Genomic DNA, 288,358 nt, shown 5'->3' with positions numbered 1-288,358 from the left:
CGAAAGTAAGTTTGATTTATAGTAGTTCGAGGGTAAGGTATCAATCTCTCACGGTAAATAATTTTATCAAGTCGACCTCTACGAAGAAATCTGGCACCTCTTAAGGGACGAACGCCTTGATCGTTAGAGCTTCTGTTTGTGATCGTTGGTGCAGACAACGATAACGCTCTTTATTCAAATATGGTTTAATAAGTATTTCCTAGGATTTAGAATGGAGAGCGTCGGCAGCTCTTTAACATGATTCTGACAAACGCACCCTTAAGGCTTCGCAAACAAGATTAAATTTTCACTCTTACATACAGCACCGGATCTAATTTTTTAACTGTAGCAGAAACTTGACACCACCATCTGTTTAATCCATCATTAAATGGCTTACTAATTAAATGAAGAAATAGGAAAACAATATATAGATGGCAATGATTAATTTTTTGTTACTTATAGATAATGATATAGATAAATTATACTTATATAATATTTTTGTTAGACAATATTTCCGTGAAAAGTCAGGAATTAGCATGGAATATTTTGATAATTAATTTTTTTGCGTGATATAATTGAATTAGCCTACAGTGATGGAGCAAAAATATAAATATTTACTTTTCATCACGTTTTTTGGAAAGTACAAATATACGTACAGCGTAACGAGCCTATGGAGTGTAAGCGCATCATCTATCACTCTCAGAAAATACTTTCAATAATATCCCAGGTTTTTTGCTTTTCTCTCAACATAACAGGAATTTCAATAATCATTTTTTTATTCCCATAATATTCCACTAAATAATCTGATATAACTATTCCATAAGTGATATTCGAAGAGATACTTCATCAAATATCATCCAGAGACGATACAAAAAGGTCTAATAATAGAAAAAATGAATTTTCTATTTATATGATCAACGACACACAAATTACGAACTCCATTGGTGGGTTATATTATATTATATGCTTGAATGTATTAGAAATAAATTTAATAAATATTAATTAAAATATCATCAACTTTTGAATCAAAATTCTGTACTGAACTGACACTCAAAAACTTCCTATTCATACATAAAATTTCATCAATTGGATATATTTTTGTAATAGGAGAAAGTAGCCTAATTTGGACCGTAGCCTAGTATGGGCCGCTGTAGTATCCAAAGATTGATAAAGTGGTACACAGAATGAACGCGAGCATGACGCGCTCTAGACGTTCATAAATGTAAAAGATAGTTCAACTTGTTGAGAAACTGTCATAACTCACACAATGATGGCACTTACATGCGCTCTTGATGAAGTTAACCAACTTTCTACTTTTTATGCCCTGATCGTCGCTGAAAGTCTAAACCATAACCTCACTTTTCTCATGTAGTTTGTAGTTATACACTGAAAAATGACTTATCTAAGTGAAAAGCTGTAAGAATTTGTAGGTGCACATGAATGTTTATGTAACGAACGGTCGGCTGGGTAAAGAAAAATGAAATAAAGGCAATCATTTTCACATTTGAAAATGCCATGACAAGAACTGGTGATTAAGTTCCTAATCCAAAAGACAATCAAGTTTTCTTATTGAATCAACAAGTCTCTACTCAATAAGTTGATCATATAAACACCGATTCATTCATTTATGTTAAAAAATTCATCTTGATCTATTTCGTTCATTCTAAAATATGTCTTAGTAAAGTAACTGTAGATATTTTTATTTTGATGGATCTCATCCACTAACGCCGTGTCAATGTCACTCTTTATATATTTCACCACATATTCCATATTTTTTACTATAGATGCACTTTTAAGGTTATGTTTACCATCGAATCAGCGTCATGTTTACGTTCATTCTGCGCACCTTTTAAAATCTGTGCAATTTTAGATAGGCAACTTGTTATACGTAGATGTACACAAGGTTGAGCATTCGTGTTTGTGAAGAAACGTCTCATAGTCCGGTCAAATTAGACCAAAAAATTAGCTACATATATTCCCATCAAGCTGAAAATCGGTAAAATTTTTCAATATACAATTGAAAATAGAATTTGAATGAAAAATTGGTTTCTCGTGATTATCAGCAAAACGGTGAGTTTTATCATAAAAATACTTTCGACAAAAATTATAGACCATAAAATTATTCACAAGAAACGTATGAGTACTTTTTTCCTACGAGCCACCGTTTCTGAGATATCATGATTCAAGTTGTATAAATTATAATGTTTCAGATTTACCGTCGTATTTAATGGCTATGATGATTGCACGAGAAATACCAAATTTGCAAAACATCGTCGAACTTTAGCAACATCTTCGTCAATTGATAATTTATTTGATGAACTTATGACAGTTCCCACCAGTCAGTAGAAATGTCTTACAAATTCTCACAAGTCTCGGTTCAATTCAATGTTGTAAGAAAAATTTACTGCTGGTTTAACCATTAAATCCAACAACTTTTACAAATTTTTGAATCATTATATCTCAGAAACAGTGGCTTGTAGGAAAAAAAGCATTGATCCGTTTTTTGTAGATAATTTTATGATTCACAATATTCGTCTGAGGTATTTTTATGATAAAATCTTTTTGCTGAAAATAGCAAAAAAATCATTTTTTGACCCTTGACCTTGAATAAAATTTTTTCCATAGATGCAAATGATTCACAAACATTCACATTTTATTTTGAACTGTATTTAAAGCAATTTTACTGATTTTCAGCTTGATGGGAATTTATGTAACTTCGAATGTCTAAATTGATCGGACTATCATGGTTACATTGGTTGCATTCAGTTGACAGCGTTTGGTGCCACTACCACCTACCGGCAGCGGTGTTGAACGTTCGCTGGCAAGTAGTTTTTGATTTATGTTTATTGTTAGCTTTTGACAATTGTATCCTTCACATAGAGGCAATAATGGTTGTTTTTTATTTAATATATTCAAACGAAATTATTTTTATTAAACATTTATTAACAAGTGCCCATGACGTGGTGGAACTTCGTCATTTTATTTTTTTTAAATTACAATATGTATCCAGCATTCACTCACTTTTGAATGTATATAAAAACGGCAAGATAATTCAAAACAGGTTTATGGGAATAATTCATGGAGCTTTCATTTTCCTCATCCTCTTGACCGAATTCAATCATTTTCTTCTAAGCAGGCTACAGAACATAATTGATTTAACAAAGTTCTGTTCCTATCCTATCTTAGTTTTGTTCATTTTTCCCACGTTTCAGTTCTGCTACCTGGCACAAATTGAAAGAGCTTGGAAACGTGGCGTCCGCTCAAGAACGTATTGAGTTTGTAGCGTATGCGACAGCGAATGATTCCGCTAGGATTTCACAATAGTTGTACGACGGTTTCGTCCACTGAATGCGACCATTGAGAGAAGTGTTATTTGTTTGACTACGAAGAAAATTTGTTATGTTGATATAAGAGTGTAAGGTGTTAGTACGACCAAATGTTAGTAATTACTGATCTTATTACATCATCATACAGATTACTTATCTATTTATATTTTCAAACTTTTGTGGTGTTATGTTAGTCTGACGGTTTTGTATAATATTAAATATGAAATATTCAAGTTGCTCAGGCTGGGCCGAAAACAGTTGCTGAAATTGAACCGGTCCAATTTCGACAACCACATTTCTTTTATACAAAAAATAAATAAGGAAAAATTTTTTCAGGGCTACAATGTCAAAAAGAAGAAGTTATGGATTGTGGCATGAAAATGATTCATTGATTAATCTTGACGCGTACAAATATGGTGATAATAGTTTAAATGACTGCAGTCGTGTATATGGAGCTCCGAAGGCAACTATCAAGAAAAAAAAAAGAGAGAAAAAATCCGTTCCCAATAATGTTAAAGCACCTTCGGTAGATCGTCGGTATTTTCTAAAGATATGGAAATATGTAATTATTTCAGAGCACATCCTTCACCTTGAAAAATGCTGTTTTGACGTTGAAGAAAAATATTCCGTATCACGAAATCCCAATCTTTCGCTTTGGAAATCGAATGTTAATCGTTTGTTCCATCTTTTAAAACGAATTGTCGATAAGCATAAATTTACAGCCGACACTATATTTAACGTGGATGAATTTGGTTTAATCACAATGCAAAAAAGTCTTCCAAAAATAGTTGCTCGTAGAGAAAAGTACCAGTAGGATATCTTTGAAGTCCTAAAATATTCTTTACAATCTCTTTTGGATATCGTTATAATAAATCAAAAAACAATTTTTTGGTTCTCACCGCAAAGCTCTAAAAGTCATTCACAACATTCTTCTGCTTTTGCACTGCGCTGAGAATTCAAAATACACAGCAGTCATATTTACATGCTCATGTAAGATCCTCAGATCAGGTACCAGTTCCTTACAATAGTTTCATCCACTAATTTAATGTTTTTTGGATTAGTCAACTTCACAGGATCCCCCGCACGTGAATCATCTTCTAATATTAATCGTTCCCAACGAAACAACTTCGACCAGTTTTCAATTGCTGGAAATATTGGACACAAGTCAGCGTAAACAGCCTCCATCTAATAGAGAGAGATTAATTGGGTATATTTTGGGCGTAATGAGGAAATTTCTACTAGATAGAAAGGTTCATTGGAATTGGTCCTGATTTAGTAGTTGCTCCTTTACAGGGCTGGGTTTGTGGTTTTTGTTTTTGATAGTGCTGTTTCAGACTGAACAAAAAGAACGACTAACTGGGTCTGAAGAGATAAGAAAGAAAAGGAAACTCCAGTCTAAAAGTTCTTTTCAGGTTTGCGGATACATTTTGTAATTTTTTCTTTGTTTGTTTTTGATTTTTAAAGCGGATAATTGGGGGGCGGGAGGTTGCAGCTGCATTATTCCCCATTGTTTACCATTATTTGGCTAACAAACCGGAAAAGACGTAGAAAACATGCAACACCGACGATGGTACATTCTTCGATATGCACCGTTATATATAATACTGAAATGCAACTCACTGTCTGCTTTTTGACGTGTGATAGCAGCAATCTTAGACGTTTTTAGTAGTGCAAAAAACGTTGTCATACAACGTTATAGCTGAGACTAGGTCTTGCCACTGAATAAAAAGTATTTGTGCTTGGTACTAAACATAGTTCTGCTTTTTATTGTGTGTTATGTATAGTTTTCTTAGTTTTTAATAAAAGAAATTGTCTTTAAACGTTATTTTACTTTCTTCTACTGATCTACTAAGGAATATCAGTAGCAAATAGTTAAGTTCCTAATCTAGGAGAGGAAATAAAATATGTTCAATTGGCTCAAGCTTATTCGTCACCACTATATTGACTCCTGGAGTATTATATTTTTTTACTGACGCTACCTGGGGCAAGTGGAACATATCACGATGAAAAACTGGCGCCTGAGGCAACCCGAAACTTGAACTTGGCGTCAAACCGACACGTAGTGTCGAAAGAACCTTACAGTTAACTAGTAGAAAGCGAATAAGAAAAGAAAAAATCGAAATACACGCACAGTTGATGACAAAGACATGTATAACTTCATGTATGACAATATTGATGAATGTCGGTGATTCCTTCCAATCCCTTTTTAATAATTATCAAAATTATCAATTATGTATACTAAGAGCGCTAAATACCTTAATACCTATAAAGAAGAAAGACCCAGTCACAATTGTCTGCGTTTGTAATTGAGCTCAGATGACAAAGTAAACGTTAACACATTGTACCTACCATAAGATAATATTAGAACTAATCCTACACCTCATATACTCGTTTCATAAACTACGTTAATTAACTTGAATAATTCAGTTCCTCATTCTTTCCACCAAAAGCTTTTAATAATGAAATTTCGTTATTGCCAGCTGTAAAAGCTTCTTTGTTGTCAGTCTTTCAAACATACCAAATGTTTAATAATGGGTTCATTGTTTTTCTCCCGCTCCATTTTCCTGTTTAATATTTACAAAATAATTAGATCGTTATGAGGCTTAATCCTGTCAAGTTCAGGAGGTATATAGTAACAGGTTATATCACTAACGTTTGAAATTGTGTAAAATATTCATCTTGAATCATCATATGATGTATGTTCTACTGTCAAGTATATACTGGTGCCCAGGATGATATGACATTTGTAATTTAATGAATTATATTCTGTTTAGATAGCTATAAATGCCATTTGTGCTAGGAAGCTTGAGAAGTATGAACATGAAATAAAACGATTCAAATAGGGGTTTATATAAGTATTTATTGTTTTAAGTAATGTTTGAGATTTAATATTTGTTTTAATTACCGCCAATCGGGGTTGATTTGCCGTTTTTAAAAGTTTACAACAAAGTTCCGATATCTGTAGATTTTCCAGAAAAAAAATCATCCCAGTTAAGCGACTATGATCTTAAACTTCTTGTCACCAAAAATTGAAAAGTGGGTGGGCAAAGTCATCGCTATGATAGGGTAACTTTGTCCCCCTTCCCATTTTTCTATGTTTATAGGTTCCAATTTAACACTTCGGCATGTTGGAAGGACCAGGACTGAGCAGAATACAAAATTAAATTTACTTTATTTAGTGTATATAAAGGATGGCTGAATAAACACTTTAATACACACATCAAAAAAATTGAAAGGCTCTTGCACATGATGCTATCTGGTTCCATACGATGGCCAAAGGAAACAGTTACTTTATAGTTTTCTTCATTATGGTCCGTCTCATGTTCTATCGAGGAAAGACTAGAGTCATGCACAAAATATTCGCCCTCGTCCTCACTAGTACTCTCCCTTCCAGTATCACGCTTTCTTTTCTGAGCTTCAGAAACTGCTTGGTGTTGTCAAAGAGTTTGTTCAATTTGTAATGTAGATAGAAAAACGTATAATGATCCTAATAAGACCTCAATACTTTTCATAGGTAGAATTATCATTACAATATTCAAAAATGATAATTTAATGAAGATTATAAAATAAATCTAGGTGGGCAAAGAAGCCCCGTTTTTCTGGTGGAGTGCGAGGTGACTTTACCCATAAGGCTTTTTAATTTTAATTAAACGAATTAAACAAAAACAACAACATAGTCAATCTTCATTATATACCTACAAACCTAGATAGTTGATTCAACTCACCTTTTGTTCTAGGAGACTCCACAAACTAAAGTTCAACACCACTGTAAAACACTTGTTGAATGTTTGTTAGAGAAAACAGCTGTTTGTAGTGATTAGAAATTCCTAGACCGCCAAAAACTCAGTGGTACCAATGATACATCTGCAAAGGTCAATCCAAGTACATTATGCGCGTCTGGTGTCACTTGGATCAACCATTTTTAAGTACCGAACATTTTCTCAAAAACTGGGCAAAAGTACCTCAAGGGCAACGTCACCCAAATTGACGGTGTATCAGAAACTATTTTTGATCTACATATTGGGGGTAGCTCCCATTTTTGTATACGGCCGCGATTTCTTAATATTGTTTTTTATTTTTAGTTGTTTACAGTAATGGTCGTTTCTGTAGAATCAATTTTAGGAAACCGATTTGTTTGTTTACGTTCTATAAACGAATTATCGAAAAATCCGTTGTGTTTGAATATGTGCTTGTTTATCAGCGAGTTAATTAGTAAATTATTAGATGTCATATTGAACGGATTGTAATAGTAAAAAATCAATGATGAATTTTCATTAATTATATAAGTTAGTGAATAGATAATTTGGTAGATAGTAGTTAAGTGTTTAATACATAGTTCAGTATATCTAGTGTAAGTGTATAATTGAAATCATATATATATATATATATATATATATCCCCTTTTATAGCGTTATACGCCTTTGGGTTCCTAATCTCCAGGCCTGTCTATCTTGCCAGTCGTCGACTGCTAGGTTCCTTTCGGACATTGCTCTAGTGATTCCTTGTAGCCATGTTCTAGGTGGTCTTCCCCTCTTTCTTTTTTCTGTGGGGGTCCATTCTAATATTATTCTTGGTAGTCGTTCTCTTCCCATTCTCTTAACGTGTCCGTACCAAATCAACTGTTTCTTTTCTATATCTTCTACTAAAGTTCTTTCTACTTTCAATTGTCTTCTTATTTCCTCGTTTCTTATATGTTCCGTTCTAGATATTCTTGCTGCTCTCCTCCAGAAATCCATTTGATTGAATAATTGAAATCATTCCATCGTTCAAAATGTTTAAATAAATTAGAAAAAAAAACACTACGATATTCTCAATCCATTATCAGGAGCAAAGCAGCGTGTTAGCCCTTCTTGGTCATCGATTGCGTGGTATCTGATTTAGCTATTGATGGACCCCATAAATGCTCAATGGGGTTCAGACATGGAAACTACGCAGGGCGCGCAAAATATTTTCCTGAAAATGTGTTGTAAATTGATTCGCTTTGTCTCACTTCTTGATGTTCGTTCTTATCCTTAAGATCAGCATCTTTTCTCTATTGATTGTCCATGGAGTTGAGTGAATTCTCCTACGTTTTTGTTTTATTTACCAGGTGTATGAAAATCGACATTATTTCATTAGAAGAGTGATTTCTCTACAGTTTTGTTGATGTTTCTTTAATTCCCCATTATTCTGCCATAATTTTATCCCAATTATTATAATCGTATATATACATGGTGTAAATATAATGATTATCCATTATAGTTAAATAAAAAAAATCCTTATTATATAGAGGGTATCTCATAAATTATGTTTCCAATATTCACTTTATATTATATTATATTATATTCACAATAATCATACAGAAATAATATTTGTTCGGCAAGCTCTTTGAGACCTTGATAAAACCATTTTTTGGTCTCAGATACACAAAATTGTCGCATTGCATTTTCATTATCTTCAAAGCTCTTCAATTTTATTTCGCATAAATTTAATATTATTTTGTTATAAGAGAGCCCTCTTCCGGTTAGTTGAATTTGGATATTTCGTCGACAAAACATTCCCATCAGCTTTCCGGTATATACTTAGGCAAATATAGCTCAACCATCTGGAATAATTTTAACGATAAAGTTTCATAATTCAACCAAACACACAATAAGACTTTTCGCTCGAAGCGACCTCAGTATGCGACGGGGTCTGGTGGTTTTCCATTGTTTAACCCATCGCAAAAAGCTGTTAACACACCTCTACGCGACAATTCTCTTAAATCTCGGTTGATGCTTGTGACACCATTTTGTAACCTTTATACGTCTTTAGAAGGTCCTCATATATGTCTCATATTGAACGAATTTCATATTTGTTCTACCCGATAGTATTTAATATAGAAACGTACTGCGTCATCAATAAACAAAGAGATAATGTTTGAAAGAAAGTTAAGCATTGTAGTAAATAATACTATGTGTAATTTCCTCAGTAGCTGCTACTTTTTACATAACACTCAGAGTGATAAATATTTTGATTGAACTCTAACAAACAACAAATAAAATTAGAGAGCATTATACGACACCAACGCTTAGGAATCTTTTATATATTAAGCTGACTAATTTCATATTTATTGCTAGATTAATAAAAATATTCATTTTTATAATTCTACTGAATAGAGTTCACGGTTCTATATTTTCAAGAGCCAATTCTGTTGATTTGATAACAAAATCTCTTAAAAATTTTTTCAAACCATCCGAAAAGAATGATGTAGACTTGTTGTTATATAAACATTATGACTATAATGAGTGACTACTGAAATTCCTACTTAATTAATTATAATGACGTCTCCGGTTTTAGCATGCATAATATTGGTCGAATTCTGCTGTAATTGTAATTAATTTGTAGAATTTCCGCACTAATAACTCAAACTAATGGAGTCATTTCAGATTCCTTATTATGCTTACCTCGGAGACTAAAAATTATTCTCTTTGGTACAGTTTAAGGAACAGAGCAAGCTTGAATTTCGAGGTTTCTCGATAAAATTGTATTTTGAACCTTATACAGGAGAATAATTATGTTTCTATTTCCATTCTTAATAAACCATTGGATTATATAACTGACTTGAATATTTGGAAGTGAATGAAAAATTCTTCAATATTTCGGAAATGTATTATCATTAGTCCATCGGAAGAAAAAGATTATAGAATTGTGTTTACGCTACATATTTTCATAAAAATTTGGAATCGAGTTCAATTTACCCTGTATATAATTTTTAAAAAGATTTTAGCACCTGCTTTAAATTCTAAAGGCGTGAAAACCACTCCTTATGAAAAATAATAGAAAAAAATTTAATAATACTTTGCAAGTATTAAAATCAAACTTTTCTATGTAAAAAAAATATTTAATGGTACATAACAACTAATAATCATTGTAATACTTAGTGATACAAAATTAATTCATTATAACATTTTCACCCTTTATCATGAAATTTAAGGAAAAAAATGTAAAATATTTCTTTTTGTTGTTTACCATATGTCTCAATGATTGGAAGGAAAAATTTAAATAATGTATATAATAAACTCTTATTTTTTATTGAATTGAATCTTTCATCGACTCTTTCAATTTCTTCCTTTTTTTTTCGTTATCTTCATCCGTGATAGGAGGGCAATTTAGACAGCTGTCGCCGGAGCATGTTCTACATGTCGAATTGCAAAATACTCGTAGTTAAAATTTTCGACAACTGCAAGTATAAAATATGTATATTCTCACAGGTATAACGTTAAGCGTAACGTTCCGACTGCCCGAAAGGAGCTAGCATCATGTCATTTTAATATATAATTGTAAATACCACTATTGTATAGACCAAAATGTAATCACGACAACCAAATATAAATATGAGTCATGTCACCTCTCAAGACTTTTTCGGTATTCAATATTGTAAATTTCCCGGAATCGTATATTTTTTTCAAAGTTGTTTCTGTTAGAAAATTACATAATGGGCGATATAATAGCAAATTTTTTTAAATAAATGTCATCAGCCTCTTTCAAGGTTTTATTTGTAGAAGATTAATCAGTTTTCGAAGAATTTTCATTCAGCACTTATCTAGTATCTGCTGTCGGAGTAATCAACTGTAAGAATCATCATCATCAATCATTACAACTAGATATAAAGTCTTGTCACTTCACTAGACAGTGCTATTCAGCTATAATTTTAGGAATTGTCCAAGAGTGTGATATCCCTACCAATAATATAGTTAGCTTTAGGAATTTTAGATAACATATCTGACAACATCGCTTTTTCGTTTTTTTCTCCGTTTTCTTATTAACTATGCACCAATAAATAAATAAATAAACCAATTACTCAATGCCATATACTTCAAAGTAATGATTTTTTAATGTATACATCCCTTTCCTTCCCAATTTATCTAAGCCTCACGCTTTGCAAAAGGGAGCTTAGGACTTTAGGGACCGACTTCATTATCCACACTCCATTATTGTGGCGTAGATTCATTCGACTGACAATAAAAAAACATTTTGAGTAAATTTGAATTAGCCAAAAAATTAGACAGTTTGTTGAAATGAATTTTCGAGATGTTTTCTCAACTGTTATGAATAAAAGCTGTTAGCTTAATTAATTTCATAACAATAATCTGCTCATAATTTGAGACATATAGTCCCTTCAAACATTATGTACATATCACAAACATTTATATGAAGAATCAACGATAGTATGGACAGTGAACTTCGAATTAATTTTCAAAGGTAAATAGTGGAAATCAAATATGTTGTTGTATTTGACACACCTCAAACACCATCGAAATGTAATCTATATTATCAGCAACTACGCTTGATTTCTAACTGACCAGTGGTTCGTACTTGAAAGTCAGGATAGCTCAAGATAAAGTTCGCTGGAAAATGTTTAACTACACAAACTGAACTGCAACGCTCTATTATGTATCCAATTCGGGTCTTTATTTCAAAAGAGAGTTTGTTATACCACTCGGATGAGAGTTATAACGTCGAAACTAGTCAGTAGTTACAACCCTCTCGTTGATATTGAGAAAAAAATCGATGAACATTATGCCCTTCAGAGATGTAATTCAATATTTTTTGAGGCATAAGTCGAGAAAGTAGTTGTTTTCTACTTTGAAGAACGGAAGACTATGTTTTCGAAGAAAATCAAAGACAAATAGGATACATCAAACCAAAACTATTCGACATAAACGAACGTGCGTATTCGAATATCCTTTTAATAGTCGCTAACTTAAAAGGAGAGATACAGAACAGAATACAGAAGCGGAGTAATAAAATCAAGCAATAAATGCATATAAATATACAAAAGACAGCAATAATGAAAATATCGAACAAACCAGCTGAAATAACTGCACCAAAAAAAGAACTGGTTAACAAACTAGAGTATCTAGATACAATTGTAAGATCAGATGGAAAAATTTACCAAGAGATATTCAACAGAGTAGATAAAACAATGTATAGCACCATACAGAGTCTTTTTCAGCAAAAAAGGATAGCAAACCGAGCAAAACGAGAATATATTCAAATCATAGTACTACCAACAAATTGAAATAGAAAAAAACGAGTGAATTAAAGATACTGAAAAAAATAGTGGTGGTAAAGAGACTAGATGAAATAAGGAACGACAGGAATTAAACTTAGTGAGTGCAGTGTAAGAAAAAATTTGACATAGTTGAAGCACATAGTAAGCAGGATAGAGCAGTTAAGAAGAAGGGAAACCGAAACACACAATAAGAAGAGGAGAGATTAGCAAAAACCTGAAAAAAGGACAGAACTAGAAACGAGATAAGCGGGAGCAAAGTGGTAGAAGAGGTTCCAAATAAATAAGTGAAAATTTAAATTCGCCTCGAATCTCCATTGTCATACCATGAACATAGAATCAGCTGATCATTGGTCAAAAAAACGTGCTCGTCAGCATATACTAGACAGGTAGGCTTTAAAAAATTTAATAATATGCATTCGACAGTGTGAAGGTTTCCAAAGTTATAAAATTCTAATATAAATGCAGATCGTTACTTAAGATGTTTTTTGATAACGAGTTTAGTGAATACCGTATGTGACAACAAAGCGCCATGAACGATGACGTTCTTTTACCATGGTACAAAAAACTAGGAGGACTAATGATCATCATATCTATTAAAAACTACCAGAAGTCTTTAATGAAATTACCCTCATTTTTACATGTACAAACTTTACTATTTTAAGTGAAGTAATACTTTTATTCACGAGTAAGATGGTTTTACCGCAATTCCTACGAGTTACTCTACTCACGAGTTCCATACAAAAATTTTTCTACGCTCATAGATAAAAGTTCTATAAATTTTTATTTTGTAATAGTAATATTAGAGGTACAACTGTGAACATCATCAATTTGAAATGAAGACGAATTTACATTACTATTGGTATTTGAATTGGTTAGACTTCGAGTATTTACTCATGTCTACATCGTTATTTACCATTAGGGTGCCTTTCAGGTATGAATAAGTCGACCAAAGTATTGAAGACTTCCGCATTTTGGAAGCGCCCACTATATTGATAGAACAATTTTATGATTGCGTTAGAAAATGAGACGTTACGGTATTTTTTAACGCAAGAACAATCTTTTCGGAAAATCAATTTGTCATAATCAGTTGCGACTGTAATGACGTTTATTAAAATCAATAATAATGACATGATATGATATCATAAAATCAAATTCACTCACGCGAAATATTGTCCACAAGAATCACGTACGAAATGATCCAAGAAACGCGCCGCATTCTGGACAATAATGATCTTGAGACATACACACACGACAGCAGCAGGGTAACCAAAAGAGGGGACAGCATATACAGCACAATATGGAAGACATAATATACGTCAATGCATTGGGAACATCGACCACGGTAGTAATTATGCCGTTTCTACAGTAAGGACATACCATACTTATAGGTTCCGGACCAAAAATTATAAAGGTTGTCATTTTGATAAATGTGTTCACCAGAAATTTTTTCATCTAATCACATGAATATAGTCTATTTGACAATGACGTTAGTTTTAAATGATGAAATGTAGTGAAAATGCCAAGATTTGGAAAGTTGCTGAAATGCAATTCAAGAAATGAATTTGGAAAACTTATATTAATAAATAACACCTAGAATATCATTCAGAATTTGAGTAACCTGAAAGGACATACACACAAATGGTTGTTTCCTACCCATATTATTATGAGCAACTACGAAATATGTTTAAAGAGTTCTGAAAACATCTATTTTCATCCATCATTCAGAATGTGCTATTTTTAAAAAACATTTTTGATAATTCCAATATATGAGAAGATATCCTTTATTTATGTATTATTAAGTTGTCAATACATGCTCATGGGAATTATTTAACAACAAAAACATTTCAAATAACGAATTCCAGATTTTTCGTGAAAGATATAGTGATCAACGTAAGTCATAATCGTCTAGAAGATTGTTGAGGTAAAAAGTTTGATACAAATAAATTCTTGCTTGTACATAGGCCTGTAAATTACTGTTAGTATTAATATTATTCTCTGCTTCCTTGATAGAACAGAAAAATGAATTATGTGAATATAGTAGAAAATAATAATATCCACAAATTGTGGGCAACTGAATTCTAGCATGCCAAACCTTGCAACAACCAGTGATATCATTAAGTAACCAAATTGCCCTGGATGATTGTTAAATAGAGGCTAGAGAGATAGCAAGAGGCTATGGGCATATCAAAACGAATTAATCATATACGGCTAGTATTAGGCACCTGGAAGCTATCGGCGCATTGGATGTCGAATTTTTGAGTCGCTCCAACTATACATGAAACCTAGAGCCACCACTACACTCCTTGAATGAAAAAACTGTTGATGGGTTCCAGAAGGAGAACCTGCTCTAAAAAGACAAAGACTGTTTCACAGGCAAGGAAAAAGATGGTGACCGTTCTTAGGATAGTCATGGGATTGTATTTAAAGGAAAAAGCAGTTCTTCTCCATCATGTAAAAGCACCTTCTTCCACTTTATTGATCGCCAGGTTAAGATTGACGAATTGCAGTTCAAATTGTTGATCATCCACCGTATTCATCAAATCTGACCCTCAGCGACTTTCTCCTGTTTCCTGACTTCAATCATTCACTTGCAGGGGAGATATTATTATCAGAACAGAGGTTAGAGTTTAGAGCAGCAGACAACTCTAGTATGCATATTATGAAATGTCAAATCGTGAATTCAATCTATGGTTAACATAATTAACAAACAATGATCCAAATATCGTTTCATTCCACAAAATTTGGTTTCAAAAAACATATTACAAACAGAATACTATCTGCAACGACATTAGAAAAATACATGAATTTTTAGGTCTCCTCTGATTTAAAGTTAGTTTCTTTTATAATTTTTTAAAGACAGATGAAAATTTGATGTTTTGACTTCTTTCAGTCGCAATAAAAATCAAGAACATATCAAAAGGTCTAAGCAATGAGAAATTTATATAAATTTTTTGTTCGACTTCGCTTTCTCTGAAATCCGATTAGTGCACGAACGGCGCTCTCTTATTTATCTGTATCTGTGCTCTAGGTTTTGTTGAAGTTTCATCGACCCTCGATCTTACCCCTTTAGATTTCTTTCCATTTTGACATGAAAGCCTAAATAAGACAAAAATGACAGAACTTTGTGCTGCAAAATTTTTATGTCAAGTTTGTCACGAGATTGAATCATTTAACGGAATTTCTGGAACCGTTAGCGATATTCATGATTAATATACTTATTACACCACCACTACACCAACACTCATGATTACACTGTCTGACACGCGTTTACAGTTCACCTTCAGAGTCTGAAGACGACAGCTTGGTCATCGAAACGCGCATCGGACAGTGTTATCGTGAGTGTTGGTGTAGTGGTGGTAAACAGTGTATTCAATATGAATCATTAATCCAATGATAAACAATTTGGATATCTACTGTAATGTTTTCTGTTTTCATCAGCGTACGTTTGTTTAATATCAATTATATAAATAGTTATTGGTATCAATAAATTTTACGTTTCTATTCAACAAATAGAAAAACAGTGTTTATTTGAAAAACACTGTATCATAGATTATCCTTTGAATATAAAGTGAATTGAAGGTAAAATTACTTTATTTAGGTGAAAATTATTTTCTGGAAGTTTAATATAAAATTTTAAATTGTCTTGCTGATATTTATTCATTAGAAGACGAATTAGATTTCCGCAACATGACAATGCATATCGTCAAATTCCGGGAAAAAAGTAATAATTGGAATTAGTTGGAACAAGACCGAGCATAATTTGAGAGAATTCCAAGACCAGTGAAATAATCAGGGCGCTATTCAGATGGTTGATGGTAACACGTTAGAGAAGCTTCCAACGCTATTATAATGTTTTATAAAATGCTACTTAGATCGTTCACTTCCAGAACAAGGGCAATGTTGTGTAGGGTTGAAAAGAAAATGACTTTAGCTCAGTATCTTAATTATTTGAATCATTAAGCCATGATGAGTTCAATATAACAAATTATTTCAAACTTTTCAAATTATTGTTTACTCAAATACATTATTATTCATGCTTTTGATAACTTGTCAAATACCTTTAACGTTTCGACTTTGAAGAAAAATTGAGCACATACGAAGAAAAACATACATATCTGAATTTGATAAAGCTGTAGAACCAACTTTACTTCAACGAAATTTGAACTTCTGGATGAAATATATAGATTCATTGTTATACTGGGAGATAGAGCATCCAAAACTATATGAGAATGAACTTAACATGAATATTTCGTACTTGTTCCTCAATATTATCGAACTTGTCATATAATTTTATCCCCCAAAAAATATGAGTGGTGATTAGTTTGGTTGAAGCAACTATCCAACTATTATATTTTTCGTTCATAATCACAACTATTGTACTGTCTCAAGAGAAAATCATTATTCGCAAACACCGATAAATATATTTGTGAGGAAATTAGCGAAATACTATAATCCATTAATAAATAATATATTCTTAATTAAAATATAAACCATGTTTACAAGATCCTTTTCAACATTCATCAAATTAAAGGATAAGTCATGAAGAATAAAATCAGTATTATAATTACGATGCTGTTTATATAGGACAGACATCTCAGTATTTGGAAAATGGAATATACAATCACCAAGATTATAAGTAAATTGATACTGCTTTATAGAATCAGAATTTTTTAAACAGAGGAAAATATAAATGAAAAGAAAATTTTAGGAAAGATCTCGAATACATAAAAATAGAAAATTTTAGGAAAGATCTCGAATACATAAAAATAGAAAATCTAACAATGACAAAATAATTTGGACAGGACATCTAATTTTTCCTGTCGAAATTTCAATATAGCTAGAAATAATTTGTAATTTAATTTTAGTATAATATTAGTTAATGTTTGTAGTGTTAACTTTCATTCTCTTCAGGTGATTTACCTCATCTGACTATCTGAGGTCCGTGATTCTTGTTCTCAATTCCTGCATTCAATTAGAGACTTTTCTGTTCTTGATATCACATCATCAGAGATGGCAAAAATTTAAGTTCGACTTAAAAATTTTCCCACTCGACTAGAATAAATTTTCTTTATGACGTGTTTCGAAAAATAGTTGAAAAGAGTAGTAGACAGTACATCCCATATTGATCCTTAAGTTTCTTGATAGTTCTTTATTTTAACTTTAGCTTCTGTGGTAGACCAGTCATTTCATGTCTTATTATTTTCCAGGTACATTGAATTCACTGAAAATATAGTAGAACTTAATATAAATATAATGCTTGTTTGAAATTCATAATCTGTAGAATTGTATTGTATTGTAATGTTTTTCTTATTTATTTATACTCTATTTCTATCGGTGGAGTGAATTTATAAACACTGTCTACCAACTCATGTAATAATTAATTATTCACTAATACTTATCTAACTAATAATTAAATTATCACTTCTTATGTAATTATGTTACTAATTTATTTGAATTCCATGGCTACTGTTCTATTTCGTTCTGTTCACTATGACTATTTATTATAAACTAACTAACTTCGCTAAAAAGACTCGATATTTGAAGCAAAATTCTAGAGAGTAAACAAACAAAAACAGATAAATAGCTTCCTGGAAATTCGTTGAAAAACGATGTAAACAAATCGCCTGCTATGATAAGAGCATATATAAAAACAAACATCAAACGAATTCCGCTTTATATCAAACGAGCTGCGGGTGCACCAAACTTTAGAATTTAATTACAACCGGATAGGACCTGCTTCACAACCTATGTCCTGGACTTGTTCGTAATGGTATATTTTGTCACCAGATCTAGAACTATGGTTATAAGGCAATATTGAGTTCCGACGCAAGACTCGAAAGCAAGTTCTACAGTTCTACTCGTACGTCATATTTGAAATTTTCAAAATGTTTTTATTCCAATTGTTTTTCTAGATACCTCCATTGTTCAGTTAAAGAACAGTAAGCAAGTCAGAGGCTGCAAATGAGTTTTTCTCTAATTAGAGCTGGATCAATATCAATATTGAATAAAAACTATACACTAATAAATGGAATGTAATCAACTTCATGTAAATAGTTGGATTGCATTTTCAAATATTGACTACGACAAATTTTCAACACTGACTAAGAAACCAACTTCATTATTTTGTTTCCTTCATAATTAACTATCGATCAGTCTACCTAATATGGTAGTTAGGTGCTGGAATTAAATCATTCTGCTATGTCGGTAGCCCTACAAATTGTGTTGAATAGATTATTTGCTCCAGTCGAAATAAAATAAAACCAAATAATAAAGTCAATAATAAATTAGTAACTTCAGCAATCCCACACAGTTAAACACAATAATTAATTTCAAATACTAAATAATAATATCACCAAATTTGTAGAATATTAACAAAACTTTTAGTACATACTGGAATCAAATTATAAAAGTCAAGTTTTTCAATGAATTGAATAAAATTGAGATATGGCAAGGGCTCGATAAGTATACAATTTACTTTGTCTGCTTCTTTCAAAAATTTAGATGGAAAATTTAAATACGATATTTGAAAATACTAGTAATAGAATCATAGAAATATATATGTTTACAATAGGATATTTTTTTGTAGGAATACACGGAATCCAAGTAACGGATTTCACTAGGAGCGCTGATGATGTGAGACCCCGTAGCCACTATCTTCTCTAATATTCGTCCAACCAAGAGCTATGGTGGTACTACTTCTGATTGGGTCTGTCTGAGTATGTAAGATTGTTCTTTTCGTTCGTCAACTTTCTTTGGTTTTAAAATTGTTTCTATATGGGTAGGAACCAGTTTCCACCATTCCACCTTGTGTAACATAACCTGGACGAAATTATTGGATGTTATGCTTCCAACAGTCTTCTCTTGTTCTTCTTTCAAATCGTCACGAAAAACGTGTTGTTGGCTTCATCTGCCTATAATGAAGTTTGGCATGGTAGTTACTTGGTTGTCTAATAGTACACGAAGAAACCATGCCAAGGATACTATCATAGATTAAGAGATGTACATTCCAGAAAGAATGTAAGTAACTTGGTTACTTACTTGCTTATCTTGCTTTAATGGCATTTTTAAAAAATAGTATTTCTAAAGAGCTTAATTATTATTTCTGATAATATATTTAGTTCACTTTTTTTATTTCAAAATAGCATTCTTACTAATAAAGCATTATGAAGTCTTTCAAGTTGTTTGATGTTTTTATATAAATCTGTAAAAGATAGTGACCTACCTGACACATCAAAAACTCTTTAACACGACAACTGATTATAAATGGGATGATAACAGTCAGTTCTTACGTGTTTTTACTTTAAATGATGGATATTAACTACAAAAATTGAAAAGCTTATTACGTCTTTATCGGGCCCCGAAGACCGGTATCGCACCAAGTCTGCGTCAAACCACCGGTCCCAGGGGACCGGTAATACACAGTTGTGGGGTTTATATATTTCAAAAATACAGTCAATCTGTTAACAGATAAAATAATATTCAAGAATAACTTCTCCTATTTGCAGACTATTTGTTTCATGTAGAAAAATTTCTTTGTCTAGAGTAGACATTATAAACCAAGTGTGCTTTTCATATAGATAATATAGTAATAGATTTATTGAAGCTCTTTATGGATATAAAACTGTTATTAATGACAGTAGCCGCATACATCTCAAAAGCAAATGTATAGTTTTCTTTTTGCTCCAATGAATTTTTCTCAGCATCACAGATACTACAATTATCGCTTTTTGAAAACCCAAAGGACAAATTGAATTTTGAACCAAATATGTTTCTGTAGGAAAACATATTTGTTAATCACTTTTTATCGTTTTCAACTATGATATTTATTTCTAGAGTGATGGGACCTTTTTCCACTACATACGCTGTAAAACTATTTCCTACATACCTAAATATCTGAATATGTTATTTATTATAAATATTTCAAGGTAGTATTAGTGAATTTAAGTCGCTCATTGATATGAAACTGGTATAATTTCAATGAATTCTTTTATTTTTAACGCCTGCATCCAATTTATATATTTTCTTGAACCGTTTCATAATTTTGTTAACAAAACATCTTCAAACTTAAGTAGTAACCCTCGTATAATATTTATGTCAAGTGCAAATGGTTTATCTATTCCACTGAAAAATATATATTTTCCAATACTCTGTATATTACTTCATCTCATGAATCATTTCGAATCTACAAATTGAACAGCTGATGATGGCATAAATTTCCCAAAAAGACACGACAAAACTGATGTGTCGCAGGTTGAAAGGGCTTGACTCTATGGAGAACCATTTAAAAGGAGGATTTCCACACGATTAATCTATAATCTGTGATGAATACTGGAAACTGGAAAAAAATTAAAAACACGAATTGAGGAAATTGACTGAATAAATCATAATGTGAATAAAGCAAATATCATGGATCCTCGCTATATCGATATCTACACATTAATGTCAAATTCAATCCGAATTTTGTGATTGATTTCAACGAATGTGTATAGGATATTTGAAGGTAGTCTAGTTGTACAGGATTTATGTAACCACAGGAATATATTCCTGACAAAACACATTGTGAGCCATTGAGAGTTTCGAAAATAGTGGGCAATTTTCAATTACAAAACTAGTTCTGATAGAAATTTCAACATTTCGAGACTAAAAGTGTTTCTCTTCACCTCCAATTTATGATATAACTTCTGCTGTCACTACATCTATATCTATGTTAGTTGAGAAATTAACACATTCAATACTTTCGATTCATAGACACGACTAGTCAAAATAAGATCAGCATTCAGTATAAGAGAGTCGGTACTTCCGGCTTCAGTCTCTAGCGAAATGTCACAAATTTCTTGTTAATTAACTTATTCATATATTAAAAAACTCCTCTACGAATCACAAAAATTGATCAAGATTTTGGAGAAGTCAATTTTTCAAGAAATGAATATTTCAATATATTTATACTGAAAAGCATGTGAGGATTACGAACCAAAGATACACAAAAACAACAGCTGTTCAACGTTAAAAGTATGATGACTTTATAGATGAATGAAAAATCGTCTATTCTGATTTATACAAGGGGTTAATGAAATCGATGTTTATAAAGCAATTTTCAAGTATCCAGATATAACGAAAAAATCTCTGAACTCTACAAACATTAACTTATACAATTTGTCCAAAAACAGTATCAGGTATATAGTGTTGAAACATTTTTTAAAGTTTCAGTTTTAATGGAGCAGTAGCTACAGTAGAACAGGTGCAAACATTAACACTTGATATTAAATTTTTTACTATGTCAATATGTGTATAATGACAATAATATTGACCACTTTTTAGTATATCATGAGAAATAGTTTCAAATAATTGTCACAATTTGATTATTAAAAGAATAAGGAAATTATTTTGGGTTCAGTAGGATGAGTTCCTAGAAGTTTTATACAAATAGAGTAAAGATCTATCTCACATTTTATAGGAAAATTATACTTAATAATGCATGAATTGTAGATTCATAGTCAGATCGAAATTTTAAAACATAGTACTAATACTAGGAAAACCAAAATGATGATATATGCAATTAGTACAAGAATTGAGGGATATAAACCTTGCAAATCGATTAAACTTTGTTATCGAAATGCTTAGGCGATTCAAATACATATAATATCTCTTTGACTGCTCTGTATGTATATGTTTGTGCAAAAAATATGGATATTATTGAAGGTTATTCGTTATTCGTCTGAGAGCGTATTTCAACCAAAATTGACTTAGTCCGACGTATACAAATATTTGCCTTTAGCATTCTCTGAACTACGTATGAAATACTGCTTATGAGTGAACGTTTACCTTATTTGTCTACAATTACAAACAATTTTATTACAATTGAATGTGAATCTGTTCAGTAGTTTTTGAGTTAATTAGGAAAATACTGAATCGCAGAAGCAGAATTGGTCTTTATAGTATAATATGATTTTACTCTCACTAATTTATCGAAAAACTTACACATATTATTCAGTGAAATATTCCTCACGAGTCTCTCTTATCAATGGTGAAAATTGGGTGAAAATTTGTTCAGTAGTTTTTGAGTTCATCGTGAATATACAAAACCACAGAAAAAGCATAAGTCTTTACGAATGTTCTTATTAAAAGAATATTATTCGTAAATTTTCAATTTGAAAATTGATTCTTAACTGCTCTACACGAATAAATACGCAACCACTGAAATTAATGCGCATAGTGAGCACAAATTTTCAAAAAACGTGGTGCCATCAAAGGGCTTTTAAGTAACGAGACAAACTCTGCAGGTTATTGTATGGACTACTGGTCTGGTTATTATTTTCATGAAGATCGACAAAACCGATCGCTCAATATCAACAGTTAAGAAGAAGACGGGACCTCTTTCCATACATCAAAACAAACCATTGAGGCTAACTTTCAACTTATTATTTTCTAATATTTTGTATTGAGATATTGGAACAGCATATCAAGTCAATAAAAGTAATAAGTGTCTGCGTGTTATCACTAATATTAATTCCAAATTTCTTATTTGCAATTAATGAGATTAATGAATGCCAGAAGCGTAATATTCAACATTTGAATAACATTATCTCATTTTCCATTTAATAATTTAGTAAATAACTCATATACTTGTATTTTTCAATAAAGTAACAAATACCCTTTACTTATTAGGAACCTTGTATTTATAATACGATAAAAAAACTTCTTTCATTCAATAATTAACTGTTCGAAACTGTTGTAACTGTGTCCTCTGTCTCCTTTCAATAAACGTAATTAAAACGTTTTCTCTCACAAAGAAACGTTTATTACAGAAAAAACAAAGCTGTCTTATTCTACGCGTTAGCATTGATCCTAAAAAGAAAAAAGAGAGCTTAATACGAAACTTTAGTGGCGGATATCCAGTCTAATGTCGTTTAGAGATTTATCGTATGTTGTGTGTCTTTACGGATGCCTCCGATTTTCAGGAAACACGCTAATGAGCAAAAACTGAAGGATTTACGGTTGAAAAAACCGGTGGATAGATCATCCCATTAGGTATGTAGGAAAGATATACTTTTATACAAATATAATACGATATTAGATTTGGTTGAATCAATATTTTTTTCATATCGTAGTTAATGAATTATTAGAATTTGTGTTGAAATATATTATTTGGCATAGAGAAAATATACTTCTTCCATTACGGCAAGCATGCCCAGAATGTCTCGAATGGAATATCGCTCAATCTATTAGTTCTCAACAAGTTATTTAAAAATTAACCGGAATGCTCAGTTTCAGTTATTTTTTTTTTAGACTGAAGATTTTCATAAATTCTTGGTAAAGAACAGGCTACTTTTTTTATGTCTTTGATCACGTGTTTACAATTTTACTGGTTCTATTACGTTATTTTTAATAGATCTATGCATATTATTGTGATGTGTCGTCAGAGACCGACAACACGCTTTAACACGTCATAGCGCGTGTTTTCAATATCTACGTTGGTCAGATTTTCGTCAGAAGTGTTACAAAGTGTTGTAGGTTATATTCACCACCTATGCCGAGTTTGTTCTGAGCGTGACTGAAAAGTGTGTCCTTAACTAAATTCGTTTCCATAATATATCTATAATTATCTTCAAGTTAATTGAGGTACAATTTATAGAAGAGGTGCGAAAGTATGAGTTTTTGTACAATTTCCGAAATAAGAACTACCGAGACCAACGAAAACGACAATCTCAAACCTATGCTTATTTTTCAGAAAACACTCAAGGAAGTTCCTTTTCCAATACATTAATTAATTTTACTAATTTATGAAATGTTAATCTATTTTTCCAAAAATAATATTATGTCTAGTTTTATAATAATTTTATATTCGGTTGTATTCAAGAAAATATAATATTGTATTTTGTTGTTTTCTACCTTAAAATTATTAAAAGTCGTTCCTCTGGAGATAACGCTTCTCTAAAATTTGTATTTTGCTTCTTTAATTTACTTTCTAGTAAATTATAAACCACGTAGAATTCCTTCTTGGTCATCCTGATATATTTTACACCCGTCATATTCATTGCTAATTACGGGCCACAGAACATGATATTCATCACACTCGTTGGTTTATTGAATGAACCAAGTACTCCCTGGATTCATATTGTAGCACAAGCAATGCTGCAGTAACCGCAACCCTTTCCTCTTCTTCATCCAACCAATCCATCTCTTCTTGTAGGTACTCCATTATATTATAAGCTCCGGACGATTGTGAATGTGTGTTGTGTGAACCTGAAGGTCGAGGATACTACTTAATAGGTTAAAAACATCAAAATATCAGCTGGCACACACGTTTTATAAAACACATATGTGTCCGGCCGATCTGATGTGTCGCATTCTGACATGTCGTGTTGACACGTGTTAACTCGGCACGTGTTAAAAATGTGTCCGTAGTTTAAGTCACGACGCCAACTGATTTATTTGACGTACAGACAAGGAATGAATTACAACGTGGTACAATGCCTAACTGCGCATGCATGTACTGGAAGTAGTATTGAACTAAATTAATATATATTACTATTAAAACTAATGCGGGATATTTTAATATCATTATTTCTATAAAATACTAACAATGTCGTTTACTTCCGGAAAATAAATGTAGAACATTTCTTCAATGAGTATAAATAAAATGTAAAGTATCTGCACAGGTAACGGAAGATGGATATACGCACATAAAGCTGATATTGAAGAGAGAAAAAGGGGTATCTAAGTGGAATTGTACCATTGTAAGAAAGAGAGGATTGCCAGTCCTAGTCTGTCACTACACATAATCAAAAACCAAACTTATTTTCCTCCTTCTCACTACTCTAAACTTTGACGCCTCACCATTCTTATATTTATAAGTTAAAAGAGATAAACAATGGTATACCGTTATTATTTTCCTTTTTTTTAATTCCATTTGTTTTTCAAATTCATTTAAAAGATAACGTTGAAAAGGAATTGAGTCATTCTTAATTATGACGCAAAAATTTACACCGTTGTTAAAACAAATGAAGTTTCAGTCTACCACAAGTACAGTTGATGTGTCAATCACCATACAGTCCTAATTTGGCACTTAAATATGGTCATGTCTTCCAAACTATGCATTTCAAATAACTTAAAATTATAATAAAACGTCGACAACAATGAACAAATACCGAAATTAAGTTTCCACGAGGCCCATTAGTACTCTAAAATGGACAATTCGGGGCAGGAATTTGACTTATCCCTAATAGACTCAGAGCTTTCCATTTTCTAGGCTATCTTTCCACGCACAGCTCGCTGTGCCCAACGTAGCTACGGCAATGCAAAGATATTTATCCTATCAGATAGCAGAGCAGCCCTGCAAGTACTCGACTCATAAAATTGAGTCAATGCTAGTATTACACTGTATCTAATCTTCGAACTCACTGAAAGCAAACAATAAAGTTACGGTACCTGGCCACATCGGAGTACATACCAACGAACATACGAACATCTGGAGTAAAAATGCTGGACAATTCCTTTCATAGGACCACAACATTTCATAGGTTTCTTAAAAAGCCAACAAGTCGTGGCCATGAAGAAGTGGGGGGACGAGAACAAGTCAGAAACATGGAATAAGACCACAGGCTTGAAACAATCGAAAAGATTTCTTTCTTTCTTTCTTTCTTTCTTTCCAACTGATATGAAAAGTTCCTTTAATTATACAAAGACGAGCTAAGGAGAGTAACTGGTATGCTTACTGGACTCTGTTTGGTGAAATACCATCTGAAGAACATCGGAGAAAATCCCGAGAGCTCCAGTCGTGAAGAACCAAAGGAAATCGCCAAACATCTCCGGTGTAGACAATAGATCAATAGGTCAAAGTGTTAGCGAAGCAAATCACGACCTTACGCCCTAGCTCATCTAATCTAATCTAATTCAGCATCCAGGAAAAACGCATAGTTGAGAGTGATATTACTCAAGATCGTGTGAATTTATCCTAATATCGCTCCAAACTCATAGAAAAGTGTTTTGATATTTTGCCAAACACTAAACTTTGATCGTAGATACTTTTCTTTCATCAGGTTAGCGAAACAAATAATAGCAACCCTCGTATGTTCGAGTCGACAATATTAAATACCACAGAATTCATATTGTAAGTTTCGTCTAGCTTTAAGTTACACACAAGTCACCAGAAGCTGACTTAACCAATTTGGGAAAATGTATATGTACGTGCAGAGAGATAGCAATGTGATGTACGGCATTCGGCATAACCAGAACTGTTACCTTAACACGAGAAGCAGCGTCGCCATCACGACATTCATTTTCATTAATCTAATTTAGAGTAGACAGTAATGGCGTAAGTTGCAGTCGTCACTTGTATTCCTACAGGTGCAGAGTTCATTTTAAACAGTTTAGAAGCGTTGGAAAACGACATTTTTAACAGTTAGTTTTTGATTCTTTTGTTTTAGTATGAAAGTTTTTCTTTTGTTTCAACTTAATTAAATTATTAGTTTATCAAACAGTAGTGGAACATGTCAATTTCACGTTTCCACCTTTACATCTTTAAGAGGAAATTGAGCGGTAGCGAAATGGAAAACAAACAAGCTCTATAATATCTGGACTCAAGCGGTTCTAATTTGAAATTTAAAATAGGAATTATATAGCGTGTTGAGTGAAAAGTTGTTGGAAAGAGTGATCTCACCAGTTTTGTAATAAAAGAAATTTTTGTATTGAGTAATTTTAACGAATAAAGAATTCACTTAAACTTCAATTTCATCATATTCATTCTGATTTATATATTTCTTTATAAACCAGTAGAAATAAGTGAGTAAAATTCATTATTATAATGTAAATTGAAGTAGAATAGTAGAATATTTTTTGAATTTATTGTCATTATTTCAATATTCATTCCCCAGAAAATCAGTTTTCTGTTTGGAAAGCCTTCGTAAGATTTTTATTGAATGGAAAATATCGTTTAAGTATCCTATAAATTTGACATAAGGTAATACCAAATTTCGATGGCACAAGACAAAGCCCAAGCAATCATAAAAATAATACTCTTATTACAAATTTTATTAGATAGATGCATAGCTTCATAGCAAATTACATAAAATTAGCAAAATCTGATGCCTACACTGGTCATTGTTTGTTAAGAACTTTAGCTAAACTTCTTGTTAATTCGTGCGGTAAAAGTTTCAAAGCAAAAGGATTATGGAAATCTTCGATCGTAGCCTAAAGATGCATGGTAGATTCTATCATTAATACGAGACGAATATCAAATAAATCTTCAAGCTAAAAATGGATTTCATTTATCTGGTTAAAAGAATATAATGGCTCATATAAAACGTTGAACTTAATGAACTAAATGAGAAAGAAAAAATCTATATTATTGGTATGGAAATTTCACCCCAGCAATGCGCTTTATATATGTAATATGTTCTTTACGTATATTTCTATAATACCTTGTATAATGGGCCCCGTGTTACTCATTATATTAAAAACCTAACCATTTACACAATTTTTATGATTTTAGGAATTATTAGATACTAATATATTTCTTTTTGATTGTACTTGTACTTGTTTGTACTGTGTGGATATCAAGTTTTGCCCCTCCTAGGAATCTCCTTTATTTTGGACAAAGATGAAAAATCATTGAAATCTTTTTTTTAATCGAGATATTTGAACATTCCAAAAATTGTCACCCTTTTTACCCCTTACCTTTAACCGCTTTCCCTTCAGCTTTTTCAAAATAGCAACGGAAATAGTTTGCTATTTAGTTGTAAAGTAAAACTCAAAAATTTTCTGTTTTTAAATTGTGAATGAAACAATTAATTCATGAAAATTTTCAAAAGCAATATGTTACAATTACTCTTTAAAATTGAGACTGGACAAATGATCCTAACGAAAATTCGGTCTTCTAAAAGAGTTGCTCGACTTGTTTTTTATTCATCTCCTGGCAAAAGTATATACTTTCTTTCGTTACCTCTCTTTTTGTAGGTTCTGAAAATCAATCCTATTACATTCTTCCATTATTCTTTGACGGAGTTCAGTAATTGTCTTATTTACTTTGGTTAGGTTATCTCGAGGAGTCAGATTTAGTGGCCATCCATTGAATCCACGACACCCAATCCATCTGCTCATATACAAATTATTCATGACGACAGTGCAATGAGATGGAGCTTCATTCTGTAAAATGATATCCCGAGTAAATTCGTCTGGATTGTTTATACTAAAAAATTAATTGGAGAAACTATTTTCGTTGGAACAAGTTTGATTGATTTCTCCTGTTGAATTTCCATCGATAAAGAAAGAGCCTATAATATGATCTCCAGGTATACCTGCCCAAAAATGTAATTTATTGAGTATAACCCTCTTTAAACAGTGAAAGATTTTCGTCAAATCAATATCTGACATGTTGTAGATGTAAATGACCATTTAAATAGAATGTAGTTTCATCGGAAAAACAAATATGTCTTTGGATTGTAATTTGTATCTTGTGAAATATTATGATTTATAGTTTCACAATATTGCAGTCAGCGATCTGGATCACCATCTGTCGTGTTCCATTTTCACTTTTAATAGATGGAATTTTTCTTCTTTAAAAACCGTTCTGTGACTTACATTGAATATAGCATTTTCACTTGAGCTGGATCGATTTATTACAAATCGAGAAAAAATATTCACTTGTTTTTCGTCAGAATAATGTCACTTCCGTTGTATTATTATTTGGTGTGAATCTTGGTGTGAATCGTACGCCTATAAATCGTTATCAATAAAGAAATATTTGAGACTAAAGGAAAATTTGATACATATTTGAGGTCTATTTCTCAAACCGTTCTCAACGAAGTATTGAGCGATCCACATTGCTGTTCAGTTTGTCTTAAATTGAAATAATAATGATTCCTAAGGGAGTAATACTTAATATTCGCACTGTATTGTTCAATGTCTTCCAGGTATTGTGGTTCTTCTAAAGTTATTTGATAGTTGTTTTCTATACTTTTTTCTGTCTTCTTAGAATTATTGGCAGTCCACGAGAATATGTTCGATGGTGAATCTCCAATCGCACTTGTTATATCTAGGAGGGACTGCTTTGATCTTTATTTGCTCTAGTTGTCGAGGAAAGTCGATCTATGAATTGTGGCTTAAGGTTTTTAAGAATATTTTGTACCTTGTTCCAATCTTTTTGGATCTCTTCCTTGGATCTGCTACTATGTTGCCGCTATCAAATTTATCTGTTGGATCCATTTTATGGCCTTAAGTGAATCAGATCAGATTGTGTATATCAGTTTTGTGTAACTCATTATATAGACTAGAGCCTTTTGGTCTTCTTCTTCTGGTAGTTGGAATTGCTTCAAAAACTGACGAGGTTACTTATATGTTGTTTATGCCAAAATTTGGAAAAACTTTGGACAATAATAATAGTCTTTCTAATTAGCCAAGATAAACAAGGCCTACTGGAGAGCGATTTCTAACAAACTGTCACCATTTCAACACTCTTATTCTTTCTTTAACTTTAATTTGGTACAATTGATATAGTTATCTACATTTTTCTCTTCTATTTTCTAATCTAAAGTGTGATAATTTTTTCCAATAATTCTATCAGAGGTATCTAAAGATAGTATCTAATCATTCATCATTACTGAAAATACTTCAAGAAGAACGAGAATTTTGATCAAAAGTAATTTATTTCAAACTCAAATGAAAAAATGTCGATCTAGAGAGGTTGCACTTCAAATTGTAATACCGATTCGTGCTATATAGAGATTTTCTTGAATAAAAAAGTTATTATAACATAAAAGTGAATCATATTATTTCATAATATACAATATCGCCTGTGTATTTAACCCGTTGAAAAATTGAAGGAATCATCAAATTTGCAGATCTCACAACGGCTATATCCTGGTTACTACTCCAGAAGATTACCAACTAGTTATTAGTCGGTGCTGGATATGATATTATCGTATTAAATTGTCACGGTAGCTGAAAACTCGCATCAGTTGCCGTAGGCTACGTCGCATACTCGATGAAAAATTAAAGGGTAGCGTTAAATGACATTTTCCAATCGATTAACAATGACCAGTCCTGCGTCCATGACACTATTTGTTAATATTTTGGTTTAATTTTCCAAATTTGAGTGATATAATATCTACAATGAATATTTGGTTATGAAAATTGACATTAATTCAATATTCACTCTCATTGTAATTTTTAGAGACATGCAGACATCGAGATGCTTTTTTGCACTCTTCCGTCTAATCGACACTATAAATAATATCAATGATAGAAGAACGAATTGTAACAATAGTAAGGAGTAGATCTTGAGCATAATTAAATAAAAACATCCGAAGATCTAGAGCAAAGTAAAAAATCATTTTCCGGAAAAACATGGTAAAGAAAAGAGAGCGTTTGTACAATTGGTACATCAATTGACGTCCTGTGAATTCTGCTAGACGAATATGAGGAGAAGTTTAATTGGAACATTTCATAAAATAAATAAAAGTTCTTTCAATGAAAACAATCAGGAATTCATCACAATAAATATTTACATACACATACATTTCATTGAAAATTTTGAAAGCTAAAATTGAGCTCTTGCAATTTCATTTTTGTGTGAGATTTCATACTTGTGGTTACGATATATGAGGTCCAGATAAGCGGTCTTTCTTCTCTTCATTGTTGTAAGTAAATCTCTCTCCTTTTTCATACGTTTAAGCACTACATCATTGGGTTTATGTTGATTCCATGATATTTTTAGTAGTCTACGAAAGAAATATGGCTCTAGCTTGTTCTATAAGTGATCTTAGTTAGACGTCAGGGTCTAGATTTATCTTTATCCAGGTGCCAAGATATTTAAATGTTCTGTATTGCGTTGTAATAGATGTTTATGTTCAGTTGTAGCTTTGGAAGTCTTGTCCATTACGTCATGAACAATCTGATCTCCAAGTCCACTTTTCTGTCAATATTTCTTCGCTCAGATTCCAATCTCTAGTTTTCTTTATGCCCTATCGTTTCCCCATTCTTCTAACGTGTCCCTATCATCGTAACTTTTTTGATATGGTCGTTTTAACTAATTCTTCATTTTCTAATGTGTTCTCAATTTGATAGTTCCCAAGTCACAATATTTATTCTTGCTCACTTTGACGGGTCCAGAAATTGTCCTAATTATTCTTCTCTCATTCATTCATATTTAAATGGTTTTATCACAGTCTCGTAGTACCTTATTTTGTTTCCTCGGCTTATTCTACCAACTTACATTATTATTTCATACTACTGTATTATTTATCTTATCTGATTCATTTTGACAAGTACTTTAAAGAGTGAACTACTTTGAAGCTAAGGTCATTTATTATCACTATTTCTATACATATTTTGTCTTATTTATTTTAAATTTTCTTTTTTCTGTCTCCTACAATTATTCCTTAATATGTTGAGTCATCATCTTATGCTATTATTTGTATCAATACTAGAATTTCTATAAATATTACATACAATCATACATTGTAATCCACTGCAATTTAAACAATTTATAAAAATGTGAAAAAAATCTCTTCAGTTTTAAAGCTACTCAAAATAAGATTCCTCAAAACAAACTTTCTATTATGCCGCTTCTCTTTTGTATCAAATGGGGATCCCCGAAGTGTCATTAGAAAGGTCGTAGCTAAATTCAAGTGTAGCTTTCCATATTTTCACATTTATGAGAATTGATTAAGCACCCGAACCATTTCAATTCCGTTATAAGGAACTGATTGCTACGCTGGTTATGACAATTTTCATTTTATTTCTTATTATACTTTCAAATACGAGATTTAAAATTATCAATAATGTATGTTGTTTCTTTGATGTAGAACGCAGCTCAAATAAGGACATTGAAAATGTAGAAAACATCCAGTTTCTCTCATTAATAGTCATTTTTGTTTCATACAGGACGTTTCATCAACATTTGTGAGCCGATAAAACTAGGTCAAACCTCAGATTAGAGTGAATATATATCTTTTATTACTAACAGATTCCAAACATTCGTTGGTGTTAAATTGAATTCGTGCTTGGTACGTGGTGGTGAACTTTACTTATTTCCAGGCGGCACCTTTGTTATGAAAAGTAGACGGTTTATTTTTGTCGTAGAATAGTTTTCAACTGAATTCATTTTTCAATGTAATAAAAAAATGACCTAATGATGAAGTTATAGGAAATGAATATTGCGATATTGAACGAATGATTATAGTTTAAAATCTAACGCGATATCAATAAGTTACTCAACAAAATACGAGGATGGTTCCAGAAGTATTTGGCCTTGCCAAGAGATGGCGGTAGATGTTTGAAAAATAACACTATATTAGACAGTAGGTTAAAGACGCCACGTTGTTTGTTTAGTATTTGTTTGGCAGCCATCAATAGTGAACGTTTACAGTGTAAACATGAAAAAAATTGGTCATCGTTATTTGATAAAATACTTTTATTAGAAAGGCATTAGCCCAACCAATACCAGAGCTGAACTAGATTCTACTCTGGGTGCGACTGCTCCTTCCTTAGCAACAGGTCATATGACCTGCGAAGAACAGCATCGCAGTGGTCAACAAAATAAGGCGACGACTCCAGAAATGTTGAAGAAAATCCACAGACATAGTAGGCATTTTGAAAAGTGCGGTACATCGCATATTAACTGAAAAATTAGACAAGTAAAAGATGTGCACAGGATGGGCTCCGCATTTGCTCACAATGGAACAAAAACAGCGACGGTTCCATCGAGTGCTTGACAATGTTTCACAGAAATAAAGCCGAATTTTTGCATCGTTCCATAATCATGCATAAAACAAAAAAAAAAACAATGAACTGAAAACGGAGAACCGGCAAAGAAGTCAAAGACCGTTCTATCTGCAGATAAGGTTATCGCAACGAATAAGCGAATAAATCAAGCAAAACGGCCCTATTTCGCTAAGAAGAAAGTGTTGTTTAATCAAAACAATGCACCAGCTCATACATACGTTATTGTTATGACCAAAATTAATGAATTGAAGTTCGAATTACTACCTCATGCACCCTATCTGCCAGATTTAGCCCCCTTGGTTTGTTTTCTGTTCCCAGACTTGATAGTCAAATATTTTCTAGCAATGGAGAGATTATGCTGACAGTTGATGTCTATATTGAGAATCTTGACGATTCTTATTACAAAAAGGGTAACTCATTGAGCATCACTGGGAAAAGTGTATGAAGTGTATGGAGCTAACAAGAGAATACTTTGAAAAATAAGTATCTTTTTTTCCTTTATTTTTTTTGTTTTCTTTGTTGGGCCAACTACTTCTGGGACCATATCAACATTTCATTAATTAGATATTATATTAGGCAAAGAAAATCAAGGATTTTAATAGATGGCCATTCTAGTTCCCAAAAGGATATGTAATTGTGTAGTAATCACCACCACCAAGTGTTAAAGAATGAAAGAATTAAAGCAAACTCTTGTTTGATAGTTACTATAATTGAATGCCTAGAGAGCATAGTTTACAAATAAAAATAATTAATAAATCTATTGCTGAATTATTTTGTCATACACGTAATCAAATATTCAAATGTACCAAAGATAAGTGTCAACTTAATATTATATAAAAAAGATTAGATTAAAACAAACGAAAATTGAGCTTCCAAGGAAGGTAGCAGAAGAAGAAGGATGAAAAAGGAAAGAAATGAGAAAAACCTATATCGGTTTGGAAATAAAAAAAAGACAGATATTATTATAAATAAAGACAGATATTATTACTAACAAAATAATGGAAGTTAAATATTCCATTTAAAAGAACAAGTAGAAGATACAGCTCAGTACCAAATGAGAAGAAATTCTGAGAAAATAATATTACGTTGAACGAAATAATGAATGAAAAGGTCTGGGAAAATTGATAAAAAAACTGGAACCATATTACGAATCTTATATTTGGATCGACAAAATAATACAATGAAAGGAAAGAAAGAAGGTGGAAGGAGGTAATAAAACCGCTCAAATCAATGAGCAAGTTGATTGAAATGTCCAATCAGAGCAAGCTGGAAGAAGTAGTTGAGAATGTTTCTTTTAAAAAATATTAAGCATAATTCTGGTGACTATTGGAATACTCATACCAGTTGAACAATCACACAGTACCCGAAAAAGACATTTCAAGCTTATAAAAGCTGGATCTCAAATCACTATAAACAGCTACCAACAACTTCTTAATGTTGGAAGGTTGCGTCTAATTTATTTTATTTATTTATTTACGTGGTTTTCAAACAAGCAATAGATTTCATTCTCTTAAATATGACTTTAATGAAGAATTTGGAAAGTATAGTTGTAAATCGTGCAACGTTGCGTGTTTCAAGTGGAAAAAAGTACGCTAGATTCATCAATTATTATTGTAAGCGTGATTGCCAAGTGTAAACATTGGAGTTCCAGACGAGAATTATCGATTTTTATTAAATAAAGGCAACTGATTAATTTAAATGAAAAACAAAGATATCAAATCAAGGTTATAGTAAGACGTTGTTGCCAATTTAAAACATCATGAGTTTCATCTCATATGTCTTTGTTATCCTCTAACATTATATGAAAAAATATTGGTAAGTGGTGTTTGTAAATAGCAAACAGCTGTTTTTAATTTCTTTCATAATCTAATTCTTTTTTTGGAAAGATACTACTTCTTCCACTATGATTTGATAAGAATTGAAACCCAGAGTGGGTCCTATTCTAATGAGGCTTGCTATGTATTGATAATATGGTTCCATTGACACGTATTTTTTGTTGAAGCTTGAAGATTGAAATATAAATTATGAAAACAGTGGTGGCACGAAGGAATATTGGGAAGGCGAAATCTGATTGGCTAATAGAAACTTATATTTCATTGGTTGGGATGATAAAGTAATATGAAGATAAGATGGTTATCCAGATACACAGAGAGGTTTCATCACATTTGGCACTTTGTTTATGAAATGGCAGAAGTAGTGAATGTGATAAATAGTAACCAGGACTGAATTTAAATATCACACCAATCGCGCCACTACCGTCAGCCATTTACTAAAATATGGAGTTGAAGAACAACAAGCCTTGAAAATTTCTATTTGAAAATAGGTGAAAAAAGTTTGACCTGCAAATATAGAAATTATTGGACACTCAAAGGATACAAGGAGTCCGAACGGTACACGATACACATACACCGGTATGCTGAATTATCGGCTCAAATTTGACAGGCCTTGCGCATTATGTCACGCCGGGTTTTTGTGTGTTTTGTGCTTAGCGGGCATTGCTGAGTGAACCTAACTGTTATTATTTTCTTTTAAAAGATTCTACTTTCTATTATGAAATCATAATGCTGTCGCTACATGCAAAAACACTAATGGAAATACCAAAGAAATAGATATTAAATACTTTGGATATCCAATAAATGACTAAGCGAAGCAGTGGACAGGAGCTTATCGTATAGAGGATTAAATGGATTTGAAATATGGTGGAAAAATGTTGAAAATTGAAAAATAATTCTCGGATTTTTAAGGTAAGATCATACAATTCCTATTTTTTTTCCAACAATTAGAACTATTTTATGTTGTCTATCCACTTGTAGAATAATAAACAAAAACGGTTTCTGTCTAGTTGGAAATTTACCTGCATATTTGTTAATTACTCGTTCCGATGTGTTTTGGAATTTATAAATACAATACACTCATACCATAGTATAAAGAATATATTCTTTATACAATGCTTATACTTTCTGTCCGTTCCATTAATTTCGAATAGTATTGTTCAATATAATACAAAGTTTTGTAATGTTTTTCTAATTTATTCATACGATTACTATTCCTGGGGTGAATTAATAAAAACTGTTTCTTACGTTCTTAATTTATCTAAACACTTCACTTAACTGATTAATATAATTCACTTTTCAATATCACTTAACTAACTTATTTCAATTCCTTGATTATTTCTATTGCGGTTTGTTCACTACGACTATTTATCATAAACTTAATAATCTGCGATAGAGCAACTCCTTATATATCCCTAAAGAACTTCTAGAAAATACAGAAACAGAACAAATTAATAAATAGACCTTCCTAGAAATTATTCGGAAAAAACACAATGTGAATAAACCACCTGCTATAATGCTAAAATAAACTTATATGAAACAAACATAAAACGGTTTCCGCAGTTTATAAGTAAGTCAAAGACGCTGTGCGCACCTTTGACTAGAATACATCTAAGCAGGACAGGCTCCAGGCGAAGACACGTTGATAACAGTATTTAGGACTAAAATATTGACCTATATATGATTCGCTCAAATAAATAAATTAGATATACCTATAAAATAGCAGAAAGAAGATTATTGAATTGAATAGTTTCAGTCATCTTTTGAAGATTCTCTTATTCTAGAGAACAGGCAGGAAATTATATTCTTTGTAAACAGCACAGCTTCAAGAATGTAGAATTTATCCGGTAAATTCAATAACTATATATTTAATTCATATATCAAATATAACTTTTAGAATCAAAATTAAACTTCATAGAGGGTTTACAGTATAAATTAAGCTTCACATTTTGATTCCAGCGTGACGTTACATTGTGCGAGAGAGATGGCGCGTGCCTGCGTATTGGCATACCGATATATGTGTATCGTGGAACGGTATAGGGTTTTTCACTCAATGTAGTAATAAACCCAGATCAGAGTTCTCTTATTGTCACTCTCTGCGCAAATATAGAGGAGAAATACCGATTATTTGTTCGTGAATACGGACTGAATAAATCAAATTTAATATATTATTGGAGTTAGCATAAATTCTGTGTTAAAAGCAATGAAACTTGCGTAAGTATTGAAACGAGTATTTCTTGTAAAGTAGCGCGCCCTATCGGTGAAATATCTTACCCCTGAATTAATACAGTTCTTATACCTCGTGAGATTTATCATGAAATATTCTATTTTTGAGAAATTCTGAATTTGGAACCGCATGTGCTTTATAATAGTATCTAACTATAAATCAATCACTTTCTATAGATAGCCAACTCGAGTTCCCATTTCAACGCCATCTCTTGGTTCATTATCACTACTAAAGTTACTGTTTCTTTTCTGCGTTTGGCGGCATATTTCAAATTCAAATTCTAAATAGAAATCTTCCGTCAATCAAAAGGATCAGGGTTCAACCACAAAATATACAGTATGTTGAGAAATAGATAATGGAAAGTTGAAAGAGACGGAAGAAAACTATTTACAAAAGTCATGAAAAATTAGTGCGACAAATAGGTGAAACTTCAACGATACTAGAACAGACTGTCGAGTGGGGTCTTAAAGTAGAATATATCAATTTCCTACGTGGCTGAAAATATATGTTCTTGCACAGTAGTACATAAAGAAAGGTAAAAAAGTATGGGTACGTTTCTATGGTAGCGGGTAGTTCTTCTTTGCCATCCCTCTCATCTTCTTCATCCTTCTTCATCCAGTTCAATCCATTTTTGACTTGAGTATGTTAAAACCAGATGCTTGGTATACTTCTATGATAGAAAAGGTCTCACATAAGGTTGACAATAATATTTTGTATAATCAAATTATCTCGTCTGATCCAATTTCCAGTTACTAATCTAAGTCGAAGATTTTTGCCCCCACCCCTAACAGAAATGACATTTCAAAGTTATTCCACGACAATAAATTAGGTGCTCATTTAAACATATCTAAAACTTGGACATATTTTTAAATTTCTTGTTATATTACCCATAAAACAGACAGTCCTTAATTGGGCATCAGAAGGAAGAGCAAAACTAAAATAAGTACAACATAATCAATCAACGCTATTGGTGAGTATCCGACCCAGATCAACTACGTATCACTATATGTCAATGCTCATTTTCCCCTCCCGCATCAGCGAGTTTCCATACCCAGAGAGTAACTTTTGTGTCAAAGGTACATTACAATCACTGAATATTTATGGATGATGTAAATCGATATGACGTTCAGATATTATTATAGAATAAATGCGATTTGAGGGAAGGCAGAGGGTAATCAATTACAAATTATGTAGAAATTGAGGAACTTTGGCATGTTATGAATAAATACCTAGTTAGATCTATCGGTTGTAGTTTCACGTTCCAAATACAACTACTAACGAAATCACGACAAATATTTGATAGAATATATTATTAGTTTTTAGTGAATATACACTGAATATGGAAAATAGTATCAATCATTCATAGATATAATTACAACGAATACCAAACACGCAAAGTGAAATAATTATTGTAATACAAGCCTCATTACTCGCCCATTTCCTAGAAATATTAGCCGAACTACGTAAATACATATCGTGACTAAGAATAATTATCAATTATTTAATTCACTTTTATGGTGGTGAAATCTAATAATAGTACGTTAAACTATGAAATAACGTCTTTATTTGTCGCTAACAAGTTTGTTAGTGTTATAAGAAACATCCCTCATGGTGCGCAAAGAAAACAACAACTGATAATTACATGAAATCATGCTTGGCAATAATATGACTTATGTGAGAATCGTATAAAAAATAGGTAATGAATAGTATTGAAAAAAAATTGTGAATAAATTAATTACGAAATACTGTGATAAAAAGTTATGATAGAAGAGTATAAAAAATATTCATAAATATAGAAAAGAATTTATTTAGAATCCTGTAATACATAACCAGTTGAATGTGACAAATTTTCAATTATTAAGAGAGAGAGATAAAAAAGCTTGATTGTCAAAAAATTGTCACAATTTGTAGACAAAGGCTTGTGAGAACAAAGAAACAAACATAAAAATAGCTAAATAAAGATAAAACAAATAGATTATAATATACAGAAGAAAACCACAATGAGTAACAAAATTATAGTTGATAGTAATAGATAATAATTAGTAGCAAAATTGAACCAGCATGCCAGGAATTGAATATTATTATTAGAATAAAAATCTTTTACAGAATAGAAGGCACTTTCCAGAAAATATGCCCTCAAATTATTGCGAAATGCGATGCCTGCTGTTTAGTCCGAGTAAATATCTAACATCTCTCTTTTGTAGTTTGAAAATTCGCTCGAATTGAGTCGCACCACACGTACCCCAGAAGGGAAGGGCACATCGAAGATGTTCTTTGGAAACTGATCTCAACGCAAAACAGGAGAAATTTTTTAGATAGCGCGAAAATATGTGACTCCCATTTCAAGAAAGTGTCTACAACAGGCCCTAAGAATTTTACAAATTCAACGACCTCAATGGTGATGTTATTCAATAAAAAACGCTGCAATGTATTTTTATATAATAAAAATTCAGTTTTAGAAACGTGAGACACAGAAGATTAGAATCGCACCGTGATTCAAAGGTGATTAGGTCACTAGATACGGTTCTATGAAGTGCCGTGAAATGAGGCTTGCTCCAAGAAAAACTAGTATCGTCTGCAAATAGACATATTTCATCGGTGATGTCTAAATAAGAGATGTCGTTTATAAATAGGAGAAAGAAAATAGGGCCTAGTGCTGAGCCTCGGGGTACTCCACATTCTATTGCCATTCTGAAATGAACAGTTATTTGATGTGATAATGTGATTTATTGTGCAATCGGGCATTTTTGATGTAATTGATTGTACTTCAAAGCTCTGCTAAAACTACGGGCATAAAGAAGAAACTGTGTAAGTTAGAATTAGCATCAGGGAGATATGAAAGCGGATCACGAGAAGAAGTTGAATTTTATAAATTTTTGGTTACATTCAGGAAGTAATTAATGAGGTTAATAGGTGAATTAGAGATTACGCTCGATGAAGAAGCCTTATTTCTTAGATCATTCACAATGATCCATGTTTCCGAGACTCCTATTATAATAAATATCTTTGACAGCTTTTATTACATTATGATAACTTTTCCTGTATAGTTTAACGTAAATAAAAAAGAAGACACTATCCGAGAATTTTCTTAAGTGATATTCTCCACTGAAGTACTGAAGTACTATGAAATGAGTAAATAACTAACAATAATAGAAGACTAATTATTCTTCAACGCAACAACAACAGCAAAAATTCGGGTATGAAATCTAGTACGTATGACGCTCGGAAAGTCTCCGGTTAGAATCAGTCCTAAGGCGCAACAACGCGACAAATGCAACAAATTCGGAACCACACAAATTGTTGAAATGATTTTAAGAGTCTGTTATTTTAAGTTCCTCAGTGAAGTGAGTCTTATGTCTATAAAAATTGAGTAAGTTCTTTGTCAAAATTTGCATGGTGCATTAATGTATTTGGAATAAATGATGCCCAACATTATCTTATATAGCAACAATTTTTTTAGTGATTCATCGTTCCATGTGTGACAAGAGTCGACAACCGACACAACTATGGAAATTCATTGATCACTTTTCGAGTTAAAAATATATTTAGTGTATTCAGTATATGGAATTTTACGATCACGTAGAAAATATTATTCAATTCTTTATTTTAAATAATTGGAATACTAAATTTTACAGATGTAAAAAATTGGTTACATTCGAATAATGAAAACTTATTGAGACAACTTTCATTAAATTTGTATGAGTACATCGTATAGCAAATGTCAAAAGGTATTATTTATAGGAAGTGGTCTTTTTTTCACATCATAGAAATTATTCAAGACAAATTTATATTTTTATTGCTTCCTACATACACACAAAAAAAGTTAATCCTTTTTTCCTTCATATGCAGTATCACTATGTTTTTTAACCAAACTTTTGGTACAATTAACTGTATACATAGTCTATAATTGTTTTTAACGTATGTACATAACCTAAATTTTTAGGTTATGGTTAAATATTTACGTACACACATTCAGAACTTCCTCAAATTCTGTGGAGTAGTTACGTAATTATTCTTATTTCATTTCAATGGAAATCACGTTTCAATGAAATTAAAAAAAGTTATTTTAGTTACTCTCCAATTATATTTTCTGATGACATGGAAAAACTTTTTAATCCTGAGTCATAGCGCATTAGCCAAATCTTTTTCCTAAATCCTTTTTTGTGCCCCCAAAAGCAATCGATACTTGAAATGGAATTGTTTGTTTTCAGATGCTGTGAAAGGAGTTTCCGGAAGTTTTTCGGGATATTTATCTTTTATTCTAAAGTTTTTTAATGAATTCATTGTTAAGTTTCTCAAATAATGAAACAATTATCCTTCGGAGTTAAATAAAATTTTTATTACTAAAGCATATTTGAGCTGTTCTTATAAACATATTTTAAGTAATTATTGAAAATACATTATGCTTTTTCCACAAAACATAAGAAAAATGAATGATGATGATAATATCGGCAACAAAGAAATAACGGTATGGTATATAATGAAATTATTAGCTGGAGGTAAAAATATAAAGAAAAAATTTCTCAACAATACAAAATACAAGTTTTTTTTGTTTAACGTGAGTTAAGTTTAGAAAATATTGTTCTTGCTAGAGTATTGTAATTGGTTTTCATAATATAAAGTAGAATATGAATGTGAATCAATACTTTCTCTAAATTAAATTTTTTACTCGGTTACGTCATATTCGAACAAAACATTAATCTATGTAATATATTATTCTCAATTTGGGCCCATGGAACTTTTTCACAATTAGTTAATTAATTATTAAAATAAAAATACAAAAAAATTCAAGGTCCAACACGGAAACAGAGGACTGTAAGCTACTAATCTCTAATATTAGAAAGTATCACCAGGGCGTTTTAATACAATTTTCCCCAGTAATTCATTACTGACTCTGACATCGCATCTTCTATTTTAATTATTCTTGATTGGCAGCTTGACGAAAAAGCTATTTTTTCCCTTTAGATTAACGCGAAGGACATAATTTTTCAACAAACTCGTACGTGATAGAGATGAGACATAAAAGAAACAAAAATTAATAATGCCCACAGTAAACTAATAATTCCACCTTACTTTGTGATCTACGGTTTCCTTGGAACTAATCGTAAAAATTACCGTTTGTTTCGAAAATCTTGTTTCAAATTATGATTTTTCGTTTTAGTTGAAAATAACAGCAAATTCATTGAATATTATAACAATTCCACCTCTGGGGTTGAGCTGGATCATAATAATTATCTTCTCTCGAGAGAGGAAAATGTAATCGCGACCAGCCAAGGGCTCTATGTTAGTAAATAGGCGGTTTCTCGGGCCTTCGCATGCCTATACACCTGGTTTAACCACCATTTACCAGTAACGTAGACTACAAACATTTTGAATAATATCATATCACTTTTTTTAAACGAAATGCAATATAATCTCTGTAAACAATAAAAAATATAATAACTTTGGTTTATATCTACATATTGAAATAAATCTTCTCTCTTTTTACCTTACATTGAAATGCCTTTTGGTACATGAATCATTTGTCTAGTTTAACTAATTACCATCTTTATATACGGAAATTGAAAAGCGCTATTGCTTGCCAAAGGGTCCGATTTAAAACTATGAATCACAATAACCTTATGACAAATACATCTTCAGACCCTTTGATAAGCTCTGCTGTTTAGTTCGAGTGAATATCTAACAGCTCTCTTTTGTAGTTTGAAGATTTCCCAGAAGAGAAAGGCATATCGGAGATACGACTCAATAAAGTTAGGGTATAATAAACTGTTAAGGAGGTAGATAAGTTTCCTTGGAAACTAATCTTAGCGCAAAACAGGCAACATGTGACTCCCATTTCAAGGAATTGCTTACAACAAGCCATAAAAATTTCACAGATTCAACGACGTGTTTTTTAATAAAAAATGCTGCAATGTATTTTTATATGATGAAACTTTAGTTTTAGAAACGTTGAGACACAGAAGATTAGAGTCACACCATGAATTAATGATTAGGACACTTGATATGGTCCTATGAAGTGCCGTGAGGTCGGGGTTGCTCCAAGAGGAGCTAGGGTCATATGCAGATAAACATATTGTATTGGCTTGCAAGAAGACATCGTTGTATTAACTCTTACAAGCTTTCACATCCCAAAAATAGTTCACATTGTAATAGCCAGACGTAGTACCAAGGGCAATTTAAGTTGTTTATCGAGTCGTTCAAACCGACATTGCACGCATTTGCCAGTTTGGCTTATATCACTTGGAGAAATGAAAACTATCAGAATTGCTGACTATCTGTAAAGAGATATTGTGAAAAATAAAGTTGGTGATTTATGTTTGATGAAACGTTGATCTAACAATCAACTGCTGATGAAACTTCCCTTTTTTATCACATTATACTGATCTTGTTGGCCCATTATCTCTTTCTACGTACTTCTCTTGCTCCAGAACACTCCAACCAAACAGCGGAGTGAATTTATACATACTGTACATCTATTTACTTTTATACAAACTATTGACTAACCGTTCGGTTTATTTTTCACTATCCCGATGTGTTCAGTGTTGTTATATGCATCATTATCATATTCTAGAATTTTTGATTGCCTGGAAATCTCTAATTTGCCGTGATTGAACAAAAAGTCCTTCTTGGAAAATGTCTCTATAAAAATGGTTACTATATCATGTAAACAGGTAGAAAATAAGTGAAGTAAACAGTAAATAAATACAAAAAGTACCTAGTGCACCCGCCAAACTTTAGCTAAGATTTTTCTATATCATTGAGAACACTATACATTCCGACATATCTATTGTCGCACATAGAATAAGTTATGTTGATTTCGATGTAATTTGAATCATAAATTCTTAGATTCCAAAAAATAGGCAAAATATTTAATATCTTATTATATTAAAAGAACATGGAGCAAGGATTAGATGGCATTAGAACTATAAAAATTTTAATGTTTCAGCAGTGATGTTCAAAAAATTAGGATAAAAATTATTTTAGTCTATGAATATAACTATTTTGATAACAATAATAAGATTCAAGATCGCCTCTGATTATTTGAAGGGAGAATATCAGCAACAAGAAAATGGTTGTAAAAGAGTAATAACTAATTTTCCCTCTCAAAATATAACAGTTTGTGCTGAGAAAATTTCCTGAGGGATGAAGATTAATTTGCGACGAATATAAATTAAAACACCAACAACAGATTCATCACCATCTCTCATAAGAAACCAGCTTTATTTTCTTTGATAAAATTTTTTACACGGAACAATTTTTTAATATTAGGTTGTGAAACATCATTTTTGTCATGTAAAAATAAACATTTCGAGTAAATAAGGGAGAGAAATGAGAGAATAAAATGTGCGGTAAGTTATCACAATATTCATTACGAATTGAAGAGCAGTCTCAAAGCAAAGCTGTCCAGCAACGCCACTGGAAAATGGCTCTCCTTCAGGCTCATAAGGAAGCTGATATTTTGACAGTTAAAAGGTGTAGTTGGGGTGTTGTGGTGTGAAAGGTCTACATTTTAAGGTGTCTGGCAAGTGCCTATATATTACCACAAAAGCTCTCGAATTTCTCACTAATTATCCTCTACAGATACATAACCTACATGGCTTAGAATATTTAATCAAAACATAAAAGTATTGATCCATATGGGACAAGTGGAGTATATGTACAATTCTCTCATTAGTTTTTTAGTATACTTTTCAGTATGCATAAAAATATCATTCGTTATAAACTACTCATTGTGATATTTCCTATAGATATTGTTTCTACTGCTCTTTCGACCTGAGTAGTATGAAGCAATTTCAGTTCTTGTGTGTGAAGTGTACAATCATTTTTTTAACAATAGATGTGCAAAATATTCAAATTAGGAGCTCTGTCTGGAAACTCAGATCGGTTTTCATATAATAGCACTAGGTAAAATATGTTATGTCTAAAATTTGGAAAGGTAGACACAAAGAATGCTTCGATGATCAAATCAGCTTACTTCTGCCGTTTCAAATCGGCAATTGCTTCAGTGACATAAGACTGAGAACAGTTTATCGACGAGGACGTCCATCCACGATCACTACAACCGAAAATTTGATGCTAATTATGAAACTTTTGAACTTAGATTGACACATCCCTCCAGATATCACAGACGACTATAGGTTGTACTACAATACTTTAAAACTCACCTCTTTTTTCGTCTCTACCCACTGGTTACAGTAAGGGTGTTGACAATTGCCTAGCTTCGTGATGCTCTAACATAGCTCCTCTCTGACTTCTTTAGAATCGAAAGAACTTATCTGTCACGTTGAAGGACGTTCTAGAGTATGCCCAAGTCGATGCATTCCATGTAGTTGAAACTGGAAATAATTTTTCAACGCAGGATTATTATTTTTACTTCATTGGATGAATTGTAATTCACTAATCGATTCTATATCTAAGACATACCCAAGATATTCACTCATCTCATTATGTTATACCAAAATGTTTTTGTCTGTTTGATATTTCAGTCATTTATTGTTTATATATTACTACTATATTATTTATTCCTCATTATTATCATCGTATCCACTTTTATTCTCAATGACATACTCTAGACAACACAGATATTTGTTCCAGGCTTTGAATTAATCTTTATAGTGTGGTAAAATAAAAAAAATGTATGTGATTAGTTTTAAAATTGGCCGGTTTTCTTGCATTTACCACTTATCAAATTTAACGTAAAAGTAAAAATATCTTCACTAACTCAACGGTATCCAGAGAAAATCGAATGAAAATTCTCATATTCAGAAACTTAATATCATCCATTTAATTCACAACGAGAAATATAGTGATATTTTAAAAATTATGAAGCAAACAAATAACTACGTTTTTCTTTAATACACAACCTTCTGTATCGGGATATAACATTTATAACGAGACGTACATTCTGGCTGCAAATTTCTATTTGTACTGGTTACGAAACCCAATCAAAGTTTTGTAATGAACTAAGGACGATCTGTCCGTTCGCAGTTCACAAACGTGTAGAATAGTTGAATAATTCCAGTACGTCCAATTCATGCTTGATGTATAATTGGACAACAACTGATATCAACTTCAATGTATTCACAAATTTTCGGTTTACTAATTGAAATTTACTGTCCTTGAAATAATATAACACTTATAACTTATATAAGGGTTTTGGAAATTAATTAAGTGATAATTCAATAAATATAATTGGTGTCAAATTATTTCTTTTACGTGGAGATAGAAAACATACCATAAGAATATAATCAGTATTTGAGGGAATTAGTTGTTGATAATCTTGGAGAAATAGAAAACAATTTGTCCGGAATCGGAGAGTTTCGCAAAGGTGGCACATTGTTTCGCCTAAAAAGTAAATAAATGGACTGTTTATACGAGAAAAACGTGGCGCTGATCATCGTACTGCTATGTAGAGTATAGCAGTGGAATCAATTTTTCTCTTTAGATCGTATGTGTTGTAGAAATTGGATGAAGAAAAGGTACTGTACAGAGATACATGGAATAAATGTTTATTATTCATGTTACGAGTGTGGAGCCTCATGGGCTCATTATTTTTCTTGATTGTTTCTAGATTTTTCTTTATTTTTATTGTTGTTTTATTCTTGTTGTTTCCGTTGCGCAGTTGTTGTTTTACATTGTCAGAATCTGTGTATCTCTGCATAGATACAGTTAATAACTTTAGCTAGTGAATATTTTTTACCTCTTAATTTACTCACTCCGTTCGCACAGTGGGGCTGAATAGCCACATAGCGGAAAAAATGCGATATAACCAGAACATAAAAACCTGGGGCTGGTCTCATTTCATTCAGAGCAAATTTCACGTTTTTTGTTTTGGATTATAATGAATAATGCTTACAATTAAAAATTCGATGGAGCTTAAGAACTAGAAAGAATTGTAATTGATAAAACTAGGAATTCAAAGTCCAAAGTTTTTTAATTTGAAGGGAAATGTTGTCAAAATCAAGAAAATTGGATTAACAGGTCCTTAGCTGCATCACAGATATCCACTTGTTTTTTTGGTTCGTAAAAAAAATCCGATGTCTCCGGTAACTTGTGGAACACGTCTTTGTTGGTAGATATACGAGACATTTTCCGCGAGTTGCTGAGCCTGAGAGTGTTATAATCCTTATTCCTACTTCCTTCAGCCTCTTCGGACAATATTCTTAGTTGGAGAATCGATTTTTTGACTATTTCAGCACTATGTATTTATGCACCGTGGATGGCATGGATATTTCTCAATACTTATCTCTGCTGTTTCCCTGGAAATTTTACTGGATCGATCATTGCATTGCTATTCATAACTTTCGCTATAGTAGAAATGTACTATTGAAGTCAATTGGGTGAACAAGATATTGCAACAAACAAAGGTTTTCCTAGACTTTTATATTTAACAATAATTCCTCGAAAATTCAATGCAGAAATAGATGTAGTTCTGATATTTCAGTATACCTATGAAACTCCATTATCGATGAGTACGACTCATTTCACTTCACTAGTTGCTCGCTATTGGAAGTGGGGATGGTACCAAAGAGCGTCTTGAGAAGAGTGGTTATCTTCCTCAACCAAATAGCAGCTCTGATGGTATGGTCAACGGAATTTCTTCTATCTACTTCATATGCTATGGAGAAAATATAATTGAATATTCGATTATATTAATATGAAAGTGAATGTATACAAATTCAACGATGAAAGTATATGAACTAAGAAATATACTTTATAGATTCATTGTATTCTTTAATGACAATTAAGCTTTTGCGTCTACGAGAAAATAAGTGTTACATTTCTCATAAAAGTTGAATTAATTCATTTTATCGAGAAATAATTGTTTAAAAAATGTATTTTTCTATTTTGTTTGGTCGATTTAGCTCTCGGTTCGTACTCACCTTGGCATTAGGACATCTATCTAATCAATCAGACATAATCCACATTCATAACGACCGGAAAAAACTTTTGTTCTCAAATTTGTTGGAGTTGAATATTCACGCCAACCAAGATACTTGTCAAGACGAGTCAAACGAGCCCAAACTCGATGGGGTTACGTCGATTAATTACTTAGCCACTTTTCAGCTCCAACATTAGATTAGCTCTATGTCATAATATGAAACTAAATAAAAGTTTGTAAAAGAGAAAAAATATGGAATCAAGCTCGTCCAATATCTCATTTTCATTAGATTCAACAATATTTGAAAAAGATCCTGAATGTTTCTGAACACAAACTGAAAAATTACAAAGTCTGTTTTATAATACTCTGCAATACATTATGTAGAATATTAAATAAATTCAAAAGTTTGATGTAAGATAATTTTTTTCTTCTAATAGTGAATAATATCCATTTCAGTAAGTATCATTACACGTGAGCACTTTCTTACACTTATGACCCCATCCATCTTCGTTAGGTTTCGATGCTACCTATCCTCCAAAAAATTACTAGAAATCTTTTCCGTCGTTTTTTGTCTCCCGGTGAAAAATGACGCGGTTGTCAGGTTATTGTTACAAAAAAAACGCCAGGCAGGAAAGTAACGTGACGACGTTATGCAAATGAAGGAGAGATGATTCCACGTGCGAGATTAAATAGAACTCCCGTATAAAAACCTTAGAGTGTTATTAATGAACCCATTAAATTTCCAAAATGGCTTTATCAAATACAAAGGGTAACAGGGCTGAGAAACAGGGCTGGATTTGATATATGTCATTATATGGAATATGCAACGTACTTATACGAAATAAAAAATAGAGAAATTAACTTATAAATCACTCGGATAACTCTACCTAAAAAAATTTAATATCAAACAGGGTGTTCAACGTTTTCTGGAGTAAAAAACTGCTTTCGTATTCTAATATATTATTAACTCACGAAATCCACAATGACAAAACACATACCCAAAGTAAAATCACACAGTTGAGTCCAAGCCTGCAAATATGTCGTTCTCCGATACAAGAGTTGGTATTTTTTTCGATGTGGTTTTTAATTTTAAATATAAGCGCGGGAGTTTTGATTTATCGTCGTACTATTCAATACGCTTTATGGTAGAAGGGTCCGGTATAACCAAACCCGAACAATAATAGCACACTCGCTTTTAATAACCAGCCCATACAGGTTTGTTTTCCATTAGAGTTGTTTATACCTCCATCCTTGGTATTCATGTAAGTTCCATTAATCGTGGCACTGCGCCATAGGTCGTTGACACTGATAAATGCCTCGGATTCGGGAGCTTTGTCAGATGGAATAGCGGAACCGCAGTTTCCAAATGTGGAAAACGCATTCGGAGAGTCGAAGTGTACTTGTCCACAAACTAATAATACTATTATTTCATGTGGTTTACCACTACTAGTGTTAAGTCATCGTCCAAATCGTTGACAAACTCTAATTATGAGATTTATATGCATAAATATTCAGTTTTCTAGATAAATGGAACAGAAGATAAGTACAAATATAGAGGGAAAGCGTTAGTTCCAAAAATAGCACTAAGGATATTGTAAAGTAAATAAATAGATGAAAACTAAGTGTAGTTAATATTTGTGTATTTATTCACGTAAATAATGTCTTGTTATAATTTCTAAAATAAATGATATTTTTAGACATAGACTCGTCATAAGAATACTGAAATTCGGCTTTATCAGAACATTTAGGCTGTCAAAAAGACATCTCAAATTATGAATTTTCTCACAAGACAATGATCTCAAATAAACAAACAATCAATAGTCTTAAGATATATTTTTATATATAACGTTTATTTCTCGTAAATTCAACGACAGGTTTGGCATAGAAAAAAGGTTCAAAGAATACGTTAAATGCAATTTGACATCATGCGAGACAACTTGCAAGAAATTGCACGCAATTGTACGTCGTCTGATATTACTAATGATATTACTAAATGATTTTTCTGATTATTCATTTCTCAAATTCATCCACTGATACCTTGAAGAGTGGTTTTCCTGGATGTCTTCATAGTAGTAGTAGGTAGATTGTACAAGTTTCATGAATTATATTTTTCACATTACTTATATTAACTCCTCAAACTTCAGCTAATCTCCCTTGCAGATTGCTCAAATGAATTGTTAAATTCTCGTTCATTTCCTCTGGTTGCATCAACATTTAGAATTATTTTTTCTCACTGTACATTACTATTCAATAACTGCTTTAGTCCAAATTCAAGAAATCAAAATCAATAATCTGACTAAATTACTCACCTTGTAGATAAAAACTTCATGTACTGACGTAAACTTTAAAGTGTAGTAAATCGCTAAATGAATTCTAGCTAACAATAAAGATAATGATAAAAAATTCAATAAGCTGAATTTTAGCTCGAGCATTTTTTGATTGTAATAAAACTCTTATCCGTATAGATTTAGATCTTCAGCTCAAGCTCTTACATATCGATGATGTTAAGTTTGAGACGATCAAGATATAAACTTGTACTCTGCTCCTGTAGAATGATATCAGATATCACCTATCAGTATATATGCTATATAGAAATGTTTCCATCTACAAATATCAAACGATATAGATTCTGTCGATTTCCCGCATCTCCCTCGACTCCAAAATCTTATTAAAGTCAGACCAATATAAATTGGTTACTCTAATTATACGGAAACTTCCTTTTATACCATACCGGATAAGATCCTCACACGTGTCTTATAAGCCATCACACGTTTCCAATCAGTAATCTACCATATTAGCCGGTATTTCATTCAATAGTTAATTTTCTCCAACAAACTACTAATTATATAGCTACGTTTTCAAGGTATTGCAAATTGTTTTGAACTCTCTATTATTTTACAGAATATTCTATAGGGAACTGTGTAAATTTGATCAGGCGAATAATGGTTTTCATGGGCGTGGATGTGAATCTCTCAAATTAGCCGGTTGTTTATACAAGAAAATTACTCAGTGCAACAAAAATTGTTCATGAAAACTTTTTCCTATTTTATAAGCTAATCTCCAAATATTTTTGTGAACTCGATTCAAATCTATCGTTTTGTATCAATATTAATTTTAAGTGATTTACTCTGCAATATATATTCTTATACTTAGGTGGAGTGAATTAGATGGTATATTACTTAATAATCTTGAATATGGAAGAAGTGAGCTTCAACATTATTATAAAGATTTCCTTGTCAACTTGAATTAGCTTACGTTTACAGTGAATCTCTTGCTGAACTTCTAGATAGAGTATAGCTGTAGTTGTAGCCATAATTGCTTTGATAAAAACACTCACCTCGCATACGTATCCTAACATATTCTGGGACTCAGAAACTTTATCATGACCTTGAATGATCCCGGATACCCAATCAGTTTAGCTCGTGAATTCTCAGTAACACATTCAAATTTTGCATTATCTTGTTCATATAACTCTGATTGTACTTCAGAAAATACTTATGTCAGAAAATAACAGCGACTTTAAATACTTTTTGTCATTATTTGTCCATTTTTTTCCTCAGCATACGGCGGTACCTAGTAAATCCTATTCAGAGCATGCCATACGAGTGCTAATTGAGTTGTTTACAGATACTTAAAACATTCATCTTGATCAAAAATGGAATTCAATCATTTTCGTAAAAAGATTTTCTACGATTTTCGATATGAATTGAACCAACAGCTGTGTGCCGATTAACTCATTTCGATTTTTGGTAATGAAGCTTCATCTCGAGCCAACATATTTCGCTGGTTATCTGAATCCAAACTCGATGGTACTTTCGTGAAAGTCATCGGCTGCTGTACCATAAAAAATAAACTGATATTGCAAGTTTGTCATGTGACACCGTGAGATTGAGAATATGAAGAATGCTTCAACAAATGGTTCCAAAGCATGCAAAATTGTATCCGACTTAATGTATAATATTTTGAAAAGCTATAAAAACATTTCCAATTATCAATATTTGTTTTAATTTGTGTATTTCTAATCTGAAGTAGTAACCCTCGTACCACAAATGTAAAAAATATTGTTTTTACAGCCTCAGGTAGACATTATACTGGAAATATGAAAGTGAGGTTATATTCTTAAGAAACAAAACATCTTTCTCAAATCAATCTTTCTATGTCAGGAAAATTATCGTCAATGTTAACTTTATCCATTAGATCTAGTTTTACAATCATTTTATCTAGGTACATAACTTTTGGAAAGTTTTCCTTCCACCAAATTCAATACATTTTACCATAAAAGCTATTAAGCATTCTAAGAAACATAATATCAACAAGTTATTTTCAATAGTTCTTTAATCTAATGTTATTTGAGGATCCCAAAGTTCAATAATTTCATTTTTAATGCCGCACCACATTTACAACTGGAAAATAGAAAACATAAAACAAATAACTAGTATAAATAAAGAGAGATCAAGATATAATGACACTACGTCCAAGTTAAATGTTAGTATCTTCTTTAGATAGGAAAGGTTATAGTTGAGACTTCTCTTTTTACAGAAAACAATAATTGTTGGTACCATATAAGTGATTTTAAGCTTCGTTTCTCTATCTCATTTCTCTTGGATCAACAGATTCTCAGATTTGTATATATTTGAGCTACAATTTTTTTAATGAACAAAATGACTTATCATTACAGTACGGAGTTTTTCATTTTATCTAGTATCTTCACCAAGATACTTTTGATCAACTCTCAGACTACGATCTTTAATGCAATATTTGAAAAGATTGAAACAATGGTATGCTTGTTGTATAAATTATTTCAAAACTTTCTATTTACCAATCCTTCAGGGAAAAGCCGACGTCCTTATTTTTTTGAGAAGAAGAAGCTAAATCTTTTTACATTCGAGTAGTTCGAGTGACTGACATCGGTATTTATGAGCCAAGTCTGAATGTCGAGTCTTGCAGATATTGCTCGAGGTAAGATTACTTTGGACAGCTCAGAAGTGCTTTTGCCGTGATAGTATCGGTAAAACAGTATCAGATAGGCGACCTTTATTCTATGCTTCAAACTGTAAACGTTTCTGGTCAACTCTGGATGGCTTATAAGTCGAACTACTCTCTTATGTTGATGCGAGTATCTTCAGGGTATTCTTGGGAGTCGAGCTCTAAATATACGAGCATCATTCTAAAGATAAACGAATCTGGGACTTGTAGAGAATGAGAAATAGGATATAGATCTGTGATTTTAAACAGAGCTTCAAGTTTTTGTTAAGTTGTCTTGGCTGGTCAGCCACATGACAATGCCAGGACATATTGCTCCCAATATGATAGTGATATGTTATGTGGAGACAGGAACACATCCTGAGCTGCAGTGATTAACACAATAATACTAAAGTCAACTTATTTGATACACAAACAATAAATGTCTAGAAAAACATGAAACAATTTATTAAAAGTGTGATGTGAAACGGAAGCTTTATCGGCTATATAAAAAATCGTATAGAATTCATCTCAAATAATCTGGAGATGTGTGCCACTGTTTATCAGTCTTTGATGTAATACAAACCTCTGGCTTCTTGTTTATGTGGTTTTCCGGTTAACTACAGGAATGTATTGCCGTACTGAATGTAAACTATTTTGAGGTATTTGTACATTCATTAGAGTAACTTTCTGGTTGATATCATAATTTAGAAACTCACATCATGAACCATTAAATATTTCAGTAACTATAGAATTGGTTAAAGACTTTAACATCTGAATGCAAAGTGAGGAGAATGGGATTCTGGAACTACATTAACAAAAATTATAATATATAGTATTAAACACGAGTTTTGAGAAGTAAAGATGAAATTTTTTTATTAATTCGCTCATAAACCAGCATATTTTCTCAAACGATATGATCGATACGTAGAATCTATTTGTGAAGGAAAAACTCCGAAAGGATCTTGTGGGAAAATAAAGTCACCTGAAAACAGCATAATTTTGATTCCTCATAATACTCTAGTGAACAAGATGCTAAGAATATGAGTGATAGGTAATTAGATTCGGAATTCCCTCTAGGAAAACGTTTTCGAAGTATTTTGGTGCAGGTAGAAAATTGCAATGGTTATTAACAAAATAAGATGAGAAGAAAATGAGATGTAGTTTTTCGTTAATAACTCGAAAAATATTGATATTAAAGCAATTTTGTAAAAAGTTCGTTAAATAGGAGGAAACTTCCTATAAAAATGTCTGAAATCCAAGAACCCCTTCTATTTATAAATTCAGTTTATGTGCGCGCACCGCCGATTGTTAGTGGAGAAATAGTTTTTCTTTTGGAAATCATAATTTACAGTTCTAAACTATTATAATATATTGTTATAAACAATATATTATAATAATTTTGTTTAATTTCTCATTTCTTAAAAATTTGATATGTTTTATTGCTGTTTTTATAATTTTTTTAAGCTTCAGAATAAAAATATAAAGTGAAAAATTATTTTTTTTGCAAACAAATTACGTAAAAAAATCATAACCTCTGTTTATTATTATTGCTATTATTTAATGTGAAAACAGGCGAAGCTAAATATTAATTGAGAAAAAAATTTCAAATATTCAATATTAATATGTATATGAAAAATCATTTGGATCAATAGACTTTTTTGAACATTTATTGCAGAATCTTATGAAGTATCATTGCATAACTTTTTCAAAAATAGTGACTGAACTTTATTTCCTACGGGCAACGATTTTTTCAAGTGTTGAGAAGATACTAGAATTTTTTATGACATTTTATGTTTAAAAAAAAATTTTTTCCATGAATATCTGCTTCCCCCATTTTCAGCGTTAAATTAGAATTATCAATAATGGATAATTTCGGAGCTGGATACTTCTTCGTTTGAAATTTCTTCCTCTATAAAAAGCTTCTTTCAAATTTGCTCAAATATCAATATTTTTTGAGTTATTGACGTAAAACTTAACAAAAATGCCTTAGCTGCACAAAAATCCCTATAAAACCATTTTCTAGAGGTGATTCTGAATAAAATGAGGTATCGCTAATATTTGTCAGACCTATTTTTTGAAATTGTTGACTAGAGTATAATAATTAATAGTTTCATTGGTTAATCTAGAAAGCACATAATACATAGCTTTGATGCAGCTACCAGCAGAAATAAATGTTACTATTTAGTGTATGATAAATATTTCTCAACTAGTAGAAAGTCTACCTCGTAGTTAAATTAGGGTATGCTTCCAATTGGCATAATACAATGGCAAACCTTCATTGGTAGTACATAAGAACGATAATAGTTAATATTTTGTTAATAATAACCTTATTTGGGATGTTGTTCCTCACTATAAGTTAACATTTATTGATCAAGAGGTACCAACACTCTCCCAAAATATTTCTGGATATAAACTGGACAAAACATTAATAATACGGAACCGAAAAGAGACCAATGTGATCTACGGTTGCCATATCTGATGTTCAAGGCCACAGCGGTGATATGATCTATGTTTTACTCAAAGAAAGGCTTCACTGTAACCTAAAATTATCAGTATCAGCCGGCTACTTGGCCTATCGGACTACTTTACAGAAACGGAATAGTTGACATTTTCACTAAAGCAGGTGTAGGCAATTAGTGTATTAGATAGAAACAATATGAATATCATTGGAAAATAAGGCAGATAGAGGTGAAACCAATTAGAGAGACAACCTGTGGAAGCTGAGACAGGCAAAGACTCTCCTCGGAAACTATAAAGAGAGAAGATCTGATGAATGTATCAGCATAAGTAAGAGCAGCCTACGAATGCTAACAGGAATCCCATCGGGCCAGTTTCGCCTCAACGGACACTTGAAGATGTTATACTACTGTAATGCAACGTTCAGATTCTGTTGCGCAGATGACGAAACCTCTATCTTCATTCGCTCGAAGTGTAAGACACTACTTAACTTCAGAACACCTGGGACCGTATGAAATAGAGACCGTATGATGACGAAGATCTCTGGCAGCAACAGCCCCCCCAAGCTAGGAACTTTCTGAGAGGAGTGATATTAACAGATTAGTAGTAAACACTGGGTGCTGCAGTATCGCAGCAAGACAGGGAGACATAATAGATCATTTGAAACCCTGGTACTGATCATTAAACATTCGTTATTGAATATCGATGAACCTAGTTTAGAGTTTAATGTCGAAGATGATGAAATGAGTTGATTTTTGTTGTGTTGATAGCCATTTAATGTATCGTAACAATTCTGTTTACAAGGCGTATTAAATATTTGTGAGATAAACAGAAGCGACGACGAACGTCCACTTAAAAGCATTACAGACATAATCTTGAGAAATATCTGCAACGGCGGCGAAAACACATAAAACTTGAATGCATTCTGTTGGAACTGCATTTCCTTAAAAAATGAAAAAAACAACAAACTTTTCTACCATAATTTCAAGAAAATACCTAATAGTTGAACTCCTTATAAAACGAAAACATCCACATATATTACTTTTTTATTATTATTAAAATGCTTACAGGATATTTTAAAGTTTTCTTTTCCATTAAAATTTTACTCTATAGAGAAAACTGAATATGTGTTTGCTATCTTGTAACATGTAACTGGAAAACTTTTATTTGTTTTCTGTGCAAACTAAAGTGAACCGAATGGCCGTTTCATATCTGTTTGTTTAAAATTAGGTTTCAAAATTGTTTGTGCTTGAATACTTCCTTGAGCGGGTAGATATACATGTTTCGGGAGACATTATAATGTTTGAATACTCCGCAAACAATAGTACAATAAAAAATCTCATTTCACTTTCCCAATCCCAGCTCATCGATATTTACGTGAAACAATAGCCTTTCAAATCAACTCTATTTTATTAATGTTCTTATTTTTTTCTTTTAGTTTATAGTACCAGTACCTATAAAAACATGCTCACCTTTTTTAAAATAATGTATGTGCTTAAAAGCAATTACGGAAATAATCTTCTCTATCTTCTTTCCATAATAGGCCTACCGCATGTTCCTTCTCCGATATCTTTCCAGATCCTGGCTCTAGGTTGTCGCTACACCTCTTTCGTGGTTGACCTCTCCATTGGAGACTTTTTTTCCACTATTTGACCCACTATATCGCTTGTCGTTTGAGTTATACGTTAATTCCGTTTTTCTTTCGCTGTGATGCCCATTCGTTAATTTTATTCATGTCACTTGTGGTCTGATGTTTTCGCTTCGTTCCCGGTCTGGTAGCTTTTTCATGAGATTTGCGCAAGAGCTTCCATTTCTTTATACGAAGATAATATACAAATGAATTAACTAAATAGAAAAGCATCATGTTCACAACTCAATCTTCAATGAGAGTCTTCTTCTCTTTTTTGTTAGTAGCTAAGTATAATTATACAAATTCTATATACGTTTTGTTAATATTCAATATATATTAGATAAGACAATAACAATTACTTAATACCACATTGTTGTCTTTTTCTTATTCTGAACTAACTATTTTGGATAAAATTCAAAATTATTCCCTGAAATTACTGACCTCACTAACGATCTATTATATATTCATTTATTCTAAACATACAGTCCAACAGAGCTCATTTATAAGTTATTACATTGTTGATTTACTAGCTCCAGAGTTTTAAATCCATTCAAAACGTCTAAAAATAGGCCAGAAAAATGTAAACGTATATTTTTATATAACTGACTGCAATATTTTTATATTCTAACGATAAAACTGGTTAGAAATGTGCAAGAGCATATGTCTAAATCAATTATCCAGTGAATATTTCGAATACATTTGAAGCCAAGCTTTGCATAATTGATATTGAATAAAAGTAAATGAGAATGAATTTATTTCACAATTTCGTTGAATACTTTTTAATGTGAAATGGTAAATATTCGACGATTTGTGAAAAACTGATCAAGAGCATTAAATGATGATGTCCCTCCCTCTGCCTAGATTTATTATTGAGGTTGCCTGATAAACAAGTCATCTGTTTCCATGAACGAGCTTCTGTTTGAATGAAAAGAATTCATCCAAAAGCTGCTACTATTTATATTTGTATAATATTTGTAATTAAACTCATGATTCAATGTTGTCGTATTTTGTCGTATATATAATATTGTAGAATATAGTGAAACTCGAATATTGTTTTCTTTTTTATCCACAGGGCGGAAATATATTTTTTCAATTTTTTGATAAATTCTAGTGGTGCCGCAGAGCCTTTATTATCAATTGTATTCAAGCTCTTTTTATCTATATCTTCGATATAGAAAAATTTTCAATTCACATAGTGCTTACTAAATGATAATAATAATAATTACTTGAAATCACTTGATATTTTGTTTAATAAATCTAATATTGAGAAAGTTATGTTAAATATTATTTGGTACGAACCATGTAACTAGCGCCCTCTATGAGACTGAGACATAAAAACAAATTCATTGGATGTATCAGCTTCCAAAACATATTCGAATAAAATTTCATTATAATGTAACGCCCTCTATCTTGAATACGGATGGCGTTATGAAAATTTTTACTGTGTAAACTCCAAATATTTTTCAGTTTTCTATCCTAGAGACGGTATCACTTTTTTTGAAACATTCTGTACATTTATTAAATTGAAATGATTGTAAATGCATTAAATCTCAAATCTTGTCACGATTGACCTATGAAGAAATAAAAGAGTGGTTTAAACAGGAAATGCCCCAGATTTTCCACGATTTCCACCCACAGAAATTATTTCTAGGCCCTGAAGAGATGTGTCAAAATTCTCATCGAAACAAATTATTCTATTTTGGGAAAACTAAGATCACGAAATATTATACCCAAGTTTGAAACCAAATATATCGCTTATTACAAGGAAATATGAGCTAAGAGCCGCGTTTTTCAAATTCCTGTATTTTTTGGTAAGTTATCAAATATTGACATTTTCGCGGCACCAGAAAACGAATTGCTTTGCTTTGTTCATTCAATATACTTGTATTGACAACAATAATTAACTTTTATCTCACTATTACAAGTCAAAACTTGATTTTTTTTATAAAAAATTTAATCCTGTTGTAGAGCCAATATAATCTTCTCATTACATGCCACCTGTAAGTGAATAAGGGATTTTATCCTCTATTTTAGGTATCTCTCCATCTATCTCTCAATTCTGCTTCCAGTCAAGATAAAGAAAGCTGAAAGCTATAGGTGCTTGCTGTAATACTACAAAAACTCTCTCCGTTATGTCAAACTCATTCATTGAACTGTATTATTGATGCTTACTTTTTGATTGATTGTTTCTTGCGACAGAAATTTTACTTTCTGTTTGCCATTCCAAAGGGTAAAAATTAGTTCAAAGTTCGTTCGCAAGAAATACATCCTTATATTTGGTTGGTCAAGTCTCTATCTGATAAATCTTTTTCTGTTGGCGGATAATGTTTGTTTTTGTTTCTCAGCCTTTCTGCCAAGGTATTTGGCAGTAACTCATCATACTCTTGTTCTTCATTTTCATTGCACTCTTCACATTTACCATCGGTTTTTGTTGGGCTGAAGCGTCTATAATATTCTTGCATGTGATCATGTCATGTCATGAGCTGTGTAGTCTTCCAATTCAGTGCTGGTTGTAATGTTTTGACTTTATTTATTATATTGAATGTTTTTCGACCTTTGTTGATGCTTTCCTATTTAGTTTGCCAAGTCGTGAATCGTCTTTTGTGTTTTCATGTCTTGTTTTGTCGGGTAGTTTATTGTATTATCTGGTTGTGTGTGTGCAAGTTTGGTTAACCTATCTGCTGTTTTTATTTCTATGTTGCTTCTGACCGTTTTGATTATGTCATATAGTATGTTGTGTTGTGTCGGATGGAAGATACAGTCGATTATTGTTTACTTTCGTGTTTATATGCAAAGATCCATAATTCGTTGCATATAACGATCTTAAAGACGTTTGCTCAAAGCAGCGCGATTGAATTTTTTCTTTGCACCAATCGACACGATCTGTTTTTAGAGGAACTTATGCCGAAATATGCCTCGGTCTCGTGGTATGTCACATGACGATATTGCAGTATCAGTTTACGCACAGCATCGATGTTTTCTGGTACAACAACCGATTTTGGACAACCTTCACGACAATTATCCTGCAACGAAGTGCGACCACAATTGAAAACCAGTGAAACACGGTGTCTCCGCGATGGTGCTTTATCATGAATTGTCGAAGCTAATTGCTTGGCATACTGCTGTTAGTTCAATCTACGTCAGAAATCATAGAAAATATCCGCACAAAAATCTTCGCGATTTGATTCCATTTTTCGACTACGATGAATGTTTGAAGCTCAAATAGCACTCGTCTGACAACACGTTCTGAGTACGTTCCCTATTAAAAAATACCAAACTTTGAGATGACAATGTCAGATTTCTTAGTATTGCCATATCTCAAAACTCAAGTAGAAAACCTCGTATACGAATATTTTTTTTTCCAAGACGCACTTAATACAGTCTTCTTTTGATATTTGTCGCAGTCATATAGTTATTCATATTCTCATTATTATATATTGTCTGGTGTGAAACTTTTTAAATAAACAAAACGTCCAACAGCTTTGTTTCGTTCCAGACATTCTAAAATAAATTTTGTTGTTCACGCTTTGTGTCTCCAACTTCTGTAATTTTCGCCACTGTACTTTATTATTTCATTCTCTAGTCTCTAATTATGTCCAAGCTGATATATTTGACGGTACGTTCACAAAGAGGGTGCTCACTGAAATGTTAGTGGATTTGACTGTTTTAAAACCAACTTTTTAATTGAATTTATTCATAAATATAGAGTGTATTAATATTATTTCAAAGCTCGTATCTTCATAGTAGTAATTCAATCAAACTTTTAATAAACATTCAATCAAAAATATTTATGAAGTTTGACTTTAGCTTCATTATACTTAGATTGCAGCTGTGAAGAATCCTCAGAACTTTTATACCTATAATTGTTCTAGACAGATACTGTGAAAAATGAGATATAACCATAAAGAAGAACATCTCACAAGAATCTCATTACACATTGATGGTAACAGGTGAGTTATTCTTAGAAATATGTTACGATCCAACTAAAACTGTTAGTAGTGCAGTTAAAGTTAATCTTCCAATTAAAGATTTTAGACCAGTCAATGAAGTTTCGCTGAAAATAATCCTCTAGTATTCAAATTTTATTTCTAAGAGTCATATAAAACTATAAAAATGGTTAATGGTACAGAGTTGGAAACACAAATAAAATATGTACGATCCAAAAGAAAACCGTAGAAAAAGTTTTTAAAATCATACGAGGAGCATGAGGAACATTTAACCTCAAAAGGCTCTGTACGATACCTATATAGGTAATATAGTAACCAAAACTATACAGTAATTTAACTAGATCAATTTGTGTAACAATAGAGATAAGAAAACTGTTCTATGATTGCAAAAACAAGAAACTGGTTGATGACAAGTTCAGCTCTGTTCATTTATGCTTTAAGAAGAAAGTACTAACATTAAAAAATGAAAATAGTGTTACGAACTCGTCCCTGACATGGACCTTAAAGCCGACCCTGTTCGGTTATAATGAAAGTCTAAAATTCAGCGAAAGCGTAACTCGTTTGATGTTTTTTTATTATATATTCTTCAAGGGTATAAATAAGAATAAATGGGGCTAACTCTGACTATATACGCAATTTGTGTGAAGAATTTTTGCAAAGCAAAAGCCGTATTCGTAGTGAACCTAGATTGCTTTGGCTACAAAGATATAGCAGGAGCAAAGAATCGTTCAAAATAGTGTATATGTGGACGCTGAATTGAATGGCACTGAATATACATTGCTAAATACAGGCTAAAGCAATTATTGAAGCTACTATCGCATGAGCTACAAAGAATGTTCATCGACCTTGATTCAGAGAGTATAATATAATCTTGAAATTGAGAAGTTCCAACAAATGAAGGAAGTAATCAGTGTTCGAATTGTTCGACTTTTCAATATTTAACGTAACTGGTCTCAGAGGAAAACCCTTCATTCCTGAAGAAATCATACGAAACGACTATTTGAAAACGTTTATGGTTCCGAGAAGAGATGAGTAGCAATAGTATTGATTGATGAATGTAAATAAGTAAATAGTTGTTTATAATTAATAGTGTAAAATAAGAATATATAAGAGAATTAGTATTGTGATACATACATATAAAGTAATGAGTGGACGTCAACAATTACCATGTGCGCAGCTTTTGAAATATTTTTTTTTGTTCATCAAAAGTTTGTGGTTTATGCAATTATTAATTGATATTGCTTCGGAAACACAAGCTTATCTATGACAATGAATGACAATGGCACTGTAAGCATGATAAATGATGTTGTTAATGAAATAAGGAAGTTGGTATTGTTTTTCCAGAGCTCAGCTCCTTTTCTTTATTATAGAATTCATTCAAATCACATCACAATTATTGCGTAAAATTAATCTAATTTCTGATGTTTTGTGAACAAATTTTTTTATATTTTTGTTCAGCAAAATTATGATTAATAATGACTTATGTATTATATTCCAAATATATTATTGTATTTAAAAATTTCGTGGTTTTATTCAACTCTTTCACGGCCTGAAACTGGTCTAAACAGAAAATAAACGTATTCAACTGTGAAACTTGGAGGAAAATTGAGTGTGTCCGCATTGCGACGTCCAAGGCAAAAATACACATCACAGATTTAATTTGCCATTGACAATTTCAAGATTCAATTTCTTCATAAAAAAATTCTCTGCAATAATCAAAAAGAGATTATATTTAAGCTTTATTTTCACTACAGAGGAAAACAATCTTTGTTTAAGCTGTTGAAAACATCCTCATAACAACATGAATTGGAAACGCAACTAATAAGTCAAAGTTTCAGAAAAGCCGGAGCAAAGTTAGCTGCAATATATATTGAATAAAAAGTCGAAAAAAGTCTGGAATTTGTCAAAAGAATGGGATATAATTTTCGATCAACATAGATTTTTTTAATGAATTGCTTTTGCTAATAATCCACTCATTCAAGTAGTTTTGAACGTAATTTTAGAAATTCAATTCATTTTTCTATCTCTTGAAATATTTCTATATTTCACTTGTGAAACAGTAAATTTTGAACTCACGGTATCTCCAATTTTGAAAGTATAATTTCTAGACACTGTCAACATCATTGTTGGTCTGAGATTTATTAGGATTAACATGAGCAACCTTTTTATCATTGTTGGCCATTAAATTGCCAGTTTTCTCATCAATATAGTGTGAGACTTTTTTGTAGCAAAATCCCTCAAATTTCTATTTGTTCTATTCTTATCGCAAGTTCTTATATTCTATATTCTTTTCACCACATTTTATCTAACATACTCTATTAGTTTCTGCTTGTTTTGTAATCAACTTTTCACTAACTATTAATCTGTCTATTGACTTGAATTTCGCAGAGAATCCACATTTCAAAAGGGTATCACATTGCTAACATTCATTTTAAGTGAGTGTTTAGATAACAAATCAATAGGTACCTGAATTTTTTAAGCAATCACTTATTTGAGAAATTAGAAGATTTAACGCTAAATGAACAAAAATCTCTATTTATGTACTATGGAGCTTCCCTCTACTTTGATGAAAGGTGCCGTAATTGGTTGAGTAGCCATTTTCAGAAACGATGGATTGGTAAAAGTGCAGAAGCTCCGATTCATTGGCCTCCTCGGTCATGCGATTTTAATCTCTTAGATCACACAGTTTGTTCGTATTTAAAGAAAACGTTCATGCAACAGAGGTGAATTTACCTCAAGAATCGAAAGACAAAATTCAACATTACTTTAATGACCTTATAGCTGACTCCCAACCATTTAAAAAATCAATGGATTCTTTAGAAAAAAATTATACTCGTGTATTTGTGAAAACACCTATTCTAATTGAATGTATGAAGTAATAACCATTCCTATATAACAAAATCACCTTCACATTTTTGAACCTACATCTTCAAAATATTCTTTTCCAGTTTTGCCATAATTAGTATCAATTACTTAAATAATTCTTAAAGATCAATTGTAGTATGATTTACAACTCCAATAATTGTGTTTTTATATGCTTTAGAATGAAATGTGGTTTTTTCAGAAGATGTTCTACTTCATTTTTCTCAATCTTGTAGTGTTCATCAAACATTGACCATTTATGAATAAAAAATAACTCACCGGGTTCTCAGAAGCCAGAAAATAAATTTAACGTGTCATACTAGTTTCAAGTTTATATTTCAAACTCTTCCCTCTTTAAAAAAGTGTCACAAAAGTTATTGGCTGCAGTTTTTCCGGGAATTATCAGGAAAATATTTTATATTTCATTCTCACCCTCAACTCTTTACGGTGAGTAAGCACTGACAAGTTGATTTATACATTTCTTCTTCTCGTAATCGGAGGGTATTTTTATAGAAAATATTTTTAATATGAGAAATACTCAAGCAAATGAAATTTGATGAAATTATTCTATATTCGCTAATGACAAAACGTTGATTTAAGAATTTATAGAAAAACAGATGATGCTGACTCTTCGAAATCAACTTCATGAGAATTTATAAGAGGAAAGTACTTGATATCAAGATCTAGCCTGATCATCTCTTTTGAAAAATTGAAATCTCATGTAACGTCAATGAGCTCAACTGATGGAATTCTTGCGAGATTCATCACAAAAAATGATATTGGCATTTGAAAACTGTGATGATTTTGAGGATTTCAACTCATTATAGTCAATTTCCATTAACTCTCTTCTTCAGAATTCTGCTGGTCCTCTTTGGCATGTTGAAAAACATGTAATTAGGTTCAAAGCGTTTCGAAGGATGAATCAACCATGTAATAACTAGGTGGTTGACATTAGACCCAGTCCTTGAGAAGTGTTTTCAATTTCATCCTGCTCTTGTGTTGCAATTTCTCTCTTTGGGAAATGATTGCCCAAGTGCGTTGAAACAACTGGTGGGATTAAAAGATTCGAACCAATATCAACCAGAAACATTTGAACACTTGAAGCCGCTGTATATTTTCAGTTCCTTGCTAATACACGCCAACATAGAAAAACCAAATAAACTTCTTTAGAAAACTGAAACCAGCGCTACTGAATTCGTTGCAACTATGAAACTTTTTAAAGAAGAACGGTTTTTTGCTTTCCATTTGAGAATGGCTGAGAATCAAGGAGATTTAGACGTTTTTTATAGTGCAGTTTCCAGTTTACAAAAGTTTTATGACAACATTTGCCATTATTTAGGTAAGCATTTTGTTTTCAGTATAAAATAGTATAAAATATCTTATTTAACCATGACAAAGGATATCTCTTTTGAGGGCCTTTTTAGAAGTTGCCACTGCACAGGGCATTGGGAAAAGAATCTCCGTAGATCATGTATTCGACAACTTTGACAGTTTAGGAGTCAGATTTTCGCTAGTACCTAAGAACCGAATTTGAATTGCGTACTGAGTATCCCTTCTTCTAATGCCTATGTCTAGAGGGTACTTTCTCATATGCAGTTCAAATGGATGAAGTCCAGAAATTACTGCAGGGTAGATTTGATATTGACGCGTCAATTAGAATATTGACTTTTGAAATCCATGAACTTTATGTTTTTACAAGAAAGTACAGAATTTAAAACCGGCGAATCCTAAATAATTATTTCTCAGATTATGAATACATAAGTATTCGAAAGCTCGGAATATATTAAAGTAAGTACCCTCTGGTGTTTAATTTTGTCACATTCCCAATACGAAAACGCTCATAATTGTAGATTAAGTCACGCGATGGAAGGTCTCCACCGTTATATATATAAATGCATTTAAATGTTCTTGATTTTAGATCTCTTCTGTAAAATTTTTTTTTTGAGAGTTTTTATGATAAATCTCTAACCGCTGTTTTGGAAATCAGTGTAAGTCTAAACTATAGTGAATATTAAATGTACTCTTAGCATAGAATCATATATATAACCATAATATTGCTAACTTATATTTTTTTGTGAAAAGAAAACCATTTCCATAAAAAAAAAATATTGTTTGTACCAGGAAACAATCCACAGAAGTTTTGTTCATCGCATCATAAGTATTAATTGATTGATCTTGATTGATTAAATCGGCGTCTTAGTAAGAAATACGGTTTCTAGCTGCGAGAAACGTGTCGATTACAGTCAAGTAACAGATGTTTATGGCACCGAATCATTGAATGATAGTAAATTCCGTAAATGAGTCGGGGAATTGGGTGTTCTAATGTCCATGACGAAAAGCATTCAGACCGTCCCTCTGCAGTTGACACAAAAATTCGTAAAAGCTGGGGATTAACGATAGCCCCTCTTCTATTATAATTCCAAACTTCATCTTGGCTGCTTCAGTGATAAGGAATAAGTAAAAACGGTAAACGAGTGTGGACAATTGGCTGTTCAAACAGGTGGAAGAGTTAGGTTTTGGAATTTTAATTCTGAGATATTAGAATTATGTAGAAAATTTGGCAAAAGTATGTATGATCCTGAAACGAAGGTTTTTTTTAAATAAAATCATTATTTTTCGACCGAACTTCACTTTAGAAAGTATCATTATCATTCAATTATATATCGCGTATCAAATAAATTTATCAATTTATTAATGGTTGAGGATAAATGTTATTACTAGTTTCTTTTTTGATGAATCCTCGAAATGCTTCATCTCCAAATATTCAAAAAATTTCCCATCTGGGTGATAACCTAATGCTACAGAATGTTAAAGTATGAAAGAAGTACAATGAATCTAATAGCTAGGTAAACACTAAGACAATTCTCGCACGATCTATCCTTCCGTCCAGATCTGTCATTCCTTTTTACATATCTGATGTGTCCAGGACCAAAACCGTCTGGATTATAAGGAGGATACACAAAGTTTTGCAGTTTTCTTTGTGAGTGGCACAGTCGCGCAAGAGAAAAACATTACAAAATAAAAACTTGGCCACCAAGAAAAAGTTCAACTTCTGGACTTAAAAATGTATCTCAGAAATCTTTGGTGCCAAGTGAGAAAATTTTTCTGTCACCTCTTCACATAAAGTTGGGGCTCATGAAAAACTTTGTGAAAGCTATTAATGAAGATGGTGCAGATTGTCAATATCTAAAAACAAAATTTTCTCAAACCAGTGACGCAAAATTGCAAGAAATGTTTATAGGTCCGCAGATACGTAAGATAATGAAAGTCGAAGCTTTTGATTCGAAGTTGAGCAAAGCAAAAAAAGATCTTGGATGGCTTTTGTAGAAGTTTTTCATAATTTTCTTAGGAATACAAATGAGAACTACCGACAAATCATTCGAGAGCTTCTTTCTGCTTATAAAGGATGCAATATGTCAGTCAAGATTCATTTTTTGCTGATAATCTTGGAGCCGTATCATATGAACATAGTGAAAGGTTTCATCAAGATATAACGCAGATTGGAAAACGCTACAGTGGAAAATGGTCAGCAGCAATGCTTGTTGATTTTCGTTGGTCAATTCGTCGAGAAACTGCAATAGAAACGATGGAAAGGAAAAAAAACCACAAAGTAACTTAAATTTTCTCACCATATAATGTGATAACTGACCGATATTTATTCATTTTGTGATTATAATTTAGAATTTACTGTAGAACGTAATATTTTTTTATTTCGTTGTAATAAATGATATTTAAATAATATTGTTTGTAAATTAAATAAATATTATATTGGAAATCGACGTGTGGTGCTTGATTGTATGTCAGTGTAATTTGAACACACTTTCAGACTACAAGTTATATAATTCTCAATTCGGCTGCAGCTCCAATTGGGCCGCATTTAAATGCGTCTATGAAGAAGTCACGTTTTCTTTGTAGCAGCATGTATAAAAAATGTGATTTAAAGAACTCTCATTCGCAAAATAGTAAAGATAAAATACATATACATATTTTCTGGCCCTTGAAGTGAGTATTATTTCACATGGATAATAAGGTATCAATGGCTTTTTCAATAAATTTAGTAAGCGCTATTTCGCGAGAATTAGTATCCAATTCGACTTCATCCCGAAAATCCCGAAGAACTCTTATGTTAATCTCTGCAATTGTACGCTTGAGACTTTTAATTTAAAAAAAAAACGGTCATAAAAGAATGTCGCGATTCAAAATTGTGTAAGAAAAAGAGCCAAGACCGCGAAAACTTTGTTGACGTTTCACTTCTAATGCCGTTTGCTGGGGATTCTCTTTTTTAATGTTCCACAATGTGCCCTATTTTCTCAGTATATTTGCACTTTTTAAACTAAGATGACATTCAAGTTTAATGCTTAACTTTTAAAAAAGATCCATTTTTGAGATAAATTATAAAGATTTTAGTATGTTGAAATGAAAAATGATATGAGGAATCGAATACATCTATTTGAATCCCTAATATCAAACGAATTTATGTCATACACCAATACAACATAAACATTCGTTTAACTCTACATCGTATTGACTGCTGGGAGCTATAAAATATATATCAATTAAACTATATGCTGAATACGTACGATACATATCCATGAAATTCCCTCTTTACAATTGAACTTCAAATAGTCTATATTCAACATTTAATACACTAAGCCCCATAACCCTCGAACTAAATGAAGTACACCAGATATGTGGTTAGCAGAACAGATAAATAAATCATTTGAATGAGGAACTAATAATTATCTTCTAATCCTATTTTGAATCTGTAAAATGTTTTAAAAACAAGTTATTTTCACTGATACGATATTTGATATATTTCTCCTTTAATGGCTTCATTTTACATACACGTAAATTTATGAAACAAGAGATTAAAATCCGACGACTCAGTTTCTCCCGAAATTATATTATAAAACACATTAAATAAAAATTATCGCATGAATTTTCAATTTCCATAGAAATTTGCATAGTTATTTCCTCGAAAATTGTTTCAATTTACTTTTATATTCTCATGAACGCGCCTTTTGCTATTCATGTTATCAAAAAAATGTGAAAAAATGAAACTGAAATATTACGCAGATTATTCTAGAAGTTTTTGTAATCTTAATAAAATACTTAATGAAGACAAATCATAGAGATAATCATGATAATAATTAATTCGCTCTTCCACAAATATTAACTCCTGTGTATTTATGATTATTCGACAGGATATCGTTTGTGAAAGCGTCTGTAATCAAAGCTATGGTCTAACAATGAAATACTCCACACTATCTTTGGATATTTGGCGAATACAAGATTTTCAATCCATCTTTACAACAAGAACAATTGGTTCAATATCCACATCCACAACAAAATCTAATTATCTATATAGCAAACGCTCCATAACAGAATTTAAAATGTGATATTGTCTGTGCTGTGCCCAAATTTGTTTTATACGGTGATACAGTCGTATTGCTTCAATCAAAGTGTACAATACCTTCTTCGCATTTTATATTTCTGCTTTTCGAAAATATGTTTGGGGTTATAATATTCACTACAATAATAGATTGATTTCCAACACGTTTCACGATGCAGACAAACCACAGTTCGCAGCGAAACCTATTCATGTGCTCGTGATATTTGTCATATTCGCTGTAACTCCCTATATTTTTCTTCTTCTTCACCTACTATAGGGCCCTGTATTCTCTAATTTCTTCAGTCTTGATTTTATGATGTCGAGAACCATCGATAAAAATGCCTTTTTGACTTCGATACACTCTGTATATGAATTTTCCTTTTAAATTCGACAGAATTTTTTTCGATATATCCTGTATGATAAATATGCCACGTGCCTGATGGCGGTGGCGTATCGCGTTATCGCAAGTCTGCGGTTTGGCGTGCTAAGGATCCTTTCCGCAGTCTCTGAAATTTTCTCACGCTCAAATGCCTCTATCCTACTTCGGCCCATCTTATTGGAGATCTGCCTGCTGATCTTCTCGTGGTTGACTTCTCTTTGAATCTTTTTTCACTAGCCGAACCTCCCCCATTCTCGTCGACGTGTACCTTCCACTTTCGTCTTCTCCTCCGTACCCATCTGACTGCATCTGGTCGCAGGCCTGTCTAATGTTAAAACTGCGTTTTCTGATCCATAGAGTTACTCCGACTATTGATCTAAGGGCTTTCATCTCTGTTGTTTGTAGAAGTTGTTTTGTCCTGCTTATGCTACTCTCGGGGAGTGGAGATGAATTTGATGCAGTATACTGGGTTTTTACTTATTGTCATAGACTTTGTCTTGCGGATAGATATAACTATCAGTGAGTATTATGGGAAGTTATTTCAACGTTTGAGCGAAAAAATCAAGCAAAAACGGCCGTATTTGGCCAAAAAGAAAGTGTTGTTTTATCAAGACAATGTAACAGCTCACACTTCGTTATTGCAATGGCCAAGATTAATGAATTAAAGTTTGAATTGCTACCTCATGCAACCTATTCGCCAGGTTTAGCCCCCTCGGATCATTTTTAATGGATATTTCGAGAAACTTGATGATTCTTATTATAAAAAAGTCATGGACATAAAAGGAGATTACCTGAAAAATGATTATATTGTTTTCCAAATTTTTTTTTTCTTTGTTGGGTTAGGTACTTCTAGGACTATCCTCGTATGGTGTCGTCATCAAGTTTATGCTTTTGTCATTTACACACACTTCCAATCTGTTGAAATTGCTTCATCCAACGAATTTAGTACGAAATGCAGCCATATAACTATTGATATACTTATATTCACTCTTTAATAACTTTTTCAATAATCTCTACTTTATAATATTGCATATGACGATTAATTTAAACGTTTAGCGGAGTTTTCAGTTAATTATGAAGTGATAAATCGTATAAGATGGGCTTTCCTTTACATTTCTGTATTCTAGATCACACTTTAATTTGCAATCTTTGTATTAATTCCTTCTCATCTGATAATGTAATCGATTCGTGCAACAAAATAAGCACGCCGCATTATCTACTAGGTCTAGCGTCTTCAGGTGTTTGCTGAGGCGATACTGCTCAGATAGAACTCCTGAGGGTATTTCTAGATTGTTCTTACTTAGGTTGATACATTCAGCATTTCTACTCTGCTTATAGTTTCCCAGGAGCATATTTGCATGTCTCAGGTTGCCCCAATAATTGGTTATGCTCTATCTACCTTCTTTTTCATCATTGTCATTTCGTTATAATAATTATAGTAATTTAAGAAAGTCGAAAAATTCATGTCTGTAAGGAAAAAGGAAAATCAACTAGGAGTTGATTCCTTTAGCAGAACTTCGTAGTAGAATTGATGATATTAGAAATAAATATTCTTCTGGAACTGATGGACTTACATTGAAAATGTTTTCGAGTCTGCCCGATTGCACATCACCTTACCATTTTAATAAACATTTTTCAACGTTGTGTGCACTATAACATTCTTTTGTTAAAAACTATATTATACATCCAGCAAATATATATATTCATAAAATTTTAATACCAAGCAATAACTTTTATACATTTGTTGATTATATCCAATTAAATTTCGATATTAATTTTGTATAAATTATCTATATTCGGATGCCAACAAATTGTTGAAATACAGTCTACTATATAGAATTAAATTATAATCAAAAGTATCAATATCAATCCAAAAATTTCAAATATAATTAATTTGTTGTATAAATTAATTAATTTTATCAATTTTTATAGTATGTGTCATGAAAATAAATGAACAAAATGGTCTGAGTGCATTTCAAACATACAGAATTATAATTGAATGAGAAATATATCGAAATTAATCATTACATCAAAAAGAGCAACTTATTTGATGAGATTTTTACAGAAGTTGAATGTAAAAATATTAATATTTCAATAAACTATTGCATTAACATTAATAAAAAACTTGTCTATTATAGAACGATTTTTCACTGTTTTATATTGAGTATCTCCACACAAGAACAAAACACTTTTAAGTCTGGGCAGGGCATCAAACATATTTCAAGCAGAAATTTATGCAATTGAAAAATGTGTTCGGTTCAATCTAGAGAGTAACTATCGCAAATAGGAGATCATCATTTTTTCCGATAGTCAGGCAGCCATTAGATCTCTAAGCTGCAATATCATAAAATCTAAACTTGTTGTTGGGATTTCCTAGAAAAATACAATGGATTCCGGAACGAAGGGAGATGAAATAGCTAATAAGCTCGCTGAAGTGTGGGCACACAAACCCTTCATGGTACTGAACCCTTCTGTGGTATCAGCTACCGAGCCATGGTGAAAGCACCTGAAAAGAAGGTAGATAGGAGCAAAACCAATCATTTGGACAACTTACAAGGGTTGAGACTCTTCTGGGAAACTATAACCAGAGAAGATATACTGAATAGATCAACCTAAGTGATAACAATCTACGAATATTAACAGGAGTTCTATCGGGGCACTATCGCTTCAATAAACGCCTGAAGACGCTAGGCCTAGCAGATAATATGGCGTGCAGGTTTTGTTACACAGAGTACTAAATCTCTATACACATTCTCTCGAAATGTGAAACACTAAGCAACTCCTGGAACTACACCTGGGAGCGCTCAAAATAGAAGACGAAGATCTCTGTGAAATAACCACATTTCATATATTTTCAAAGGAGTGGGATTATTGGATCATCTGTAAACACAGGGTTCTCCATTATTACAGCAAGAAAGGGGGATATCTATATATCTATTGACTCTTTGGGTCGCAGTTTATACGAATCCATGCATACATCTCTACACAAAAACTACTAATTGCACTCACTATGTTTGTTTCGTATCTAAATTTGTCCTTCCTCATTTGATCTGGTCACTTCACCGGCAGAGAAAATTTTTCCTATATCAGAGGCAATCCCAAAAGTTTCCTCACCTACACCATTCACAAACAGTCTCTCACTATGTCAACTTCATAGTTATTGTCTGCTCCTATCTGTTGGCACCCAGCATCAACAAGTACACCTCCAGTCTTTGTTGTACAAAAATAACAAACCAATGAATTGAGTGGTTTTTTCGCTATACCCTATGGTACCTGTTATCTACTGAACCAATGAATGTTGGAGATGAAACGACACACGTGGTTAGCCCACTGATTGTCTTGATGTCCAATTATAACACAAAAACAAATGAAATAAGACACATAACAAATATATCAAAAGTTGTCAAGGAAAATTGTGCCACTACGTCGCTTATGAATCATTTACTTTAAAATTTAAATGTAAATGAAGTAAGAGAATAAATAACCTATGCCCTAAAATTTGAATGTTTATAAATGAAGGCCAATTTAATAGTCCTTAATAAAATGGATGACCTGCGAACAACGAATCACCCTTTTACTTACTGTTTCAAATATCTCATCCCGTATAACAGAATAAATATAATAGACAAATTTCGAGATAATATGAAAGTTCATGCTGCTCTCGTAACATTTGGGAAAGGAGAAAAAATAGCTTTATTTTACATTTGTCAATGATTAATGGTCAAATATTCATTTATTACTGAGAAAATGACATTAAATGTATATAAAAGAACTTCCAAAAACCAGTCTACGGAAAATTATGACAAATTACGTTGAGAAATACCATATTTTGAATACAAAAGGAATAATTGTGTCCTCGGTATTAACTACTGAGGTTATTCAACATCGTTTGTAAGCTGTTGTAATTATTGATCATGAAATTATTCAATGATATCATAACTTTCAAATTAATCCCTTGCCGTATTAATACTGATTATAGCGATTTTTCCAGACATTGCAACAATTTCTATAAAGCTTTAACTAGAATCTATGCATTCCTTGCACGATGCTTGGGCAGAGAAAGAAGTAGAAGGTTGATGGATATGGCAAGTAGAGTGACTGAGCTAACACTGGAATCTTTATGCAAACTAAGAAAAGCGTCGCAGTCCCAGGATCTATTCTACTTATACGCCATATCTGGACGCACGACATTGATCGTTTTTCGAAATCTGTGATATACTTCGTTCTCATTTTCAACTTACCCATGGAAGCTTTTCCGTCTTGGATTATTTGATGATAACCATTATTGACTACAATCTATGATGTAATCGAGCAACATAAGATTTTTTCTTTGATTTCCCATCTTTTGTGACTAATATTCGACGTTGTCTCTGCTTTTTAAAAGGTTTTTCGAAACCATTTTGGCCCATAACTTCAACTTTATGATAGCTTCAATTGAAATCTGTCTAACGTTTTCGGAGTTGATATCAATCCATCCATAGTTAACAGATGATCTTAGCGGATTGGGGCACTTTTCATACTTCACCGTAAGTTGCAGTCGCTTCTTATTTGGCTTCTCTATTTCCGTGATGTACACTTTTAACATATATAAAACATTTTTGTTTGTTTGATTTATATATATTTATATATATATATATATATATATATATATATATATATATAAATTTGCCAAAAACTGGCTTTTAGGAGATGAGTCAATACATAATTGATTTTTTTGAGCTTTAAGTAGCCAAAAGTTCGCTTAACCCTGAAAACCTCTGTCCGAAAACTATTATGAAACAAAGATTTGTTGAGTGAAATTGTTGTACTTAACTTAAAACTTCCAGAAACGTTGATGTCAATTCTATTACTTGACATTTCGTTAGTATGGAAACTTCTCAGCTTAGAATTATGGTTTCAACTGTATAAATAAGGGAATTGGAATAACATTGAGACAAACAACCAGAGACAGGATGAAGGAGAGGATACATAAACGATATCAAGCCTATGAAGAAACAAAAACCTATTAAAAAACAAAGACATGACTAAAACAAAATAATGCACCAAACCCTAATAAGACCAGTAATCACGTATGCGATGGAAACAACAGTAATGAACAAACGGGAAAAAGAAGAACTTAAAAGAATCGATAGAAAGATAATGAGAACTGTAATAGGTCCAAACATAACACAGGAAGGAGGAAAAGGAACAACGAAATAGAGAAAGAGCTGGGGAAGAAAAATATAGTGACATACATAAAAGTGCAAATATTCAACTGGGCTGGGCATATAATGAGAATAAAATCAACTGAAATGATCAAAAGAATAACGAAATGGACTCCATTGTAGGCGAGAAGAAGAGGCAGGCCGAGAAAGACTTGGAGAAACGACATAGAGGAGGACATAAGAGCACTTAATATGGAGAACTGGAGGGAGAATTCCAAAACTCAAAGTTGTGGAAAATTATGATAAAAGCAGCCAAGACGAACAATAAAATATAGAGAAAACAAAAATAGGAGGAGTAATCCACCTCAAAAAAGGATTTTGAAGCGCTATAAGTGATTGCAATAATCCAAAGGATTGAAACGCTTGATGATGATGACTGTATTAATAACTTTGTTCACGGTTCTCATTTCGAATCAGTTTAGGGACCTATCGCATGCGAACTTCCAAAATTGTGGTCGATGCCTTCTCGCCCCCACGAACGACAATTTGGAAGTGCGCATGCGGTCGATCCCTAAACTGATTCGGAATCAGACCCGCGAATAAACCCCATGTTACATTAATCGGATCTTTCGCATCAATATTCCGATAAAAATTCATTTATTGAATTATAGCGGCTTCAAAAATTTTGATTCAAAATAATTGTTGTAAGCTTTTCTATAAATTAATTTATCGTTCATATATGGTTGCTAATTTCATCTGATTTAAATGGAATTTGTGTTTATGTAGAATTATGGAAATACTGCTGCGAGAAACTGCGAGAAATTACATTGAAAATTTATGATTATTACTCATATTATTCTTAAACTACGATCCTCTTTTATAGGAAATGAACGGCAATTTCCCGTGAATGAAAAGTATGATCAAAGGTAAGAAGAATGCCTATCGGATCCTTGTCTGACAATCCAAGCTACAAAATAACTCTTAAAATATTGTTGAATTATACACATCAAGGAATTGTGACATTGTAGAAATAAATTTCAATTACGATAAAAAGCGTTGGTATAACAAGGAATTCCAAATACGATTTTTCCACGCGCTTCAAATTCAAAATAAATATTTAAAGATCTCATCTCTCTCTTCATCTAATATGTTGTTACGATTTTCCATCCTACATATCGATGTTTACTATCGCAACTCCACCGAAACATGTGACGCCACTTTTTTGTTTTGTTTGCGTTCGGTTATTTTGATTCCAAATAAATATTGTTCGAGAGATAACTTCCAGATATTTTCCCTCTGGTAATATGTACGTCTTTTCATTACAAGGGTAGTACGATTTTGAAGTTTATCAATAAGTTTATGTATTCAACTAACACAAACAAATAATTGACATTCAAACACAAAATCTGTCACTTCTTTAACATTTATATCAGCTGACTAATTTTTTATCGATTTATTCAGGTGACCTGAATTATTTGAATAACTGTTTTTTGTAATAATATACTTTATATATTTTTACTTGGAGGACTGTGAGAACTATCACAGAATTCCAACCGGAATACTTGTAACGGGGCAAGTTTTCAAGCCAATGAAGTGATAAACTACAGTTGCTGTATTTATCAGACTTTGAAGAATCTCCTCTTGTCTCGCAAGTATACTTGAAGAAATACATTGAACAGCAAAAAATACCAGACACTTCATATTTGTCTCATTAAAAGCTAGTATTCAGTAATGTGTTTGTTTTTGTGGGTATTCTAATTATTACAGAGAATATAGGGTCTAAAACCTATGAACTAATCTCTTCAGGATTAGTAAAAAATTAGATAAAAATCAGATTTAATTTATTTGTCTTGAAGTTGATTATTACATTAAATTATCTATTATTATCTATTAGAATACAACTAAGCTATTTTAACGATGGGATACCGCTGAAAACGGTAGAATCCTTTATTAGATCAAATAGTCTCATTTTTTCTATGTATGAATGATAGATACAATCGTTTTGAAGTGGAAGGAAACAGAAAACTCAATATCTCAATATCAGTCTATTTTTTATTTCTTACTATGACTTTATTTTTAAAAAGCTCTCGTACATCTTATAGTAACGAAAATAGGAACGGAAATAACATTTTACAAATCTAATCATTTTATTTACAAAACTATACACGTTCGAATGTTTCTCATGCTTTCATTCCAATTTCTTGATATACCCTTCGCCTTAAACGAATCCCCCGGTAAAACTTTAAGTAAAGAGGATATTTCTTCAAATATTTGTGTTACTTTCAAAGCTACATGTTACCACGATCAATATAAACTAATGTTTACACGACTACATAAATATTTTATAGAATCGTTCACTTGTCATTCATCACAAGAGATGTTGTTGTGCTAGACAAGATTGAAAGAAACTAACGTCGAAATGGATAGAAGTTCACATAACAAATTCCACTTTTGTGTGAACTGCTTGAAATTCCATATAAAATTTCTCAAAGCAATATTGATTAAGAATAATTTACGTCATTTAACTAGTCACCTTTCACCATGTAACATTTATCACCTCAAATTTCATTTCCCCTTTCTTGTGATTAAACATGTTTGCAGAACTTGCAATGCTCTTGGATTCGTTACCATCCATTCATCAAATCTGTAACACTCGGCTGTAAACCAATATTTTGAAAGCGAGCTCTCCATTACGTTTCTATTTATCCAAGTTTCGTAAGTAAACTCAATTAGGATCAACTGGTGCCATCTTGAAACTTCCTTTGTAACCAGTAAAAGTGATATAATACAGTGTGTTCTATATATGCTCTAGTATTCAGGACGAACAATAATTTTTACTATTCTTCCTCTATGGTCTATTTGTTTACGAGAGAGTGATAAATATATAAATAACTGTACCTGAGCTAATACAAGATTTCGGACTTTAATTGGTGTTTTGTGAAGCTGTACAAAATAATAGAAAAAGATTTTGACCTGTCAAAGTCACGAATGCCTCTTCATTTTAATATTTTTAATACTGTCTCGTTTATAAAAATATAACTATAGTTGTTTACTAAACATATTTTATTTAACTTTAATTTTATAAATGTATAAATGTAACCTACAATGAAACATCTGCGTTGGTGATAATAACCCCACCATATATATTGTGTTATAATTGTAGAGTTACTTGGGTCATTGGATTTTTGTAATTCTTTTTCAATTTTCATTTCTCAATGATTTTTCTATGTTAAACCGCATTGCGCATGTAATTATACACTTCTCTATCACAATGCGGCCCTAGCGGTCTTAAAGAAAGATAATTAAACGACCGTGGAATGAACCCATCCCGCTATCCTCGTTACAATACCTGTATATAAGACCGTGACCGAGACAGAATGTAGACGTTACTTTTTTTAAAAAGACTTTTGTATTTTCGGTCACTGTTTTTTTTTTTCAAAAACACACCAATTAACTCAAGTTCGCATACAAACAATACTAACTCTCGCTACAAATAGCTAGTTGTTTTTTGAAAACAAAGTATTCTTTGCGTTCATTGAACAGTGTCATACATATAATGTCCAATAAAAGTGCCCCTTTGGGGCTTTCTTATTTTGAAACCATTGTTTTTTTCGAGGCTGTTTTATTTTATAAAGATCGGCCCTTTTCGGGGCTTTTTTGATACCCAGAAAAAAGAAATCCATATCAGGTGAATATTACCTTTGTCCATTAAAACAAACAGTCAATTAAAGGAGTCAGTAATTCTTTAACAAGGGGAAAAACTCTGTTCGACAGTCAGTCTAGTCCGCTTCGGCTTTCATTGCCCAGCTCGTTAGGTACTAATAGTCCGGCAGCCAGGTGAAAATTTGGTTAATTATTTCGTTTCGAAAGATAATTAATGATATGCACCAGAGAGTAAAGACTAGTGAACTTCAGCACGCACGGCAAAAAAAGAAATTCAGTCATTTCATCCCAGCGGAAAATTTGCTGTGGTATATAAAAAAAACAGCTAGCTGTGAGTCAAGGAAAACCTAGTCAGCTAATGAACTAGATGCAACTGAATATAGTATAGTCAGCCGATTATTTTGTTTTTGTTTGCTCGACATATTGGGATACTTACAGTTTCACAAACTTTTAGTTGTGCGAGAATGACTAAATTTCTTTTTTTCTTTTCAATTTCATCCCACCCACCAAGCCGCATCTGACGTTCACAAGGCTTTATTATGCAACTTTCTAATTCATTCTACTAATCATCTCTTAAAAGGAACTTAAGTCATGTATTTCTGTGGCTGGCTCCCGGACTATAATAAAAACCAATGTAAAAGAATGCAGTCATCGAAAGCTGCTTAGAAAATATACAAAAATGAGCAGAAAAAACTTAAAGCTTTGTCAGATAAGTTACAAAGTGATGAGAAAACTGTTGGCTCCAGTGATTCCGAAGACAAAGACTTTGTACAACACAGTCCACATGAATCTGAGTCTGAGCAAGAAGAAGCAATCACAGGAATGGTAACGTAAAATTATCTTATTGAAAAATGAATTAGAATAAGACTATTAGAATTAGTAAATCGCAAATTATGATTTTTTCACTTGAGGGGTGATTCTAGCCCCATTACATACATTAACCTTGAGCTATGTTATGACTCAAATTTTGGATTATAATATCATGCTGAATAAACCGAAGCTACAATAAGTTGTACTATGTAGAGGAGACTTTGAAACATTTTTTGAAATTTTCACATAGAAAAAATTTAAATAATTATTGTGAAAATTTTAATAGATCATTTTTATATGTGAACATTCATGAAGCAAATTCGCAAATTAAATTTCGATAAAAGTTAAGCAAGAGTGGGTAACACAAACTTTGTATATTACAATCCAAGGTAGATGTGTCTGTGTATCTTGGAACTACCCTCTTGTATATTGAAACGGACAGTAAAGAAATATCAAAATTTAGAAGAGTTTATTAAAAGCTTAAGAAGAAATTGTGAAGAGCTCAAAAACAACACAAAGTTTTTTCTTTTATAAAAATAGAAATCTTCCAAAATTCACACTCATAGGTCTCACAATTTTTGTCATCAATTATGAGCAAAACGACCACACTTAATGCACCACCGTTTTTCAATATCTTTATCAGCACTCATTGAATTTTCGCAAAAGTAGCACTCCCCATCTGTACTATCTTCATCATTGACATATAGGGAACGCATTTTTCACTTTCGGAAGAGGTCTCCACTACCTGGTAGTTTTTTTGCAACTTTTGCCTTAATTTCTTTGAATGGCGATACTTTTGGAGAATTTTTTCCCAAATTTAGCTACTTTGGTCCCCTTATTTGGCTCTTGTTTCTTTTGGTTTCATCCTTCTCTGGGGTGTCAGTTGCTATCATTGTTTTTCCATATTTCTTCCTTTTTTTGTGTGTTTTTGACTAGTGCTTTTGGAAACAGCTGTATTCTTGGGAATTTTACACTTGACGGCCCAAATCTTGGTCCATCTGTTGCTTCTTCTTTATTTAAGGTTAAAGACTGAGACTGTTTGTTAGTAGTAGGAAGGTTGGGCTTTGGTACGTTCTTTTCCTAATTGCGGTCCGTTATAGAGGATATATTCCGGAAGTTCTAAAACCACTTAAAATATTGCCAGGCATGAAAGCTCGAAGAAAAGCAGAACCTCAAAAAATTTTGGTACATTAACTCTATTAAAACTTGTCGATCTGCTTGATCTTTAAATTTTCTTGACTCTCTAAGGAGTCGGTGACGCTAGCTTTGCATTGTGTTTTATTCTAAATCTTTCCTAATTTCTACAATATTTTTAATATATAATTGAGTAATAATAAATGCATGTTTTCTTATGTTTACTGGACCTGCAATTGAATAGATACCTATGGAATATTTATGTTATGATACGAAGTTTATTTCCATAGTTTCCAACCAATTAATAATGAACTGGTGGATGAGTGTTCGGTCCAGTACGTATATAAATATCAATATTAACATAAAAAGTTGCATAATAACTTCGATAAAACTAATACAATTGAAACTAATAGTAAATATTTAGCCTAAACATAGCAATCTGTATCACGTTAAATGAGAAACCAATGAAAATATTTTATTGCCATCACGTTTTGTATAAAATTTTTGAATGTAGAGCAACGTGGGGTAATATTATTTTTAAGGAGATCAATTCAAAAATTGAATCGACACGAGTTTAATCCTTATTCCGTGTCACTTAAAAGCAGTGCTAGATTTCAGTGCCAAACTTAATTAATAGGTATAATCTGGATTGACGAGACCAACTGGGTGTTTGGCATCTTTAAGTGAATTTCCTTGCTGCAGGCAATAGGCACTACTGGAAACTACCGACTTCTCGCTGTAGTAATTCACAGCTTACAGTTGGTGTTAATTTGAAATAAGTCTCTATAAAAAGTTGTAAAAGCTCCGTTTGGCAATAAATATGAAAAATGTGTAGATATAATTAGTAATTACTTGATTTTATTGCTTCAACTTCGAAAAACTCAATTTATTAAATCAAATAAGAAATAAAACCCTTGTCGATGTAATATCGAAGATATTTGGTTTCATTGTTTTTATCGAGTTGAACAGTTTCTTGGCTCCAAAAGTGCGAAGTTCCCTACATCACTTTACTTATCGTTGTCAATCATTTGAATATTCTTTTTTTCTCATTTAATAAAATTTAATCAAATTAAACAAATTAATTTATCATCATTGATGATGCCGGCGAAGTTAGTGGATATATCAAATACGCAGTATGAAAAAATTACAGAGTTGCAAAATGATTAGCAAATTAAAATTGGGGGAAAATACAAAATGAGGGATGGTATGGCTTTGTGAGGGAGGATAAATCGAATGTAAAAAAAGTGCAGTTTCATCTTCATACTTTGCTGAAATATAACACAACGTGAAGACTTGAGACTGAAGCTAACCAAACTTAAACTTAACACAAAATCTCTATGCAGATAATATAATATTGAGAAATTTCTATTGAAATTATTTAGAATTTGACTTCTAGTCTTCTATAATATGTTTTTATAATTCACTTACTACTTACTGTGCTTCTTCAACTATTACCTATTGATTTCTTCCCAAAACCTATTTTAATTTTGATTTTTTTACAAAACAATTAAATTTCTTATGTTTTACACAGAGGGGCATCAGAATTATCAACAGGGTAAAGTGAGGCATAGTACAAAAAAGATTGGGAAACACTGTTATAGAGGTTAGGAGAACCATCTTGAAAGTATCCATCTTACTTACTCACGAAGTCAGAAACACTGTTATAGAGGTTAGGAGAACCATCTTGAAAGTATCCATCTTACTTACTCACGAAGTCAGAAATAATTTCGTAACCATAACCTCCAAAATTCTTCAAAGAACAAGAATAGTGATTTGATGTCAACACTTTTTTTATAAATCTTGATTATTATATTGTTGTAAATTGTTAATATAAATATGAAGAATGCGAGATCAATGGAAAAGTTGTGCTGAGTGACAAGTTGTCCAGTTGGACGAAAATTAAGAAATAAAGGGTTTGAAATGTCCCAACCTCTGTCATATATATTATATTTCATGTATAATTTCGAATGGATTCTATATTAATAAATTTGTTAAAATAGTTTCAAATAAAAATTTAATTTATTATCCCACTCCAATAAATTCTAGCGCTGTTTTCAAAATCTTTCCACTTGCAACTAAAACGCTACTTTAATTTGCTCCCTTTCATCGGATACTTGTTGATACACTGATTTGGTATATATGAAATGAACAATGACTAGCAGCGACATCTAGGTAAGTGTGAATGAAGTATTCAACTTATGGAACTAGAAAATTCTTCCAACCTCAGTGGTTGAAATTAGGAGCTAAAGAAAACTTGGATGTATACTGTGGATAGTGAACTAGAAAAATATTTTTAAGGAGGTTTTCTACATAGTTAGAAAAAAAGTTGCTGGATATTGAACTAAAATATTGATTTCGTTTGACTATTCACGAAAAGATGTCGCATCTACTTTCTAGCAATTCAAAAAATGGTCAATATTATTGCATTAAATGAAATATGAGAAGTTTTCAAATACTGGTTATCTGGTTATAATATTTTTATCTTTTTATTTCAAATATTCCGAAGTAAAATCCTAAATTTTATTAAAAGCATTACATTTAAAGTAGAGCCCATAGATAGTAGTTGACTTGTTCCTGAAAAGATGGCAGTAACAAACCAATTTATTGATTTAATGTTAAGTAGGTCACCAGCAATAGATTTTGAGATTAATTAATTCATATTATAGTACTTGCTGAATATAGTTCTTGTATTTGATACTACATTATTAGAAAATATTGATAGATTCGAGAACACTATAGATACTTTGTTAACAAAAACGATTTTAAAAACAACAATTGTTTTTTATTTAATAATGATCTAATAACACATTGTTTTTGTTGCGTTGTCATGTTTGTTTTTATCTTAGTATAGAAATCTCATACGAATAATTTATAAGATGAAATTTTTATTTTAAAATGATGAGTTTGATTTTATTATTAAACATTTTGATGTAAAAAAAAATAATCTCATTATTTTCTATTAATTCATTGCAAATATTAATCTGCTCCTGTTTTATCTTATTTTTTCTCGATAAACTTTTACTGTTAGTAAATTTGGCTACAGTTGTTTTGGCATGGAAAATGGAGGGGTTATTTTGTGTTATTAGGTCTGTATGACCTATTCTATTAATGCTACTTTTTATCATTACAACTAAACAAATATTTTGTTCATATTACAAATTAAGATATCGTTTGCTGTGTGTTTTTTACCATAGAAAATATTCCAATTAGGATTTACAGATCTATATTAATCATGTTTTATGAACTATTAAAATTTTACCTTCATAAAATGGTAGTTTACTTATTGCAAGAAAATTAGTTATATGATACCCTACTGGAACGAAACCATAAATGAAACGACAAAAGTTTAGTTATCAGCTAGTCCTTACTGTGATTCTATCCCGAAAGTTGTGACAAGAAAGGTGAAGTTTTAGAAATAATACGAGTTGTTAGGATTACTGGGCCGTTGGGAACGTAAAAATAACAAGCGTGAGTAGAAGTTATGGGAAAATATATTTTACTATTAGGTATTTCTGTGTTCCTATATCATTCTTCTGGAAGTATAAATTAATAAACTTTTTCCAACGCACAAATAAATATGAAAAGTTTGGATAACATATTTTTGACTTACACTTTCCACAAATAATTAGTTTAACGCACATGTTAAGGATAATCAATCATAGACTGAATTATAAAATGGAGAAGTATAAAAATATACTTTAAAAGTCATATGTACAGTAATTGATTGGCAACAAAATTTTTGAAATGCCACAATTTTATGCACAGAAAAAAGTAAAGACAATCCATTCAAAAAATTGATTCAGATTAGTTCTAATAAAAATTATCCATAATATATACACTTAAGATATCAAGTCTTTATAGAGTAATATTCTTCACTTTCTGTTTGTTTAATGGGATTAATCTCACGTGTACAAAGTACAAATTACTACATCTTAATAACCTCTGAAATTGAGTATTCTTTGTTAGAATCTCTAGATAATTATGATTTGAATATAATAAACTGTCGTGGTCAAACGTATGATATTGCGAGCAATATGTATATATCCATCATCATCCGATTATGTTCCTTGTAGAATTTGGTTGAATCAATCATGTGCAGTTTTATCGTTAACAGAAGCAGTCAACATCTCTTCTTCTTAGCGTGCCGTATCAAGTTTTCTTTACGTTGGAGATCAGCATGGCAAAACTCTCTGTATCTAAAGCTAGTCTAAATAACTGTCCTGCTTCTCTTATCCCAATCCATTCTCCAATATTCTTCAACAAAGAGGCTTGTTTCCTTCCAATTCCTCTAAAACCTTCAACTTTACCCATCATAATCAACTGGAGGATAAGCTATTTTCCTGCATTTAATGTTATCCACCAACTCACGAACCGCATTTGCTATCTTAAGGACTGGATCGTTTGTTTGCATAGCTGTCCACGGTATCTTGAGCATGCGTCTATATAACCACATTTCAAAAGCCTCTAAGCGCTTAATGGTAGATATTTTTAAAGTCCATGCTTCGACACCATATAAGAGAACTGACCATATGTAACATTTGATCATCTGTTTCCGGAGTTGAAATTTTAAATTATCATTAGAGAAGAGTAATGTCATTTTAAAGAATGTTGTACGAGCTACCTCAATTCTATATTTTATTTCCTGATCGGGATCCAGTGGTTCAGTAATGTAGCAACCAAGATATTTGGAACTGGACACTCTTTGAATCGTTTGTCCGTTTATCTGTAGCTGTGTGTCATGGTACAGCATCTCTACTTTAAAAGAACTATAAAATTTCTTTATTATATCTTCATATAGTTGGGAGATCTTGATGCCGCGTACAAATTTAAGAGTTAAAAGTTTTTCTCGCACTTATTGGTCTGCTCAACGCATTAGAAAAAAAGTGTTCTGCAATTATTGATGCAGTAGAATTTATTACCGGAAACAAAGACGCGACAAACCGGCTACGAAACTCTGATTCATCATCCTTTGTGCAGATTTATAGTCCTCTGGCTTTATTTTTTCAAGACATGAGAAACAGTGAATATGAATATAAAGAAAAAGACATAACACTATCTGAAGTTCATGGTTATTATAGTTATGATAACCATCGCAAAAAAACCAGATAAATTCATCCAGATAACTCAAGAGTGAATGAAAGAACTCCTTTCTCTGGGCAAGAAAATAACCACTCATAAAAGTGCATATGAAAATCTTCACGAAAATTTCAATTTTTTTAATTATCCATCTTAAATAGAAATAACGAGCTAAAAATCTTGCTATCAAACTAGTCAGTGAGCATCCTGACGATATGGAAGAGACGTTAAGCAATGAATGAATGAGTCTGAAATGTTTATCCAATTGTGCACATTGCTCTCCAAATTTTTTAAGAATTTCGGCTACGAATTGTTCAGAAAAAAAATCTTTTTCCCTTCTAAAACAAGTAGAGGCGCAAGCATGGGCCAATATAGATTAGCATTACTGTCTACTCAAACTCAACTAGTCCAAGAAATTATTTGTGATGATTTAATCGACGTTTTAGCGCTGACCAAAGTCAGGAGAAATATTTGATTAATAATAATATTGAAAAAATATTTATTATTTATCTATTTAAGGCTTATTTATCTTTCATGTTCATTAGTTGTGGTAATTAAAAATTAAACAGTAATGAAATTAAAGTATTGAGTAAGAAAATATCGGATCAAAATTAATTATATCCAAGCAAAAAGCGTAGATAATGTTCTTGATCTTAGGTCTATTTTAAAATTAGTTTTTTAATAACTTTTGAAAGACTATTCATTTTAAAACAGAAGAGACCTAAAATTAAAAACATTTAGAACATTAAGCATTAGAAAGGTCGAAGAAATAAGAAATTGATGAAATTTAACAATGAGTTTTGGAATAAGAAATAAATTATTTAAGAAGTATTTAGGAAGTATCTTCCAGGGCTGTATCACTCTAAAAAGTACCTTTGGAATTTTTTCACCACTAGATCTCAGTCATTAAAAGTTACATTTTCACACCAGCTTCTGAAACTGAAAAGTGAGGATTCTGTAAAGAGGAGATTCAACATCCTAACCAACGCATATATTTAATCTTTGGAACAGGAATTCATGTTGTAGATGTGGGACACGGTTTTGGTTTGGGGCACAATAAAACTTAACGCTGCAGTGAAATATTTTTTGTTTTGATAGTGCCAATCATTTAAATTTTAGGTATATAAGAACAATCTAAGTTCAATTAAAAATTTGTATTAGCAATTATTCGTGCACACAAATCTGACAATTGAAAGAAGTAGTGTAAAGTTGTTTTTTCAAATTTTTTCATAAAATTACAAATTTTCAACTGAATAAACATGTAGTTAGGGGAACCTTGCTTTTCGTTCTAGAACATCCAATCTACATATTTGTGATAGTACGAGGTTTGTTCACGAAATTTATATCAAGTCTGAATTAAAAGTAGGGTGTCTGGAAGAGCCTAAATTAAATAAAACAAGATATTATACGACAACTGGTTTTATTATAAAATGTGTATATTTTTGGGGTAACAACATTAGAAAAATTTTGAAAGAAAAAACACGAAAAACTCAGTCATAGGATAAATATATTTTCACATTAGATTCACTTATTTATTAACTATGAACAGTTTGACAACATAGAAAAATATTTATATTCTATAATACAAAATTATCTGCCTTAATTAAGATTTTCCAAGGCACCTTCACACAATACAAAATAAACTAAAATCCACGGTAGCAAAATAAATTTCTATTCATTTTTGTTTTCTCAAATTGTCTTTGAAGGATTCCACATAATATCTAAAGAGAACTAATGTATTTTGGCCACCTGGATTGCCTAATCTAATGGCTAAAAAGCCGTACATCGATACATTTATTAAGTTTATATAATACAATCTCTCAACAGTGGAAATATTAGAATTTGTTAATTTATTACAGCACAGACTTCTTGAAGGTTCAATATTGAAATAATAAATTAAAATATTTATTATTAATCAAAAATGGATACAATGTTATATGCACAAAAGAATTTTCACCAGTAAATGAAGGCAGCATTCAGGTGATAGAAAGAATTGCAAAACATACCTTAGAACTGTTTTCGAACAGTCGATCAACATACGAAAGAATGGGTGAAGAAAAAACTAAAACATATTTTAAAAATAATTTAAAATACACATTTTACACTGTCCTCGTTGCTATCATGTTATATAGGATAATATTAGTGATAAAAGCAGTTTATACTCTCTAATTTCAATGTCGTTGGAGCTTCAGTGTGATATTGGAGATAAATAAAAAAATATATGTTCACACAGAGAAATTTCAATTGTCTAAATATATTGATGTATCGAAAAACATTTCTGGATAAAAATTCTACTTATTTTCTCGAATTTCTTTAATGAAATATTATTTTATTATTCCTTAGACGTTATATACTATACATCGATGTGTTACTGTCGAATTATTTCATAAAAAATAGAATTATTGGAAATTTAATATATTACAACTGTAGGCAGCGGTGATGTTTCCAGAAGCGACCGCAAGAGTTCTCGCCGTAATAGGCAGCCATTCTCTGTCACTACCAGTTGTGAGTGAGATGGCGACTGTGAAGCACAAGATGTTCTGTGTTATTGAGTTCGCAAGAAGTGAGTCGCAAATTGTAGTGCAACGGGCATTTGGTACTGAATTTGGTATTAAACCACCAAATAGAAAAAGCATTACTCGTTGATTTAATCAATTTAAAGAGACTGGAAGTATGTGTAGAGCACAGGCCGACCGCGTGTGTCAAAAGATGATGTCAGACGGATAGAAGACAGTTTTATTCGCAGCTCAAGTATATCTACCACTAGAGCTAGTAAAGAACTTGGAATACCCCAAACAACTGTATGGAAAGTTCGGAGACGGCATTTGCTGTACAAGCCCTACCGTTTAGAGCTCGTGCAGGCTCTCAACCCTTATGACAAAGAGACGCGTCTCGAATTTTGCGTTAATGTGCTAGAAATGATGGAGGAAGACACATTTGTACAGCGTATCACTTTTGGTGATAAAGCAACTTTCCACCTCAGTGGAAATGTCAACAGACACAATGTTCGCATATGGGGTTTGCAAAATCGACATGAAACAATGCAAAACGAAAGAGACTCGCCGAAGATTAACGTGTTCTATGCCTTATCACGTACAAAGGTTTATGGACCATTTTTTTGCGCAAAGAACTGTGACTGGAATAACGTACCTAAACAAGTTGGAACAATAGCTATTGCCCCAAATTATGGAAGATTCTCAAGACTTCATTTTTCAACAGGATGGAGGCTTTTTAAATAACTCCCTTCCTCTGCGTTGGATTGGTCGCAGAAGAAATGAAGACCTGATTCTACATTTCTGGCCACCGAGACCTCTTAATCTCATCCCATGTGACTATTTCTTATGGGGTTATGTTAACCCCATAATTTTTGTCCCGCCTGTACCAACCACTCTGAACGATCTGCGAAACCGTATCACTGCTGCCGTGCACTCAGTAACAGCAGATACACTTGCTCATGTGCGGGATGAGTTTGGCTACCGCGTAGATGTTTGCAGCTGGAGGCCACATTGAACACTTGTAATTCATTTAAAAAACTTCCTCTTTTAATTGGTATAAAAATTATTCATGTAGCAGTAGCATTTGTATTTTAATAAATACGAAGTTTTAAAAATAGGTATTTAGAAATTCCATGACAGTGCTCCAATTTCCTACAATATCCTATTAAGTAAATACTTATCCATAATTTTTCTAGAAAATAGACCAGATGTCTTTTTTTATCTACTTAATAAAATAGAGCAAACAGAACATAACTAATCGAGAAATGAAGACAAGAATGAGTAATAAAATTATGAGTTCAGAAGAAAACAAGTAGTATTTTTGATAGTTAGAAATTATTCGTCGCAAACATACTGAACAGTTATTGATGATTCAATTCATTTTAATAATTTCATAGTTATTTATGTTATAATAAAAAATTATTTAAAAAAATAAAAAGTAACAGAAGTCACTAAGGTAACATTGTAAACAAAGGCATATAAATATTTCAAGTCAAATAAATTAAAGTGTATATTGTACCAAAAAAGGTAAATTTTCACAAAATTTCGTGAGAAAAAAAATGTTTTTTGTATAAGATAAAAATTAAAAAAGAAAAACTTGATTTTTTTAATTTTTCATATATATTTTGAGGTTATGTGATTACAAAAGCTTTTCACTTAAAACTTTGCTGATCGACTTTTTTCCATACAACTTGTAGCTTTGGTAGAAATCAAGATAAACCGTTTTTTACGCTCAAAAACTCATCCCCTTTACATTCCCAACCTCAGATTGCCCGTAAATTATTTTTCATTTTTATTATATTGTCCTCCTTTTCCAATAGGTTTTATCCTACTATTATTTTTTTTTACTTTTTATTATTTTTAAAGGCTTCTTCCGTCTAGGTGTGTTATGGCATATATTACAGAGCAAAATATTTTTACCAAAACTGTAACTTAATGATGAATCTTTTACGAAAAAATTAAGACGCTGAAAATGAACACCAACATCTAAAAAGGTTAAGGCTACACCTGTGATAGGTACTGTTGATCAATTTAGTGAAATTTGAATATAAAATATCTTCAAGATGTCTCTACTGTGGCTTTATACATCAGATTGTTCTGTTACAAAATGTATTCATAATTAAACAGTATTAATAATATTTCAAGCATAGGTATCGGCATAAAATAATTTCTGGTTCTTAAACTATTCGATTTATGGATTATCTCATGGTGAATAACGCCTTAATCACGGGGTAGATTATATAATGGATTGAACTATGAAATGAATCATATAAAATTATAGTTGATTTCCATTTTAATAATCTTCGACTAATTGATAATTCACAACTGTTATGTATGGTGAATACATTATAAATATATTAGTTTTGTGTGTCAACCTAAATCACAAACTTAGCGATCACAAAAATTAGTTGTCAGAACAAAAGTAAGTTCTGGTAATTTCAAGTGAAATAATTCGTAAGAGAATCTTTTCAATAAACACATAGTTACTAATTTCACATAAATCAGTGGATAACTATTTTAAATTAATAAATAAAACTGTGAATACAACTAAATCAACATGTGCGCAATCCATTTTATCCCTTTTTTTGAAATGAAATTAACATTAACAATGTCTCAGTGATCATTGAGGAACATCAAAAAATCTTTTTGTTCGACGTCTAAAGAAACATTGACTTTGCTTTCAGAAGCAAAACTGTTTTCTACTCTCATCATATTGCTTTAATATAATTACATAACACATGCATCATCCATTTTTCAATTAAAGACAATGTCATGAACATTAGGCATCATGAAATCATTTTTATGTGATTTATTCGTGCTTATAGTTGGTTATTAGCCTTTTAATTTGTCCCAAGAAACATTAACTATGCTTTCACAAGCAAAACTGGTAACAAGTCTCGTTATGTATTGCATTGATAGAATCTAAACTGATTCCAAAACCTTAAATTCCTGGATGTCTTCGAAAACTGCGATTCAAAATTTTTTCGAAGAATGTCGTATTTGAACAATTTAAAAAAACAATTAGATATAATGAATTTAACGATTTTTAAATATTATTAAAAATTTTTTAGGTTAGGTTAGGATTCTGTCTCTTCATACTTTCTTTATAACATTGCCAATTTTATAATTACTTATTTGGCGAATAAAAATTTGTTTCTTACTAATCAAAGTGAAAATACGATTGACAATATTTCTCTATTCTTCTTCTATTTCTATTTTTTTATCAATACAAAAATTTTGGAGCCACTATGACCTAAACAACTTAATGCAAACAGAAGATCAGATCAGAAGAAAATGATGGTTTTGACGAGGGAAACGATCGCCACTCCCAAACATCTAGGGTATATAAAAGAAACCATCTCCACTTTCTTAATCAACAGCGAAGAGGAAAATTGATTATAAGCATATGCAAAACGAGACTAGGAGTATTTTGTTGACGATTTTATAGCAGTAAAATTCAAGAAAATTTCTCATTCACAAGATATTTCCGTACTTAATACTTGTTTGAAGGTGACCGCTGACGAAATTGGTTAGTTTTTATACGAAAATATGATGCTGTATAACTTGAGGGAATATGCCTTTTTTGGTCAATAAATAAATTCCACCAGACCAAAATACATGAAAGTAACTTACATCTAACCTATTTTGGGATTTAAATATGTATCTTATAAACTCAAAAGATACATGAAGACTATAATCTGCGAGTCTGGACAGGGGTTATTTCTTTTGTAGTTCGGATTATCATGGCTCTACCAAGAGAAATAATTTGTAATCTTAATAATTTACAGGAAAAATAGTACAATTTATTGTAAATAGGAATGTTTTAGTCTTCAAAAACAACCAAGGATTTTCCTGATTTCAAAATTAGTCGGATGAAGCAGGTATGAAAGGGGAAGGTCATATACAATTCCAATTAACCTAGTGTAACAAGGTTAATTCAGGTATAATTCCAGATACATATTTGGTTAATTAGATTCCAATTTTGAGTATAAATTTGTGATCTGGCATAGAAGGATAATATATGTTCATTAATTAATTTGTGGCTAAAATCAAACAAACGAATGTGAACATGTTTTCAAAAATTTCAAATCAGGACGATACTATATATGTTTGTCCATATTATAGAAATAACGTTGCCATATATCAAGTGAATAATATAATAGATAAATTTAAGTCATTTCCAAATTATTTGGGATATACAATTTTTCATACATTGCATCTAAAGTATACCAAATAATTTGCATATAATAATAAAAAATGTACACAAATGTATCTACGTTTCATCCCCTGATACAAAGTCAAATATTTTATTAATATAATTACTGTACAATTATTATTTTATCATTTTTTTCTCAAACCAGTACAAATTATTAAGGAACTAGTACATTTCAGGCCTTGAAAACAAAGCAGTGCAAATACTAAAAAATAACAATAAAGTACTGGTAAAACGATACCTCAAAATTTGGACTGGAAAAAACGGATAACATTTTGTATTCAGCACATTGAAAACATTTAGTTGTTGGATTTCCTTCACTTATTTTTGTCCAATTTATTAACCTACGGTATTTTCAATGTTTGCCTCTATCAAATTATATAAAATAAAAGTACTAATTGACATTGTTTTGCTCAAACTGAACTTACTTTTGTTATGACTTACAATTATTTATGAATTTATGATATATACATAATTAAAATATATTCACTTCCAATACAATTTGATTCTGAATGACAATTTCACTTAAAATGGTTTCTAGGAAAAGTTGGTATTGATTGAATAACTGAAGTTTACAATTTTTTGAATGAATAAATTTGCTTGGACTTCATATTCATACTTTCAACCCTTTTTATTCTGGTTATCTATGAAGAGTTCGTTACCTATTAAATAGAATATGGAACTACAAATATCTATCGTAATAAGTAATTGTTAATTAGGAAAAAAATTGTCACTTGTTCCATATGAAGCAAATCATTTTTTCAATCGAATAATGTTTCTGTCATTGAATTTTGAATGATATGGATAAGCTTCCCTTTCAGTTACAATTTTTTCCTGTTATATCAATTTGTTCTGCTTATTTCTCTCTTCGAAATTAATATCATTATTATTAGTTATTTGGCACATACATATCAAATACAGGGTATTGACTTTTGTGATGTCATTATGATATATACATATTAATAATTGTTTTTTTTTGAAGTTCTCTTCTAGCAAAGAAATATCTTGGATCATCAGAGTAGTCAGCATAACATTAGGAAAAAAAATAAGAGCAGGGAAATGTTTTGATATCCGAAGATATCAATATAGACAGAGGATTAAGATAAGATGACCACTCTCGACGTCGTTGTTTGACATGATATTAAAAACTATTATGAGGAAAAATATTATATCTACAACTCCTATTTATCTACAGAAACACCAATGTATATATGCTCAACGTTAAGCTAGGTTAGAAGTAAGAATGAGATAACACGGACGTCATATAAATGAACAGAAAAAGAACTATTTATTGATGTAAGGGTATTCACAGAAATCAACAAGCCATTTCTCAATAAAAGTGGACAATGCTAAAAAATACTGTTTTAAAGAGGTAACTCAAATTGATTATCTGGGGTAACAATTACAAACAGAATTACAGAAATTCAAGAGGTGGAAAAAATAAATGGAAAAGGGCGGCAACAGTTATAAAAACAGTGCTGGATTCCAAAACATTATCAAGTTTAGCAGAAACTATAGTTTCTAAAATAGTTAATCGTATAACGGTGCTCAACTACTCTGAACTATGGATATGATTGAAAGAGGCTGAAAATGAACTGAAAATTTTTGTAGGAATGCAATTTGATCAAGTCATATGTACAAGAACTAACAAAGAAATCTTAGCAGTATACGATCAAACAATCAATCACTCAATCAAGGAAACAACGAGTAATTACAGACTAGTTAAGACGATATTAAGAGCGAGGAAAGATGGAAAGAGCAAAAGAAAAAAGGAAGACCAAGACAATAGATAAATTTGCTAAAGAATGTGGAGCTAACAATACAAATAAAAACTCCAAAGCTATGAGCTATTGCAGCTTATATATTTTCGGAAAGGTTTCCGCGGTCGGGATTATGAACAAAAAAACTATGTTCACGGGTTGAACTGCGTTGGAATTTTGAAAATACTCGGCGTAAACAAAAACGAAACGTCAAGCTTTCAATTTACATTTTATTTTAGCCGTTGATCCCTTGGTTGAGGTAGAGATTAATTAATAAACATAATAGTTTAGAGAAATATCAATACTGTAATTTCAATTGAAAATTATTTCTATTTTCAGTTTCTTGTTAGGTTCTCAGTAGTCTCAGTTTTGTAAAAATAATTTATGAGAAGATTTCTTTGGTAGCAAGGAACAAAATTTTTCCTTTCATATTTTTGAAATTGTACCACATTAGGGGCGAAGAAAAGATATTATCAACTGTTCTTAATAATTATTAGTTTCAATCACAATAACTTCTCATTGCGTGAAGTGACATATATAGTATTTTTTATAATTTCAATAACTATCGATGTACCGTGTGTTTAGGCTCATGAACTTGTAATTAAAGATACTTATGTTATTGTATGCTACATTTTTGATCAGTGTTTTCACCAATAAATATTATTGTGTTATTACTTCTTTTTCAAGAATCCTAATAAGTCATTTGGAATAAAATATATGCTCATTCTATTATAAATTGATGTTATCATTATCATTGTGAATCAAATTGTATAACTAACTTAGATACAGAAATCAAAATAATTGTGATTGTGAACATTAAGTCACATTAGGGTATTTCTTTTTAACAAACTATGGTTTTGAAGAGTCGAAATTTTGAATGTAATTTATTTAGGATAAAATATAACTATAAACGATTATTCTGAGTATCACAGAATGAACACTACATCTAATGGCTCGTATAAAAGTTCATAGACACGATTTTTTATTTTTAACTTCAATATCATCAATTTGTTATGAGGATGTACAAATATAATTTAACTGAATTTCTAAACTAGTTGTAATATCGAATCAGAAAAATACATTTATGATCTACGAGGTGTGGCAATTAAGCTCCGGGATTTAGTCTAAACTTAGGAACTGGCAACAATGCTTCACTTCGTCCATATGTGTCTAGCAAAGGGGTTCTTTATTTTAGTTTTTGGTTTGTGTTTTGTGTGTAATTTTTCAAAGAAATAAGTGTCTTACATTACAACAACGTGTCGTGATAATATTTTTGATCAAATCTGTTGAAAAACATGCAAATTGCAGTTGGTGTGTAGTGGTAACGAAGCACATTCATCAGTAGATAAAGAAGTTTCCGTTACTACTCATATCGACGGTATTTCACCAATTATGCTAGAATTTTTAGCAAAAAAATGAATCCTCGCCTACTCCATCATCCTGATATAGCCACTAGTTTAAATCATACCTCAAAGGACTTGGCATTCAGGATGTCAAAGAAGAGTTGAATAAAGACTATTGTGAAGGTTAATAATAAAATATTCTGCTGCTTGTTTTTTATTAATAGTTTCCGGAAGTTAATTACCACACACTGCACTTGTTGAAGACAATCAACCTGGAGAAGTAACTGTGGATGGACAATAATAAATGTTGTTCTGATCAATTTTATAACAAAAATTCTCAGCTTCCAATACATATTAGAAAATATGAATGGAGAATTTCTTCATTTGGTATCAAGTGATGACATATCAAAAAAAGGGTGGAAAGGGTGAGAAGAAATATGCGAAATGTTAGGAAATACATGAATAAGTTGAAACGGGCTGAAAAAATATGGAGAACAGTTAACTGTTCAATCCAATCAAGGGACACGTTAAGCGGCATGGATGTGAAGAAGATATTTAACATCTTGTGTTACTTATAAGTAACTTTTGGTAATGTTTCTTGAGGAATAGTACTTTTAATTTGAACAGAATGGAACTAAGAGTTTTTTTTATTATATTAGGAATATATAATGCGATTTGGGAAGGCCGTAACATGGGACTCTTTTTCCTCGATAAAATATTTATGTATTAGGAGCCAATGTCATAAGAACAAAATGATATTTGATAACTAATGTGAACCATTTAGTGAAATGTTTGAATTCGTGGTAGTCCCGACTTATTCATATTTGAATTGTGAAAAATCCATAATTAATAAATTGACCTTTGATCTATATCAACTTGTTTATAATTGCCCAAACAATTTTACTATATTAACTCGGAAAAAGTTGCATCAATTCACACATTCTCATCATAAACATTTCTATTTTGTAGAAAAATCCAGCCTTAACTCTTTCTCGAATTATTTTCTAAGACATTCCCGAAGAAGGATCATCTTTATCATTACCAACATCATTCCAAACATTATTATGTTCAGTAATTTCCGTGAACCCTTTATCGTTTAGTACATAATCCTCGAAATCATCTGGATTATCCACATTTTTAACAAACATTGGTTCTGTATTAACCACTCTACTACTATATCTCTGTTCTTCAGAATCTCCAGATACCATAGGTTTCGTCTTCTTATCAGTTTCGTCTATACTTTTATTTGACACAACTTTGCTTTTTTCTTTTGGATTATCTTCTGCTTCACCCATGTCGTGCGGATTGAGATGAAGCTTAGTGATCCTGTTTTGGACTATCTGAAGGTGTCTTAATACATAATCTTCTCCTGGTGCTAGTTTGTGGGCCTCTTGAAGACATGATTGAGCTTCTAGAAGTTTTCCTCGCTCTACGTGAACAACACAAAGATTGTGAAGACCTTGAATATTATCGGGTTCCAATTCGAGAATACGTCGGTAGCACTGGAACAAAAATATAATAGAGATATTAGTTCAATATCTAATTATATATCTATAAAGTTACTGGGTGACGCTATATATTTTGACGTACAATATAGGATACATGATTTTTCTTTAGAGTAATCTTCACCTACATCAACGCACTTTTATAACAGAAGCTTAACAACTTGGAAGCTTGAAGGTATACCTTCAACAATTGAAGACTTTAGTGTTCACTTGAAACGACCTTGAAATCAAAGTATATCAAAGCAAGCAGATGTATTGGTCTCTTGAAAATTCTATTTTTAGTAAGCACATCGAATTCCAAATTATTCATTGATAACTAGGATTCAACTACAGTCAAAGCTTACTACTTGAGAATTTTTGAATTGGAAAATGGAGTTTTGCCTGCTTTTACTCCTTTAGTTGAATTAAATCTCAAAATTTTCAGAGTGACCCTCGTATAATAAAATAGTTTGCGAGTTGACTAACATTAATTAAGGTAATTCAATTAATGATTAAATAAAGGAAGCGGTGAATCGAAAATACGAAACGAACCCACTTTTTCAAAGATTCATTTTTCTACTTTCAAAAGCATTGAGTAGTATTTCGTCCTCCACATACTTTTGGAAGTTTTATAAGTTTTCATAATAGATCATAGAATATTGAAAATAATTAATAAAACAGTACATATAATCCCTATCAGTATTTTCTAAAACCTGTTACCGCGTCCGATAATCTAATGGTTTCATTAGATATTCATAGGTACATAATGTGTGGGCAAAATAGGACTTCTCCGCAAATGTCTTTCATTTCGTATGTAAATTAAGGAGAAATACTCCCGACGGCTTGAATTACCAAACACCTTAATTTCTCGAACCTTATTCGATCAATACGTCGCAAGCTGTATCCTGCATTCCTCGGCTTTATATCTTCTTGATACAAAATATACGGAATTTCACGATACAAAGTCAAGGAACCGATAAATAGGAATGAAAAATTCCGTATCTTGGGGGAAATAAATTCGTGTTAGAGAAATACAATATTCTAGGGATTTTTATGTTCAGTAAACTACGAATATGCATCTTTAAAATGTTTACTTATAGTTCATTTTCATTTTATTCTGGAAGACATCAATTTTAGTATCTATGGAATAGTAAATATAAAAACCGTATACCATGCCGATATATGGTTTCTCTAATTGTTAAGAAAGACATCATGTCTCAATATGCTTTTTCTTTCTTCCATGTTCTGTTCCGAAAAACAAATTATCTATAAAAAGAATATGGAGAGAGAAAATGGACCAATCAGTTTTTTCTTTCATTAAAATGACAAATCGTTCGTTACCGAAAATACTCTACGAAGAAGTATTTATCGAAGAAAAATAGTAAACCAAAACATATTCATGCATAGTGCACGTGATCAGTGTTGAAAGGCCGAGCATGTATCAGGACCGCATTTAAGAAATAATTTGCGATTTTATATAGCAGATAAATAATAAATGATAAGTGATTATGCATAATTGTTATTTCAAAAATATACAATATGATTTTTTAAGAGGTCTAGGATTTGATTTTGAAAAAACAAAATAAAATTTGAAAAATTTGATCCCTTTAGTGAAATCGATATAACGAAAGAGTATAATTTAATGACCGGTATTTCACGAATACATGCTTCAGTATTGGCTTCCTGTGCATCAATCGTTGCTGGTTTATTCCTGTAGACATTAATTGGTATTCACATGGCCCTACAAGAAATAGTAAATCACACGATCTAGGCGGCCAATTGACTGGCCCCAAACGTGAGATGAACACTGAAGACGGCTCTCAATTTGGCCATTGTTTCGAGTGCCGTTTGGCATGTGGCACCGTATTGTTGAAACCATATGTCAGGCATGTCCGATTTTTCTATTTTGGGCAAAAAAATCGTTCCGACCATCGTCGCTTTTGATGTAGTACGGCCCGATGATGCCACCGGCCCATAATCCACACCAAACAGTGACTGTTTCGGGATGCATTGGTAGCTCTTGCAATGCTTCTGGCTGATCTTCACTCCATCTGCGGCAATTTTGCTTGTTGACGTATCCATTCAACCAGAAATGAGCTTCGTCGATAAACATAATTTTTCGATAAAAAAAGTGGATCTCCCTCCCCTTTTTTAGCGCCCATTCACCAAATGTTCTGAGTTCGAAATTAAGTCACAAGCTACCGAATAGTTCCCTAAGTAGACCGACCAAACTACACATAAATTGGAAAAAGTACGCGATGCACTCTCTTAACTGAGCATGAATTTCCATTGTAAAATTTAATAATTTGCAAGCGTTGTTTGTTAGTAAGTCGAACATGATTAAATTATAGACCAAACTGAACAAGTTTGACAATGACATATGACACAATTCACGCGTGATCCGTTAAAAACAGTGTTGCCAAAAAGATACCAGCAAAAAAATCACTCTTTACAATGTAAACGTGAAGTTTGGAATAGATATAAAGTGAATATGGACCACATTCATTTAATAATTTGTATATTGAAACATGAGAATTAAATTTTCATTTTCTACCTCAATAAACACATTTTCTCATTCCCTATCAGATGACATTGATCTTCCACCGTTAACATTTATAATAAGTAGCTCAAGTTGAACATCAATGACAATGCCTATATTCCACAATTTGGTTTCAATCTTCAACACATGGAGAAGATGCTGACAACCATAAAACTCACCAAATGGGGGAGCTGTGAAATTTCTCGACTATTTTAATACTGATGGAGATTTTCTAAATTCCATTGTGACAGGTAATGAAATATGGACTCTGTATGACATGTCCTAAATAAAGAGACAATAATAACAATAGATGCACACAAATTTTTCGCCGAGAGCTATTCACAACAAACGAAGAGACAGAAATAACGTCATCAACAGTCTTGTCATAATTTTTATGAATATTCACAATTTGTTTTTCTCTAGCATTGAAATAAAGCTTTTAAGCGGAGTATAGCTAATATCAACAACTTCATCATCTGTCTCCGACAGACATATTTAAGAAAATTACGCATCAGATAAATGTATCTGCAGTACGATAATACGATGCCGTCCCTCTACTACACCTACTACTTCTACTAATTCAAAAACGTCAACGACAATTTTTTTCTTGCCACATTTCAACTTCGGCATTTTAGTTCCGACTACTTTCAATCTTATGAACTAACATCACGGAAGTTCCTCTACTGTTTTTAATAATTTTTATTGTGCACGCAGGAATACCAAAATATAAATGAACTAGCAAACTTATTCATTTTCACTTGTTGATACGTTATTTACATAATACACCATAGAGGAAATTACAGAAATTAGCGGTAATTGAATGAACTAAAGTTTCCATTTATGATAATTCACATAATAAATTGTAACAGAGACGTAAGACAGATAACTTAATGTCATACTATGAAAGTAATAGTGGGTGGCTCCCTCTATATGGTAATCATTGAACTATCGATCTAAATATTTCTGGAGAAGGTTTTTACAATATCCTGGATCATCGCAAATGTCTACTTAAGCTGGAACCATATGAAAAACTTTATATACTGCTTAAAAAATTGATATCTGATGGTTGCATTTTGGACCATGCAGAACTTTTTCTTTCTTTTTCGAGCTTTTTTTCTCAAAATTTTGGGAGGTTACATTTTCGAATCATAACCTTACTGGATATAATAAAACTACCGCTCCCTAATTTCTACAAAGCAGTTGAAATTTTTTAATCAACTTTCAAAGTGTTAAAAAATGCAGTCATGTGATAATTCATTCCACTCACACGTTTCAAAAGATTCTAACAGAATTTATAAAATACATATTTTCAGAAATAGCAAATGGAAATAATTTTTGTGAATGATATAACTATAAAGAAAATTAAAATAGGAAATACTACTGGAATAGGAAATGTTTTTGCTTATGAAATAAAAACCATTGTTCAGTTGGTCTAATTTTCTAACAGAACTAAACATCCGTCGAAGTGTGCATTCTTATTCTTTTTCGTTTTCAACGTTAACTGCTGCTTTTAATCGACTTTGCTACATTTGGGTTTTCGGTTTTTGTATTGAAAGCGATAAATCAGCTTTGCGCTTGGCAGTCACTTCCGAAATAAACGTTAATTCTTCGAGAATTTAGTAGAGAATGAAACATTTTGTAAAATGTGCGGATCAACTATTACGGTAGTTTTCCACATTGAAATAAAAATGTCAAGGAATTTCATTTTATGAGACATTTGTTTCAAGACGAGTTTTTATAATAGAGATGAAATTTTTCACTCACAAGTTTTAGCGAGAGTTCGGAATTTTCGTTGCATGAGATACCGTTTACTACAGTCTACAGTTATTTTATTAAGCAGAAATAGAACAAGAATATGGGTTGCCAATTGTAAATTTTAAGTAAGTTCATTTTCTCAGATATGGGGCAAACCCACGTCTTGTGATTTGGGTTCAACCCAACCGCTTTTATAATGAATGATTGGACACTTTCGTAGCTGTTCTTTCGAAATGTAAAGCACCACAAAGGATCGATTCCCTTAGATATGCTCACGAACCAGTGAAAAAGTCACCTTGGACGCACTAGGGTATGATGGAGCTGCGCTTGATTCACGGCCTGCATCAGAAAACAGGAAAGGTATATGCGGTGAAGTTTGACTGGTTTTTATATTTTTACAGAAAAGAAATGTTATAATTATGCGTTTGTTAAACAGATCCGGGTACATTTCTCACATTCATCGTAACAGCTGCTAATTTGAGACTAACTAGAAAAGTCTGCTGATGCAGTTTCCCTACCTAACGACTCTCAGTTACTAAAGTTCATTTATATTTAATGGACCCTAAACGCCTCGTACCGATTCATTATTATTCAAACGCTCGTTATTTTTCTTCTGTCATTTTTGCTTCTTTGATTATATTCAAAGAATTTGCATTATATCTAATTTGAGTTGGGATAATGGGACATGAAAATTTGTATAATCTGTTTATAACGAATACATGTCGAAGGAGAGAAGAATTTTTGATCTGATTGAATTATGGGAGCAATAAAAACTCTGGAAGAGAGTAGAATTGAACATTATAATACGTTTATTTGAAACGTTGAATTATTTATATGTTTGTATTTCTTCTTATAACTCTGGCAAAACGGTTGAGTTCTCGCAGTAAAATGGTTTTACGGTGATAATTATTCTTATGTTTTTCATCTCATGAAAATTTTATTACTATGATGCTAAAATTCCCTACCATATATTTTTAAAACTTTAATAATTTTTATTTTGTGGGAAACATTGAAAATAGATCAAGCGAATGAACTCAGAGCTTCCAACTACGTGGTTGCTAAAGTTATTAATGAATCATTACGTCGATACTTGAACCTGCAGACAGACCCTAGTAGGTCTGATATCCGTGTAAGACCCTTCCATCTATAAAATAAATTTTTCATAAATTCATCAAAGTAATGAATAGAATCCCGTTTGATTTTTTTTAGTATCTTCCAAAAGTTTTACAAACAAGTTGATTCATAACCAGAAAACTCATATTTTTATAGGTAACATTAAATATAAAAATAAATAAGTAACTTATAATAAATAACCCTGTAGCTTATTTGGATTTTGTTACAACATGAAATTAAATCTGTATGATGTTAGTCTCGTATTGAGTAATTGCTCAATTATTCAGAAGAAGCAAAGGTCTTATATTCAGACGTGGTGACGCCAACGCAGTTTTAACTGACGCCTCCTTTTTTCAATGAAATCGATTAAGATAGAAAGTGCACAGAAACTCTTGAATCAGATTCTGTAAATTCGATAAATTCGTAATTACGTTTATTTTGTATTCTCGTAGCATATACAATAATTTTGAAGTTGTTTCATCGAACATTTCTATTACGTAAGTTTTCTCAAAAAAGAAACATCTATAAATCCCCAACGTTTAACAAATCCCCAACTATAGAAGAAGTCTCATAAATAATGCCGGTTCCCAATGTGCTCTTTTGTTTTTTAAATAATTATTCAAACAGAAAGCTTTGACATTCGTTTTCTATGGTTTCAACCCAACGTTTAGCAATCTCTTCGAATCTCTTGTTGTAAGAGAACTGGCTTTCGGTTGACTAAGCCTGGATATTTCTCCAAAAAAACCTCATACATTCGCATGAGCTGTCGACTATATACCTTGGCATTAATTGCTTCACCATCTGAAATGATTTTGATGTGCACTAAATCTTTTCAATCGAACCAGACATACAACAAGATTAAATCTTTCTTCATCTCAATTAACAATTCGTAATAACATCTTTCGACATGGTAAGGAGCTGTTTACAAACCTCCTTTGCAATTAACTTGAATTTCGGATAATGTAATACTATTCTACAACTTTCATAGATCTTAATGATTTCAAATAACGGAGGTATGGTACGAGTATCTTTAAAAGGTCCAAGGAAGTCTGATAATCGGCGAGTAGTGGTACAATATTGGTTTTGTACTACTTCTCATGAAATCTCAACTCAGTCTCAAATCTCCATTATTAAAACGATTGAACCAATGCTCTACCATTCACTCATCAAGGGTACCTTCTCATATTTTCTCATACTTTGTCGTTAATAATTATATATATTATATATATATTATTTGTGACACACCCCTGTAATACATACTAATTTTATGCCAATTAGGTAATGAATGACTAATATATAAGTTATGATAGCTCGGTATATATATATTGAAAAATGTATATTTAGATATTTCACTGCAACAATCCCACAACAATCACTTTCATTTATAATCATGAATCCGTATGTAATCGCTGAGGGTGTTGAATGTTTGTGTCTTTTAAATCATGCAAAAATTTTGACCAATATTTTCTATTCCTAGCTTCTGCTCATGTTATTCACATGTTATTAACTTCTCATTCAGAATTTCGGCAATAGGGTATTCCAAACTAACTTAAACATTGCTTAAATGGTATAACCACCTTTACTCTTATTATCAGGTTTTCAAAATTTCGGTTAAGCTTACAACTGAAACTCTAATTACCAATATGGCGGTAGAATTTTAAGTAACTGTCACAAAAAGATATGTAAATCTGTACTTTTTTGTTAATCTTTTATTAATCAACTTTTTTTACAGACTGGTGAATAATTGTCAATTGACGGTTCAGTAATAATTTTTTAAACTGAGTACGTGGCCATCTTATTAGACCCATCCGTGTAAGATGACCATAGCAAGTAGTAGAAGATATTTCTTCGTCCTTTTTCCTTTTTCATTCCTCTTGCTATGATTTTCCTCGTCTTTAGACTTGTCCTTTTAATTTTTTCCACATGTCCCTCCAGTATTTTCAAACGGTGTACAATTTTCATGCATCCATTCAAGACAGTAAATACACTGAATCCAATCTTCGACTTTTTTTTCATAGTAATTTCCACCACACCTTACACAATCATATTTGTAGCCTTCTCCAGCTGAATCTTCTCTATCCAAATCTATTTTACATTCTTTTTAAGAAGTTGATTCTGCTTTCTTCCTATAAAAATGAGGCTTGGAATTTTTAATATTTTGTTTCTTCAATATTTTTTGTTTATATATACACGAAACAAAACATTAGTTAACCACAAGAAAATGAAATTATCGATGATAAGCGAAACAACGTAAATGTCTGAAATTGTTTTTTTTTGAGTCAGTTTGTAAATACCCATTTTTCACAGCTATGCATAAGGACTGGTCATTTTTTCCATCGCCCTGTATCTCTCCAGCTAAATTTTTGAAACTTTTTACTTGTTGCAACTGTATTCCTTTCCTCATTACTATTATTTTCGTCTTCTTCATATTGATTGTCACGTTTTATTACTTGAATGCAATGTAATAATGTAAAATCAACGTAGTACCATTTGGACGGATAGAATTAACTCACTGACACTTTTAATCTTCAACAAACAACTGATGAATGTTTGCCTAATTTTTCACATGTATTCCTATTGAAAAAATGACAACTGAAACACGCCTGCAAGTGGTTAATAATTACACTTTTACAACACCATTCCCGTTTAATGGTAGTTGTGGCGTACGCGTTCGCAGGCAATTTCGACGGTATTATGTCATCATGGCGTTGTTGTAAATCACCAGAAACACCAGTAACCTACTAAGAGAAGAGTCGGGGTTGGATTCTCTAATACACTGTTAAAATATTATTTTAGAGGAGCTTTCATAGCCAAACGTAACTTTACGGTTGCTACTGTTTTCTTTACAAATATCAAATTTCATTATCAACAAAATATTGATAAAGAAATTTGGATTTTTGTGTTTATCAACTATAATAACAAAAAAAAATCATATTCGATGTTCTTAGGTGAAATTTATGAAGCAAATTGACAATTTCAAAATCGAAAACAGAAATTTTCGGAGGAAGATACCAAAAATAATGGAATTAATTGTTAGATTTCTGTTTGAAATAAACCAAATAATATTTCGATGTGAGATGAAAGAAGCAACGATTTTTATGGTGGAATCGATGGGATTTATAGAATTGTCGGTATCGAACGTGTTAAATTTTCGTATGAACGATTACCTAGACATCAAAGTTTTATACTCAACGATTGGAGTTATGAAAAGTAGACGGGCATTTTAAATATCTAGAAAACCGTCAATCGAATACTATTGAAGGTTTTTAAGATGGACCATAACCAAAGTTCGTAGTAGAATCATCAAAATTTACATAGAAGATTAAAACTAGAAACGGAAATTGTATAGATTGCAAGTTGCAAGGTGCAGTGTAATTATTTATCTATTTTATTTGACTAAATTTAAATAGTATAATGTTTGACAAAAACTACAACGAAATTTGCAGCTATTCATGAATCACTTCCTATATTAATAACCAACCAATTCATTATCGTAACATTTCACTTGTTATTCTATAAAAATTTAGAAAAAAGTTTAAATACCAAAACCTCAATCCATTAATTAGATTTCAAAATGGTGTCTCCCAAACCAAAAATAATAGTTCGATTGGAACTCGTACATTAATCGCAAGTTTTCATAGTCTAGATAAAAGTAACCGTACCATTCCCGCCAAATTAGAAATACCTCGAAGTACCGTGGACTAGAACATGAGAAAAAATGCATCCACCAGGAGTTTTGGCAATAGAAAATGTACTTGTGTACCTTTGAGTATTTTTACAGTGAAAAACAAATTGAGGGAAGCTGGCCTTTTGGGGAGATTGGCCATGAGGAAATCTCTTTCGAAACAACAAAATAAAATTGAGAGGTTGCAGTGAGCTAAAGAACATAATAATTGGTCGCAAGAGTTTTATAGAGTGATGAGTCAAAGTTTGAGAGGTTGAAGAAGAACGGATCTTCGAGCTATGTGTAATCCCGACTGTGAACACGGCGGAAGCTTGGTGAGTGATGGTTTGGGTATGTTTGGAATGAAGAGCAACTGAAGACTTAGTAAAAATTAAACGGATTTTGAAGAAAGAAGGCTATAAAAAATTTTAAAGGAAAAGAAAATTTATTTTCCCGTGTGAAAACAATGTCTAACATTCCTTGAAGTTGTGCATGAAAGTATATGAAACAATTGGAAAGGAACAATGTACTGAAAGTAATGATTGGGCGGTCTCAGGTTCCCGATCTGAACTAGATTGAGTTGTTGTAGGACAAATTGGACAGAGAAGAATAGATGGCGATTATTTGTCCAAATCGTTACAGATAATGTCAAAGTTGTGCACCGAAATGTAACAATTACAGACTGCAGGTTTGCCACTTTTCGTAGACCTACAAGATTTTGTTGACGATGACGATGAGACACTCCAACAATTTTACGATATGAAAATAAAGTATTGCTAAGAAATTCACATAAAATCGTAGCTATAAAATGTTGAAAAACTAGAATTTACTAAATGAATCCTAAAACTTTTAGTGTGGCATTACAAAACGTTTTAGGATGATACACATAATACTTAAAATATTTATAGCAATGAAATGATTTATTACAGAGCCTATTCCAATTCACAATCAACCGATAAGAAATGAAAATACAAATGATTTATAACAAACAACTAATTGATTCTTCTTTTCACAATTTCAAAGCAAACATTTCCCATCGAATTCCAATTAACTTCAGCTGGAGAAACTTTTAATATATATTTCGTTAAAGACCTCACTGCACTAATTATACCTTTTAATAAACCTAATAAAAACAAGAGACAAAAAAGTGGAAGGATTAAAAAATCTGAAATATTCTCCTCTAGTATCAGAACTAAAAACCGTATCTTTCGATATATAAACCGTTCCTACAATTATTCTATTGCAACACTTCAATCTGGATGAACTGAACTAAACCAAATAAATTGATTCAACTTTCTATGTAACCATCAGAGTTGGATGAATTACATCCAATAGAACATTAAATGTCAATAGTTGACGATATAGATGTGCAGTGTCAACAATTAGTAGACAGGCGAATAAAAGATTTTTATTGTGGTCTAAAATTTCATACTCTATTTAAATAACAATAATTATTCCATTCAAAATATACGAGTGATAGAAAATTTATGAAATATTTGAAAAAGATTCAGTTCAATTCAAATAGAAGTAACAATGGTCGTGAAGAAGGATCATAAATGCAATTCTGCATGTGCCAATTCAAACTTATCATTACTTATCATTAATTACTTATATAATAATTACTTATCATTACTTTTAAAAATATCCAAATGTGAAATTGCTCTTCATATAAATTTCGTTTCAACTTAATTTCTTTTCAGGTGGACTGGAAGAAAGGATAACTGTTGGTTGGAATTTACAACTTTTTTTGTTTTATTAGGTACGTACTTAATTAAACTACATAGAAAAAAATCTACAAAACCATATAATTAAAGGTATACAAGTTAAGTTCGCAATATTCGCTTCACCTAAATAATCTGAATAATCGTCTTCTTTATTAGTTGGTTTCTCAATATAATCAAACGCGAAACAATCAAGATCCTATCAGTATTCACAGACGGAAGTGGGAGAGTATATTGTAACCACTTGCCAACTTCCTACTCTTTGTTTCTAATTTCGTTTCCAAACTTTGAACTTTTTGGAATTACATTTGATGTAGATGAAGGAACAACATTTATCTTCACCAAAGACAACGTTTCCGAGCTCCTTAATTAATTCCACTTGCAAAATTTATAAGGAGTTTTGATAAGTAGAAATGGTAGACATGATAATAATGTATTTCTAACAATAACAAGTCCAATGAGGTTCATCCTAATCAAATAGATAATTTTATATGTATACGGAAATTTTTAACTTATATCCTCTCAGAAAATATAGAATCTATTAAAATATAAACTGGAAGGATCGTTCAAACATGGTATCGTTAAATCGAGCATGTACAACAAAAAATCGTGTATCGTTTTCTCTATTTAGCATACATATGTAAGTTTTTCGCAAATATTATCATTTAAACCAGTTTTTTCAACATTTTTGATAATATTGAACGAGCAGAGATTTCTGAAACCCATATCCAAGCAGTCAATTAACAGAAACTGAAGTAAAATTGTGGGTGTTTGATTTGTCTATTTTTGTCGTTCAATCCAATAAATGTGTCATACAGACTTCCCTTGAAGAGCTTAGTTTTTCTAGAAATCAACCACATGAAGTTAGTGAGAAAGACAAGAAAAAATTATGTACTAGATATAATTTTTATCAAAGATAAAGAAGCAAAGTACATACATATGAAAATAATATAATAATTCAAAGAATGGAAGTAAAAACAGACAGTGATTATAGTAAAAGAGAAAGTCGTGCTATCGAATTTCGCAAATAGTTCAATCAAAATAGTCGAAGTACCTACTAAAAGCCTCAATGAAAGTGTATATAACAAATATCTTGCATAATATTTATACAGTAAAGTGAAGAAAGCTGCAGTATGGAAGAATGACGAAAACTTGATATTAAAAATATCTGATGATCAAGGTAATAATATCTAGTAAGATTTTAGATAATAAATTTTGGAAAAATCAAGTTAAACTAATAGTGGGAATGTAGTGCAAATTGAAAATCAGTAATATGCCAGATAGAGGCGCATGTATGTTTGTTTGGAGTCTAGACACTAAGACTAGTATTTCACGAAAATTTACAATTATAGTTATATACTGTGGAGACGTATAACAAATTAATACCTTCACCAGAACTTATTGGAATCAACAATCTGAGTTGCTTCGATTTTGAATGGGAAACACAGAAGCACAATCAATCTTGTGGTACAAGACCTTACTCGGCGGTAAACTCAGCTGGTGAGCAAAAAAATTGTACTCCTCGTAAGACGTTTTATCATTTCTACTCGCATCTATCACTTATCATCATCATTCTTTTAATAATTAAACGACTTGGTAAGTGGAAAAGCACCACTGCACTAAATAGTTTTATTGAAGATTCTATAACTTAAAAAAATTACAGGTTCTATTGGTAATAATCTTCCGTAGCAAGAATTTTAGAGATTTATTAAAAACATTCATAGATAATATGCGCAAGCCTACAAGCTTAATATTATTGAAAAAAATATGGGAAGAACTAAATTTTTATTAATAATAAATAAGTAAAAAATTTACGAATCAATATTTTAAGTTTAATTATTCTTCTAGTCGATAATATGGTGCTTTATAAGGTGAAAGTAGGAAAACATTTATCATTGAGGAATTCTAGGTATCATTCATTTGTTGTTTAGTGGGAGTCAATACTATAATTAGTAAAAATGAAGGTATGATATCTTCTTCTGAATGTCTTCAAGAACTAACAGTAAATAACTAACGCCAGTTTCGCCTCAATATTTGGAATAAGCTTCTGACATTCATGGGAGAAAAGTCGCACATTTGTTTGGAGTTCTAGTGGCAAACGTTTTCTTAGTTACAATGTGCTGCCATCTAATGATAAGGAGAATAATTATTTTCAAAACAAAAGGTTAGACTTCAAAAGCTCAATATTCTTTGAGCTCTATATAATTTCAAATCACATTTACACAAGATTCTATCAGATCAACAAAACACTTCGGAACTGTTATCATCAAGATTAATTATCATTGGCATTTAAAGTAAGAAACGCCATTTTCGCCTTAGTATTTGGAAAAAGCTCCTGACATTCATAGGAGGAAAGTCACATATGTTTGGCAGACGTTTTCTTCGTTACAATGTGCTGCCATCTAACGATAAGGGGAATAGTTATTTTCAAAACAAAAAGTTGAACTTCAAAAGCTCAATATTCTTTTAATTCTATACAATTGCAAATCAAATTTACACCAGATTCTATGAGATCAACAAAAAACTTCGGAACTGTTATTCTCGAGCTGAGAAGAGGTGAAACATTTCGGTATTCCACTTTTCATTTGTGTTATTAACTAACTGTTATATTTCTACAATATACTGCGATTAAGGACCAATTTTTTGAGGTTTTACACTTTTTCGTGATTTCATATGTCTAGTGAATCAATTTGTAATCAGTTAATGAATATTTTTTCTTCTTCGTAAGACTGCTGATCAGAGCATGCTTGGAATCATGAATTTCATTTAAAAAATCCAAAATTAATCAATATTTGAGCTGGACTGATTAGAAGTGTCAATCAGTTGAGATGGGTTAGAAATGTCTGACGAATTACTTAAATAAATTATGAATTGGTTACCATGAATTCTCTTCAAATAAATTTCTTTTATATCCCACCAATGGTTCCAATATTGCAAATTGGCAAAAAGTAAGTAATTTTCCTAAAATTTTTGAATATATTATCATGAAATAAGATAAGCAGACGACTAACTGGATCAAAAGCTTTTGATTAATGAAGAACTACACGTATAACTGGACCTTACTGGTAGATATATAATTAGGATCAGCCTAACAGGAGTAGGAAAAATAGATTGGTATTAATTTTGAAGGCAGAGAGAAGACAAAGGATCCCATATGCGAGAAAAATGTCCAGCTGTATACAATAAATAACAGTTTCTAGAATGGTGCTGGTGTAGACAAAGGGCATGGTATGAATGTAGCTATTGTAGATGAATTGAAATATGCCGAGTTTAAAAAATTGATATCATAGTTCATTGAAAAAATCTTACGTTATACAAAAGTGTGAAAAGTTGTCCAAAAAGTGGAGAATATTTGTTACTTCTTTTAAAATTTATCTGATGCTAATTTGGCGCCACCTTTAATTAACACATTTTATTGTTCTCGTTACCTCTACATTCCATAAAATCGATATGAAACAGGATAACCTTCACTTTGATTCCACAAATAACTTCTTATCATTGGATCCCATAGGAGTTTATGCCAAATATTTGATTAAATGTATGAAAATGATCTTCACATCACATCAAAATTCAATCCTAACATCAAGAAATGCACTTAATATTCACATCATACTCAGTGCCGTTTTTCTATTTCAGAAAAATTCCTTGCTCTTGCTCTATATTTCTCAGACTGCACTTTTATGTCACTGCTTTGCTTTCTGGAGTTGTTCCGCATGTCAGATACTTGGACTTTTAGTTCGAGTTGCTTTTATTCCTAGGAAACTTACTACAAACTACAGATGAACACGCTGCTTTCCACAAAAAAAAGTAGATGAAAACTTACACAGTTAATCAAGGCGAGATGGGCCAAAATCAGAACGAAATACAAACTTATATTAATCTGCAGCTTCTATAGCCAGATGTGGAGAATAGGTTATAAATCATGTGCAGATATAATTAAAAATACGCTATTCGTTTTTGGCTTTGTATGAACACATACATTCATTAGAAAAAAATGAATTATGATATCTTGAATTTGATCACAGTGTAGTGTTCATTAACCAAATAGAATTGTGTTTTTTCAGTAATTACTAAGATGAAATTTGAAGTATTATTGACAGATGAGTTTGAGTGTGAAATCAAAAATAATATGATGTATTAGGTTTTTTTTTCAGATAGATTACAATTAACTGGAAAAAAAATCATCACATGTCTGAAATAATTCAGAAATATACTAGTGGTAAAAGGAAGATTTTTATTAAGAAAGATATAGAGCAAAAAATTTGGGAAATCTTAGATTCCGTCATTTCAAGTACTAAAATGAAGAATTTGGTTAATATATGTTAAAAAGATGGAAATGGGGAAAAAATCAGGAACAAACACATAAAGAAAACAGTGATTAAAAGAAAAAGCAAACAGTAAATTAGTTACTACGTATAATGAGAATAAGCCAACAACAAATAGCTACGAAAATGATAGAGGTTAAAGAGGAAAAGTAAAGAGAAATATCTGGAAGAAAATTTATCAAATAGACATGTAGAAAAAAACACGAAAATGCTTGTTAGAGACAGAAATATATGGAGAAATAATGATAAAAAAAGATTTATCTTAACACTCAAGTTTCGAGAAAAAAAGGCAAATATATATAATTGGATATGGATTTATTGTTTTCAAAAATATTCTCCATTAAGATCACTTTTGCATGCGTTTGAATTAATTGTTGAAGGATTTGTTAGATTCCGATTGAGGTACCTCCAAAACATGTCAACCGCTTCTTCGGGTGTAAAAAAACGTTTACTTCGTAATTGATTTTTAATCTCGCATTATCATGATGATGGATTGATAGACAAATGTTCATGCAATATTGATGTATGCAAGTGGAATTAATACACAATCTCAAGGTATGTCACATAACGATTTTGCAATATTTACACACAGCATCGATGTTTTCTGTCACAACAGCCGATTTTGGATGACCTCCATGAAATTCATCCTGTAGCGAGCTATGGCCACGAATGAATTCGGAAATCAGAAAAACACGGAGGCTTAAGATGGTAGTTCATCACTAAAACTTGACGAGTTGATTGGCATAATGCTGTTGGTTTAATCTACATCGAAAGTGATAGAAAATAATTGCACGAAAATGTTCGCGACTCAATTCCATTTCTTTTGTCAAAATAAATGTTTCAATTATCCGTATTCAATTCAAATAGCACCCGTATGGTAACGCGTTCAAGTACGTTCACAATTAAAAATATCAAACTCTATGATGTCAATATCATATTCGACATATTCACATCAGTCTTGCCATATCTCTAAATTCAAGTAGCGGCACTAGTACTTGAACCATCTAAAAATAAAAAACAAAAATTTAATTTCAAAAGTGCCCAAAAAAAGTTTTTCACTCATATATATCAACGAAAACCATTTTGTATGATTAGAAATCCAAATTTAAATGCATTATATCAAAAATATTAGCAAATAAAACATATAGAATGTAACAGGAAAACATTTTTGAAGTGTAGTTTCCAACCGGCCACAGTCGATACGAGAGTTTGAGTCACTGGGCAAACTTCCGCATTACCGGAAAAAAAAAGTTGAGATGTCTGTTTCATTGATCTGTTTTCGGAATTCTTTGGCCCTAAAACCTACATTATAGATACACTGGTAAAGAGAAACTGTGCTGTCACGGACAACAAGAATTCCAAGAACTGAAAACTATTAAGAACAACGGCTTTAAAATACAAAAGTGGATGTACTCTCTTGAATCCTATATAAAGTATCACAAGTGTGAAAGATAAATTCTCATTTTTTTATAAACGTGTTGCGAATTCAACATCATGTGAAATAAGACAGAAAACTATTAAGAGGAACAAAGATGGGACTGTTCCAATTACAAATTAATAGTGCTAAATTTTCAAGTAATACTTCTTTGACAACTTTTTTCCAAAATAATTTAAAGGAACGCCAAAAAAGTTTAAATTGATTCGTAGTCGTAACTTAGTTTCACGTGTAAAGATATTTTATTGTGTGTTTTAGCCCACTAATTTCATTGTTTATAATGCTAAAGTTATACTGCTTTGCAAAGTTGAGGAATGCATGGAACCTACTCAAAATTGCTTTAATAACTCCTTGGTTCTCAGAACAATATTCCTATTGTCGGATATGTATAAATTTCTTGTACTTCGTAACTAATACAGATCAGGATACAAATTTTTCACAACGCAAAGTTGACAAAACACACGCAGCATCGAGCGACATGATATCAGAGAAATTTATTGCCAGTTGCAATAAACACTGTAAAAGTGGAACTAGTGCGTGTCGGAAGACAATATGTAGTTTGCTTACAAACCGAGCACCGAGCTTTCTCAAAGAAACCGCCAAAGGCAACCGTAGTACTATTGAGGTATTAATTTATTATTATTGTTCACTTCATCAGGTTCATTCCATTACCAACCAACATTCCATTAGTAAGCTTGAATTATTAGAATTAATGCAGCTAGTATGAAAATTCGATTCTATAATCTGACGAAATCGCAGGACAAGCTACTCTCTTTTAGAGGTACTTAGACTCTAAATTATAGCCTTGGTTTGTGCCTTGTTATTCCACCACCTCCTCTTTCTTTTCCCAGAATTTGCAGCTATAATGATAAACGCAGCACAAGCACCAGAAGCAAATGTCTCCTCCATTTTACCAACACCACTGATCTGACTATAAGTATCCAAATTAAGTTGATGTAACCAACAAAGAAGTTGCCTACATCTACAAAGTGTTGTGATTTCATATCTCGGTCTGGACTAGCATAAGATCCCTATAATTCTAAATCTTCTAAGAAATGACCCAATTCAATTTTGTTGATTTCAATATAGAGAGTAAAGTAATCCTTAGACGCAGCATAAATTAGCTTAACTTTGTTATCACTTTCATTGTTATTTTCTAGTAAATTTGACTCGACTTTCCAGAACAAATTCATATTTAAGCTACCACTTCGTTTATATATCCCATATATTGGAGACAAGCGACGTTAAAAACTTTTCCATAATCATTAGGTTCTCTTTATGAGTCTGGTGAACCACTGGAGTCTATTATTTGTAATAAGAAACCCCAAATAATCTACAACGGGTCAATTTTTATCGAAAATATAATTTCTCTTAAGACGATTAGAACTTTTTTCTATCAGACTTGATGTAAAAACTTGTAATGGGAAAGAAAATAATACGTTAAATGATTATTGCTAAAGTTAAGTAGATAAAAGTTATTGGCCCACAATAATATTTAGAAAATATCGAATAAGTAATATGTTAAGATAAATGTTCAAAACCAAGTGTTAAACATAATAACATCAAGGAAGGAACTATGTTGAAACATATAATAGGAGAAGATTGAGAAAACATTGAAGTATATAAAAAAGACATTTTTGAAACGTTGGAACATTGAGACAAGGTAAGGAACAAATGACATAAAACATATGACCAAAATGGATATAGGGGGCTGGAATGTAGGGATCACTAATATTATCGTTACAACAGAGAATGACAAAATTGAAGAGGCATCGGACTCGCTTGTAAGTGTCAAAAGGCAAGAATTTTTTAGAATGAACGGAAAATTGAACGCACGGATTGGGTTAAATGTATCATTGAAAAATGTGATGAATAGTATAGCAAAACATGGTGAACATAGTTACGGAAAGATGGATCGTGGTTATATCTGTACGGTCCTGAATCCAAAAGGGTCGGCGTTTTTAAGCTTCAAAGAGGAACTTTCTTGAGAAAAATTGTAGCAACGTTGTTTGATTAAATGGAGATAATTGTATTAGAAAATTATAGAATTGTGAATACTGAGTTGTGTATCTGGAATTGACTAGCATGAAAAGAAAGCTCATACCCAGGCTATTGTGAGAATTATCCAATTTTTCATAGAATATGAAGTTAATTTGTTACCCCATCCGTTTTATTATCCAAAACCAAGTTAGAGTAATTTTTTATTTCATTTACCAATGTAGAAAGCCGGATGGTAGATTCATTAACAGCGATCTTAAAGCTTTGACTGTCTACAGACAACAAAATTGGTAAATTTCAAAAGAGTATTATTACTTGTACGAATAACTTGAATGCTTATGTGGAACTATGAAATTTTAAAATCCTTAGATTTTATGAAAAATGTTAGAATAGCTGAAGAATGATCCGCAGTCTTCACAATGGATCAATTTGTGAAATAGAAGAGAGAAGAAAGTGAAAGAATAATCGGGAACAAATCACGAAATATAAACTTGATGAGAGAACTGTATAATATTAGAATTCCAAGACAAATGAAAACTCGTATCGTAGATATAGTGCACAGTTTATTTTGAATAAATTAGTTTTGTGAATATTTGTAAAGTGTAAATAGATTATAGTATTAAGAAACTATTCTGTTCGTTCAAACTCTATCCCACACCATAGAAATAATGAGTAAGGACATAAAATAGAAGTAAAAAATACGTTATAATATAGTTGATAATTTTCTCGGACTAATAGTTGGGACTACGCGGTCACTTTTATTTGTGTCACTTTAGTTATTTCCAACTTCAAAAATTCTTATCACGTTTTAAATCTAATTTCGAAATGGGTCAACAAGGTACATGTGAGTATCCTGTAAATCACGAAACAAGAGAGCCATTTACGGTGCCATCCCGTCCTTTGCAATAAAAGGGATTTAACATAAGAGAGGCTCGGCACATGGGCAACAATTTTTTACATTCAATTCCAATAGAATTCATACCTTTTCCATTTTTAGGGGATCAAAAAAATGAATACGGAACGAACTATTTGCGTGATTTCAATCGTTGGCATTTCTTAAGTATACAATATGTGTAATGTTCTGAATCTAGAGTACTTCCTTTTACCATTAATTGAGAAAGAAGAAAATTATTCAGGTATTGGGATCTAATACTATTTATTTATCATTCCAATGGATGTACTAAATCAGTCCAATTTATTGCATATAAAGAAAGAAAAATTCATCGAAATTGTTTTTTTTTATCATAAAAATATATTTTGAGACTTCGGAAATGGCAACAACGCCTGGAATAATCAGTGGAAACGGTGTACTAATGTGGAATAAATTTTACAGTCTCATATCTTAATTGTCAGACCTCGCACTCTCCTGTTTAAATCTAAACATTTGATTTTAGCACCTAGTTCCGAGTAATCTTATTATTAAAAATTAAGTCGGGTGGAGCTACGGCTGATCTCTTCGCGGACTAGGAGATCGTTGAGCCCCTGCTTTAACATAGTATTAGTAATTTTAGGCTAAATAAAAGTTCATAGTTGATCAGGTGGCTACAAACTCATGATGAACCACTCAGCGAATAACATAAACCGCAGTAAGTATGATTCTCACCTTGTATTTGCTCTTCCTGGAGAGAGGAGTACTGGCGAGTGATTGCCAGAGATTACGCTCCTTTTTGTTTTCAAAGACCCAAGTCTCGTGAGCTATAGTGACATTATCCAAAATTTTGGATCAGGTTAGCACATGTTGAGATTATCTTGGTACGTTAATGATAGCATACTTAACCGTCAGTCTGAGATGAAAAGTTCTCACACTCGCGTGGCATTGTCAGCTACGATGGTCGTTGATGGCCGTCCGTGGTTGTTCTTTTCATCGTCATCTTTCCAGCATATCAATAGGCGAAGTGACTTATATAGAAGCAATTTATTTGATAGGGATTGTCCTCGTTCTCCGACTGCTCCGAGCATACTGAGCAGAAGTGTTTGGTTAACGAGCTCCATTAGCAGTTTTACCGGGTCTTAAGCTTCGAAGTGTAGTCGCGTCGCAATAAAGATACTGAAGTTACGTTGAAGACATACTAATCACTTATCAATACAAATAGAAACGTTTAGGTCAACCTGTGGTGATTGAAAGATCGCTATGCCGTTGTAGGAGGGCGATGGTCTATATCTATCTATATTTGCTGATTCTCATATATATTTATTTACAGAAATATTGATGTTATTATTCATAAGGTGAATGTTATATTATGTTGTTATATTCTAATGGTACGTGTGTTTTGGTTGACTCGAAACGCATGTTTATTAATTTATCGTGGCTTACAGTCGAACTTACCGTTTTTAACAACTTTTTCGTTTATCAATTTGAATTTTAAAAAAAAGTTTTCCCGTGATCTGGAAAATCTTATCGGTTTTTGAATTTTTTAAATCAGTAAATCAGACATTTTTGACTTATTATAATTACGCTTCCCTATATCATTTTGTTCGTATAAGCGTTAGCTATCGATTTTTATAAATTTTGCGATTACAGTGCTTTCGGCCAGCTCCGGATATGATTATTATCTATATTACAAATATACCTTGACCCTATTCAAAACTATAGCAGGGGAATGATTATGGCACATTAAAATGGTTTTATAACAGGGAATTTTGACATTCATGCTGTAATTTTGGAAATACCTCCAATACACATTCGTTAAGTATACTAATAATAAATTGGCCATTTTATTGCTAATAAAACCGACTAACGTGTGAGGTTAAGTTTTTGATAAGTCATAAAACTTTTCAGTCCAGTCGCTCAATGTTATTATTTTCAGCGAGCCTTAACGCAACGTAACCAAGATACCCCACGTATATACGCAGAAAACATAAAAAAACATTCACAAACTAGGAGTCGGCAAGCTTTTGAAGCCAGAAGTTAAAATTTACTAAGTTACAAAGGAGTTGCTAAAATTTTTTATAACAATATTTATTCCAATAGTTTTTCTAATATATATATATATATATATATATATATATATATATATATATACTGAATTATAAAAAGCAGAGAATTTAGATAGTTAAATCAATTAGAGCATTCAATTGAATCTGACTTTTAATTTGTTGTTTCAAAATTTGTATTATTTAGTGACTTCCGGTTTAACTTATTATATTAATACAAGAGATTGGTTGCTCGCACGAATAAGTCAACCCATAGTTCTTTACAACTCCATATATCTACCAACTTCTTCACCTTATTCATAGTGGAAGACTATTCCAAGCACTGAATATGAGGGCCTCTACTGACGAAAATTGATTTACAGCTGTTCACTTATGTTCTCCACCATGTTGATCTCATTTATATTTGAGTTAAATGGATTTACTTTGAGCACGAAAGTACTTATTTTGGAGTGCTCGAATATTCCAGAAAATACACCCTTTGAAGTTTTGCTGAAGCTTCCAATTTCTAAACAAAACTTGAATAGCAATAACAAAAAGATGGAATTAGTTTACGTGCACTTTGACGATCGCACTACCCGAGGATGCATGACTAATAACACATCTTGGTGGGAGGAAATTGGAATGCTGGTTGAAATATCAAAATTGGCACGGAGGCAAGAGAATTCATCAATTGTATCGTCCTTAACATTTACCAAGTCAGCTTAATAAAGGATCATGTTTACACCATTTTTTGTAAAGTTGTCATTGATCTGTCGCTTTCTCTAGAAGGGTTGAAACGAATGCCTTACGATTTTTTTCACAATCAATTTTACCTCAAGAACAAAAAATGAACAATCTGTGGAATCTACTCGTCTTCCCACAACAGAATGCAAATGCAAGACTGCCCAGGACCATCGCGAAATAGTACGACCACAAAGATTTGCTGCCAAAAGTGCAATCGCTTTTCGGTATAGTGTACCGCTGGGAAACAACTTATGAGGATGCAGATTGATTCGATGAAGTTGATGCAAGTGATTTAACAATCCAGAACCTTTTTCAACTGCTATTCGAATGCCAGTGATGAAAGAGTCTAAGTGGTTGGTGAACCTGGGACAGAGGAGCAGTTACACTAATTCTTTTTTTAGAAATCCATTTTAACTAGGTGAAGATGATTATTTTGATAAAGTGAATATGATGATAAATATTATAACAAATATTATTTGATTTATTACTGATTTCATATTATTTTTTTTGTTAAGACAATGTTTTTATATTTGATTTCAATTTCCGTTCCTAATTATATATATTTAGATTAGTAGTACAAGTTTATTAGGACTTTGAGCCCATATTGACATATTTTAAACTTAAACAAATGTTTCCTACATCATTTTTGTGATTGTTTATTTATAATACTTGAATGATACTTGAACGACCCCATATATTTTGTTTTATTTGTCTCATATTAAAGCTATTAGCGCCATACTGAGTTTCTACGTACAGTCGATGAATCCTTAGAGTGAATTGTCGGCAATATTCCATTAAAGTATCTCATAGTCGCCAGTTAAAATAGAAACTTGAAAAAATAACTTACCCTTAGTAATCTATTGTTGGGTCATCCATTCAAATCGATCCTTTACTTCCCCTTTTGAACACAAAAGGCATGCAATAATGCTATTATCGTTATAATAGAATGTATCAATATTTTTAACAGCGCAATTAATATTACAATGGACTTTGATAATAAACTTCAGTCTTAGTATAAAAGAGATACTTATATTTGAATTTTTTTTTTATAAATTGGAGTTAATTATTTCGATATGTAATTAATTATAAACATACAGTTAATCATATGCCTTTCTCCTAGTAAAAATATTTCAGTGGATAAAGCCTATTTTATTCTTTCATATTATGTTTTATCATTCATATAATGTTCCTAAATTTCTCGGGTTTATGTGATTACCTATTGTGTTTACATACAATTCCTGCAATAAATGGAATATAGAGTATTTTCAAACAAAATAGAAACTGTTAGCTATATATTTTTGTTGCCAAGCTAATACTTGTCAGTTCGTGAAATTTGAGGATCTGCAATAAACAAGAGGAAGCCAGGTATAAACATAAATACTTCAAAATCTATCCGGAAGGAAAGTAGGTATTGAATTTGAAAGTAAGTTAATAGTAAGGTAATATTTTGCACTCTTTATCATTTTCCTTTTACTCTCATGATAAAATAAAGTCAATTTTTTATTTAATCTTGAAATGAAAGGAAAAAAATGAAAATTCAACTTGAGTTCGATATACACTCCAAAAAATTTAAAGTTTAGAACATCGTGGTAAATTTTCTAACGCCACCGAGGATGGCTCAATTGAAGAAACAAGTTTTAAAAAGTCTCTTAAAAAGTTACAAGTCACTGTAACCGTTTATTGTAATGTTTTCAACATCAACAGCTGACCTTCAAATTTCAGAGTTCTATTGTATCTGTATTTCTTGTCCGAAATGTTCCTTGTGTATACTTGTAGTGAACCAGAATTCAGTTCGTCCTCTCTACAAAATCTACACTGTAGACCAAACCAAACAGCTAATTTTGGTTGGTCAAGTACAAAGAATGTATAGGGAAAATGTTGGTATCGCAGTGATAGCTTGGCCAGCACGCGGTCTCTACCCTAATTCCAAAGAAAATATGTAGGACAAGCTGGAACAAAGCCTCCAAGGTTATAACTTAGCCCCTACCACGGCTTTGGAACTCAAGATGAAGTGGTAGAGGAATTGAAGATGATTTTTCGCATTTTCCAATAAAAATTGAATTGAAATTGTAAATATAACAGCAGACAAACTATTAAACTGCGCTGATATTTTTGCTCTCAAGTTTGATATCGTTGATTGCGCTGCTTATTCTTTCAATTTTTATCACGAAGGCATGGTCAGATTCTTTCTTATGAAAATCACATTACCAAGTTCAATATTCACCATAATTCTCTATGTTGTTCCCCATGTAACCGTAATTTTTATAGATAATTATGTCTATGTATGTTACAAAATCGTCTACTGATATAGATCGTGAAGTCGGTCCTGTTCGATTATGTTAGTAGAATCTAAATTTTGGCGAATGTGACGGCAATTTTTTTTATATTGTTTTTTATAACTTATTTACAGTATGTTGTGACAGTTATTATAGAATCAATCAGTAGAAAGGCTTTATTGTGCCATTTCGACATATCTTATGATAATATCCAAAACTATAGCAGATGAAGGGGCACATAATACTAATATTCCTTTAATAACTAACAAAGTTTTTAGGATTTTACTTGGAAGTAGATTGTAATTTCATTTGCAAAATGGAAACCATTAAACTTACTTTGAAAATTTGTCTATACAATCGGTCACACCCTGAAAGTAAACTCACGAATGATACAATTTCATCTTTAGTTTTGTACAGAACTTTTATACAAAATTAAATTGTTCGGAATACTCACATTTTCTGCCGCATCCAAGTCTTTGATGTTATTTATGTAGATATCTCCGAGTAGTATCAGTCCTTTGACATGATCTGGATGATATTTGACTAACTGGTTAAGAAAGGGGGCTGCCTCGAGAGGTCGCTGGTCATCAGCAAGTAGTAGAGCCAAATTAAACAATGCGCTTCGAAAATCGGCTTTAAGGTGAACTGCTCGACGAAACCTGAAAGTAATTATTGAAGATGAGTTCACATGTTAGAAGATGAATTTGTATCGATTTATTACTTTCGACAATAAAGATTTTGAAGTGAATACATTTGTGGTGCTTATAAAATCAATTTAAATATGATTAAAACTAATCCAGGTATTATTATTGATCCATGTATTTTTCATGGGAATGAGAATCCCATTGAAGAGAAAATATTGAACAGAAAATGTGCAGGATAACACATAAAAGAAAATCAACTAAGATGGTTCGGAAATATAGAAAAGAATGAATAAGGATTGAATATTCTAGGTTAAAACAATGAAAATCAAAAATTAAGGAAGACTTACAGTTACGAAGAATAGAGGGAAACAACTACATGCGCTACCACAAAGTACCGGAAGAATTGGAGAATTTGGAAGAAAGAACCGACAAAGAAGTGAGAAAGTAAATTTTCAATGTATTTAACCGATTCGTTAGTCTGAATTTTGAACATTCAATTTGATTGCTCTCAACTGCAAGCATTTTGTCTGTTGTTGCGAATTTTGTGGTTGATAATGTTCACTTGTGACTAGTTTTTATCAAATCTACCTTCAAAATTTCTTGAACAGCTCCAGTTACTTCGTTTTTGATTTTTATCATTCGAGCAGAAGGTTTTGAGTCATGAGTAGTTCAAAGAGATGAATGAATGAACATTTCAGATCATTTTTGCTAAATATGTGTGTACAGATTATAGAAAAATTATATCAGTGTTGGTGAAAAATACTTCTTCAGAGTATTCTTGAAGATTTAAATTTTTCTAAACATGTTTCAAAATTGTTGCATCAAGACTGTGAGAGAAAAAAAGGAAACGGTATTACTTTTTGTTCAAATATTAAAAACTTGTTGGTAAAAATGGGCTTGAGATAATAGGAACCTAACTATTAATTGACTGCACAAAATGTATTTCTATGACGTGATAAAAATAAGTACGCAGAAACAGCTATTCCTCACAAAGGAAAAGTAACGGAAGATTATAGTGAAAAAATAAAATGACAATGACTATAAGTGGCTAATTTGTATCAGTTTCTTAAAAATGGTGAACATTTTTATCGGTCAACCAAGTGATTACACTAAGTTGTCCTGTTCTATACATCTTCAAGACAATAGAGCTAAACAAGAGCATTGGGTGAGAAAAAACTGGTCCTTGTTGGAAAATATGGAGCGTAGAAAGAAAATAATAGATATTAAAGCAGGTATTTTTGATGGCCCCCAAACTGGACAATCTACGTAAGATACTCAATTTAAAATGTCACGACGACAGGTTTCGTCTGTGTGAATCAAAAGTTTCTCGGAAATAAAAAATCAGATTACTTGTAGAATACGTTCAGCTACAATTAAAAAGTATTGAGTGCAATAAGAAAATGAAACTCTTCTTCCTTTATAGTCCCCTAGAAAGGTTTCCGGAAAATTTAGGAGATATGAGCGAAAAGCAATTAGATCGTATGCCTTTGGAAGAGCCCAGGGTTTCTGGGATACGAATATGTCTGACTATTGTTGGTATCATTTTCAAAGGTTCACACGTCAAAGATCAGCATTAAGTTGTTTAGAACCCAATTATAATTATTTTAGTAAAATTTTTCTCAGTAAATATATTTTTTTCTGTTTTATACCTATACATGGTATTCCGAGATGCAAAAAATTCGGGAGTGAGTAGATGACGTGAAAATAATGCTGTGACATTTAGAAACTATTACCGAAATATACTTGGAGGGGGCACATTGAGTCTTTCTCTTACCTGTGGCTTTCAGGTACATCAGTGAAGATGACCGATGCAAGTCGTTCAATTTCATTTTACTTTCCTTATGTTTGGCATCGGTGTACGGCGTACTTTTCCTGAGTGTTCTATCAAAATTCTATGACTCAATTTCTTTTATTATGGGCAAAGGAAAACGCGGTAATGTATATTGAAATGCAGGATGATAACAAACAAGTCTTCAACCTAAATCATAGAAATCTAATTTGAAATAAATGAATGGCACTTTGAAAAATATGATAAAAACCATAAAACCGTTTTTAAACCAACTTTGATCGGAAAGGTTATATTTTCAGTACACAATTAGAAAAGTGGCGTCTGAACATTACAATTTTAGTTGTTAGAAAAATAACTACAATTTTGGAAATTTGGCCAAATTTGTGATTTTTAATTAAAACTGATATATTGCTCTTACTGCAAGATGATTATATCAATTTTTTTCACAAAGTAGCATAACCTAAACCATTTCATCAAGTTGAAAAATCGATCAAACAATTCAATTTGCTACCTTTAGATTATACATAATGTCCTGTAAAAGTTATGGATTGATAATCATTGGGCATGAGCCTCCTCTGGCCTTCAGATAGTAGTATAGAATTATTTATTCCGTCAAACATACTACATGGACATATGAAATCATCAATTAAAAGTTCATAATGTTCGAATGTAAAATTTAGAAAATATACTGAAATATGAGTTCTGATTTTCATTTTTGACGGCCTATAACTCAAAAACGAGAGATCGTATGAGAATAATTTTTCATGTCACAGCATTATTTTCACGTTATATACCTGTATTTTTGAAAATAATATATATTTATATGATCAGCAGCAGCTAAAATTTCTCTCAATTTCAATCATTAAAACATTAAAATAATATTGATTGGTTGATTTAACAAATTTGATTAAAAATATTATCGACAAAATTAATTAGTGCTAGCATCTATTATTACATCAATATAAATACAGAAGTTGTTTTTTTTTTCAATTTCGTGTCATTACGTATTGACTTTCAAATCGAAATATATTAATTAAAGACTGTCCTTACCAATTTTCCGCTTCCTCTATGTTTTTATCATCCATAGCTAGCATTCCTAGATTAAAATGTACTCTCTCATTATTAGGATCTTTACCAAGAAGAATTAGTAATCGCTCTCTAGCTATTTTACGTAAATCGGCTCGACCGAATTCTTGTAGTAGTATCGCTGAATTCAATAGGGCTTGTTCGTGTTCCGGATCGAATTCAAGAGCCTTGTCCAGGTAAGCCAAGGCTTGCGAAGCTTTTCCCTGCTCCAAAAATACCACTCCCAACTGAAAAGGTGAAATTTATTTGGAGTTTTAGATTTAAATAAATATCGAACTCCGGAAAGAGGATGAAGTTTAGTTAAGAAGTATGTTATTGAAATAAATAAAAAAATTGATATTAGAGACGTTTATGAAAATTAAATTAATTCAGATTCGAATTCTAAATAATCCTATAAACTCTCAAAGTGTCGTACAGTTATTTGGAAACAACATGATGTTTACTTCGAATTAAAAAGAATCACCTAATTATAATACTTAATGAAATTAAGTGAAAAAACAATTAGTATAAATTCGAAGAAACACACTCTATAACAATTGAATAATGAGATTGATGCTTTGGAAATTATTTATTATAAAATTATTCATTGACAATATGGATCTCTCCAAAATCATTCTTTTTCCTAATTATACACTGATTCCGGCGATTGTCCAGGCTTTATAACCTCACTCACCACAGTTTTTATTTTCAAAATAGAGATAGATCTCGCGAATAAGGTCTCTGAGAATGTTTCTAGGCTTCATGGAATGACTTCAAACTATGCACATAAGCATAGTTTTCACTTTCAATTTGCTCTTGCGGGCTTTTTTTGCTCTTGAATCATTTTATGATACTCTCTATTGAATATGGTAATTCATTCTGGAGTCTTACTGAAAAAACCAACCAATAATGATATCGAGCAGCAAAGGATGTCTTTCTGCTTGTTCCATGTTACAACTGTCATGTGCAATTGCCATTCGATGTAATTTTTGCAGCTGAATATTTGTTTCATTTGCGAACTTATAGCTGAAGAAGAATTAATAATCACATGTAACTGGAAAAAATTTGTGAGGATATAGCAGGGTGACCGCATTTTAAGGGCAAGTCAAAAAGATCAGTTAATTTCCAAAGTTCGAAAAATAGTCTGGTCTTAGCCATGAAGCTCGAGCGAGGTGCCATCAAGCAATGGAAAATGGATCTTTTACTCGAAAAAATTGAAAATTGTGTAAGTTGCCTGAAGTCTAAAAGACATGCCAATTATAAAAGTTGGTGTTGTAAGAATCTTATACAACAAAAAGTATTTGGAATAATTAAAAGAACAATCAAGATTAACGGAAAAGTCTCCAATCTTTGGAGGTTATTATCAATTGAAAAGGTGTTGGAATAACAAATTTCTTTCACTTAACTGCTTCCTTAAATCCTTAAATTCTTTAAATGGGAGGTAACAAAGATATAAGACATTTTTATTGTTCAACACTTATTTCGCCGATTCTCTAGTCTTTTTAACCCTTTCAAGTAATAATTGCCATTATTGTTCTCTAAATAGGTTTTCACGTATGCGCTAATGTCCTCGTTAAGGTTAGGAAACAAAAAAATGTCCCTAGGGCCTGATCTGGTATATACAGTTTGTGGCAAATTGTGAATTGTAGCTATTGGGTTTACCAAAGAGTGAGAAGCTGCGTTATCCTAATGAAAAAGCTATTTTCCTTGCAATTCCTCCCTTTATGGTGTCTAATAGTCTCCTGTTATTTTTTCAACGTTTTCAGTAAAGTAGATGAAGACAATTCCATTGCTATCACAAAATTTGCAATCCACTGTTTTCTTTGTTTTTTGTTTCATTCGAATTATTTTGCTTAAACCGCCCTTTTCTTAGTCAATAAGGACTAGGAACCGTTTATGGAACCCTAATCCGATGGTAATCCGATACCATTTTAAAAACTTTATTAATGATATTGCTGATAAGGCTACGTTTAAATTATCTCAACGTATTTAGTGTATTGATAAGTGATACCTGATATCTTCTGATTAAGTTCGGAAACTTTTGAAATAACCCTCGTCTCTCCTGTTTTCGAAAAAGGAGCCCAATTAACTCAAAATGAAACAATTTAGATCTTCAAGATGCTAATTCAGAATTCTGATTACAATGTTTCATAATAACTGTATTAAGAATTTGATAATTTGATAAATAACTCAAATTTCATTCTAATTCTATTCAATTTCAGTATTTTATTTCAAACTTGCTGAGAAAAATTATGTTACAAATATTCCTATAACAAAATTAAATTGAATTTATATGGAAATAATATTTCTGGAATTCTCTTATTGCCTAACATCGTCCAAGTTGCTCTGGATATTACACTGACTGGAACATTGCGCATCTAGGTCAACCGCTAGATTTTATTCAACAATAATAATTGAAGTTACAATCTGGCATTACTGTTACTGAAAGGCGGAAAGATGAAATCGTCTCGAAATTGCTGTGATTGGAAATCGGTTTTCACGCCGCGAACTAAAGTTTTGTTTTATATTATTCCCTTCTATCTCTCCCAGTAACAAATAACGGCAAGCGATTTCTCTCGATTTAGAATACATTTCAAGGTAATTCCTGGAGAAGAGTGGATTAAGTGAGGGAAACGTAAATGAAACTGAATGCAATAAATCTTAATAAAAGTTCGCTATGCTGGAAAAGAAATTCACCTAGCAAGCTATAAAGAATAACACCTGACTTGTGAATTTTTTTCTTCAATACTTCTCATTCAATTAATTTATTTAGAAAAATATATGCGTTTGAAACATTAAATCGAAAACTATTGATATTTGTTAAGTGACTTATCTAAGTTTACCAATGAGTATAATATATATGAGTTAATATCCCACAGTGTTTTTCTCATTTCCATACGTTATATCCCAAATATTGGAAAATATGTTGGAAAAAATGATTTTGTACGAGTACAAAAAGCAAAATTATTTATTAATGTGCAGCTATTGGCCGACAGTTATCTGAAATAATATCCAAAATTTCTTTGTTTCGACTGCTTTCAATTTTTTGAGGTGTGTTGTTTATGATTTCATTCAGTTCATTCCATAAACAAAACTTCATAGCGGTTGAATCAGGACTTTTAGGCAGCCAGATGATATCCACCTGTTTAGAGACCGCCCAAACAAAAGGTTTGCAGTATGTGAAGTAGCGACAGCATGTTTGAACAAAGTGTTTTTGTTGTTTCAATCAAAATTGTCGAGCTCTATTTCTAGAAAATGTTTCAGCATGTCGTAAATGCAGACTGAAAAGTCCGGAGGCAGTTATATAGCCTATCCCGCATCTTTAAGATATTGTGGTCTTTGGTTTTTCTTGGGGGTTTTTAGAAGACCCGTGAGGGCAGATGTTGTCTTTATATTCAAGGTGATTCTTCAATATCTGCTTAATTTTGCAAAATATGTTCATTTATGTTGTGAAGGTGATGATGGATTCGAATACACATGGGACCTTACTGATAGGAGACTTGCTCTCTTGTAACTGATGTGCAAACGCTCCGATTTTCACTATTTCTATCTCCTAAATAAATGAAAAAACCTACTAGTAACATATCTTCCTTTTATTAAGTTCAAAATTCATTCTTCATTCACTTTTGGTATAGTACAAAATTTGGACCATAAAATCTGTAAGAGCAAAGCACCAGCACATACTACAGCACATTAAAATTTGTTGAAAACAGCTCTGTTATGAGTCCCAATAAACCTAAAGGTACCAGTACTATGTAATCCTTAGGTTATAGCTGTAACCTAACGTAACCTAACCAAATCTGGAGCTATTATTAGGTAAATATAGAAAATTATTTATCATGCCTTATATTAATTCAGTTATAGTGTTCAGTGATTGAAAATGCTCTCGTCATAATTATCTTTTAGACAGTTCATGTGAGGGCAGATTTGAAAGAAGCTCAAATGCGGTATTTTAATTATAATTTAAGTTTGTTTCAAACAACACATGATATGAATGATGTTCCTTATAGTAAAAGTACTGCTGTAGTCTGTACAACTGCAGCTCACTCCATGACGAACAGTATGCTATGTACTATGTACTGAGTTGCTGACTTCACTCTTGAGGTAGCCTCAGAAAAATTATTTGCATCAAGTTAATCCGAAGAGAGCGCATGCTAAATCTGTCGATGTGTTTATAATAGAATGGACTGTTGTACCAATCTGCTGGATACACATTAGTACCAAATTATTCTATTGCAGGTTGGTTCTGGAAATTGTTGTGGCATATTTACATACGAGTGGTATCCCAACTATTACTCTCCTCAAAGAAATAAGCCTTCACTGGACATCAAGCTGACACTTTCTCACTATAAAAAGATTTCTTTTGCTCGTTTACAATTTCAAAAAATTGGACACGCGCCTCGTTACTAAAGAAAACCATCGCTTCATAAGTAAAGTCAATAATGAGAAATTCAAATGCATGTACTCGTGCTTGCCAGTTACGTTTGGTTGAGTCTTAAGGATAATTATCTTGTATGTATAGAAGTGAGGTTATTTGTGGAGAATAGAAAGCCTAGAATGATTGGACAGTTCTAGAGCGGTCGTATGCTTGCTAAGAAACCGCTTAGGAGATTGCAAGGTCGATTTTCTATAACAGTCAATGTGTACTGGAGTCGGAACTATTCTCTGTATGTAGATTATTTCTTGTATTTCACTAAATTTGCTGGAAAAACATTGCGAGGGGGAATGCAATAACGAGATTGGAGCACATTTGTTTTAGAAGAATACATTTCGACTTTGAAAACCTGATTCAACTAAAACATGTCTACAATTTATACTCACAGATAAAAGAAGCTAAGATGTTGCTGCAAAGACTCCAAAATGCTTCGGAAACATTGAGGATTAACATAAACACCAACAAAACGAAATTTATGAACAATCTCCTTATAAGCGAAGGCATATCGTCAAATGCTACCTCATACACAGCATTTCGCTCTGAGCAGGTAGAATCTGATCTTTAGTCCCACGGTAACCGTGCAACGATATAACAAAGAAATTCCTGAGAAGAATAAACCATAACCATAAGAAGACTTATTTTTTCTCGTTGACGATGTTAAGAGGTAAAACACAGAGAGCGTCGTGTCTGCATCTAACCGGAAGGACCGTATTTGTTGAAGGTCATTTTGTTACTTTCGAAAATACTCGGATCTTCTCTTTCTTCTAGTTCCATTTCGGTGAATTTTAACATGTCACTTCCGTACGTACTAAATTCCCCATCTAAGAAGAAATCCATGAAAAATATTTGTCTCATAACGTTTATAAAATTAAGTACAAAAGTCAGTTTGTATGAATATTTAGACCATTAAATCCGCAATGAGATTGGGTTCATAAAGGGGTAAATTTAGGAAACTAAAGCATATTTTTCAATCAGATATACCATTATCCTGGAGAGAGAGGGGTCAATGACTATTCCAGTACTTTCATACAGAGCAGAAAACCTCAAAAAACATTCTTTTTAGAGAAGAAGCAACTGCATCAGGTATAACTGATGCTCTTCCAAGTGAATTCCAGAGTTAAAATAGAACTGAGCTAAGTTTGCGGATGGACGCTTGGTAAAAAATATTTTCGAATGAAGATCTCGTCAGAACGCTCACCAACGTGATTTTAGAAGAATCCAATCGAACTGGATGAATGCCTCTCAGAACTAACTCAGATGGTTTCAATTACTGGAGATTTTCAGATGAGTTGAATGATGTTGAATTAAGACACAGAATTATTCAAGTTTACTCCTACTATTCACAACGCCATCTCAAAAGTTAGGACATTTCCTTGTCCCACACTGGACTATTGAAGTTCAATTTGTATCAATATATTGTTGTTACTCTGATTGTACATAATTTTTTTATAAATTATTAATTTGGTTCACAGAATAATTCAAATTTCATTCGATGTATTGATAAAAGATAGAACTTTTAATAATAGAGTACTCTATGTAACAAATATATATTATTATTATTGGAAATCGAAATAAAACTGCAGCAATCTGTTTACCAAGCAGATTACAAATTTCAGTTTTACATTCTATGATTGTATATTTATTGCATGAAACAAACATAGAACAAAACAATAGCTGTGACAGTTAACCATTATCATTTAAAGTAAAATCTGTTGACATGTTTTGTTTGTTTGCACAAAGGTAATTTGATTATGGGGAAAATACATGATAATTATTTTCGGGTGAATGATCGGAAATCGGAAGATTTTAATATACAATTGAAAATATACCGCTGTCGTTCGAATATATCTGAAATAAATCACACACAATAGATTATTTTTCGAGATGACTTTGAAGGTGCAAAAGATATGGAATTTGCCATACCAACTTTAATATATGAAATGTATTTCAAAGTTTTCGGATTTGAGAGATTTTGCTCCTAGTTCTTGATGATATAAGTTTAAGATTCAGGTCTGTGAGTTGCTCTTAACCCAAGATCAAGGTATTTAATAAATATTCCAATTTAAATAAACATAGGATACTTACCTATAATAATCCGATCCTAAGTGCAAAGCTAGTCATAGTAGATATTCACAAAACAAAAAAGTCAAGGATTGGCAACAACTGTCGCAATTGAAAAAACGAACCAAATAAGAAAGCCAGTATGAGAAATCAAATTGAAACCTATTCGTAACTAAAAAAAGGAACAGTAATGGTAATCTAATTAAAAGTGTAGACGAAGTTGAAAACGATTTTATTCGAATAAAGATATATATGTTATATCAACAAAAGATACATACGTCGTTGTTATTAACAAAAGAAAATTCAAGATTCATGAATGGATTATCATCAGCAGAAATTTTTTGAAAATTGGTTTTGTAATTATTTGCTTTCAAATATAAGGGAAAATACATCCGACAAATGAATGTATGTCGGTGGTATTGCTAATACTGTCGAACATACAGTATTGCAACAACGTGGAAAAGAAATCTCAAATACTTATGAGTCTTTCAACACCAAGGAATGATCTTTAAGAACCACGCAGACTACCTAGTAAACAAGTTGAAGAAGGCAAGAAAATGACTCGGAGGAATTACATCCAAGCTAGATCTGAAGACCAAGCTCCTTATCCTCATTGTACTTTACCTCAACCCTAGCAAAAACTCATATTGGAGCGAGTTGTGAACATCCTTTAGTACATGAGGACACACCAGGTCAACCATGAGGATCAGAAGAAGATACAAGATATGTTGAAGGATACCGACAGTGAAAGTCAGTAATGTCAAGTCAGATATCTAAGGCCTGGAAAACAACTGAATCATGATCGATAGGAAAAAAACTTAAAAAAAAAACAAAAAAATGAAGTGAGACTAATAATTCGTTAATGTAGTAGTGACAGTTTTGACAAGTAGATTTATTCTTTAAGGTTGTTTCTAGTTAATATGTTTGTAAATAATACAAATGTTCTTCTTAGTACAGGTAGAAAGTTATTATTTGATTTTGTATTTATTAAATGAAAATATTTTCAACTAAAGTTGATATTTTTGTTTTTTAGCTGAAAAATGTGGTACTCAATGTTTTTTTTTTAATTAGATCGTAAATCAAAGAGACTTGAAGTTGGTGGTTCAATCATAATGGGCGATTCTTTGTGTCAGTTATGTCAAATTAAACCATGAAGAGGTACGCAATTGTACATCGTATTAAGATTGTTAAAGCCTTTTATACAACTGAAAGTTTGAATTAAACGCCCTCCGTGCAGTTCATAATTTTTTTTTGCCAGCTGAAGGACGTAAATTACAGTAAACCTAGTCGCATTAGTGTGACAGACTCGATGTCATTCTCAACATCTAAAGGACATCATTTATGTGAATTTTGAATGGAAACATTCCACTAGTGATGTTTCCATAGCTGTTGCATCGGCAACATTCAGCCGCCCGCACTTCTTCGAAAATAAAGTCGTCCAAGCATGTTATTGTGAGATCATAACAGACAAGGAAATGATGGTTGTTTGGAATGAGAAATTCAATAATAAAAGAAACGAAAAATTTAAGAGCTCAATGCTCGAATTTTTATCAACAAATTCAGAATTTTAGTATAGAATTGTTTTTACATGTATATATATACGTTTGGAGGAATCGCTATTATTTTCACCCCAATTTGGGGCATGAAATTTGTATTCTCCTGTATTTTCCTAATAAATTTCGCTTAGAAAAAATATTTAACAAAAAGCGTCGGCTGATTTCGTAAGCGTCTCTTGAAACTTCACACACCCACTTAGAATTGGTTTTATCACAAAACACAATATTTTCTCCGCAAGGCAAGCACATTCATCTCGAAACAAGTGATAATGTTACCGAAGCGGAGAGAAAACCGGCATCCTTAATAACAAACATCAGAGATGTTGCGATATAAAGAAGTCTCTTTTATAAAAGCCTTACGTCCCTACGAACCTATTCAGTTTTATCAATACATCTACGCGCTTTTTTGTAATCTTTGTTTACTTTGAAAAAGGGCTCTGACGTCGATATCAACATGGGCTTTATATTCATGAGGTTTGTACCAACAAGGACGGAAACCGCACAATGATCCGTGAACACCAGAAAGCAAATATTGGGATATTGTAATTATATTGGAGCGACAAATGGGTACGAGGGTGCGTATTTTTCAATCTAAACTTTCATTTTAATATTTCATTACGCTCGCTTCTAGTTTTCGATATCAACAACACTGTCAATCGAAGAAATATCAACACAATAATAATGGGAATGGATACAGCAGTACAAAGCTACTAACAGCAAAGTAGAGACCTGAAGATCAGCATTTATCAAATTGAGTTGGGAAATATATCTACGCAACGAGATTTCAGATATTTTAGAGGCTTAGTTTATGTTTGATAATCGTTTAAGTGAGTCGTCATCAAGATTTTTCTGAAAATGGAAAAAATGAGTATCGAAGCGTGATTCAATATTTGTTTTTAAAAGGCAATAGGAGTACGCAAATGAAAGAAGAGTTAGATGATGTGTACGGAGACTCTACACCATCATTTACGACCGTGAAAGTTCAGGCATCTGATTCCAAATGTAGTATTAACTTAACCAAATGGTACTGGAATATCGTCGGACTGAAGACTGATGCATGCGTCAGTTATCTTAGATCTAGTGACTTCATACGAGGCTTTCCAATGATAAAAAAGGGACAGTTTACACTCTGATTTCAAAATTGGTGTACAAAAGAAGATTTACTTCGGCTACTAGTGAACATATTAAAATAAACAATGTAGAGAGGGAATCTAACACGAAAAAACTTATTTAAGGAAATCAAAACTGTTAAAATAGGTTCTGACAGGAAGAATATAGCTGCTTGTAAGTCCCGGGAGGTAAAGAGGTCTGATGTAATTATAGAAATAAAAGCGAAGAGAAATGATTTCCTACATATGAATCCCTCGACTCCAATCGTGCGGCTAGCGGGAGATTCGAATGTAGCAAATAATGGTATGTATTGACAAGGCCGAGGTATCTCACCATCTAAAATTCTCTTAGGGTATTCTTCGTCTATCTCCACGACCAACCATTCAGTGTGTACTTCGAAGGGCACACGAACACAAACATCAAAGGGACTTCCTAACGAAGTGAATTCATTGCGTAAGTTATGCTTCTACAACGTCTAAACTATTAGTTTAGCCGAAGTTGAAGCAGATATTTCCGCCTTCAGGTCTTTCTTTCCAACAAAGAAACTTTTACTGCTTCAAAAAATTAGGGAAAGTCATAGCAAATATTAGTCCAGTGGTTCTCTATGTAAATGTAAACATTTTTAGTTGGAATGACCCGATTAAAAGAGCAAGCACCCTCTGAGAAGACGAACTATAGCATGCTTATTAATATCCAAGCAATAATCCTTGGTGCCGCGTTTGCATTTGTATGAACATTTTCCAGGCCTGAGTAGCTTTTTCGTCGATTCATAACTGTAGATGGAGCTTAGATCTACCACTATGCTCCTGAAGTGCAAACGGGCTTCGAAAATGGCAAAGACCGTCTCATTCGCCGGAAAAGTGATAGCAACAAGTTTTTGGGATAGTCATGGAAACGTGTTCATCGACTTTGAAAAGGTAAAACGAAACCAGAAAAATATTGCCTCTGATTTCTTGATAAGGTAAAAGGAGGAAGTGCTTTTCCATTCAGACTACACACACTCACACAACAAATTAACGAATTCCACTTCGAATTAGTTGACCTTCCCCCTTACTCACCAGTTCTTACCTTACCTCACAGTTTTGCTTGCAGAAAATTGAATGGAGTTAAAAAGCTTAGAGATTAGAGTATCACTGGAAAAAGACTATAGTTTAAGACTTGAAGAAATGTTTTTATTCTATGTCGGGTTGAAAACTTTTCAGATAACACTCAAATAGCTAGTGCAAAAAATGTAATACGGAACAAACCACATATTTCCGAAGTTCTTAACTGAAACACCAAGGGGAGGATATAGAATTTCATATTTAATTAATGAATTCTACCTAAATAAGAGTTTTTGGAAAATATATCGGAAATAATGGTATTCAATGCCTATCACCAGTACAATTTTTCGGTTCTAAATTATTAGATAGATATCTACATATAACACTTACTAAGTAAACGAGGATAATGCTCATGTATACCATTTACAAATATCGTATTTATATTGATTTGTACACTTGACTACTAAACAATAACAAAATACTAAATTACTTACGTTGTAGTAAATATCAGGGTTATTGCTGTCGTACAGAAGAGCCCTTTCGTATACTTCCTGTGCCTCTTTGGTTCTATTCAACTTTATCAATATATCACCCCTATTAATATAAGCTTGAGTATAATCCGCCCTCATACTTATAGCCTGCCTATATAGCATGTCCGCTTCTTCCAGCCTCGTGGAGTTTTTCGATATCAAATTGGCGAGATTCAAGAAGACATTTAAATGATTCGGCGCTATTCTCGCTTGGTAGCTTTCGCCTGGTTTAGCTTTAGGTAGAAGCGACTTCGCCTTCAAGTACGCCTCTTCGGCCTCTTTAAACATCTTGAGATGATTGTACGTTCGACCTACATTTATATGAGCACCTGAAACGATTCAAGAACATATCGATCAAAATGAGTTTAGATAAATTGGAATGTGCTGGGGTGTGTAAGAAAGTACGAAAAATATGAGATAATATAGAAAATTTTATTATATATAACTTAATTTTGATACATTCAAAAATATATATAGTATGAAACCATGTTTTAAATAAAATTGTTTAGATCCTCGTTTTAAAGTTATGAGAAATGCTGGGATGTATTAACTTTTACTTTGAATTACACACACTTCAAACGTTTATTTTCAATGAAATACTTTTTTAAATATTTCAACGATATAATAAGAATAATATGATATATCCAAGTCATATTAGATGTATTCATAGAAAGTGAAGCAGTGAAGTCGGAAATATAAGTATACAAAGAACAGAACATGAAAATTCGTAACCTGACTGGGCTTCAAAGCATTCTAACAAAGTACAAGTTGCCTACCAAATTTTGCTCCACCAAGAGCTATTTACGATAACAAGTCGTTGATATTTTACACTGATAGCTCAAGATTGGAGAATGAACAAGTAAAGACAGGCTTATATATTCCGAGTATCAGTTCCGGTATCTCCATACCGGAGTGTAAAACAATGAACAAGATGATCACCTGGTGAATAAAGTTGGGATAACTCCTTTGTTGGGAGAACAACCTATAATAGGATTCGCAAGTCTTCAAGCTATGATCATAAAAAAGTGGGGAGACAAGAGAGAGAACATTTTATGAGATCCGATATTTCAAATATTTGAAGAGATTTTTCTCTCATTCTACCAACTGTACTTAAAAAGTCTTTTAATTCAGCGAAGAAGAGCTCAAGAGGATGGAAAATGGAAAACATCGAAGAAACTCCCGGCAACTCTTGTCGTTTTTGCCAGGAAATACCTTAGAACCTCCTGTATGAGTGCGAGGCTGTCCATTGACAGATGCTGTAGTCCTTACCTTCGTAGAACCAAAAGAGGTAAGCTACCTCCAGATAGGTAGCTCATTTTGTAAAGTCGTTGTTACTGAACAATAGCCCAAAGTATTCAATAGATCAATAGAACAAAAGTACTAACAAAATATACTTTTTTCTTGAGGTAACCCCCTATCATTATCATCTCTTTGTTCCACCATTTATTTAGGAAGATTTCTTCTAAATAAGTTATTGAAGTATAAGATGTTTGTTCATTCTGCTATAACAATAGATACATGCTCACCTTGAAGGATCAGATCTATTGCTTTGGGATATAGAATGACTAATTTGGGAACAACTTAATCTACAGTTTTGTAGGGTTATATTTCCATTTGGTGAAGGAATATACTTATCACACTTATCCACTGTATTATATAAAACAGGACATAAGCTGGTAAATTTTTTGCTTTATAAGTATCATATATCCAACATATCCAATGATAGCCGAAAATATGTGGGTAATCAAGTCCAAAATGTGATCAATTGATTTAGATGCTGATCATTTTCAGATCCTCAGAGTCCCACTGACAACCATATCTTCGTTCATTTGAAGATATTTCTGTGCTAGAAGTGACAAGACTATGATGTGAAAACAGTAATGCTGGAGATATTTCAAGATAGGTGACAGAATTCTTACAATAATTAACTCAGAAGCTCATTGCACCAGCATTCTGTGGAATTAAGATTATTGAATGTAGATGAAATCATAAGCTTCTATGTGAGAACAAAATTAAAATCATCTTGACGCCAGAATATCATCCCAATCCCAGCTCTACAGAGAAATATTTTCTAAAAATATACTTTATCTCACATGAAATTTCCTCTACTTTCTCAAAAAAATCTCAACGAATTCCCCTTTCTATGTTGAACAAATTTAGTATACGAAATTCACCGTAGGGTAAACTATACAGTCATTGGACACCCATTGGTTATTGGACATATTCTACCATAGATGGCAACATATCCCAAAAATATTCATTCACCCAGCTTTCCCGTCAATTACTTAGTGGTCTTTGTATATAATACATCACTCAATAAGTGTGTGACTGATTCAGTCGGAAAAAGTGATGATGGTGAACGTTCTGGTGGTCCAATTAAGGTAGTTACTCCAGAAAACATTGAAAAAAGTCCACAAGTTGGTTATATGTGTTTACAGCTATGCATGAACATTTGATTAAAAACAACAAAGTGTTGATGATTCTGAGCAGTGCTTGGCCATGTTTACAAAAATAAATTAGATTTTTTGCGTCGTTTTGTGACAATGGATGAAATATGGATCCTTCACTTCACCCCGGAATCAAAACGATCATCATTTGAGTGGACTGCAGCCTGTGAACCACATCAGAAGCGTTCAAAGGGACAACGGTCAGCTGGGAAGGTTATGGTTTCAGTATTTAGTGATGCGCATGGAATATTGTTCATCGACTATCTCCAAAAGGGAGAGACAATCAATAGCGAATACTGTATAGAGTTGTGGGATCATTTTAATGCAAAAATCCTATGTCCAAGGAAAGACAACTGTTTCACTAAGACAATGCACCGAGGCCAACTAGTCGATGGCAACGATGGTTAAATAAAATGGAATAAGCAATTGCAGAAACTGGAGCCTATTTTGAGGTAAAAGACAAATACTTCTAAAGCACGGCATCGAGAAGTTTGAAGAAGCGTTGAAATGATTGTATGGCTCTTGAAGAAGATCACATTCACTAATAAAATGGATTTTTGGCAAAAAAATGTATTTTTCTTAGTTAGTCTCACAACTTAGTGATGTTGAACAAAAAGTTTCTACATATAGTATTGAGCAGATGACTGAAGGTAAGTTAAACTAATGAACTTACGTAAATTAACCTAATTATCTAGGGTATTTTTTGGACAATTCTAGTTATTGGACAGGGATATCCTAGCAGCAAAACGTGCTAACAAGAAAAACAGAGAAACAGAAAACTTGCTGTGAATAAAGATGTAAATAGACAAAGAACAAGGAAGAATAAACAGAAAGAGTTAATAAAGTTAATTAATACTTAAAATAAAGCTACCACAATCTCGTCAAAAACCAAGTTTCCACCTGTCACCAAAATGGTATGCCAAATTTGAGTTAAAATTCTAAAAAAAGATGAGATCACTTGCGATTCTGGTAAGAAGTTATTTTACTAATCCTGTATCCCACCAATTCACAATCAACATATTTCAGAATCTATTAGGAATTAACTTGGAAGAAATGAAGTGCATAGATTAGAAGAAGGATAAGTAGAAATTTCTGTAGATACAGAAAAAGATGTCAAAGAAATAGATGAATTATATGAAATGTATATTCGTGAAGCATGAGCCAATTATTAGTGTATAAGTAAAAGGTTAGATATAGGTCATAGATACCAAGATAGAAGATATACCTACTTACTCATTAATACCGTACAAAAGATTGACAATATATTGTCCGATAACTATAAAAATACTGTATATAATTAGTAAACTTAATAGTTGAATTTTGAAAATCAAAATTTTCTCAAGTGTCCAATAATTGTATGGTTTATCCTATGGAAAATTATCAATATCTAAATTTTAAGCGTTAATATTTTTAAATGAGCTTACATGTTGTTTTCGAAATCAGGTTCGTAGAGAGCTTTCAAAATCATGAAAATATAAGTTTTAATGAAAATATAGACCATTCTCAACTTACATGTATATTCAGACTTTAACGTACTTTTAAATTTAGAAATAGACCTAACTGAGCGTTTTCTGTAATTTTCTTCAATAGATACACAAACAATGTTATTCATACCGTCCATATTTGAACCGTAAGTTCAAATTATTACTTCTAGAAACGCATTCTACGGCTCTAATTGGGAATTATGATATCCAGAGTAAAAACAGATAATGAATCAGTTCCCTCGTTATTTGCAGAGTGGAAAGAAAACAAAAACGGTATTATTACATAAAATCGTTTTAATTTTTCACAAAAAAAGGGCGAATGCAAAATTCTAGTATATGTAATCCATCAACTGAAATGCTAAACCTTTTTATTCGAACAGAAGACTAATTACGAAATCCGTTTGATTTTTGGATAAGTTAGGATCGAATATTTATTAACGGCTATTAAGATTAAAGTATCATGTCATTGATATTCATGGGAATGTCGTTTAATACTGATTTAAATCTGAATTCAAATTTTCAAATTTATTATTAGATGAGAGATATTACGGGACAGATAATTTGGAAAATAAGGAGATATTTTATTAGAATGAAAATTCGATTTAAATGGTTTGATGTTCAATCAAAAATTATTGAAACTGTTGAAAGTGATGAACTATAAAATATACTAATCCAATAAAATTATAGTGCGAAGAAATGGAAAAAGAAGTGAAAATTGAAATAAAACGATGAAGACTATAAGAGATAACTAACCACATTAAAACATATGGTGGTATGAGTGGAAGATGAATATCGGACAGAAGTTAGTCTAGCCATTGAAAAACCATGATTTCAAAAACACTCAGAGAAGGAAAACAATATCAAGACATCGAAACAACAGATGGAAAAATAATAGCTCTCATTTTTATTAATTATCTTATCCGGTGCGAAGGTTGACTATTACCAAGGCTATTCTTATCTTGTTTACTGCGATTCTAAGCAGATCAAGATAAGACTCCGAACGACTGGCGTAGGTTGTGCAACCATGAATGCCGTCTTCTCACTGGTCCCCTCTTACTATCCACTTTGCCTTGGACAATCAACTGCAAAAGCCATGTCTTAGTATAGGGCTAAAATACTCCAGTTTCCGTTTTTTATTTCTGTAGAGACGACTTCCTTTTCTTTCTCTTGCCTCTACATAACTTCCACGTTGGTGATGTGCTCCGTCCAGGATATTTTCAAAGTACGCCGAAATATCCACCTTCCAAAGATTCCAGACTTTGTATTATATTATGAGTGATATTTCATTTGTAAGAAAAGTCGAACAAAACAAAAAAGACAGTCTATAAAACCTTATTTGAACCGTTTTTAACATATGGAATTGAAATGAAATCTGGGTTCTTACAAGAGGGACGAAAATATATTGAGATGAAGTACCTGATAGAGCAGTTTTCCAAATATGTAATAAGAATTGAAAAAACTCAAAATAATGAAATTCCTAAGCGAAAAGCAAAAGTGAGAAATCTCAGGAAATGGCTTAATCGAGTTAAGATTAGAGTACACTTGAAAAATAATCAATAAAAAAACAAGGAGTTGACCTATAACACAGGAGACGATGCAATCGCGGGAATGCTGATTGAACCACCAAAGAATTGAAAAAAGACTGTTCCAAACTACTACTGTCCCCGTGATTGACAAGGTTATGAAGAAAATCGTGGATATCCTGGACTGTACCACCGACGTATTCTTGATGCTATAGAGAAATATTCGGATCCTAGGCAATCGAAGGCCGTTGATAGGGTCTAAAGGACACTCTTTTAAATAAACTGAAGGTATGTTGTCTTCACTTATCGAATGGTGTTCGATAGCTTTCTCAAAGACCGATGCATCTAGGAGGTCATCGATGAATAAACTGGAGAAGAGTTTGGGGTTAACGTTGGTATAACAGCATCGCGTCAGCTAGCCCCATTCCTCTGTAAATCAACCATGTACCCCAATCTGATCAATAACTTCGCCGACTGTAGCACACTTGTGTCGTAGTTTAAATTTGCTACCCCAATGACAATGACAACATCAAATTACTACCATCGACACCGATCTTGAAAACAGTCTGAAATTAAGTAGAACTAATATGATTGAGAACAGAACAGAAACATGGAGTCCCCTCAACCTCTCCGCTGCAGCTTCCAATCCTCTACAAGGCCCAGATTTGTCCATTCTTGGAGTATTGTTCGTACATCAGAAGCTCGGCTCCCAAGCATACTCTGAGGATGGTCGCCTCAATATATGAAAAAGGAATTCAATTAATAGATGATTCAAAGTTGACCAAGAACTTGGACAACTTAGAACGGGCGCTAACCTCGCTCTGTGTTACCAATACTAACACGGCCGAAGCTGATACGATGCATGATTCACCCAGAGCAATATTTGCTACTTGACAGGCAGACGTAGCTCATGAACCCTCCTACAGAAGTGATTTTCATCGACGGTCTGATTAAACCAACTAAAGGAAAGTGAACACTATTCATACTTATATATAAGGGTAATTGATTACTTAATTAATTAACACATCTTCAGTTTTTGGAAAAATATTTGAAAAAACAGCCCACTGTAATACTAGAGATTAATTATAGAAAGTGAATGTCTTGTCGGGTTTACAGTTCTCTTTCTAAACACATTTTTATCCTCTGTTCATTTTCAACTTATCACAATTATCGTATTTCATATTTAAATGGAGCTTTTATCCACTTTATTTGAGTTCGTAAAGAAATGACTCGTATTTACATTTATTTTGCTTTCACTCACAACATTGTATTCTACAATGTTTATCTAAACCATTATTGCCTTATAAAAGTGTATACGTAAATATGCGAAGAGTGACAATTTTTATGAGAATTTTTAGAACTTGGAAAGGTCCGATTTAGCGTCTGGATGATGTACTTTTCATTTTTTTATAAGATTTTTATTGTGGTGATCTTTGTCGCTAGACTATCTGGAAACAGTAATTCATTATTTCGTGGTATATTCGTCTAGACAATTCAGTTCATCAATATCTTGTCGATATTAATTATTGATTTTATCGGATCCCGTTAAGAGATACAGAAGAGCAAAATTTAATATTAAGCCTGTCTGTTGGAATTGTTTCTTGAGTGAATAGCTGATTATTTTCCATAAATTCTATATAAGCAATTGAGGAATGATAATAAAAGACTATATAACTCACCCACGTCGTCTTCCTGTACTTTTACAGCAGTCTTAAAAAATTTAAGAGCCTCTTCAAAATTACCTTGGCTCTCAAGTGCATGGCCGACATTATTGAAAAGTTTGGCATTTCTTTGATTCACCCTCAATCCGCTCATAAAGATAGAATGTTCGTTTTCCCAGTCCCAATTCCTCAGGTAGGTTTTTCCACCGTGAGAAACCAATAACAAGCAGAGAAGCAAATAAGCCGGTTTGGTATACCTTCTCTGGGATAATACGTGGAAACCGTATCCAACTAACATACAAAAACCCATTGAAGGCATATAGAGAACACGTTCTGCTACCACGAACCCGACTGGAAAGAATAGATTTGAAGCTGGTATAAATGGAAATACCATCAGTGAAATTCCCTGTAACAATATAAATATAATTTTAAAAATAATTGAAATTAGTATACACTAACTTAATATAAATAATATAGTGCAATATGTACAAACGGGAATTTGTGAAGGGAGGAAAGATTCTTATTTATATTATATTAGTAAAGTTTCAGTGCGTTAAATTACGGAATCACTAGTTGTGATGAAAAAAACATAATTTCTTAAAACAAATTAAGAAAGAAATGTTAAATTCAAATTGATCTTCTGTCGGCCTTGGCTAGAAAGACATTTATTGCGTTTGCATCGTAACTAAGTTGGAATTCTTGAAACCGTTGGCGATATTCATACTGAACACACTGTTTACATCACCACTACACCAACACTCACAATTAGACTGTCTGAAAGTCAAATGTTTACCTTCAGTCTCTGAAGATGATAACTTTGTTATCGAAACGCGCGACATACAGTTTAATTGTGAGTGTTGTTGTAAGCAGTGTATTCAGTATTCAGTATTCAGCAAATCGATCATGGTATTCTTTGTCTAGAAAGTAACACAAATGCATACGTTGATTCGCATCGTACAGATTGCTCAAATCTACTCATAATACTATGAGAAATTACCCATACAATGATCTTGTAGTCTTTCATTTTATAGATGTTTTCATATCTCCTGTTTCTTCTACTAATACACGAACAGTTATGAATTCTTCTTCTTTTTTTTCTCACTGAAAAGGATCTGATACGAGCATTTTTATGATTAGCTTGAATCTATGATTTGAAACATCTATGGAAATATTACTTCAAAATTTTTTATCTTCTATTCGTTACCCTCTAAGTACATTTCTCATTTTCAGGAAGAGCCAGATGTACCACGGTACATTTTCCAATCTCTTTCTCCACACATCCTTTCGCAAACGTTCATCCACCTTTCGCAGATTTTCATCTGCTTTTTGTTTCTGAAGGAAGTAACTACATTATAACCGTAGGTGCAACAGACAATCATCATCAATCCCTTACTCTATCCACTCGTAGAACCTCAACTAGACCGAGGACTCGTTGACCTTAAAGAGGATTGAAGAGGTCCTATAACCGAATATAACCTTATCACGCAAATAGGAATTTAATACGTAACAAGCCAACCAATTAGCTTATGATTAACAAATAGTACAATCACAATGACGAAATTTTCTATAGATATTTTGGGTACGTTTGAGATCAAATTAAATTTCAAAACATTCGTGGTTGTTAGCAAGTTTGTAGAAATCTTTGATTCCAAATAAACCCAAATAAACTCAAAAAAAGATATGCAATGATATTAGATTGAAAGAAAACACGAGAGAGTGTACCTGCAGAAAATATCTTATGTAGATCATGGGATGTTTCATGCACATTATGGCAAGTATCATATAGCGACAACAAGGACTTGTAACATAAGTAATAGTAGTAATATTTGAGAAATTATATTACCTAAAACCCACCTAAGAGTCAGCTGAGGATGAAATAATTTTACCAGAATACAGTGTGTATTTCAATGTCCCGAATATGCTAATTAGTCCCGAGTTGAATTTTCAATTCATACTCTACTTTATCTGTATCAACTTCAAGTATTTCCTGGCTTTAAGGGCAAGATTCAACGAGTCAAAATGTAATCCAAACATTCATGAAAAGAGCGGGGGACTATAAGACGTACATTTTTTCTATTAAATAATCGAAACGTGTACTTTATAACAAATACTCACTCAGAAAAATCTTTTTCAATTTCATTAAAATATCTTTGATGAGATACCATTTAATATTTATAGATCTTCAGACGCTTGAGAAATTACCGCGAATCCTTTGGTTCGTTCTACCTGCATGGTAAGTTATGGTATAATATTATTAGTAATGGGTGACATGTCAATATTAGTCAACAAAAGCTTTTGACAAAGTAATACGAAATTTAAATTAGGCAATGAGTGGCCCTGAAAACAAATGAATCATACCGAAAGGACTAATTAATGATCATCCGTGACCCTTTCCGAGAACATTCTTTTGGAATTTTGAAAAATCGTTCCAAAGCTGTATCTTCGAAGCTTTATAATTTGATGATGGATACTCATCTCTAAATATTCATTCAAGATTTTCTACCACTACCCTATCAAACGTGGGACGGTGGTCAACAATATCATTTTTGCCACTCTAATCATACCCACATAAATTGATTTGAAAAAGATGGTTAAAAATACAATCAAACAGCTCCTACAAAAATAATCATGAGCCAACCACTAGAATTGACACACACGATGATTGAAAAAGAAGTTAGTTAGCTCGGGAGATATCTAGAAAAGCACAGCGCTATTGAAAATGGTATCTGAAGTTTGCCTCAAAGCAAGCTAATTCGAACATATCTTCAAACAGCGTGATTGTAATTGACAACACAATTTGGTATTGTAGGCAGTTAATCAAACTCCGCAAACAATCCAAATCAATATTTCGTAACAATATGTACAGGGATGTCTATAATAATCGTTTTTATTGCCTATAAAAAAGCGTTATGGCATTTTAGTGGACACAAGGAAATTATTGTTTTTTAATGTGATAACATGTTAAGAAAATGAGCAGTTGGTAACTATAAATCAGAAAAAACAATCGAAAATTTCCTTCTAGATTCATTTATATTAATGATTCTTTTTTTGTGCTTATGACGTGCCCAAGTCTATCCTTTCGATTAGACTTTTTATAATCCAGCCCACAAGACCTCAGCCTGCATAGTGTTTCACGTGTAGGTTTCTCTTTCAGATATATGCTGTGTCCGTTTATTGGAGATGGTACATGAATAAGAAGGGTAGAGGAGCTGAATTTGCTGCTTTGTAAGCGTCTCCAAATTTGGGACTGCATGTCCATCTACTTTTTCATAAATGTCGTATGGCTAGGTTAGGTTAGGTAAGTCGTACCACAAGGTCCTAAAAAGAGCTATTTGGGCTTTTTTAACGCTTTTTTGACAAAAATATTGGTGTCTTTATCTTCAGGTGGATTGGCAACCTGCGATAATTGTGTTGTTCAGCTTATATTTGATCTTCCTCGAGCTTTGATTTGGGAGGGGTAATTCGAAGGAATATATAATTATAAATCTTGACAATCACGTACAAAACTGTCGTCGAAATTCCAAATTAATTTTTCGATTGATGCGTCTTGGTAAATGACTTTTATTGGTTAAACAGAAATTGATTTTTATTGAAATTTCGTGTTATAAATCTTATAAGCAATAATTGTTGTTAATGTTCGGTATTTACTGAATTATTTGGAGTTATTACGAATTATCTTGAGTACGTTCAATTGTTTCTCTATGTTCATTTATATTGTTGCTTAATATGTACAGAGAGTCAGTAATTCGAAATAGATCGTCTTCGAAATGTTTCAATGAAAAATCACACAACAAACATCGTTCTAATGATTCCAAATATTTTTCTTTCGAAAAACTTATCTAACAGGAAAAGGTCTCTTTTGAATGGAAAAGTTTAAAAAAAAGATTTAATAAAATAATTCCAGTATAATCCCAGTAAAATGGCGGTGTTACTTGGTTGTCTCATTATTTAAATTGCTGTTAAGAAGAAAATACCCACGAAGACGTTTATTTATTTCACGATGAGAAATAAAAATATATGTCTTGGTCTTCTTCACATGTTATGACCATTGGCTATCATATTGACTATCATTGTTTTATTTACTATAGCGCGGAATAACTGAGTTGTACAAAGATTCTCCAATCACCATGTTAAGCTCCAATATATGCTTCTCCTACCCATTATTTTGCCTTGCATCACCAAGTGAATATCGTACTTTACAGACTTGCGCATCATATAAGTCAACTATTCTAATTTATGTTTCTTATAGTGACAAGTTTTGTTCATGCGCTTAAGAACCTCTGTGATTGTAATTCTATCTTATCTTTGAGATAAGATGGTGAACTCACTTCTCAATTATGCCATAATATGCAGATGAAGGTTAAGATCACGACTGCAAAGAATTTTTTTGAGTTTTATTGCACTTGCTCTCACTTTGGTTATTTTTGCTTGCTATCTGTACGCAATGGTCCTATTTAAGATTCCCAAGTATGTTTATGTTTCTAGTTGGTGTATTCGTACATTATTATCCGTGATTTCTACTCCTGGTACATTAAAGAATGTTTTTGAAAATTATGTTAACTCGTCACTTACAAGTTCTACATTGATCGCATTTTTTTGCTTTATGCTTTTACGAAAGACCACAAAAGTGGACTTGAACCAATTTGGTACTCTGAGGTACCCAAATGATTTCTATAAGGGATATGATGTACATCTTTGCAAATATGTGGGAATCGTGGTGAGAACACCCAAAGGGTGTCGCATTTCCATCACTTTAAGTACTGCAATCAATTTTCGTGAAGCTGTATGCATGATAACTTGGAGTGACGGGTGATACGATGTATGGCAATTTGTAATCTAAGACGTTGCCCACCGAAACAATGCATTTCATTTGAATAATCAATTTTTTCAAATCACAAATTTTTCTATGCAAAATCAATCAATGCTCGATCTATGAAAGTTAACGATTATGCATTTATTTGAATGCTCTTTTCGTGGATGTTATTTTCAATCGGCAAGTGTATAAAGAGTTAATTTCTGAACTACTATGACTAAATATCTCTCTAAAGATATCCGAGCTGCTTGCTTACTTTCATGATTTTAGGGGTGAATGAATGTCAGACCAAATTTCAAAGCTTAGTTCTTTGAGTAACTAAACATCAAAAAAAAAAAAATGAGACAGCCACGATTGAAACAATGGGTGTTGTGGTAGCTTGAATTTGGAAAATTGTAATGAATTTTTTGATATGACATGATTATATAGTTTCAAGCTTAACCCATTACATTCAAATGGTTTCATGCTTTTTTTCAATAATAAAAGATTTTATTCCACATGTATTTATACATATTTTATAATTGTGGCTCTTGGTATTAGTATATTATTTGAGAAAGCTGGTAAAAGTTGTGTTTTCTGAGCAAATAGATCACGACGTCGCCTTTAGGAAGTGAGAATATCGACATTAGTCCAATTATGGGGGCTGGAATGAGCCCCCTATCGTTATTTTTCGTCAAGACCTTCCCATGCAGTGGGTAATTTGGGCACGAGTTACCTTCCTTGGTAGCAAATTCTCCGGAATCGATTTCCCGTTACCCATTTCAATCAATAATCTGCTATCGACAGTAGATAAGGCAAACATTTGAGAGACGCGTTATTCAGAGATACACCATTTGTGAGACCACCGATTGGTTTGGATCTAATAAAAGCGCCCCAGTCGGAACTCTGTTCGCATGTAAAAGCTCCAAAATTACCTCAGTAAATGTGTAAATTAATAAGTTACTTTCTCTGTCCTTACACCATAGTATTATTCATTGAGTAATATTTCGATTAAGAAGAAGTTGATAGTGCTGTCCATTGGCTATTTGATAATATTCTAAGCACAATCGAAATTAGTTTTGAGTATACTTAGTAATATATGAAAAATTAAAAAACATTTGATTGTATACAAATAAAACTTCTCATAATCTTAAATATTTCAGTAAGTGCCGAAGATGAATAACAAAGAACTATTTAAGAATCTATTTGAATGGATTTGAGAGAACTTCATTTCTATTGTAACATTGGAATTTGAGTTCAAAGCGACGGAAGTCAAAGTGTCCAAATACATTTTAATATAATCAAAAATTATGTCCAATCATAGTAAAAGCTTCCGGAATAACAATAAATACTTGTAAAATACTTGCTAGGAATAATTTATTGCAAAATATTTCTAATTAAACCGCTGAGGATACTACAAAATCTTTATAATAGAATCTGAAGGTACAATATTAAAAAGTTGGGAGCTAGAAAGTTTGATTTTAATTTATTTACAGTTCCTCGGTTTTTAAATGAAATTTGTCAAGTTCTTGATTGCGCGCATAATTGGATGAGTCAGAAATTTGTTGGAGAGGATGATTGACATTGAATGAAGAGTTTTATGCCGCCCACGAATTTTATTCAAATAATTTAAAGACGTAGTTTAAATATTAGAATGATTTTTGCAATATAATAATGGGGTCATAGCATTGTACCAAGAAAATCAGTGATAACCTTATAAATAGGGGAGTAGCTTGTAAAATTACCAACCAATAAAGCTGATACGGCCATTCAGGTGTCGAAAATATTACGGTAGGGGCAGAATCTCCGTACACACGTGTCGTGCGCGTATTACTAGTCAATAGTGACCAATGAGCAATCTTATATATTAAAAAAAATGATGATTTCCATTCCGAGTCCGTTCAGGCATTCTACCCAACCGATTTGCTTAATTTTTTTTTTCAATGAAAGGTATTGATGCACTGATCAGCCATCAACCATCGGATTTTATCTAATTTTCACCATTCTCAAGTTATACTCAAATGCGATTTCCCCCATTATGGGAGTTTTTCACATACACACGTTCTATCCTCAATATCTCAGATTCTATTCAAGATAGAGACTTCGTTTTGGTTTAAGAACACTCGCTAAAATACCTTCTTTCTTTTGAGTTTTTGAACACTTGAATCGGTTGAGTTGGAGAGGAGCTAGGCGCGAACATTCAATGTGGAGTTATGGATTTTTGTTGGTTTTTGGCAATTTTTCTACATTCAAAGATCTATATCTCAGGTTCTAATATAGCTAAAGAGTTCGTTTTGGTTTAAGAACACTCGCTGAAACACCTTCTTTCTTTTGAATTTTTGACCACTTAAATCGGGTCTCTATGGAGGTTACTACTGCGAATAGGACATCTACAATGTTCCTCAGTGATCTGTTTTGAAAGCTTTGGATGGTTTCTAAGTTGCTTGCCTTGGCGCATGTCTATAGTTAGATACCATAAATCCATACAGGCTTGATTATCCACTTATAAAGCATAAACTTATTATGTAGAGACAGAATAGAGTTTCTCCCAATCAGCCACAACTTCTTCTATAATTCAGCCCAAATTCTTCTCTTTTCGTTATAACATAAATTTTCCATCTTAATTTGAAATCTAAATTTTTCCTGTGTTTGAGTGTGGTATCCGGTTTTTATTAATTCTGAGTGGAATATGATCTATATTTTTGCTTGTAAAGATACTAGGAAATGATTTAGTATCAATGAGTTTAAATTTCCATCTCTTCGTTCATTCACAGATACGGTGGACAGCAATTTGTAATTTATTGGTTGATGTCATCGCGAAGATGGTTATGGTATTGTTTTCTAACTCTGGAATATCATATGCGTACAGTGATAATACAGAACACCTTACGGTTCTCTAGTCTTAATTTATTTAGGTCGGAATAGGCTTCTTCTTGCTTGATTCTAAAATATCATTCCGATATGTAAGTATGAAGTATATATGATTATTGTTTTGGAAGGAAGATCTTGACTTATCTTCGAAGCCCCCTAGCGAAACCTCATCAAACGCTTTTGCTACATCATAAACATAGTAGTACAAAAGTTTTCCGTTTTCAACGATTTATCTATTATGTTGGTTCTAAAGGATAATTTATCTTTCTTCGATAATTTGATTATAGTCTTTTGAATAGGAATTTTTCAAATAGTTTCGACATAACAAGTAGCAATAAGATAAATCAGTATGGCGATGCTTTATGTGGTGGTTTCCCTAGCTTGGGTAATAAAATTTCCGCAATTTTCCAAAGTCTGGGTACATACTTCAATCTAAAGGCAGCATTTATTCGGTTAGTTAATTCAACTAGGGCTTTTTTCTAGTTGTAAAATTTCTCCAGTAATTAGGTCAAAACTTGGATCTTTTATTTCGGTAATTACTTTATTAGGAGAGAGAGAGAGAGGTCTTGTTGAAAAATCTGAACAGATATTTACCGATGAAATTTTTGGCCATATTGTGGAAGGAACAAATTGCTAAGGAAAATAAGTTAAAACACAACTACTTCGTGACAATTGACGAAACCAAAATTTTGGTACCTTATTTTCTCAGGTAATCATACACTTCCTAGTGGACGAAATTATTGCTAAAAAAGTAATATAACTTTGTGTATAACATGTTTTCAAAAGTACAATAATAAAAATTATGAATAAAACTAACATTACCATTTTAGCTCAAGATAATTTGCAAATAATAAATGTACAAATTAAATTTAAAAAAAAATATCTATAAATTATTACACATTACATTAGCCCAACTTTCTCAAATGAGGACGGTCCTTTATACGGCTTCTGTAGGACTTTTTTGCAATAAATCGATTATTTTGTATTCAGGGAAGCATTATGAATAAATATATGTATAAACAACAATTTTTATAAGAAAAAAATTTGAGCTTTAATGGGTTAAACTTTCATATCCATTATTATTGATGTATACAAAAATTTGTTTTTATAATGATAACATCTTTTTCATTTTGGAATAACAAAACGTAATTTTTAAACCGGAATGCATGTTCTATTGAATTTTTGAGTTTCTATTGAAGTGATTTTACATTCAACGTTGTGGAATTTGACGGACTATGAACAATTTTACTGAACAAACGACCGCTTTCTCTGTCAGTTTATACAACTGTATAAATCAAAGTAAATTATATCTAACGGCGTGGAAGTGTCAGTCTATTTTAGTAAATATCAATAGACCTTGTTTCACTTCAGACAATGAACAAACGCCCCAGTTATAACAAAACTAGGTGTTATTCAGAAAAATGTATTGCATTTAGAAAACCTCAAATGGTTGGGTTGAGGAATGTTTAAAATATAAAAAAATATATTTTAAATTTTCCACTCCCTCTGATTCATCTTTTTCTTAAAATTTTCAATATATTTCTTGTACATTACATTTTTTTTAATAATAGCTTGTAATAGTTTCCAGGTAAAATTGCACCAACTGCATTGCATTTATTTAACCTCATTTTAAATTCTCTTATAAGGTTAATTGTTGCGGCATTCGACTTCGTACCACAAATATAACATTTATTCATTCTTTGTCTCAGTTTTCAGTTAAGACTATGTTGCAAAATGGTGATTTCTTCTCCTGGAGAGTTACATGGGCCGATTCAATCCTGCATCTAATTTCCTCATACGGATCCAGTTTCTTGGCGATGTAGCATCCTAGGTATGGCTTTCGGCTGAATACCATAAATTTTAACATAGCAACATTTATATTCAATCGTTTTATGTCCCACTGCATTAACAGAAAGAGATTTAGAGGCCCGGAAGATTTTCGCACAAAATAGGGACATAATTAGTTCACACCGTTGACCCCTAATTCTTCCTCATATTAAACTTCTCCAAAGACTTCAGAATATAGTTCAAACAACAGTGGAGAAAGGACACATCTTTGTAGAACGCCTCATTGGATTTGACGTTCATCTGTATGTCTTCCATTGACTCGAATGACTGCTTTCGGCCACTACAGGTTCTTAATTATTAGATTATTTGACCTTTTCATAATCAATGAAGCACGTGAAAACATCCTTACGTATGGTTGAATATTTATAATTTGAGATGAGAGTGTGATCCTTAAGAAAATCTGAAGACGAGAATAAACGATTCATGAGTTTCAGAACACAAAAAAGCTTGAAATCAAAACCAATAATATCAAAGTAATACAATCATCTACTGAACTGTGAGTAAAATCATACAGCAACACTTTTCTTTAAGCTCATGGATCAAAATTTTTAAGGAGAAGATAAGGAATAATTGCCATGCATAAATAATATATTTGTCATGCTTTTATGATTAATTTTTAAAGTATTGTAAAGGCACAAGGACGAATATTTTCGACAGATGTTTGGTGTTTTCAAAGACGCCATATCAACTTGTAACAGTTGAAAGGATTTTTCCAAAAATGTGGAATTCCAAACTTTCTAAATTTCCAAACGTTTCCAATTTCACTTTGAGCTTTAAATTTTAAAATTTTTCTCATTAGCCACGAAAATTGTTAACAACGTTAATAATTTATGAACCTTTTTACTGATGAGATATTCCATATTTTATTTATCTGGTGGTTTTGATTTCCACACCTCCTCTCATCAATTGGTCGGGTTTAGCTTCTTTATTCGTTGCGGCTTTACTATAAAGCATTCCAATGTGGTTAGTCATCTTTTTCTCGTGTCTTCTGGAGTCCTATCTTCATTACCTGTCTCTCATTCATTATCCCGGGATTTTTCTTAGGTACTTTATCTCCGCTGCTTGACTTTTGCTTTCTGCAGTGCGTATACCCATCTTCGCTATTATAAATACCTACGTCCTATTTATTTTTGATGTTGTAGTATACATCAGCTGCACATTGTATTCTTGTTGATTTTCTGGGTAACCTATTTTCACTCCTAGAGTATCCTCGTTCACACTAATGACATCATCACTGGTTTTACCTAGTGCTATTATCCTAGATATATTTCGATTAAATTCCACTTTCTTTTCATCCAATTCTTCATTTTACATTTATATGTTTAGAAAATTTTTTCGACTGCACGACATTGTCAGCATATTCTGAGAGATGGATTGGTTCCAAGTTCCAGTACCCAATGTACAATTATGCCAGAGAAGAATGAATCGGTTTTAGCTAAAGAATATACTATAATATTACGAGGATTACTACCTAAGTTTTGACATTTGGTAACGATGTGAATATGTCAAATCTGACATTGCTATCATAAAGTTTGACATTTTTAACAGTGTAAGTGTTGTTTAAAGAAACTGGAGTAAATGTTTTCTCGAAATAACTGGACATTTCTCCACCAGCAATCAATCGCAGAAGACGAATCATTCTCTAACATGATAATGCAAATTCTCACACATTAGTTAAAAAAAACGTTTTTGAATAGTAAAAACATCGAATTGATGGGTCGTAGTCGTACAGACCTTGTTTGGCAGCCAATGATTTCTTCTTACTCTTGCAGATCAAAGATATATTCCTTCTAAGAATATAATTATAATTATACAATTAGCTTCTAAACAAACATCTTTTATGAAAATTTTCTGTATCTTAAGTATTCACAGCCCATTTACTAGTAAAATGTAAAGTTTGATGGATTGAAAGATAATGAACGGCTTTTATTTTTATGAAATTCTGTTCACAATGTCTGTCGATTTCACCTAAAAATTCAATATTGAAGAAAATTTTCATGTTAGGCTGTTTGATGGAAAGACATAAACTAATTACCAACTTCCACATCAATTAAGTATATTTCTCAAAAAGTATATTATGGATTTTGAGAAATTAATTTCAATAAATGAATTGATTGAATTGAACTCAATTCTTTGAGGTTCAAATACACTGAAACGATACAATAATGTCCAATTTGCAAGTCTATTTTTACGGAGAAATATTTTTTCGCTAACAATTTGGAATATGAATAAAACAAAGTTAAATAGTGAAATTATATCGAGCATACTCACCATTAATAGCACAGTACTCTGTAGCTTATTTTCTGTACTGAAAGCTGTTACAAGTACAGCTATCAAAAATGCGTAGGTAGCAATTGTGCCTAGATTTCTGATATCAAAAAAAGACTCTACCAATGGGATTGTGCCCATAGTCCAGTCGCAACACAAATCACAAGGGAATAACAGTAACCACAAATTAACACTAATTAAATAGTGGTATGTTAATTGCCGCGTAGGTGTCGCCGCAACTGATGCGGGGTTGTCAAATCTAGTAAAAACCGGCAATTGGGATCCCATTATCTGGAGTCTGGCTAAAAGGAGACATAGTGTCGTCGAAGCAAGGACTGCAAGTCTTTTTGTAGCTTTTCCAGACCATGGGTAAGGCGACTTGGAGATGATTGCGGTCTTTAACATATATTTGAGCTCAGGAAGGCGGACCTGAAATCAAAATTGACAATTTAATTCCGTTTTTACAGTAAACTTTGATTTGAATATAGCAAGCTAAACTATATTAAGGGTAGAGTTGAAAATATATAAGAGAAGCTTGAGTAAATCAAACAATTTATCTATCTAACTATGCAGATTGAATTTAATTAATTAATTTTGGTCATTGCAATAAAGGCTGTATGATCTGGTGCATTGTCTTGATGAAATAACACTTTTTTCTCAGCCAAATGCAGTTGCAATAAGTTCGTTTGGTACTCGATGTTGAAGTTTTTCCTTTTCTAAGATAGTCAATGAACATTATCCAACGCGCCTCTAGAATGCCATGCCATGAGGTTCCCTGAAAATTCATTGTTTTGAATGTTCTTTTGTTTTGGATGTGAAGTGATGGACCCACGTTTCATCCATGCTTATATGCGGCATTACTTCTGTGAAACATTGACAAACACTGGGAGTAAACGCGGCACCCATCTTGCGCACAGATTTCTCAAGTTCAAAGTTTCAGTTAATCTCTAGAAGCAGCGTAGCTCTGTTGTGATCTAGGCGTTTGAGATCTGCTCGTTTTACTGAACCGAAGGAATAGAAGGGGATGCCATGAAACAATATAGAAGGTAGGGGATTAACTTAATTGCATTAAGACGAAGTGTTTCCAAAATGGGTACTACATTTAGTTAATTTCATCTAGTAGGTCAGCAAAAAATCAAACAAATGTGTTTTATGATTTATTATCACTCCACCTTTCGACAATTTTTAAAGATCAGACAACATCTTAGTTCAATTCAAGGTAACTTCATCTGTAAAACTCATTTTCCTTACAAAAAAAGATTATCTTCCAGATTTTCTTGATATAAAACTAAAATGTCTCATCCTAATATACAAGTTTCAAGTTTAATCATTTTCGTTTATATTAGTGAAATGTCTCCTTCAAAACATCTTTCGGTGCTTTTTATTTCAACGAATTTTGGGAGTTTCAATATTTTTATCACTTTTGCATACTAATCGTAATAAGGTATTTGCATCCACACTATCGAATGCTCTTCCTAAATTGACAAACTTATTGATGATTTGAGAAATTTCATGATGATCGTTAGTGTTTAATGGCGTCCTAATTCTAATTTACGTTAAATATTATTTGATTTGTACAATCTTATCATTGAGAATAACGATAATGACAAGCATTTTGACCAATTATATAAATAATAAACTTGGATCATTATCTACGGATTTTATTGCCAGCATTATTTCATGTCCTATAATCGTCCTATTTTCATTAGGTACCTTCCGTTTATATTACAATACAAACATAAAACTAAGCACAGAACGATTTGTCAACAATCCATAACTAACCGACTGGATTTATTTATTTTCAAGAAACAAATCAAAATAAAATCGATTTCACTGCAAATAGTACTTACGTATACAATTTTAATGCTCTTATAAAGTGAACGCTTTTCGTTGTTGAGTAAATATGAAGAAAAAAAAACTCGTCAGTTTCATGAAACCACAAAAGTTCCATTTCATCCAGAAACATGCACGGTTTGATCTTATTTCTTCATTTTATCAAAAAGTAAACAGGAACTTGTATGAGAGTCAATGGAGGCCGTTACTGTGCCTTAATTAATGATTTTTTGCTCAAAAATATGGATGACACTTATCCGGATGAAGTGTGGTTTCAACAGTAATGAGGCGATTGCAATCATTCAAGCAAAATATGAACAATTGAACCTGTTAATTGATTTACAAGTCTTTGTATGTTGACCCTTCTAAATTATGTCCTGTGGGGGCGGGTAAAGTCTTCTAGTTCAAATTTTTAGTCTCACTCAATATCATAACAAGTATATATTTTCCAATATGAATTGCAGAAGACAGTTATGTGAGGATCAATCAATATTTCATAAATACGCATAAATTAAGAAATGAAAAATAATATTTACTCCCCGTATGAAATTCGGTAAACATCTAACAAACCGTCAGTCCACGTGGACCACGTACTATACTAGTACAAGCTGGAATCAAAGACGGTTTCGTGCTTCACCTTTACCACTTGCGGCAACTTCCTAAGATACCGAATAGTTGTAGTAACAAAGCTCAAATTTTGGCATTTATGCCTGAAAAAAAAATTTCCTATTCCAATCAGCGATCGTACAAAAGACCCAACCAAAAAAAATTGCTCACTGTTATTAAAGGTATGAGAAAATTCATTATACTGAGAAGCTGTGTAAAGAACAGGGTCATACTCTTCTGAGACTACCTCTTGCATATTTAACACTATAGAGTTGATATAGGCAAACGTAAGATCAGAATTAGGAAAATGTAATCACTCTCCAGAACTGAGTAAAGAGGTTGTGGAACTCGTAAAGAAAGTTCTAGCCCCACACCGCCAAGAGCTTTGGAGAAACTGTGTTGAACATGTTATCAAATAATATGAGTATGTGGTAGATATATGGACGATTCTGACTACCATGATTATTCATAAAGATACTTTGGAATTGAAATGTTTTCCTTACTTTTGTTCTATTTGCAAGCAATTCATTTCCCTTTATGGTTTTTGCTTGGAAATTTCGATTTTTAGAAAAAAAAAACGAATGGGTTACAAAAAGGGCTCAGTTCACGTCTGGTACCTTGTTTAAACCAAACACCCTTACAGGCAAGTGCATTTTACTTGTCTATTTACGTTTTATAATTTAATATTCAGTTGTAGCAAGTTAACGAGTTATAATAATGGTTTTTTTCCAAGTTCCAAGTATTTATAAAGATAATAATTTTTTTATAATCTGGTATTGATATTGGAAGAACTATATTACACTACTTTACCAAAAATTACATCCAAATTAAGAAATCTAGTAGATGAAATAGTAAAGATTTTATGTTGTTTTTACCTACGTTAGAATACTAACCACTTTCTTAGAGAGCATACCACATACGTGTGGTTGTTATAGAGAGAAATTGTTGGAAAATGTTTGTAATAATTTCATGACGGAACTTAAGCTTTTGCTCGACAGTTAATTAGAAAGCCTGACTAATTATTAGTGTGGAATCTGAGGACACAAGATATTATAATTAAATTTGTTTGAAGTTCGAAAAGTAGCTCACGAAAAGTTAAAGGTTGTCTATAGTAATAATGAAGACTTTTTACACATGGGAAGAACTCTTTGAAAGTGGAAATGAGTCCGTTAGAACTTGAAACTGTCCGAACGGCCTTCGACTTTTAAAACAGATAAAAATTTGCAGAGAATGGACAAACTTTGTCGTTCAAATAAGCAATTGAGTATTCAAGAGGTTAGTAGAACTTAAAATCACGTACGGATCCGCGCGAAATATTCATTTGCAAATGAAATCGGCAAGAGCCTAATTTTTTCCAAGACTTTTGGATGATAAACAAAAAAGCAAAAAAGTCGCATTCTCGTGGCTCAATATGAATTTTGAAGGACTCAAACGTCTCAAATTATTTTCAAACTTCTAGCATTTACGTTATATCGATGTATGTTTTGTATCTAATACTTTATATTTAATGAAGAAGCTCATTTTAGCCACAATAATTAATTAGACATAGCACGATAATTTCCACGTGAGAATGATTTTTTTTGCATACATTTCAGGCTTGATATGAGATCTTTCTTATTTGACACCAAATATATATCATATGATTAATTTTACTAAGATACTTATCTTCTTCACTTAATTAATTTTATTATGACTATGAAAACGCAACGAATGTTTATATAGAATACGCACCATAGTTTATGTACTTGCACACGCATATTTCACAATTTGAGAAAGTATCTTTACCGAAATTTATGTAAAATTAGATAAGACGCAAAAGTCGTGAATTTATGGCTTTTCATTCGGAGGGCATTGTGTACTATTATATTATAATTTGTGGCATTTTCCTAAGACAAATTTGAATTTTATAATTTTTTTTTATTTTAAATAAGTATTTCAATAGTATGTGGTTTAAATTGTGGGGTTTGAAATTTTATTATGATGGAACTTTTGAATGTCAATCTTAAATAAACTAAATGATACACAGTATATTAATGTATAAATAGATATATCATATTTTATTCACTACTAGATATTATCTAGTTCAATTTTGCTTGGTATCTAAACTATTCTAAACTATTTATATTTGTGTACATGCATCTATATCTATTTTTTCATGTGTTGAATGCAGTTTCTCCAGTTTTAAAGGGTTACATTTTTGATTTCCGTTTTCATCAATTGAATCACACTACTTTTTAAGGTTTCTTATTGTGAGCACGTACATTAGATTTTAATTTATGATGGCCTTCGTCCTTATTCCTTCGCAATTTTATCACAAACGTATTCCTTTGAAAGATTATAACAGTTTCTAACAATTGTTGAACATAGTAACGTTGACACAAAAAGTTTTGTATTCCAATTTTCGAAACTTACCGCGGTTGCATTGCAGTGATAATCCAGCTGGAATCCGAAATATTTTTGGCTTTTGACAACAAATATTCTGTTATCCAACCTTTTTCTGACCCCGCATGTAAAATAGTTATTCTTTTATCTTTATTAGACGGAGCTTTAGTTTAACATTTTTTTGAACCATCAACCCATCCTTTACTGGATGTATCATGGGTGTCGTGGTCTCATCTAGGTAGATTATTGTCCGGTTTTCCAATCTAGCTGTATTCATTTTTTGGATACATACTGTTCGGAGTTTTAGCAAGCGTTGTGTCCAATCTTCTGAATAAAAGCCCCAAATGACGTAAAGTATGTCCATACTTTACATTTCATAGAGATTTTGGCGAATTAAGTCTTCTTGAAAGAAATCAACGCACTTTGGTACACCTATGTCTTTTCGTATTTTTTTTTTGAACTTCACAATTTCCCAAACTATACGTTCAGGTATGCTCGTTGAAGTTTCTATCGATGAAAAGTATTTTTCGTGGTCTCATTTTACCAACTAAAAAATTTCAATTTCAAAAATATCACTTTTTCCTCAACTGGAAAACATTTGGTAGACATTTCAAAATACACACTGTTTCATTGCTCGAACTGAAGTGACACAGACAAAGACGTTGGATCCATAAATAATCCGACTCTGTTAAGATCAGGTATAAATATAATGGGAGAGTCTATTCTATTGCATCTCATATATTAACTGGGCGCTCTCCACTTTTTTATATTGACAAAAATTCTATAATGTCTAGTAATTTATTTTTGTATGGTGTTGTTTATGAAAAAATTTAGTCCTCAGTTTATTTTATTGTAATGTGAGATCAAAAACGTAAACTACATTACCTGAATTTATAATAAAAAATGACGTTGAAGTTAACTTACCACAACATGGAATTTAAATTATACTTGCAAATCTATTCTATCAAATATTGATTGATGTAATAGACTTGATGCAAATTAAATTAAATTAAAATGCACATGCCAATTTGAAACTGGTGTACCACCTGAAATTGATTTATTTATTAATGACGAAGTTGTACATTTGCGCGATTTAGAACATTCCAAATTCAGTTGATTTATAATCTTGTTAGACTACATTCAATTTCGAGGACGAATATGTGTGACTAGCAATATATTTAGCAAGATTTTATAACTGCACGCAAAAATTTATTCCAATGAGACAGTTAACTTTCCAGTTCTACAGAGGAAACGAAATTGTTTTTGCCTCAGTATTGCCCACTAAATAAGACCAATAAACTTATTGTTATGTTACGGTCCTGTTCTATTATGTTAATAGAATCTTGGCGGATACGACTGGTACATTTCTTAGAAGGTCTTTATACGAAGACAATATCTTTGTATTGTTTTTATGCGGCCGTTCTACTGAAGACAATTTCTAAGAAGGCATCCTAGAATCCGAAATATCTAGAAAGCCGTTGGATATAAATAAGCAATAATGTATCAGCCAAAATTAGTGAGTAATTTTATGTCATAAGGAACGTATTGGAATAGTAAAAACCAAACGGTTTATTCAAATGAATTAGTATGTTGAGGATTAGATAATTGTTCAGTATTAAATGTTAGTGGATAGTTCGAGTGAATAGTGACTAGTTTAGTGTATTTAGTGTAAGTGTACAAATACATTTACCTCACTGTTTAAAAACTGTTTGAATAAATGAGAAGAATATTACACAATTAATATCTTTATGTGCCAATTCTCAATGCGAAGCAAAACCAGTATTTACGGTTATAATCAAAGCTCCAAATAAAATTAATTTTGATGATATTCTTTTCTCCCGATTCAGTAAAGTTGACTGATAATTTTTTTTATTGAATTTATTCTATAAACAACACAATATCGTGAAAAGCCGAGCAAACCTTTAAACAACAGGAATCAACACCACACTGGTTGAAGAGTGGTGCCACTGAGTTGGGGCTATGGCATCATGAACCATACCTTTTCTTATATATTGCGATATTAGAAGCGTTCCGCGTATCTTATTCGAAGAGTACAGACCCATACAGCCTCAAATTTTTTCAATATTATCAACTTGACGATTAGTACTTTACGATTATATCACCACAAGAAAGAAGTCAACACCATAGGTGTTAATGATAAAAAAATTCAAGGTTACATCTTCTGCATATTCTAGAATTAATGTAATAGAAATCTGTCTGTTTCTTATGAATATGTCTAAAATAATTGTTTGGTCATCTCATGTATTGGTTTCACTTATATTTGTATACACAGATATTGTAGAAACATATTTTAGGTCGGGGTATTCTTTTTATTTAAGTAGCTTTGTCCTAATGCAGTCCCATTTGTCAAATTGAATCTTGAGTGGATGCATTATCTAGTGTTGGTGAAGCAAAGTTCTTTGAATAATGTAATTTTTAGATAGATTAAATTGATCTCATGATAATTCCAGTTCCTCGCATAGCAACACGAGAATGTCTACATTAAATTTGAGACTAAAATTGAGAACATCTAGTATATATTTTCGCATCTTGTCATTTATATTGTAACAGCTTATATTTTATTCATCGAAAGGCCTATTTTGTTGTATATGGTACACCACTCTTTATACGACATCCGAAATTTACAAAAAGTAATTACGAGAAACTCACCTTTTGAGCAACGAAAATTTCATATGCTGCACAAACTCCAGCCACCGTAATCCCTTGCTCTTTACAGAGCATCGCCGTCGCCATGGAAACCATTGAAAGCATGAGATATTTCCACCCTGGAAACAAAATGCAACACATGAACTATATATAATACACTCATAATGATCTGTGAAGTTTCAGAATTCAACCGAATATAATTTTACAGCATTAAAGATTCATCAGTAATAGTACGAAAGCTTGGAAATGTAAAAGGGTTTTAACTTTCTTGTTATTCATTATCGTTTTATCTCTGAGATAATTTCAAGTTTATAGAAACAACAATCTATTGGTGAAAATGCATTTCCAATATAATTATATACGCACCATTAAACTCAGCTTCGAAACCATAATCACAATAACTAATCAATCGATTATAGAATAGTGAAAAAAAAGGATGATAAACTCAATCGTAATGAACATTAGAGAATGCCGCAAATAATTTGAACACAATAAAGCAGATGATGGGTTAGGATGAACAAAATTAACGAATTATCAAATGTGACGTAGGATATGTGTATAAGAAAAAATTCTTATGTTGCGGTCCCACTCATATTAATTGGATAAAAAATCTATAAATTTGAAAATAGAATTCAAAGAGCAAACTTGCAACTTCTGCATAAACTTAACCAAAAACATAAATTAAACTTTGGTGAGAATGAATGCAGTCTTTGCAATTGACGCCTAGTACCGGATAGACTTCACTCCAAACCCCTAGCATCGGACAGTTTTAAAACATTTGACAACAATCACATATGTAGGTGTTTGAACGTTCTGGAAAGTCAGCACACGCTTCATAAGCCCACTCACGGCAACTGGAGCATTGTATCCATTTCTCGTCTTTGTCTTCAAAGCATACTACGCAAGTAGTTTTTTCTGATTACTATGACTCAGTTTGTTTTTTCTTAACTTTATTTGGCTTCCACTACTTTGGCTTGCTTTCTCTTTTTTCCAATGGCTTTTCCAATTTTGTTTTCGTCCCCTTCCTCTTCTATTGCAGTTTTAAAGTTTTTTAAAGTTTTTATTTTTTCTTTTCCTCTTTCGCGTTTTTTTTGGACAGGTTGAATAATATCTGTATCACGACTAGTCGATGGCCTGGGAATGCTTTTATTTCATTGATAAAATATTGATGCCTCATGGTCTTGCTAACATTCTGATCAAAGCTCGTCGATGGTGGTTTGGGACTGCTGGTGGGTGTTTAGAGGAGAAGAGAGTCTGTGGATTCTCTTGAGGTCGAATTGCAAGATGAAATGCTGCTTCGGTCATGTCAGCTAGCAATTAATCCAGGTCGGAAAATAAATTCCAATCAAATGGGCAAATGCCTGTGCATTTAAACCCAGATTACGCAATATCCAGTCGAGTAATTTTTGTGAATGCTTTATGAACAAGATCGGCAATATCATAGTCAGTTATCTATGATCCAGCATCTCATAGGCAACTTTGAACGGTTTCAAGAAAGTTCTGTCCAATGGTTGGAGCTTATGCGTGGTATGTGGCGGAGAGCAACTTCAGAATCTACAGTTCGTTGCAAAGTTCAATTGGCCACAGTTAAGGCACATTAGGAACACTCCTGAACTTGCCAATAAACGGAATATTCAACATTGCAAATGCTCCGACAACGTCCTTGGCATAATGAGCAGTTGCTTTATCTGGCCAAAACACAAAATTTCCTTAAGGATGCTTCTCTTTATGAAACTGCATTAATCTAGATCTAATCCACTCTTTGTCATATATTTTTGCGACCACGAGAATATATCGCCAAACATTTTCGAGCTAAACTTCTTGTGTCTTTTGAAATACAATTCTGTATTTACTTTCTCCCTTTTCTGATAATAATAATTCTTATTATTCATCGTTTCACTCCCGTTTAAAAATAAACTATGATTCGTCGTCGATAATGATTTCCAAACATTGAAATGGCAAAAATTATTCAACAACAGAAAAATATGTGGTGAATAAAACTTCACTTTATAATGAGGTATTCTCCAACTCACCAATATCATATCTTAGTTCAGATCATGTAATACAAAAAGAAGTTGATTGCTAACCAAACAATATAGATTAATTAGAGTTTAAACAAATGATGTCGAGCTACATTTTTCGAGTAATTATAAAAACTAGGTCGGAAGGGTTGTATCGATTTTGTATCAAATAACTTTTTTTTCAGATTTTGGAGTAAAATAAAACGTAACTAAACAAAGGTTTCAGTTTCTTCCGAAAAATCGATTCCGTCTACTTTTTAGGGTTTATAGATTCCATATATAATTATATAATCAATCATAATTTAAGGCAAAGAACGCTCTCACTTCGTCGGCGACGATAATGAGGGAAGTTTATTTGATCCTTTATTTGAGGTTATCAATCATATTCGATTTTTTTTCTCCTAATATTCCAGTTTATTGAAGTGTAAACTAGTTCATTGGATATGATACGTTGTGATAGACTGATGTGGTGGATACAAACAAAGCATAGATTCATTTTGATGCATCTACTCGATCACCTCCATGGAGGAATCTTCAAAAGTAATAATATTAATAAGCAAACTTTCACTATAAGAGTATCTACTTACACAACGTTGAAAGGAAATTGTAAGAATCGGACATAACAATGTTGTGGTTGATTATGTTCCATCTTTTCTTTTTGGAGAGTGTCTTGAACCACAAAATTCTACTCACTCATGTTGAGTTTCTTGCTGTAACGTTAATTTTCTGACGAAAGAATTCCTAATCCCGTCACAATGTTTTATGCATTATTTACTTGGTTAATAATTGCAAATTAAACAACAATATATAATCTCTCATATAAAATATCATGTATTGAAAATAATAATCTCATATTTCATCAATATACTACATGTTGTTTACTTTCCCACACACCCTGAAAGCGCTACGGTCTCTATTAATTGAAAATGATAGAATCTCAGTGATATTATGTATGTTTGGTTATAACTTGTATCTATAATAATGTCTTCTAGTTAGTGTTAGTGCCTTGGTTACGATATTTAGCCAATTATGTGGCCTCTTCTCATTTGAGATTGAATTTTTTCTCAGTGTGGTGCGCTTGGCACTTTCTCCGTACACGATTGCCATTCTTCACCGATTTCGGGGATTATAAGAAGCTCCTATGCAGTTTTTCTGGTAACTGGTTTCTCTGACTTAAGCATTCGTAGCTGTAGATTGGATTGTGGAACTGGTATTAATACCTTTTTAAGGGGATCAAACACCAACAAGAGACTGGTGAGTCCGTTTCATTTTGACTCATGTTTTGTACCTATTCGGAAGTAACTTTTATGGGCAGAACTACTCGAATTTTGATAACAAGAATCCCAGTAGTAGATTGAGTAGATATTCGGATCGTTGATAAAGAACAAGAGGACTCTAGGAACTGAGTGATCAACTGATTAATGGGCGATGGTTGCTACGCCGCGCCGTCCCAATGCAAATAAATTTTAGAGATAATTTGTTAAAGTTACTGTATATATTTACTTGACACAGTTTATGTCATTTTTCTATTTGGGTGTTATATGAATTGAGTTACGAGGTTTTTAAAGAAACATGGGCGCCGTTTTTAGCCTGCGAAAAAAGGTTGTAATTAGGGGAAGAGGTAATTGGTTAATGTTGACAAATACTATGAAAATGTGACTGGATTAAATGCAAACATTTGCGGTCTACCCAGGTATGACTGTAGACAAAATAATAATTTTATAGTAAGAGGATTATTTAAAAGTTTCCGACCTCAACTGGAAGATGTCAATGTAAATTCAGAAATATTATTCTTACTAATATTTCAGCTATTTTGGTTGCTCAGTTTCTGACACTCGTGTTTGTGTCATTGTTTCTTTAAGAAACCAAAATAAATATTAACCACTAATGTCGATAAAAGTTGTTTTTGATTAATTACTAATGAATTATATTACAAAAATTTATTTAAAAAATTGTTCCTGATAAACACAGAATGGATATATGAAAAATGAATAATATAATTACAAGATAATAATCTCTTTTGAACAGAAAACGTTTAAACATATAAAAAAAACATAATCACGAGTATTGAGTATCGAGCTGTCATCAATATTTCTTTTTGGAAGGCAATATGCCTGAGCAAATGAAAAAAAAGTTGATACCGTGTACCTAGCCTCTTCACCATGATTCACGACCGTGAAAGTTCAATCAGCTGAATATAAATGTGCCGTATCAGCTTGATTGACAACAACCGTTGGAGATGACCACAACCAGCAATATCATATAGAAATGTGACAAAGTGGTACTGGACGACGGTCGGAGAAAAATATAAGAGCATTTAATCGAACATTTTCCAGGCTTTATTGACGTGCTTTGAACAAAATTAGTCGAACTTTTTCCATCAAACCATGACTGTAGATGAAATCTGGGTACACCGTTATGCCGAAATGGAGAACGGTATATAAATAATGGATTGCAAAGGGAAAACCTATTTGGAAAAGGGCAGTTTCTTTAGATGAACAAATAATGACACCCTTTTTTTGGGATAGTCATGGGATTGTGCTCATCGACTATCTTTAAAAAAGTGAAACAATAATTAGACGCAACAATCCTTGGGGGGAAATTAAAAATAAACGACCGTATCTGAAGACAAAGGAAGTACTTTTCTATTACCTTCTCACATTTCGGTGATCGCTATGACTAAAATTCAAAAAATGCACTTCGAATTAATCAAGTACCCAACATATCCACCAGATTTGGCCCTCGGCGATTTTTCCTATGTCATAATTTCAAAGTTTCACTTCCAACAGAAATGTTTCCTGTCCTGTTTATTTGTTAGGTTAGAAAAATTTCCGACAACCCTCGTGGAATTATCCACATCGTGTCAGTAACGCATTGGTGCTGACAGTAGAGTATTAAATTGAATTTTTAGACATTAATAAGAGGAATATATTTAAAGAAAAAGAAACTTTTGGAACAACTGTTTTATTCGAAGATTCCAAGCAAATAATGATATAACAAGAAAATTTGTCACACATTTAAGCAGCCGATTTGATCTTTGGCTTGATTATGGTGCACATATTGAAATATACCGGATTTAATACCACCGACATATTTGAATCAGAACCATTGATGGACTATATGTATAGAATTGAAAAGAGAATAGAAAAATAATTATTATTATGAAGCTCTTCAGATAACCCTCGTACATGAAAATTGTGTTCAGATGGAAACCGAAGTATGTAAATGAAAATTTCGATGTTGGTAGTGAGTATTTATTCTACATTCAAAAATAAAAACATTATGAATAATTTATATATCTATATGATTCTACTGGAAAATCAAATAAAATCTAATGATTTGAAGAAATGGATGTGTTCTGAGTACTCTGAAGTATATAAGTGCTAAACTAAGAGAAATTTTTCGGTTTAACATTTTTCATACATTTTAGAATGCAGTCAAGCGTTTGATATGAAATTCACACATGGGAAGAATTTATCTCTTATTCTAACAGTTTCGTTTATTTTCCATGTCGAAATCGATAAAACATATCCGTAACTGAATAGATAAGCAGAAGAGAAGACGTTTCATTCTGTTTGCCTCGGATTTTCACCTGGAAACGTCAAGACCTTTCAGATTTTGATATTCCCGGTGACTCCATTAAGTGTAAATCAGACTATTTTGAAACAGGAATCGACCTATTTTTTAATCTTCTCAAATATTCCTCAATTTCCAAAAATTATTATTCTTATTCATATTGAGGCAAACTCTTGACTCAATATTAACTGAAGTTTTCTAGACATTTTAATGTATCACTTCTCATTGGGGCATCAATGAATTATGATTATCAGAAATTCATCTTCGACTCAACCAACCATAGGGATTATGACACAGTAGAAATATTATCGTTGTAAATCACTTGAAAGTAGATCGACTTTCAATACTTTTTCACACGAAAAAAAAATGAGAAAAATTGAGGGGAAATCCTACCTGTATATTTCTTATTTCGCGTCGCTTTGGTATATAGAATGAAAGCTGCCAAGAAGAAGACTGATGAAAGTGTCTCTGCTCTTCCTACAACGCCTGCGACCTGAAAATAAACACGTAAACTGAAATTTTTATAATAAGATAGATTAGCTATACGTAATGCTTTAAGCCTTCAATCATTTTCAACCTCAATACCTAATAACAATAACCATGAAGAAAATGACCATATAAGTACTAACACACTAACAAATACAGCCTGTGAGGTTTTTTCCATATTTTTCTAGAATGTTATATTTCTATTTCTTCTATCTTTTTTCGTTTGTGAGATATTCAGAAGTTTCTTTATTTTTAATTAACCTTGTATATGTGCGTGGATTAATAACCAGGAACGTGTTTATTAGTATGAGATTTTGAAATTTGATCAAATCGAATCAGTCGAGTTCTATTTGTGAGAAACTATGGAAATAGTCAATTTAGTTGGGTAACACACATCAGGAAACTTATCGTTTCCAACTTTCTAGATGATCTCGTAGTTGCTAAACAATTATTTTCTAGCCAATGGAGAAATAATAATTCAATTTTGAATACGAAGCAGTTGTTAAACTTTGAGATAAGTAGCTTGATTTTTAAAGCGAATGAGATAAATTTCTATAAGAATTGACTGGTCTTCCTATTATGTACGAGGTGTGGATATTAAATGAAGAAACTGGTAATATAAACATTTTATTTTGATATTATGTATATTTATATATTGACATCTTCGATATATGCCTCTTCTATATATCTATATCTCTCCATGCAATTCTTCCATTGTTCGAAATAGTACAGGAAATTATTTTCTGCCTTTTCCTTCAGGACGCGCGATGCTTTTTCTTTCACAGCTTCAACAGACTAACTTTGTTCCTTCTAATGCAGATTTTAAAGTTTTTACCACCAGTTCTTTAAACACTTTTCGCATGTCAAATTTTTTATGTAAAATTGCTGCAAATATTTTTGTCAGTAGATTCAGCAATCGCACGACGGTACGTTCGAACAAGATTTCTGACTTTTTCGATATTTCTGTCCAATTTTGACGTGGAATGGCTATTCGAACGTGAATGATTTCGGTCATGTTGACAACGATAAACCACTCGAAAACGTGTGGATGCGACAAACATTGCCACATACCTGTTTCAATAAATTATGAATTTCAGTTGCAGTTTTTCCAAGTTCCATGTGAAATTCCTCATCAATCCGTTGCTCTAATTTTTGGGGCAAAAGAAAAAGAAGCCCTATTCAAACGAAGCGCACCGCTACACTGGTTTGTCAACAAACCCTATAGTGGGTTTCAGATCAAACAGAAGATAATCGCAACATTTGACGCATGCGCACTTCTTCTGTGGCAACACTAGTTTCGTTACTTAATAGGAACACCTCGTATATATATTGTAGTTTTTTTTTCAAGTGAAAACAATTTCAACATTTCAATATTATAATCAATAATTATGATGTGTTGGAGCTAAATTTAAATGATCAAGGATTCACGTCACTTGTACAACACTTCGAAATTTATTATAATTTCTGTGAGAAAAGTAATGTCTGTTTAATTTCGATTATCTATCTCTTGTTGACAAAATTAATGGGCTTATTGAACTTGACATTTTTGAAATATTCGGGTTCTGCCGTTACTCGATTTTTTTTATTCAAATTGAATGGAACAGAAAATAGCCTATTGTTAAATCCTGCAGATCTGAATATTTTCGGCGTGTCTGAAAAGATTTTCAGTCACCGTTAAATCCTACCGTTGGTTGAAAATTTGAAACGATTCCTTTTGTATTCCAGATTTAATTGTTCGTGTTTTGTTTTATGTTACGTTAATATTATGTACTGAATAGGTATCGTTGAAATTAATGATGGGTTACATCAAAATTCACCCAAATCTTTAATAAATATCGTATCGCTTTGTTTATTGTCTTTCTTTCTCATATACAACAATATTTTTGTTAAATATTGTATTACCAAAATTATTGTAACTGGGAAAACAAGCAACACAAAAATGATTCCTAAAGACATGGGGTTGCATAAAAAAATATGCATTATTTCGTACTTTTTGGTGGCGATGAAGTTTGTACAGAAATAGGGGTGGGCGATGTCAAGCACTTAAGTTGGACGATGAAAAGATGAGATGAGTTCAAAAGTCATCTTCATAATTGCATGGGATTTGCGTTATTATGATCAATGATGATGGGTCACACCCATCATGACGTACGGCACGGAAGTCCGCGAGGAAACCAACAAGACGAAACAAATGCTGAGGGTGGCAGAGATGACAACACTAAGATCAATAGTGGGGAAAACAAGAAGAGACAGAGTAAGAAATACAGATGTCAAAGAGCAATGCGGGATACAAGACATTGTGAGATGGGGAAGACAACGTAAGAGGCAGTGGTACAACCATGTAAGACGTATGGACGAGAGCAGACTTCCGAAAATAGTCCTAGAAAACAATCCGCCCGGCTCAAGGACTCCCGGGAGACCACCTAAAAGGTGGAAAGATAGTTGGCAATCCACCTCTCAGGAAAAGATGCAGAGGCAGCTTCAGAATTAACAGATCGACAGATCTCCAAGAAGTAGAAGAAGAAGAAGAAGAAGATGATGATCAATCAATGTTATGGTTGGATTATGCTTATTGGTTGAATATAAAGAGGTATACTCAAACAGAAGAACTGGACATGAACCGACATATGACAGCAAATCTTCGTCTTCCGGAAATGATCGCAGCAATCTAGGTCTAGTAGTCCGTTCAATTTACACATTAGAAGTTATATAAATTCCCATCAAGTTGAAAATCAGTAAAATTATTTAAAAAGTAATTGAAAATAAAATTTGGAAGTTTCCCATCATTTCCGTGTATGGAAAAAATTTTATTTAAAGTCAAAGGTCAAATAAATGAGTTTTTCGTGATTTTCAGCAAGTTTTATCATGAAAATACCTTAGACGAATATTGTAGATCATAAAATTTTCTACAAAAAACGTATCAATAATGATTTCCTCAGTAAGCCTATTCCACGGGTCTTTTGTTCAATTTGAAACGGTTGCAATATAATGGAAATTAGCAGAGATTGTAAAGAGGAAAGCGATTTAAATTAAATACAAGTTGTGACATTTAATAGTCTGAGCACGACCGGCCTTGCAAAACATCAGAACAATCCAACTTTTTTGCAACCACATTTAGCACTGCATCCCTTTTTGCAGTGCTAAATGTGCATGTGCATGTGCTGTTCTTTGCGCAGATGGGACTAAAGTTTGAACGGGTTCTAATGTATTGTCGAATAACTTCCAACCCCAGTCTGTAGGGTCCAAGTGATAACCAAGATGAGGTTGAAGGAAGACAAGTTAATGGAACTTGTCTTTCACTTATCTAAGCAGGTAGTTTTTTAGGAGCTCTGTACATAGAAAAAAGAAAGCGAATGCCTTTGGTAATAACTTCTTGTCAGGTTGAATTATTTTTTTAAAAACTGCAGTATATTGTTTTTCAAACATTTTGAAAACTGTTTTTTACCCCTCCCATAAAATGCAGATGTTGTGTCACAGTGAGTTATTGCGTGTGAAAGTAGTACATGATTTTGACACCTTGCAAAAGTAGATGAACTTTTTGATGAATAGATTTGCGATTGATGTTGAGCTTTTCCTGATTTTTAGAAGAAAATAGTTTTTTCAGTTGAAGTTCGAGCGGTGAGTAGCATGATTGACTGAATAGCTCTATTACTGTTTCAATAATCAATACATCAGCATCATTATTAGCTTGTTTTACCATATATTTTTAGAGACAGATGTTGTCTTAAGGTTACAATGGAGTATAACTGGGTTTTGTTTTATCTGATATTCTTTTAGTCATAACATGTATATTTTATATTTTAAATTAATTTACAATAGCCGATAGAAAAATATTTCAACGTATATTACAACTCTAGTGATGTATATACGAGTACGTATGACGATTAAAACTTTTACAACTTTTTGAATTGTTATATCTCAGAAACGGAGGCTTGTAGAAACAAGTATTGGTTCGTTTTTTGTAATTTAATTATCTACAATTTTTGTCTGAGGTAATTTTATGCTGAAAATCGCGAAAAAACATCTTTTTTCACACACCTGAACTTTAAAATTTCATTTTTTATTATTTTTTAAATAATTTTACTGATTTTCAGCTTGGAAGGAATTTTTGTAGCTTCACTCTTTTTTTTGTCTAATTTGATCGAACTATAGTACCTCCTATGCCTATAAAAGTTACACAGCTACGTGACTTAAGCTAAACTAACTTAGTTCAGTTCTTAGTTGACAACCCGCTTGAATCTATTAGGTAACTTAAGTAATAAATATTCCATTCGGAAAGCACGTGGAATAATTAACTTCAATTGCAACAATGGGGATTAACCTTTTCCAACCAGTTTGAAGCCACTACAATATTCTAAAATTAAGCAATCAATAACCATGCGCGTAGTCAAATTTGGGCATGAAAATAATGATTCAAGAGTATATGATCGTCGACTGAAAGTGTACGAACTCTTTCACATATTAAATGGAAATTTCGACATGAGAAAGCTATGCGCGAGATGGGTGCCGCGTTTATTCACAACGGAACAAAATCTGCATATTTGACAATGTTTTACAGAAATATAGACGAATTTTTGAGCCGTTTTATAACCAATTTGATAAAGCTAAATGAAGAATAAAACAAATTATCGGCAATTTCTCTAATTCACTTAGTTTTGAGTATCATTTTGGTTGAGTACGTGAAAAAGATTAAGTGGTTAGTTTCCAATCTAGATTACCTGCGGTAATTTCATAAGAAAATCGACTAATAATGGTAGGATTCTTTTGAAAAATTGTTGTTTTTATGTTAATCACTTACTATACGAAAAGTTTATAGTGTCTCATTACTTTTATGGGTTGTCAAGCCCTTTGACACAATATGTCTTTAGCATTTGAGTAGTTTAATTTGATATTTTCGGAGTAAATTCATTTTATAATCACCCTTTTCAAAACAGTATTTTGATATGACTCACAATCATCAATCAGTATCTAAGAAGAGTTTGTGTATCTACTAAATTTATTAATCTACTAGATCTAAACCCCATATATGGAATATTCTGTCGAGAACATTAAACTTCGGTATATTATTTCCCCCATGTTTGTTCTTCCTTTTTGACTCGTTGAAGTTGTAGGGAAATGTACTTAACATTTTGTGACATAAAAGGTTCATTAAAGTGTTACATGATGTGGAAAATAATCTTGACGTAACAATATTCAAACTAAATACCGGAGCTTCCTAGTTTTTTTATAACAGCGAACAGGTAGGATCCTGGAATTTGATAGAAAATAAATGAAACCTCTTGCATAAACTACAAAATTAACTATATAGCAGCAACTAACAGTCTTGCGCGTCATATTACATGACTCAGTTTATAAGTTGTACATAAATGTAGATAAGATTACAGACGGTATTTGAGTAGTTTTTGAAAAAAAATTTATTCGCAAAATGGAAAAATAACTAAAATCAATTAAATTGCAACGATAGATAATACTTTACGTGAAGTTATGTAATGATTATTTTCTACTGTAATTAATTCCTTGAACCTATTCAAAGCTATATCTCTTAGTTCACATATAATTTCAGTGCAATTATACAGGGTGTCTCACGACGAGTTAAAACTAACTGCATGTGCCAAAATACTTGTAGTACCTTACCGTTATCTAGATACTGAATGTTTTTTGTAAATTTTTGGAGATGCGGGTGTAGTTTAAATTTTATTTTGACCCGTTGATACAAGCACTAAGAAATAAAAAAGTATTTTTCTTTATCTTCTCAAAGTCTCTAAAAAAATCAAATCAAATTATATTTACTAATCGTATTCCAACTTTTAGTCGTTTCCGAGATATTTGAGGTTTTAAATTATTGTATTTTTAATTTTTTTTATACTTTTAGTAGGATTTGTAATAAATAACACTTATTTAACTTTCATTAGTCAATTGTTGATACTTTCGAAAATCGTTAAAACGCCCGTTCCCAATTTAATAACGAAGATTATTTAAATTTGCTCTTAATACATGGTGAATGTGACAAAGTTGTTACAAGAACATGTACTTCATTTGTTGCAAGATATCCAAACCACGACCAAACTCGTATACTGTTAAAAGACTCCTCAACAATTTGAAGCAAAAGTTAATCGAATCAAACCAATTGTTGACCCACATCTGCATTTCTAAAAATTTACGGAAAACATTTAATATCTGGATAACGGTAAGGTTTAGGTATATGAAAGTGTATATACGTGTATAGTGCATGAATTTTCCTTATTTTTTAGCCATTAATGCATTAAAATGGAAAAAACCGGGTGGTTCTATTTAAAAAAATAAGGAAATTTGATATTTATAAAATTAAACTTTGACCACTTTTTATACACACCCTGTATGAAATGAGAAATTTTTCAGCATAGATTCAAATACGTCTGATTTTGCTAAAAGCAACCGAACAGAAACCATTTTCATATCTTTAAGGGTGTCTTCGTAAAAAAATAATTTATAACGGTCTACAATGGTCAAATTTTTTACAAAAGAATTAATAACTCAAAAGGTATGCATTTTTGGAAAAAATTTTATATAGATTTCAAAAAGTATTTATATACAGGGTGTTCTATTTAAAACAACAGTTACGGTCAACTTCCGGTGGAACCGGAAGTCGACTATCTTTGAAAGTATTTTAGTTAAAAAGATCGTATCCGAAAACCCAAACATACGAATTTTCATGATTTTACTATAAGTATTTTGTCATATACAGATGGTCTTGACTCGTCGTGGGACACCCTGCATATGACATGACGTTGCTTATGTGGAACTTGCGGGAGACTCAGTCCCTGTCTTCTTGTACGGTCAGCTTGTTTACCAGGCCACAGCCATTTATTTCCAGTTTCTTATTGTTTCTAAACCCATCTCCAATCCATCTAACCATCCTGATCACGGCATTTCTCTTCTTCTCCTTATCTCAGCTTCCAGTCCAGATCTATATGAAGATATATCTCAGCTATGTTATTCTTGCTATTATATTACCATCACAGCATACGTTCCCTCCAGCGTATCTTTGACCCATAATAGCATCATCTAGCCCCATTATTAGTTATACTCATGGTATCTGCAGCATAAAATATGATGAGATTGTTTAATATGAAAATTTTTGTTTTACATTTTATTTCTATACTCTATTTGATGCTTATATCTTCTGGTCTATTTGTATCGTTCATTATTATTTTATCAAGATATTTGGATTTCTCCACCACCCGAAAATCACATCTTTCTATTTTAACTCGGACTATTTCCTCTATCTGCTAAATTTCATACATTTCGTCTTGTCTGTCTCAGTTTTTAGACACATTTTTCACCAACCTTCATAAATTCTTCCTACATTTTCTTTTATTATATTTTTTATTACTTGCTTCTTTTTCTATTGATATTGATTGATAGTGTATCACCTTACCTCACCCTTATTAATCATTATTAATTTTCCATAATCATTTCTATCAGTTTTATTAACACGGATCTCATCTATTTAAAAGCTTACCTTAGATATTTTTATTCATTGATGTCAAAGGCTTGTTGGAAGTATATAAATGAAATTTCTATTCTATATTGTATCCATTGGTCTTATCTATCACATAATGCTATAAATCTGTTTTGTCTTATTATTGTTAGCAGTAGTTTTTATGCTGAATTTAACAATTATACTTTCCCGTGGTTCTTACACTTTCCCAGATTTCCTTTTTGGATATTGTTATTATTAACTTCTTCCTCTATTCCAATGGCACCATCATTGGCACTTCTCCATGTTTTCTTCAGCTTTCAACCTACTTCTGATAGCTCCTTTCTGGTATTTCTATCACCTACAATAAGCATATATCTTCTGTTTACTGTAACAGAAACTGCTCCTTCTTCTAGTTTTCTTTCTCACTATAAATATGATGTTATTCATTTGTCTGCATGGTCGGAATGCTTCCTGTTTTTTAATCAATTTACGTATTGATTTTTTTCCAAACTTCACATGCATAGTTTATAGCCTGTTTGTATCAGCTAGATGCTAAGACAATGCGTGTACTCCTCATTCCTATATATTAATATTATGGTTACTTTTCTTATCTCTCAGCAGTCTTTGTTCTTCAAAAACATAATAACATTTATTTCAAATCAATTTTTTTCCTTTTTTATCAATACATTTTATAATTTCTTTGGCTATTCCATTTTTTTAATGCTTTTCCTGTCATCTTTTTATGTGCTGCTACTTCTACTGTCTGCTTATTTCGTGCCGTTATTATTCTTCTCTGATCACCCTTCCTTAGTCATATTACATGTATTACTTATTGTTCATGCTTCTTATCGATCATATACAGATTATTGTAACGTTCGATCTGGAATATCACACAAGGAATTTTTTGAATTTTTCTAAAGACCAAATTTAAAGCTCAATATTTTTTATTTCGAGGTTTATATTTTTTGTCACGTAAATTATTGAGCTATATACATAATAAAAAAATGATTACTACCTCAAATTATAATTAAACAAGACAAAAATTATACGGGAAGCAAGAAAGTACGAAACCACTATTTTCAATTTTGGAAGTGTTGCTAATTATTTCCTGTCATGTTAATAAGGGTATGGTTTTATGCCTTATTCACAGTTTCTAATTAAAGAGATGGTTGTCACACTAAACTATTCAACACTTCAGTTTAATCCTTTAAGTAGTGAAGCAAATTTATTTATGGTTGTTTACGAATGTGAACAAGCTGAAATTGTAAGAATGAACTAGAGATAACAGTTTTTCCGATGGACATTTGACAATGCTAATAGTACAGTGAATAAATTGTACTTAAATCAATTAAAGTATTAGTAAGTTTGATGTAAAATGTCTTGCTATTTCAAAATTATAGTTTTTTATGAATGAGAAAATAATAAAACTTAGTAGGGTCGTTTTAAATATTATTACAAAATAATTTAAACATAATACAACACCCAAAATGCGATTGAAGGTTTCTCATTTTAGTTAGAAGGTCCAAATTCTAAACAGATCAGTTTAGTTGCAACTTGCAATGTGATTTCTAGTGTGACTATCAAAAATTTGGAAGAACCACGTGAATGTCCTTCAACATTCAATAAAAAAGCATTAATATTCAATAGTTTTAAACCATTTAGAGACAACAGTTTATGTTAAAATGTTGATAACATCGTGAATTAGTTAGCAGTACGCTTGGTGTTGGGAAATTTACTATTTAAATAGTTAGTAAACAAAAAACGTGTAGCGAGTTCCAAACATCACCTGAAATTTCAAATCGAAAGATAGAAAGTGCATGCGTTCTTCTCGACTGAACTGTATTATTGTAATGGATACTGGAAGTTATTCATGGACCAACCTAACCAAGTCCTTGATAAATTATTTAAAAAATTGATTGAATTCTGAGGGCAATATGAAATTGTTATGTCGGAGAAAAGTTCTCTCAAATCATCTATCTACTGGCTTAAATCAACCATCAGAAAACGGAAGCAGACTGATACTAGTACACATCGGCAATTCAAACAGTTTTTTGAATGTAGTTTCTTGAACTTGAGTCTGTTTGTACAGCTGACTACCACGAGGACATGAATGCTGATGTTTTTGAAGAATGATTTGAAAACGAAATTTTGGATCCTCTTCCTCAGAGCTGTATTATGGTAATAGATACAGGAAGTTTTCCATCGAGACTTTTAGAAAATTGTCGTTGTCGTTGATAAATAATTTGCAAACTTGGCTAAATTCTGATAGCAATATGAAATAGTTAAGTCAAAGAAAGGTTCTTTAAAATAATTTATCTACTGGTTTAAATTAACCTTCAGAAAAAGGACGCAGATTGATAATAATACACGTCCACAGTTCAAACGGTTTTGTTGAGGGTTGGTTATTGACTTTTTAATCTACTCGTACCGCTAAATACTATGAGGACATGAATGCTGATGTATTTGAAAAATAATTCGAACAAATGTTAGATCTGCATCCTCAGAACTGTATAATGGTAATGTATAGTGAAAGTTATCCATCAAGACTTTTAGAAAATTGTCCACAACCAAGTTGATAGATAATAGATGATTTGCATGCTAAATCCTGGGAAAAGAGAACTGGATGTTTCGTCAATGAAGAGAATAAATTTGAAATTTATCAATTTGCAGATAATTATGCAATGATGGTGGTTAGGTCACCATATTATTATGAGTTGAACTCCATTGAATTAGCATGGGCATATATGGAGGAAGAATTTTGAAGAAAAAATGATTCCCTTCAAATGAGTGAACAATTGTTGCTGTAAATATTGGTTGCGACAGTTTATCTTCTGATTCCGAGTATGATTTGGATTTTAAATCAAAATTATTCATAAACGTAAGTCATAAGAGTTTTCAAAAGTCATAAAATGTATGACTTTTAACTTAAGGAAGAGGTTGATGTAAAGTATCATTGAGATGCACTCTAGATACCATATTCTAGGTCTTCTCTAGTACCTCATATACATTATAGACTATTTAGTAATACAAAAACATACTTAGAATAAATGTCATTATTGCTAATTATTCTGTTTATATTTATGTTTTGATATGCTCTAAACTAGATTTCATTTACTATATTCCGTTGTATGGTTTCATAAAAAAGATTTTCAATCCTTCCTTTAAAGCCAATTTTTCTCTTTTTTTTTGTTTGTTTCCTAGCTATCGAAAAATAATCTGCATATGAGTTTTCGGCTTTAGCTTCTAAAGTTTCTTATTCTATTTTTTTATTTCTCACACTTATGATCATATATGTTCATTAAAATCACTGCGGAGTAAAAAGTGCCGACGCACGAACGTAGTTAATTTAGATTCCCAACACCGTAAGAAAACAGTTTAACGAAGTTTACAATCACATCCAGTTCAAAACAAACTCAACAAAACCGAAACCACAGTGATGATGATGATCCTCTCCCCGAGCATTTTGTATAAAAGTAAATGGAAGGGTCGAAATATATCAATAATGCAAACGGATAATATAAACAGTGATATTAATCATCCCTAGAAACGAGATTCACTGTATCTGAAAAAATAGGAAACTAGAAATAAGGCTTCCGAATATGCATTTCCACTCAGTGAAAATTATGGAGTAATTATTTATATTGGATATTTGAATTTTGCATTATATATAATGGCAAACAAAAAAATTACAATTATAATGAGTAACTTTTTTGGAAATAATACGCTTTGGGCGATAATCTTTTTCACTCACTTGAATACATGCAACGTTTTTAATCAAAAGAATCGGGAATAAAAATTACTGTTTTCCATTGTGAAAGACTTTTCACTATATGTTAATGAAACTTCAATAAATAGTTTAATTACTACATTCTACATACTACAAAAATATTATTTGGAAGAGAGCTATCCCTCCCTATGGTCTAAATTTACTTCGCAATTCTTAAAATCCACTAGAAAGCATTCTCCACATTATTTTGTATTAAATTCAGGTCAAGACAGTGTGATGCCCACTCCGAATACTGTTATTTTGGTTTCTAATCCATCATTCACAATCTTCGTACTAAAGATTCGTAAATATTCCTGTTGGAATATGCACAGAATATGTCCAAAAAGAGAAATGTATCACCCTTTTCTCGGCCATACTGCCATACTACTTTCACAGCTATTGAGATGGCTGAGTGAAATTTTTTTATTCGGGATTTGTGAAAATATTGATGATATCAGTTTATACTCAGTATGTAAACCAGAATAGTTTTGTTGTCAGTAGTGTTTGTAGTTTCTTTTCGTAGTCTTTCGATTTATTTGCATGATTGATACTTCGATAATGCGTTTTCCTGTGGCTAAGCCAGCTCTAATAACTATTATTTATTTACATTTTGTAGTAGAATCACTAGAATTTGAGGCTGCTCCTATCTGTCCATGTCTCTTGTGACTCTGTGCGTACGATCTCTTATTTTTGCTTCAAAATGTCACTAATCTCTCATAAAATTATTTCTGATTTCGCTCAGTTTTTTAATATTCATCCAGCAACATAATGTTTTGTTAAAACATTATATCCAGCAGGTGGCTGTATGTACATCAGCATGTAAAGTGATGAAATGAGCAGATTTTCTGCATTTAAATTTTCGACATTGCACTCAGCACTTTGTTATGACTTCTTTTATTACTCATATATTAATTCAACTTGTAATTTGAGTATAAGTCAATTATGCAAATATAAATAACCGTTATTGACAAATCGAAAGATTCGAAAGTTTTACCACACATAATTGAACAGCAAAAGATGGTGGACCGAATAGAGGCCCAGACTTGTGCCAAGTATGTACAACTCTGTTACTAGCTTGAAAGCCATCATTGGACCAGACTTGGTGGAACTCTTGGATGATAACAATGTCCCTCGTTTGGTTTGGAAGCCCGGACCAGGCCTGGTTATCTAGGTAGGCCCAAGACAGTTTAGAAGTCTGGGAGAGGCTTGGCTACTTAGATAGGCACAAGGCTAGTTTGCAAGTCTGGACTAGGTTTGATTGCCTAGGTAAACTCAATACAGGGCAGCCCTGGGCCAGGCTGGTTGCTTGTAAAAATAAATTTTCAATATATTGTTAATAAAATTATAGTTTTATGAGACATTTCTATTAATGGACTCTACTAATTAATGTATATAAGAATATTAGTTAAATAATTGAACATATAAAGAAACGATACTATTTTTTCGTTATTCTTTATTATATATTACGATTTTGTCCCACATATTTTCATCACCAAATGATTCATAATTAATTTTATAGTTTCAAGTAGAACTTCTTTCGTTCTTATTAGAATTTTTCGAGCAGATTTTCAGAAAGATTTTACACAAAATTAACTGGTCTTGACAGTAAATATCACTTTAGGTTTTTTCAATTGCGACAAGCGAATAAATTTAGTGTAAAAATGCTCTCAGATAAGTGGCAAAGTGTTAAATTGTGTCTCTGATCGTCCAAAAAACATGTGGCGAACATAATCCAGGCCAGCCGAATCACGTTAGTGAAGATTACTTTATACAGGGAAGAAAGATTCAGAATACACTAGCATAATTAAAAATATATATCATAATGCTACATTCTATGTTAAAATTGACGAAGAGTTACTACCTAAATGAAAATACAACGAGATTTTCTCAAGGAAGATTCGATATCTTTAAAATCATTAACCCTTGGAGAAAGTATCCTCAGAACTATAAAGGGAACGAAAGGGAATAAGGATTTACGTATCCTACCTAAACAATATTCGCTTTGCAGACGAAATACGTATATATATATACGTCCGGAAATATAGTAAGTTCGCAAAAATCTATATGTACGTGTCAACATGCTTTACACAAAGTCTCAACTTGCTGCTTCCATCCATTTCATTATAATAGAACTCGAACGGCCACTCAATCAAGTTGTTTTGAGAAATGTCTGAAATTGAGTTTCGTACTGTTATAAAATTTTTGATTCAAGAAGGATTAACACCAACACAAATAAAAAACAAAATTAAGACTGTTTACGGTGTCCATCAATTCCAAAAATTGAAAAGTGTTCTAAGTGGTTTTGCTGGAGACGAGACCCATTAAATTAGATGAAAGAATTGATCGTAGTTAGAAGGAATGAAAAGAAAAGAAATTGCAGCACAGACCGATATTTTCAAAACAAGTACTCTAAGGATCCTACACGCAGCGTCGAATAGAATGTTGTGATAGATTTTTAGAGATTTGCCGCAAGAAACAAAATAGTGTAATGCGATTAATTGTTACAGGTGATTAAACTTATGGTATTTTATTTTAATCTGACATCCAAAAGAGATTGCATGGAGTGGCATCGGAAAGGGGAGCTACCAAATTTGATACTGCAATGGTATTTCTTTGATTGACTTACAGCAATCTAATACATCCAACAACGTGGTATATAACTCTGACTTACTAATGAAAATGCGTCAAAACTCATCGTAAAAAGGCACGGCAAAATCAGCGAGGTGTGCGATGTGCTGATAACAATGTTTTGGTCCACACTGCTTTGCTTCCGAAGGTTACTATACACAGAGCCTGAACAGACACTATATAGAGCAGAAACAAAAATAATGGGTGATGTAGCTGGTATAATAATCACTGGAAATATCAACGGGTAAGTCACAATATAAAATTGAATGGAGAAAAGTGATTTAAAGTAGGCAGCATTTGGTAAGCTTCGTCATATCATGAAAGACTGAACCGTTCCCAGTCACTTTAAAAAGAAAATAAAAGTATATGAATCATGTATACTTCCAGTAGCGACACGTGGCCTGGAAACTATAACATTCACAGAGAACAGTCGATATTTAACAACACAAAGGTCATCGGAGTCATGTTAGGAATCTCGCTTAGAAATAGGATCTGTAAAGAGAAAAGCAGAGGACGTACAAAAGTGCAGGCATCATAAAGCGTTTATCTAAGCTAGAATAGAGGTGGGCACATCATACTAGAAAAAAATACAAATATAGAGCACAAAGACTACCAAAAGGGATCATAAAAAATAGAATTCCCTAAAAACGCTGGCTTGATATTAAGAGAATACATCGGATGCCCGACAAAAATAATGTTACAAACATTAGTCTTATGTGGATACTTAACGGCTGATGAAGAAAATTGCTTATAGTGCAAGTAGAATTGACTTTGGATATCATCCTTTTGTTTTGAGCTCCTCTTTAAAATTGCCACATATAAATTACGAGAATTTAACTTCAACTAACTAATTACAGTTTGGGTTTCTGATTTCGAATGTCCAAATTAAATTACTAGGATTAAATTGTTTAATATCGTAAAATTTGGAATTTGCTATTTCTGGATGAATCTGATTACGTTAATGAACTTTCAAAGCTGATTGTGAACATGATACTCTACATGCATACATCGGTACAAAATGAACGCTAACTTATAATTGGGACGGGACTAAATACGAACTTTGATGTGAAAAATATTGTGTTACCATAGTTTTGTGACATAACCCGCGATCATTAGCTTATTTTTGCATTCGTTCATCTATGAGTTTATTAGCTTCTGAGTCAAATTGTAGCTTTAATGAATTGAATTATGCATATTGTAATGTTTTTCTTATTTATTTATAAGATAATACACCGCTTGCTATAGAAACGAATATAAAAAACAAACATCAAACGGGTTCCGCGTCAAAGGAACCGCTCGCGCTTTCGCCGAATTTTAGAATTTGAATACATTCAGACTATAATATTATTTAGTAACTTATTGTTGAGCTAGGTCAGTGGCAGCCGAAAACAGATCATAAAATTAAATTTTAAAGCAAAGCAATTTTTATATATATATTAAATTGATACAAAATACAAATTTTATAGCTAATAAAAAATCAATTGAACTCAATCATAAAATGAGGATATCCTTCAATTTCCCCTTTTCTAATAATAAAAAAATTCTATTATCGAAAAAAAAGTTATTAAAAAGTCAATTGAATTAAGTTTAGACCGTCTGGCCCCAATACTTTAATTAAAAACTGAATTAAATATTTTTTTTTGAGGAATGAACATCGAGTTAATAATATTATCAATACTGTTAATGTATTCTGACGTTTTCTATTTATTAGTTTTAATATTTGCAAAGTCAAAAAAGTAAAAGACACTCAATTTTATCACAACTATAAACTGACATGTTGGTTGCAGTTGATGCAACAATGAATATACAAAACATATTTTAAAAATGATGTATGTATGGATGTGGTTATTAGGGTATCATATACACTGCTACCCAGAAGATCTATTGTGTCCTACTTTTTTGGTGCGATACTGGGGAACCCAGTTTTTACAGCTGATCTGTAAATACCAATTGAAAATTCCAGAATGTGCGATGGCTGCAGCGCCAGAGATTTTCTTCTATTTCATACGTGTAGTGTTCTGGGCTTCACACTCCGAGAGAATGTGGATAGAGGTTCCGTCCTCTGTGGAATAAAATTTGCACGTAGCATTACCTGCTTAGTCAAGAGTCTTCAGGTATTTGTTTAGGTAGCAGTGCCCCAAGAGAACTCTTAGTAGGATTTGTAAAGTTAGGTTAATACATCCAGCAGATCTTCTCTGCTTATAGTTTCCCAGGAGGTGTCTTTGCTTGTCTCAGCCCCTGTAGCTGAACCCAATAATTGTTTGTACTCCTATCTACCTTCTTTTCCAGAGCTATTTCCAATGTTCTGTAGCTGATACCACACCATGAACGGCTTGTCTGTCCCCGCTTTTTCGAGATTATCATTTCCCTCCACTCCAGTGTGTCCAGGAATCCATTATACGGTAACTTTATTTTTCTTGTATAAATCGTTTAATTTTTCTGGATACTGAACTAGATACATTAATTTCTGCTTGAAAAAGCTTTGTGTGTTTGGTTCTGGTCCAGTACCTATTCTATTCTATTCTATTCAGTACACTATTCCAGTTCTGTCTATCTTAATAATAAAATAAATTTTTTCTAATAGCTGAATTTTTCCGATCCATTATCCTAAGGCTATCCCCAGGTTTGGTCATTATCATTCGGGACGGTTTTTCTTTGATTATTCTGAACATCCAAAGTGATGTTTCTGCTGCCACGCCTTCCAGTACTATCTAGAAAGATTTATAATCACTTCTAGTGCAGCTGTTGGGTATGATTCTATGGACCCGGTAGTAGATAAGCAGGCCAGTCATTGTACCTTTGAGAGATATTCATCGTGGTATTCAGATGGGTTCTAGTACCCCAAACTGCCCAATAAGCGATGATTGGTCTCGTAATTGCCACAGTAAGATCTTTGGGCTACAACCCCAATTCCTTCCTACAAAATTCCTACACACCATCATGGTTTTTGTGGCTTTAATAATATCTACTTTTCCTGTTTGTTCCAGAGAAGTTTACTATCTAGTATGAGTCTCGGAGATTTCCCCTCTATTTTCCACTTTTCAAAACGATGAAACTTTTAATAATTGTTTCACCGACTGTTATCCTTTACACAATGGAGTTATCTGTTCATCTGTTCGCATTTCAAAAATCTCCCTTCGTTTGCTGAGCAGTATGTATTTAATTTTTTGTAGATTCAAAGTCTTAAACTGTAATAATCACAATTTATTTTTTTCTTAACAAAACTGAATTGGAACATTTTTTTAATGAAAGTTTTTCTACTGTATCCAATTAAAGTATTTCAATTTATTTATTGCACTAACACATCTTTCTGTGTCGATCTACGGCAAACTAATTCTCAATTTGTTAGAATTCCTCTCTGAAAAGAATTCCCCGACGTAAATTGTCTTTTTGATGTCGCTTTGGTCATTAATTTCTGAAAGTAATGAACGTACAAGAGATAACTGGTGGTCGAACAATTCGTTCCCTGTCAATTTGTTACCAGTAATTTGTACCAAAGCACAAAAAAAGAATTAGAATGTCGAATACTAATTGTACTTGAACTAGTTGATGCGGGACTAATCTATCAACCAATAAGCTAGTGGACGACAAAACTAAATTGCCTTTATCAATGTTTCGTCCCCAAAAAACTTTTGTTAAAAATAAGTTTCAGTTATTCGAAGGATTTTAATCAACCGTCATTGCTACAGGGATATTAAACGGAAACGAAAAGCATAAATAATCCGATATACCTAAATTTTTCTTGTTAGTACGCATGGATTAGATCCTATATCCCTCTTACACCGAGGTACAACACTGTATGATTAACAAGTAAAGTGTACCTTTTGATTTCGATTTCAATGTTGGACAGGATTCATTAGAGTACTATCTATTGTGGATATATGGTAGACGATTAAGTATTAGTTGTTGGATGATCTTCATTTATAGCCAAATTATGTAGATTTATATGGAAGCTGAGCTGAACTCGTCGAATTTAAAGGCTCTCCTAAATAAGCGTTGTCTTTCTCAAAATTCTCGGGGCCTTACTATGAAACCTTGTGTTAAATGGACATATTCATACAAAGATGTGACAATTTGTGGTTATATAATAACCTAATCTAGCCTTGGACTCACAATGAGGCGTGAAACACAAACGGTTACGTTTCGACATAATCACCGAATAGATTGAGACATTTGTCATATATGTGGACAAGCTTTTCAATAACCTCCTCAAAGAAAGTTGCTGCCAAAGTAGCTTAACCGTTCAAGAGAGACCTTGAAACTTCAGGAAATTCCGTAGATTTAGCAATGGCGAATCTGCGGTTTTTTAACCATTCTGTCAACTCATCGAACCAGGTCATATGCAACGACATATTTGCGTCCTTGGACCATTTCATCATGCACATCATTACAGCCATTTTTAAACTTTCGACACCATTCACGCAGAACACCATCACTCATGAAGTTTTCCCCATACACACGACTCATTCTTCGATGGCTTTCTACAGGACTATAGCCTTCAGCCTGTATAGAACGAATTACACTTCGCAATTCACACTTGGCGAAGCATCAATAATGGCGGACATGTTTATAGGGCTGTAGTCGAACGCCGACTGACACCTGAATGTCAACAATGGCAGAGTGTGTAGTGTGAGAGCTTCGCAGTCACCCACACCGCATGTCCGCTTTCTTCTGCTCGCGTAGCGTCTGCAGGGAGCGATCGGTGGTTAAAAACAAAACGACTCTCTTATATCAATAGCAATGATAAAGGCAATGTTCAAAGATAATAAGTGCTGCGAGCAAACAACGAAGAATAGAAGGGATTTATGAAAAAAAATATGTTAAACAAGGATGTATACAATAGTAACAGATTGAGGAGGATATGGCCAACATATAGAACGGAAGTGATATTCGCGAATGATATGGTATTATTACAGAGATCTGAAAAATATCTACGATATATCTGGAAGTAGTGAATACGAGAATTAATATGAAATATGAAAGTCCCAAGATCTTAGCATCCCATGAATGAAATCTCGATTGTCCAATTATAACAATTGAAATGTCGGAAATTGGTCATAAAAGGTCAGTTGGTTTTATTAATTGGTAAGCGTTAGAAAATTTCTTATCAACGTGGGAGATCGAGAAGTATTCGTTGATAGTTGGTATCGTCGTAACGCGTATGCTTTGGGCCGGTTCCTTGTATCAGGGCCACAGATCCACCACATCAGGGTAGTTAACACTCACGCATAGCTCTTTACTTTGAACCAGAGGGATTGGGGAAACTAGCCTATTATAGAAAACCTATATTAGATAGAGATAGATAGATATATACCTATATTAGAGTATGAATATTAAGATCGCGCATAGGTTGAAATTTTTATTTTTTTCATGAATGAGGTGCCAATATTTCTCAATGACCTTAAAACACTTTATCCCTAAATAGAACATTTTCTAACTCTAACTAATTATTGAGACCAACAGACATTTTATGACCAATTTCTCACCAGTCAGATAGTATAATTGGTCAATAGAAACTCCACACATGCGGTACTAAGATCGCGAAGCCGATATTAAATACAAATCAAACTAAGAGATAAGATCTACAAAAAGAGAACATAATAATCCAAAAAAAAAAAAACAACTGGAACTAGTAAAAATATATAAATATCTACGTGCAATAATGGGAAGTGATGACAGACTAGAGCAGGAAATAAATAAGAGGACAGGAAAAGGGAGTAAATTATTTAATGTATTAAAAGCATCATTCTTTGGTAGAGAAGTAATACCGAACAACATAAAATTATAAATTGTGAAATAACTAGTGAGGACTACCGTGCTTTGCAGCTATAAGACGTTGGCATAAAATCAAAATCAAGTAAACCCTATAAATGCAATGGAAATTAAATTCCTGGGGAAAATAGAAGTTAGAAGTAAATAATACCAAAAAAGGCCTAAGAATTCAAAATGTCAGGAATACATTTGGAAGTTAGAGTTTGGAGTTAAAAGAAGTAGGTGGCCTCGACAAGAATATTCATTTTTCTATGGGGAAAGATAAGATCAAGATCTTAGAGCATTTGTGATCGACAAAATGTATGAAAATAAGTTAGTAGAGGAATCAAATCACGTATGAATTGATTATCCATGGTAAAAGGATATCAAATACTCTTTGGTCTGACTACAATTCTCATAAAAATACATAATCAAATGTATTATATATATATGCATTTAGTAAAATGAATTTAACGCTTTCTGAATTTTCCGGCACTATTCAGAATATTAATTAGAAAGTTGAAAACTTACCGCTTCTGTATGAATAGGATGAACAGCAAACAGCATGGCTGCCACAAAACTAGACAATTCAGGAAGGAACATGGAACACATCCTGAAAAAATAAAAAACGTCTATTCCAACATTGAATATTTGGTTATATCCTGTGAATATAGAAATAGAAACCGTAAGGAAAAGAGGAACAATAAAGTTGGTTTTAATAAAAATGGTATCTCTTAATATTCTCCTAAAAATGGAAATACAGCGTTTTGTTTTGTAAGTATATCGAATGAGTTATAAATTTCGATGTGCACACATGAATCAATATTAATGATGTTCTAATGATAACTTAGCCCCTCCAAATATCTTCGTGAATTAGATATTCCAAATATCCTCCCTGCAACCTATTTTTGGAAACTTCTTTTCCATTTGTAAATACCTCTGGGGGCAGTAATCTAGACTCACAACTCTTAGAAGATTAGAGATCCGGTGATCTTTTTGATCACTTTATTGAATCTTTCCCCTCAATCCAAAGCCGAACGTCACGTAGAAAATTGTCTTAGGCGTCTAGCCTCTTCCTCTGAAATACTATTACCATGTTCCTATATCTCATTGATCATGTGTCGGTGTAAGATTTATTTCAATAAATAATAGTTTAATGATATGATTCTCTAGAATATCAAACCATACATTTAGTTTTTGAGGTATGTGTGTGTGTATCTCAATAATAGATTTCACTGTAGTAAAAATGGATACATTTCAATTTATTTCTACCTCAACTATACTATCTTGTAGCATAGCCTCAAATAAAGCTTTCGCCGTTCTTCAAGCGCCTCCGTAATGGATTGATATGAAGTGTTGTCAAAAGCATCCTTAATGTCAATGGCTAAAGAAATATCAAGATTCAATAACTCTAACTAAGCAATGTAGTATACTTGTAGAGGACTTTTTAGCGACTGGGTTTGAAATGGCCTTCTTATAAGAGTCAAACTTTTCTTTCTTCATAGTTTCTAAGGTGAGACTGATCGTGCGGTAGGACTCGGGTTGATCTTTTAGTCTCTTGTATGAATATTACTTTAGACTTTCTCCATATTTCATGTATGTAGAATCACGCTGAATTCCAAAAACTTTTGAAGATGTTTCTTCATTACTTCGAAACATTAGTAACATTACCAAAAAATGCCGAGTAATTTGTAGAGTTTAGAGCTTTCAATCCCCTTCTGGATTCTGTTTATTACAAAGATATTTTTCTCAAAATTAAGCTTCTGGTGTTAGGAACGATCGTCTTCTCTTCCAGTTTCTTCTGGTTCTTAGCATTTTTTATGACTTGTGGTCCTGAAAGGTTGATATTTAAAAGGATTTTTGGACTTTCTTGCTCATTGTTGCGATATTTTCTATTTGGCTTTTCGAATAGCCAAATTTGGTTTGATTCTTTGAAAACGTTGTAATGGGACTCACTAGTATTTTCTCAAAGAATAATTTGCAGTTCTATACCTTCAAAGCTTGTGATACACTACAACTACAAACGGTGTTTTCTATTCAGTTTGTCAGTGAAAACAAATTTATCCATAATCCTCGACTTGTACAAGTTTATGTTTTCTTAAAAGGTCGCCAACTCATTTTATGCATCGTTTTAATAACAATAACTTGAAAATTGAATTTACTAATTAATTGCGAGATGGTTTACGTAAGATTGAATATTTCTTACAATGATGATGAGTCAAAAACTGCTATGGAATTCCATAATGTTGATTAGTACGGTGTTGAGCACGCATAATTCCGGTGATTTTCCAAGGAGTATCTATTCAACAGAAATCTTTTGTTCATAAGCAGCAATTTCGGTATTCAGGGTATGGTCGAAGAGATAATAACAATATAATAATAATTAATCAGAAGTTGTTAATTGAGCATGAAAGTATATTAGTCTTCTTTTTTTATAAACTATTTGGAAAATACACGTGCACCAAAACCACGAAATTATAGAAAAAATAGTTACTAATAATTTTTACTATCGATAGGTGCTTGCTCCACTTTGTGTGGTACTATCTTTCAATATTGAGACGGATAATCTTTCGGTCAATATTACTAACAATTATTTTCATACATTGTAGACGATTTATTATATATTTTTTATGGTAATAGAGACAAATACGTTTCCAGTGGTATTGAATCCGGTATATTCAGATATGTGCACCATAACCAATCCAAAGATCAGATCGGCCAATTAAGTGTGTGAGGGGCTTTCTTCTGTTGTCATTATTTGTTCCAAATCTTCAAATAACACAGTTATTCCATAAGCTGAACCACCACTGGCAGGATATTTTCTAATTTCTAGTTCTCGTTCGTTGTTATAGTTCATTTTTTTCTATGTAAAAAGCAAGTACAAGAGGATAAACCCTATTACACTCGAATAGTTCCAGTGGTGCCTGCCGTGTGGAGGTGCATGCGGATATTGATCTTAAGCTTCTGTAGGTTGTAGTGTTCGGGAAAGACGTGCCTTGATAGATGATTCCACAGGTTTGCACTTCTCCAAAGCAATGAGTTCCGATAACTTCACGTTCTGGGCGTATGCGGGTGAGCTCGGTGTTCATAAACCACGTCTGACTGTCGAGTAGGTCTTATAAATACTGCTCTAGTTTCTAGTATGTTGGACAGCTCGAAGGAGCATTTACCAGAGTAGAATCGGTAAAAAAGAGTCATGTAAGCGATCTTTCTTCTATGTAGTGGGCTGTCCAAGTTATTGACCAACTCTAGATCGCTCTTTTCTGTATTGAGTCGAGCATTCTCAGGGTATGTTTGGGAGCCGAGCTCCAAATGTGCGAGCATTACTCGAAAAGTGCTAGTGCTACAGAAATTTAGCATGGGTAGTCTGTGTAGATTACGAACCAGCATAATTAGTGACACGAAAATTTAACAAAACATGGTGATCGATCAAAAATTGAGAAACGTGTATGGAAAAGTTAGTTTATCGTCCTCTTCGAGTGTATGAATGGAGCAAGTGGTTTATAGAATGTCTTGAGTCGGTGAAAGATGACGAGAGACCTAGTGTTGTGTACGTGTAGTGTGTGTGTATGTGTGTGTGCGTGTATGTTTGCTAGTGAATGAGGATCAGTATTATTCGGTCGTGTCCATTCATCAGCAGACGACAGTAGTTTTAAGGACATTAACGTCGGCTGACTTCCAGGCTGACTACCAGAAGTTTGGAACGGAGAAGCGAGCTTGTATCATTACCCGATTGGTTAAGTTAGGTTAGGTTGAGAGTTTGTTGAGAAGAGATTACTTCTTCAAATGTATCACTTTTAAAAAATCCAACATTTATAACGCTAAGCCAAAACTTTATAAAAATATGTTTACAAGAATTCTAAGCGTTTCCTATTTTGGTCTACTGTGAGGATATTAATATATACTGATTGGTCTTCATTACTGTATACATCCTCAAACAACTTATTTCAAGTACGTGGGATGTTTTGTTAACCTAGTCATCAAATTTTCTATAAGAATTTTCTCAAAATTTGGCGATCGTATTAATATATAAAGAAATATGAAAATCTTGATTTTTATTTGCGAAGACTTTAAGCTTCTTTCTCTTGGAAGTTTTTGAAACTTTCACAGCGATGTAAATATTTAAAAATATTTTTATTTGGAGCTGAGGTACCTAGATACAACGTTATCTATCCTTTACTAGTAGATTTCTTGCTTTTATTGTTCTACATAAAGTGAAAATTTTTCAACATTTGAGAGAAGCATGTTTGGAAATAAATATTAATGAAAATTCGAGGTGAACTTATTGGTCTTATTGGTATTTCTAATTAAAAAGTGTTTTAAATTTAATGTATAATAGTTATTAAACATTTCTGTTTTCATATATCCACTTAAGAACAAAACGTAATACAATATGGTTGGAATTATTGTTTTAGAATTACCCCAGTAAATGATTATAAAAGAATATCTAGGTCAAATTTCACGATCTCCAAAACCCTCTATGGATAATTTTTGGTGAATACTGATAAAAAACAAATAATCCAAGCCGTGTTAGATTATACCACTACCATTTATCCTCAACAAACACCCGCATCAATCATCGAAAAACGTAATTTTTGGTAACGTTGGGTTTTTTAAATTTTTGCCCCAAATCTCCAGCATCATTCTCATTAATATTAAGATATGATTAAATGTTACGCTCATTCCTCCTGTCAGGTGTCTGAAATAATCACAAAGATATACAGAAACCGCTGTTTGCAGAGTAGTTACATTTAGGGCACACAGTTTTCGGTCTGATGAATTCATTAATAGAAACTGAGACTAAGTTCACGTTTGAAGAGATAGACGTCAGCCATAGACACTTTAATGGCATTAGGGCAAGTTTGTAGTACGGAAGATTTACAATGAAGTTAGGTCGTCGTGTTGAAATCATTATCGGATGTTCCATTAAATAGAGAAGTTCAATGCACAACGTACACTGCGGTAAATGAATTACGCAAAAGGCGAATACAATGAAAGGCTAATCGAATTAGAAGGATACAAATAAAACTATTTTAAGAAAAACTAGGAGTTTATTTTATCAACTGGATAAGTTGCTTGAAAAGGGAAATGTCCAATAAAAGTAACACTTTTCTCGTGAGAATTTACAATGTGAATATTATATTGTTAAGACTTTGATCTCATTGAGCTCAATTTCTTATAAGGATCATAAATATAAATAAAAAAGCATTCTAATTATTCTTTTTTGGGCAAGGTTTTTTCGTACATAAAGTGGAATAACAAATAACGCACATGATCATCCGTCCCGTGGATTTGCCACACAGACCAAAAACTTTTGATTTATTAATAGTCATCAGGATCCTCTTCAGTAGAACTTCTTCACCCCGAATTTTTCTTTGTTGGTCCTTAATTTACTTACCATCCAACGTGTGCCGGTGCACACTTTTGATTGGTTTAATTTGGAAGAAAAAATATTAGTTTTAATTTGTGAGTTGGTAAGCCAGACACATTCAAATAAATAAATACCTCGAATGTCGGATTAAATCCTCGTTCTTCGATAATGTCTGTCCCAAATTGGGTCATTTAGATACAACAATTGTATTTTTAGTGTTTGTTAGTAAATTTCTTCATCCATTTCTTCTCGGCGGAGCATGGTTCATGGTGTGGAGTTAATAATATTAAATTCACGTTCCCACTAGGATAACACAATCATGGCGCTTCTTTGTAAAACTAAATAACGTCCATTGGCTCAATGCGAACACAGTAATCAATGATGCAATCGTATCAAAACGCTGTACTCCATGATTTTCTTCTTCTGCGTTGAAAATTATCTAGTTGTTGATCTTTGAGGTATGCTCTCAGTTGCGTTCCGTTATTACGTTATATCTGTTATGCCTTTTTCACAAATGAACGGATTCCATGAAAATATCATCAACTATTATGAACATTATGCGGAATTAAATAATGCTAATTTGATAAATCATACATACTATTTCGAGTCATTATTTCAAATTGATTTTTAATAATTGGGTTATAAAACAGGTTTTGCAAATATGACTATAAAGCTGACAACATATTAGCTCCGCTGTACATATTCTATGATTATTATTTCCCCAACTCCTGGTAATCGTGATATATCACTATAGGTACATCAGCAAATATTGATATTTAGTTGAGAAGTGAGCAAATACAGTCTCTACGACCAATATATGTTATTATAATATCTAAACTAGCGAAAATGGAATACTAACCATTGGAAAACATATTAAATTAATTACGACATTCATTAATAAGTGCACCTATTCTATCATTTTCCAAATCATGTGTTCATAATTTAGAAGTTAATGAAGAAATAGAAAACAAAAGATGTATATATTGCCTTTATAGGCTTACAAAAAGCACAACAGTTTGGGATAGCCTAAAACTGAAAAATGTCATTTACCAACAACAAGAATTACATCAAAAAAAAACAAACTAGAATCTCAAAGTTTCATATAAAAAGATGAACTAATACAAATAAAGGTACTTAACCAACTGTTGTTTATAATAGTTAAGGATGATATAACTAAAGCCCCAAAAAGAGAAACCAAAAAAGTGGAAATGAGATATTATAGGTTAAACTCGGAATTCCCCTTGCAGATATCCACATGATTTGTGCATCTACCGAAAAAGATTCAATGAATAATACTAAGAAATGGGAAAAAGTAATCTAAAAGTTAATATTAGGAGTTAAAAGTGGTATTCATGGAAGAAGAAACAGATGAATACAGCGATTGGAGAAAAATGGAACAAGTCGAAATGATTAAATATTTAGTGGTGACGAAGACCAAGAGAAGTAACAGATGACGCGGATATGAATAGAAGAGTATTTAGTGACTCGAAACTGTATTCTACACTTCCAAGGTCATTGATATGAAAAAGAAATCAACAAAAAACTAGTATACAAGACAGTATAATGGTCAACATAAATATATGAAAGTGATATCTGGGTACTGATAAACAGAACTAAGCACAGAATACAAGCAAAGAAGTGAAGGGAATAACACGTAATTACTAAATTAGAAGTAAGGCAGGAGAATAATGTATGGAATTATTAGGTAAAACGATATGAAATAACAAGTTAAAACGGTTTTGGCACATGACTAGAATGACAAATAAAAGACCATTTCAAGTTATACGGGAAGCACGATCACATAAAATTTGCAAACCGATAGATCTAAGAGAACGTGGAAGCAAGAGATACCAGAAATATTTGGACGATGCTAAATATGGCACAAAACAAGAACTATGGAAAAAACAGCAGTAACTTATATTATTATCATTCTTCTATCGATGATTTAATAATGATGTATTCATACACAAGACACATAGATTTCTAAAAATTGTGAGGTAATAATCCAGTCTCATAACTTTGGGAGAAAAATATGGATCAATACAAATGAAATTGGAGCTACTACAATGGATATAACAAAATATGAAGACATAGTATTGCATATTGGAAAAAATTAAGGTTGGATAATAATTGAAATAGATCAAATATTATTTATTAGGAAACGAATTACAATCACATTATCAATGCATATTTTAATAAGCAAATTATCGTCTTCGAAGATCGAATGTAAATTGTATCATTTCAGATGCAAGAAAATCTAGATTTTGATGATCGTTTTCCTAGTCATTCATTGTAGTCATGCATTGTAATTTAATGAGTGATAGGTTTCCATTTCTCCCGATCTTCAGCCATCTGAAATGTTTGCATGGTTCCTTTCCTGGTTTCTTTCATATTTTTCCACTTGTTCTAATTCATTTATTATTGTGGTGCCATGTAAAAAAATATATTGTGTTAATATTATCAATCTCTACGTTATGTTTATCATGATTATGGCATTTAATTCTAATTATTTCAATTTAATTACTGTATTTCTGAGTTCTTCAAAGATTTCGATGTTATTGGCACTGTTCTTCCTGAATGGTTTTTCAAAAAACCAGCGAAAGCAGCATTGGAGATTTATAATCTTCAAATCTTTCATCAATCTCATCGTTGTTAGCATACAAACGCAGAATAGAAGGAATTAATTAATAATTCCATTCAAGTTTTTATGAAAAGATCAACAACAGTCAGTTTGAATGCTATGATATTCGAAATGCAGAAATATACTACACAAAATGCATAGCACTGAAATTGCATACATACAATGAAATATCAGTAATCCCTAAAGGAATATTTAGCATTTGAGGCATTCACGTAAAATCCTATTTCGTTCAATTCGACCTACCAACATAAATATTTTAAGTCCGAAGGAATATGTTATATATTATCATTCGTAGTAGAATAATTATCCCAGAGAGGTAGTCTAGGTGGAAATTTATGAGCCTAAGCGTATCTGTTTTGCCCGTAGATGAGTTAATTCTGTATCTTCGCTTACAGTCCCTGTTTTAGTAATATATAAGCTTTAAATCATCTTATGTAATTATACTGTTACTTATTCATTAGAGCGAAATACTTTATGTTTTATGGCGCGTTACGTTCATAAGGTATTTCTGTTTTTGATTCAGGGAAGTGTGTATGAGTGGAAGAGCAGAGATAAACACACAATAAAATGAACGCCGTGATGACATAATGGTGATATAAGACAACGCAGCTTGAACTATGAACATTGATAAATAAATGCTATGAAGATGAAACATTGAAGAAGAATAACAACGGAGAAAAAATAAAATAGGATAGCATGATTAACGATGGAAAGAGAATAGGGAAGAGAACGTATGAGGAAAAAAAGTAGAACGAAGTAGAGAACAGAGAAAAACTAAAACGGAATTAAAAATAGTGAACCGAATCAATTTCTAAATCTAATAGTGGAAGTGGATCAGAAATGTAGTATATTGTTCTGTGAATATGAATTACTGTTTCACAACCGCTTAGCATCTCTACACGTGGTGATGAATGCAATACCCCATGAGTTTATTTTTAAGAACGAATATTCTTAGTGGAAATATTATCAAGAAAATAATATTCGAAAATACTTTAACACAAGTAAATTAGGATTAAACCCCGAAATTAAATTGGGCGCTTCTGATTCTCTAGATTCTAAGAGGTTTTATGCAACAAGAAATGTAGAGCACAAAATTTTCAACAAAAAAGGTCTTCAGTCATTTTTTCGTTGGAGCCACTATTTATTAGTAAATCGCCAGTTCAAATTCAAGCCAATTGACGTTCCAGGCGCATATAGAAACTGTTCCAATTCTTGGAAAACTACTAGTTTTCAAAAAATCAGAATGCATCATGATGGATAAGATCTGTATATTCTACTTGGGTGAGCTAGAATTCAATAACTCAATTCACCAACTTGCTTTTTTAAAAACAATTTATTTAGCAAACTGAGAATTTAATAATTTAAAGTTACAAATAGTTACACCAATCTGACTGGCGTACTAGACGAATATCATTTGAATGAACAAAATATTAGTTTCACAGGCTTCTTTATATATTAATTCTTATCTTATACCATAATAATTATAAAATTAGATAAATATAATTATGGTTTATGATACTTCAATGGGGTTGAAGTGGAATCTATAGAACTTACAGACAGACTAAACATATTCGAAATTTATAGCAAGATAAGTTAAAGAGGTTAGAGTTCATAATAATAAATAAGTAATTGATGATGATGCGCCGCTGTGAAGAGGGTTGTTTTGGATAACTCAACTCTAGCATAATTGTCGACTTAAAATTTTTCGAAAATCTTGCGAGATGTAGAGGTACATTGGCCACATAAGCACTTGGAGTTTCAATGGATATATTTCATCACTCGCTATATAAACAAGCAAATCCAACGAGTGATTTGTCGTTCGTGATATTATCAATATTTTCATGTATATAACTCACATGAACTACTTGGTTTCAAATGAACTAAATGCGATCACGAATACTATCTTTGTTCTCGGTTCATTATTACTTCAATATTCACTGACCTCTTAATAGTTTCTCTTTCACAAAAATGTGGGTACTCATTTTGAAGCTTATAATCTCAGCATCAAGTTTATACAAAAACATTCTCAGGATGATGTATCCTTATTAATACAATTTTGAAAATGCATAGAAAGTTCAAAATGTCCCGTTTTCGTAAATATGTTCTCAAATATCCATAAGTTTATTCGAATATTCTAAGTCGTATCTGTGAATGCAGATATTCGGTTTCAGAGACCGAAAGCTTTTTTCTCGTCTCTTTCCCATGAGTAATCTTGCCGTCTGCAGAGATGATCACCGACAACGGCGCGCGTGCGCATACGATGTGTTTAGAAGTAAACAGATGGCGATACCATACTGAATTACTGGAGCCATTTTATGGAAAATTTTATGCTCTACAGTTTCAGCTCCGGCCCTTTTTTCAAATTCTATGTAGTTTTCAAGTTATTCGCGATTCAAAATATTTTTGAGCATTGAAATCCATTTTATAAAGAAAGTTTTGAAGTTAGGAAAAAATAGAAACCTTTTTTGTACACAATGTTGTGTTCCACATTTCTTGTCCCTGCTGTTTGTATCGAAATCCTCATAGTTTTCCGCAATTCAAAATGTTTCCGAGTACCTGAATCCATTTTATGGTGAAAATTTTGAAGTTAGGAACAAATACCTGGGGTACTGTTTTGTAGAGAATTTTGTACTCTACATTTTGTAGCAGTTTTTTCGAATTCCTCATAGTTTTCGAGTTATTCGCGTTTCAATTTTTTTTTTAGTTTAAAGTCCCAAATTTCGAAAATCCGTAATTTTGTTAAGAGTTGCTAGACTTATTCAGTATCCCAAAACCTCCCAGAATCTAGAAAGTCATAACCGCTCAATTTAATTTAAAGTTTTAGCTGAAAATCGCCTAATTTGCCTGTACTATAAGTCGAAACAGAGATTTTGAAAGAAAATCTGCACTGGAACTTTCGAGATGGTTCAAAATCTAGTTGACTTTGTAGTATTCGAGTCTGGTACCAGATGCTATTACGTTAGCACCTCTATGGCTCTCGTCATTGAGAAATGTGTAGAAATAAACCAGAAAGGTACATATTAAACATGTAACATAGCGATACAGAGTTACGAGGAGGTCAATATAATTGCCATTCTCTAGAGTTTAGAGAAAGTAGAAAATATGGAAAATAATTACCCTGGTGTATGCTTTCAAAACCGAACTACTCTAACCAATTTCTTCTCAATTTTATACTGATATCTAAAAAATATCTGGATCCCAGTAAAAATATTCTATACCTTTTTTCTGGCTTTTTAAGAACATTGTCAGCAAGCACCTAATGGGTCTAGGTCTACCAGAAATTGTCGACGGCAGATTATGTGTGAAGAGAAATTAATTGAATACCTTCCAGTAGAAGTTACAGTAAGATATGCTTAGGAAGGAAATTTGTAGGAGCGAAAGCAGCTATGATCGGGTGACGCAGAAAGCTTGAAGTCGTATTGTACAATCCTCAACAGATAATTTTATAAAAACGTACATTTTCAGGAATATACCTACCAAACACTCTCTATGGATTGTCGATTCAACTATCCTAGTCTCTTATTTCTTAAACAGTAACTTATCAATTAATGACTTATTGCATTAATGGAGTATAAATGACTCTAATGGTATATTGATCATACAATTGATGGACTTTTTCACGACACAATTCGATACTCTCACTAACAAACATCAAACTCAATTTATCCAGTTTCGTAGCCGATTCCATTAGCAGTTACTAAGTGAAATGTATGTGATAAGGAGGGCCTGGAGTCCTGTATGCTTTCTGTACAGATTAGTTTTAGAAATGATCTCGAAGCACTGAAAAGAAGGTTATCCACCAGGACGTACGCCCTGGGGAGTGACTGATAGAATGTATAGGCGATGTGAGACAAAAGATAAAATAGTTATCGTTGCTGGAGGGATTTAACTAAACATAAAAAACACAACAACAGTTAGTATGTTTTCGGATTGTATCATCAAAATAATTATTATAATTTGTTTTGATTTTAACAAAATTTACAAAATGTAGTTATATTACGCAGATGGACAACATCTACAAAGATTTTCAGTGAAATATCTCGAGATGGCGTTTTCAACATCATCAGAAGAAGATGTGCAAAAAAATCGCCGCATAGCTTTTGATTGAAGATTGAATTTTTTGCATCACACGTCTGGATAAAAAGATTTTCCAGATTTAAGAGCAAAATAAACAATCCCACTTATATTCCAAATCAAACCAAAAATTTGATTACGTGATACAATATTTTTAATTGAGAGGCCTTAGCTCAACCAATATGAAAGCTGAACTAGATTCTACTCTGGGTGAGAATGCTCCTTCGTTATCTACAGTAAAATATTAAGTAGCAGAGTTTAAATGAGGCCAACGACCTGCGAAGACAGCATCGGTAGTTGACAACTCCAGAAATGTTGAAAAAAATCCGGTACTGGATGATCTTCGACTGAAATTGCGCGAGCTAGCAGACATAGTAGACATGTCAAAAAGTGCTGTACATCGCATATTAACTGAAAATTTGGACATGAAAAAGCTGTGCGCAAGATGGGTGCCGCATTTGCTCATAATGGAACAAAAACAGCGTCGTGTAGATGTTTGGCTAAGAAGAAAGTGTTGTTCCATCAAGTCAAAGCACCAGCTCACACATCCGTTATTGCAATAGCAAAATTAATGAATTGCAATTTAAATTGCTACCTCATTCAACTTCTTCGCCAGATTTAGCCCCGTCGGTTTATTTTCTGGTCACAGACTTGAAAAAATAGCTTGTTGTCAAAGATTCTCCAATAAGAAAGAGATGATGTCGGCAGTTAATGGCTAATTTGAGGAGCTTGACGATTCTTATTATAAAAAATGTATCGAAGGGTATCGAACTTATTGAACATCGCTGGGAAAAATATATAGAGCTGATGTTTGCTTTTTATTTGTTAGGCCTGGTACTTCTAGGAGCATCTTCGTATGGTGCCGTTGATCGGTTAGTTTAGTTCTGTTGTATTAATTATATTGGATAGTTGGTTGAGGATTTTTGAGGGTTCTTTGATTGTCTGAGATGGATTTGCTACTGCTTCCGCCCTCAGAATATGGTTGTCTAATGATGTTGGTCTGTCTAATCGATAGAAGTCTGAGACCTTCACTCTTTTCTGATATTTGACAGGTCATTTTACATCAAATTGCAAAAAAGTCAAATTATTCGAATGTAAATAACTCACAATAACCTTTAATTTGATTCCGAATACACAATAAATTGACAAATTACATTTCGACATGAGCTAAGACGTTTCCTCGATATAATAAAGGGCAGTAAAATGTTAATTAACGTTTTCTTATGAAGAAACTAAGTTTATTACAATTCCCAAAGCTAATACTATTAGAGAAGTCTTCTAAATGATCTATTTACATCTTACGTAATGATATCTACAGGAAGTTCATATATATTTTGATTCTGAATGTGGATACAAAAGTTAGAAAATACATCACGTGTGGAACTGAGAATTCAATTTAGCCTGAAATAATAGAACTATGTTTAAAGTGAAGTGCAAAACCGTATACATAATAAAACATCTCTCTAGGTGTACAAAAAACACTATCTGGGTATATGTACGATAGATAATGTTTGACGCTTTTATGTCGGAAAATTTAATTAGCGGAGAAACTGGATCAGCGCTAAGTCAACAAGCAGCCGACTAATTAAATTCCTATTGCCTACATTAATACTAAATCTACGACATCATAAACCAAATCGAATTAGAGTCAACTCTATAAAGACTTAACGTACTGATTGCGGTTAAAACTCAATAGATGGGAAGACAAGATTATATCACTTTGTCCTAAACACACAGTACGACAAATCATCTAATTATAACTTTAGACATTAAAAGAATCAGGTTCATCTGGTTTCATTATGTATATTTCCATAGTTAATCTTGAGTAAAAGATAATTGAAATAATTTCTATACGATGTATCTTACTCACAAACAGAATTTATTTATAAACTTACAATAAATACGTTTAACTATTTACTATCCACTAACACTTAGTACTAAACATTAATTCATTTCAATCAAATTCACGTTTGGATTACTTTTTACTATCCAATGTGATCAATAAAAGTCAAATTATTCACTGACTCCCCTGGCTATTCAAGACTCGTTTTTATACATTAACTTACTTTCCACAAAGTTCGATTGCGTGGAAAACTCTAATTTGTCGCAAACGAATAAAAAGACGTTCTTCGAAATTGTTTCTATAGATGAGATGTAAACTTGTCATAAAAATAATACAAAGAAATTGTCCTCCAGCAAGCGGCGCATCCACCAAACTTAATAATAGGATCGGCTTCACGGTTTAGGGTAGTGGAAGAGTTTGTTACAATGTATCGTATTCTATTTTATATCTACATCAAAAGTGAGTGTTGCATCCAAAACACATTAAAAAGAATATTGTGGTGTATCAAAAGCAGTGATCAGTAACAAATAACTGTTTGGAAGTTTATTCTAACACTCTTTCAACAATTTTTATAATTACAGTTTTAATATTTATTTTTTCGCGAAATCAAATTTTCTATATTTATACAAAGGTCTAACTTCTACATAGTACAAGATTTAATGGAATTATAACTATTTCTTTGCTATATTATGAAATAATAATAGGGTCGCAAAATTATGTAATCCTTGCAGGACATTTCACTGACAATTTTCTCTGTGTAGGAAACGTAGACGTAAAAGCAAAAGCATACTTGTTTTTATTTCATTCCTAATTGAGTTTTGATAAGGGTCTTTGACTATAAAATATTCAGTAGTTAAATGTTGTTTCGGGTGTTTTGGAAATCGTTAATGGTGTTTACGGAGGATCGAAATAGGACAGTGTTGTTAATACCTTAAGAAATATCAAACCGGACAATAAAGTTCAATCTAACGATTCACTCATAACAAAATTGAGGGAATGCTGAATCGTTCTGTTTTATGTTTTGTTATTTGCAGCTCTATCACATTTTAATTTCAACAAAACTAAAATAATTGTGTCTTTTCAGTATTGAAATTTTAAAAATCAGAGAAATCTGTGATGAATCAGAAAAATGCCCAAAATGCCCAAATATGCATTATATACGCTCAAGCTCTTTATTTGGATCAAGCTATATACGAAGTTTTTTGAGGTAAAAATCTCTAGAATACAGAATACATCAGCAATCATATTTGCGTAGTGTGACCATTTGATAACGCGTCAAACTATTTTTAGGTTATGTTTACAGCTAATCTTTTGACCCCATTCCTCTCAGGAAGTTCAAGATGTCGGATGATTGTAGCTTCCTGGATCTAGATGGTCTCCATTTTCCATTTTATATGCTTGCAGGTATGACACTATGGAGTTCCGCTTCGAGAAAATGTGAGAAGGCCGCGGCAATAAGCCTGCTGTTAGTAATTGTAAATTTTTCTCATTTAGGTTGATGCTTTCAATAGATCTTTCTTGTCCTCATACCGATTCCTCTGAAAGGTTAATATCCTATCCTTAACTTGATAGCCAAAGTTATAAATGATGAAAAAGCAGTTGTATTTGAACTTGATCATCCTTATCAGCTGGAGCTGCCAGAAAAAAGATTTATAAGAAACGTAATGAAGAATATCTGCAATTCAAAATTTAATCAAGAATGGTCCGGGACTCGTCCTTATTGTAGGAAAAATGTTTGGAAACTTCCAGAAAAAAGTTTCCAATTCCTGACGTAGCTATTTAATTCTGCCATGAGAATAGGGTACCTCTCTTCATACAAAAAATTAGCACAAATAACAATAACTTTAAAGCAACAAAAAGGACCTAGAAGCGTGAAGTAATATTGACCAGTCTCCGGGGTTTTCGTTGATACTTAAGAACTAACAAACTAATAGCATCACTCTAATTTGGATTCAAACAGCAACAATCCATAATTCGATAAGTGGATAAAGCTCTGGAGCGAATCAATGACGAGTTTGAAAGTAAAAAATATTGCTCTGCAGTATTTCTAGACATCAGTCAGGCTTTTCACAATTTCTGGCATAAAGACCTACAATATAAACTAAGCAAGCAATGAGCCATAGATACTTCCATGTAAAAGATGATAATGAGTAAAAAAATCACAACATATAACATTTGTAAAGAAACACGGTAAAGAAATCCCCCAAGGTGACGTAGTCAAATATCTGGGTATACCTTTATCTGGATAGGATGTCAAACCGAAGAAAGCTTATACTCCCCAATAGAAAAAAATTGAAACACAATTTAAATTGTAAGGACTACATAATTTGTTAAAACAAAATGAAGAGCTGTGACCACCAGCTAAAAAAAGCAAAAGTGTAAATATTATTGCATATGGAAATTACATGGGTTTGATCAGAAATTACAGGAAATTTCTTAAAGAATTAGGCAGAACAGGCATATATTCAGAAGAAACAGAACAGAATGGAAAAATACTAATTTTTAATATAGAGCAAAATCCAAGTGCTAGGAACAGGTGGAAGAGGACATCAAGAAGAAGTGACAAAAACTGGGAGGAATGAGGAACAATATCAATGATACAATAGCACACCAAAATCTAAGAAAGGGTATAACTTACAACAGTTTCTGTATTCATCGAATTCAAAAACAGCCAAGTATATATTTAGGTCCTTATTGGTGATTAAATTTGAGATATACCATGAAGCTCCGAGTAGTATTCGCAGAATTTTGGATTGAAATGACTGGAGAATTTTTTGTTTCAAAGGCTTGTTACGTCCTCAGAGTTCGATTCCTTATGTCTATACAGGGGCAATAGTTTTTTTATATAAGAATTTTGTTTTCTATTGTTTGCTGTCTAGTTTTATTATCCTTGATGTGTGCGTTCCATGTAAGTCTTCAATTTAGATGGAGGCCTAGATATTCATCATCTATTGGAATAATGCTATTATTAATGGAAACTTGAGGACAGTCTCTGTTTTATGTTGCAAACGTAAATTTATATTTTTTGGGCCAGAATTTCAGAAGTGTTGAGATAATTTTGAAGATTTTCTGATGCCTGAATTGGACTTTCATTTGATGAAATCAAATAATTAAATTTTATAGAGATTTCTGTCGAAAACCCTAAGAATAATATTAAGAAAATCCATGGTTTATAACCAATAAAGCCATTCATCAGGATGCAGAAGACATAAGAAATAAAGAAGAGCACGGATAAGCATACAGAGAAACTAAAAGTATATCCTAATAAGATTGCAAAAAGTATAGTGGATAAATCACGCGTTGGGCGCAGGATGAACCGCACAGTTACGCTAGAATAAGTTATTTAGTTTCAAGAATTCATAAAAACGCCCATAGAAGAGGTACCTCATTGGATGTCTAGTGAAATGTCTCACATATTCTACCTAACATAAGTTTTATAGATAGGCAAGAACGAAGGACAGAAGAAAAATCAGGTGGCTCGACGCAACGACTGATGAAAGACTTAAGAGTGTAGACCCAAACGGAAGTTAGGAATTGAACTTCTACATTACCCAACTGACGGGACACGGCTATTTTCGACGGTATCTCCACAAAGCGATGAAAGTTCAAATACCTGAGTGTACTTATTGTGAACACGACTCAGATGATTCCAAATACACGTTTTTCGTGTTTAAACACTCGAGAGGTTTAATAAAGAATGTATAGAAGACTGTTGACAGCCTAAACTGAAATAATATCATCCAGGTGGTGCTGCACACTGTGGAATGGTGGCAACTGGTTGCTACTTACACAGAAAGAATTATTATGCAAAATATTGTAGATGGCTACCTGGTATGATGATATCATACATAATGAACAAACGAAAAAACATCATGGACAGATCCTCCAACTAGAAGTTATATCATCATAGTTACTGGTTGAACGGAGATGACAATAGATGGCTGTTTAGTCGATGGGCTACGAGAGTCCCAGATATCTATCAACTCTTTTAGTAGAATCCGTTACTTGGATCCCGTATCTTCTTAAAAAAGTTAACTACAACTAATATTAAGAGATGGCGTTTATGTATAACTAAATAGTCACACCAAGCGTTGACGGGTTCGCGTGGATATTTTATTGAAAGTTGTGACAAATGTAATTGTAGTTCTTCATTAAATTTTTCTTATTCCATATTATATGAAAAGCTTATTCAGTGGTATGTGACATAAGCTAATATTATTTCCCTTCTTTCTTTGTAGACGTTGTTCGGGATATAAAAGATCCGAAATAACAAACCCCGAATGTTATTGATTACACAGAGAAGAAGACAATTTAGAGAACAAAAATAGCCATCATACGTTTTTGTAAAGGAAACTTCAGGATAAATATTACCCTTAGATATATCCTAAACTGTTATAGTCCTCGCCGTAATATTATATATCAACGTAATGAATGGAATAAAACGGCGAGAATGTTCCAAATAGATGTTGATTAACTTTTTTTACACTAATGTTTCCGTGAACTAAGTAGTTTTATGTTCAGCGAAGGGATGTCGCTAATTTCTACTTAAATTGTATATAGTTGGAGCAAAACATGGTCCCCAATATTTATCGGAATAATTTAGACATTATCACTAGATGGAAATGTTACCAGATGTTATATGGATATTGTTACGTATGTATCATATAGTCTACAAAATGTTACGTTGAGAGTTGTAACTACCACTAAGATCAAAGGAAAATATACTCAAGAGACCAAATATCAGCTAGGTACAATTTGTAAGCAATTAACAAGAAGATAAATGTGATATAATTCGGATAATTAATCAATCATAGAGAGGTGGATGTTTATATCTGTGACATAAGTATTAGAAAACGAATATTTATCATCGAATCTATTACTATTGCGTTCAATTAACTATCGAAGCCGACTGAGGTAGATCTTAAATACGAGGGTGGCTATTTAAGTTTTGAGACAAATAAAAAGGAAATTTATAATTGGATATTGCTTCATTGTTTTCAATATTAATGTCCCGAGTGCATGTCAAATTGTCGAAATTATGAGATAATTTGACATGCACGAGAGGGCATTTTGGCAGACTATTTCCTGAGAAAAATTTAATCTAAAATAAACTTAATTCTGTGTTTAAAATTTGTTATTCTTTAAATTATACCGTAGTTGACGATCATCATATTGGCATTGAATTGGTATCTACGGTAACTTATTGACAACAGTTTTGTTCGTGAAAAAATATTTCAAAATGAGTTTACGTTTTGGGCAGAATTCCACACGAAAAGAATAAAAGTGACAAATCACTCGAACCGTGCTGCGGCAGTTACTCAGCTTGCCAAGGTTGGGGTTTCAGAAAATCAAATTATGAAGGTTACCGGACACTCAAATCAGGCCTCGATAAAGAGTTACCTCCAAGTAAATAGTGAACACCACGAGGAAATTGTACAAAAAATGCGAAATGACAGTAGCGAAGTAACAATAAGAAGTGGTGGAAGCAGCATAGAAACACCATCGTCGGCCTCCAGTAAAGTTGTATATTCTAATTGCATTTTCAATAATTGTTCCTTTTCTTAAAATATAAAATTAAAACCAAATGATGTTTATTAATCCTAGTCGAAAATTTGGCACTAGTGCAGTATTATCGCTGAAATTTGATCGTTGCTAGGTAAACATAAAATATTACAGCTTTTTGGTTGGCTTAAATTTTTCGAACGAAATAGTCCAAATTAATCTCCTTTAAGATCAAAATATTTTTGCATGTGTCGAACAATTGTCGAAGCATGTTTTCCATTTCGGTTGGAGTACCTTCACAACTAATCACTTTAACGCATCAACTGCTATTTCAGGTGACGAAAAACCAAAGGACATCCTAAAAAATGCAATTTTTGGGAATTGAAAAAAAACTAGTGAATCAATCGTTTTAAAATTTTGAGGGTATATTTATTCAGGTTTTGAGAATACACAGTAAAATTTTTGAAATATTGAATATTTTTTAAATGATCTCCGGTGGCGCCAAAAGTAAGGTATTTCACTGCTGGAGTGATTGCAGCCTTCTCCGTTGATAAAACCTAACAAAAAAATTCTCGTTAAACTAAGACATAACGTCTGTACGATGACCCTCGGGCGAACAAAAAAATCAAAAATTGACAAAATGGCGGCATCTTGAAAAAAAGTTAAATTTTACCCAAAATTTTGGTTGTGATAGCGATTGGATCATTTGTCTCCGAGTAATCACTCCAGCAAATTGGAAAGATGCTGTTTAAAAAAAAAACGCGTTTAAAGATAAAATGATGGTATGTCCCGTAGCCAATGCAACTATCTCACTGCCGAGCGGCTACTCGTTTAAATAGCTGTAACTCAAAAAAAAATCGATTTTTTGAAAATTTCACACAAATTTATTTTTGATTCACGGGAATCATAAGAGATCATTGGGTGGGTGCCAAACAGAGCTATGGCGGATGACCCATCGATTCGATGTTTTGACTATTCAAAAACGTTTTTTTTTGAACTGATGTGTTATAGCTCGCATTTTCGTGGTGAAAATGATTGGTCTCCTGTGATTGGTTTCCCTGATTTATTCAAACATTTCTGGAAAGCAAATACTGGTGTACCATTCAGTTTTACGTTGTTCTAATAGATATATCAAAAAAAAAAAAAACAAGTGACCATTTGCTGCTTCGTCCACAAACAACGTTTGTTGGATTTGGCTCGTTTTGAAAGGCCCATACAATCAATTGTTATCTAGTTTTCGGTTAATTTTGAATGACTGAACTTTTTCAGTTTTTCTTTGCACCAATCGACACGAGCTTTTTTGAGCGATTGTCAAATTATGAGGTTTCCAACACGAACAAATCATTTTGACTGCAATATGTTCATGCAATATTGAAGAAATGCTAGTGCCCAAGTATGCCTCTACCTTACGGTATATCACATGACGATCTTGCAATTTCAGTTTAAGCCAATTTTAGATGACCTTCACCTTGATTCATCCTGTAGCGAAGTGCGACCAAGATTAAATTAGGAAAACCAGCGAACACGGTAGGTCGAGATGGGGCTTCATCACCAAAAGTCGAAGCGAGTTGATCGTCATACTGCCATTGGTTTAATCCATGTCGAAACTCATAGAGAATCATCGCACGAAAATGTTCAAATTTTTTACCAAGATGAATGTTTAAGTACTTTCTCCATTAAAAATATCAGTCTTTATGATGGCAATGTCAGATTTGACAATTTCACCTCACTTAAACCTTAAGTAGTAACCCTCGTAAGCGTCTGAAACGCAAAAACGGCTTACTCTGGTTATAAGATAATTTTTGAATTGTGTGAAAACACTTCGACCAGTGATGTGAAAGCTTGTAGCGCAATGATGAAATATGATTCGCCCATTCTTTGACGTTTACTGAAGTTCTTCAACAACTGCCTTTTTGAATGAGTGTACGCAAATTAGGAGAGGTAGGAGAGAGTATTTTTTAAAATAGCTATATATTATAAAAGTTTCCTGTGAATTTCTATGAATTCGAATATGGGAATTGATCTAAAATGCTCAAGAAATATTCCCAAACACGAATAGATAATCAAATGTGTATAAACAAAGAGGTATTTGATAACCAATGAGTTTTGAATGAGATATTCATGTATTAAGCTTCATCTAGCTTTGTAAAATTTTTGTGCTCTCTTCCTTTTCGGACCTGGTTTTTCCATCGTCCTCAAAACACAATATTTTTCAGAAAAGCTCATATATTTATAAAAAATTCCTGTGACTTAAAAAATTCATTTTAACACAGCAAAGTTAGGTCATCCAAAAATAATAGAACGTGCTTGAAGAGTGCTACCAACAGGAAATTCATTCTATCCAAATCAGAAAGTATTTGGTAACCAACGAGTTATTAATGGAATATTTGTCTTTCAAGCTTTATGTAGAAGTTTTTTGCATTAGTTTTGTGATTTTTCTACTATTACTAGAGCTTAGTTTTTTCCCTGAATTAGACACAAAAAGTAGTGTCTTTTGTCTTTCATCAATCCATCAGGAAAAAACCCCCCTTCATATAATGCGGAACTCAATTTTTCCATCTTCCTCAAAACTTCAGTTTAATAATACAACTAGAAGTTTATAAACCACTAATCTTAACTGCCGAAGCTATAGGATGACTTAAAAGAAATTGTATCGAAAGCGAAGTTTCGAAATTTATTGCTATGTTATTGGTAGAAAACTAATAGTTTTCTATTTTTCTCTCAGATTTTTTTTTGATAATGATAAATTTTAGTAGGGCGTTCGATATTTTGATGATACTTGTTGACAACAGAAGCTGGACTAGTTGGAAATTGAGTATAATTGAGAATTCATCGTTAGAGATAAGGAATTAAGCCAAACTCAATATGAATTCACCCTCTTTACGTCAATGATACTTTTATACAGAAGAAGAATGGTGAGGTTGAGTCTATGGTTTATATTGTCGGAAATCACTGGAGGATCTGAGAAGAGGACCATCCACTACCAAACTGATATTCTTCTATGGAGTACAAATGTATCAAACACAAAGGAATGAGTAGAAAATAAAGTGTTTTTTAACGAAAATGACACAAATGAAAAGTTATTATATTCTCTTCCTTTTAAAAAAAATGTCACTTAACATTTCATCTTCAATCACTGATAGTCAAGTCAAATTAGAATCCACAGGGTCATAACTTTTGAAGAAATTGTTTGTATCCCGGAAAAAATATGCTTGGAAGGAGTTATAGATATTAAAAACATAAATAGAGGTTATTCCTTAAGTTTTGTTGTAAATTGAAAGAACGGCTAGGTCTAAGTTTTTGCAATTTTTGCTATAAAAAATTGCTTATTATACTTATCAATTGGAGCTTTGCAGTCTCCGATAGCTCTTTGCAAGACAAATAAGCTGAAGTACGTGACATTTGGACAACTTAGTTATTTGCTGCCAAAATACAATTTATAACTAAGAACACTTTTTGTTCAAAATTAATCATCATAGGATGTCATATCTCTTGGGATAAATTTAAATTAAGAAAGGACTTTTTGACAATGTAATTGAAAAACGACTACACATATATATTAACTAGCAATACCCGTCACGGCTTCGCCCGCGGTTTATTGAACCTCACGTAATATAGGGATAATTATTAAAGTAACAATGATTACAAAAACAAAATATTGTAACATATATAATTTATGTCAATACTTCTCTGTAAACCACATCAGTTGTTTTGCCATCTTTTGCTAAAACAACTAAACTTGACGGAGAACTTACTCGTGAATAGACTGTATAAAATTTAAAATCGAAATTTACGCCTTTAAAGTCGAAATTTCGCAAAATCCTGTCTTAGCGCACCTCTACACACCGATACAAACATACCCTCAAAATTTCATGTCTCTATCTTCAATAGCCTTGGCTGGGCGTCGATTAGTGGATGAATCAGTCAGTCAGGACATCCTCTTTTATAGATATAGAGAAGATAAAACGTCAATGTCAGAAAAATAAGTAGTTACATAAATCAATACGTAAACGGTTAGTAAATTGTTGTTGTCTTGTGTTTGACCAAGTACGAGGTAGGTAGGCTCCAACACAAGACTCCAATAGATTTCCTATTAGTTGAGAACGCAGAAGCAGGACGACTCTTCGTGAACATATCGGAAGTTGATGATTACTTGAAACGTTTTCCAGCTTAATTTGCTCATTCATGACTTTTTCTCGTATGAAGTGGAAGCGCACTTCTATGTGCTTAATCCGTCGATGAAACTCTGGGTTCCAGATTAGACTTATAGTACTCATATTGTCAACAAGTAACATTGGTAACCTCCTTTCCCCCCTAGTATAATCCTGAATATTTTTCTTTCCCATATATCTAGCTCACTGTTGGTCTTAACATTGTTTCGTACAGATGTAGTTTCGCCTTCCTGGGAAGCTTATTATCGCAATCAGTGCTCTTATTTGTTTACTTCTCTTCGTCATCCTTGCTTCTAGAATTCCTCCCTCGTCACTGTCGTCCTTGGTAACCACTCCAAGATATACATAAATTTGAACTAGTTTTAAGCTCATAACTTTTTCTTCATTCGGTTGTGTTGAACACTTTCTCATTGCTCTTTTATTGATTAAGTTTTGTTGTAAATTGAAAAACGGCTAAGTCTCTTCTACTTCTCATCGCTCTTTTCCTTTATGGTGTTTCATGAAGTTCGAATTATCTTTGTTGACACGTTGATTCACTGTCTCTGTAGTTGTGTTGTCCTCGTTTTTAGTGTCCCCGTTCTGTTCAGATTTTACGTACTATCCATCCGAATACTATATTGCACAGATCTTTCAGTTTTAATCCTGTGTTGGTCTGGAAACATTTTGATATTAGACAATAGACAATAATAAGCAATAATGTCTATTGACAGTATAGTGAGCTTTTTCGAAATCTATGAAAACTGAGTAAATTGGCAGATCATATTCATTCCCCATTGTTTGCGTTTAAGAGTGAAAATATGGTCTGTGACTGATTTTCCAGATCTGAACCGTTTTTCCATCTCAATAAATATATTATTGCTAGATCTTTTGTTTATTAATGCTGATATTCTAACTTCATATCCTATATATGGCTCATATTGTTGTCTCCATTGTAGCAAAATTATTTATTGGATGTAAGAGGATATATTGAAAAATTCTTAGCCTACTATAGAACCAAACAAAATTTTATTGTCAAAATATTTCATTACTCAACATATTCTCCTTTTAATTGGATACATTTATTACAGCGAACCTGTTAAGTCCCTAGACCTTTCAAAAAAAATGTTTCTTCTTGCTCTGAAAACCAGACCTCCACAGCTTTTATTACCTCTTCGTTGGAAGAAAATTTACGACCTCTCAAATTTTTTTTTCAGCTGAAGAAAGAGATGATGGTCGGACAGAGCCAAATCTGGTGAATAAGGGGGGTGTTTTAGTAATTTAAACCCTAAATCACGAATTTTTTGCATGGCAACATGACATTTGTGAGCGGGGGCGTTGTCCTGCAAAAACAAAACACCTTTGGATAGCTTTCCGCGTCTTTTCTCTTTGTTTTTCTTCTGTAGTGTGGTCAGTAATGTCGAATAGTAATCTTCAGTTATTGTTCTACCCTTATCCAAAAAATCAATCATAATTACTCCATGGCAATCCCAAAAAACTGAAGCAAGAACTTTTCCGGCAGATTTTTGGACATGAAACTTCTTAGGTCTTGGAGAACCAAATTGTCGCCATTCCATCGATTGTTGCTTTGTTTCTGAATCGCCCAAGTCTCATCCATAGTAAAAATTCGGTTTAAGAAGTCTACATCGTTTTCAAATCGAACACAAATCCAACGCGATGCTTCTACCTTAGCACGATTTTGGTCAACATTCAAACATTTGGGGATCCATTTTGCAGCAATTTTTCTCATGTCCAAATTGACGTGAACTATATGATGAACGCGTTCAGTGCTTCAGATATCCGTTTTAGCCCAAATCGACGGTCTGATAAAATCATGTCATGAACTGCATAGATATTTTCGTGGACTGACATAGAAACTGGCCTTCCCGATCCGTCATCATCTTCAATAGAAAATTTACCTCTTTTGAAACTTGCAGTCCAATTGTTCACGGTCGCATACGAAGCACATTGATCACCAAGGGTATTAGGCATATCTTCGTAAATCTGCTTACCCTGATGGCTCGATACTCCAATTTTTCGATTTTCTCAATTTCAGTGGACATCGTTATTCTTTTAATTGATTACGTAACTCTGGTTTACTTTTTTGACGTCAAACTTTACACTGACACTTCTAATAAGTTATTGTTCGTTGCTATGGTAACGCAATATTTTGTTTATGCATGGAACTGATCTAGGCTCACTAGATATCAATAAATCCTCGTATCTATTGTTTACGGATTTTCCATATTATTTCAATATAAAATGAAATAATTCATATCATATTCATTTCCTTCTTATTGAAAGCTTAATCTTATAGGATTAATGTGAGTTAATAGTTATTTACGTTAGTCCAGAAGTGATTTAATACGATACGAGATAGATTTTTATGGACGAGGCGACGAAGGAGCCGAGTCAAGAATATCTAGCGAGTAACGTAATAATAACTTCACGGACGTATATCGTAATATGATTTTTTTATCCTGTTTTTGGTTTTAAATAAAAAGCAAAATTATATTAAAATATGACATGCCATATTTGGAAAATTTATTGAAAATTAGCTCCTTTGAATATTCTCTTATTTTCCGAAATAAAATTGCTGAGAAAAGGTAAGGTAAGGTGAGGTAAGGTAAAAAATACGAGGTAAAAAGTGCTGATGAAAATGTGATGTTGGCTTATTTTTTCATTGTGGTAAAAACAGTTGTTTTCTAGAAGCATTCTTTTAAAAACTCAAATTTTCAGTCAAAAACATCAAGTAGCTCTTCATTAGGCCTAATTCTCGATGGTTAAATAAATGATTATGGTTAATGTTATTCTAAGTTAATAGCTTTTTTTAAAGAACAAAGTGTAGACTACCATCCAAATCAGTCGAAGGTGCTAACAAAGGAAGGATTTGAAACATTTATGAGGGATGCCCCAGACAAAGACTATTTACTGGTGAAAGTTGTCGTATTAATTGGCATTGCTGGAGGTTGTCGAAGAGAAGACATTCATAATTTATAAGTAGACGATGTAGAGGATACTGGTTCTCAGTTAGTGGTTCGTATTAATCACACAAAAACACATGTTCGACGAGTTTTTACTGTGATCAACAGCAATGCGGTGCAATATTTGGATGTGTTGAGAAAACACCTTTCACTAAAAGCACTTTTGGTACGCTACACACAAGGAGCTGGAATACACACTGTCGATGGGGCACCTAAAAATTGCTGAATTCCTCAATCTTGAGCATCCAGAGAAGTACACCGGACATTGCATCAGAAGGACTTCGTCAACGCTGTTAGCCAACGCTCGGGCTGATATCAATGTTTTAAAACGGCATGGTGGATGGAAGAGCTGATCAGTGGCTGAAAAATATGAGGAAGAATCCGTCGAGAGTAAAAATAAAATAGCAAGAATGAGGGGGTGAAACTTTTGTACAAGTGTTGAACCAAAACATCACATCTTCCAGTATTATTGAAAATAAAGAAGTACAACCAGCGATTCCTACAATAAATGTTCCTGCTAACAGTAGTTGCTGGTTAATTTGTTTCAAAATGTTTGATGAAGAAAAACGAACAAGCCGAATAGCATTTTACATATTGAATGGTTTTATATGAGACACCAAGTCGACGACTAAGATTTCGAATAGAAATTTTATTTTATTTCAAGCAGATTACAATATTAGTGTATTAGTCCTTGAAATATTTAAATTCCTCCAATTCAAAATGTCATCCATAATTTTGTTCCTATATTTTTATTTATAATTATTTCAAGCGGGATTGGAAGAATTGAAAAGTACTGTGAAGTACAAGGATACTGTAAAGTGTCATTTTCCTGACTCAAATTCATACTTCACAGTACATTGTAGAAAAAATTATTTTCGCGTGACTTTTGCAAATCCATATGCTTGAAAGCATTTTATCTTGAAATTAACTGTTGATTCATCAATTTTAAGAAATGTAATTGGTTCTTAGAATAGGTTTATAAGAGCAAAGTGAAATGCAATGCAAAAATGGATATATTACAAGTTGCTTATTGAATGAATTTAATAATTGCTGTAAATTCAATTCCATACATTTGTCGATAACAAATAATGTTGAAATTAATGAAATCCAGCTCTCCAAGATATATTCTGATTGAAATTAACAGTAATTGTGTTGTATTGTTTGATTCTAATTACATGTTTGCACATGCGAATGGTTTTACTGGTCCTATTGTTTTTTGTAATCAGCATACGTGTTACCAAACATATCAACATTTACTGACAAAATGTACATATTTCAGAAACACGACAATGTAATAATTATTCTACATTTCGATCGAATTCCATCCAAAATATGAACAGAGGGAAATTATATTTAGATCAATTAAGTTTGTTATATTTTCGATTGGAATCATTTGTTTATTCAAGACATTAAAAATAACTAGTTACTAGTATATGAAATGAATGTTTATTGAATATTGGTATATATAGATTCACGAATGGAATTTTCATATAAAATTTACCATTATAGTATATTTAAACTCAATATGAAGATATATAAAGCCAATTTCTAAAAATTTAGTCGGTCTTACACGAAACACATGCACAGAAAATTCATCGAACGATTAGCTTATTAGATTAACTTGTTGCGGTATTTCTTGACACGACCACAACATTTGACAACATCTTTCACAACATTCTACTTAACAAACTATGATATAAGAGATGTAAATTAGAAATCTTGACAGATTACTAATCTAATACAAGCAAACCACCAACGCCATATGAAAGATAGATCTTCCACAAGGAATAGTATCGGGTCCAAGTATGTTTCTCAATTATATTAATAACATTATAAAAATCCGTCAGGTTTTAAAATACCTCCTGATTCTATCTTGCCCATTACGTCAATTGAAACCATCCGGTAATTTAGAAGATGTAACATCTGGCTTCCGTTACTGAAAACGGAGCTACAGATTATCATACGAAAGAAGTTGTTAACATATTTTCATAGTCCAGGTGCAAATTTTTTCAAACTCAACTTCAAAAACCTGATCGTCAAAGAATCTTGGCGCGATATGACAACACATATGCATTCGGTTCTCACCTCTTCCTGAACATTGTAAGTAGGAGAGAAGCTTTAGCTATACCACATACCAACAACTTGATCTGAAGCTCAACCTTGAGGAAACAATTGACTGATTAATTGACTCAACTACTAACAAAGAAGGAATTTTTAGAGTTTTTCAAAGCTACCAACCTCTGCCACATAATATAATACAATATAATCATGTATTATTAGAGTATTGTGATACTTCTTTGAGTAAATTATATTTTATACTGTCCTGATTAAATATGCTTAAAATTATACTGTTTAGTATCTAAATATTTCTTGATTTCGATTTCTTTGTGGAGTCAAATAATTAAAAAAAATATTTAGTTATATTTTCTTAAATTCTCCTTTGAAAAAAGATAAATAAGGCTCGAGTATTTCATGCTGTATATAATGTTACAAAAAATAAAATGAGACAGTAAACGGGAACACAGATGAAAATTACTGAAGAAGGAATGAGTAAGTATAAAAAAAACTGAATTCATATTTTTAAATATAACCAAATACGAATCTATTCTATTCTATTCGTTCTGTTCTCCAAATAAATAGAAAATATGAATTTGCAAAGAAACTATTGAGCAAAATGTCCTTAAAAAAAAGGAAATCAATGAGGAAAACTGAAATTTTTTGTGAGCATTACAATGAAATAGCAAAGTTAAAAAGATATTTGAAAAAGTCACCAGCGAATATAAAGACTAAATATTTCCACAAATTCACTAAAATTTACTTAGATTTGAACACTTCAGTGTAGATAGGTAGAGGACGATTCAGAAGACATTCCGAGGATTCATTGAATTTCTCAAATGTGTGTCGTCGATAACAAATTCATTTCTTCAAATACTCGAATGTTAGAAGTGAAATATAGCTGACAACTGTACCACAATACGTGAACAAAGAAACATTCAAAACGTTTGATGAAGAAAAACGAACAAGCCGAATAGCATCTTACATCTTGAATGGTTTTATATGAGACTCCATATCGACGACTGAGATTTCGAATAGAAATTTCAATTTTATTCCAAGCAGATAACACTATTAGTGTGTTAGTCCTTGGAATTTTTAAATTCCTCCAATTCAAAATGTCACCAACAATTTTGTTTTCTCTATTTCAAACGTAAGTTTCCCCTTTCTACATTTCCAGTGTATTTCGTTGATAATTCATACAAATTCATAGCTAACAAATTTGGCTGTAGGAAATTGAATCATCTTATTTTGTGGATTACATTAAAACTTAATTAATCAAAGAAAAAATAATTTGCCATCAACGTGATCCTTTCGGCTGCGGTATCTGATAGGTAAATTATTAATTTCAAGTATTAACTAAGGGATAAGTGGCTAAGGACCATGGGGAATTGGTAGTTATGAACCCCTAAAGGGTTCAAAGGATGTGTTGAGTGGAGTAGCTCTTGAAACAAGGATGGGCCTAAGCATAACTAATTAAATCTTTGTAAAGAATTTACATTTCCAAAATATTTTGGTGATCGCGAACTAATTTAGAAATATTTTCAACAAATTATTATAACGATCATTATGTTCATTTGAAATATCCAATTTACTATAGTGTGAGTATGTTGTTAATCAGGGAGCATAGATATAGAAAAATATGAAAAAAAAAAGAGAAAATAATAAGGCGAAGGAGTGAACGTTCTTTCACATGTTGGATTTGACAGCAACGAGTTAGCTAATCGCTGGATATAGAAATATCTCAAATATATATCCACCACAACTTTATTAGGAAGCAAGGAAAAGTAATCAAGGAAAACATGGAATAGCGAACAAGACAACTTCGAAAACTTAAGCCACAATTCAAAGATTGACTACTATTAACATCCAGACATCTAGAACAAAATAAAATATCAAGTCTCATTTATATTCGACTTAAAAAACACCCTCTCAAATGTAACATATATGATATGAGACTGACTTGAACATATTCTCGTGGACTGCCCAGAATCCCAAGAATACATAAAAAAGAACCAAATATACAATGAAGTGAACAAAAAAAACGAATAACAAATAGAAGCAATACTTAGAAGATATCCGATAAAATGTATTGAATGTTGAAGTGAAACAACTTATATTAGAAACGTACGTACGATTAAGAGCTAATAACCCTTAGTGGTTGGCATATACAAAAAGGGAAATTTTGTAAAACATGTCTCATAATATAAGTCTAGTTCTAGTTCGTTTTCAGACGCGAACATTCAAATAACACCATTATTACCAATGTTCACATTACCATAACCTAAAAACACTGTTCGGTTGCCGTTTTCATAGATATCTAGACATCTTTCGATTAAATCAGGCACTCAAGACTTATTAAAAAGCTTCTGAGTATCCGTTAATTGATTGTTTCATATATTACAGACCATTTCATAAGTATTTGCTTATCTCAATTATTAACCCCCCTGACTGGAGTTTCACTCCATATTAACTCCCCTTTTATATATCATTTGTCGTAATGATACCCAGCACATGGGAGTAGATCCTCTAGGTCGGTTCTAGAACGGAAGTAACGTATACGGGCTTATCGCCACGTCTAACCCTAAGAGATAACGGCAACATATGATTGAAAAGAAGTATCGTATATGCGGGGTGTGTTAACAAAAAAGGCGGGGTGAAAAAGTGATATACTCCTTTTCAATCATATGTTGCCGTTATCTCCTGGGGTTAGACTTGGCGTTAATCATACTAAGACGTGGCGATAAGCACATGCATGTCACTTCCGTTCCAAAGCAACTACTCATGGGTATCTCTTTGAAACGATCCAATTATATGCGCATGATGTCGAATTCATAGCCGGTCCCAGACACACTCTCTCTTGCTCATCAAAAACACCTGACTTAATTCTCGAATTCGAGCGGGAAATTGAGGGAAATTCAAAAATCCCAAGTTATCGTTTCCAACCATCCTAACACCCTGAGCGTAAGATTTCTACCACGAAGCTTTTAGGATAAAGAATAATACATCTGCAGGACTTAGGGTTGTTATTTTTAGACAATGGAATGAATACTGATTAAAGCCAGTTTTTTGGAATTTCCCTGTTTTCTAGATTTTGTTGAACAATTTTGTAGGGGTCTAGTTCTTATCATGCAAAGCCTTCAAGCATTCTATTGGAATGTTTCAGGTTCGACTGCTTTTCTGGTTTGCAAGATTTTTATGGCACGCTTCTAGCTTACTCGTTATTAATAATTTCAACATTCAAACCCACAATGTGTATGCTTTTGTTTTTTCATTTTGAACAAAATATGTATGGACTAAAATTAAGGTTTATGAAGAGTGACGTTTAGTCCGCAATTCCTTTGAAAATTTTATCAGATTGACGAATTGTTTGTTCTTCCAGTATAGGAGTTCTGGATTGATGAGTTGGGGACGTAATTGTTTGTTTTCGTTATCTATTCACCCCCTGAAAACGTTACAAAAATATCAAATACAAAGACTTGACGTAGCATGGTGTACACAGAGTAATCTATGATTAAAATATTGATTTTCATATCATATTATACGAGGGTTCCTACTTAAAGTTTTGTATAAACAAATAAAAACAATTATTCATAATTGTATATAGCTATATTGTTTTCTAAAATATTGTCCATCAATACACTTTAGCATGCGTTTGAACCAACTGTCGAAGCATTTATTTCATTCCGGTTGAGGTACCTCTAAAACATTTTCCTTTACCGCATTAACCTCTCCTTCAGGTGTACAATATCGTTGACCTGGGAATTTATTTTTGATCAGCAATAAGAAGAAATCATCGGGCGCCAAACAAGGACTGTAGGGCGGATGACCCATCAATTCGATGTTTCGACTGTTCAAAAACGTTGTTGTTTAAACTGAGAGTTAGAATTGTCGTGGTGGAGAAAGATTCATCTTCGACGATTGGTTTTCCTGATATTTTCGAAGACTTCTGGCAAACAAATGCGGAAGTACTATTTAGAATTAACCGTTATTTAAAATAAATAGGCGACCATAAGCTTTAGAACACGGTAGCTCGAGATCATGCTTTATCAGTAGTCGAAGCGAGTTGATCGGCACATTGCTGTTGGTTGTAAGTTATAGAAAATCATCGCATGAAAATGTCTGTGATTTAATTCCATTTTTCACCAAAATGAATGTTTCAAGTATCTGTGAACAACTCAAATAGAACTTGTATGACAACACGTTCTGAGTACGTTCACCATTAAAAATGTCAATCTTTACGATGGCAATTCAAATTTAGTATATTCACGTCAGTGTTGCCATATCTCAAAACTTGAGTAACAACACTCGTGTAGCACCAAATGAATCGCATTACAATTTTTATTACGAGTGCAATTACTCCTTCAAATGCTCAACTACGAATAGACACGCCGTTTGTGATCAATTCCAACCATAACTTTAGCTACATCCATTATCAAAGAAAGAACAGCCTTATAGAAGATTGTGGAAGATATTTAGCAGAAGAGAATAAGCGATATGCACTGAATCTGAAAGATAAACAATGATCACGACAGAGTAATTATGTAAAAGTTATTATGATTGATCTAAATCTATCTACACGTGAATTACATAACTCTCAAGGCTTTTACTCGCTGGACTTATGATCTCACCATTCATGATTCAATAACTTAAACATGTTTCTACATGGGACGATAGTAAAACTAGTTGCGGCAGCAACGAAATGACTTTTCGCTTATTGAAATTTGCGAGAACTTTTGTTACCTAAGTTGGGCTACAATTTGATCTGTCCTTCTCTAAAACGTAGCTCACAAATCTTTATGGATATTTTAATAAATGACTTTGAACCAAATTTGAAAGTAAATAATCATAAGTTTGTATCTCTTAGAAGAAGATGCCCAAAACGCGGAAAAAATCGTCAGTACGCATAATCACACCTTGGAATTGGCAACAAAGATTATGCAGTGGTAAGAATCGGTTCATCGTGGTAAATATGGATGTAGAAAACTTCTTAGTGGCTTTAGTATGAGGATCAAATTGCACTTTTTGTTACTAAAAAGGACTTTCATCTTATTTTTTATTAAAGATGAACTATGTTGTTTAGTCCAGTTTTTTTACAAAAGTTATTATCTTAACATCAACTTGCATTATTATGAAACTATAGTAAAAACTATTGTCAAACAAATTTTAACTTGCTCTCCCATTTAAAATCTTGTACTTAACAAAGTCATCAGTAACCAGTGGGTTTACCTTAACTAACCATTTCAACTAGTATCGTTTAGTAAATATCGTTTTTTCCGAATGTGGTTATATATTAAAACACAAATTCCACGACGTAATCTGATCAATTGATTTCATTATAATCACTATAATCAGTATTTCCATGTCATGGAATATTAGTTTGCTTCCATGTGTGAACCACTAATCAGATTTTAGATCGTTCATTTGATCGGTATAAATTCATCTGATTTATTACAAGAATTTGAAAGTTACCTTTGCCAGCGTTTTTATTAGAACATACCCAACATGACATCCATTTTCCACTGTGAATATTATATGACCCAAATGTAATTGAAAAATTTTATGACTGCGCTAGCGAGTTATTTATTTAAAGTCAACATGCAAAACCTCTCACAGTGTATTTTTAAGGCCCCTATATTGAAGTAGCTGGAAAACTTTTCACGTTGGTTGGAAAAAGAGCATACTAATGTTAGGCATCACGCTCTCGTTGGCGATTATAGCTGTTATTTATTTATAAACATTGTAATAGAAAAATATGAATACGGGAAGTATGAAATAATAAATATGTCAAAAAAGTTTTCCACTTTAATGCAAACAATTATCTTATCCGTTCAGATGACTTATTAGTTGATATCTCTGAGTTTTTTTCCACAACACTAGTAGTTTTCATACTACAGCTGAAATTTTCTATTTATTGATTATTTAGGTATATAAAATTCTCGTGTTACCATACTCCTCCGAAACCGATTGACCGATTTTTATCAAATTTTATATGCATATTCAGTAGGTCTGAGAATAGGCTATTATCTATTTTTCATACCCCTAAGTCATAAGGATTGTCCACCCCTAACATTTTAATTTTATTTTTTTGACAAATAGTCATTTTAGTAGTTTAATAATTTTTCATCCCGCTCGATAACTGATGAATTATTACTGGCGGGGATAGCTTACTCTCAATTAAATGTTAGGTCCAACAGCCTAACATTTAATTGAAACTTATTACATGGTAACATTAGTATCAAGACAGTTTATTCCTGCTATAATTAGTGTTACCAGTGCTAGATTTTTTTAAATTTTCCGCGCTTTTTCTGGATCAACATTCATTTGCCAGACTATACCAGTGTCACGTATCACGAGAACCCGCCAACAACGGCTATTGTGTTGTAAGTATAAATTATTTTTATACATTTATTATAAAATCCATATTTTTTTTTATATTTAAAATATTGGAAATGTTCAAAACAAAATTAAGTGAAAGATTTTTATTGCAATTGGGCAATTTTTTTTTTGTGTTCACTTATAAGAGCTCTAACTTCCACAGAATTTTTTCACCATTTCCAACAAACTATTAAGAAAGATATTATTAAGAAAAATCAAAATTTTCGCTTTCGTAAAACAGTCTAATATTCACATGTATATGTATGTGTGTACAATCAAAGATTAAATACATTATTACTATAATGTCTCTCATCTTTATGTAATTTAATTAATTCCATTTATGTATGTTTTATACAGTGAACGATGCCAACAAAACGCAAAGGGGCTGATTTGAGCCGTGATACAAGTAGATCATCTATAAGCATGCGAAATAGAATAGCCCAAAGAACCGAAGAACAATTAGAAGATAAATACACGAGCTGAACGCAATGAAGTAATAAGATTAGAACAACGACAATCACGCCTACAGATGTGCCAATTCAATTTAAACGTATTCAGTTTCCGATTAGATTGGCATTTTCAATGACTATCAATAAGTTCCAAGGCCAAACGATGACTGTTTGTGGCTCAGATTTGAGCACACCATATTTTTCATATGGACAATTATACGTGGCATGCCCTCGAGTGGGTAAACCATCCGGTTTGTTTGTGTTAGTTAAAGATGGGCTTAAAAAACATTTTGTTCACGCTATAGCATTAAGAGATTGATATTGTTTGTTAGTGTTATTGTCGTAATTAATTAATGATATATATAATTTTAAGGAATAAATTATAATAAAATAAATAACGTTTTGTTATATTTATATTCACTCATCGCCCCATACCTCTTTCACTCATATACCACATCCTCACACACTTACAATAATTTAATTATTTTTTTTTCTACACTAGAAATTTCCTAGGAATAATTTATATGGCAAAACAACGTTTGCCGGGTCAGCTAATAGTTATATAAAATAAGAACAATAACTTCTTCTTCTTTATGTTCTTTCAAGCCTTAGAATATTGAGATTTGAATTTTCGTTTTCCTTCTATCAATTTTTTCCACGTTTTCTTATCGTTTGCTACTTCATTCATCCGCTGTATTGTTTTCCCTCGTCTTTCCCTTGCTGTGCGACTTGTAGCCAAGTTTTCCTGGGTGTTCATTTTCTTATTTTCTTATATCTTTTTGCTTCTGTTACTTTTCTTATTAGACTTTTTGATGCTCTTTTCTTTGTGTGTGTCCGTACAAGTTTAAACATCTTATAACTATTACGTTTCCTATTGGTTGCTGGCCAGAATCTTAAAATACCTCTAGCCCTACTGTTGTATACTGAAAAGATACTAGTAAGTTAATTAAATCTTTTGGAAAAATGAATTTTTATGATAATTTGAAATTGTACATTCTCCCCATTATTGTTATAAGAAAGTTCGATGGTGAAATCTTTAGCATCAACTTTTGCTAAAGCCATACTTACATCTACATCCCATAATTTAAAGGTTATAACGTAAAAGTTCTTGTTTATCTAGTATAATCCATACCCAAGCTATGACAGTTCTAAAAGACACTTAACTTGGTCCGTCTCTGCAGAGGAATTGTCGCCCCCACATTAGGATGCCCGAGAAAAGTAGTCAATTTATTGTTAAACATATGAATAATTCGATTTGAAATATGAATATGCTAAATAGTGTTCATATGAACTAGATTTTAATGGAATAGTTAAATAATTGATTAAAGTGAATAAAAATCATCACATTAATTAACAAATGTGTCATTGAACTAGATTGCTATATATTTTTAACATAGATTCACTTGAAATGTTCAGTAAAATTTGAAATTTCACTTCAAATGTTCATTAAATTTCAAAATTTATGTACCTTCCACTCTTCGTTAACACTTTCTGACAGATTTTATTGAATACACGTGCTCGTTGTACGTTTTACATTTTTACACTCGTGTTAAACTCGTAAATTTAGAAATTAGAGTTGACAGATAACAAGAGAGAAAAATAAAATGTACTTCAAAAATATTCTACAGTCTAACCGTGCAATGATGTGTTTCATAATGTACTAGATGATTTTTTGAAATCACAGTCAATTGAATATATTGTTTTGTTGATCTCGCCAAATAATTATTTGAACATAACATGCTATGTGGAAAAACTTTTTTGTGTTATAGTTAGTTATTATCTATTATTTATAAATAATAATTCTAGAAACAAAACAACTGATTAATCATTATGTAAATACCATACGGAAATAGAAAAAATTCCTCAATAAATAAATGAGAGCGTGTTGGGAAAAACAGTTTGGCCATGTCGATTTGTATTTTTGAATGCACATTTTTTTCAAAAAATAATTATACATGGTGTCATTTATTTTTTGGATTCTTCAAAAAATTCTTTATAATTTATCTTCTATACCAGACGTCGGTAGCCTGCAGCTCGCCAGCCACATGTGAAGGATTGAAGCTGCAGATCTTCAGTTCCAATCACAAATATTATTGGTTTTACGAACAAACACACAAATAATCAAAAATATTAACTTTCAGCGACTTGTCCTCGCTTTTTATCACCTCCTCCCCCGTGACACACGTGAAGGGTTGTTTCATACGTCTCAAGACCTGTTTCGTGGAAACAAACGAAAAATCTTGAAAAAGATCAAAGATTTAGCATAATCCGCTAAAACAGTCCATGACATAAAAGCTAAAATGTCAAAAATTTTCGCTATCGATGAGTTATGCGACATAAGTCAGGAAGAAATTTGAAGATTGCTATTGGTCTAAGGACAAACAAGAGATAAAGATATAGCAAACGCTGTGCAAAAATGCCTTTATGAAAATGGAATCAATTTAAATAAAACCATTTCAATAGCAACTGCTGGAGTCAGAAGTATTACAAGAAAAAATAAGAGGGGCACATTGATTCTTTAGAGCAAAATAAAACACGAAATTCTGCATAATACATAATGAAATGCTTTGTGCCCAAACATTTTCGGCCAATATAGTTGAGGTTATAAATTTGATAATCAAAATTGTTTATAGCATCTTGTCAAAAGTTGTCCCAGTTCAAAGAATTTCAAACGAAATGGAGACCTCCTTCTTCATAATAAAGTGTGATGACTTTCCAAAGGTAAATGTAAAAATGTGCAAACAGTGCAAAGATGAAGACCCTGACAAATTTGAGCAATTTAAAACCAACAAGTAGTAGAAATGTCTATTTATGTATTCATTAGTTCTCCAAGAAATGTTTGATTGTGTTTAATACCTCCTGTAAGTATTTTCAATAAATAATTACAATTTATGATAATTTTTGTCAGAATGTCTCTTTATAGCGAACGTTTTCCTTGGCATGTACAACGATCTTGAAATGTACATAACTTCTAAACAATAAATTTTATCTAGTTAAACAAAGAATACCTTTTTGTTAAGAAGTAGATTGAAAAATTCATTTTTTCTATATTTAGATTGTACAGGTACTTACTTTTAAAGTTACGGTTTGTTCGCCTCTGGCCATCAGATAGCAGTATAAAATTATTTATTTAGTCAATCGCACTACATGGACATACTTAACCATCTATTATAAGTTCATAATGTTTGACTATATAATTTAGAAAATACTCTTCAATATAAGTTTTGATATCGCAACTTTAGAGGCCTATAACACAGCATTATTTTCACCTCATCTACAAACTCCCAAATTGTTTGCATTCTGTATGTTGAGATTCCACGAAACTAAATAAGGTAGAGCGAGCGATACTGCATTTAAATTTATCACGAAGATGAGGCAATTTATGAATTTTTTGAGAGCATTTACTTCAAGCTTTAAAGTTGTGAGAGCTTCAGTAACAAAAATGCGTTGATCCCAAACAGTTTTCTTGTATCTCAAAATATATAGCGTCCCATTTTTATTAGGCTCTGTTACAAGGAATAAATTTTTGAAATACAAAAAAAATTATACTGTCCTTTTAACGGCATGGTATTAACTTTTTTTTCTATCTTATATGTAATTAACAGAAACACACTCAAACAGATCGATTTAGGAATACTATAAGATAATCAAAATATTTTGATATTAGACTTAAAGACTTAAAATTAGTCGAAACGTCAATTTTTATCTATCTTTTAAAAATCATTAAAAAAACTAGTTTTGAAACAAAAGAAACCTAAAAACAAGAACATTTAGAAACATAAAGACCATATAATTCGACCCAGATATTTAATCTACGGAGCTATTCTTATTTGAAGTACTTTGAGACGAGAAACGTTAATCAAAATTCAACTGATTATGTAGCTACATGTTCTTACGAAGATATATTAAAAAATTCTTAGCCTACTATAGAACCAAACAAAATTTAAATGTAAATATATTTTATTACTCAACATATTCTCTTCTTAATTGGATACATTTATTACAGCGAACCTGTAACGTCTCTAGACCTTTCAAAAAAAATGTTTCTTCTCGCTCTGAAAACCAGACCTCCACAGCTTTTATTACCTCTTCGTTGGAAGAAAATTTACGACCTTTCAAACATTTTTAAGTAGTAATTCAAACCCTAAATCACGAATTTTTTGCACGGCAAGATGAAATTTGTGTGCAGGGGCGTTGTCCTGCAAAAACAAAACACCCTTTCCCGTAAAGTAGTTAGTAATGTCGAATAGTAATCTCCAGTTATTGTTCTACCCTTATCCAAAGAATCAATCATGATTACTCCAGCAGATTTTTGAACACGAAACTTCTTAGGTCTTGGAGAACCAGAGTGTCGCCATTCCATCGATTATTGCTTTGTTTCTGGATCGTAGAAATGTAACCGAGTCTCATCTATAGTAACAATTCGTTTTAAGAAGTCTACATCGTTTTCAAATTGAGCACAAATCGAACGCGATGCTTCTACCCTTGCACGCTTTTAGTCAACATTCAAACATTTGGGGATCCATTTTGCAGCAATTTTTCTCATGTCCAAATTGACGTGAACTATATGATAAACGCGTTCGTATGGAATATTCAGTGCGTCATCATCTTCAATCAAATTTACCTGTTTTGAAGCTTGCAGTCCACGGTCACGTACGCACGAAGTCACGGTCGCATACGAAGGACATTGATCACCAAGGGTATTAAGCATATCTTCGTAAATCTGCTTACCTCGTAACCCTTCTAAATACGGGTACTTGATGAAGGCTCGATACTCCAATTTTCCAATTTTCACAATTTCGGTCGACATCTTCTTTCTTTTAATTTAATGCGTAGCTGGTTTACTTTTTTGACGTCAAACTTTACACTGACACTTCTAATAAGTTATTGTTCGTTGCTATGGTAACGCAATATTTTGTTTATACATAGAACTGGTCTAGGCTAACTAGATATCGATACATCCTCGTATATTCAATTATTGTAGAAATGGAATTGATTCAGAGCAATCCAATGGTGAATAGAGTCGTTAGGAAAATAAAAATTCACAGACCCAAATCTGCAAAGTTAAGAAAGACACAATACCTAGTTCATTAATACGAAAATTATTCTGCAATTGAAAATTTTGATGTGATGGAAATTGTATGTATGTGATAGACAGGTCCAGCATGTTCCAAAACCATTATAATTGAAACTCCATTATTTATAATTTCCAGAATTATGTAGTAACGACCAAGATAATTGACATCTAGTAGTTGAAAGCGAAACTTAGTATGTCAATAAAGCAGTAATATTTGAACCTCGTTACCTAGAGAAATATAATATCGTGAGGCTTGTCGGTCCCAGAAGCAATTTTCTGTATATTTATTCAATTGATGAGACTAAAGTTGTTTTATGTTATTGTAGCATTACGTAAAGTTTATTGAGCATGATTTTAAATATTCTGAAGAAGATTGGAATTTCTATTATCAACGGCTCTCCACTGTATTTTCCAGATCGACTTATGAGCTTCTGATCTACTAGACTAGAGCAAGAATTGTTATTTTTTCCAGGTAAATCAAATGCCAAACCGGTGACGAACATCCATTTGTGTAATACAAGCACGAGACCAAGATGGAAATCTCAACGAAGTTTTGATTAATGATGAAACGTTATAGTCCTACATACTGATCACTCTTTTATGGGCTTTGACGGTGCGCATTTCCTTCAGAGAAAAAGATTAACAAAAAGGAAAGTAGGTCTAGATTCCCGCCAATATCCCCTTTTTTTTCGACTTTCAATATATCTATTTTTTTCTTCCAGTTAGTTATTTTTAACTTTAACTGTTTGATTCGTTCTGAATTTTTATACAAACTATTGCTGGCAATGTAGAAAAACAAATTATTTCTAGACAATGGGACCTTTTTTCATCGTATTCAAAATATTGACAAGAACAAATACAGAAAACCGTTGAAGACAGACTTATTCATCGTCAAGGTCTGCTATTTTCACCCCAATTTTCGTGGGTGAAAAAGTATAAATGGTTGATGTATCGTATAATATTCAACGACATCTCAATCTGATTATTATGAACTCGCCCACTGATTTAGACCGTGAAGCCGGTTCTTTTCTAATATGTTATCGAATCTAAAGTTTAGCAATTTTTAAAAAGGTCTTTGTGTTTGTTTACGGCAATCTAAAAGTTTCGAGAAACCGATGGTTCCAGAAGTTAGTTTTAATATATAAATTGAGAGCCTAGCGGAGACTCAACAATTTGATAGCATACTTAAAACATTGAGACAGTGACATGTGAATACAAAAATAAACTATATGGTGTATTTTAAACTTTTATAGACCAAAGTGTTGTGAGTAGTTGGTGTGCTTTTATGACTAACTATTGTTTAAATAAATAAGAATTACATTATAATATGAAGTTTGATTTTGGAATAAGCACTCATAAAGTAAATGACATAAAAAAGACTGTGCAGTGGAATGATTTATTATGTATTGGATATCAATATAATTACAAATATAAGTGGTCGTACAAGGGTTGAAATGGACACCGATAAGTCAGATTGAAATGACACGCTTTCAAAGATTCCCGCAGTAAATGGGTCTACCATGATGATGAACAGGTTCGAATTAATTATTCGTTATAATGGAAACTCCATTATTTATAATTTCCAGATTGCGTACGCCTACTGAGGGTGCTTACTAAAGTCTATAGTTTCGACCAATGTAATTGACATCTAGAAGTTGAAATAGAAAATCTGTCTATCATTAAAGCAGTAAAATTTTAACCTCTTTAGCTACAGAAAGCCTTACGGAGTATATTTTTCAATACAATATTGTGAGGCTTGTCGAACCCAGAAGCAAGCAGTTTAATTTTCTATATACTTTTTCAATTGATGATCTTTACTAAAGTTCTTTCTTGTGATTGTATCATTACGTAAAGTTTATTGATTACGATTTTAAATATTCCGAAGAAGATTATACGTTCTGTTATCAACTGCTCTCCACTGTATTTTCCAGATTGATCTATGAGCTTAATATCTACAATATCTAAGGATTTCCAAGGTGAATGGGTTTACCATGATGATGGAAAGGTTCGAATTAATTTTTCGCTACCTTCAAAATGTCGAGTTACAAAGAAAATTGGTTCGAGATTCTCAATATCTTTTGGTATTGTCCGAATGTAGCCAATGGAATATGATAATTTGTTTACAAGAAGTTTAGCCGTGTGATTTTAGTGACCGTGTGGGCACACCGTCCTTCTTTTTGCATGTAAACTGAACGGGACTATAAACCCAATATGGACGTTAGGTTTCTGTATGAAATCGATAATCGATTATCTGGAAAAGGTTATGAAACAACTTCAGCTTAACAAAGACAATAATATTGAAATAATATTTTAAATTATGTTCTGATATAAATATTTCTGTATAAATATTTCAGTAACTAGGATTTTGTACCATCTAGTATAAAAATAAAGCAATGTTCAATTAAAAAACGCTACATTGATTTAAACATACCTAAAAATAAAAGATAACATGACTCGTTCCCTGGGAATTCACAATAATTATCAAGTAGGAACGTTCTTAATGAAATCGTACGCTTCAAAATGTGTATAATTTTTGCTTGGTACAGCGAAATATAAAAAGTTCGTTAATTAAGTCAGAACTGTTCTACGTGCCGCTAGTTAATTCAGATTCCTCTACAATTTCCATTTTGTTTGCTAGAGTTGGCAAATTATTCTCCACTTAAGTTTGTTTTTCCCTTCATTTTTTCTTTGTTCGTAATCTTCATAAAACCGTTGAAAGTAATCCTCGAGTACGTGACGCTGAAAAACTCGTTGCATGTAAATATCTTATTTTTATAATTTACCACTTTACTTAGGTTCTATAAAAACGAAAGAAAGTTTTTCATATAATTATTTTTTATATAAAAACCTTTCGAAATACAAAACATTGTTTCTTTCTCTACATTCTATCATGTCTCAATTTAAAACCAGTATCGTAGTTTTATTTTTAATAAATATTCATAAGAAAAATAATACATTTATCTAACGTACTTATGTGCTCTAAAGACCATTTTTGATAGATGACTTTTGTTGAATTTCAAAGAACAGGGTAAAAAATATGACGTACCCATAAAAGTAGGAAAAACCCATTTCAAACAAGTTCGTTCCCTCATTTTCCCTTCTAATTTTATGCACCCTTCGTATTTAGTTTAATTAAAGTGGAATCACCGTTGACCAGTTTGATATTAAGCTATTTTTGATCCTCTCTTAAACAAAGTAGATAAACATTAGTATATTAAAAGGTTCATTGGTTAAAGGTTTACGTTCTAAAGGACATTTTATTCTAGGCATTAGATCGGTCGAGAAGGTGTTAATTAATTTGTAATTCATTTCATTTCAAAATCTTGTCTAATGATTATATTGTTCTTGAGCTGATTACAAACTATTTAGGTAAAAAACGATTTTTTTAATACCTGATTATACAGATTAAGCTGCAAAAACTGGAATCTCCGTCTTCATGAAACCTCCTAACATACTTATTTGTTCACTTGTCGGCTTCTACGAGGTACAGACCAATATACAGTTTACTAATTGAGTAATCTACGTACTCGCAAACTTATCTAACCAAATACTAACAGTACTATTCTCTAATTAGCAGATATTATGGTAATACCTCTATTTTATATTATTGGAATTGAAATAAATCATTCTACTCTACTAAGATTAAAACAACCCGTTTTTAACTATTTTTATTGCTTTCACTCATGTAAAGTTGCTGCGCACGCTAAACGAATGGACGATGCTTAAGTTTAGAGACTGACATGGACACAACACCCGAACGCAGTAAGGTACCGGAGTAAAATAGTCGGAGGAATATGGGCACTTAAACCAAGAATGATGGACTGGATGCACCCTGTTTGACCTGTAAAAAACTATGGTGGTCAAGAACAAAAAACAAATTAGGGAAAAAAACCTAGATTAGCAAAGAAGGAAGACATGCCTTGCAAAATCATGCATGTCATAATTAAATCCTACAGCAACATTTTCATAGGACCACAAAATTTATAAATTTACCGAAAAGCCATCAAGTCATGGTCACATGGTCTGAAACAATCTTATTCTTTCAACTGGTCCCAAAAACCCTTTCTTTAAGCAAATGCGAATTAAGAAGAGTTACTGATATGCTCTGTGGGCACTATACAGTGAATTACCACCTGAAGAACATCGAATAAACTCTCGACAACTCTTCTCGTCATACAAAGAAATAAAAGAAACGGTTTAAGACCTTCTGCGAGTGCGATGCTGTAGGCTAGGGTGCGTGCATTCAAGGAAAGTCGTTGATACCTGACTGGTAGACACTCCGAGGTACATAAAAGATTAATATGTCAAAGTGTTGTTGAGGTGGAATCTAAGTCGTGAAAATTCATCAGATGCTATAAACTAATACAGCTTGTCAGCACTGGCATGAAAGTAGAATCAGCTGACTTTGAGAATAATTTAGCAATCCCAGCCATTCAAGTATTTTATTGAAAAACTAAAGCTAATCGAAGATTACTTTGATCTAGTTGTAGTGATTATTCACCAATTTCTCATTTGAAATGTCATTCTTCTATCAATTGATCTCCATAAATATCACTATTATCGTATAGCTTAGCTATAACCCATATCTAAACCATTAATGTACTACCTATATTTAATTCTTTACTGATACTATCCAATTCACTTTATTTGAGTCCTTGTGATAAGGATTTTTTATTTTAAATGATTTAATTTATTTGGTATTACTCCATAGAAGTGCTGAACAAATCGTTATTTAGCCCCACCATGGTGAAAAATTGCATCAGTCAACAGAAAAATGAGCGAGCGCTAGAATGTAGTTAATTGCTTTGCCCTTTCGCGCTCGATAATCTGACACGACGCGAAGCGACAGCGTAGCGAGGCATCCACACTCTCGCACTCGCGTTCCTTCGTGGAGAGTCCAGATTGGGTAAATATAAGCAAATATATATTGATATTATATTTATAAAAACATTCATATTTAGTTAATAACAACATAATGTTTCCTTTGGCTACAATTCAATTTGTATCAGTTGATGTAAGCAAACTCATTTTATACTCGTACCTTATAATCAACTTTGACTGGGCTATTAAATTAGATTTGGTACTAAAACAACGTTTTCGGCTTATATTTAATTGTCAATGTTCCCATTAATTTCCGCGTGTATATTTACATATACACGATTCGTTTATTTTTATACAATACTACACAAACAAAAAAAATCTACCGTTATACAGTAGCTATGAAAGATGGATTTCTATTGAAAGCCGCTACAACTCTACGTTCAATGCCTTTGTGTGCAATTGTATTCAGCTACCGGTATCTATTATGAAAGTAAAACCAAAAATATATAATACATACCTGAAATAAATGAGACACACAACAGAATGTAGGAGCATATTTACGAGATGATACCCCATAGGCTCTAATTGCCAGAATAAATAGTTCCAACGAAACGTTAGAACGCAAAGAGGCCGAAAGGATTTGTGGCTTTGTTCCTAAAACAATAGAAAATTAGATATTAGAAGTTTCCGTAAATTTTTCTATAATATTATTAATTAGACGTAGTGAATTATTGGATATATAAAATATTATTGTAGCATAATCAACTCTAAGAATGTCGACTAAATTTTACAGAATGTGATAAAATATTACGAAAATTTGTAGTCTCGCCCGATTCTACAGGTATCTGTTGTTTCAATGAAACTTTCGAAATATTTATTAGTGAGTAGGCATTCCATTCGTTTTGGTTTGCCTTGCCTTTAGGCCAAAATATTATTACGAATAAGTCCACGACAAATGTCGTGAAGCTGGTTCTGTTTTGTTATGATTGAATTTGAAAATTTGGCGGATACACCAAACCTTCTGATGTTTGTCGGTGTATTTGATGTATGTTTATTGAAAATAGGGGCGAGTTGTTTATATTATGTTTTATTTTGACTGATATCTAGGAAGGTCTTATTATTTATTTGTTTTTGTTTACTTTCTAGAATTCTAGAAACAAGCACAGTATGTACCATTGATGTAGAAGGTAGCAGTAGTTATTATGATCCCTAAACTAGGTAAACCATCATGTAGAGTTTCCTCTTATAGGCACATCTCCCTTCTTTCTGTATTTCGATATTATCGAAACTGTTCGGAAAATTGCTGCTTAAACGACTAAAACCCATTATATAAAAGTATAATCTGATTTCATCTCATCAGTTCGTATTTAGAGAAAGCCAGTCCACGATCGACCAGGTCCACCGATATAAAAATGTTTCAAGAAGAAAAAAAAAGGCTTTTCCAATGTATTTCTTCACGTGGCACATATACTCGATGAATTTTGGAATAGCGGGTTGAAACATTGAATGAAGATATACTTGCCTACACAGTTTTGTGATATTTTAGAATCCTACATCTCACAAGAGGAAACATTCACTGTGTTTAGGAAAATTAATGCTGGAGAGCCACAAGGCAATGTTTTGGGACATCTCCTATAGCTCTTGTACACGAATAATACGCTTAAATTGAAAATGGACAAAAATGTGAAGAAATGAAATAATACAAATCTATACATTCACGTTTCCAATAGAGCTCAAAAAGCTCATATTGGAAAGAAAAAGGAACTACTTTGAATTGGATATGAAAAAATGTATTAGCTGATCGGACGAAATTCCACACAACAAAATTATGCTTTATTAATATAACTTCAAATGCATTAGGTCGGATAGTATCCAGCTATGGGTTTGTCCTAGTCAAAGAAGTCTACAACTCATTCGAAGATTTTAGAACAAGGTACCTAGTTACATCGTGGATGCACCTGGGTACATTCGTTGACCAAATGAAATTTGCCATGGGTCATGAGCTACGTCTTCATCACCATACCATGTTGAGGTAATCCATCTTCTTGACACTGAAGGGCTAGCGGGAAGACTCAAAAGAATGAGCGTATTAAATACATTTCCTACAAGCAAGGGTTACCACGATTAAAATGAATTATTTTCGATGTAAATGAGCACCAGTGATGGAAAAATATTTAGCTAGTTCTTAGCTAAACGTTGGTGTTGCAAAGTTTGATTTTCCCATAAGTGCGTCGGCTTGTACCTTGCAAAAACAATACGGGATTAACCATCCAAGTAATGTTGAAATGATCGTGAACTACTCGTATTTTGAATCGGACAGATAGTTTCACCCCCTACCAGGACGTGATCATGGTTTTTTCGATTGTTAACGTATGTCTCAATTAAATTGGCACAAAATATTTAACGATATATTTTGGTAATAAGTATATTTAATGAGTTAAACTAAATGGAGGGGTCTGTGTTCATCAAATAGACATAGTTTTCTATATTTTGCGATTCTAAAAATTCTAGAATGTAATTGGTCTTCTTTTGAGGCGTACCATCCTCCATCATACACTTTTTGGGATAAAAGTGCCCAAAAATATTCAATTCAACGGGAAAAAATGATTGTTATTTTGTTGTAGCCAATTTTGAGTCGCATAATGTCAAAACGCTAAGTTTATAAAGTAATTTTGACATACAAAATCAACTTATTCACTGACGCAGTTGTTAATATACCTTTTCAGAATCTACAGCTTTCTCACTTACTGGACCCACATAAGGTCTGGATATTCCTCTTGTCGAAATTTGAATTGGTAAGTGTGAAGTCTTTTTCATTATCCATAACACTGACTCTCTCATTCGTCTTAGTTGACGACAAAATACTGCTATCCTTTCTAAATGGTTTGGTGTATATTTAATGAAATCGACAAATGCCTTTCCAGTTCTACCGTGTAACTTATTTTTTTTTATTAATCACAAGAGCCACCAATGAAATAATGGATTTGTTCTTCATGTTCAATCATTTAAAAAAAAAGTATGTTTTCGTGTTTCATAATAAATGCAAACAATTTATTCAAACGCAGAAATCCCCATGGCAAAGCGTTTTGAATAAAATACGATAAAAATTGGATTCGAAATTGTAAGCGTATTATAAAAATTTAACCCAGAGGCATCCGGACCAAAAATATCCTTTAATCGATTGTCTCTACAGTTTGTATATCGAAATCGAACAATTTCATTTTCCATTTCCTATGTTTAGATTACTTCCCTTTGGAATGGACTCAGAAACGGAAGCATATCGACGCAAATCACGTTAGGCAAATAAGTAATTGCTTTATGGTTAATAAACAATTAATGAATTTATGTAGGAATTAGGATTGAAATTTGCATCTATCTATCAGTTGAAAAAATTGATTTCCAAGCTATCATTAACGGCACTGAAAATGTACATACTTTAAAGTAGTTTGTGAAGTAAAGTAACCATAAAATTACAAGAATCGGAAGACCTTGTAAAGTCAAAAGACGACGAATAGATTTGTACAATTCGCCCGAGACAGAAAGGAATCTGCAGTGAAATGCCGAATAATAATCGTTAATGGAAAATTTTTTTATTGAAACACTGCACTTTTACAATCTACTCTATAAGCAGAGTTATAAGTAAATTGTCTGTAAGTCACTAAAGTCAGTCAGGAACCATCCATTGGCGGTACCAAGAGATTATTTATTGTCGTAGATTTTCTAGCCATAGGGACTTTAATTTGAAGGTTTACTGTAGCCCCATAGTTTCATTCTATATAACCAAATTTGTATAAGTATGGTTTTGTAGAAGAGCAATTCATTTTAGAGACAGATCTAATTGTTATCTCTTGTTTTTTATGTGTCTTCCATGTAAGTTTTCCATTGAGATTCAGCCCTAAGTACTCGACTGGAAGAGAGAGTTTCCGCTTTGATGGTGCTAGAATGATTTACTATTAGTTAGAAATAGGAGTTTAGTTCGTGGTTCAAAGATAACTATCTTTGTTTCGATTTTATAAGCATTGTCATATCATAGTATGGTTTTGGTTCAACTAAGAAGCGTCATGTTTCAAACTCAACTTCTTCTCGAACGAGCTTCGTTTTTGAAAATCAAATCATTTCAGGAGGGGCATTTTTGCTAAGAATCCCTCCCATTCTCTCTCTTCTGTGTTCGCCTTTGTCCACACTAATCATAAGTGTGTTGACATGTCAGCAGAAGACATTGCTACCATTGGCAAGGCTAGAACTCCATTCAAGTTCTCTATTTTCTACAGTCCTGATTTTTTTCTCAGGAAACAGAAAGTTCTGGTTAAGTGAAGCTAGTGAGTCTAGGCTCCTCTTTTCACCAGATTATTTACTTATTCGTCCCTATTTATACCTCTGCGTACTAGCTTCCTAGTTAGGAGAAGATTTTTCCTTTTTCTAGTTCATTTAGTGTTTCTAGACGTTCCATGGTAAACTTGAGTTGAGTTGGATAGAGTTTCCGCTTTGAAGGTACTAGAATGAATCTTTGTTCCGATTTTATAAGCATTACAATATCATAGTATAATTTTGGATCAACTAAGATGCGTCATGTTTCAAACTCGACGATACTGGAAACTTTTCCTCGAAGAAGATTCTTTTTTGAAAATCATGTATTGTCATTTCAGGACGGGCATTTTTGCTGAAAACCTTTCCCATTCTCTCTCTGCTGTGTTCGCCTTTGACCACCCTAATCATAAGTGTGTTGACATGTCAGCAGTGGACATTTCTGCCATAGGCAAGGCTTCGTAGGCCCCATATACCCTCATATAAATGCAATCGATCTAAAAAATAAACAATTTTTGAGTTATATTTTCCTTATATAATGAAAAGTAATAAGGAGTCAGCTATAAGTATGGAGACAAAAGTAACGCGATAAGTCAGGTCATATGATATGAATACTCCTCATGTATAGGTTGAACTTGTTACCTAATGAAAATTTGATTGCATTATACGCAGTGAATCACTATTTGTGTTTTTTGTTTTGTTCATGCGCGAGAAAAATCAAAAAATGGATTGTCTTTTTCAAAGAAAGAAATCTAGTGGTAAGGTATTTTATGAGCTCAATCATTGCCATTATTGTAAAAAGGATTTGAACATAATTTGCTTCTACTCACTACAACAAACAAAAAGTTTCACCTAAATTTTGGCGTTGATATTAGCTTTAGTCGGAAAACTTAATAGACATTTCAAAGCATCGGTCCCTTCTTATTACAAAATGATGACAAAATCTCTTCGGTGTTGGTAATTAAACTTGGAATCCTTAGCTCTATAATTTTCCAAGGCGTTATGTCATGTAAATTCATTGAACTTAATATTAAACATTCTGAATTTCGTTGAGGGTCCCTTTGTCTATAGGCTGTTCAAAGAAACTCTTTTGATTGTAAGAGAACATTTGCTTTATCGGAAAAGACAGTTTACTTGATGCATATTAAACAATTTTGGTCTGGAATTTATTAAAGTTATACAATGTGTTCACTTAATTCGCAACATATGAGAAAACAGCCGCTGTTTTGTATAATATCAATTATAGAAATTACTGATAGGTATTTAATCATAGAGTTGTTGTTAATCACATGTATTCATAGTTTAGAAGCAAAAATAAACCTCACTTTGCACCTCGGAGGATTGAATTTTTCAAAATCATTATCCATTGCACACTTGTCATGCAAAGAATATTTGTGCAAAGTTTCTGGAGTTCATGGTTGAATGTATTGCGGTTTTTAGTAAACCGTCGATGCTCTACATAACCCGTAATTAATACAGGCTTGACTATAAAGTAGAACGAGAGAGTATCATTCATGAAACCAATTAATTAATTTGTTTTTTTTAATTGAAATTGGAAAACTTGACAGAAATGTATACCCTTTTCAACCCTTAGAGGTAAATCTTGATATACAAATCATTTTTCAATTCTTATCCTAAACACTAACTTCAAAATTGACGGACTTTTATACATATTTCCATTACCTATTCAACCACCTAAGGGGTGAAAGATCCAAAACTTCTATCTTAGTGGGAGCTTACGTTGTAAAAGTAAATTCTTGTTGAACTTTCATGACTGTAACTTTAGTAGTTCCGTATATGCAGTAATGAATCAGTTGATCAGACATGATGTTTTCGTTGCATACGAATTGCGTCCCGCGGTGAAATTTTAAATTGAGGTTTCTATAAGGGTCGTATATAAATTGCGTCCCGAAGGCCTTTCAGGAATTGTAGTACTTAATACTTTTGTAAACAAATTATACTTCCCAGGATTATCGATATCTAAAATATTGCATAAAAAGTTTTGCTTTGGAGAGGAAACTTAATTGTGATTGTGGAGTACTTTCTTATATGAGTTATGTAAAAAAAGATGAATTTCCACTAAAAGCAGAAAACTTTCATTACTTCCAATAGCTAAAATTTTTATAAAGAGAAAATTTATCCCACATATTTGATTATCTTCAACTATATAGCGATGTTTAAATGGATGATGGAACAAATGTACATATGACAGTAATGGGAATAATGGAAAATTGGAAATTAAAAATGTGATGTTAAAAATATATATAACAAAATTGACTTGCAAGAGATGAAACTATATGTAACTATGAAATCTCAAATGTAGTTCAAAATATCTGGTTTTTTTAATCGGTACCATACAAAACTTTCCTTGGATAATAATTACTTGTTTTCTTGATGTCAATAATGAAACAGTTTTTTCCACACCACGTACTTGCGTGTTGAAACATACGTCTATATATATGGCTCGAGTCAACAGAACATTAGGCATATTAAAGTATTTTCTAAATATAACAAATTTCCTTCCATTCAAAATACTTTTGATATATAAGTTATATCTGCAAATAAATGACTGTTTTCAATTCAGAGTTTCACGACTTTTATTTAAAGTGAAACTCAAATATAATCATAAACCAGAAAATCTAGGGATATGGACATAAACAATTATAGTGGGTGCCTAAAATGATCAAACATTAGCTTCTATACAGATCATCATATGCTTTTCTGAACTCTTGATTCTTATTCATTGCTCATTTTTAGAGAAATCACAGCACTTAACATGGCTTTTGTGATAATTCTCGCCCATTGTCATTGTGACATTTAATAAATTGGTGATGTAACTAGGGCAATCGCCTCAATTGACAAACGGATAGCTTCGTACGAAGCACTCGAGGTCATAAGCGTTCTAAAACAGCTAGAGATGATTAGTACTAGAGTTGTAGTCGATACAACACAGCAGGATCGCTGGCCTCCTGCAAGTAGTTCAGAATTGAAACTACATCCCCTGGCCGACTAATGCTATGATGTCTATTGAGCAAATTTTCTATTTACAGATGAGATATCATTCTGGGTCAATTCATTTAGTAAATATATGGTCGAAGAGCAATTCAATTTCACTCTCACTTCATCTTAGTGAAGGTTTAATAATGTTTGAGGGGGACGAGAGATTAAAGCTTCTTTCACGTGTCCCGTTGAGTTGACCAACAAGTTCTCTGGACCCTATGGGGATATTTAGGACTTGTTAGATATAACTCTAAAGAACAGAGATTTGAGATGATCTACCTTAACAGATTATTGACGAACATGGAAGGACTATTCACTGCAGTCATAAGAGCTTATTTAGAACAAATGATATATGAATAATTATAGCGAATAGTAACGAAATTATGAGATTGAGAAAAGTGAATTTTCAGAGAGTGTGTGAAAACATTCTCGTTTGCCAAAATCGATCGAAGAGATCAACAGAAAATGATCTAAACACGATTTTGAAAAACTTCGTTCATTGGAAAGACACGTTTAAATACATTGAATGCGTTTTCAACTTCAAGTAATAATATCAATAATATATCAGCATAATATTTACGAGAGTTACTATTCAAGTTGTCATTCAGAGTTTCATATGAGCTGTTCACAGATATTTGAAACATTCATCTTGGTCAAAAAATGGAATCAAATCGCAGATATTTCCTGGTCGCACTTCGTTACAGGATGAATTTCGTGAATGTCATTCAAAATCGACTGTCAGATAACATCGATACTGTGCCTAATATACCAAATCGCTATGTGAAATACAATATTGCTCGAGCAATCAGCTGTCAAAAAGATTTGTGCGAGTTGGATACCGCATAATTTAACAAGCGCTCAAAAAAGCTCGTGTCGATTGGTGCAAACAAATGCTAAAAAAATTCAATCGTGGTACTTCAAAGGATCGTGACAGGCTACGAATCATGGATTTATTCATATGAACCCGAAAATAAGCAATCGACTGTACTATGGGTCTGTCAAGACGAACCAAATTCAACAAAAGTTCTTCGAAGCAAATGGACGCCTGTTATTTCGGAATAACTGGACATATCGTCACTGCTAGAGTAACGTAGACCGGTTAATTCTAAATGGTACCCCAGAATTTGTTTGCCAGAAGTGTTCGAAAATATCAGGAAAACCAAACGCAGAAGAATCATTCTCCACCAAGACAATTCGAGCTCTCACACATCATTTCAAACAAAAACGTTTTTGAACTGTCAAAACATGTATTGATCTTAATAGAGAGAAAATAATAAAGCCACATTCAATTATAAATATTTGTTTTCAAGTAACAAGCATGGTATATTACCGTAAATCAGCAAAATCAAGTAGAAATAATCTGAATTATGTCGGGTGCTTGTAGAAGTTAGTATAATAAAACTAGAATATTTATGTTAATTGTAATATACGATTTGATTCGTTTTAATATCCATTAGTCCAATTTCATCTCTATATTAGGTATTTCTGGTCATGTATAGCAACTTATTTCTCTGTCTAACCAGTCTCATACTCCAGTTTTGCTTATAGGCATCCCCTTCCTTTCTCTAAGTTCCTCTATCTTGGGATAGTTACCTTCATTTTGTTCTATCAGGCTCTTTCAAATCTTTACCAATGTTTTTCAACAATTTGAAGTCTTATCCAATGAAAATTAATGATTGTCCTTCGACATCAGTTTTAATACCAGAAAGTATGCCTATCCAAGAATATTATTTCATTATACTAAATGTACTGTCAAATTCGATGTCTGAACAATCCAAATACTCTATACTTATCATCTACAATTATTAAACGGAACAATTTCTTGCCTGACCTTAAATATTACAACACGAGGGAATCTGAATGAAGGCGATGGAGCTCAATTAAGAGGGAAATTATGAACGAATAAAAGACTGCAATTTCACAAGAACCGACAGAAATTTCAAGAGAAAAGGAAACTAATTCATTATATATTATCTAGAATTTTCTCATTGTGATCGTTGAACGTTCTTTTAAATACTGTTATCTAACGTGTTTAAAGGTAGTAAGTTGCTTTGAATGTTTAAGTGAATTTTAAAACGGAAAACTCAGGAATAAATAAATATTTATCGGTAATTTACCTTGAGTTTCAATTTCAAACAAAAGATGTACACGTTTTCTTCAATATTCATTCAGTTTTATCAACTGAGTGGATTGTTTTCTATTCAGATAATAAAAAAAAACATGTATTCCAGGCTGAAACTATTTTTATTGCTTTTAAAAATATTTTTTATTAATATCATTTTAATTTTGTTCATTATTAGTCATAGAGGCCATGTTTCTAGCATGTGAAGGTTACATTCACCCCTATATACAAATTCCAGCCCTTAAATTACAGCGTTATAAATCCAGAAATTTCAATTTAAGATTACGGTAAATTCCAAATTTGTGCTTGATTTAATTCTAGACATCTTTCTAATAAGCGTCATGACAAATAATGCTCGTTTTGAGGTTAAGTTACAGAAATACTCTGTATTAACAACAATGGAAAACATTTGGTTATTATTTACAACGTATAAACATGTATATCAATTATTATTTATAGAAATTGACGGAGCAATTATGGCATGTGAATAACCGGTCCTTATCTGTTCTCAGAAGCGTATGCTGACAAAACTATTAGCAGGACCAGTAAGCATATACAACGATAGTTGAATCCCTGCAATTGTTTTTTCAACAGGCAGTCTTCATTATAGCCCTCCACTTCCGCATTGATTCCCAACCCCACGTTGATTTACTTGAAGAGTGATTCAACCACCAGAAGCTAAAATAGTACTATGGTTTTTATAAGATGATTTGAAATAACCTGAAATCTAATTAGGGATTTGTACAATTCTGTTGTGATCAATATTTTGTCTTACAGCTTTTCCGCTTCGATGTAGGTTACTTTTATAACGCCATCCGTATTCAAGATAAAGGGAGTTGAAAAAAAAATTATATACATCTTTTTACGATTTTGCCGCAACTACTGACAACATTGTATTGAAATTTCATACGAATATGTTTTGGAAGCTGATACATCCAATGAATTTGTTTTTATGTCTGACTTTTGTAGAGTGTGCTAGTTACACGGTCGTATTGAACATATCTTTTTCAATATTAGATTAATTAAGCAAAATTTCGAATAAATTTGTGTACTGTGTACCGTTTTAGGAATATTTTGATATCAAAATTATGAAGTTATAACCCTCTATGGAGGGTCTATAAACACAAAGTTCGATAATGAGTTAATTTTGATCATTTTAATATTAATAACAATCATATCATTTTATAACTGCGGAAAGCAGCAAATTACATTTAGTTCATTACCACAACAAACTCCGCACCGGCAACTCTTATTGCCAAAACAGCCTGAAATTACTGAATATTAGAGTAAGGCTCGTATGGAATGAAAAAAGTTACTTCAATTGCAATATAATTTTAGGTGATTGTGATAAAGATTTTTTTATATCTTTTTGTGAGAAGATAGTAGGCTTGCAACTGGCATTTGTTTACTCACTCGCGGCAATTTTTAAATGAACTTCAGCTGATTTTGACAATTCGTTAGTTTGCTCAATATTATTCAATTAAAAAAGTACAACTGTCATTATTGTCAATATTCTCTTGGTAATACATAGATTATGTGATAGTTGCGGTTAAAATTAGAGCATTGATATCAATTGTTCTTGAATTTAAATGCGAATAGAAATTAAGTTGTCCTAGTGTAAATTTTTTCAAATATATGTTCTCATACTACAAAAAATATTTGAAATAAATTTCATATGATGACTAAATATTGTTTGTACATAATTCTGCTGATTTTTTTTATTTCTGTAGTGTGCCCTAATTAATTTCAAACGAAGTTTTATTGTTTTTATTGTCCAACGTATACTTTTAGCAGTATTCACTCGCCATTTTCCTGTATTTGGTAAAGAGTTGAATTCGATTCAAACTACTTTTATATGCTTTCGCGTAAAACAAACATAGTTATTTGTTTATGAATAAAAATGCGTTTGTTAACATGATACATGTAGATACATAAATCTGGACAGTATAATAAAAATTTTTGTCGCATCATCATTTTTCTGATTTCACTATAGAGCGAATCCGAACTCCCAATAAAAAAATGACCATCCTTCCCCAATGTAAATGATTAACTTGCCAAAATATATTGTTTTCCGTTCGGCAGAGTACGCAACACACGTCATGCTCAATGTTTTCTGCCATCAATTACTTTCCGGATTAGGCGTGGTTCGTTGTTACAGCAATGCGAAGTCCAAATGTAATTGAATTGGTTACTGAACATTCTTTTTTTTTTCACTCTGCTTTTACCGAACTTTAAGAATGATCAATGGCTATTAACGAACCACAAAATATCTGCAAATGCGGCAAAGAGATACAAATCACATTAGCTATATGCTTTCAACTTTGATGGAATTTATTTTATATGAATTAATTTTTAATGACCGGATATGATTCATACAAGTAAATTTGATTCACATTTAGAAACGACAATTTCTGATACACTTACAGTGGAATCATTATTTTCAAATTGTATTAGTTTCTTATATACATGAAACAGTTGAACAGGCCTCATAGACATAAGGCATGCAGTCGTTCCACTGCTTTTCTCTATATCTTTTTGTACATGGCTGTTTTACGTCAGTAGTCTATTCCTATTCTTTCCAAATCTTCTCTACATGCCTCTATCAATGGTTTCCGTGGACACTCTCTTTTCCTTTTCGCTCTTTCTGGCCTTAATAAGGATCTTTCAACCCATCTTTCCAACAAAACCCATCTCAGCTTGACCACCAAGTGCTTTGGTCTTTGGCGATCGTCCATCCATCGTTTTGCTCTTGCGTTCCTCCGATAATCCTTCGTAATACCTTTCTTCCACATATTTTTATTTTATTTTTTCGTTTTTGTTCATTTCATGAAAAAATATAAAAATATTGCACAAATGTAATGAAATCTCATTTCCTTCATCTTCTCGGCCATTTTGAAAAGGCTTAAAACACTCAAAAACACGTGAACGCGTCAAAATTGCATTGCCACACTCTTGTTTCAATAAATTATAAGTTTCATGTGAAATGATTATTTTTACGACAAAAAAACGAACGAAGGCTACAGCTAAAAAGGTTTATCTACAGATACGGTAGACATCGCATTCGAAAGAGTAGGTTTCAAGGTAAACAGCTGACAGTCGCTAACCTTTGGCGCATGCATACTTGTTTTATAGCAGCGCTAGTCTCGTTACTTAATACACTTCGTAAAAATTGTCCACGACTGTGTTGAAAAAAGCTATGAAACATGATCTATCACTTCATCACCATCATCTACAGACAATTCTTTTATGAAACTTTTTTTTATAAACATTTATTCAGAAACATTTGTTTGTTCTCTAAGTTTGTTGGACGTTTTACTGGTGTGTATTTTGAAATTGGAGAGATGTTTAAAGCTTTGATAAATACTTCACAGATAAGTGCCATTTGTGTAAAGTCATTGATATTAACACTGAATTTAATGGATGAGATATTTTCGGGTAATTGTCGAGAGAAGCATATGATCGATGATACTTCTCAATCTGTTTATTTACGAAAGTTGCGTGTATACTATTCAAATATAACGTGAAAGCGCGGTAGTGGGTGGAAAAGTTTTCCCAACAAAAACTCAAAACAAACTAAATAAATAATGGAAAATAAAACGAAAGTATTTACCCCAGTTGTTTCGATCTCAACAATTCAAATAATTTCAAATTGATGATACTATTATGTGAAAAAGTTGTGTAATATTTCATAGGCTGAGGGGCTGGTAAACAATATGTAATGAATTATTTGGAAACAATAGGCCGAACAAAAAAAATTTTATAGTTTGAATGTTTATCAACCTCGCTTGTCCTAGAGTCACAAATTTTCGTTTTATCTTGTATGAGAAAACCTTGTAGATCGTCAAATTCTTCACAAAAAATGTTTTTGCCTCTCTCCCTTTTTGCCAATCAGAAGTAAGATCATTATTTAGGACCTAAATTATTTAAGTTAGTTAATTTCCAGCAAGCTTGTGAGTTTGCACCATTTCAGGTGGGGAGCTAAAATTTTGGCTGAAAAAACCGCCAAATTTTTTGTTCGTAGCTGGGAAACGTGCGTCGGAAGGAAAATGTAATTCTATTTAAAAATATAGAGGACTAAATCTAAATTCTGCGTCGACTGCAATTGAAAAAATAAAATTCGGTTTAGTAATATAGCAGAAATCGAATAGTAAAAACATTCCTTTTTTTGGGCAACCGTATGCAGCCATCTAACACTACATGTCTTGAAAACATATACACCTATGAAAATAATCCATAAACTGAAAGTTACTTGGACACCCTAGTTCTTAAATACTGTAATGGTTTCCTTAATTGTTTATACGATTTCTATTGGTGGGGTGAATTAATAAACACTGTCTCTTACGTTCTTAATTTATTCAATTACCTTACACCACACTTAACAAATTTATATATTTCACTTATCGATAACAGTTATCTAACTTATATAATTTATTTGAATTCTTCGATTACTTTTTATTTCGGTCTGTTCACTACGACTATTTATTATAAGCTAACTGAACTGCGCTTCACAAACTTCTTATATATCTCAAAATAATTCTCAAAATTTCTAGAAAATAAATAAACAAAACAAATAAATAAATAGACCTTCCTAGAAATTAATCAAAAGAAACAATGTCAATAAACCGCCTGCTATGATGAAAACAATCATTAAACGGATTCCACGGTTTATAAAAGGTATGTGGAAGGTGGCGCGCGTCGTCGTCGAATTTTAGAATTCCACTACATCTAGGCAGGAACAGCTCCATGGCGGAGACGAGTTCGTAACAATATATTTATTCAAAAAAAGTTTTTTTCGACGTTTTAAGTGATGTTATCTCATTAAGGGTAGTGAGAAAATCAATATTTTGCACCAGAACAGCACACAAAAACAATGCAACACTAAATATAGCAGTATTCATGTTCGCGTTTTCTTAGATGTTGATAGTCATTCAGCTGCAAAGCTCGGACGGCGCGGTTGTATATCAAGGTCCTCTTTATCGAGATTTTCTTCAATGGGACTATCCTCACCAATTTCTACTGCAGTATGAGTCACATTCTCATCCTTGAAGGATGCTGAATTCGAGCATGACTGGCCATTACAGATGAGGCATCATCTTGAACATATCATGCTTACTTTGCATCCTGACATACGTCCTCCCCACATATGACAAATCTTTTCTTAAAATCTAAAGTGGGGTGCCTCTGTCTTCACCTCTTGGGGTTTTCTCAGTAACATACTTTTTCCTCTGAATATATTTTCCTGCATCTTTCGTGAATCACAACTGAAGGAACACCTTGAAGTTAATAGTGCTTCTCATCCTTCCTTACTATCCTCCTTTTTATCAATGTTTCCATTCCTCTTTCTTTTACTGTAGATGAAGCCTCATCGTGTAACAATTCAGAATTTCACATGTTTTTAAATGTTGAACACGCCATATAAAATTTGATTCAATACAAGTTGAGTTTGAAGTATAATCTTATTCGCAGCAATCTGGCAAAAAAGACATCAAATTAAGGCAAAACTTAGTGTTTCAAATTTGACTGATTTACAGAAATGAAGACAGTCGCATACGTAGAATTTTATTCTCTTCAGCTTATATAATACAGCTTTTTTGAATAGGAGTATTTGTTTTCAAGATGTGTGGTCTTGGAAAGCCGTAAAAAATACAGCACTTAACCTAATTTGATGTTTTATATGTCAATTGATGCAGAATTTAGTCCTCTGTAGTTTTTAACAGAATTTTCCGTACGACATAGCGTTTTCCAGCTACAAGCAAAAAATTCCAAGTAGTGTAATAATTTAACGGTTTTTGCTACCCAAAAATTAAGCTCACCATGTGGAATTATGCAAACTCTTATTACACGCATTTAGGGCCAAATATAGGATTAAAAATGATTTCTAGCTGGGGGTATTTAATTCCTAAAATATTTTCATTTTATTGGCCTATACTAAATTCTTGTTATGATAAAAATTGATAGGGGTTGATCAAGGAGATATTGCAAATTTTCCGATTATATTGATGGTGTGTGGTCTAATATTTTGAATTCAATCATCTATTTTTATCCAAAGTTTGGTTTATTTGCTCACATTCATTGCGATAAATAGCTCACTATAATTTAAATTTGGATACTTTCGCAGTTTAAATTGATAAATCAGATCCAGGATTAAAAAAGATCCACTTGGAATAAATAACATCGATAAATTCCTGACTATTTCACATGGAAAAACCAATTTATTACAAACATCCAAACAAAACTGCATTTCGAAACATTGATGAACGTTGTTCCAAATAACTACGGGCATATATTGAACTATCGTCTACATCAGTGTCTATTGTAGTAATGATTTTCAATCAATCAATGCTATCAGAGTCATAACCGCAACCGACATGCTTTGAATTAGTATTAACCAGAACGCGGCAACCGCTCACAACAGACATTCCGTTAGTGACAACCGCCGTTTCATTGAGTTTGGTCATTTTTGTTTGTCTTTGCTATCATCTTTATTGATGCTTCCAATTGATTTTATTCTATTATGCACGTTGTTATGGCAATAATCAAAAAGAAGCTTAATCTATAGAGGGTGTCTCATAAACAATGCCATACAAAAAGAAATCCTTAAGTATAGTAGAAGTATAGACAATCGTATTCAATGGTTTCAACCCAATATTCAGCAAGCTCTTTGAGGCTTTGGTGAAACCAGTCATTGGTTTTAGATTTAATAAATTGTCACACTGCATTTTCAACATCTTTTTCTCTCTCAACTGGTATGCTATTTATACTGGACCTCCCAATCAAATGATGATTATTTTATAAAAATGAAAAATCTAAGAGAAATAATTGAAATCAGTTTCAATATAACTGAAAGCGGAGTCGAGGATCTAAGTTGCTGTTTTTCTTTCTTTTGATGACGAAATATTTTTTCAGCAAGATATCCTGTCAAATAAAAAATCAGCAATTGAAAAAAGAAGAAAGACAATTTGAGAATCTTATGAAATTATATTAAATAAATGATATAATTTCTTTTGCCACAGGGGGGTCATAAATCCCAGGACAGTTTGTTAATTTTATGCCAATGTAGCACAGTGGTTGGAGCGTATTCTTGAGATGATACATGTCTTTTTTGGATAAGTTAGCCCCCGCGGAAACTTAAGGATTTCTTCTCGGAGAATTGAAAAATTGTAAGAATGAATTTCCTTTTGATGAGTCAAGTGTTCTAAATGTTGAAAGCCATTTTTCTATTATATTACTTTTAATGGACTGTACCACATCTCAATGGAATGGAATGGAAAATGGAACATCTAATGGTTCTTCCTAGGTTAGCTATATCGCCTGCTCTGACATTTCCTTTAATATGAAAGTGTCCTGGGATCCAGCGGATTCGAATTTCTTTACCTTGGTGATACAACTCATAAAGTAGTTTCCAAACATTAAGAATGGAGGGATTGGAAGGTAAAGAGAAGGATGTTTTAGATATGGAATTAATGGCGCTCTGGGAATCAGAGAAAACTACGAATAGAGCTTACGGTCCATTCTCATGGTTAGTATTAAACAAGTAGACAGTGTAAGTAGAGCCAAACATGAACCATAAATGGACAGTAAATCGGATGAAGTCACTCTCTAGCAGCTGAGGCTTTCCCAATCTTAAGAAGAAGAAGTTATTTTATTTATTATTAGGAATTCATTTTACTTTTTGGTTTATTAACTATACGAGGTTTATTTGTTGTTCTACTATGATTAATTTCTATCGAAATTGGAAGTGAAGTGGAACATTGATGCCGATTGGTTGATACAAATAGGAAGTGGAATCGCTTTTTAGTGCCTAGGCACTGAAGTAACTGAACTGGCGTCCGCTTCATGTTCGACAGCAGGTAATACACGAAGACCAGCTCAACATTGTAACATTACGAATAATGCAAACTATATAACTACTATTAGTATAAATAAATAAGAAGAAATATGATTCGCATGCCAATTTAAAAAATATCATTTTAACTATTATTTTGTGAATCTTGACCATTTCGAAGAAATTGCAATATGTAACGCGGCTCTTAAGGCTCATTTTGTCACTCGTCTAGTGACAAAATACGAGGGTCGTTTTTTTCGACCTCCGATAGGCTATAAATAAAGGAAAAGTTCATATAAAACAATAATTTTATTACCAAAAGATTGGTACACTTAGGGTTACTTTTCGACATAATTACCATCAGATTGAGACATTTGTCATATCCGTGGACAAGCTATTCAATACTCGCTTCAAAGAAAGTTGCCGCCAATGTAGCCTAACAATTCAGTAACAATAGAGGACAAAACAGATCTTGAAACTTCGGGGAATTCCGTAGACAAAGCAGTAATGGTGAGTCTGGGGTTTTCTTTAACCATTCTATCAACACGTTGAACCAGGTTATCTGAAACGACAGATTAGCATCCTTGGCCTCCTTCATCATGCACATCATTACGACCATCTTTTAACTTTCGACACTATTCACGCACAACACCATCACCCATACTCCGATGGATTTCTGCAGGACTATAGCCTTCAGCCTGTATAAAAGGAATCACACTTCACAATTCACACTTGGCTGGAGCATTAATAATGGCGGACATATTTAGGTTGCTGTAGGGCAACGCCGACTGACGCCTAAATGTCAACAATGGCAGAGTGTGTAGTGCGAAAGCTTCACAGTCGCCTACAGCGCATGTCCGCTGGTCCGCTTTCTTCTGCCCTCGTAGCGTCTGCAGGGAGCGATGGGAGGTTGGAAAAAAACGGCCCTAGTAAATGATTTAAGTGCCTTGATACATAAATAATTTTATATTACTCAATTCGAAATGTAACTTTTTCTTAAAATTGAGTTTTTCAGCTTTACAAAATTGTAAAACAGAGTAAGATTATTTTTGAAAGAAGACTAGTTACAGCCATTCAAAATTTACTAAATTTTGAAATTTGAAGAAACAACCTATAGTGGAATTCACTAGAGCCTCTGTTGGAACTTTCAAATTCTCAGACGTTGAGACAATACTATGTCTATTTGACGGTTCCCATTATATCTGTTAAAAATTAAGAATGAGCTCTTGTTACAAACTGTGCTGAGTTACAATTGGATATTTCAAACAAATCTTGTTTGCTTTGTAAAAGTATGATCTGTTACTTTTGATTCTTTGTTTTCTTTTTTCTCCACTCTCGGTTAACGTCCACTATTTTAGAAACAAACTTATATGGTTGACACACTGGAATACCAGTAGGTTCCCAAACTTTCAAAATAGCACTAATTACTTCATCAAATCATTGTCGAATTGTGAGGTTAGAATATGTAGAAAAGTAATTGGAGCCTTTTTCTTATACTAGGTAATTTGTGTTTACTTAATTTTTTACATGACAAACAAAGGATATAAATTGTTTTAGCCATTTTACTCATAACAATCGAAAGTACTGAACCATATAAAGAATACACAAGTTTCTGAAAATGTGTGTCACAGATACTGACTTTTTGACAACTGTCCATATGATGTAAATTTCATAAATGCTGCTACTACGTACTGCCAACCATTTTTGAAATGTGTAGTCCATAAAAATATAGTTTTGACTAATAGTTGAAAATTTCGCGAATTTTGTGAAAAATGTGATTGTAAGGCTATTAATTAAAATTTCTGATTGGATGCAACTAGTCTTCTTCTGAATGTTATCTTACTTTCTCTCTTTTACAGTTTTGCAAAGCTCAAATACTCATTTTTAAGAATATAATATAATATTTCATAAAAAACTGCATTTATCACGTGTAATTTCAAATTTAAAAAAAAATTTTTTCTCATGTTAATTGAATGGGAAACTAAAGAAACGACCCATTGGAGTGTGGAAACAGATCTCATGTTTTTGATGATTTGTTTTACTTCAAAAAGGAATATTTGAGAGTCATGAAAAAAATTTTGAAGCGAAACCTATCTTGCAGATAGATTTTTCATAAAAAATACTGCAACAACTGTTAAAATATTTACTTAATTAGCTATGCCATATGCCACATACATCGACGATACTCGATTTTTTAACACTATTCATTAAATTGAAATAAATAGATTCATGCCTCACTAAATTCTATACTTGAAAAAATAATTATGTGAATGGAACTGCAACTTAGTTTTTACTGTCTTGTTAAAAGGAATTGGCTAGTATCTATACTAAATTACTTAGATTAAAATTAGATATTCAAAGGGAAACATCTGGATTCGCGAAATTTACCGCCTGATTGATGTTTGACGAGGATGAAACAAGACCTGACCTTTGAGGCAGCGGAATGTGTCAGGCGAAGAAAACCTAACTTATTATTATTCAAATCTTATGAACGCTTCAAGTATTAGTAGTTCGTCAGTTACAATACTTGTAATCAGTAAAAACTGATTTGTTTTTCAAGTTATATGTTTCTAATAAACAGCTAGGCGCCTGTCACTTTCTGCTACCTCAATGGTCAGGCCTTGTCTCACACTCGTCAAATATAAATATAAAATAGGTTGTATGCAATCTTCACAATTGATTTAATATAACCAGCATTTTGACTTGTTGAAATACAAAATAGTAATTAATCTAATTTTTGTTTTACCCATTCTAGGGCGTCGGAAACCTATTGTTTCAATGTTTTCCTGTCCTGTGCCAGCATCATCATTTGATTTCTGCCTATTTGTTTTTCTATATGTGCTATTTGATAGTTGCATGTTTTTCTTAGTCTGGCTCTTCTCCTTCTTCCTATAGTTCTAGTCCTCCATATTCGTTTTGTTAATGTATCTTGTTCCATCTTTGTTAAATATCCAAACTAGACTCTGAGATTTATTTTTTCTTTCTTTATTCTATCCATCTAGTTTTTCCTTCTATTTTTTATAGGTGCTTATTTGATATCTCCTTCTTATTAAACAGTGTTTTATTAAATGCATAGTATATATTTGTTGTTAATCTTCCTGTGATTTTTTGCCACAATTATGATGTTGTCTCAATATAGTAAAGTTTAGGATAATGTTGAGGTATCATTATGTTCTTTTGTAGGTGTCTCCTTCATTTCTCTACAGTTTTTAGTACTTCATCCATGATAGACTTTCACATTCGCTTCTTGTGATAGATATTTTTTTCTATGGTATTTTTAGTTTGTTCAATATCCACACGTTGTTTCTTTGGAAGGAGTCTAATGCTGCCTTCAGGTCTATAGACGTTAAGTGCATAGTGTTTCCTTTTTTGTAACGCCTTTCTATTATATTTCTCAGCATGAAAATATTATCTATTGTTTCTCCTTGTTTCCTCAATGCTGTTTGTTATTCTTCCAGTTTCTTGTTTCCTTCTTCTCTTAGTCTTCCTTCTATACCTTGTAGAATACTGAAGTTAGATATATTGGTCTGTAGTTCTGTTTGTTCTCATTTCTTATGGATTGGAACTAGTGAATAGAAGGAGTTCCATGTGTTTAATATTTCGTCAGGTTTTTGTTCTAAGTTTGTGACAGATTTAGATAAAATTTTGGAAGGTTACTTAGTAAAACTGTTATCGTCAACCATTGAAAATTCAATCCAACAATCCCTACGGTAATTTTTATTTCAAATTCCAATTACAATATTTATCATACGCAGTAACTCTTTTGAGGAATTTACTTTATGAGACTGATGAAGCTTCCTGTGAGGAAAATAAACTTTTGAATCCTGTTATTCACTCTTTAGAAAATTACATGACTTAAAAATTCTCTGATATATTTCACATTCAAATGACTCCCCATTGCATTTACGAAGTTCTTACAAAGGAATTTCCGTAACGTCAAAGAAGAAAAAAGTTTTTGTCTTGTTTTTAATATTTTTGTTATTAAAAGTCACGTTCGGAAAGTTGGTGATGCATATATTTGCTCAAACTTTTAAAACTTTTTGAAAAATGTTGAAAAGAAAGTATAGCAAATTATTACAACATGAAAACATACATTATATTAGTTTTATACTGATTAAATGGCGCCAAAATGTGGCAAAAGAAGGAATGAAGAAAAAACGAAATAAACAAAAACAATATTGAAAAAAAAGTTATTGAAACTGATGAATTTTTGTTTCTTGCAAATTTCTTTACTTGAAACACACAGCTAACATCCAATATTGAGAAAACTTTAAAATGGAATAAAAGCACCATCGCGAACTTTAACAGAGCAATTAGTATTTTGCAAGGTAGTATGACAGAACTTCATTTTGTAAATACATTCTATGGGTCGTAATGATGATGAGGCTCAACCGTAGATTTCTGGAGACTGGTGATGATTTTGAAGAATCTGGGAGTAAAAGATCAGTTACCAGAAGACAAAATGTCTTCATTGCAGATTAGCCGAATAAGTACTGTTGAATTAAGAAGATCTAGAGAAGTTCGAATTACACACAGAACTTGGCGCTCTATAGCGATAGGAAACTGGATAGAATTTAAATTATGGGATTCAAAGAAAAAATAAGAAATGTAAGTAAAGTAAATAAGCAGATAATTTAGTGAAAAAGGGCGGAACAATTGCTTTCATAGGACCACAAACTCTCAGTTTTTCCAAAAAGTAATTGAGTCATAGTCGTAAAGAAACGAAAAGCGAGAAGTAATCAGAAACATAGAATAAGACCCCAGGTCTGAAACAATCGAAAAGATTTCTTTCCTATTCCAGCAACTGGTCTGAAAAGGCCTTTCATCGAACAAAGACGAGCTAAGGAGAGTTACTGATAATCTTACTGGATACTGTTCGGTGACTACCATTTGAAGAACATCGAAGAAACTCCCGATACCTCTTGTCGCTTTACTAAAAAATCCAAGGAAACCTCCGAACATCACCTTTGCGAGTGCGAGGCAATTATGTTGGAATATTGAGTATGATAAAGATGTAAAGACGTGGTTTTTTTATTAAAACGAATATTTCGTAGAAACACCACACTTACACTTGTAATTTTATTTATGTACTTGAAGAGGTGAGGTACAGTGGTGAGAATGGGTGAAGACTAGTTTCGGATACTTATAATATTACAACTAAGGATTCATATCCTTGATAAGCACTATGCAAGTACACCCTGCACCTTGAGTTACAAATATGCTGGCTTTTTTAACGTAATCTTTCTCTAAAGAGACCAAATCTTACCTACTTCCTTTGAACAATAAGTCATAACAATAAACGAGAGAAAGTTTTGCAGTGAAACTGCGTCTTTCTACCATTCCACAACAATCGCATCTCTAGAGCTAGAAATTTCTCGAAAATAACTTGGTCTGTTATCAATGATTTGAGAAATAAAATGTGTTTATCAAACACTATTGACCTCGACGCAGACGAACTTAACGAACGTTAGTAAGAATATTAGCTATAAAATTCATCATCATCATCATCATCGTCGTCAATGCCAAAATATTATTCAATCAGTTACCTTCAGAATTAAAAGTGGCAAATATTCTACAATCTACACAATCCAATTCAGTATGATTTTTATTATTATTAAGCCAAATTGATATTAAATTTATTCGAGTGGAACTAATACCCAAGTATGCCTCAATCTCAAGGTATGTCACATGATGATATTGCAATATCAGTTTATGCACAGCAGTCGATCTTGGAAGCCCTTCACGAAATTCGTTCTATAGCGATTGAATTCAGAGAACCACTGGCCTGAGATGGTGCTTCATCACCAAAAGTCGAACTGAGTTAATCGACACACTGCAGTTGGTTTAATTCACGTCGAAAGTCATAGAAAATCATCGCACGAAAATGTTCGCAATTTTTTATAAACAACTCAAATAACACTCGTGTGACAACACGTCCTGAGTACTCTAGTAACGTAATTTTCTAATAATAAAGGATTTTCGAATTTTTTTCTACTAGAGAGGTTGATTTGGGGATGGAAACTTATTTTTAAAATTAGATACCTACTTGTTTGTCTTAACTATGAATAAATTAACGAGGTTCACGATTATCTATCAGTAATTTTGATGATTTTATGATGATTATAACCTGCGAGAGTAAAACCTAATGTCTTCGGAAAATAATGTTAATTTTTCATTTATTGAAAAGACTTTGGATAGAGAGTGAGAAAATACTATATCTGTGGGATAAATTTAGTTTTTGCAACGTTGATTTATAATATAATTTTAGTTTTAAAAATATTCTCATACCCAAACAAATTGAAGAACGATTTTTTTATTTTTATTGTATCCTATGAGAATTACAATACCCTATCAATAGAAAGCTACTGATTTATAAACGAGCAGCAAATCGGATTATTAGGAATTTGCAATGTCTCATTACTGTCGTAAACGTGGCTTCCGTTTACCATCGTTATACTTACATTATCTGGCAGTGCTTATCGTTCACCCTTATTACAATTACTACCTGCACGCGACTTTTGAAAAGAATTTACTTTCTTTATAATGTGATAGTATAATAAATGTAACCTTATTTTTCAATCTTGAATCTGACATTTCGTGCCAAGGCGTTAAAATAATTTCGTAGAAAAATTCAAAAATTATTATTATTGGATTTGGAACCAAAACAAGTTTAAATTGATGGTAGAAGGAAGAGATAAGCAAAAAATTATTGCTATTGAGAAAACATTCATGATATAGAATTTCCATGCAATAAAAATCATAATATTGATAGAAAACAACATAAATATAAATTTAGTTGAATTACAAAGTACGGTTCAGTATATTTTTAATAGATTCGGTAGATGTTGCAGAAAAATAGTCTTGTCTTGTGTCCCATTAGACGAATACCATTATTCTTCTTCTTCCTATGATCTTACTCCAAGGAACTTATCCTAACTATCTATCTTATCCATCTCCTTAACAGTCTATTATGTCCTTATTGAGTCGCATTTCTGATATTCCCTTCCCTTCTGGAGTAGCTGTGGAGCGATTCAATTTGAGAGAACCTTCAAACTAGAAAAAAGAGCTGTTGGATATTTACTAGGAATAAACAGCAGGGCTCGCTGCAGGGAGTTATTTGAAAGATTAAAAATTCTGACTCTTCCTTCCTCATTTATCTTTGAATACGTTTGCCTAATTCGTAAGCACGCTTCTCCAATTTCAGAAAGGTCTTTGCACGACTATCCGCTTAACGAGGAGCACGTCTTTTATCTACCTACTCCACATTCAGAATTAGGGCTCAATATTTTACAATACAAAAAAAATGCACAATCGCTTGCTGATTGTAATCGAATCGATATCATCTTTTCCCGTATTCCGCAATAATTTGATGGCATATTTACTGGAAAGTGCCTTCTATTTTGTAATCGACTTCTATTCTAATAATAATATTTAATAATATTCCGGGCATGTTGCATACTGGTTTAATTTTAATTCATTGGGATTTTCTTCTGTATATTGAAATTTTGTTTTATTTGTTTTATCTTTATTTAGTAATTTTTATAGCCTTGCACTTAGACATTCTAAACTCCAAAATGGGAGTTAGTAAAATTGGTGTTTCTGTTAGCTTCAATGTTAAAAACATTGCATTGAGTTTGGTAGATAGGGGATTCATGGCAAGGAAGAACCACAACGGGCTCAAGGAATTACCCTGGTATATTCCCCTACAAATGGGTTTTTCGACAGTAATAATGAAATTGATATCTATTTGCAAATATAGGTTTGTTCGCAATCTTCATTTGAAGAAAACTGACAATATTTGAGTGGACTTTGTAAATCCACAAGGCCTTCAAAAGCTATGAATAAGGTACAGTGTGTATATTCCGGTTATCTATATGTGCTGGTCAAAGTACAGCCCTTCGCGATCTTATATCAAGTGGAGAGGCTGGTTGGTCCGACCCAGTGTTAAAAACATTGGAATGTGTTCTGGGTTGTGTAAAAGGTAGAAAAATATTTAGCCAATTCCTTCTTTGCATATTCATCTCATTTTCTTACTTTTCTCTCTGTTCTATTCTGAAATTAATAATTACATGAATCAAGGAAATAAATTGTGTAAACCGGTTTTTTATTTTTGTATATCTTGACGTTTTGGTTCAAAAGATAGTTTGAATTTTTTTAGATAACAAAATAACACTACACTGTCCCTTATTCCAGGTATACTCATTTTAATCTAAGTCACCCAGTAACAGTTTCTTACCTGCGTTTTAGCATAGATATACAAGATCTTAATAAAGAAACACTTAACAAACTTTACGAAAGTAATTTGAAGAAAATTTTTGTTTAATTCACATCCGAAAGCTTCTCACATCGAAATAAAGTAGAACCAGTCGAGTGTAAAAACAACAAAGGAATTCAATTATAAAGTTAACAAGGTTTCGAACTGTGCATTTGACGCGTTGTGCTTATACAGCGTTTTTGTGATAATGACATTTTAATCAACTGCACAAAATGAATCTACAATTGAAAATTGGTCACTTCATGAAATACCGAGATGCAATTTATGAATTGTGAATTGATTTCGAATAGAAGATGAAAATAAGTAATTTACTCGATACTCGACTGCATTTTTTTTTTCGAATTCATAATCTAATCCATTGCGACAGTTATTATTGTTTAATAATAAACGCTATCGTGACGCGTCGTGGCCTTTGCAAAACCAGTACGTAATTTTTAATTCTGTCTTGTACATATAGCTTCACTTTGAATCAGGACGAGTTGTAGGTGTATGATATATTGTCAAGAGATTGAAACTCAAGTTATTATGGTACAATAAATTGCACTAAGAATGTATAATTGTTGTAAATAATTCTGAGTATTTAATCGTTTTTTGTTCGGCTTATTTCAAGTCTACAACGAAATTTGTGGAATTTTGTTTCAGCATTGAATGTACTTGTAAAAAGTTTAATTTATATTGAGTGACAGCTAAACTGAAATGTAAACGTATTAAGGTTACGGTTGACTAATTAAAAATAGAAAATTTTTAGTAGTAGACAAGAAATCACGGAGGGACACAGATACAAAATATCTTATATTAGGAATAAGAGGAAAGACCATTAGCAGATCCACAAGAAAAATAACAGGGGAGGGTATAGAAAATGTCGATCTCATGGAGGCAACAACAGATAATAAAATCAGATAGAAAATTTCAAAAGCCATGAATGCAGGAGAGAGTGAGATTCTAGGAAAAAGTGAAAAGAATGAGCAGAATAATATGGATAATTTGGAATGAAGAATAAACGCCGGGGAATGAAATAATACATGAATATGTCCAATTTGTATTCAATAAGGAGGTTAAAATAGGAGTGAAAATCATAAGGGGATACCACTAGATGTGGTGTACAAAATTTTTGCTAGAGAAGTGAGGAACAGATTGAACGAGTACTAAGAGAAGTAGGTTTTAAAAAAGGAACAGGAATAACGGATCAGATATTTATACTTAAGACAATAATAGACATGTGGGTATGTAATGATCATCGATTTTAAACAGGTTGATGACACAATAAGTAGAAATATGTATTAGGAATCCCGACAAAAACTGTCAAGCTTGTATAGATGAAATTAGATAATTGATAATGTAGAGTAACAAACGAGAAAAACTTTATCAGAGTAATTAAGGGTTCAAAAGGAATCAAACAGCAAACAATTGCATAAAAAACAGATTTATCATTAATTAACAGAGCAAAGAAGGAAATGTAAAGTGCAAGAGGCTGCAATAATTATGGAGAATAAACCAAGAAAAAATGAAGTATATGGTACTAAGCCACAGTGTGCCTAGTAGAAAATAATACGAAAAGATTGTAGGGAGAGAAGTTCACCTCATATACCTGAAATCAACACAGCCAAAATTAGAAAATATCGAACAAATGTCATTAAATAAGAGGAAGGAGCTGAAAAAGAAGAATGAGGTCAGAAAAAAAGGTTGGAAGCTGCGTTTGAAGATATTAGAAATGTAGAACTGAATTGAAGTTCAAAAGTCTAGAACGCATTTGTGGAACATAATTGTAAAAGTGCTTGAAGACCGATGAGGAAAGAATAATAAGTCATGAGCCTTAAAGAGCTGGAGTACTGTAAATGTAGCAGTAGAAGTATCGATATGCAACATAAAATTGTCATTTAGTCGACAACATACACTATAAATTTGTCTATAAATCTTAGAAGTTGAAAAAAATTTCTGTTTTAGTGCGTTATAAGGTAACGGTATATTATTTGAACTAATTAAGGTTACGATATACTTTATTCGTTAACAATAGTTGGCAACAGTAGATTTACCGTTCAATAATGTTATAGTTAGTTTTCTCAAAGTCGTATTACTACTTTATGTAGAAGTATGAAAAATTGATGCATCACAAATTGTTTCTGCAATGGAAAAACTTCAATAGAAGGTGCATTTATTAAATATAGGCTAAAAAAATATATAAATTAAGTATTGTTCAAATAAAAGATATGATGATTGGGTAATTAAATGAAGTTTACTTGTTACAAATAACAATATCTGAATGGCCATCTCGAAGACGGCACTCCTCTAAACGCGAACGCACATTTGTGAAAACTCTTGTCAATAAATCTGGGGTGATTGCTGCCATTTCCTGGCGGATATTTTCCTTTAGCTGACTGATGTCCCTCGGATTGTTCATGTAGACTTTATGATTAAGGTGCCTCCACAAAAAAATCAAGAGGCTTCAAGTCAGGACTACGTGGGGACCAAGGGATATCACCTCTTTTGGAAATTAGTCTTGCAGGAAACATCTGTCTCACAGCCGCCATAGAGTCATTTGATGTGTGGCAGGTAGTTCCGTCCTGTTGGAACCAAGTTCTCGTATTCGCTATTCTTGATCTCTAAAGTTTTGGAGTCAAATATCACTCTAACATCGCAGTCGGTTTTAACGGTGATTTTAGTCCTAGTGAATCTTCAAATAAGAAATGGCCGATAATTCCTTTTCTTGAAATTACTGCCCATACCGTTACTATGTAGTGGTTTTATATGTTTTATTATATATTATATATTTAAATGAAAATGAACTCTGAAAAAGGGATGGAAAATCTACTATGCATTTCTTCAACAAATGCCAACCTTGCTTCAAAGTATCTTTCAATTTCTGTGTTAACTGGAACTTATAAGGATACAGTTCAAGATCCAGCTTCAAAATTCGCTGTGAACTCCGTCGCGACCAGTTTAAAGCCGATCGCTTCCAAGTAGACACATGCGGTTTTTTTCGTACTGACTACTTCACCCTATCATTATTGTTTGTGGTCCTAAACGTTCTTGGACGACCTTTTGCTGGTTGTTTAAATGTAGAACTGGTCTCTTCAAAACGCATAATCCATATTTCAATTAAATTTGCATTCGGAACTTCATTCTTAACGATACAGTCGTTTTGTCAAGACGTATGAACGACCGTTCTCGTAAAACGTGGAAAGACATAAAGTGCGACGCTTTCCGTCGAAGTGACTCATGGCTACTAAAACGAGTGCAACTATCCAATCAAGCTAGGTTCCCCCGCCCACGCACCGTTTACTCGCGAAAAAAAATGATGCAATATGCACGTTCTATTGCGCCACCCTGTATATATAATTGTTGAAATTGCATAAAGACTCTTTACGTCTACGTTAAAAGCTATCAAAAAAATACATCCAAGCGAAAACGGAATATAATTTTTTGTATAAACCGAAGGTGAAAATTGGCGAGAAAAAACGTGGTTTCGATAAGAAAACGATCAGGTTTAACCAAGATAACGCACCCTCAAAAATAAATGACGAAAATGAATGAATTAAAGTAAAATTGTTACAAAATCCACTTTATTTGCCAGATTTGGTTCCCTCAAACTTCTGACTGAAAACCATAAAATAGTATTTCGATAGTCTTCCAGCTTCTCAATTTAAAGATAGAATTGAAAACCTTGGAATAGTTAATTTCTTATCATACAACAAATCTTGTTGATGTGTGACACCGTTGGATTGCAAAAGGTGTGATATGCTGGAAAATATGTAACCTCTTTGCCAGAAAGGAATTCACTTTGAAGTCTCTAGGTACTAAATTGAATTATTCATCCAGAGAGAATGAATTATTATTGTCAATTCCGACTCTTTTAGCTTCATAAGTCGAGATATATGTCAATTATGTCATGTCACATCAGTTTACTACGAAACACGATTAGTTGTATACTCTTGACATCTGCAAAGTAGATTGATGATGTCACAAGAGATTTAAGAGCACTCTCACAGTGACGTCAATTGAAACCACTCTAAATATCTTATGAGTACTGAAATGCACATTTTCAACTTATTTTTCAGTATACAAAAGCGGTTTCATGGAAGACTGTACAAGAAATTTTATTTTTCTAATACGTACTCTCTTTTTAGTGGAATTTGTCGAGTAAAATTTTAAGGGATTGAGTGAGCTACACTACACAAGGCTTGTCGAATCGCTAACTCGCAGTGATTGTCGGAAGGTGTTGATCTTACATTTTTCGTAACCGAAAATCAAGATGTCTATCAAACCGAACATAAATAAGGTAATAACTTTATTCGTGGTTCTGATTCCGAATCAGTTCTGAGAGTAGTAACAATCTATATAAAATCTACGAAATCGATCTCATTTGCTTAAAACAGGAGACTGAGAATTTCCAAAATAAGGTTTCACAAGAACAATGATCAGTACAATCTTTCTTTTTTAACATTACGACACATGTCACCCGCGCAATTTTCTTGTTGTATAGAGAACATTTTGGCTTGGAGGTCTTTCAAGCAGAAATGCCTGTGTCTATCTTCGAAACTTCTTAAATGTATTTGCCTTTTTTAATTCTGAGTTGCTCTGAGATTCTAAAATAAGCGGGAAGAGTAAAAAATTGATTCGAATAGGTGCAAAGACCCCCATAAAAGCAAACCATAGCGAAGATGCGATTCGAACAATGGCAAAACAAGTAGAGAATAATTTTCTCGCCATTTTTTCTACATGTACAGACCATTGAAGGACACCGTCAATATGTAGACCAAGGAACTTGATCGAATTTAATGTTCGCATTAAATTACTGTTGAGTTTTAGAGCTGTTTGAGCAGAGATCGTTCGCGTCAGACCAGGACTTGATAGTAATGAGATCTTTGCCCATGGTAGAATGTAAAGCTTGTATAACTGGACCACTCCAGGTTACACTGGTGTCAATCGCGAATAAAGTGAATTTGCTATTAATGCATAAGTCTGTGACATCATTAATAAATACCAAAAAAAGAGCTGGACCCAAAACGGAACTCCGAGGTACACCACTGCCAACTTTATCATTAGCTCGTACCAATTGTTTTCGAAATTTGAGATAAGATACAAACCATTTTAAAGGAACACCTCGGATGCCATGATATTCTAGTTTTTTAATCAGAGTTTCATGATCAACACAACCGAAGGCCTTAGCGAAATCACAGAAAGCCGAAACCGTTTAAAATTTCTTGTTTTGTTTTTTGTTCTACATTATTATTTCTCAAAATTGATAGACAGGTACATTTGAAATCAATACAAGATTCCTTTTTCCATCTTTCTTGAAAGAAAAATTTTGGTTTACTGGTCATTATGTTCCTTATTATGTCATTAATACATATGAGTAGTCAATATACTTCTTATACCGGCTGATCCATCCTAACTTAAATCATTCTATTTTCTTCACTTTCTTCTGAAACGTCTCCTTCAATACACAAGAAATTAACTTAATTATGTAATTATTGTAAATGGAACGATTTGGAGATACGGTTCGATTACAAAAAAATGTTGCTAATACGTACATTCATCACTGATTGGTTGAATTCTTTGTTACACCTCAGAAATCTTTTCAATTTTTAACACCGAAGACCGGTTTCCTTTTACCAAACGGCTACCTCTCGGTTGTTAACTGGAACTGAAATTGATGAACAGAGGTCGACACTCTTAAGTTTGTTTTTTCTCTTCAAGTTACTAATATATCGTCTTCCAAGCAATAATCAAATTCTGTTTGTTTGCAACGTATATTTCATTCCTTAAATATTGAGAAATAAAATACAGGATGTCCCGAGACTAAGGAGAAAAGTATATATATATTAATCGGGTTAAAACGTTCTTCGCCGTCTTCCGATTCCCAGTTTCCATTTTTCTTGATCTTCCCAAAGATCTTCTTCCAATCCTCTCTCTCGAATATCCTTCTCGATACCTTCTCTCCAGCTTAATCTTGGTCTTCCTCTTTTTCTTCTTCCTTGTGGTGTCCAATTTAAAATTTGTTTGGATATGCGGTCTTCAGGCATTCTTTGGACATGTCCGTACCATCTTAACTGATTCACCCTAATGTCTTCCGTAATCGTATGTTGCACTTTCATGATCTCCCTGATTCTGTCGTTTCTTATTTTTTCCAGTCTTGATATTCCTGCCGCGCGTCTCCAATAATCCATTTCTGTGGCTTCAAGCATTTTGATTGTTTTTTCTTTTAGAGGCCAGATTTCGCTATTATATGTTGTTTGTTTGTTGTTGTATGAGAAAAGTATATGTGCTAAAATGTTGGTATTCCACATAAACAATTCAGTAGCTCGTTTTCATATATAGATTTACAAAATTTGGATTTTGAATCTGATCTTCTAAAATTATCAGCGTATTTATAATGTATGTTCAACTTCGAAAAATACAACCTCAAAGCCAAGGATGGGCTACCCCTAATGGTGGATATCCAAAATTTTTACGGGGATAACCTAGATTGTATGAAATATCGATATTTACCACACTACTTTAACTACTATAAGAATTTTAATTAAGAAGATTAAATAACACAGTTTACTTTTATTCATTAAGCAGATATGTATTCAATTTACGGATTAACTTCTCTAAAAGCCAAAAGGTTTTATGCTGAACATTTTCCCAACAGATGAATAATCGATCATATTGAAGATATGGGAAACAGGTGAATATGAATGTTGTACAAAACTGAATTGAGAATTTCAGGAGCTTTGTTCTTTCACCTTACAAAGGTCCAACATAGATTTATGATGAAAGGTTGGATTCCTTGCATAACAATTTCCAAAACCTATTTGATGATTTGCACTACACAGTTAATCGATAATTATGTTCTCATCTACTCATCTGAATTTAAATGTACGACAAAATTTGAACACAAGATTTTCTAATAGATCTATTTTTCAGCGGTTATCTCAAAAATTAAGTCTAATTAAGACAAAATGTAATAAAGAGAATTATGATAGCTCTCAGACATAATATGGGGTTCAGCTTGCAAGTGCAAAGAAATAACCTTTGCAGACATAAAGTCCCTGGAAGTGGGAAAAGCTAAAATAGATCTTAGATTATATATAATTAGTTGGAGTGTAATTTTATCTAACCCGTTCTTTGCTGATCCATTTTATTTCCATATAATGAATACCTTCTTACTTTCACATCAGTTTGGTTTCAGGAAAACCACTCCCTTATAGACAAAGTACGCAGGATAACTGATATAGAAAAATCTATAGAAGGAACAGAACTCTTAGACGTGGCTCAAGCACTTTTGGCTAAACAATTACAAAATTATTAGAAACGAATATAAGAGAACGAGCCCTCAAAATAAACTTAAAGAAAATTAACGCTGGTGTACCACAAGTTAGAGTCCTTGGACCGGTTCTTCACCTCTTGCACATTAGTGACATCCTCTTATTAGAAAACAGAATACAATAAAGACATTAATCAATGCAATTAATTACTGGACCAAAAGATGGGAATTAGTTAATCAACTACCATAAATCGGTAGATTTCAATGTAACAGAAAAAGAGCAAAATATCTGGGATTAACATTAGATAGGAAGCCATACTAGAAACCTCACATAAGAAGGTAACACGCGTAATCGGTTTGGATCTACGGAATTCAAGTTTGGGGTTGCGCTGGCAGCGAAAGCAACACCATATAATACAGAGATTCCAAAATAAAGTGCTAAGGAACCTCGAGGCAATTCAGGTCCTCGACAACACCAGCCTAGAGAGAAGACTGAAGAGGACGAAGCCTTAGAGTTAATTACCTAAATGTTTGGTATAATAGTCTGAATTATGAAAAAATCCACGTAAAGACAGGATCAGAGCAAATGGGTAGCGGTGGAGGTAGAGGTCGCTGTCGACATTCAAATTAAACCCATTCAACTGGAAGAGAATAGAACAAGGACAACCTATTGATTGATGTAGTCTATAATCTTTTTTGTATAATAAGTTTCGTTTTATTAAGTGTTGAATGTATCTAAGTACTTAACAGTGGTCTTGACTGAGTATCGCAAGTTATCTGTCTATCTGTGCTGTCGACCGTGATTTAACTAGTGGTCTGAGACGCGGGCTCCACCTTAACCATTTTTTTTTGTTTGTATCCTAAAATAAGAAATAAAATCCAGGCAAGGCAACATCAATTAAATATATTATAAGCCTTGAACGAACTTTCTAGAACTACAATTTTCAATTACTGATTAATGAACAAAAGTTTTTTAATTTTTAAAAAGGGTTTTGAGAGAAGAAAAAATTATAATCTTGCACTTTTATTCTGGTAGTGATGAAGTAATTACTTAGTCGAGCACAACTTTAACCCTTTTCTGCAGATACGGAGTGAGAGAAAATTTAAATTTAAACAAAGACGATTTACCAATAGTTTTTTCATCAAATTATATCTAAAACAGAATCATAGGCATAGAAGGAAATGAGCGCATTTAATTTTTGCACATATTTTTCAAATATAATCACACAAAATTATTCCATTTTCCTGCAAGATCAGATGTTTCCAAGGACAATACAACAATTAAATCATTGCAATTAGTTCACTAGATTTATACACGACTGTTCTGTACATCGAATGAACTTTGGATTCTATACAATTAGTTCAAAGCTTGAAAGTTCAAAGCACATATTGTACAATTGTCCTATTTGCTTGCTTGCGGAACTTATTCTACCTAACTAACCAATTAACAACCTGATTTAGAGCAAGAATTATGAATTATTGAATATTTATATTTGTTGTAAATTGCTAATTATTATTTTGTTTTATTTACATTATTTCTGGAAGAATTAAGGCCCTTCTCCATTACTATAACTCGATATTATTAGTACGTCCTCAAATAAAAATTCCAAGTTCCTGAATATTTAATATAAGTGCCTGAAATAGATCTATCACGAATTTTTTCAAGTCTTACCCCGGGTAAGGGTGAAAAATTATTTGAAAAGCGTTTTTCTGTATTCTGGGAAAACGGCGAGGGTTCTAATTCTTGACGCAACTAGTTCTTTACAGTTTTTTGATATTACTTAGATAAACAGAGTTAAGGTGGTTAAAGATTGAGAGAAGATAATGAATGAAAATCATGACTTGCTGGAAAATTACAATGCACAAAGAAAAAAATGTTTAAATTGTTCCTATAAAGTTTGATAGAATGAAATTTCAGTCTTACTCTTTTCTCTGATTCTTGCAATCAATTTTTTAGCATAATGAACTTGTTGCATGCAGCAATTACGATAAGATTTTGAAGTTTCAATTTGTTATAAACATATCTCTGAAAGTTGAATTCCTCAATTTTTGTTGTTCATGTTTTTTTGTGGGGTTTTTGTTCCAAAATTTAACATTGTATAATTTATAAATTCTGTGCATTATTTTCGTAGTGTTCCTTTTGCTTCAAATCTCAGATAATTTGAACTCATTTTAATATAGCTCCTTTATTTTTACGTCCCATATAATTTTGCTCAAATCAAACGATTTGAGTTATTTACCTTTCACTTTACCGATTAAGCACAAACCATTGTTTTGCGGAAATAACTCAGATCAACTTGACAAAAAATTTACTTGTTTTCTGGTTAGCGTTTATCATTACCACAGATTATTATAATTATAATAAATTGAGCTTTGTGAACTGTGTCCGCAGTGGAGGTGGTTCAAGTTCCAGTACAAAATATGCAGATCCCGAATGTATAGAATCGAACGAAAATGTTTCTTCAATCAATAGAAATCACGGTCCATCGCCTCATCGAACTAAATCAATTTTTATCTATAGAGGAAGCAGTCCAGAATCTAGCGATTACCAATCAACAACTTCATTGTCTTTATTCTTCACCGGATAGTTGATTCACAAAAAAAAACATTATTCGTGTTTGAGGACCCATTTTCATGGACTAGTTTGAAGAATAAAGTTTCATTCTAATACTCACTGTATAGAGTGAATTATTAGACCCTTCATGAATTTATTTTTTTATATTTATTATGTTCAAACTTTTTAAAGAATAATAACGTGAATTTCAATTTAGAAAACTGTAAAATTATCAAACTCAATTGTTAGGTATCCTATAAGTAACAGTACCTGAGCTTTACTCGGTATTTTATTTTGGGAAAATTGTGTTTTTTAGAAATTATATTAAATTACAAATACAACATACTGATGAAATGTGGATAATATTTTTCGATCTCACCGACATAATAATAAAAAAATATCAACTGGTTATGTTATCAACCAATTATGTAAGTAATTTCGGATTTTCATTTGGAAAATTAACTTTTAACATAGTTGGTCGTTTAACTCTATAATATGCCACATATCAACGCGTTTATTTTCTTCTGGTTTAAAAGCATTAAAAATGAACTATAAGGAACACCGCTTGTTAGAAAGATCCACTAACTCAGTTTTATTTGCACGTGGCTTTACAGGCGGAAATTGGCAAACATTTTCTCCTAGAACTAAAACTTTTCCACTTAAATGAGATACGAATTTCCAATGGATCGTAAAAGTTTATCAATGTTCTGCAAACCATATTTTGGAAGCATCGGAGCTTCATCCATAAGAAAAATATCTATTTCTGCCAATTGTTTCGCTTTAAAAGACAACTCGTTTCTAATTAATACTCGAGAATAAATCTGGTGCCAGTGGTACTTTTAGTACAAAAGTTCTATGAGATGTACGACATAATATGAAAACGATACCGGTAAACGCCATACATTTTACTCTTTATCGTTTTCCAGTCAGCATACTTAGTTTAATGTTAAATATATGAATGTTTCTCCAGTACCGAATAAAGTTGCATAGCCCCCGTATACTAAATTTCAGGAAAATCGATAGAGCCGAGATTCATACAAGAATTGCTAGATAAAAGATATGAGATTTATGTTTTTTTCAATTATTTTAATCAACATTTCACAACCCATGTAATAAATGTAAATGAAATGAGCATCTTTTTGTATCTCAGCAAGGTACCTAGTTATGGAAAACGCCTTTTGTGGGTCGATAATTTTATAATAATGGTACTAGTTTCAGTTTTGTATGCCAGAAAATACTAAATTGTTGTTAGGAACAAGTTCGCGAAATGGTTCCTTAGGCCGGCCCTGCCCAGCCCCAATGGAATTTTAGAACTTTTCATTACAGCAGGCGGTTTATTTACAGTATTTCTACTAAATAATTTTAGGTAAGTCTATTTATTTATTTCGTTTGTTTCTTTTTGTTCTAGAACTTTGTAGAATTTTATTTGGGAATAAAAATGATTTGTGTAAACGCAGTTATTTGAGTTTTACATAAATAGTCGTAATGAAAAGAACGAATTGGTAAGAATAATCGCAGAAATTATTTGAATGATAATTATTATAAGTTAATTGTATTGCATGGTGTGTAAATAAGTTAAGAACGTAAGAGACTGTTTATTAATTCCCTCCACGAGTAGAAAGAGTGTAAATACGAAAAACGTTAAAGTTTTTTTTTCTTATTATTCAATTTACTTCATTGTATCGTTATTCATTATATCTAGGCCATAACAATTTGCCCCTCATATTTTATTATCTTGAGAGAGTACTAACTTGGAATTTGTTCTATTTTTGCCCCAAAAAATATCGTAACAAGAAATTTGTGGTTATGGCAGAATCTGTTTAATGGAAAATATAGGTAAGTAACACACGTAAGATAGGTATCAATATTTTTTATGGCAAATCGTTACTTCTACCAGATTCTAATTTGGTTCGGATTATTAAGTTCCTGTTCGTTTTCTTTGTCTTACTTTGATACATGTAATCAATAAAAAACAAAAATATTTAATTACACATTGAGCAAAGCACAGCTAGGCTATCCACATAAGTATGAAGATGTTGTCATCTAAAAATTTCCAAGAAATTGATTTTGTTCAATTCAGTTTCATCAATTTTTCTGTGTTTCCATTATATGAGAAAATGCTGTTTACCTTCTATTTATTCATAAATATATTCAATATATTCACATTATTATACTGTTTTCGACTAAATATTTTTATTATAAGCATTCTAATTAGTACGAAGACTTTCTTCAAGATTATTCTTTCATTACCTATTTTAAATACTACCAAGATGCTTTTTCCCCATTCGTTTTTAATAAAGGGTTGTTATGTTTCAAAGTTTTTTTAGAAAAGAAGTGTATCACAGCAAATTTTCAATTAAATTCCAATCTCCAGAAAACGTTGGTTTGATCTGTTTGACCCATAAATATAATTCCACACAACTTTGTTTTCAAATTATTACTACTGATGAAGTGGGTATAAAGAAGCATATTTATACGTGGAAAATCAATGAAACACTCAATCTCTTTTCAATTCTATATTACAGATCGTTTATGTCCTAGAGATCATTCCAATTTGTTACTTATATTCTTTAATGAAATGTGTAGGTACTAAAATCTGCGAAGCATCAATGTATTAAGTTTTTTTTCAAACAAATTGTACATGCATTGAAATAATAACAAAATTCTAAGTGTTCATTTTTATTAATGAGTTTCTGGAGTTGTCGAAAACTTAAGTGATATCCTTGCATACGTTATAGAATTAAAGATATCGAACAGGTGATTTCTACTTTTTTAAGAGAAACCTTACCTTGTGCATCGGTGTTCCCCAGAAATCATTGAAAAATATATTAATTAAAGGTGAGTGGGGCCTTAAATCTCGATTCTCCTTGATAGCACTAATATCATCGAACACGAAACCACAGTAACAACTGTTATAGTAACATAGAATGCTAGTTAGTGCTATAATAGCACATAGTGCGTGATTTAAAGCCATTTTATCACTCTCTTTAACTCATTACAAAACCACTAAATTATTAAGTTCATTGGTGTAATCATTGATATACACACTTTTATATTCATAATTGTTTAATTAATAACATATTACACATAAAGTTATTGTTTGGTTAAAAACATGAAACACGTTTATGATTTGTACCGAAAATTTACCCGCCGAAATGATCATACGTAAAAACAGTATTTAGATACATAACTGTTAAATAGTTTTCACTCATCTAGCAATACTTTTGATTCAAATAACCTTTAAATACTTGAAGTATGTCTTCCGTAAGTTATTGCAACCATTTATACAGTAACATACATCCTCACCACAACACCGTTAGACGAATACTAAAACGTCTTGCTGGTTTTCTGTTCGGCTGGTTAACGGAGCAGCCATACTGCGTCTGCATATCACGTGACCCATGTGTCTGGTCCTCTAATGCCCAGGCGCAACGATTGAGTTGATTCGAGATCACCCCGGCCTCGGAATAAATATCGGAATGGGAATTAGAATGTGTATAACTGATATGGTTTGTTCCTGTTTTTGTGTAATTTTTTAACTGGATAATGGACGAGATATTGCCGAAACGCATGCAAAGTTACAATTCTTTTAAACTACTTTGACGGCTTTTGTGGCAGCCAGGAAGAAATATCATTAATTTGGATCATGATTAAAGGAAAATGTTAATAATGTCAATTTTAAGTATACATTTTATTATTTGATAAAACCGGGAAGTATTGATGATGTGTTTGAATAGAAAAATTCTAAAATATATTACTTTTAAATGGATGACGAACACGTATTGGGTTTATCGACAATATGATAACTTTTATCTTGAATTGTGAGTTCGATATCTGTTACTTTCAATTGCCAGATAAGTCAGTTAACTGGAACATAACACATAGAACAGCAATTTGAGTATTAGCCCCTTAATCTAAATATTGTTTTGTGAAATATATTTGGTTTCCGGTCTGTGTAAGCATTGACGATTTTTACTGGTTTCTTGTGAACGAAATTTATTTCAAAGAAATGGGAAATACTACCTCTAAGAAGCGATGCGCAATTTAACATCCTATTTCTCAAAATTATCCACCCTTCCTCTTACTTCATAAGGCCTTCTTTCAGGTTGAAGGAATTCCACAAGATGAATATCCTCATATTTATCCAATAAGTAATCAACAATCACTATTGCTGACATTCTTTATCCATCAATTGCTAAATTTGTGGATAAAATATAGAAGAGAAGCCCAATTGGAACTTTATCTGCAGGTTAATATTATCCTGCGTATACTTAACTTCAGGATAATTATTGCAATTGATGAGCAGGCCGTCGGTGTAATGGAAATTAGATAGAACATAACAAACACAAATTGGATAAAAACTTGAGTTAATATTTAGAAATTATCAATTTTATATTAAAAAAATTGTTCTCAGTAACTGTCTTCTATTGCTTTGTTGCCATAGATCTTCTGTAAGTTCTCTCAACTTCATTTCCTTCTTCGTGGTCTTCTTCCTATCCTTTTTCCACTAGGACTTGTTCAGGTATACTGTTATCTGACATTCTTTATACATGACCATGCCAGATTAGTTGTTTGGTTTTGATGTCAACGATTGATGTGAGTCCGACTCCCATTATCTCCCTTATTCTGTCATTTCTTAAACTGCCTCTCCTGAATTTGCTGGTTGTTCTGCTGCAGAAGTCTTAATTCGGTCGTTATTAACATTTTTTCCTTGGACTGTACCATCAGCCACCGCCATATGTTACAATGCTTTCAAATATCGTGTTATGTATTCGATCTTTGTTGGCTTTTGATATTATTTGCTATTATACTATTCCATTATATTATAGATATAGCTTTTCTTCCTGTATATTTCTCTTTTTAATTGCTATATCGATCGCTCTGTTTCATGCTATTTTCATTTCTAAATACTTATATTCCGGTTGCAGTTAGATATGATCCCTAAAATTGAAAGATCCTCTTCAGGAATGCGTGGTGTGTGCCCACGCATGTCTTGGTTTATCTCTCAAGACAATAAGGGGGAAATTTCCCCATTCCAAATATCCTGGCACATATTGCTTTTTTCAGTAGTATTACCCTAAGCGAAGACTACAACGGAGGTGAAGGTGAAAAAGAAAGGCGTCAACACAGGGAATCCAGCAGCTTGCCATTCATCTAGGAGGACGAAAGAAATTTAGCCCTTTAGGTAGGAGGTTGAGTTATTAGGCCTCGATACTTGGAAAAAACATAAAATGTCCAAACACCTAACCAAAGTCTTGGAACAAAGACACCTACTATCATTCTATTATCTTTGAAAATAATCAATATACGAAGCTTTGACTTGGTACACATTATATATGTCTAGTAATAGGTGTCTTTGAGTTTCATATTCTAAAATTATCTCAAACCAAAACGTGTTTCATGATTTCATAACCAACCATATGATTATTCACTGGTGTTGTTACGTTATAGATAGTCTTTGATATGTATCTGGAATTAGTAAATAAAAGACTGTAGCTCACTGTTCTTTTCGGATAAATTTTTCTAGAAATTCATGAACGCTTGTTAAGTGTTAGAAATTGAACAGTCGCTTCTTCTCCAGGCTTCTGCAGATATGAATAATGTAACGTGGTTACTGAACCTGCATGGATGAGAGACATACTGTGTAAACTGTGTAATATTCAATTATAAAAGTCAACCATTATAGATGGTTTATTTATATAGTACAAACGTCCCATCTAGAAAAGGGAAACTTCCTTACTTTTTTGTTAAGAGGGATTTGAAAGTTTTCGTTTAAAAAATGACTGATAATTATCATGATAAAAGGGAAGTAAAATATGTGAAATGTTTGTGACTATGGTTTTAAGTTTTGTTTATCATTAATTTATTATATTTTTTACATTGGTCCACTGAGAATTTTCGACAGGAATCATCCTCCTCTCTTTCTAACGTTTCCTCAATTACTTTTATCAGCCTCTATTATTGTTGTATTCTTTTGTGTATCTGTTTTATTGGAAATAATATGCCATTGTCCAGTCTTCTGGTGCTATCCCCGTTCTTATTTTTATATTCATTATAGTTTGTATGTAGTCTATCATCAAATAAGTTCCTGCTTCTAGCATATCCACTGTTATACAGTGTTTTCCTGGTGCTTGTCCTGCCTTGATATGTTGTCTGTTTCCGCCTTCAGTTATTATTGCTTCCCTTTCCAACAGTTGTACAAAATATTTTCTCCAGCTTTCCATGATTTCTTCTTCTCTCGTTATGATATATTTAATATTTATCACCGTCTTTTATATTTTGTGAGGTTGTTACTTTATCTTTTCTTGTTTCTCGCAGTACTCCTCAAAATCACATTCCTTTTCGTAATAAGAATTCTTTATTTTTCTTTTTAGCTCAATTTATGATTTTTGCTTTTCGTCTTTGATAATTTTTTTGACTTCGAACTTTGTTTTTCGTATTCTTTATACTATTCTTGAGTTTTTGTTGATAGATGAATCTCCCATTTATGTTTATTCTTCTTCAGTCTTCCGTTCCACTAATGTGTTCTTTTAAATCCTTGATTTTTCACTTTGTTTTGTTTCCCTTCCAATTTTTTTATTTAATATTTTTCCGATACAGTTTTCTTTAATTTTTTTTTGTTCCGTTCCATTACCAGTAAGTGAAGATCACTTATAATCTCTTATATGTAATTACTTATAATGGTATTCATGTCTTTCCTTGAGTATAGTATGCACTCATCTGGAGCCGGTTCTGCTTGAATATAGTAAAATTCTGATAATCGGCCACCGCCTTTGAATAAATACCTGGAAATCTTTGTTTTTATAAATGTTCTCATAGCAAGCGGTTTATTTACATTATTTCTCAGGAAGGTCTATTTATTTATTTGTTTTGTTTCTTTATTTTTCTAGAACTTTTAAAATATTTATGAGGAGTTTGTGTAGCGCAGATCGGTTAGTTTATAATAAATAGTCGTAGTGAACAGACTGAAATAAAAAGTATTCGAATTATTTGAATGAATTATTGAAGTTCGTTAAGTGATAGTGATAAGAGAATTATTATAAGTTAGTGTAGTGTATAGTGTAGTGAAACACATTACAAGTATAAAATGTGTGTTTATTGCTATTAAGTCGTTTTCCTTCTGAATTTTAGATTTGAAGTGCAGGGTGTTTTATTACAAAAACTACTTCATTATCTAATATGCAAATAAATATAAGAAATAAAATGAATGAAAAAGTGAAAACCGAAATACTCATGTAGGTAGTGTTGTGGAATGATTTTTTATATAGTTCAAGGATATGGCACAAGTGCCTTTTTTGAAATCGTTTCAGTGAATAAAATATAATACCACCATCTCTATTATTCATAAGATTTCGTAGACCTTTTTTAATATTTGTGTAAATAGACGGTAGAAACGGATATAATAGACAGTACAAGGTTTTTATTCACAGAAATCTTTTTTGATGGCAACTTCATATTTTTTTACAGTTCTCTGTTGTCGTTTCCTTATAGAGCGCATATAAATTTTCGTTGTAAAGTTTAAACTTTTACGTCCAGTAGAGCTATAAAAATAAAGCCGGGAAAATGGTAATCAAAAAGTAGGTTACGAGTATTATGCAAAAAATAAGCAATTTTGAAGTATATGTGTTTTCTTAAAATTTTCTTATGGTCTATAACACCTTTGATGAATATTTTTATGCTTTTCTGTAAAAATATTTGTCGTTTTATTCACAGCAACCAATTCGTTGGTGACCTTTCGGGTTCGATATAATATTGAACAAAACAAAAAAACAAGTTGCAAACAAGTTTGTTATATATTGCATCTAACTACAAGGTGTGTGAGAAAAATAATGAGACTTATTTTTCATCTACAACATCTTCTATACACAATGTAATGCTCGGATTAGTAATTCTCTTGGGTAGCTACATGTCGGCAGAGCTTTCATTTGAGAAATCTGTCGGTTTCTGGAAAAGACTTAAAGTAAGGATTACTAACAATTCAAGAAACGCACATGTTTCTTTAATTGTCCAGTTGTCATGTTTTTTGGGCATAAATCTTTCGCACGTCCAAATTGTTTCTTCAAATTTGATGTATGGTACCAATGAATCAATAAAACTGTTTACTCAACAGTTTTTCAAGTTGAAGGACTCACTACTTTATGGTGGTTTTGATTATAAGGTGTTAGGTATACGGGAGGATACATAAATCGGTTTAGTAGTACCAGTAGACAGAAAGCAGTGTTGTCAATCTCAATAATCTCGTCACACAGCTAATTATTCAGTAAATTGGATATTTTATGTAAATTATCTTATAATTTCGATTCTATTTAATTTTGAATAATTAATAAATATTACTATTTGAGTTGTGATTTGAGATGATTCGACGATAGAACTTTTAGTTTAATGTACTTCTGAGAACGATAATCACTTTATGTATGAAGGAAATATTGGTCCGATTGCAGGGCGCGGAGGCTAGATACGAAGGAGGACGATCGCAGATTTTGACTTCGCAAAACGAACGATACATCATTTTCGTAAATACGCCGGCAGGGCGACGCTGAATTCGCGAATGTCCTGCAAATAGCGTCTATTTGTTATTGTTTAGTAGTAGCAAATAAGATTTAAAATTTGTAAAACGACTGAATGTTGTGACTAAAATCATTAAAAAATGATAAATAGTTGTGTAGTTGATGGCTACACAAGTGATCGTCATAACCATAGCAAATTGGGTAGTAGATATACATCATCATTTACTGTTGCAGCATAACTCAATTTTTTTCAATAAACTATTATTTTATTTGAATGAGAGCTTATTGAGAGCTTTTTGTAGAGGAACTTATTTTCAATTTCGTTTCTTATCAATTGTGTTTTGAGAAGTATAAAAGTAAAAAATTGAGTTTCGTGGTAAAGATTGTCGAAAAGTTAGACATAAATTACAAAATCAATCCTCTGAATATATACTGATTACAAAATCGTTATGATTATTTGAAGTATCAGGAGAGTCTTAAAAATAAACAAATTCAACGTCTTAAGCACAGGGTTAGTAATAACATTTTCTTATTTTCGTTTTGTATCAGAAATCTATAAAGCTAGGTCATCAATATATTATTCATCTCTACTTATTATGACTTTTCATTGTTTCACCCATAATTATTTAATTTCTATATAAATAGGAATTGTGTGTGTTATTTGGTGATTTACAATATTCATTTACCATATTTTAAATCAATTTTATTTTCTAGACCACAGGATCCTACCCACGGCTTCGCCAAGTTTTTTTTTTGCAAACCAAAACATTTAATACCCGTTTCTTCGGTATTTCGACTAGTGTCTCTACATGAAGCAACGACATTATGATCTCATAATAGAAAGTTCAATCTTTTAAAATAATTTAATAACAATTCCAACTCTCATTTAATCTTAATGGTCAAGAAAACATTACAGAAGAAATAAACATAGTCACGGGTATAAGACAGGGAGATTCCTTAAGCCCCCTACTTTTTTATCTCATAATGGATGAAATAATAAAGGCAGTGAAAAGAGGAAATGTTATAAGATGGGAAATAGAGAAATATAAATTCTCTGCTATGCAGATGATGCTATCCTTATAGCAAAAAGTGGAAACGACCTACAAAGATTGGCCCACAAGTTTAACATAGTAGCAAAGGAGCTAAACATTTCATCCCAAAAAACAAAAACACTAGTCATTAGCAAAGAACCGATTAGATGTAAGATAGAAATTGACGGTACCAGCATTGAACAGATTAGGGAAACTAACTACTTTGACATCACACTATCATCACACTATCGGAAAAGATGAACCGATAATATAACTTATAACTAAAACACAATAAAAGAAAGAAATAGGCAGAATTGCCTATAGAAAAGAAGAAGAAGAAGAAGAAGAAGAAGAAAACATTCTGATTTCAGCGAGACGTTATGCGCGAGGCGTGTCAAATTTGAGCCGACAATTCAGCATACCGGTGTATGGTTTATAATAAGGGTTTTTTTTTCTAGAAGAATATATTTTGAAAGTGACACAGTGCTACAAACGACATTTCTATGTTGCTACTATCTATGTATTGAAATAATAACTTCTTACTGTTTCTCGTCTCTATAAACTATATACGAAACCCATAAATTATTTTTGAAATGTATTTATTTATTATACTTTTTATTCCGCTTTTACTTAAATACGGCCAACTATGGTAAAAGATAGTAGACAAAAGCTGGTAAAAATTAAAAAACAAACATAAAAGTAACTAAATAAAGATACAAATAAAATAAAATTTCAATCCCGAATTAAATATTATTTTCAAAAATCGTCGTTCACAGAATAGAAGGCACTTTCCGGTAAATATGCCCTTCAAATTATTGCGGAATGCGGGAAAATATGAAATCGATTTGATTTCAATTGGCAAGTGATTCTGCATTTTGTTGCATTGTAAACTATTGAGCCCTCAACTAATTTTGAACGTGGAGTAGGTAGGTAAAGGTCATGCTCCGCGTACCTAATTGGATAGCCGTGCAACGATCTTTCTGAAATTGGACAAGCGAGTCGCGTGTTGAGTCGCACACACGTACCCCAAAAGGGAAGAGCACACCAGAGAAGCGACTCAATAAGGGCATAATAGACTGTTAATGAAGTGGATAATTTCAGTTCTTTGGAAAATAATATCAGAGCAAAGCAGGATGATTTTAATTTTTTAGATAAGGCGGCAATATGTAACTCCCATTTCAAGGAATTGTCCACATCTAAGAATTTTACAGATTCAACTACGTCAATGGTGGTTTTCTTTAATAAAAAAGGCTGCGATGTATTTTCATATGATAAAACAGAGTAGATTGGAATCGCACCATGATTTACTGGTAATTGGGTCTCTAGATATGGTCCTATGAAGTGCCGTGAGATCAGGGTTGACTAAGGCTAGATAGACGGTGTTATAAACAGCAGAAACAAAATAAAGCCTAGTGCTGAGCCTTGGGGCACTCCACATTCTATTAGCTTGCAAGAAGACATCGTTGTATCAAGTCTTACAAGCTGACTTCTGTTGGTTAGGTATGAGTTAAACCATGTGAGAGTTGTTTCCCTGAAATTTGTTGATCAAATTATTATAATTAACACAATCGAAAGCCTTAGAAAAATCACAAAAAGTTGTTGCAGTGGAGTGACCGCTGCTTAGGCTAGAGTACACATTATTAAGGAGGGAGAATATAGCATAAGCGTAAGATAAAATATTGTTCATTATTATTCTATTAATATGTGTCTATTGTTTATTATGCACTAATAAGAATTCATTCATTACAATATGTTATTGTACCACACTTAAAATGTTTTGAGTTAATTCAAAATTTTACTATATCTTAAATTACAATGGAACTAACTATAATAATTATTATCTAAAAAATTGATTTTGGAATTTCTATTCCTCTTATCAAATAACATATAGTCACGATCACTGCATTTCGCGCTAACTACTACAAAACAACAAACAAATAGTCGGAAATTAGCGAACGTCGTTCAAAATATCTATTATGTTGAAAGTTTATTCTGATGAAAGCCTTCTCATAATTTAGGCCCTGTTTCAAAAGCATAATTATAAGATATAAATCTTCTATTGCACTTAGGGGTTTCTGATAACATATTAATTGGATTTATCTAATTATAGTTCTTTTTTTATACTAATTACATTTTATTCCTAGCATTGTTTGTGAAAAATTTATATAATATATAATATTTTCATTTGAATCATTTAAAAGGTTCTGTGCGTCTCTTGCTTTATGATATTATAAATATTATAATATTAGTTTAGTTTTCTCGAACAATAATGTGAAATAAACAAACAATTTCAACACAGAAATATGAAAGGAAGGAATAATATTTACCAAGCTGTATGTTTCTGAAATTATTTTACGTTAATGAGTATTTTTTTCTTAATTTCACTTGTGCGTGTGTGATTATTTATTGAAAAATGTGAAACTTCGACTTGTGATACCGCTTTTTAACGCCGAAGCAACATATAATTAATGAGCTCGTTTAATGTCAGCCAATTCATATTCAATTTCTTAAAAACGTATTTTCAAATAAACGCTAATAACTGTTTAACATGGACACTATCAAGAAAATGTAATTCATACAATATAATGTCTAATGCAATGTTTTGGATTATCATATTTTCATCTATTCGTATTACTTTACGAATACATTCGAAATATATCCTTCATTACGACTTGATATTGATGTTTAATGGTAAAACAATCTCCCCATAGAACTATCAAATGCATATTTTCACTGCCTTGGGTACGTGGACGTTACAGTAATTGTTGTCAGAGGGAAGTTAATAGAATTGCCTTGAAAAATGCCTTCAGCCCTAACTATTTCTTACAACTATAAAGAGCTACATTTACCTAAGAAATAAGATACCTTAGAAGGTGTTATGTTGTTGGGCAGATCTAGAAGAATGTATGGAAAAGAGACTCAATGCTCTAATAACACTGTGGTTCTGCACAGGCATAATTAGGCGGCGAGCTATATAAAGACGCAGCTGTTGGGGATTATAAAACTTACTAAATCTACTTCATTCACCCATCTTCGTTAGAAGCAAGGAAAAATCTTTTATGCAGATTAATATATATGTAAAGATATGTGAATTGTAAAGAATTCTATTAACGTCAAATTGAATATTGAAATCTATGAGTTTAAAAATTTATACAAGCATGAATACTATCAAAAATCACGGAAAATCTCAATTAATTATCTCCCAGACGATATATACACAAGTATTCGAAAGCTCGAAAAATATATTAAAGTTTGTTCACTTTGGTGTTTCCTTGCCACGTTCCCAATAAGAAACCGATCTATGTATTAATGTATATGTAATATTCACGAGATATAACAAGACGTAAAAAATCTGATATGCGGAGACGTATGAAAGTGTAGGAGTAGGAGGAATATTATTAAAAGAAAGGATAGTTCTTCAATAAACTTAATTACGAAAACCATAATTTTTCAAGCGAGAATAGTGACGATTCACTACTGTTTGGGACAAATCTAAATTAAGAAGAAAGTGCGTATCGTTCCCTTGCTATCTTCACCGACAATCAGACAGCGCCGAAGGCACTCGATTCTGTAGAGGACAAATTTTCGATATATAGTGAAATCAGATAAAATGGTTAGCAAGTTACCTCAAGGCTCAAGACCACAACTCTAAGCTGTATTCGAAAAAGAACCAGTTCATTTAAGACAATTGCCAAAATGGTCAAAACTGTCCTGAGTTTGTTTTCTCAAGCTCTAGAATTGATGATGTGGTTGTAGGAAGACTCCTTTCGTAAAATGTATCAATCAAAAGAAGAAACTGCAGAGCACTGCGATGGTTCAACAATCTTGCTGTTCGTAGTACTAGGCTTAGGAAGAACTACATGCAGAACACAGTCTTCAAGCTGACAGACTTCGTCAGAATAATGAACCTGGGAATGTAATCTATATTCAGAAGTCTACAAGTTCGTAGTGAAATAGGCTACAAGACAACTTAGTGAAATCTATCTAACTCAAAGTTATGATCAGAAATCACTCTTCAGGGTTCATTCAATAACTCCCTAGATTACTGAATAAGAAATAAGTTTATTAGTAAAAATTAGTTTCATTCAAATATAGTTTCATTCATCATCGATTTCTCTTTCCCTGAAGCATTTTTTTCAAGTCAGTCAGTCAGTAATCTTTGGACTTAGATGTGGGTGAGTGTACAAGCAATTCATCACATTTTCACTTTGAGGTTTTCCATCACAGTTTTTGGGACTATTTTCATGTTTTCTAGTAAAGTAACTTCTTTTGTACGTCCTAATAGTTGTGCATCATCGGTAATTATACGGCATCGCTTAAACTAGTTAATAATAACTAATTTGGTTTTGGTCTGATAGCAGTAAAAGTTAATATTTGATTTTGCTGGAGCATAAACCAAAATATCTTTGTATGGACAGTAATTTTTTAAAATAAACACAATCAAAACACGATAATCGTTTATTTCCACTGTTCATATAAACTCAGAAATATTAAGTTGTCGTAACAAGAATTATTTTCAGATGTAACAAGGATAAATAATTATTTTCCAAAATGTACATTTATTTATCTATGAAATTATTAAATTTCTACTATTTTTTACTCAGGGAAGGATAATAATTGTAAATTTATTGGTTCAGTACAAAGCCCTCTGACAATTTGTAAAACGCAAATCAACCGGTTTCGTGCTATTTGTGATAAACCATCCGATTAGCGAATGTATACTATTAAACAGATTCATGGTTTCTTTTCCGAAACGCGAGAAAATTTCAATGGAAATGAGTGGCGTAAAGCCTGGGAGAAGCTATTGTAAACAATAGCGTGTAACCGTTTCAGCATAATATGAAGGATTACGAGTACATTTCTAAAAATCCCGACATAAACATTTTCACCAGAATCCATTTTATATAAGCGCACTTCCAATCTTTTCTGAGAGATGTATCCTAATGGAAATACATTTTTTTGAGCTTGTAGTTGAAATGAATTGTAGTAATTGAATAAAGATAACAAGTGCCTGAGGCTGAAAGCGGACGATACGAGATATTTCCAGTTTATACATCGTACTTATAAATAAACTTAAGAGTACCTGGACTGTATTAAGAACGGAAGTTATTTATTTTTTTGTGTTGTAAAAGTGAATGAATATTTCTGCAGTAAAAACATGATATATGTTAAATTTAAATACATTAGGATATATTAATACAAGTTAGAAAGGTGATACACGATTGGTACAATATAAACATTTTAATTCGGGCACTTGAGAAAGAGAAATCTAAACTATATATATTATTCTTATTGAAGAATTGAAGATTCAACTAATTTTTTCAATTTCATTCTACAATTGTAACGCAAACATCCATATAACAAAATGGTACGCGAAACGAACTTAGTTTTCAAGATATTTAAGCTCATTCTTATCATCCTATCTCTAAAAATACTATATGAACTATGACACGCATTGAGCTTTCTGTTATGGTGTCCACATCTTCACTTATAACTGCTCAGCCTATTGAAAAAAAAAATTATTAGTTGCAGTAATACATGCAAAAGACAGATCATTAATATCTTGTTTATGTTCTAAGTTATGAATTTTTGAAGTTCTAAAAATAAGTTTGGAACACTTTGTATTATTAGTTTGAACACAAATATGTATTATGTATGTATTATCAAATTATTTTTGAAAAGATCATAAATTATATAATACATAATTGAAGTATTTTCTTTTAGTAAAATCTAAAAATCCAAAACATAAATGAAATAATATTGTTCATAAGATTCCCTATAATAATCTTGATGTTGTTTGGATAAGACAAACAACTCAGTATTTAGAAAATCGTTTAAGAAGTCATCAATACGATAATTAAATAAATCAAAATGAACAGAGCTAGAAATATGAGAAAAATCATACTTTTAATTATAAAAATTTCAATGTAAGTAAATTTAGCAGATTATTTTTTACGATGAAATTTGAATTTGGTTTTTTCCATAAAAAACAATTCACAATCGAAATATTAAAATCAATTTTCTCGATGTCACATATTATAATATTAACAATAACATAAGAACAGAATGGTATACGAAACCAACTTCCTACTCAAGATAATTGAACTTTAATTCATGTCATCCAATGTCACAAAAAAGATCAGTGAAATTTTTCATATCCAAATATCAACATATTCAAGAAAAGGATAAACAGATACTGCAATCAATTAGAAAGCAAGACAGAAACGAAACATCAGAACATAAAACCCCATGTATAAGTGACAACAACTATCGAAATTATTATGATATTAGTATAAGTTATAGTGGTCATAATACATTATCCAAATATTTCACTAAACTAAAATCTGAAACAACAAAAAATAAAAGGAGTGATATTATATATCAAGTGCCTTGTATTAATTATGACGCTGTCTACATAGGGCAGATATCACATGGTATAGAAAACAGACTAAAACCAATTTTAAAACAGAAGAGACCTAAAATCAAGAACATTTAGAAGCACAACATATCCAAAAGTCTAAGATTTAAGAAATTAAAGAAATTTATTTATAGAAGTAGAGATGAAAAATTTTTTCAATGGGGTTTATTTCTTAAATATTTCGGACTGACAGCAAGAAATAATATAGTTCACTACTCTATAATAGCGCTCGCAAGCAATTTGGTGACGCTCTGAAAAGAAAGAAAGATTATACAAGAAAGACGAGTGAAACGAAAATTAACCCAAAAATGTTGAGTTTTTACTTCTGAAATTTGGGGATGCTTTGAAATTGGCACCTCTACCCTCCGTACAAATTTCCGAATTTTGATACAGTAGCGCCATTTGAAAACTTCGCAATAGTAAGAACACTTTTTACACTCAGAAAGAGCTGTACCTACTTACTCCTACTCTTCATAATTTTTTAAAGAAGCGCAGGTCATCTTAGTGAAAAAATGTACATCAGTTTTTAAAAATCGTCTAATGTCTTGGTATGGGAATTATGGGAAATCATAACGATGAAAGAAAATTGATTTATTAATAGCATGAATTCATCATCGGATAAGGCCCCTTTCACACCAAACGAATCCGAATCAATCTGGATCACTCCGAATCAAGTTGAATCTGATTCGTCATCTCCACTCTTTCACACCAGCTGAATCAACCTGAATCTATAAAAATCCTTTCATCTTCTTTTTGTTTTCCTTCTTTTAGTTGCTTTTGAGCTATCATCATGGACGCAGTTGTTTTAAATGCAATAGTGTTTCGTAGGAGGCAACGGCGGAAACAGAAAACAAGAAAAGTGTTGATACATCACATAAATAGGAAAAGGCCGGATTTTGGTATGTTTCACACAGAAGATATGAGATTTCTGTTGATGTGATTTTATTCACTGGCGTCATAATTCGCACTATTTCCTTTAACTTTTAAAATTAATAACTCCACGTCCAACTCGTATGGTTGTTGATTCAAGACTGACCGAACGAGGAATCTGACAGGTTGAATCAAGTGCGATCTCGAATCAAACCTGATTCAACTTGATTCGGAGTGATTCTGATTGATTCGGATTCGTTTGGTGTGAAAGGGCCCTGAGGTCTTAATATAAAATATTGCGAAGATGAATTTAGCGATTTGGCAGTTCTAAAGTTAATTTTTAGAGGGACAGTTTGTGTAAGTAACGAATCACCGCCTTGGTCATCAACCACGAAAACCACTTTCCACTAGAGCTCCATTGTGTCCCAGTAAGTAAAAAGTTGTAAGCTACTAGGCTGTAAGAGATAAGCAAGTCGTCTGTCAGTGCGAATCTGGTAGTCCAAGTCTAAGATCTATATGATTGTATATTAATTCGTAACAATATAATTATTTTGTTCAAGTTCTCATCTTCCATAATCAGATTGAGATCACAGGGCACTGCAATAATCATCTATGGTTCTTTTCATGGTATCATGTTGTTTCCAAATTAAAAACTCAATATAAGATCGCTCCTCTGTTTTTTTTGTATTAATTGAAACTAAATTTAAAAGAATTTTTGTCATGGAGAAGCATCTGTGTCCAAATTATAAACTGAAAATATGAAATAACAACTGGTCTATGTAATAATAGATTTACTAATTATCGAGCAACGGTCTGAACATTGATAGATTAAAAATTACAAGAGCTGCTAATTGTCAATATACAAACCATACGCTAACGGGTTTCCACAAATCGACCAAAACCACCCATTAATCATTTAACAATTACTTCGGAAAGTTCACAGAAGGCTTACAGCAGCTTAACTCAATGATTGGGATTCCTTCATGGTATTTGTGAGTTAGTTAGAGTTTTCCCAAGAGTTTTGAAGACTTTGAAAGTATGACGTCTAATGAGTTAAATGCAAAATTTCTGTAGAAAAATATCTCCTGTTCAAAGAGATGACTGTTTCACAAAAAAAATGGAGGTAATTATCATTAATTCATTGGATGAATTTTCTATATAAAACCAATTAATTGAACATTATTCACTCTCTTCTTATTATTAATTCCATTATGTAGGAACTCAGATAGAAAGACATAACAAGCAAACATTCAAAAATTTATAGATGTATGAAGATGTACCAACATTGCAATGTATAAACGTGAATTATTGATGTACAGTTTCTCAATATAATCCTGTTGATATTATGGACTTATGCATATACAATTCAAGATCTCAAGTTGAAATTTACTATCTAGTACAGTGGAATGAAATATACTTACTTTTTGGTCATATGGATAAAAAGTTACCTGGAATGTTTCTAATATTATAAAAGGCAATTAAGAAGCTTGCTAGGATCCTGAGGCTGGACTAGTACACATGGATAAATGGATAAGGAATAGAAGCTACTAGAAGAGCCCCGAAGCTCTGATCGAGGACCCCAACGAAAGCGTATACTTCATATTATCGAAGAACTAGGACTGAAAATTAAGCGACTCGACTCCTGTAGAGTTACCTCACATTGTCCAGATTAGGCAAATCAAGAAAGGACCAGAAAAAAATATATGGTAAGCCGTGCCGTAAAAAAATTACCGAAAGACATTAATTGATTTAACAAAAATAATAAACAAATATTTTTTTTCAATTCTACTGCTAACAATAGTTACGTTAAAATAGCTTTTGGTTCTAATTTCTTTACTGAGGTATAATAATTTCTTAGTCCTCTGCGTATATACAGTGTTTTATAGAAGATACGCCTGAAAAATGTTTTGACTGGTATTTCTTATAGCAACTAATTGAACGGATTAACGTGAGTTAGTGATTTGCTTAGGATTAACAGACCTGACACTTTACCAACAATATACAGACTCTGTATTCAAAAAAAAAGACATTTAATCCATATCACATCGTAACTCAATGCTGAATTAATATACCTGATGCGTTAGTAGTTTAATACAATGAGTCTTAAGCATCCGAATGAACCACGATCAGTATAGATATAGAACCACATCTACTTATTGAATTTGGATTTATATCAGTTCAATAATGTTTAAATTCGGATTTGGTTAAATTTGACCCTGATACTTTTTTCTTCTGTCGGTTTGTGATTGGGACGGTTACAGCTCCAGGTGCATTGTTCACTACCATCGACCATTTGGCAGATTAAACAGTTAACCAAGTTATAGGAAAACTATACCGACGAGTTGATTTGATTCCTGATTCTCAGACTGAGAGTTATTTGAAAAATACTTTAAATCGCGAAATATTTAAATTGTGTATCACACAAGTGACCTCCTAGATAAACAGATTTATATCTCTATAATTTTTTATCCTTTAGTTTGAATCGTTTATTTACAATCCTTTCCAAGGGCTACAATTATCTAATTGAGAGTTATGAGACCAGCTCTGTATAATAAATATTGTTTAGCTGGAAGTGGGGGATTATTTGGGTCTTATTACGATAAGATTAATCCGGAATCGCGATACCATTTTGATACTTAATCATATCAAATCTTTCTAAAACCAAAAAAAATTACTAAAAATACAGATTTCATTGTTTTATTTGGATGAAAAAAGCTCACTACACATTGAAAATACTGATTCGTTTGAGGTGCTTTAACTTTATACTTCGGCGGGCGTCAATAACATATTGATAATTTTTATAAAAAATATACAGTTAAGTTGTATTCAATTGTTCACTTGATATTTCAGTTTATATAGGACGTTGATTGAACAGTAATTATGTTTGCTATAGGATCAATTTGTTCTGTTCAATAATAATACGTTATCATCAATAACTTTTTTAACAATTTATTTAACTGACACATTGATAGAAAAGAAATTCATTATTATATGTAGTTCAAATTATTTATTTGTTTATTTTTCATTTATTTTCAAGAATCCTTGATGGGAAGGTCGAATCTCTAGCTCAAATTCTCTTTAGTCCATCGTCAGTTGGGTATTCTGAATAATTGTTTAGAAAAGTGAAAAATCTATTCTATAAGCACAGGGAACGTTTAGAACGATTACCTTCTGAATACACCTAGCAGTGCAGACTTTACCAAAAACATTGATTGGACTATAGTTATTTCGTATTTTCTGCAATAAAACATGTAAATTCCTAACATCCAATAAGTTATTCCACTTTTTCAAATTCGTATAAAAAGAATTTCACCCG

The 288,358-nt window shown here is 32.3% G+C and overlaps 1 protein-coding gene across 1 annotated transcript; it reads right to left on the bottom strand.

Moving 5' to 3' along the window:
* Window positions 1–86,866: 86,866 nt before the first annotated feature.
* On the bottom strand, window positions 86,867–271,557 carry LOC130895868 (protein O-mannosyl-transferase Tmtc3-like). The gene is made up of 11 exons (XM_057803442.1): window positions 271,005–271,557; window positions 233,404–233,540; window positions 188,078–188,159; window positions 167,847–167,946; window positions 161,860–161,975; window positions 154,372–154,797; window positions 142,608–142,995; window positions 135,439–135,803; window positions 124,725–124,987; window positions 121,696–121,900; window positions 86,867–96,776 (listed from the first exon to the last, which is right to left on the bottom strand). The coding sequence occupies exons 1-11, from the start codon at window positions 271,188–271,190 to the stop codon at window positions 96,279–96,281; spliced, it is 2,766 nt and encodes a 921-aa protein (XP_057659425.1). The 5' UTR covers window positions 271,191–271,557; the 3' UTR covers window positions 86,867–96,278.
* Window positions 271,558–288,358: the final 16,801 nt, after the last annotated feature.

This window comes from Diorhabda carinulata, chromosome 6 (genome assembly GCF_026250575.1).
Source record: "Diorhabda carinulata isolate Delta chromosome 6, icDioCari1.1, whole genome shotgun sequence".
Taxonomy (NCBI): domain Eukaryota; kingdom Metazoa; phylum Arthropoda; class Insecta; order Coleoptera; family Chrysomelidae; genus Diorhabda; species Diorhabda carinulata.
Note: the sequence above shows the minus strand (reverse complement) of the source record. Positions and strands in the feature narration are given on the sequence as shown.

Bases quoted from the DNA above. Each gene is read 5' to 3' on its own strand.
- LOC130895868 (XM_057803442.1), bottom strand. From the start codon at position 271,190: ATGGCTTTAAATCACGCACTATGTGCTATTATAGCACTAACTAGCATT. The intron at 161,976-167,846 runs GTAGGATTTCCC...TTTTGTTTCCAG, and splicing joins GCGAAATAAGAAATATACAG to GGTGGAAATATCTCATGCTT. The intron at 135,804-142,607 runs GTGAGTTATATA...GAATCGTTTCAG, and splicing joins AGTACAGGAAGACGACGTGG to GTGCTCATATAAATGTAGGT.